The sequence below is a fragment of the Xenopus laevis genome, chromosome 8S, assembly GCF_017654675.1.
Source record: "Xenopus laevis strain J_2021 chromosome 8S, Xenopus_laevis_v10.1, whole genome shotgun sequence".
Taxonomy (NCBI): Eukaryota; Metazoa; Chordata; class Amphibia; order Anura; family Pipidae; genus Xenopus; species Xenopus laevis.
The window spans coordinates 33,935,735-34,203,933 of record NC_054386.1 but is presented as its reverse complement, the minus strand read 5'-3'; the positions used below and the strand labels follow the sequence as shown (position 1 = coordinate 34,203,933).

At 42.7% G+C, this 268,199-nt stretch overlaps 4 protein-coding genes across 13 annotated transcripts; 2 read left to right on the top strand and 2 right to left on the bottom strand.

The window, feature by feature from the left end:
• The first annotated feature begins 95,640 nt into the window (after positions 1 to 95,640).
• On the top strand, positions 95,641 to 134,317 carry fibcd1.S (fibrinogen C domain containing 1 S homeolog). 5 transcript variants are annotated; one of them, XM_018232052.2, is made up of 9 exons: positions 95,641 to 95,659; positions 98,990 to 99,124; positions 100,643 to 100,717; positions 119,827 to 120,294; positions 122,867 to 123,026; positions 123,957 to 124,093; positions 128,714 to 128,810; positions 132,339 to 132,518; positions 132,971 to 134,317. In XM_018232052.2, exons 3-9 carry the CDS (start codon positions 100,646 to 100,648, stop codon positions 133,228 to 133,230), a joined length of 1,374 nt encoding a protein of 457 aa, XP_018087541.1. In that variant the 5' UTR covers positions 95,641 to 95,659; positions 98,990 to 99,124; positions 100,643 to 100,645; the 3' UTR covers positions 133,231 to 134,317.
• A 7,179-nt stretch (positions 134,318 to 141,496) lies between these two features.
• Positions 141,497 to 152,963, top strand: qrfp.S (pyroglutamylated RFamide peptide S homeolog). Its single transcript, XM_041575021.1, has 2 exons — positions 141,497 to 141,577; positions 152,312 to 152,963. Exon 2 carries the CDS (start codon positions 152,312 to 152,314, stop codon positions 152,726 to 152,728), a length of 417 nt encoding a protein of 138 aa, XP_041430955.1. The 5' UTR covers positions 141,497 to 141,577; the 3' UTR covers positions 152,729 to 152,963.
• A 9,988-nt stretch (positions 152,964 to 162,951) lies between these two features.
• abl1.S (ABL proto-oncogene 1, non-receptor tyrosine kinase S homeolog) lies at positions 162,952 to 257,441 on the bottom strand. Of its 5 annotated transcripts, XR_001932904.2 has the most exons (12): positions 198,543 to 199,199; positions 190,772 to 190,945; positions 186,687 to 186,982; positions 179,806 to 180,078; positions 178,245 to 178,329; positions 177,205 to 177,382; positions 173,382 to 173,566; positions 171,990 to 172,142; positions 170,157 to 170,246; positions 168,107 to 168,265; positions 165,050 to 167,382; positions 162,952 to 164,910 (listed from the first exon to the last, which is right to left on the bottom strand). XR_001932904.2 is itself a non-coding variant. In XM_018232702.2 (11 exons), exons 1-11 carry the CDS (start codon positions 256,391 to 256,393, stop codon positions 165,743 to 165,745), a joined length of 3,369 nt encoding a protein of 1,122 aa, XP_018088191.1. In that variant the 5' UTR covers positions 256,394 to 257,441; the 3' UTR covers positions 162,952 to 165,742. The 5 variants fall into 5 exon arrangements, 4 of the variants coding, with proteins under 4 accessions (XP_018088191.1, XP_018088192.1, XP_018088189.1 ...); XM_018232702.2 differs by lacking the exon at positions 198,543 to 199,199 and adding an exon at positions 256,258 to 257,441 and having other exon boundaries at positions 162,952 to 167,382; XM_018232703.2 differs by lacking the exon at positions 198,543 to 199,199 and adding an exon at positions 256,258 to 257,441 and having other exon boundaries at positions 162,952 to 167,382; positions 190,772 to 190,942.
• A 240-nt stretch (positions 257,442 to 257,681) lies between these two features.
• Positions 257,682 to 267,956, bottom strand: exosc2.S (exosome component 2 S homeolog). Of its 2 annotated transcripts, XM_018231990.2 has the most exons (10): positions 267,752 to 267,956; positions 266,912 to 267,013; positions 266,748 to 266,793; positions 266,404 to 266,493; positions 263,522 to 263,587; positions 262,377 to 262,445; positions 262,046 to 262,222; positions 260,797 to 260,925; positions 260,576 to 260,682; positions 257,682 to 259,070 (listed from the first exon to the last, which is right to left on the bottom strand). In XM_018231990.2, the coding sequence occupies exons 1-9, from the start codon at positions 267,871 to 267,873 to the stop codon at positions 260,599 to 260,601; spliced, it is 885 nt and encodes a 294-aa protein (XP_018087479.1). In that variant the 5' UTR covers positions 267,874 to 267,956; the 3' UTR covers positions 257,682 to 259,070; positions 260,576 to 260,598.
• Between the last annotated feature and the right edge of the window lie 243 nt (positions 267,957 to 268,199).

Here is a 268,199-nt window from a genome sequence, read left to right as displayed (position 1 = left end):
GTTAGTGGGCAGGCTGCATGCAATAGCCACAGGAATTTTTTAAGAAGCTACTTTAATAAAGATGTCCCTCACCTCATACTTAGCAGCATGTTTATTATTTAGGGCTTAGCCAGATAAATAAGAGCCAGTGCCTTTCTTGCTCATCAGAATTCCTATGGCACAGGGGGGCAAACCCCATGAATCAGGTGTGTCTCATGGATCCCTCATTGACTCCTATCAGCTGACTCTTCATCTGTGCTGAACATGCCGATGACTCTTCATCTGTGCTGAACATGGCGGTGACTCTTCATCTGTGCTAAACATGGCGGTGAGCCATTCTGATAGCGTGTTTAATCTGACAAATGTGGGATTTAGCAAGCATCTGTTTCCAAAAAATGTGGCCCGGATTCAGAGGCGCAGTACCATGTTGACTGTATTTGGATTTCACTGAAAAGACCTTATGAATTTTAAATTAAATGCCTCATCTTATTATAAAGGATGATCTGATTTCTGTACTTGACTGGAGGGAATGTGACTCTGCATATAGGGCAACTTCTTATTTGGGGGCATATGGAAGGAAAGCAGAAGGCAGCACATGCCCAAAGGGGAAGGGTATAAAGGCCCATATTGATAGAGTTTAGATTTTCTGCCAAATACACCAACTGTAAGTCACCTAAATTCCCCAGTCATGTTTATGGGTTCACCGTAAATGATCAGGGTCAGACTGGAGCTTTGGCTAGTCCCCGGGGGCGCCCTCCTGAACTGCAGACCCTGTCCGCGCCACGCGCATGTGCAAAAGACACAGCGTAACAGCTTTCCTTTATGTGGCATGCTGGGGGAGCAGTTCTGGGCCGGCAGGGGCCCAGGAGGGCTGAGACCCACCTGTTTTTTTCCCGATGTCCCACTGGCCCAGTCTGAACCTGAGTATGATGTAGACCAGTGATCCTCAAACAGTGGCTCATGAGCAACATATTACTCACAAACCCCTTGGATGTTGCTCCCAGCGGCCTCAAAGCAGGGGCTCATTTTTGAATTCCAGGTGTGAAGGCAGGTTTTGGTTGCATGAAAACCATTTGTACTGCCAAACAGAGCCTCCTGTAGGCTGTCAGGGCACATGGGGGCTACCAAAATAGCCAATCACAGCCCTTATTTGGCACCCTAGGAACACTTTGCATAATCGTGTTGCTCTTGAATGTGGCTCACGGGTGAAAAATGTTGGTGATCCCTTATGTAGACTGTAATATTTTGAAAACAGTTTTCAATTGGTTTTCATTATTTGATTTTGTGATTTTTGGTTTAACTTCATGGTCACCAGTTCTCCAGTTTGGGATTTCTGGTTGGTAGGTTCCAATTTCCCCTAACAATCGGGTAGCGGTTTGAATGAGAGACTGGACGATGGCTAAGTAAACTACAAGGTAAACTAAGGTTTGTCCAGATTCATCCATCCTGTGGCTTCTCTGTCCCCCTCATTTAGATTAAATAACTTCTGTCAAATTGGTTTATACTGACTGGTAGCCATGCAACCAGGGTCGAATTGTTAGTCCGGGGGCCCAGGGCCTGCTGTCCCAGGGCCCCCTCTGGACACCCCCTGCTGTGTCTACACGCTGCGCCTTGTGTGTGCACATGCTCACAATGTTTTTGCTGTGACTGCCTGACAAAGGGAGGTCGCAGGATGAAGAAGCTGTGGATCTGGGACAGCGGGGCCTACAAGAGGCAGGGGCCCACCTGTTTTTTTCCTGGTGTCCCGACGGCCCAGTCAGACAAGGTTACAGATATATAGAAACATTGGGGTAACAGTCACCCAGCTATAGTTCCAGGGTTACCTAGGGCACAATAAGAACTCACCCCAAATCTCACCCTAACTGGCCTTCAGGCTGGGCCCCCTTAGCTCATAACAAGGTTACAGATATATGAAAACATTGGGGTAACAGTCACCCTGCTATAGATCCAGGGGTACCCAGGGCTCAAATAAGCACTCACCCCAAATCTCCCCCTAACTGGCCTTCAGGCTGGGCCCCCTTAGCTCATAACAAAGTTACAGATATATAGAAACATTGGGGTAACAGTCACCCAACTATAGTTCCAGTAGTTCCCAGGGCACAAATAAGCACTCACCCGAAATCTCCCCCTAACAGGCCTTCAGGCTGGGCCCCCTTAGCTCATATATATGTCAGGGATATCAGGGGGATTGATAGTGATGACTGATTATAGATCTGGAACAGAGGCTTATGGAAGCCACGAGTATTGAATCTTCCTGGAAGATGCAGGGGCCCCTGTACATCTATATTCTGAATGACAACCAGTTGCATCATCCCAGTCGCTCTATCCATGCCTATCCCCCACCCTCTTATTATTGTTACTTTAAATTGGCCCCTTTACAATACAGTTTGTGTGATGTCATTATTGAAGAAAGTGACTTGGTGACCCACCCATTTAGATTGTAGGCTTTACAGAACATACATATACTCCTGTAGCAGCCAACTTTACAGCACCTGCATATAAAGACCCTTGTCCCCCACAGGGAACAGTTTTTAAGATCAAAGAGCCGACTTCCAGCTCTGAAAGAGTGAATGTATTTCACTGCCAATCCATGTAGTGCTATAAAACTAAGGATATGCATGCATGTGACTTGCCACGAGGGGCTGAGGAAATCAAATAATGGAAGTAAGTTGATAGTTAGAGGCAAGTTAGTGAAAGGTCCATTAGTACAGCATTTGTTTGACAGCAATGGCTGAGCTGTGTGTGTGTATGGAACAGGGCCTCCAGCCAGAAAGTGATGCTTTGGCCAAGGGTCCAGAAGGACACGGACCATCTCCACTCAACATCTGTTTGAATTCCTAGAAGCTGACACTGTTGTGCGGAGCAAACTGACACTTCCCCAGCGCCTGTAAACAGTGAGGAAGCCCCCAGCTATGCATTCTTGCTCCCTTCCGTTGCCATTCCGAAGGCTCTTGGCACAAGGAAAAATAAATGACCTCAGCTTGGGAGGGGGGACAAGAAGTGCAGGGAAAAGGAATAGTGAGAGAGATTTGTGCAGAGGCCTCCTGCCATGTTTGGAAACCATATACTACAGGCTCAGAAGGGGCAAGAATTTGTGCCATTTACTGGATAAAAGGAGGGCACGTGGCAGGACTGTGGAACAGAGCGGTATCCCCCCCCCCATTAACCTCATTACGATTTACTGTCACTTCGCATGAGTTCTTCCATTACTGAACCAGACACCTCACAGTATGTGGGGGATAAGGAGGACACCACCTGTTTTACCGTCTGCTTTTCATGCTCGTAAGAGTAGAGGCAGCAGACCCTGCAGCTGCTTCTTTTCAAGAGTGTAGATATGGCCCTAATTAATTTGCATTATTGGTATATACATGTACAAAATGGACCATTATTATGAGATTTCTAATATCCTTATAATTTACAGTTGGAGTACATTATCCTTATAATACATGAGTTATACTCAAGAGTTCCCTGTATAACTCCGCCTGCAGCCTTGTGTCTTTATATGGCCATAGAACTCCTTAGTGACTTTTTAATATCCTTATCATTTACAGTAGGGGGGTACATTATCCCTTATAATACACGAGTGATACTCAGAGTTCCCTGTATAACTCCGCCTGCAGCCTTGTGTCTTTATATGGTGACAGAACTTCTTAGTGACTTTTAATATCCTTATCATTTACAGTAGAGGGTACATTATCCCTTAGAATACATGAGTGATACTCAGAGTTCCCTGTATAACTTAGCCTGCAGCCTTGTGACTTTATATGGCCACAGAACCCCTCAGTGACTTCTAATATCCTTATCATTTACAGTGGGGGTACATTATCCATTACAATACATAAGGATATTTGAAGTCACAGAGGGGTTCTGTGACCATATAAAGGCACAAGGCTACAGGCTGAGTTATACAGGGAACTCTGAGTATCACTCATGTATTATAAGGGATAGTGTACCCCCTACTGTAAATGAAAAAGATATCAGAGGTCACTGAGGGGTTCTGTGACCATATAAAGGCACAAGGCTGCAGGCTGAGTTATACTGGGAACTTAGTATCAGGTATTACAAGCTAGAGGCGAGAGACAATTCCTTGGTCTATAATTGGATATAATTTACACAGTGACGTGCAGCAGCGCCTTGGCTTTACTCCCTGTCCCTGACACAGTCACTGCTGGATTAAATGATGTTTTGGGTTATGCCACTGTCCCTGTAATTTAATGATTTTTAAACTTTGCTTACAGGGCCGAAACAAACCTTTGTCACTACCTTGGAGATCTCTGCGCTTAGCATCCCTTTCTAATGTGGCACATGAGGAGGGGACCATAAAATGCTGAGCACATCAGTGGGGAACAGTCATCTTTGAGTTTGGACAACAAAAAATATTTGATTTTAAATTTCCTTTCTAATGAAGTGGTTGTCTGCACATATATGTTACTATATATATCCAAAGGTGCCAGACCCACAGCTTGAGCCAACCTAAGAAGCCTGCACTGCTGTATAGTACCCAGGGGTGGCGCCACGGCACAGTGCTGTCAGTGTCTATGCAGCCAGCCACCAAAAGTTATTAAAAAAAATTAAAAAGAGAAAAAAATAGATTTTATATTAAAAGGGTCAATGAGAACCAGTGCCTAAGACTCGAGACATGTCAGTAAATCATTTAATAAATTAGCTCATCTAATTTGTATATCATTTTGCAAGATTATATAGGCTAATTATTTATGGATGAAGGGACTCTGTGTATACCATTTTAAAGGGGAGCTTTCTCTGAATATAATGGCATTCTTGTACATAGATATCTCTTGTGTTCAGTGCCTGCATTGCATTTTGAAATATTATTTGAGCTACTTCTTATGCAAAAGCTGATGGACATTCTGCCAAGTGCATAAAGTGGCTGTGCATAGAGCTGCTGTAAGTCCTGACATGTGCAAAGATCTCCTGCACCTTCTGCCAAGTGCATAGAGCTCCTGCACCTTCTGCCAATGCATAGAGCTGCTGTACAGTCTTCCAAGTGCATAGAGCTCCTGCGCCTTCTGTCAAGTGCATAGAGCTTCTGCACCTTCTGCTAAGTGCATAGAGCTCCTGCATCTTCTGCTAACTGCATAGAGCTTCTGCACCTTCTACCAAGTGCATAGAGCGGCTGTACAGTCTGCCAAGTGCATCAAGCTCCTGCACCTTCTGCCAAGTGCCTGTACATTATGACATGTGCAAAGATCTCCTGTACATTTTGCCAAGTGCATAGAGCTCCTGCACCTTCTGCACAATTCTTGTACAGAGATACCCCATCTGTTCAGTGACTGCATTGCATTGTGAAATATTATTTGAGCTATTCCATATGCAAGAGTTGTTGGACATTCTGCCAAGTGCATAGAGCTCCGGCACCTTCTGCCACGTGCATGTACGTTATGACATGTGCAAAGATCTCCTGTACATTCTGCCAAGTGCATAGTGCTCCTGCACCTTCTGCCAAGGTCATAGTGCTCCTGCACCTTCTGCCAAGGTCATAGAGCTCCTGCACCTTCTGCCAAGTGCATAGAGCTCCTGCACCTTCTGCCAAGTGCATAAAGTGGCTGTGCATAGAGCTGCTGTTCAGTATGACATGTGCAAAGATCTCCTGTACATTCTGCTAAGTGCAAGAACTGATAGAGTTTCCGGCAAGTGCATAAAGTGTCTGTGAATTCTACCATGTGCATAGAGCTTCCGTACATTCTGCAACATAATACACTCCAATAAAACCTCTGTACATGACACCTAGATGGCGAAGTGGCATAGGCGGATTTTCAATAAGGCTAGGGGAGGCTAAGCCTCCCCAAACTTGTCTGACCCCTAAAATAAAAAGAAATAAAACAATATAAAACTTGCTTCATTGCTGACTGCACTGTTCCTTTAATCATGGATTTATTGCTAAGGTTTGCCTCCAAACCACAATGCTGAAAAAATCAGTTGCATTCTGATTGGATAATGTGGTTTGCAGCTTGTCCAATCAGAGCACAGCTGACTTAACAGAGAGTGAAATGTACCAACCAGGTACAGAGTAGGCGTGGCTGGGAAAACTTTACTGACGGATGGCAGAAGGGAGGCAGATAAGAAGCAGTTGGGTTGGAATTGTAATATCCAGCTGGGCATGTTTGCAACTTTTATCCAACTCACAGGTACTATACACGTATACAGCAGCTTCTCCACCATCTTGAATAAGTATTAAAGGTTTTTTTAGTTTTTTTTTTTTTTGCTCCATTTCTTGTTGCTTACTATATTACTGTACTAGTTTTTCTGACTTTTTCATTGTTGTTTTCATTAAAACAGCCCTGTTTTAAATCTACCATTTTCCTGAGGCTCTTATATGTAAATTAGCATTTAATTTCCCACTGAGTATAATGTGCCAGAACCCACTGTCTCCCACTGAGTATAATGTGCCAGCACCCACTGTGTCCCACTGAGTATAATATGCCAGAACCCACAATACAATACCTCCAATACACAATATATTTTGATAAAAAAAAAAAAACTTACTGTTTAACTCAACCAGTGTGCAGGCTCTATTAGCTCTATTAGTGACTGGTTCCCTTTAAGTTAGCAATATATAGTCAAATTTAGCCTCTCCAAACAATCACCATCCGCCTATGCGCAGTGGTTTCCTAGATATATAATTACAGAGGTGCACCTTTGCATTTACATGTTTCCCATGGTTACTGGTGACCTGTGATACATATACAGTACATCCCAGTGTTTTATGGCCTCTGTGCCTCATTCATTCTGTAACACCTCCGAATATCTCTCACCTGCTCTATAGATCCACATCAGTTCTATTACTCCAAACATTGACCCATTCATCCATCTTGCCTCCCATGGAATGAGCTGCGCACAGCAGTCTGCCAGTGCCTGATCAAGACAGACATGAGCAGGGCACCCACTTCCGCTCGACATAGTCGTGGATGAAACTGGAAGTTAACCCTACGATTAACTTTTGGTATGGTGTAGCCAATCACATGCTAGGACAATTTGCAACTATTAAGGGTAAGTTATATCTAAATAAAACCGCAGGCCGTCTAGCTACCCAGCCCAACAGTCATTTTTAAACTACAACTCCCAGAATCCTTTGTAGTTGACAACTTCTCTCTTCTTTCAGAGTAGTTGGTAGCTGCAAAGGACAGAGACCCTACACCACTGGCAGTATATTGCATAGAGAAGCAAGATTAATATATGTGCACACTATACACATCAGATAATCGATAAGCTCTGTAGTATACAATAGGATTCTGCAGTGCTTATCTGTTATCTTATATGTGTCCTGTAATTGAATATCTGCCCCCATGGCTAAACAGCAGCTTGTTTATATAAACTATAGTAGTACTTATCTGTTATCTACTGTGTATCCTGTGCTTGAATGGCTGCCCCCATGGCTACACAGCAGCTTGTTTATATAAACTATAGTTCGGTTTCTGAAGCAACCACCCCAGTTTTACTAGTGCAGGGTACCATTACATTATTTATTCGTTACTTATAAACACTGTGTTACTGATCCTTTAAATGAATCACTCCTAAGCCCTTGCTTGAAGAGGGAGGCGCCTACTCTAGACGCAGGTACCTGCTGTTTTGTTTCAATTTATTTTAATGCAATTTTTGCTACAGAGGAAGTATAAGAGAGTCATGCGCACCAGGAAATACACCCCCCCCCACACACACACACACAACTTTCTAAAAACCAGCATTTACAGTAAAGGCATATTTAACTATTACAATGACTAAGTAATAGGTGCAGCTCAGCAGTGGCGTCGGCTCATGATCTGCATGTAGATATAGTGAGGATGATGTGCCTTAATGTATTCACTGCGCATATATGTGATGGAAGTAGATACATCTTTGCGGTACATCCAATCGGCCCATTGATCTGCTGCTCTCACATATATCCCTATAGGCACGTGCACACGTCCATTTATCTTCCTATAGCCAACCAATCCAAGCGATCATTTATTTATAAACTCATCCGAGCGTCTCCCACCTGCTCTATAGATTCACATTAATCCATCCATACATTAGCCGGAGCATTGACTGATCTCTCTGTACTCCCTACCGCAGGAAAGAGCTGCCCACAGTGGTTTATTACCGGCTGAACTGCAATCCAAGAGGCAGGTAGAGACAAGGCATGAGTGTAGGACTCATCTCAGCTTGAACCTGCTCAGCCCTTGACTTGCAGTAATAAAAGGATAATTCTTCTCTTTGCTCCTGTATTGGATGGGTTTAAAGAGAATTAACTTTAGGTTGCTATCCTACTGCTTGTGCATGTCGAATATCTAGGAACGCATAAACCGAAAACCCTCTGTGAACAGGGCAATAGTGCAAGGTGCAATATATAGGAAGAAATACAGTATATCTAGTTATGGGAAGAATAAACAGCATGCTCAGACAGCAGTGGTATAATTGTGGGAATAACAGTGGGAAAACTTTTCCCTGACGAAGATTCCTGTACAGAATCTAAATGTTGGTCTGCAATAAACCTTTGCTTGATTAAATTTCTTTGACTATGTGGGATGATCCTTGGAGTGTTGTCATCAGTGGAGATATCTAGATTTTACAAGACTGGCACCCAGGCTTTCTATGCACTAATTGTTGTGCGTTCCTACTCGCTGTGTCTATATTTACAAATATGTAGAGAAGGAATGTTCTATGCACACAATTAACTGAACTTTTATACCACACTGTTAATGGAAGAGACTGTTGTCATAGACATTTCAACTTGCATAGATTCTTTGGGTATCACCGTGTTTTTTCCCTCCCTCAACTGGTCACCCACATTAACAACTCAGTCCTTTGCTCCCTGTTATTTGAACCTTAATGATCAGTTAATAACTGAAACACACCTTGATATTGTCAGTGTTGGGCTGAGCGGGGAGCATGGCCAAGGGTATTAAGGGGTTTGACCTGTGGGTAGTGGGGTGTTACAAAGACACACCTGACATATAAGAACCCCTGGGTTGGTGTCTTTGTTGTCACCAGAGATGCACAGATGCCAATCAGCAATGCCCTTGCCATATTATGGAACAGGACAGAACTAGGGGGTAGGCATCAGAGACGTGTCCTCTGTGTTTTGGTAGAGTGGCACCCCTTTCTCTGCCTCTAGGCTGCTTTTCAGTGGTGGATGGTTAACTTGCCTGTGGGAGCAGGTGACTGTGTTACTCCATGTGAGGTGACAGGTCTGTAGATGGAGCACTAGGTTTCCTTGATGGTAAACCAACAATTGCATAATAGTCCATACACTTTGCCATAAAATGAATTCTTTTCATTAAAACCACATTATCCGGAGATACTTAGCAGCGCTTGGGGTGGGGTTTTCAGGGAGAGGCGGGGCTTGGGAAACCTTTACAGTTCCATTATGATAACAGAACAATCAGCACTGGCTGGATTTACTGCACTACCTGCCCTGGAACCCTTCCAAAGGGAGAGAGCCTTGTATGCCCAATACAAATTCATTACGGTGACCGGGGAGACCTATGCGACTTCAAATAAAAATAATCTGTCACTGTGTAAATATACAGTATATCAAGTGTTTGTAGCAAGGGCATGGAATATTATACAGGAGCTTGCAGAGGGAAGACTTATTAGGCGCTGCTTGAAGAAGAGAGAATGGGAAATCAAAGCAGGGGTGGAGGAGAGGAAATAAATATTAATATAGCCATGGACGTGAGTGAGAGATTTAGGGCAGCCGGATTGGAAATAAGAGAGGCAGTAAAGGCAGTTAGGAAAGCATCAAGGAAACGTAAGAGAGAGCAGCAGTGCCTTATAGAGAAGATAGATTAGGCCAAAGCCGAGGCTCAGCCTCATTGCTTAATCTCCTTTATTATTTCATTGTTGCACACCCACAGGAGCTCTGCCAACCCAAATCCATCCACTTATCGTTATAAGAATTTGTTAATGGAAAACCAGAGTGTAGCATTTTATTTATGGCACTTTATGGTCTATTAGCGAATCATGCTTCTTTCCCAGGCCTTAGAACTCCGCTGTTAAAGGGGAACTTGACTCAAAAATAAGTTTTATTGCATAATAAAAGTAAGTTATAAGCAAATCATTGCACGTTTTCGCTGCTTTTAAAGTTAATGTAGTCCATGTCAATGTAATTGCTACTGAAAGCAGCATCTGTCTGTTGATATTCTCCGCATTGCTGGATCTGACTCCTAAACTTTTCCTTATGTTGCATTATATAACTTGCACAAGTACATTGTATACCTTCAGTGGTGAGGACTGGTGGGCCTGCATATATGCCCAAATTAAAATGTTATCTGTTCATGTAAACCACCTTAACTTTTTTGGCCCTCCAAAGCATACGTACCAGATATCTTTCAAAAGTGTCAATAACCTCACCTCCACTTTTCACCCACATGGCTGGGTCCATAGAGCAGGAGGGGGCAGAGTCAGGGCATGGACAGTGAGTATCTGGGTTTGATGGGGTTCTAGGGACAGGTTTACCCGAGGGTCGGGCGGGTTTGGGCTGAATTTTGGGTGTCTGATCACACTGGGGTACTACAATACCTTTTATTGCTTGCTGTGCTGTTCCTTGTGATATGGCATTTTGTGACTCACACACCACTGATCTGTGGGTGCAGGTTGGGCTCGGCTCCTACAATGGAAACATTGTTTGGGTCTGGTGCTGGTTATGGTTATGCAGGTTGAGTTTTTGCTTACTAGTTCCACCATGTGCATCCATATTCAATGCTATAAAGAGATTGGTTGCACCAGACTGTAATTTATCCTTCTGTATTAACCCTTGAAATCAAACTCCTACATTGAAAGTAAATTTTAATGGAGTCAGCTTGTGCCTTTGATTCAAACATAAATTTATATTTATATTCTGTGCTCCCTTTATACAATAATATACAGTATATAGGGAACACTGTACTCTATAGACTTTTTACACTGCATTTTTTTGCACATGGTGTTACTTAACTCCTCTTCCCCTGCTGAATTTCTTTTTATAATTAGTTCTCACTTAATAGAAACCAATTTCCAACCCCCAGTGATTAAGCTCACTGCCTAAATCATACAAATTGTTTAGAGACCTTTCCCAAAACACAAACCTTCCATGCAGTTGTTTGCCTTTATTGTGCACCTGCTCCAGGGACATTTGCATTAACCAAGGCCCTTTAGATAAGTGATGGCCTAATTTAGCTGCTCGAACCCCATAGACTAGAACTAAACTCTCTCATAGATTTCTGGCTACACAAGGAAAAAGCCCTGATCAACCACAATGTGTCTTATGCTACTACTGCACTATGGACACCCATCCACCAATTATTTATGATCCAGTCACCAAAATAAAGGGGACATTAACCTTCCACAGCAATGTGTTCCTCCAGTAAGAATCCTGGCTGCTGTGGATACCCCTGACATCCTCTCATTTTTTAATGCCACAATATCCATTTTTTGCTGATTGGCTTGCTTTAATTACAGAGTTCTATCAGCAAGCAAAGTGCACAGTAATCTCCCTATGCTAGCTAACTGCCAGATGACTGATGTTGCGTTGGTTGGATGATGTCTCACTGGAGAATCCTCTTGCATGTCTAATTAAGTTTGGGCCGCCTACTGCGGAGAGCTGGAGGTTTGTGTCCCCTTTAATATAGTTAAAACACATAAAAACAACTGAAATTGAAATTTAGGTTCTGCAAATTTATTGTGACAAGGAAATTACATTATAACATGAGCAGTGTTGAATCAATCTTGATTTATCTCTTGAAGCCAAGTGCACCTTCCTATTGACCCTGTTATATATCACTCCCCAGCTTCATGGGTAGCACTGCCATAGGTAACCCTTCATGTCTGAAACACAGCTATGACACTTTCCCTGCTCCCATCCTATCAATCACTGTAAACAACATTACCATTAATTCTAGTTCTCCTGCCTGCTGCACTAGAGCCATTTTTATATCCTAACTCTATACCTAGTCTCTACCAGAGCATTATCAACACTATCTTAAAACTATTGCAAAGTAGATACCTTTCATAAACACTTTACCACCCCCATACCAATCCATTTATTTCTTGCTTCTGTTTATTGCTGGCCTTCCACATACAAACTTATTTGCTTTACAGTCATTCCTGACTTACATACCTTACCCTTTGTTACTCTGTACTGTCCCCCTATTCTGGTGGTCCCTGGAGTAGTGGCTGGGGCTCTTAGCATTAAGGCTAATTAGGGTAAGATTTGGTTAGAATGTCTGTTTGTATTACTGGATACACCTGAAAGGCCTGTTTTGTAAGGTGCACTTTTGTGTGCTGTCCTAAATATTCTAGCAACTGTGGTCAACTAATACACCAATTTTTTCCTATATGTTATGAAATAAGAGGGGCCCAGCCAATGGTTGGGCGTTCAAAAGGTGCAGATTAAATGGAAAAAGACAGGCTTTAATCTGTTATTACTCTATACTTTGGGGCTGGCCTCTCTAGGGTGGTCTGAAGTATGGTAACCCCTATGTGGACTGGGAGACTACAGGAGGTTCTGTTTTGCAGTGCACCAGGTTTTTATGCAACCAAAACTTGCCTCTAAGCCTGGAATTCAAAAATAAGCTTTGAGGCCCCTGTGAACAACATGTTGCTCACAAGCTACTGGTTGGGGATCAACAGGGCCGCCATCAGAAATCGCAGGGCCCCATACGACTAGATTTCCTGGGTCCCCTGGGCTGCGCCCACTACAAGCCCCACTTAAAAGTCCGCCCTCCCCACCCCACAGGTCCACCCGCACCACACAGTAAAAAAAAAAAACATTGGTGGTTAGGGTTCCCACATGTTAATAAAAAAAAAATATATATTGCTGGTCAGGGCCCCCCATGAACAAACATTTGTGGTCAGGGCCCCACCACACAACAGGGACCACAAAGGTTTACCTTTAGTGGGCGCTGCCATGCTGCACTTACTTCATTAGTGTGGCCCACCTGCTGTAAGTGAGCTGCCAACTTCAGAAGGGAGGAGGGGAGCACAGGTGGCTGTATCTTCTTCCAGTGACAGCATTTTCTTTCCTTATTGGTCACAGAATTTCAAGTCCCGCTAAAGCTGTATGGTGATTGTATGAGCTGGAGGGGAAGTTAAAACCTCAGCTATCCAATCAGCTGGGACTTAAACTCTGTGACCAATAAGGGAAATGAATGGGCAGAAGATACCTCCCCTTGTGCTCCTGCCCTGACTTCCCAAAGTCAGCAACTCTCAGAAATCAGGGGGGCCCGGCTAATCAAGTAAGTTTGTTGTGGCCTGGCCCCCCTTACCCTCGGGGCCCCCTACATATATCCCCCCCCTGTCCCCCCCTGATGGCGGGCCCTCGGGATCACTGCTCTAGACCATTCTTTTCTTCTAATCACTGTTACCTTTTTTGTTTTCTTGTTACCTCGCCAGCACCGACAAGGCTCCACCAGAGCAGCATCCTACCTGTGGTGTTCCTTAACCCACAACATCCAAATTTCCCCTTCTGTGTCTGGTATTCCATTATTATAAGCTGAGATGGCCCCTTTGCCTGACTCTGCTACTTTGCTATTATAAATCTGTATATTTGTACACTCTGTCAGTCAATTACCTATATTTTCTAAGCCTTGGCCTTAATATACTTCATTGACTTCCTTGCTGTTTAGTACCTTTAGGTAAAGGTTCTGTAGAATATGGTGGTGCTCTACAAATAGGCAACTTGCATTCTTTTAAATGACAGATGGCACATAGTGCCACCAGAATCCATCATCCTTTAAGTGGGCCATTAACCCAAGATGCCCTATTGTTCTTTCTAGTTTCAAGTGGCCCAGACACCAGACACTGTGATTTAAATCACAATATCATCTGCAATGGAATGAAGTAAAAAGTGACCTCTATTGTATTGGAGACAGAGCATCATAAGAGCTATTGTTCTCATGTCCTTGGGCATGTTATTGTATACAAGAGCTAGTAAATGCTTCCGAGACCAAAAATAGGTCATCCTACGTACATGCAAAGATAACAAAAAATAATTATACGCCACATTTTGATTGATTTTCTGCAAGTGACACGACCACAATTGTGAGCCACGCTACAGTTCAGTGTAGCAAAATCAATCAACTTCTATCATTTTTAAATGAAAATAGCAGGAACAAAATAAAAATAATATTGCTCCCTCTTGCTCCATCCAACACCCAACACGCAATCCATTGAATTAATTTAGTAAACAGCTGCCCGTGTAGATAAACATTCTCTTAGTATTTTACCAACTGAATACCCCTCTGGCACTGAATGTATTTAAAAAGCACTAGATAGGAAAGTGCTACAACTGCTGATAATTCCGAGCACCGAGTTTATCAGGCCCTAGTTTTAATCCAATTTCTGTTACATGGCGCATAGAGACTAGTGACTTGTCGGGGGTAACATGAAGCAGATTTAGGATTAGAACCAACCTCTCTCTCAAGCTACAAGGGAATTCAGTTGGGATATTTCTACCTTCGCCAACACACTTTCATCAGTTTAGGATGTGAACAAGTGTCTGTTATAGGCTGGAATAAGAAGATAAATAAGAAGATAAATCAGGAGTTCTCTGCAGTTGAACACATTGTTGCCCTTCTCTGTTAGCAGCAGAATCTCATGTAAAGTTGCTAGTCTAATTCAGTTTTCTACCCCTATCTAATAGCAGTCACCCACAACACACTCCCTTTTTTCTGTGACTTGAACTTTCTATGTTGTTTAAAGGGATACTGTCATGGGAAATTTTCAAAATGAATCAGGTAAAAGTGCTGCTCAGTGCAGAATTCTGCACTGAAATCCATTTCTCAAAAGAGCAAACAGATTTTTTTATATTCAATTTTGAAATCTGACATGGGGCTAGACATATTGTCAATTTCCCAGCTGCCCCAAGTCATGTGACTTGTGCTCTGATAAACTTCAATAACTCTTTACTGCTGTACTGCAAGTTGGAGTGATATCACCCCCTGCCTCCCCACCCCCCCAGCAGCCAAACAAAAGAACAATGAGAAGGTAACCAGATAGCAGCTCCCTAACACGAGATAACAGCTGCCTGGTAGATCTAAGAACAACACTTAATAGTAAAAACCCATGTCCCACTGAGACACATTCAGTTACATTGAGAAGGAAAAACAGCAGCCTGCCAGAAAGCATTTCTCTCCTAAAGTGCAGGCACAAGTCACATGACCAGGGGCAGCTGGGAAATTGACAAAATGTCTAGCCCCATGTCAGATTTCAAAATTGAATATAAAAAAATCTGTTTGCACTTTTGAGAAATGGATTTTAGTGCTGCTGGAGTAGCGCTATGAACTGATGCGTTTTGAAAAAAACATGTTTTCCGATGACAGGATCCCTTTAAATATTAGGTCAAGTATCTCTCTAGAACTTCTTTCATTTTAAGGTCCCATTGAGAGGACCAGGTAGAAGCTCTGCAAGAAGATGTCGGTGTTCAGGCCAAGGTTTAAAGAGATCCTGTCATGATTTTTATGATGTTGTTTTTATTTCTAAATTGCACTGTTTACACTGCAAATAATTCACTCTACAATATAAAATTTCATTCCCAAATCAGCAAGTCTATTTTTTTTTTGCCTAGTCATGTGCTTTCAGAAGGAGTCAGCACTTTAGGACAAAACTACTTTCTGGCAGGCTGTTGTTTCTCCTACTTAATGTAACTGAATGTGTCACAGTGTGACCTGGATTTTACTATTGAGTGCTGTTCTTAGATCTACCAGGCAGCTAACATGTGTCAGGGAGCTGCTATCTGGTTACCTTCCCATTGTTCTGTTGTTAGGGAAAGGGAGGGGGTGATATCACTCCAACTTGCAGTAAAGAGTGATTGAAGTTTATCAGAGCACATTACTAGGGGCAGCTGGGAAACTGACTATATGTCTAGTCCCATATCAGATTTCAAAATGAAATATAAATAAATCTGTTTGCTCTTTTGAGAAATGGATTTCAGTGCAGAATTCTGCAGGAACAGCACTATTAACTGATGTGTTTTGGAAAAAACCCGATTTCCCATGACAGTATCCCTTTAAGGAAGTAAAAGTTACCACAGCTTGGATCCAAGCTCCAGTCGCTGGGAATGCTGGGGCAGATTCTTGGGTATAGAACAGGTAACAGAAGCAAATGAGTGACAAACAAACACAAATCCCCTAGACTCAGGATAGAGACCTACATACTTTAGGATCAACACTCTTGACATTTTTTAGATTTGGTGCTCTCCGCAAAATATTCACATAACATCAGACCTGTCAAGTATCCCAAGTTTTTGGGGGTCACTTGTGTTAATGCCTTTAAGATGTGTTATGGGTGTAACAGGGATAAGTATAACCTGGAATTGGTTGATGTCTCAAGATAACATGAATGTAATGGTTTTCTTTTGACATTTTTATGTCTTAGAAACATGAAAATGTATGACCTGAAGAATTTTTATCCCAAAATTTTCTAAATCAATTTAATATTTTTGGATTATCTGCAAAACTTTTTAATTTTGACGTGATGAGCATTGTAGAATTCTTCTGATTGATGTTAGTTGGTAAAAGAACCTTCAGCATTTGGGTTTCATGGTGCTGAAAACTATTTTTTGGCTTGGATATCAGTTATTTGAAATTTGAAGAACATGCTTTTTATTTAGTCATATGGGTTGGAGATCTTTTTTCCTGTAAAATTCACATGGTGATGGTTTCTATACTGTGTCCTTGCTAGGTTGCTCTTTCAAAGAATTGGTGAAGATATATTGCCTCCATTGCTGGTGTGATTGATATCTTCTCAAAACAAAAATTAGGCCACACTCCTCCTCATCTCACTTTTTCATTCATCACTTTTCCTCCCAGGACTTAGGTGCTGCTCAAAGGAACATAAATCCATCTCTTGCTTTGAATCTTCTCAGTAGCTTCTAAATACTATCAGTATTTATGTAAGATTTTCTGAGCTTTCCTGTATCTTTGGGTTTATTCTGCTCTGACTGAGCTGCTCTTAATGTAATGTTGCCAAATAAATGTGATGTAATCTTTTAATTTTTCACCTGTATTTGTGTCAGACATCCTGCTTATACCGCTCAGATCTCGGAGGCCCTGCCAATGATGTGGCGCATCCGCGCAGGGGTCCTAAGGATTTGGCATCACAGATGGCATGTTGACGCAGCACAACGAAGCGAACTGATGCAGGGGGGCTATTTCTGGTGTCTTTAAACGGTAGGTCTTTGCTCAGATTCTTGGCTCCGTTATTGTGTCTTGTTGAACTATATCTCTATAAACTCTTATTGACCCGGAATTCGCTTTTGACAATGTTTTTTGGATCTCCCTATCTGTGATACGCCTGAATATTCTGTCTTATTGGTTTGACCTTGCCCTTCCCCGACTACGCTGGATTGCTGCCCGTCCTGACCTCTGCTGTCTGACTATGTTTATTCTTCAACGTGGTGAGTCGTGGTACTACAACTGCTATCAACCTGATACTACAGCCACATTCAAATTTTACCTGGCTCTTTTAACTTCCCTACAAGTCACTCCTGTGTGTGGTACTGTGGTCTTCCTTCAGCTAATTGGTTCTGGATACGGATAAGCCTTACAATTTGCTTGGGAACTCAAGCTGTGCCGCCTCATTATTGCATTCACTTTTTGGCAGCAAGATGAATAATTTCCTCGTTACTATGCTAGGGTGTTAGGTCTTTCACCTGCAATTGTATACATTATCCAGTATCTAACCATTTAGATAACCAGGAAATACTACGAACTCAATGAAAATGTATCCAAACACCAGTCTGTCCAACATCTCATTCTCAAATGTGGACCTCCTTTTGCTACTTATAACAGTCTCTGGGAAGATTCCCATTAGATGTTGGAACATTGTTGGTGGTGTTTTCTTCCATTCAGCTACAAATGCATTATTGGAGTTGGACACTGAGGAATCAAGCATGGCTTTTAGCTGGCAAATAAATCATGGATCAGGGCTGTATTCCTCCTTGTTCGGTTCTTCCACTCTCTGATCTCAGTAACCCATTCTTTATGGGCCATTATGCTACTGAAACCCCTTTGTGGATGGGGCATTATTGTGCTGAAATAAGAAAAGGGCCTTTCTCAAACTATCTACCAAACTAGACTTTTCCATCAGACTGCCTGATGGTAAAAATATCATGTATCGCACCAGAGAATGCATTTTCACTGTTCTAGGGTCCAATGGCTGGCCTTTATACCTCTCCTGCTGAAACTTAGCATTGCACGCAATGTTTATAAATGACATTTCCCCCCAGATTTCAACTCGATATTAAATTCAAATACGCTATAGTGTTGCTTGATTGCAAAAATAGCGCACATGTTCTAAAATGGACTGCCGCTAAATTGGTTTATAAATGAATTGTCAGGGCTCTTAAATGTTTAGATTGTGTTCAGTAAACTGATTCTCCATTGTCATTTAATGGTAAATGAGTCCTAATAATCTTAACATATTGGAATCCAAAAGAACTCCTGGCCTTGGTTTATTGCACTTGTCAGTATGACTATCCTCCCAGAGTCAGTGAAAAGAATAATATATGGCTCCATGTGTTCTAGCTTCTGTATTCCTCTCTCCTAGCTATAACGATCTTCCTTTTTCATGTAACAATGTAATGTAATAGCCATATGTTTATTTTTTTTCCCAAGCACTTGTGCACTTGATTGCTGTTATATATACACATACGTATATACAGATAAACATGGCCTGATCCTGAATCTTCTCTTTTACAACTGTAATAACGCAGCAGTGGGAACGTAAACAGCATTGCTGCATGGAGTACAATGTGATGACCATTAGGTGGAGAAGTTGGGCCACAGTCAGATAATGTTCTGCTATAGGCACGTAGAATGACTCATTTGGGACCAGACAAATAAAGACCTTTTCTTACTGATTCGGAATAAGTCTCTCTGATTTTAAACACCAGCAGGCTCATAGACTTAGGGAAGAAAGAAGAAAAAAATTAAGCCGTCCAAAACCAAAGAGAAGCTTCATTGTGAAGACAGCTCAAGCCTATCAATAGTTAAAGGTTTAATTCTGTTTTATGAAGCTGAGCTGTTGCTTGAGTTAATAAAATATCACTGGTATAATCTCTCTTGTTGTCATGCAACACGGCTCATTTTTACAGATCACTGTAAACAGTGTATGTCAGATACAGTCATTGCCCCACCCACAGAGCTGGCAATCTAATTATTTGTATTAAGTGACACAAAAGACAAAGACAGTTTGTGCCTCTGTTTTTTCACTGAACAAACTCTCTCTCATATTTAGAGTTATGAATAGGGGCCACTTCCCAATGTCCCTTTTTAGGAAGTAAGATTGAGTGGTAATGGATAAAGCAGGGCAAGGTGAAGATGCTAGGCCAAGATGAATGAATGGATGAATAGAATGTCAAGTTGAAGGCAGTATGGCATGAGTAGAGCTAGATTGAGACACAAGACCAATTTAAAGACTGTAGGCCAAGATGGCAAAAGCAGAAAAAGGACACGCTAGGAAAAGATGGAAACAGTAGGAGTAGATGGAGACCATAGAACAATATGGAAACAGAAGGACAAGATGATGATATTAAGTTTTATATCAGTTTTGCCCAATCCAAGATGGACACATGTCCCAAGAAGCCAACAAAAAGGCAAGGTAGCAACAGTAGGACATGATGGAAACATTAAGCTAAGAGGAAGGCAGAAGGCCAAAATGACAAGATGGCAATTGCATGACAGTAAGACAAGAGGGAAAACCATAAGTCGAGGAAACAGTAAGAGAAGATAAGATGAAGACATTAGGAGAAGATATGGTTGATACAGTAGGAGAAGATGGCAACATTAGGGCAAAATAGCGAAAGTAAAGCTTTATATTAGTGGTTCCCAAGATGGAAACACTAGGCCAAGATGGCAACAAAAGAGAAAGATGAAGGTAGTAGTCTAAAATAGTAACAGCAGAACAGCATGGCAAAATAGAGACAGCAGAAAAGATGGAGATAGCAGGGCTAGATGATAACCTCAAATCTTTTTATCCATATTGCCCAACAAAAGATGAAGAAATTAGGCTAAAATGGGGACACCTTTAGCTGCGGTACCGACCATCATCCAGAGGCAGTAGCTTTTTTCTTCTACATAGGAATTGTGGTGTATTTATGAACTGAGCATTATTGGTACTAAATTGCATATGTGTCTCTCTGCTGGAATTACAGACAGTCAGTCAGTCAGCCTCGAGAGGGTATTGTTTATACACCCTAATTCAACCTTTGTGGGGCAATATTGAAAATTATATGTTCCTGCTGAATTCCCTTTTGTGCAAATAGCATAGAAATGAGACAGAACAAGCATTTTTTTCCTCTTACAATGCACAAAAAACCATAATATACAAACACATAGTTATTGAGCTTGCGGCTGGCTAAATGATATTTATTATCAAAGCAGCAGTTTTGGAAGGGAATGTGGGGGGGGGAACAAAAAAAATCACAATATTGCTTCTCTCCAAACCTTGATTTGTGTGGACCCTGTAGTCTAGAAATCTCAGCTCTTAGAATAATCTTTAGTAATGTCCCTTTGAGCCACAGACGTATATTTTACTATAGCAGGATCTCATTCCTGTGCTGTATCTCAGGGGGAAAATGTAGGAAAATTGATGTCTGTGCATCAGCAGAAACAGGGCAGTTCTACTTGTCTCCTTTAGCTGCTGCTGTATTGCAACTGCCTGCATCCACGGATGGCAGTTAGGGTTGCCACCTGCCCAGTTTTGACCCGGACAGCCAGTTTTCCTACTTTGGAAAACCAGCCTGGTACTTTTGACCCGGGCAGCCCTTCTGAAAACCAGGCTGTTCGGGTCAAAACCGGGAGGGTGGCAACCCTAACTGCCATCCTTGGGACAATTCTGCATGTTGTGGTAAATCGTATGTGCTGCCCTGTAGCACTGGAGTTCTGTATCTGATCTCTGCAGAGTTTGCACGTTTAAGCTCAGCATGGCAGAGACTAGTGTGATTAACTTTCTCTTTACGCTGCAGCATCGCATATCAAGGATATTGAGTGAAATGTTTGCGTTCATTATTCTAATTGCATTAAATTCATAAAGACTAAACAATGATTGGCTGCTGGTGTCCCTTTAATAATAGAGGCCCCATTGACCTCCTATTCTATTACCAGCCATGTCACTGCACCTAACACACCACAACACCCCTTCCATTCGGAACATCCCATGAAACCTGTACTTTCTCCTAATAATACCCAGTGTACGTTGTCTAAATTTAGCTTCATACTTGTCGTAGATCATTATCAGATACAGCAGGTATGGATTATTTTTTACTTTAAATATGAAAACCATCCAGCGACCGAGTATTACATTCCTCTCCTTAATACCATCCTCAGCATTTATTCCTGAAATATAATAGCCAATGGCAGAACATTCCAAGCAGCGGTGGCCAAATGCAGAGAGTTAATTCCTTACAAGAGACATTGGCTCTGGGTCACTCTGGTTTAATTTCCATCGCTTCTACAGTGTCTCTGGAGTCAGAAGCAGCAGTGCATGTTAAACTAATGACATTTTTTCTTAGCATTGCATTTTCTTTTGTAAGGCCAATAAACAGTGTTTGGGGGAGATTCCTAACTAATTCAGCATGGCAGAATATTTGGTTGAATGTCCTGCGTGGCACTGTGCCAATAGGCTTCCAGATTGGCTACAGACTAGTAACTCTCTGCAGGTTCCTTTCTCATTCACAAAGACACACATTTCTCTCTCAGGCTTTTAACAAGGGAACAAATCAGTCAATTTCACTTCTCATAGTATTGATAGCTCAAACATTTCCGTTGTACAAATCATTACAGCTAGATCCTGCAAACCCATTCATCTGGAACACCCTATGGAATTGCCACAGATGCCGCTTCTGAAGAACTTCTTAAAGGGATTCTGTCTTCAACTTGTTTTTTTCTTAATCGTTCCATTTCATGTCATTTGCTGGCTTAATGAGGTCTTTTGTTTCCTGTTATAAAAGAGAACCAACTTTGATACAGTTCCATGTTCTTGTGGAATATATCAGTTATCCTACTGTAGTTCCATAAAATATAAGGCCATCAGCCCAAATATTGCCCTTAACAGCCATAAGGGTGGGTCCTCATATTCAAGTTTTGACCGGCCTATGTACATTTCATAAGATACAAGTTAGACTACCTGTATTTTGGGCTTTGGAATTAAACCCACACAAACATAAGGAGAAGATATAAACTCCATAAATACAGTGTCATGGTTGAACCTAACTATGGGCCTTCAGCCCTATTCACCAACAACTGAAGAACAGGTTGGCCAACATTGATATCAAGCATCACTGTCACCATCTTGCCCTATTGTACCTGCTGCTCCATACCTATTTGCCCAATAATCGCAGGGCCTTTGGCATTTGCTACCTTTTGTTCCGCATGATAAAAAGATAACAACAATGAGAGAATAGAGACCCAAATTTCATATCAAGTCTAGCAAGAAGCAAACAAAATGAAACAGGTTTGTAAATAGGCATTTCTAGTGCATCTGGGGAGCACTGTTAACCATGGGGGTTCCAGGGGTACTTGGAGCAGCAAATAAGCACTCACCCTCACCTAATAGGCTTTCTGGCTGGCCCCTTAGCTCATAACCAGGTAAAATATATAAAGAAACATTTGGGTAACAGTCACCCTGCTATAGTTCCAGGGGTACCCAGGGCACAAATAGCCACTCACCCCAAATATCCCCCTAATTGGCCTTCAGGTTTGACCCTCTTAGCTCATAACAAGGTTACAGATACAGTATATAGAAACATTGGGGTAACAGTCACCCTGCTATAGTTCCAGGGGTACCCAGGAAAAAATAAGCACTCACCCCAAATTTCCCCCTAACTGGCATTTAGGCTTTGCCTCCTTACCTCATAAAAAGGTTACAGAAAAATAGAAACAGTGGGGTAATAGTCACCCTGCTAAAGTTCCTGCTAAAGAAGCACTTGGCCCAAATCCCACCCTAACTGGCCTTCAGTCTGGACCCCTTGGCTCATAACAAGGGCATTTAATTTATCTAGGACAGCAAATAGGCATGCACCTCAAATCCCACCATAAGTGACTTTCAGGCTCAGCCCCCTGTCAGTGCTCCAAGCCTTACAGGTCCCATAGTTTGGGAACCATAATTAGGGCCTTTTATAGTGTATTAGGTTTTTTTGTAATACCTGAATCCAGTGAGTAGTGGAAAGGCCCACCATTATAGTAAAATACAATACTTGTGTCTGGAAATTGCTACTAAATGAAGATATTTCTACTCTTTATGGTGCTTCTGCCCCCCCCCCCAAAAAGTAAAAATCATTTCTTTATTACTTTTACTTAGTCTCATTAAACCAATGCCCTCCCCTCCCAGGCTAAGACAGATAGTAGTGCCAATAAAACATCAAGAAAATCTCTTCGATGGACACGTTCAATTCAATAAACTGATGGGGATAAGCATAAAGCAGCCTTCACATAAACAACTAGTGTAGTAAACCAGAAGGTATTGACAATATTCTGTACACAAGAAAAGTAATATAATTATGTCCTTGGTTGAGCCACAGGGGTGGAGACATGCAAATCACTCCTTATACTGTAATGTCTCTTGATAGGGACACTGATTGCTAAGCTGGGAACCCCGATTGCTAGTGTTCTAACTGTAATCTTTCTGACCAGGTTATAAGGGAGCAGTTGCAATCTCTGCACTAGAAAAACCAAACTTCTGGTTAGAAAGTGAAGTTTGGGCATCTTAAAAAACAAACAAATAAATAAAAAGCTGCCCCTGTTTGCTTGAGCAGAAGTTTACCATCTTTGCCTTGGTTATGTGGATATTAGGAAGCAGGCACTGCTTTTCATGGTGCTATGGACAATGACATTACGGCAACTTATAAACATGGCATATAAGCTATTTGAATGGCATGTCTCCTCCCATCTGTATATATGGCATACTAAAGGTTCCATGGTGAGGCAACATTGGTTTTTTTGCTTGCCTCTTGAGAAAATATAGGTCACGTTTGAGACCAATACACTACAGGTCAATATCATTAGGAGACAAGATAGATATCTATCCGAAACTGCCGTATTATCAAGTTCCTATATCTAAACAGGACAAAGCCAATACATGTTGATGATGAGATAGAGACTACGGATGTTGGGGAAACTAACATTATAGGGAATAATGTCTATTGTATTCCATGACTAAAAGTCCTCGGTTGATTCCTTTATAGAGACATGAGCGTGATGACAAAGCAGTGCTCTGTGTTATCTCTCTCTCTCATCCTTTCAACACTTAGTGCCTTGAAAGGGAATAAAATCCATTAAGGTCTATAGGCATTGAATGCGCATTAATGTCAATTGGTGTCATAATGAATTGCAACTGCAGAGATACAGTAGAGCCAATAATTCGTAAATAAATTGTGCCCCAGTCTTTGTGGATTCACCCTAATGGCATAATTGATGGCTATTCACATTTGCACTTAGCCCCATGAACACAGACATTCCATACCTGCTTCTCTCGTAGGACTGCCTGTGCTTTCTATATAAACCAGCTCTGTGTCACCATGATACATGCAAGGTCAACACATGGGTGCACATGCATTATTGGCTTCGCTAATATTCTGTAGGGTTATGGAGAAAAATGTATTTACTGCCAAACACCCATACCCCCCACCATTCAACACAATCATGATATCTCTCACCTTGGTTTCTTCTCAACAAAATCAAGTCCCAAGTATCTAAGAGTAAAGCAACCATTGCACCGCCATGTAATTCCGCTCTTGGTTTGAGTGACATTTGTGCCCAGTATAAATTACCCTCTCCCCCCACCAAAATTTTAGCATTCCTGGAACGATGAAAAGGAATAATCATTGTGACAGTCCATAGTGTGCATTTAAACTTTTTTATGAATGCTCCTCCCATTCAACAAAATAGTCTAAACCCCACCCTATTATCATATCTCTCACCTTATGGTCTTGATCCCTTCCAAACAAAACCATACCCCAAGTATCTTGAGTAAAGCAACCATTGCACCTCCATGTAATGCCGCTCTTGATTTGAGGGACCCTTGCACCCAATATAAATGAGCTGGTCTCCCAAACTTTAGCATTCCTGGAATGATGAAAACAAATAATCATTTTAATGGTCCATTGTCTGCATATGGCCTTTTTTTATGGATATTCCCCCCATTCCGCTATAGTCTGTACACCCCAGCCTATCATCATATCTCTAGCCGAAGTGTCTTGGTCCCTTTTTAACAAAATCATGTAATTCTACTGTTGGTTTGAGGGACATTTGTACCCAATATAAATATCCTCGCCCCCAACTTTAATCATTCCTGCCATGATAAAAATGAGTAGTGATCGTGACGGTCCCTTGTCTGCATTTGGCTTTTTTTATGGATACTCCAGTTGTCTCTGCCCCCCAAGCAACAACATTAAGAGATAAGGCAAACCATGTTCACAAACTGATGTCCGTGACACATCTGGCACCATGACTTGTGTAGAGGCCTGTGAATGTCACCACGCCGAGCCTGGTAACATCTAAACAAATTCAGCAGCAAAACCACAGACAACAGGTGTTATGAGTCTAAGAAGAAAGTAGACAGGGGAGAGCACCCCCCATCTTAACGTCGAGTTGCAAAGCTGCCAACCAGGGAACCATAAGCAATTCATCTCAGCGCTAGGAATGCCAACAGCTCAGACTGTCAGAACCTGGCTCAATATATGGTAATGAAGCTTTGAAAGTCTGGTGCCGTGGGATCCGTCTTTGGAGCTCCCTAATACCTTCATAATGCATGGGTAGTGCACCGCCCTGCTCATGAAATCAGCCCTCCCCAGGCACTAAGCACAAGGAATAAGCAGAAGGGAAAGTGTGAGAAAGAGAGAAAGAAATATATACATATAGAGTGTATCTGAGGCAGGGGAATTGAATGGAGTGACAGAGAGGAGAAGGGAGAGACAGTGAAGCTGGAGTCAGTACTGACAATGTAGGTATCGGGAAAGGAAGATAAAAAGAGGATGAAGTGAACTTTCTCAGGAATGAATAATTCAACCGTCTGAAAGGAACACACCATGCTGGGTCCTCAGCATCGGGAGCAGACAAACCGAAAAAAACTTTTGGAGCAGGCACTCAATGAAGGCAATCTTCCACTAGGCAGATAAATTCAAAGTGAAGACTTTATTTTGTACACAGCCTTTACGCGTTTTGTGATAAACACTTTATCATAGGCCGTAAGACTGCGAACACAATAAACTCTTCACTTTGAATTTATCTGCCTGGTGGAAGATTGCCTTCATTGAGTGCCTGCTCCAAAAGTTTTTTTCAGATCCCATCTATATGTATAGATAAACAGAGACGCAATGTTGTGGGCATGCAATAAGCACAATATGGCAGCTCCTCTCCATATTCCTAAGGTGGCAGAGGAGAGAGTCAGGCAGAGGTGGCTATGGGGGCTATGGGCTATGCCTGTGAGTTTTGACAGCTCAACCCGCAGTCCCTCGTACTGGAAACTCTCAATTTTCTTGGCACTGAACAGCCACAGCTGCAGACAAGATACTTTTGATATAAGCAAATAAGTAATTGTAACAATATAAGATAACAGGTCTCTTGGGAGGAGTTAGACTCACAGCTTAAAGGGCAATTCCCCTTCATTAGCAAAACTTTCATACCTGACAAATTTTGTAAAATGAACATGGTAATTATTTTTTGTCCCTCTTTTTATTTCCGAAATGTTGGGAGGTATGATCAGTGGTCAGGAAAGAGATAACGGGGAAGAGTCAAATAAGAGACAAAGACATGAGAGAAGGTGACAGATGAGCTGCAGAATAGCGACAACCAGAAAGATGAGATATATAAAGATTAACTCCTCGGAGAAGCCCTATGGCCAACTGCCACCAAATTTCTTGCTAGTACAAGATCAATAGACAGGGGAGAGATAGATGGGAGAGAAACCAGAGGGTGGGAAATCCAAACTGCAAGGCAGGAGGGTGATGGCAGGTCTAGGGAGGCAGAACGATAAAGGGACATTAAAAAACAATGGTGAGAGAGAGAGAATGAGAAAGGGAGGGAGACAGGGCCAAACAGAGAGCGGTTGAAAAAGATAGCAAAACAAGTAAGACAGGAGGCAGTATCCATAGGGGGCAGCAGGAAAGGCATGATTACATTATAGATTAAGGTTATCTGTGCTCCCCTATCCCTTGGCAGCTGTACAGAAAGGCAGAGCAAGGCTTTGTGCATTCTTGAAAGAGCACAGCAAGAAGCCTCCGGGTAACAAACAAGCAATCACATACACACACGGACATACACACACAAGCCATTTCCCTGGCACTATAATCACACATACCTGCTCTGCTTTACTCCCACTCACTCATAGCATTTGGGTCTGGCTTTTAAAGCTTTACTCTGCACCACCGCGCTGCCCATTAACCCCCCCCCCCCAGCTACCCTGCTTGATTGGCGTGTTCTCAAGCCAGACTAATCTTCTAGTTTGCCAGGTATTAAGCTTGACCCCTGCATGGCCAGAGAAAACCTTCAAATGCAGCTAAGCTGCCCAAGAGCATTGTAATTGCCTTTTATGCTTAGGTAACCTGCAGTGAACACTGTGCACCCATGGCCCTGGGTATTTTCCAAAGACTTCCCAGCTCAATGGGATATGCTGACATTCCTATGCAGACCACCAATAAAATGATCACCCTGACCTCCCTAGTCGTTTTTTCTCCCTATATACTTAAAAGAAATAATAGAATAATAGAAGCATGGGTGTTGAATTTTGCCTCCTGCCTTGCTAAGGCATATTTTTGAAGGCGAATTTCATAGTTTCACCGCCAGTGAATACATTCGCAAATTTGCAATTTTTTTTACACTGGTGGCGGAAACGATGCGGGCGACAATTCAGACGCCGGCAACGATTAACGGACGCCCATTGACTTTAATGGGTGCCGTTGTCAACTTTGACACCAGTGCCCATTGTCGCCGGCGTCAAAATCAGCGTTTGGTGAATTTTTTGGTGAATTCGCTAAAATTTGTGGCGAACGGGACAAATTCGCCCAGCCCACTACCCAGCACCTTTTCCTTATGTTGCAGGTGGGGTCAAGGCACAAAGTGTAACCCTACCCGGTGGTGTAATGGGCCAGCAACATTCCCCCCTTGCAAAAAAAATCTTCGGAGGGGCCTGGCACACAGTCATTCTTACCCAGCCTACCACCCTCCACTCTCTGCCTACCGGTTTCCTTCATCCCCTTCCAAGTGGTAAGAAAGTGGCTAGGGAGGGGGATTTGCAAAATCCAGGGGCGCAACTATAGAAGAAGCAGACCCTGTGGCTGCAGGGGGGCCCAGGAGGTATAGGGACCCCTCCATGGGCATCCACAGATAGTGGCAAGGGACTTGTACTTTATAATAAAGGATATTCTCTTGCCATATGTGTGTGTGTATATATATACTGTATATATATATATATATATATATATATATATATATATATATATATATATATATATATATATATATATATATATATAGTTACACCACTGCAACAATCTTTATAATTGCAGCCCTGAGACTGCGGGTCGGCTTCATCTATAGGTAGTGATCCCCAACCAGTAGGTGTACTGCCAAACAGAGCCTCCTGTAGCCTGCCAGTCCACATAGGGGATACCGATAGCCAATCACAATCCTTATTAGACCACCCAGGAACATTTTTCATGCTTGTGTTGCTCCCCAAACTTTTACATCTGAATGTTGCTCATGGGTGAAAAAGGTTGGGGACCCCTAATCTATAGTTACTTCAGTGCCCCGACCCGTTCCCTAACTCGTGCTTCATTCAGATGAGCAAGTTATGGAGCAGAGGTGGACAAAGGCCACCACTTATGCCCTAAATGACCCCTATTATCTCCCTATCTGCACTTGTAAGTAACATACTCGGATTGTAAGCTCTGTGTGGCAGACGTCTCCTTCCTTCTGTGTTTATTAACAACATAAAAAGATGTATAGTAACAACAAAAAAGTGGTAATTGCATTGGAATGATGGTGAAACATATGATTTAGGTGCTGCAGGTTTCATTGACTTATATAAAAGTTCAAATCCGTGAAGAGGGTCCTGGTGCCGCTCCTGCCTGACTCTCAGTGCGCCCGCCAGTAGTCATTCATTTTGTTTTGGCAGGAGACTCTTAACCATTTTTCTAGCAGCAAAGTATACCAGTTTCCTGTCATTTATTATATTGCCAGAAATGTAAGAACCAGTGATGAGCTATTAAAAAGCAGCAAGCGAGGCATCTCTCTGCATACAGCAGAAAGCACATGATCAGCTAAAGTTCTTGGTGTACTGTACAAGGAGACAATATAGGCACGGGTAGGGACCAATATATATATATCCATAATTCATTTTTCATTTTCCCTCTAGTGATTATTCCTTTGACTTTCTTCCTATTGCACATTCATGTCTTGCTTTAGTTGCCATTGTCCCAGATTGCTGTGCCGTCAGCCAACTCTATTACCCTCAAAGCCGTGTTTATGTGTTATAATCCCAAAAAAAGGGATTAGGGTTACCAACTGGTGCTTGAACAAAATTGTCCCAATCGCATCATCCTGAATATAAGACTCCACCCCTAAATTGCAGAGACTAAACTTTTGATGAGGTCCTGTCTGCAAACATCACCATACCGACTGATGTCATAGTCTCATCCCTTTGTCAAGGTTTTGGCACCACCATAGCTAGCCCTTGTACTAAGCACAATTCAGCAGGAACAGCCCCCTAAATTTGCCCATAGCCTGTACAGAGAGATCCCATAAAGCAATGGCAGCATAGGTATTTCCCTGTACTAAGCACTATTCAACAGTCCCCTAAATTTGCTCATAGCCTGTACAGAGATATATCATAAAACTATGGCAGCCTATGACTTTCCTTGTACTAAACACAATTTAGCAGGAACAGCCCCCCAAGTTTGCTCATGCCTGTACAGAGAGATACTATAAAACTATGGCAGCATATGTATTCCCCTGTACTAAGCACAATTCAGTAGGAACAGCCAGTGCTGGGCCACGCTGGGCAGGCGCCCTAGGCAGGCCCGGCAGTCGTGGTGTTTGTTTAGCGTGCGCATGCGCAAATTTGCGTGCGCATGCGTGCATTTGCGCTTGTGTGCGCATGTGCGATATAGTGAATTGAAGTTCACACGCATGCGCAGAAGTGCAAAAAGCAAGAAGAAATGCAGAGAGTCGGGCAGAGAATGGAACTGGACTTGGGGTAGGCGACAGAGGAGGTATGTGCCTGGCGCCCTCCCAACTTTGCGCCCTAGGCACGTGCCCACTCTGCCTACCCCTAGTTCCGGCCCTGGGAACAGCCCCCTAAGTTTGCTCATAGCCTGTACAGAGAGATACCATAAAACTATGGCAGCATATGTATTCCCCTGGCAACATAAGTATTCCTCTGTAGTAAGCACAGTTCAGCAGGGGCAGACCCCTAAGTTTGCTCATAGCCTGTACAGAGATATAGCATAAAACTATGGCAGCATATGTATTCCCCTGTACTAAGCGTAATTCAGCAGGAACAGCCCCCTAAATTTGCTCATGGCCTGTGCAGAGAGATACCATAAATCTATGGCAGCATAGGTATTCCTCTGTACTAAGCACAATTCATCAGGAGCAGCCCCTAAGTTTGCTCATAGCCTGTACAGAGAGATCCCATAAAACTATGGCAGCATAGGTATTCCCCTGTTCTAAGCAAAATTCAGCAGGAACAGTTCCTCAAATAGGCTTATATGCTCTTTAGAGGGATATTTTGAGATATAGAAATATTTGTAAATATTCCCCCGGGTCATGTTTGTTTGAAGCAGCATCTTTGAATAATATTTGTATATGGAAATCAGTCTGCATCTTCCACCTTGCCTATATAAATATGCCATTTTGTTTAAGGGGTCTAATTTATCATTGTGCCTTAAAATAAATTCCCTGTTTAATGTATTAATCTCATAAAGCAGCGCAAGTCAGTGGCACCTGGACTTGAGGAGAAAAATAACTCTGATAAATCTGACCATTAGGGAGATGGTAAAAATATTAGTTTGTAATTTAGTAGATTGGGAAGTGTGTAAATGAAATAAAAGCCTTCGATCCCTTCTGTACAGTAATCGTTTTTTCCAGAGTACGAGCTATAAAACCAGGATGCTGGGCGTTCTACTGCAAAGGAGCAAAGGGCAGTGGATTGGTGGCTTTTTCCCACCTGCATCTGGCAAGTGGGCAAACGCTAATCTTTGGTTGCTAGGAGTTATTGCCCATGTGTAAATTTGTCCAGAGTTCATATATGAGATTGTGCAGAAAAGGGGCAGATTTATTAAAGGTTGAATTTCGAAGTTATGTGAAATTCAAATGTACTCACAACTTGAATGGGAGGTTATTTATGAAAAAAACGTGAACATCTAATATTTGGTCGAATAGGAACAACACGAAAATTTGAATTGAATTCGAATCAAATTTTCATCTAAAAAAAAAAAACAACTTTTTTAGCGAATTATATTTATCCCATTGGAGTCTATGGGGAGTAATTTTCGCAGCGAAAAATCACTACTCATCACTACTATTAACATCTTCAAATAGTTCAAGGGACCTCTGCCATTGACTTCTACATGAACTCGGCAGGTTTTAGGTGGCGAATATTCGAATTAGAACTGTTTTCAGGGTGTGATAAATCTCGCATTCAAATTGAAATTCGAGTTGGTGCTTTTAAATTTGAATTTGTGAGTTTAGACCCCCAAAAAAATTAGAAAATTCGAATTTACCATTTGAAACTTAATAAATGTGCCCCCTAGTGTTGGACTGGACCAGTGGGACCCGGCAAAAAACTCTGTGGGCTCTACCCACCCAGACACACTCCCCATGAGAACTGTGGACACTCCCTCTGTCTGTTTATAGCTGTAGGAACAAAGGGGTAAAGGGTATGTGGGGGCATGATAGGCAGAACACAGGAACGGGGCCCTTGACTTTGTGATGGGGCCCTTGATGTAGCAGCCCTGGTGGGCCCCAGACACACCTTTCCAACGCTGAAAACATGGCATCTCTCTTAGGTTTTTTTTAGGAGTGACAAGGGTTCAGGCATCCTTCTCCTGGGCATTCAAGATACGGATCCAGATTCTTCCTCCTGCAGCTGAATTCATAGTGGAGTTGATGTTTTACTTAATGGAGGCAGTGTTGAGGACATGATTGGGTTGCACGGCTAGGTTGTCATGGGCACTCCTAAATCGACGTTTCTGTAAGGTTTTATTGCTGCCAAAGGTTTTTACTCTATGATCTTTGGAAGTTACAGTATAGTAGTGTTCTATGATGGTTGGCAGCAGATAGGGAATGGGATTAATAGTCTGGCATTGTCACTCTAAACATGGTGAGAAATTTAGTATGTTCTAAAACTAATTTAACTGTATAAAAGGCAAATGCGTCTGCAAAGTTGTAATTTATTAGTTCGAAAAATTTAGCCATCCCCATACTTAAGCTTTGCCTGCAAGCCGATTTTTTTTTTAATCTTTCCTCCTTTACAACGAGATTGTCCTCCCAGAGGGCCCTCAGGAATGGGTTAATGCAGAGAAGTTAGCATTTATTATGACATATTTAATGAACATTAATTAAGACAGAAGATGGCAGAATCCCTCAGGCTGACGAAGAAGGAGCTTCTTTAATTATATCAGGAATAAGGAAGAGCGGGTAGAGATTGAGAGGTGGTCAAGGAGCTCACAGAAAGGAGAAAAGCTGAGCATGATGGACTTTGGAGGGAAAAGGAAAGAGAGATGGGGAGAGCAACAAAAACTACAGGAAAAATAATTGTGACAGCAGTTTGGAGTGCAGAAACCTAAAGAAGGAACATAACAAAACATCATAACAAGATGAAAGGCATGGACCAGGATGGGTGGGATGATAAAATACTGAAGGGAATGTCTTGCAGGAGTTGGACTAGCCTTCCACTATACCAGAGGATGTCCTGGTGGGCCCAGCCCAGTACTGTTCCCATCAACCCTCTCCCCATAGGTGTATTTGACAACTATTACATTTAGTACTGGCTACAGCCAATAATTGTGAGAGGGTTCATGATTTCTAGTGCTCTGGTGGGCCCAGAGAGGGCACTAGAAGGTTTGATTGAGTTTGGAATTGACGATGCAGTGCTGGTTTGCCTCAGTAATGCAGATTTTTGAAAGCTTAGTCTGCACAAAAATAGGTAATTTAGAAATAATTGGCAATTCTCCAATGAAAAGCCTGCTCACCCTCCTTCTCTGTTGAGCTTTATGAGAAGAAGTGTAGAAGAGTTGTTATCAAATGATGCCCCAAAAGGATGGGGAGAATACCAATTACACCTGTAGAGTAGAGGACCTTGAATTGATCATGTATATAGATAACGGCAGTCAATGATAGGTAGAAAAGAAACAAAGACCATGACAAAGTTGTTATATGGGGGATTATGTAACAAAGTGGCATAGGGTTGCCCGTAACTACTGGCAGCAACTAAATAGATCATTCAACTGTTCTTTCTTTATTGTAACTGTGCTTGACTGGCAAAATCAAACTGCTCATGGGTTGCTAGGGGTTACTGTACAAAGAGAAACTTTTGCCTTTATTGCTACATAAACCTTTCAGCTCTGAGGAATGAAAGAAGCAGAAATGAGAGATAATTGGACAAGCAGAGTATATGCGGGTTACACTGGCCATACATGCACAGAATATTCATACCGTTCAGTTCATATCAAACCAAAACTGCCTTACTGTCTGTTGTCATGAAACCATTGCATATTAACCCTCCAATGCAGTTGGCATAGAGGTGAATGTCGGACAAATAGATGACCTGGTTCAGCATGTTTATTGAGTCGCCTGGGGGAATTGGTTATTCCTTTCTTTGGCCCATGTGTGGCCACTTTAGCAATGAAAAATTCGATGGACAAAAGTGCCAGTTGCTATAAACTCATTTAGGTGGTACGTACGTTTTATTATTTGTTTTCCTAAACCTCAACCACTCCATGAGCCCCTAAAAATGAACCTTCAAGTGTTTGTGGGCCCCCTCTGCCACATGCCCCCTAATTGGATTTCCCACTCTCTCTGATGGTGGGTCTGGTCTCACACTCATGCCGCCCTGCCGCATTGCAATGGGTTTGGAAACCAGTGATTTGCTAGCTCTTAAAATCTCATGCAATACAATTCCCATGCTTTGGACCCAACACATGTGTCTGTGCATATATATGAATAGGGGAGGTGGGAAGGAAGAAAAGGGGCAATGAGCTGTCGCAGCCTAGGGGTACCCTATGTTTAAATCTGGGCCTGAGTGACATATCCTAGAACTGGAAGTCATGACGTTTGTTTGTTAGTAGAAGGTGCCAAGAGTGGTGGAGAATGCAACCTACTGATCCGCTAATTTGTACTCCTACCGACATCCTCATTTACCTACCTGCCCAGTGCCCATAGGTATCCTCAAACCTGCTGCAGGATTAGCAAAGAGATAGATTGGGCAAATAAAGGTTGTTTTTCTTATTTTTTAACAAAATTATCGATGATGTAAGAATAAATCTTGATCTTCCATGAATGACATAGTACCATTGTTTCTAGAGTTGCTATTGTTTTCAGGCCTGCAGAACAGGAAATGAGAAGTGGAAGGGAACAATATGCCCGCCCCTCATTCTGTAAGAAGGTAAGAGGGAAAAACATATTTATGCACATGCACACATACAAAGGCACTACAAACTATATTTGTGTGCAGCCACACAAGAGCGGCTTGTCCTTCTGTATTATTGTCACTTTAAGGCACCAGACAGAGCAGAACTAATCACTGGCTAAACCGTGCAAATCCTATGATATTCTGGCATGTCTTTATTTTTTATAAGACTTCAGACCTTCCATCTCCATTTAATAAAACGGGGATTGAAAGCAGCTTACTGTTACAGCTGAGCTTATCGCCACTTTGTAAAATCTCCCCAATTATCCAATACATCCCATTGGGGTCAGGCTATTAAGTTTCCCTGCTTCAGCCATGTTGGGTAAGAAATGTGTGTGCAAGTATGTATATGTGTGTGCGTGTATATATATTTATTGCAGCTAAAACAGAACTTTTGCTTGCACTGATGGACAGAATTAATGTTTATATTGGAGCATCCTTGCTGCTGCCCTACAGGATGTAATGGGTTGTTCTGAAGGTAGAGCTTTTGCTCTTGAATGAGCACAGTCTGTCCGCTCTATTGGAGCAGCCCAAGCCTATGGAGACACAAGGATTTAGCCGGCTAATGGCTAGAAGTTAGAACATGTACAATGGTGATTCATATTTTGACCATGCACAATCAGTCATCCATACAGCACCAGCTGGGTTTGTGTGTGCAATGAATATATAGGCTTTTAGAGAATATCTGGGTTCCTGGAGCACTACAGATAAAGCTGGACACACACAGGGAAACCTCCTACTAAAAAGATTCTATTCTGATTGCCTGATATGGGCTCATTCTGATATGATGAAAAGGCTGGAAAATCCCACTAAGCAATGACCTCATTGAGCAGAAGATGTTTTGACCCACCACACAGATATTCCATATAGAAAATGATCTGCATGATTACAGCCTCTCCAGATAATTGGTTCTGCCAGTGAATGGCAACATATTGACAACGCTGTAACAATGTGGAAGTTACCTTTTCCCTTTTGTCACTTGCAGATTTGGTGGAGTTTGCAAATGGACGCATAGTGCCGGTTGGGCTTGGTAATGAAGATTCATAAAGGCTTAGCCTACACAAAATGAAATATAATTGTATGTTTTCCAATGGAAAGCCTTCTATTGGTAACCTCTCCAAACACAAATCTCATCTGCCTTCCCTGTTTAGCTCCATGAGAAGAGTAAAAGAATCGCTGGGCAAAAATCGTATTGTTCTGAAAATGCTGTGATCCAGTGTAATGTGATCCAGTGCTTTGACCCACCACTTAGATGTCCAAAGTAGTCAAAGACCTTAGCAACTTCTCCAGATAATGACATCTACCCATGTGTTGTCACATGTAATATGTTGTAGAAGGACCCTTTTCAGTTGAGGTTCATTTGAGTTTGAGATTGATCACTTGTGTTTGGTCAGAGTGTGGATTGACAATCCTCATATATGACCACATCTGCCTGTCCGGTTGTCTCTTCTGAATTGAGCTCAAGGGGACCTATTGATGCAGGAGAACCATGGAGCTTATGCTACTTTATAAGCTGTGTTGCAAGTGATCTAAACATCAATTGGCCACAATGATACGGAATTGTAGGATAAAAACACTTCATATACAAAAACATGGTAGCTTGCACTTTACAGTTGCATTTGTAAATGAGCCCTTGTGTTTTAGCAGCAACAAGAGGGTATTTGCCCTGCTCTTAAGCCATATAAGCACAGACAGAATCATCCAGTGCCTCTGGCGAATGTAACGATGGCAAGATTTCTGAATCAATCCCATGTATGTAAAGGGAGCTAGTTTATTTTAATAAATCTCCATCCGAGTAAACAGCATCTCATCGCATAAAAATGGGGGAAATTACTCCCGCTGAGAACAGTGGTTACACAAACTTCCATTAGGCAAATGGAACAATGCGTGTGTCGCTGAGGCAGAATCAAAGGACGTTTATCCAATCTTCTATAGCTCACCTGGGCTTTATACGGATCATTTTGTAGCACGGGCCATTTTTCATTCTTGTTGAGTAAAAGTGTGTAATCGTGCCTTCATGCTGGGGCCTGATTGTGTTTACTTGCACTCCTTACAGCAGCATTAACACTCACATTTATGGCAGACTGAAGAAGAGAGATGTTTCCTTTTACCAAAATCAGATAAGCAATGGCCTGTTTCCCAGTGTTCTACCCTAACTAGCCCATTAGTCTGCCCAAATAAAGCCTACTGAGCTATAGGTAGGTGATAAGAATTTGTCTACATAGCATCCTGTTCCCATTGGTGCTCCCTATATTGTTTGAATAAATTGCAAACTAGGGCTATCCAAGCAAGGAAGAGGCCCACGTACAGTTATTAGCTTCCCCCTCATTAATACAGTGTTGCTGAACTAAGGCATTTTACTATTCACACCCTAGATCTATGGGCAGTAAAGTGTTGGTCTGGGGTGCCAAGGGTCCATCAGGGATGCCACCTCAGGGGCACTGGTCAGGAACCCTTGCCTCCACTCCTCATTCCCTCGGCCAACCTGTACCCCCAGCACCTGTGTGTGTGTGTGTGTGTGTGTCGTACCCGTTACCTCTTCCTTGTGACTGCAATCGGGGGTGGCGTGTAGTGCCCAAAGAGCACAAAGGCGGCTTTAGTTGGCAGGGCCCATCTGTTGTTTTTCTCTGTGTCCCACAGGCCCAGTCTAACACTTGTAAGTGGCGGACAGGGTGTAAAATGCACAAATCATGGTAATTTACATCCATTTTTTGCACTTTACACCCTGCTTTATGCTTAGGAAAGGAGTTCTATATGATTCACAATGCTGAAACACAAACTAAAAGTTCTCAACTGAACAACCACAAGAAACAAACTCTTTCGTTAAAGACTTGACACGACCACCATAGGTAGTAGCCATGTCATTGAAGCAGCGCAGGAACTAGGGGTTGGCAGGAGAGGCATGTGCCATGGACATAATTGGGAGTGGGGTACAATTTAAGGGGGACTCAGTTGGCAGGGGGGAAGGAGAGAATTGAGAGCAGTAGCAGAAGTGGGAATGGAGTGGTGCAGGGGATGTTTGCTATGGTGTTGGACGAGGGGAGAGGTTCGGGACAAAAACCCCTGGTGCCACCACCCCAGCTGCAACCCCCTTCTACCCCATTCTCCCCTGCCAGTGTGTACCTACTTAATTCTTCATGTGGCAACAATCGGGGCAGGGAGGAGTTGAGAGGGTAGCTTAGGCCCCATGTGGATCAGGTCAGGGCTGGGGCCCACTGGGGTTTTCCCTGGTGTCCCGCCAGCCCAATCTCACCCTTGGGAGCCAATTCTGTTTGGCCCAACTCTGTGTTGAAGGCAATACAGACTGGGGGTAGTAATTTCCCTGCACCTCACTTTTTTAGTTGTATTTCATGTGTATTTTTAGCCGTATGTGACATTAAACCAAAAGGGAGTTTCTCCCAGGCTGCCTCCAAACAGCATTTGTGATGAATAATTTACACAGAAATCTGTAAATGTTACTGCATGCTCTTTCATATCATTTGAATGTTATGATTGCTGTTAAAATTACCGTGTCATTATTGTGACAGCAAAAACAATTTCACTTTTTTCTCAACCGTTCCCCCCCCTTTTTAATTAAATGTCCCAGTTGAACAGCAGTGTAGTTTTAGGGGTATGAGGACAAGAGGAAAAATGGTGGGGTGCAACAAGTAAATGAATTACCCAGGGACTCATATAGTATGCCAGGCACTCCTGGATGAGTCTGCAGAAGTCGCTACCTGCCATGTACTGATGCTGTGTCTGTGATTAGAATTTCAAATGGGTCGTTTAGCTGCTAATTGACAGGAAGATTTCCACGCACTACTCTAGTGACAGTCGCATTGACCCTAAGAGATGCTCAGGCAATTGAACAGCACTTACACAGTAGTATTTTTATAGCGAATCGAGGGCTTTTCTGCTTAAGGTGCCACTACTATACTTTCTGCTGTACTTGCTGAATTGTGCTTAGTACAGGGGAATACATATGCTGCCATAGTTTTATGGTATCTCTCTGTACAGACTATGAGCAAATTTAGGAGGCTGTTCCTGCTGAATTGTGCTTAGTACAGGGGAATACATATGCTGCCATAGTTTTATGGTATCTCTCTGTACAGACTATGAGCAAATTTAGGAGGCTGTTCCTGCTGAATTGTGCTTAGTACAGGGGAATACATATGCTGCCATAGTTTTATGGTATCTCTCTGTACAGACTATGAGCAAATTTAGGAGGCTGTTCCTGCTGAATTGTGCTTAGTACAGGGGAATACATATGCTGCCATAGTTTTATGGTATCTCTCTGTACAGACTATGAGCAAATTTAGGGGGCTGTTCCTGCTGAATTGTGCTTAGTATAGGGGAATACATAAACTGCCATAGTTTTATGGTATCTCTCTGTACAGGCTATGAGCAAACTTAGGGGACTGTTCCTGCTGCTATTATGTATACAGAGAGCCATTAAAAGTTTCAATGGCCAGATTTCCAGTGTAGGCATACTCCTAGGAATAATCCTGATAAATTGTGCTTAGTATTTGTATTATCAGTTATTTCAAAAGAAATTACGTTTTTTATGAAGAATGGCAATGAAGGGGCGGAACTATCCACAGTGGGGCCCGGAAAATTCAGGGCAGTGGCTTAGGTACTATTTTTATAGTGGTTTGTTTCAAATGGTAGACTACGTACATGGCAAAGTTGTTTACAATTAATCTGGCCATAGACTCAAAGATCCGCTCGTTTGGCGACATCGGCAAACGAGCGGATCTTTCCCCAATATGCCACTAACGGCATGGCTATATCGGGGGTATCTCGAACATTTGGCCCTATGGCCGAACGATCGCATAACGATACGCCAAGGGGCTCCAATGGGTCGGTCGGTTAAAAATCAAACCTTCCCGATCGATATTGTGGCCAGATATCGATCGGGAAGATAAGCTGTCAAATTAGTCCAAATGACCGATATCGGCAGCTTTATCTGCCCATGTATGCCCACCTTAACCCTATGTCCAGGGCCACCATGGGTGTCCGCAGAAATTTTTCCAGGGGGGGGCAAGTAATTTAGTTTAGGGTAGCATCCCCCAACAGACAAATATATATATATATATATATATATATATATATATATATATATATATATATATATATATATATATATATATATATATATATATATATATATATATATAGGGAATGACCACTATAATAAAGGGTGGAATGAATTTATGGAATGTAATTGCTTAGGTGCCCCAGTGTGGAAGTGGTTGGGATAGTTTATTGGCAGATTTGGAAGTAGATGGAGTGTACTACTAATGTGAGGCAGGGTCTTGACATGAAGGGGCCAGGGATGGGGGACCTCGTGAATCAGGAAGGAGCAGGCTGAGATCAGGTTGGGGAGAGAAAAGGGCAGGTCCTCACCTATTTCTTTTTCATCGCTCAGCTCAGCTCCCGCGCATTCGACTCGTCCTCACAAAGCACCCTGGCGAGTGGCGACGTGACGTCGCGTTGCGTCGGCGACGTCGCGCCGGCGACGTCACGTTGCGTCGGCAACGTCGCGGCGGCGTCCGTGACGTCAATCAGAGTCAGCCCGGAGACTGGGGGAGGCAGTTGGGAAGCGCTGGCTGTGGGTAAAATTAAGCGTGCAGAGAGATTTGTGTGGACAGTCCCAGGGGGGGGCACTGCCCCCTCTTGCCCCCCTCTGTGGACGCCCATGAGGGCCACTCCTGCCATGAGGCAAGGCGAGAAGAGCTGAATTTTAATTTTTAACACGGAAATTCGGCTCTGCTAGATCAGCGAGCGCAACATTGGGAGATATCAGCAGCTCTTGAAACACAGATGTTTATATTTTGGATTTATATTCCCTTTAACACTTGTAGTTGCTATAGAATGATGCACAGAAGTCACCACTTAACTGGACCCTAATCCACTGAGTCAGATATTAATGGGTAGCGATGTCTCCAGCGAGGGGGTTAGCCCACGCACAGGCCATTCCTGGGGATTCTGCACTCCTGCCACTTGTTCAGCAGAAATCAATTTTTTCCCATAATAATTTGGCCATTGAGGTTATGGAAGATCTCATTTTACCTTGGCAGGGTGAGTAATATGGCAGGTTTGGCCTCTCCAAAGAATGTGTGGGGAGGGGTGCAAAAGCCGTCTCCTGAAGCACCGAAAAGTCCTTTGGATCCATAGGTTAAATATACTATGGCCCACTGGATAAATCAGGATTATTGTATCAATATTTGAATAGACAAATAAGTTAAGCTCATGTCGATTTGGCCAACCCTCCCCAAGACTCTTGCAAAAACAACCTAACTTCACACTCTCATTAACTAGATGCCTTATTGTTGCTGCTGCTCTCAATCCCATTTAGCGTTATGTTTCTGGCATTTCTGGGGTTAATGCTATGAATTAGTGATAAGCACTTTTTTTTGGCCAGGTTTCGCCACAAAAAAAGATTTCCATAGAACTCTAATGGGTAAAAAAAATGGTCACAGAAAGACAAATTGATTAGGTAAATTTTTTGCCTTTCGGAAATTTGTGAATCACTATTATGAATCCATTTTATGGAGTGGTGTTGCTAGCATGTCTGGGGTTAATGCATTGTTCTGAATCCATTTTATCCAATGACCATACTGGCATATCTGGAATTAATCCATTGCTCTAAATCTATTTTCTGCATTCATCTTACTGACATAGCTAGGGTTAATGCAATGTTTTGATTTCATTTTCTACGATGACCTTAGTGGTAAGTTTGGGGTTAATGCAATGCTCTGAATCAGTTTTATGCATTAACACTATACCATACTGATATATCTGTGGTTAATGCAATGATCTGAAACCATTTTCTGGAGTGACCATGTTTGCATGTCTGGGGTTAATGCATTGCTCTGAATCCATTTTCTTGAGGGAATTTACTGGCGTGTCTGGATTATGCAGTGACCATTATTGATAAAGGGAGTGCACAAGGGGGATATGCATGCACAGTTTCATTGGCCAGAACGTTCAAATTGATCTTAGACCCCATAGTTTGTTGAGACAGTCCTGCTGAATGTTTTGCTGATCTAGGGTAGCATGTACAGGTTTGGGATCCTTTATCCGGAAACCTGTTATCCAGAAACTTTTAAATTACTCCCATAGCCTCCATTTTATAAAATAATAACATTTCTTAATTATGATTGCCTTTTTCTCTGTAATAATAAAACAGTAGCTTGTACTTGATCCCAACTAAGATATAATTAATCCTTATTGGAAGCAAAACCAGCCTATTTGGGTTTATTTAATGTTTACATGATATTCTACTAGGTATGGAGATCCAAATTATGGAAAGATCCCTTATCCAAAAAATCCCAGGTCCGGAGCATTCTGAATAACAGGTCCCATACATGTACAGTGTGTTTTACCAGCAAAAGATGCAGCCAAATAAGGCGATATGTTGAATATCAGATGCATGTGTATTGTGCACTGTATCCATTTATGTTCTATCCAGGCAATTATATACCGAGCAGAACTCTCCCAGGTCAGAACTCATCCTCCCAACAGAAACTTAGCAAGTACAATTAGGTCCCTAATGGATTCAATTATCCCTGGATTTGCAATTTTGCACCTAAAATTCCACAAGAAATGTTAAGTGCATTCGCAAGCCGGGTTAAACTAAAAATCCATATGGGTGGCTCTTTCCCCACAATTGTATTCTCCTAGTTAATTGCTAGGAACATCAGCCTTAGCTAAAATAAAGCCATTCATCTCTGCAGATGCAATAAATCTTGTTGATGTCCATCTTTATTAAATTTAGCAGTCGGGTCATACTTTATCCCAATAATCATTTGAATATTTTGAAAGCTTTTGATATAAACAGACCAAACCTAGCGGCTGTTCCTGCTGAATTGTGCTTAGTACAGGGACCTATGCTGCCATAGTTTTACGATATCTCTATGTACAGGCTATGAGAAAATTTAAGGGGTTGTTCCTGCTGAATTGTGCTTAGTACAGGGGAATACCTATGCTGCCATAGTTTTATGGGATCTCTCTTTACAGACTATGAGCAAACTTAGTTGGCTGTTCCTGCTGCAATTAGGCATTAGGAGTCGTACCACCTTCATAGAAGGAAACAAAGCAAGAGGGAAAGTAAAATAAAGGTGTTGGCAATCCTGGCCTTGACTGGGCACAAGGGTGCAGGAATGGGTATTTTTTAAACAAAGGTAACTTGGTGTGTCATTAGCTCTTTGCAAACAGTGCCACCCTGCAAATTGTTCTCGCAGTTCAGCCGCACTCACAACTCCTAGTGTTTGGTTGCGCCACCTCCTGTTGCCTCTAATTAATTTCTTTCTCACACTTCCTAAATCTGATTTAAGAGCACGAAGTGGTAAGCATGAAAAATAGTCTAATAATTATGGGCAAATGATCATGGCAAGCCCATTCGTCTTCCCTAAGGGACTTTGGCATCCATCACCCCCTAATTCTCCCCTTATACTCTTAAATGAGTGCCGGTAATTTATTTCATAACGGCGCGGCCTTGCTTTCCCTTTGCCTGCAATCAGTGATATATTTGTTACACTTTGTAAATGGAAAAATGGTTACAAATTAAAGCGTCTCACTTGTTTGTCAGATTTGTATTGAAAAACATTCTTTTTATTAAGGCTGAGTGATATTAATACGCTTGGCATTCCTTTCGCGTGGAAGGTGAGCCGACTTGCTTTTATGGCTGCGTAAAGGCTCTAAAGCGAGCGACAGTGGCATTGTCCCAACAAAGCATGCTGGGAGTTGTAGTACTTCAACTGCTGTTGGCTGGCATTTGATTTGAACCTTCACCTTTAAGGGTCAAAGCAGATAAGCAGGGTCGGACTGGTAGATGCAGGGCCCACTGGAGCTGCACCCCCATGGGGACCCCTCGGCGCTGCCCGCACCCCCCTATAGGGCCGCCACCACCCGCCCTACCCTCTCCTGAGTGTGCGCAAATTTAAAGTACCATCAACGCTTTAAGGGAGGGAGATCTACAGCCTGGGGGAGAGTTGGCGAGGATCGGTTTATCTATTTTCCCTATTAATAACATTGGGATCAACCATCATTTTTACCGGCCAGGCCAGTAATATATCGGCCAGGTGGCAACCCTACCCCAGTCCCCTCCCTTTTTATCATTGTTACCAGAGCAATGGGGATTGGAGCATGGGAAATTTAAAAAACAATTAAATCTCCTGTGCATGCCCAGTGTGAACCAATGTGGGTGTGGTTGGGGAGCATGCCGCACCCTAAAATCCTGTTGCCCTAGGCCCAGGCCTTGGTGGCCTTTCCACAAATCCGGGCCTGCTTCCATGTCTGCCATACACAATACATTTTAGAAGGGGCTTTTGGAACCACCTTTACAGAAACTGGGGAAGAGCATTCAACAGGAATATATATACATATTGGGGCTTATTTACTTATTTAGGGGGTGCAAAATTCTGAACTTATGCAAAAAAAGCCCTGATCTGCCAGCTCCCCAGCACCCTTGCTAGCGTATGTCTAACAAGGCGTATTGAAGGTAAAGGCGTAGGTCTTAGCTCTATTTTGGCGTTCAAACACCTACACCTAAGGGTAGGGCAACATAACAGGGATCTCGACCTGCAAAGAAACGCAAATCCGGAATCATTACCTCAGGTGCAGGCAGACGCAGCTGATTTTGGTGCTGAAACATGAGATTTCTGGAATCCACCATGCCTGCAGTGCAGCCGAAAAAGAGCAGAGGGGCAGGGTATTCTCTCTCTATTGGGTTTAATAGACTTTTATAAGGATACAAAGGGTACACAATATTCACATTATCACCATTGTAAAAGAATCCCTGCTGAGCACATGTGGGGATAACAGATAATCATCCCATTACTTGAATAGGTTGCACTGCTCTATTACTGGATAATCGCTAGACTGACGGCCATATGGTTTCACCCGGCACCTGATAAGCTCCCATGCAGAAATGGTTCACAGGACAACTGCATGTGGTGGCGCAGCTGGAGGAGGTTCTGAGCTATGGGGGGCTGTACATAATGAAGTCAGTGGCCTTTTTCTTCTTTAGAAATCTTCTGGTTTTGTACAAAAACGAACTGCTCTTCTTATATAAACAATATCCCCCTTCTTACATGTACCCCCCCAGCCCAGATTTCCTTTTATACACTCAGTGTCCTGCCAGAGCAGCCCGAACTAGAGGTAGGTAAATGCATAGGGCACAGTTATGGGGGGGGTTTCATTTGGTGATGGTAGTGGTGGCGCTGGTCTTTATGGGGGTGGGTTGTGCGTGTGATTGGGCATTCAGTTACTCTATTATCCCTTGTGGGGGGTTTGGTGGGTGAGAAAGCCAATCCACACACTTTGGATAAAAATCACTGTCCAGCTTTATTGGAAAAATTAAAACAACAGACAGGCATCTTTAGCAGTTGTACTCCTACCCTATGACATGTTGAATCACCTGACGCGTTTCATGCCCCCTTCTGGCACTTCATCAGACCTCTGATGAATTGCCAGAAGGGGGCATGAAACGCGTCAGGTGATTCAACATGTCATAGGGTAGGAGTACAACTGCTAAAGATGCCTGTCTGTTGTTTTAATTTTTCCAATAAAGCTGGACAGTGATTTTTATCCAAAGTGTGTGGATTGGCTTTCTCACCCACCAAACCCCCCACATATGATGTCCACTGGATTGGAGACCAGTAAAGAGGGAGCCAGCACACTATTGGGATTGGACACAACGAAAGAGTGGCAGCGATGTGGACTTGTGAGTTCTCTCTCTCATTCTATTATCCCTGCAAAGCTCATACCCTAATTTGGGCTTTTTGGGCACAAGGTTTACTATGTGCATCGGGGTATGGGGTGATTCTTTGTCTTTTATACATGATTGGGCAGGGTACCAGGCCAGTTATTATTGCTTTGTGCAGCAGTAATACTTAGGCCAGCTCTGCTCATACATATAAACATGTACACTATGAATTATCCTGCACCACACTTGTGCCGTGTGCCAGAAGGACAGGAAAAGGAGCAGCATAACTAGATGTTACAGTTCCCAACAGCAAATTACATTTTTGAGCCCCCAACATATGTAATGCCAAATTATTAGGGCTTCATGGGGCCCCTTATACCTCCAGGGGCCCCATGAAAAGATATGGCATAGTGCTGCCGGCCAGGCCTAGACTGGGAGTCAAAATAGGCCCTGCCATGCCAAGTACACAGAGGCCCAAACAGCCCCCCACCAGCCCACTATATGGTAACTTTCTATGGAACCATACAGCAGCCCCTCTGGTATTTGCCAGAACCCACAGATTGCCAGTCCGAGCCTGCTGCCAGCCCTCTTGCAGCACAAATACTGTAGATCTTGCCTCTTACCCCCAAGGCCTATTTGTACAAAGCTTTCAGGGCATCAGTCTGGTATGCTGCTGTGCCAACTCACTGGCAGCTTCAGTCTGGTCAAGGCCAACATTTTAATGGAATCAGATAATGAAAAGTACAATTTCTCAGTCTGGCTGTTGGCCACGTTGCAGCTATGTCTGTTCATAAGGTATGTAGCGGAACAAGCATTGGCAGAGGAGTATAAAGGTCCCAGTTGGGGCCCAAACTATCCCCAGTTTTATATATATATATATATATATACCACCCCTTCCAGCTATAGTCAGGTGATCCCACAGGTGGCTAATAAAAGGGCAGCCAAGTTTGGGAGTTTTACTTTGAAAGCAGCGAGTAAGTTGCAGGTAAAACTTAGTCCCTTTGTAAAATGTATAATTAAGCAATTGAATTCTTAATGAATCAGATGAATATTGAGCGTAGGACTGGCCAGATATGGGATGACTTTGAGGTAGTTGGCCAGCTTAAATATATTGCAATATATGGACAAACAATCCCTGTTTTGTTTAAAGGGGAAGGAATGTTTAAATTTCCCTAATATATTGATAATGGGTTGAGTGCAGAGGACTCTTGTATTTGTCTATGTGAATTTTGTGGTCACAACCTCATTGCTCCCCCGCTTAATGTTTTTAAAATTAGTGGTGAGCACAACTTTCTATATATACAGTATATATATATATATATATATATAGTGGTAGAGTGATCAAAACAATGTGGGGAAAAGATGTGTTTTCCCTTTAAGTTTACCATAGTAGGAGAGGTATGCACCAGGAAGGGTGTTAATAAACAGAGAATAGGTTCTCTGTTTAAAGGCTCTGGTTGCCAGGTCCTGGAAGCTGGAGTATTTTAGAAAGAACATGCAAGCCAGGTACTCCGATCCAGTAGTCCAGCTCATGGATTGGAAGGCTGTCCTGTGGAAATGTATTTAGTTCTAGTGGGCCTGTTAGGAATCTCTCTCAGAGCAGGACTCAGAGCAGGAAGGACACCTACCTGTGTGAGGAACTCCCAGAGGCGCTGGGGTGCCATTTTCTACTGCAAGGTGCAGAGAGAGGAGACCAAGTGACAGAGGGACTGACTGAGGAAAGCCAGGAGGCCGAGCAATCCCCCAGGAGATTTGTGAGTACAAGGGTGACCCCAATACAAATGTTTTCTTACTGGTAGTCCATGAGGGACCCAGTTTAGTAAGGGAACTCTTTATGTGTAACGTTAGAGCCCAGTGGGCAGGATTTATTTTTATGATTTGTTTTGTATCCTGAAATGGTCACCCCTGTGTATAAATAAACTGCTTTAAAAAGGAGAAAAGTGTCTGTTGTGGATCCCCCAGCTTACAATATATATATATATATATAAATTAAATATGATTAGGGCCACTGTCTCCCAAGCACAGAATATGGAAACATGCCATGACAAGACTGAAATTGGAGCAGACAGACCAAGCTCCCAGGGTGCGGGCGGGGGGGGATGTAGACCTACAAGAGTAGCTTGCAGACTCTGCACTCTGCGTCCTATGATTTGCCTTCAGTGAGGAGCGATGCAAGGGCTGCCACTTAATTCTGGATGACAGCTGATCAAAACATACTGTTCACACTGGCAGCCTGGCCCGTGGCAACTAAAGTGCTGTGTTGGGCCCAGCCAGCTAGCATTGGGAAGGTTGGTACACATGTGCATCCCAGAATGAAATAAAGATACAGCAGTACGGGATGTGCAGGAGAGGGACCGTAGTTCTAGATCAGTGCTGTCCAACTTCTATGGTACAGAGGGCTGGAATTTTTCCAATCTACATGGTGGAGGGCCGATAACGGAAGCCAGTGTTAGCCACTCCTTGTTTTTAGACCACACCCACTGTAAACCACACCCATGTTACCGCAAGACCATGTCCACATTAATAGCACACCAAAAAACCAAATGGTTGGTGCTCACTGCAGGGATCAGGGCTGGAACTAGGGGTAGGCAGAGTAGGCGGCTGTCTAGGATGACATCATTTAGGGGCGCACTTTTTTCAAGCGTTTATTTAATAATTTGTTTCAGTAATCATGGTCACCCAGTTGGGTGGAATCCATCTACTTCCCCTTCTCCCTCTTGCCAGCAAGTAATAGCTCCTTCTGTGCGGTGCAGCGCGACGTGCGTATACGCGTCAATGACCTCACTGATTGGGCAGTTGGGAGACAGAGAGAGGCAGAGAGCTGGGGGGCTGCTTGGTGTGGCTCTCGCTGCTCTCAGCCTTGCACAGTTGCACTGAACTGAAGACATTCTTTCTATTACTGTAAAGTGTGAAGCTTCCTGCTGGCACAGCCAGGTACAGATTTGGGGCCCATATGTTTGCTGTTGCTGCTGGGCTCGGCGCTGGAACAGGTATATAAATACTTGGGGGCAATATGATGTGATCAGATTTATTTTTGGCTGCTGCTGACTCAGGTAAAGATTGGGGGCAATATGATGGCTGCTAGAGGGCTGTATGATGGATGGCTGCTGGGCTTGCTGGTACAGGTACAAGGGGCAGTAATATAAATGAAAAAGTGTTGTACATTTTCTTGCTCTCTTTATTTAAAAACCGTCATGGTAAGGAGGGAAATGGTAATGCAGGACAGGGGGGCACTGATTGAAGCTCTTGCCTAGGGTGCCAAACTACCTTGTGTCTGCCCTGGCAAGGATGTCACTCATATGGGAAAATAGCAAAGTCATATTAAAACATACCCATAAATCCAAATACCTCCTCCTCCCCTGTGTATAATACAATACCCCAGCATATGATTAAACACCTTAGGGGCCCCCAGAACAAATACCAAAGTATGACACACATAGGGAGCATAGGGAAGGCAGAACAGAGCAGGAGACAGGAATCAGGACCAGTCTAATATGTACTACATACAGTGACACAGTGCTGGTGCCCCATTAGCATTTTGAATAAAGTGTGAACAGATGAACAATATGGGCAGTTTCAGTCTGGGTCTCAGGTGTGAACAGTACAGGCTTTAGGGGTGTGAACAATAGAGGTGTCACAAGTGTGAACAATACAGGGGGATCACAGGTGTGAACAATACAGGGGATTAGTCTGAATTTGAGGTTATAAACAATGCAGGGGCCAGTTAAATCAGTAGTGATACCTTTTAAATCTTACATATGGTAAGCAGACACAGCAGGTAGACTTTGATGTGGAGGGCCACATGAGGGGGGGGGCGGCCCGCGGGCCGCCAGTTGTACAGCCCTGTTTTTGATAGACAAAGAGACCTGTACAAGGGGCTATGCACTGACCAATACACTGCTAGGAGTGATCAGCCCTTGGCTAACCGGTTGGATTGCACAAGACATCTCTATTCTGTCTTATTATATCAAATAACACTTGTCTTTATATTTTGAAAAGGATAATTGACTCCATTAGTTGTGCCTCCCAGCATCCAGGGCCAGTTGTAGTGGGAGCTGTACCTGAACAGCAGGGATAACGTTGCTTTATAGGTAGCACTGAGCTGGATGTGCAAAGAGACAGTGACAGGTCCCAGATGACCTCTTTAAATTCTGCCTGCGGGCAGTGGGAGGTAGGCTTGATCTTCACTGCCCTTCACAGCATGTCCTGCTGCCCTCGCATTGCCTGAGCTTGTGTCTCACAGCAGTCTGGTATCTCTGCCAGAGCATTGCCAGCGGCTGCCTGAACATCCCTAGGAAGATGCATTGAAGCAGGTAGATGCTGCTCGCGGCTGGGAAAAGCTGTTATGAAAATTGGCTGCCTGCCCTCGAATCCAGGGCCATAGCGGAGGGGAGCAATGGAGGTTTCTGTTATAGGCTGGACCCAAAGCATGCAGTCATTGACTCATCAACACAGATCTGCCCATGCCAGACAGGCTTGAAAAGTCAGCAAGTCTTCTTGGCAGCAAAACAATGCAGCGGTTTACTAGACATAGACAATGTGCTGTAGTGGGGAATTAGTGAGGAGGTCATTGACCAATCCAGTGCCAAACAAAAAGCTATTAGTTCCAGTTCTCTGGTTCTCAGGTGCTTTCTGTCTGAGCCACATTCTACCACCCTAGTGCTTAATAAAGGGATATATAACAGTTACCAAGGAGTTCCATATACACAAGGCTGCAGGCTGAGTCATAGAGGGGACTCTGAGTATCACTCATGTATTATAGGGGATAAAGTACCCCCTACTGTAAATGATAAGGATATTAGAAGTCACTCAGGGGTTCTGTGACCATATAAAGGCACAAGGCTGCAGGCTGGGTTTTACAGGGATTAATGAAATCATTAAACCTTGACCCTGCACACCATATATGTGGTTTTTGATCGGTGGAAGGTGCTTTATACTCCACTCTCTTTATAATACACAAAAGCCATGAATATCCTGTAAATTATATCCTTATAAACGGTGAGTTCTGATGTCATCAGTTATAAACGGTGAGTTCTGATGTCATTTCTGTCACATGACTCACTGAAACTTGTGTATTATAATAAATAAAGTACCCCCAGTTGCAAAATATGAGGATATTAGAAGTTACCTCGGAGTTCCATTACCTGTATAAAAACACTCGGCCTTCGGCCTCGTGTTTTTATATGGTCATGAAACTCCTCGGTAACTTATAATATCCTTATATTTTACAAGAGGGGGTACTTTATTCACTATATATTACTATGGGTTTTACAGGGAACTGTATACGTCTTGTGTCTTAAAGGGTTGGTTCACCTTTAAAATAACTTTTAGTATGATGTAAAGAGTGATATTCTGAAACAATTTGCAATTGGTTTTCATTTTTTATTATTAGTGATTTTTGAGTTATTTAGCTTTTTATTCAGCAGCTCTCCAGTTTGCAATTAATCAAATTACCCTAGCAACCATGCACTGATTTGCATTAGAGACAGAAATATAAATAGGAGTGGGCCTGAATAGAGAGATGAGTAATAAAAATTAGGAATAACAATACATTTGTAGCCTTAGAGTATTTGCTTTTTAGAAGGGGTCAGCGACGCCCATTTGAAAGTTGAAGAAAAAGGCAAATAATTATGAAACTATAAAAAAATAAATAATCAAAACCAATTTGAAGAGTTGCTTAGAATCAGCCATTCTATAACATACTAAAAATTACCTTAAAGGAGAACCACCCCTTTAAGACTTTTCTCTAAATCTTACCTTTAATCGTATGTATTTACATTATGTTCCGTTCTTGTTTTGGTCTCCCTTGTTTTGATGTACAGGTCAACACTTACACATAGCGCTATATGGATGACAATGTACTTGCATAGAGTGAGCAGTATTAATTAATCTATCAATCTGCAAAGTGGGACTAATCACTGAGTTAAGGTACATCTATCATTCTGCTGCGCTGGATGGCCACAAATTAATCGGTGTCTGTGTGTTTGATGTCTGTCCACACAGGGATTAGGTGGTGTTCCTGCACTGAGCGACCTTCTTGGCTAACACACACACATGAAGCTCCAACGTGTCACTGTGTTCATAGAGGCTGCTGTACACGTCTAATTCTACAGGGATTTCACATATAAACACATCCCTGCTCAGTGCCCATACTGACATCAGATGCATTATCTTCTCCCTAATCGCAATGATAGCCTGACAGTCCTGTACTTTGTATGAGCAACAACAATACAGTCTTTATAACTGAAATGACTTTGTCTCCTGCACTTAAACGTATATTTCTCTGCTCATACAACAATCCTGCACATATTCACAGTATTCTGTTCTAAAAAGTATGCATTCTTTACTCTTGCTCAATTCCTACACACCTTCAAATATACAGTATATACACACCCCTCTCGTTCTGTACCCTGATTTCCTATACACACACACACACACACACACCTTTCATTCTGTACTCACTCTGAATTCCTACACAAACACACACCTCTCATTCTGTACTCACCATGAATTCCTACAAAAACACATGACTCTCATTCTGTATTCACCCCGAATTCCTACACACACACCTCTCATTCTGTACTCACCATGGATTCCTACACACAGACACACGCCTCTCATTCTGTACTCACCCTGAATTCCTACACACACACACCTCTCATTCTGTACTAATCCTGAATTCCTACACACACACACCCCTCTCATTCTGTACTTACTCAGAATTCCTACACACTTAACTCTTATTCTGTACTCACAATGAATTGCTACACACACACACACTTCTCATTCTGTACTTACCCTTAATTCCTAAACACATACACAGCTCATTCTGTACTCACCCTGAACACCTACAGACACACTCACACACACCTCTCATTCTGTACTCACCCTTAATTCCTACACACACACACACACACGCCTCTCATTCTGTACTCACTCTGAATTCCTACAGAGACACACACACCTCTCATTCTGTACTCATCCGGAATTCCTACACACACACCCCTCATTTTGTACTCACTCTGAATTCCTACACACAAACCTCTCATTCTGTACTCACAATGAATTGCTACACACACACACACACACACTTCTCATTCTGTACTCACCCTTAATTCCTACACACATGCCTCTCATTCTGTACTCACCCTGAATTCCTACACACATACACAGCTCATTCTGTACTCAACTTGAACGCCTACAAACACACTCACACACGCCTCTCATTCTGTACTCACCCTGAATTCCTACACACACACCTCTCATTCTGTACTCACCCTGAATTCCTACACACACGCCTCTCATTCAATACTCACCCTTAATTCCTACACACACACACACACCTCTCATTCTGTACTCACCCTGAAGTCCTACACACATACACATCTCTGTACCTATATAGACACATAAAAAATTTCCTTCTATATTAGCATAAAGAAATCCCATTTGCATTAATTTCTAATATTGGTCTAATCCCAGCACAACCATATATACCCTCAATTCCAACTCATGGGAGATTCTAGGACACATGCACCTCACATATTATAAGGTACATGTTCATTATTGTCATTCTGCCAATCTGTGCTGGTACTCATGCCCTGTGCCAGTCACTGGGTTATTAAACACATCCCTCCATTTCCATAAACTGTGAATGTGTGGGATTACCGGCTCTAAATCTGAGAGGAGTAGGTGAGAAGGCCATTTAATAAAATGTGAGAGAATTGGAAATTGCACCTCTAATATCCCCTAGCAGAGGGCACGGATAAAAATAGTGTTATATCCTTTCCTTCTGCACCATTAAACAGCACCATTCCCTGCTGGTTCCTAAATGTTTAACCCTCACTGCACCAGTACCAAAAGGGAAGAGCTCATTTAAAATGATTTGTCCCTACCGTTATCTCCCCCATTCAAATTTGCTTGATTTTAACTGGTTTTGCCCCTGATATTCGAGATGGTCTGATGGAAATTTTATCAGGCTAGGACCCACCCGGAGACCCTGAGGTACTCAGTCAGATCCTGGAGGTGAAGACATAACTATAAATCTTACTTATAAGATGGTCACATAGGAACTAGGAACCTACCACATTTTGTAAAATGGACATGGTAATTAAGGGGTGTATCCACAAAAATGGGCGTGGTCAAAAAATTGCCGCACTCCGCTTGGCTAATCTTTTTGTCCCTCTTTCTGTTTCCAAAATGTTGGGAGGAATACAACCTGGATCTGAAGTGACTAGTTCTGTTCTACCTTGCCCTGCCATGTAGTGATGTGCAATTAAAGTTTTTGTGGGTCACTGTTGGCCAAACTCTGCCCACACCCTTAAATCTTGAGTGACAGGTTAGTTGACATGTCTGTTGGAAATTAGAACATACACCTGCTCAATCCTTAGCCCCACCCACATTTCTGAAACTCCACCTGTTCTGTATTTGGCAAATTTACAGAAGATTTCCCACTTATAAATGGACTTTGGCAGGCTAACCCCTTCAAGTACAAATACTGTATTTTTGTGTTGCACTTAGCCTCTCTTCTTCATGTAAATAACAATCTTTAGATCCCTCTGCGTGGTGTGGGGTACTTGACTGGGAGCCTTACAATCTTAGAAGCTCTTGGGCAAATGGTGGACCTGAATACATTGTTTGTAAACTAACGCACTTGCAGCATGTCTTAGAGTATTATTTTCTTCAACACCTTCATCACTAGTCAGATGTGGCCTCCAGTATTTCCCAACCACCATTGACTTTTTTGTATGATATCCTCATTTTACTATGGAAGGCCAATCTGGCCCTGAGCTGGTGACTCAATCTGGAGTGGCTGATGCACCAACTAATGTAGGCTTGATGGTATGATCAATAAAAAGATATTTGACCCCACTATGTTGAAGAGGTTGGACAGTTGTGGTCTGCAGAGTGGTCTAATACACACTATCATTAGTTGGTGCATCGTCCACTCCAGACTGAGTCATCTACTCATAGTTGGACGAGCCTGCTAGGCTACCAGAGGATCTCACAGTGGGACCCAGCCAAGACCAATTCCCATCAGCCCTTTTTTTATTTCCACCATAGGTTCATATGAAACCAATTGTATGTAGCACTTTCTACAGCTAAAGGTTGTGAGAGTAGGCCCTCAATATGAAGTTCTCTGGTGGGTCTGACACTTAACTAATTGGCCTGTGTATGAGGCCATAGCAATGATTTGTCTGACTAATATCTGGCCAATCTCAGGGCAGGCATAGGAATCTGTCATAGCCCAACAAGTCTTATCAAACAGGTAGAGCTTTACATGCATGTCCAGCTTCAGATGAATGTGCCCTTTAAATCTGATGTAATAAGCACAGGCTACGATGCATCTCCCTCTGTGTCGGCTGGATGGTGCTTTTGGCAGCAAAAGGGTAAATAGTCTGGTTGTGTAAACTTATCAATCTTTTTCTCCTGTGTGTACAAAAAAAATTCTTGTCTGGTCTAGGCTGGCATTAAATTCCGTGCGGCTAATGGTCTGTGGCCAGTGTAGGGGAAGAGGACGAAAATAACTAAAATGATAAATAAGCTTCTTTCATCTCAAGCAGACACGAGGAATACTCGAAAAAGGTATCACTCTCACTGTCCCTATGGTACTGGGGCGATTACTGTAAAAATAGTAAGGGATAAGAGAAACATTGAGCCAGAAGAGAATATGTATATTACCTGGCTTTCAGATTAACAGCACTGGATTCTGAGCCATGGCAAGAACTTAACCCGTAAAACTGCCTCTGAAGGTGCAGAAATATTGCCCCTCCCCCCCTGTTGTCTGTGATTGGCACACAGAGCTCTCTCGTAACACGGCACCTCCGTGCAGAAAAGGGACTGGATATAGAAATCAATTTTCCCCTCCTGAGATAACACAGAGAGTGATTAATGGCTTATATTATGTAACATCAAACACAGAAAGTAACTCAGTAGTAAAGAGAGAGAAGCCTTGAGAGGAGCCCAAACACGCTCTCTCTCTCTACCACCACAATCCCACATTCTTCTGCCAAGTGTATGGCTATCGAGAACAGATATTGGCGTGCGGGTTCAGCCCTTGTTTTTGGCTGGAAGGTAATCCTCAAACATGCAACAATAGCATTGTAGGCATAGGCTTAAGATGGCCATAGATGCAAAGATTTGATTGTACAAATCTCAGTTTTATACGATTTTTGGGCCATGTGTAGTGTGTCCTGACATTTTCAAGATGTCGATCGGTTGTTCAGTTGATTGGACAGGCTAAAAGATTTCTGTTGGCTACCGATAATATCTCTGCATTTATTGCCGATCTGACAATGTCAGTGGGAGACTGTCGCCAGCTTTTGTTGGACATAACTTTCGCATGATTGCTGTCAGGGGCAAAACATTGTTTGATCTGTTCTTTTACTACTTTATTATATCTGAATGGTTAATGGCAGGTCAGGATATGGCACCAAATGATCGTTTGTCTGATATGAAGGTAAATATGCAAGTCTATGGCCACCTTTATTCGTAGAGCTCAGGTAGGTACATATGACTTGGGGCTGACCTGATCAGAGTTTGTTGTTGGTATTTTTAACATCTGCCCTTATCAAATAAATCCATTGCCTTCCCATTGATAGTGCCATCGGCTGAAGAATTTGTTGGGTCCTGGACACGTTCCTTGGGGCAGCAGGTCTCTATTGAGGCCTCTTTGCACAGTTCCTAAATGAGCCTTCAGATCTTTATCGATGTGGAAAGCCCTAAACTGGTACCTGACCATATCCCTTTATTGGGTCTTGCATTTTTTCCTTTGAGTGTCAGATCTAAGTGCAGATGGAATACATTATTGTTCTGCCTCTCCAGAGTATTTACATCATAACATTAACATCATTCTTGTTATAATGCATAATAACAGTTAAATAAGATAATGGCCTACTTCTGACTTTAGATCTACGATTATAACCAGATGATGTTACAATATTGGCATCACTGCTGCATTGTAAAGAGTAAAGTGGCCCTAACTCAGATGGGTAGGGTAATGACTGCTACTGATGATTGACAGCCTTCAACATCTTCTGACGGAAAAATCACAGCAGTGGCATTGCTGGTGTATTAATATAGTTAAGGATAGATGACATGACATGGAGCCTGATTGGTTGCTGCAGATTATAGATACTTACGGTCAAATATGCCCATTATGGAGTATGTAGCTCTAGTCCATAGTAGAGGTATGGGATTCCTTATCCAGAAACCCAATACCCAGAGAGCTCTGACTAAGGGAAGGCCATTACCTGGAATTTGTGTTAGCTTGGCCTGTAGCCAGGGTTGTACTGGGCTGGCGGGACACCAGGAAAAACCAGAAGGGCCTACTGATCCAGACCCCCTCCCCTCCCTGGCACTGCACCCTGACCTCCCTTCCTAGCCCTGATTATGGCGCAGGAATAGAAAATAAGGTACTCATAGGGATGGGGGCACTGGACCCCCAGTCTGACACTGCCTTTAGCACAGTGACTTTATTTCACAGCTGCCTAACTACATAAATATATTGACATGGCTGTGGCCTGACACAGCCATTATCAGGCAGGTTATGACCATGCAGAGGCCAGCCTTGGTATTCACTTGTACTAAGGTATATTGCCTCTTTAACAGGGATCCCCACTTTCTAAGTTCCCTCTCTATAAGACAGGTGAGGCAGATCCTGGTCTTTGTTGGCTGATTAATGCCCGCTATTTAACCACTTAAACATTTATTTTGTACAAAGTCAATACATGCGTTAATCCATTTATTTTTAGTCTTAATTAATTACACAGGCTGCTCTCACGATAGCCAATCAATCAGGCTCTGGCGATGTTACTGAGGCTAAAAATGTGCTGAAGTTACCCATCAATACGCCTTTCCCTGGAGGCTGGGCAGGGTTGTGCCGTACTAAGGTATCTTGTGTCTGGCTGGCAGAGATCGATATTTTGTATTAATCACCTGCACTCTGAGTTAATTCTACCGTACAGCAGTTTAGGAGCTGTTACCAATGGCTGCAACTTGCACCAGTTGTTTCATACAATCATCAGTATATGAATGGTGGCAAACCATCCTGACTAAAGGTGGCCATAGACGAAAAGATCCGCTCGTTTGGCGACATCGCCAAACAAGCGGATCTTTCCCCGATATGCCGCTAACATGCATGGCTATACCGGGGGTAATCTGAACGATCTGATTACGATGGGCTCCGGCGGGATCGGTCGGGACAAAATCAAACCTGTCCAATCGACCAAACCACCGATCTCCGCCAGATGAAAAATGTTGGCACTCTCCACACACGGTCCGAAAATCCACGAATCCTCGATTGATACGATAGGATCTTTGCATCTATGGCCACCTTAATATCCATGTACCCAGCTATTGCTAGGTTCATCGGCTGGGCAGGTTTGACAACTTCAACCATCAGTGTTCCATGTTGGCCATTATAGGTGCACCTGTAGATGGAGGAGGAAGCGGAGCCTCAGCAGTTCTTCAGCTGTCCAAAGGAGTGGGATAATAGAAAACTTTAGTCAGTACCCTTCTTGAAGTTCCAATCTCTGGGCAGGGCTCATCAGATAGGTACAGAAGAAAACATCAATGTCATTCATCTATAGTTCCAAGAAAACATATGACAGCAATACATAGTCACCCTAAATCTGAGCCTTACTTTGAACTTGGACCCCTTTAAAGGTCCAGTCTTTGTCAGGACCCTTCTTGACGGTCCAACTTTTGTTCAGGCCTTGCAAAATGGGCACACATATAGGAAAATATCAATGTATCAGTCATTCATTCATTCATAGTTCCAAAAATTAGTAGGACAGCAAATACATATTCACCCTTACTGACCTTCAAGTTGGGCCTTTAGTATCAAGGAGAGCAAATTTCATCCTAATTGGCCTTCAGGCTGAGTCTGCCTGCCAAGACCCCACAGATTGGGAACCACTGTCATATGGTATTGGCCCATGAATAGCTGCCATAGAAAGACCTGCTTGTTGGGTAAAGTTAACAGACAAGCAGATCTGTAGAGGATGTGACCACCTAAAGTGGTTTGCCAAATAGGCATAATTTGATTATTTTAGCTCTTGGGCCAACAATTGGATCATTATACAGAGCTGCCGAAGGAGCACAGTATCAAAGGTCCAATGCTGTCCAACTGTATTTTCAAATCTTCCATACATATATCTGGGCAATCTTCACCCATTTTACATCCAGAGAGGTTGTTTTGTCTCATGCACATGTCAATAAGCTTCAGACATGGTTGGATGTGGCAGGGTAGGGCCTTGTATGTATGTGTGAGGGCTCACCTGTGCATGAGCCCAGTTTGTCCTCTCAGGTAACTGATTTGATGCAGCCAAAGAACATTTTTTCTCTCTCTCTGTTGAAGGAACATCTCCAGTGGCCCTTCACCTCTATAGCCCATATGCAAGTTTTTGTTTATAGCATTGCACAGACGAGATGAGAGCACTTGATTTGATAGAGTGTATTGTTCACGCTGTAGTACAGTCCAGAGTGAAGTGCTCTGAATGCCAGAGAAGCTTTGCCCCCCCCCCAAGCACTTGCACAACACAACTCATGTGCTTAGCAAAATCGAGGCATGGTGTACACTGCACCCTGTCCTACAGATCCCAACATTTCCAGCACCCTCCTAAGCCTGTTAGCGTTCTATCCCCGCAGGCTCGAAGTAATTGCATCTCTTTGCTGCCCTCGTCCCCATCTTGCTGACTTCACCACATTCCCTTCCCTTGGGTAATTTGATTTTGCCCTGCGTTTCCTCCCACCTTGTATGAAGTTATACTGCCAGCGCCAGTCCCAAGTAATATCTTCAGGTATATAAAGACCCCGGAGATGATAGCATTATACACAGATTACTCTTCACAATCCTCTTTCCTCTTACATTTATTTCACACTCACCTCATTTATTCCTTATATTGGAGAGTGAGGAGCCACTGCTTTAAGGTAAAGAAAGGCATCTAGTCTCAGGGGAAGGACTGAAACCATTATTGTGTAAGATTATTCAAGTTATTTTGGCCCTGGTATAGTGTACCCAATGTTATTGCATTGACTCTTTCTCTGCTGGGGAATTTTTTGGTTCCTAATGCTGGGAATTGTTTTTTTTTTACCTTTCTTGGTAAGATTATTTCTGTATATATAGGGCCAACATATTTCGCAGTGCTGTACACATCCATCAGTCAGCCAGTGGAGCTTACAATATAAGGTCCCAGTTAACCTGGCTGCTAATAAAACCTGTCTGTTTGTTTTTGGGGTGTGAGGAACCTAGTGTACCTGTAGGAAATCCATGCAGAATTGGGGAGAACAAACACACTCCTTGCAGGGAAATGTAAAGTATTAGAATATGCTATAGTGCACTATCCCCTTCATGATAGCACCCACCATTGCAACTGCTGGGCCCCATGAGGAGCGTCGGGCCCTTGTGCAGTCGCACCCCCTGCCTCAACAGTACTGATTCTGTTTCCTAGATACACCTCAAAGCCCACCAGGTGTCTTTAGGTTTGAAACATTGTTTTTGTGAGACTGATTTGGAACAATGGGCACTAACTAGGGTCTGTATCTTGGATCTGCATCCCAGCATCCCCTGCCATCCACTCTTACCTCCTTGGTAGGCAATGAGACAATGAAGAGTATCCAGAGCTACAGCTGCAGTTATAGAACAGACTTCAACTCTTAATCCTCCACTCTTCAATTTAATGAGATTTTGCATTTGCCGCTGGCAGTTTTCTACCCCAGAAACTGGTCGCCTTAGGCCCTGGCTGCCACAGACCCTTTGCTTTCTGGCAGTTCCTGGAATTTAGCTCCCAACGTTCATGAATTAGTGGGTCTTTGGTAATGTGCTGATTAACCACTGACCTCTTGGGTTGTTCTGCTTGTCATATTATCGTTAATAGTGCAGCTAATTATATGCAGCTATTCACAAGGAGTCTGTGTCTTGCAGAACTTGCATTCTAAACTTCATTCTAAAGAGGAGGAACTGAACACTAGTCTTCCTGAGACATAAGGCTTGAGGTTAGAAGACAGAGCTCATGCCTCCCAACATTTTGGAAATAAAAAGAGGGACAAAAAAGTTGGAGCATGTATTGTGGAGATTTTTTGACCACGCCCATTTTTGTGGCCACTCCCCCTAATTACAATGTTTATTTTACAAAATTTGCCAGGTTATGAAAGTTTGAACATATTTCTGTGTTTTCAGTTATTACAGTTTTGCTAATGAAGGTGAATTGCCCTTTAAGCTGTGAGTCTAACAAGGGACCTGTTATCTTATATTGTTACAATTACTTATTTGCTTATCTAGAAATTGTTATATAAGTTTCTTTTCTTCTGCTCTGGCTGTTCTGGGCTTTCTGCCAGAAGCCAATTAAGTTAGAAACTTTGTTCAGTGCAGAGAAAAACAGGACTTTTCAGTACAAATGCAGGACTGCAGGTTGAGCTGTCAAAAGAGGGACTGTCCCTCTAAAAATGGGTCAGTTGGGAGGTATAGAAGATGTATCCAGAGGGTGGGGATGGGGGGCACCCAAAGGGTAGGGAGCATCTGGAGGGTGCTGGGTGTCAAGAAGATATGGGTGGCACGGGTGCAAATCCTGCACCCAGGTCTGTGTATCTCTAGTTATGCCAGTGCACATCTGTAACCTGATATTTGTCTATCTGTGTTGGGATAGGGAGTTGGGAGTGTATATCATAAGCTCTCATTACACATACAGACTATATTTGTGTATATATATATATATATATACACACACACACACACACACACACACACACACACAAACAGGTCAACTTCTAGACATCTTGAGGGCCTGAAAAATGGGGCCCAGTAATATCTAATTATGCCACTGAATATGTATATATGCATATATATCTATATATATCTATATATATATATATATATATATATATATATATATATATATATATATATATATATATATATAAATATATATATATATATATGTGTGTGTGTGTGTGTGTGTGTGTGTTTTTGTATGCATGTATTTGTGTGTCTATATATTTGTGTAGGTGTGGGCTTGCTAGCCATGAGGCTTATGATTACAGATATACATGTAAATATATTTAAAGTATGAAGGAAAACCTATACTAATACCCCCTTCCCATACCGTTTCCACTTATTTAACCGGCACCCCCCCTTCTGCTCAATGTGCATTAAATCCCCCCCCCCCCAAGGCAAGTTGCTGGCGCCGCACAGTGAAACATCTTCTTGTGATTTAGACAATCTATATTTCTCTAGCGTGGGACCTCTTCCCCCTTGGCAATATGATGTCAACTTGTGCTATTAAAGTCTGGCTCAGTGCGAGATTTGTGCTGTGGCACAGGCATAGCAATGTGAGCACATCTGTCCCTCCAGCTACAGATCTGTCAAGGGGATAAGCAGCCGGCAGCAGCCTCTGTGCCTCTCCAGCGCCCTCCGGCAGCCGTGGCTAAAATGTTACACGTTTGCTGTCCACATGCTTTTGTTAAAGGCCTCCCAGATACAGAGGTCTGATTAAAGGCACGGTTGCTTTTTATTAGCGGTTAAATGTGAGGCTGGAACTCTAACATTATGTGTATAAAAGTATCAAGTACAGTATATTATTTTCTTTCCAATCATATATCTATAAATAGGAGTATCTTGCACAGTGGAGTCACAGATGTAAAGGGTATACCTGCTGTGTTGGACTGGGCCCTCCAAGGAACCTAAACATAATACACTAAATTATATGTTATATAGGTTTTTTGAGAAAATAAGAAAGGGTTTATTTTTCAGAATTGAGGGCTCAGGTAACAATATCCCCCCCCCCACATATGAAGGAGCCAATATGTAGAAGCTGCAGAAGCACCCCTAGGCCGCTCATACCTCTCATCCCCCTCACTCGCACTGTATCTTTGTAGTTGTCACTTGTCCTACTCAGTTAATTAGGAGAACTCTCCATTAACTAAAGTTCCTTTATGGTGCCCTGTGCAGTGTTTTGGAAGGGGACATAGATGGGAAATGTTTTCATCCACAATGGCAAATCTAGCCACACCAAACATTTTGTCAACCATCCATGAAGCTATTAAATGCCCAAAATCACTAGGGGAGGGGTACTTCTCTGCATTCATGATTATTTCTGTTTCCTTTTGGCAACAACTGTTCTGTCTTGCTTTATGGCAGGGACTCCAGCTATACACTAAGGCAGAGAGTATTTGTCCTTTCGCTTTCATACACTGTCAACTGGAAAGATCTTGCCCTAATTTGAATATGACATTGGGAGAGACAAGAGCCCCAAGAAACCACAGAGCTTTTAAAATACATTAATATAAAGTATGAAATGCATTTTTTCCTTGCTTCTTTGCTCTTTTGCGTGAACTTCAATTCGCGCATACGCACGCGAGCGTAAATTCGCGCATGTGCAAGCGAATTCATGCAGGCGCCGCGACTGCCGGGCCTGCCTAGGGCGCCTGCCCAGCGTGGCCCGGCACTGCCTGGTCGGTATTTTACCGGCCTGGCCTGTAAAAATAATGGCTGATCCCAATGTTCTTAATAGGGAAAAAATATAAATATATAGGAAGACCGGTATTTTTTCGGGAAAAGGTGGCAACCCTAATTGCTACCGACACCCCCTTCCATGTGGCTGCACAGACAAAATACCCCAAAGGTCACCCATGGTGACATGTAGTATGTAGAGGGCCAAGCGGTTTCACATGGCAAGTCTTTCTTGTACTAACAGTATCCTGATGCTAATATCCCCCTTTTTCTGGCTGAAAGATGCAGAGGAGCAAGCAAATTCCTGATATCCCTCCTGGGACCCTGCAAGGCTCTAATTTCCATAGAAACAATGGTATATAAGATCAATATTCAGTTGTGACAGGGCCGGTGAATGAGACAGAAGGTATTAAGAGAGGGAGGAATGCACAGTATGGGATAGAGGAGAGTAGATAGCATGGCATGGGGGGAGGGGTCTGATATGGGACAGGCAGGTAAGTGTAAGATCGGTACTATAGGTAGTATTTGCTAGGGAAGGAGAGAAGGTGGTGGGAGTCACAGCATGCGCAAGGGCAGGTAAAGATTGTTCTGGGGAGTTACAATGAAAGGACAAGGTAGAATGTATGGCAGGACTTCACAGCGGTCAGTATAGACCCTTTCTGAGCCAAGTGGCACAGGCAGAGGGTGCCGGAGTGAAGAACCAACTCTCTCTACTGTGCATCTTTTGGGAAATCATTTTAGAGCAGTGTTCCGGGGGCGCTAGCTACACAGTATATCCCCCGTGATCCCATGTGCATTGTCACAGCTACATTTACTCCTCAAGTGTCTATAGTGGCTGTTAGTGGGATGCAGCTCGGCAAGGCGGAGAGATGCTGGCTATCCTGACTTCTATCAATTTGGCATCACATGGTTCATTGGCAGAGGAGGAAGTGAAGAGGAGCTGCAGCAAGTGGCCCTGGGTCTTTTTGGCCTATAGGCCAATCAATTGGATATTGTACAAAACTTAGCAATGTGTGGCTCTCTGTAGACACCGCAATGTTGTATTCGGGTTGACTTGTCGGATTCTTAGAGGGCCCATAGGAATTTTTTCAATGGGGGAGAGTGCCAGTAAAATTGGGGAAAAGAATGTAGTGAGGCAAGCAAGAAGGAATGATCAATATTTAATAGATTGAAAGGGAATTTATATGGAAAGAAATTGAAAGACTGAAGGTTTTGCTCAGAGCTGGAAAGAAAAAGACAAAGGGAGGGAGAGAGGGAAAAACAGAGGTAGATCAGCTCGAGATATGAGAGTGAGGCTGCTTGGCAGGAGACAGAGGTGGGGGCACGTAGTTATGCATTGTAAATAAGCGATGGCCGGAGAGACAGCAGTGGGTAGGGGAGTGTAGGAACGGCAGATCTGCACAGAGATAATCACACACAAAGCACAATGCTCTTACACGGAGCTAACTGTGAGCAAAGTGTCCGAGATAGGCACGCAGAGTTAATAGAAGGATAAAAAGTCATGGCAGGGCCCTGAAGTCACATACTCCAGGCAAAGTGGCTGTGACAAGCAGAGAAGCTGAAGGAATTATTCAAGAGATGCCAGGCATTTAATCCCACTGGACGATTAGCGTGGCAAGAGAAAGAAACTGGAGCTCTCTCTCTGGGCAGGAAGATGGGGTCTCCGAGGTTCATGGGATGCAGCTCTATACAGTCATCATTGGCTTGTAGGGGACCACTGGTCAGTCTCAAGTTACCATATTAGTTACAGTCATCTAACGAAAGGAACTGGTGGCTGGGCAATGGTCATTTTAGCTGTGGTGAGAACCGGAACTAGTTCTGGTGGTTTGAGATTGCCCTTAGCCATACACCTTAAGATCTCACCAAATGAGTGGATATCTGCCCAATCTGGCCACCCATGGCCTGGCCTTAATTTGGGGACCAATAATTGTTTCTTATTATGGGCCTATGGGATAGCTGTCATCAGGGCCGCCATCAGGGGGGCACAGGGGGTACAAGTGTACTGGGCCCGGGTCTGATGGGGGGGCCAGCAATGCTAAACTTTTGAAAGAGCCGGGCCCCCCTTGACAGCGCCGAAGCCGTGCCGCCTCCTTCCAAAGGTCTCAATGCCAAAATGGCGAAAAGCCGAAGTCTCAAATGTGGAAGAGCCAAACAGCCGAAGTCCCGAAGCGGCGAAAAGACCCGAAGACACAAAAAGACCCGAAGCCATGAAAATAGCCGAAATTGAAGTCCTGAAGCGGCGAAAAGAACCGAAGCCACAAAAATAGCCGAAGCTGAAGTCCTGAAGCGACGAAAAGACCAAAGTAGCAAAACAGCTGAAATTTAAGTCCTGAAGCCGCGAAAAAACCCAAAGTCACGAAAGGAGGCGAAGTTGAAGTCCTGAAGCCACGAGTTCAATTCCTCTGAACACCAATGTGTGTGTTTTTTTGTTTTGTTTTTTTAATCCCCTGGCAACCAATGTATTATTTTAATACGCTATAGGCCCCTGGCACCAATGTTTTTTTTAAAAAATATTCTTTGGGGCCCCAATTTTTTTTTAACTTGTAAGGTTGGCCTTGGCACCAATGTTTTTCTTAAAAAATATTTGTTGGAGCACCAATTTTTTTTCAACTTGTAAGGGGGGCCCTGGTGCCAATGTTTTTTTAAAAAATATTCTTTGGGGCCCCAATTTTTTTTAACCTGTAAGGGGGCCCTGATGTCTGTGTGGTCTTTTAACTGTGATATAGAGTGGGCGGGATCTGGGGTGGGGCTTGGGGGTTAGGGTGGGTGGTGCCAAGGGGGCCCCAAAAATGTTGTTGTACGGGGCCCAGTATTTTCCAACCTTTAAGTTAGACTGGTGATTGGAAGGCAAAGTTTGGGCCAAGGTATGGCCACGTTTAGGGTCCTTTCCTTCCCTAAACAGTAGGTGCACACACAGTTTAACATTCATCATTGAACTGGAGGGGTCTGGGCCCATTGGGGCTGCCACATCATGGGTCCGCACAGTGCACACCCTCTGTCCCCACCTCTGCCACCCCCAGGGTCCCCTGACACAAATATTCCTCCGGTCAGGAAGGAGCGAATGCTCTCCCAGCTGCAGGGAGCAAGTCTAGGCTGGGTTTATTCCCATGGTCCTGCTGGCCCAGTCCATGTCAGCATTCCTTTTGCCAAATTCAATCACTTTTTTGGGACAAACCTACAGCGATTCTAGTCACTTACTTCAGCTCCTCTTCTTCATCTTCTCAGTGGCTCCATACTCTTCTGGTGCCTTTATCCTCCATGTCGCACTGGGCAAGGACATGCATGGTACAGAAATTCATAAGTGTTTTCTATAGTGTGCAAAGAATACTAAAGCACTGGAAGTGCCACCCTGGGATCTACATTAAATTATTAGAATCACTCAGGGGTGCCTAACAACAACAACCCCCTGTGGTTCTACCTTTCCTTGTCTTTAAAGTAAGGCTGCATCAAATCCAGGATTCAGTTTGGGGGGAGCGTGTCTTTGCCAGTTAGGGTTTGGATTCTGTCTCACCATTCTTTTTCCATTCTTCAGAGAAAACCCAAGATATTCTCAGTCAGGCAGAAATTGGCTGCTTAGGGGTCTCTGATGCCTGCAATTTCTTAGCACCCAGAATTGTTGCTTGAAAGGTCTGGTGCTAGCACTTGTCACGAGGAATAACTATTTGGGAAGAGACTTGACTAGAAATAACATTGGCAGATATAAATTATATAACAAAACAAATTCACGCTAACTTCACCCAGCAGATGCCCAGCACATTCCTCCCTCTTTGCATTCTAGTCAGTAGCCAGTGAGTAAGGTCTCAGATCTTTCCAGGAGAGAGCCTCTCATTATTCTTACAATTAGCATGTTACGTGTGTGCAGAGGCTCTCCTGAGTCACAGAGAAACAATAAGCTCCGATATTAACTCATTCACCCAGGGCACCCAATCTCCATATCAGAAACCCAGCTTGGCCTACTATGCCACGGGGGCATTAATATGTTGCACTTAGTCCCTCCTCCTGCTGCTGCTTCTTCTCTGCGAATAGAGCTGTTTTTTTTGCCGAGAATATTTCTATTTCCAGGAAATTGTTTCCTTACAGGGATGCACACTGAGACATCCGGCCATTGAGCTGTGAAGGAGACTGAGATTGACTTGCCGTGCCGGGGCTGGGTAAAGAGATATGTGTGGTTAGCTACACTTCTGCTGCTCCCTGTGCTGGTTTGAGGTGTCACTTATGTTTTGACAACATGTATTTCTTATCAGATTGGGAAAGCAGAGTGGGTCACAAAGACACTGCCACCCTCTGCTCGCACTCTCGCCAGCGCTATAAAATACCAGTACACCAATATTCTAATATTATTCCATTACACTTGCACACTCACCAGTGAAAAATGGGACCTCACATCATCAACAGATGCACCAATAATATATTAGAATTTAATTGTGTTTATCACTTGGACACTCAACAACACCAGACATGGAACCCATGACAGATACACCAATAATATGTGACAATTTCATTGCGTTTCTGCACTCTCAACTGCACCAGAAACTGCACACACAGCATACAAACCATTATCTTCCGAGTTTAATTTCAAGGTTTTTGAATTCTTACCAGTGGTACAAATGGAAGCCTATAAGATACGGAACATTGATATGTCATAATTACAACTCTGCAGCTCCACAATCTGAATCCAGGGTATGTGAAACAATATTAACTCTCAGTTTCGAGTTGTTTGCCCCTCAAACTCCTGAAAACACCAGGAAGCCTTTCCATTAGCATGGAAAAAAACAAAGTGGAATCAGCAAATTTTTGCCACAATGTGGCCTATTTCCCCCTAGAATTCCAGCATCATTGCATGTGGCACAATTGCATGTACAAAGCTGCCACCCATTTTGTGCATCAGTCCATCATAGAACAACTGCCTGGGACTTATCTTTTGCTGACGTGTTTGGTTTGGGATTGAAAAGCGCTGAGCTTGCAATAAATTATACCAATATGCCCAGAGTTGCAATTGTTTCACAGTTTGACCAGCCATGGGGCTTCTTTTGCTACTGTCTACTGTTGTAGATTGGAAGAGTGGAGGTGTAGGTATGGCTAGTGGAGATGGAGACATTGGGGCAACTTGCTATCTGTAGGACAAGACGGATAAGATGGTGTCTGTAGGCTAAGGAGACATTATGGCAAGATGCATCAGTAAGGCAATATTGGCGTGGAAAAAGATAGTGTCAGTAGAGCAAGATGGAGTAGAGCAAGATGGTGTCTGTAGGACAAGTTGGAGACAATAGGACAAGGTGACATCTATTGAGCAAGATGGAGATAGTAGAACAAAATTGAACCATTAGGGCAAGATAGTGTCCGTAGGACAAGATATTGACATTAGGACTTTGTGCTTCAGTTGGACAAGATGGTAACAGTAGGACAAGATGAAATGAGCAAGGAAAGATGGTGTCAGTAGGACAAGATGGAATGAGTAAGGCAAGATGGTGACAGTAGGACAAGATGGAATGAATAATGCAAGATGGCGAAAATAGGACAAGATAGAATGAGTAAGGCAAGATGGTAACAGTAGGACAAGATGGAATGAGTAAAGCAAGATGGTGACAGTAGGACAAGATACAATGGGTAAGGCAAGAGGATGATAGTAGGACAAGATGGAATGAGTAAGGCAAGATGGTGACAGTAGGACAAGATGGAATGAGTAAGGCAAGAGGATGATAGTAGGACAAGATAGAATGAGTAAGGCAAGATGATGATAGTAGGACAAGATACAATGGGTAAGGCAAGAGGATCTTAGTAGGACAAGATGGAATGAGTAAGGCAAGATGGTGACAGTAGGACAAGATGGAATGAGTAAGGCAAGAGGATGATAGTAGGACAAGATAGAATGAGTAAGGCAAGATGGTGACAGTAGGACAAGATGGAATGAGTAAGGCAAGAGGATGATAGTAGGACAAGATATAAAGATAGAATGAGTAAGGCAAGATGGTGACAGTAGGACAAGATGGAATGAGTAAGGCAAAATGGTGACAGTAGGACAAGATGGAATGAGTAAGGCAAGAGGATGATAGTAGGACAAGATAGAATGAGTAAGGCAAGATGGTGACAGTAGGACAAGATGGAATGAATAAGGCAAGATGGGGACAGTAGGACAAGATTGAATGAGTAAAGCAAGACAGTGACATTAGGAATGATGGTGACAGTAGGACAAGATGGAATGAATAAGGCAAGATATTGACAGTAAGACAAGATGGAATGAGTAAGACAAGATGGTGACAGTAGGATAAGATGGAATGAGTAGACAAGATGGTGACAGTAGGACAAGATGGAATGAATAAGGCAAGATGGGGACAGTAGAAAAATATGCTGTCAGTAGGGCAAGATGGAGAAAAAAGGGCAAGGTGCATCAGTAGTACAATACAGAGGCATTTAGATAACGGGTATGGAATTCGTTATCCAGAAAGCTCTGAATTATGGCATCTCCCATAGACTCCATTTTAATAGAATAATTAAATTTTTAAAATAGTTTCCTTTTTCTCTGTAATAATAAAGTCATACCTTGTACTAGGTATCAACTGAGATATAATTAATCCTTACTGGAGGCAAGACAATCCTCCTGGATTTTATTAATGTTTAAATGATTTTTCAGCAGATTTAAGGTATGCATATCTAAATTATGGAAAGATTCCTTATCTGGAAAACCCCAGGTCCTGAGCATTCTGGATAACATATCCCATACCTGTATCAGTACAACAATATTGTGTAAGTAGTGCAAGATGGTGACATTATATTCCAGTGACCTCAGCAATGGTCACAATGGCATCAGGAGGGCAAGATTGCAACAGTAGGGCAAAATGGCAACACTAACTTTATATTGGTGTAGCTCAACCTGCAGCCCTTCAGAAGGTTGACAGTCGGTAGTAGGCCTTTGCAAAGTCTGTTTTTCAGGGCCCTATATCAAATCATGGACTTGATAGAATAGCCTATAGCTGCTAAATGGTGCTGGAAGTTTCAGCTGAAGGCTACCAGCTGGATTTTCCTCTTTTTCTCCTCCAGTCTGGGGGTCCCAGCCTTTATGAATAAACGGGGCTCCACTCTACTCCAATTTACGCAGCATTTCAATGAGCAAAACCCTGGTGTACATTTGTATCCGTATGCCCACACTGAATTACTTTACTCTGCACTTTTCCAGCCCTGCGGCATTGCACTGGTGTATTATAAACAAACAATAATATTTAGCATTTGCATAAAACATGACTTCCTAATTCTAATTAAGTGGACTTTGATTTACAGACTTCTCCACCGCAATATCCAGTGCAGCAGATGGAATCAAACCAAGGCAAGTGGGCACTGGGAGCCCTAGAGCATCAACGTGGCAATTTGATAAATCTCCATTAATTTCCATCTGAGCGAGCATTTGAGGAAATGACACTTTTCTATAATAACTCCTAGAACTTTCCACCTTTTTTAAGACCTCCTACTCCCATGCTAAAGATCCACAGGCCGGGAATCCCAGCAGTGAATATGTGCATGTCAATCAAACAGGTGAGCGAGAGCTGCAGTGCATGAGGGGTACCACTAAGTTCACAAGGATATTTGTTACATATGTATCGCTTACTAGATGCCCTACGGGGGGTTTATAACATGGGATGTGTGACATTACCTCTTAGATATTCTTTGGTGGGTTAAGCTTTCCTTCTCCACTGCCAGTTGGTAACATATCCTCTCATTCATATAGATACAATACACTATGCTAATGCATATAGATGCTGAACTATGGATACAGGTTGGGGACCAGGCCAGGATTCGTGGAAAGGCCACAAAGGCCTAGAGCTGCAGACTGTTAGGGGGGCGGCCTGTCGCCCAATGACACCCGCATTGGTCGGAAGCACTGGGAATTTACAGGAGATACAATCGTTTTTAAAATTTCCTGTGCACCAATCCCCAAGTACTCTGGATCCGATGCTGAAAATTTGCGCATGTGCACAAAGGAAGGGGAGGGGATGGGGACGATGAACAACAGCGGGACTAGGGGCGCCTGCTAGGTACATCTAACCCTGTTGGGGGCCACACTGTAAGCAGAGCTGTCAACCTATGGGAAAGAAATTTCTGGGGACCAATCGTGCCACCAACATTTTTACGAAACCAGGACATCGTATGTGATGTGGCTTCATTCTAATGGGCAAATTGCTCTCCTCTCCTGAAGGTACTGATTTCTACATGCTACCAATGATGTCACAGAATGCTTCTGGAATTGAAAGAGAACTTGCACAAAATATCAGGATGATGGGAGACTGGGCCAAACTCCTGAAAAAATAGAGGGTGAGGGTTAACAACTCTGTTTAAGTCAAGAGCCAGATATTCCATAAAGGAATCTTTTATTATTTTTTAATATGACGGAAAGGACCTTCTCTAGTAGATGGTTTAGGTGGTTTGGGGTGCTAAGTTGCATCCCATCAGCCCACATGCCTTACAGCAAGTGCTCTAATAAGTGCTGTCCAATTCTTCTGCCCTCGCAAATATATCAGTTTAATGGCCGGAAGCTGGCAGTTCTGGCAGGTTATTTGCAAGTTGGGGTTGTTGATGAAGGTTCTTGGACGTGCAGAGTCAGCTCCCCCCGTCAGTTGGGATGGTCATTACTTCGAAGAGGGACATTGAGAGAAGTCTCTGCTTATTAAGAATGTAGCCATCGCATTCATTAAGCCACCCATCCGCAAAGTGACCGCCCCACCATCTATCCAACCTGCTTTGTCTGCCGGGGATGCCAGGGGCATTTATTAACATGGTGCTGCTGTGAAATCAGCACAATTTGTTCTGTTACCCAAATTAAATATATGGCTGATGTATCCTTTATGGGTGCCCGCAGGGTTAGAAGTTATAGGCAGTTGGTAGGTTTACAGAGAGAGCAAGGGGCCAGTATACTTACCTCTAGGCTCTAGATATAACTAGTACAGGGCTCAGCTACTTAGTCTCTTTTATATGTACAGGGCATTCAGCATTCTGCTTGCACTCACACTCACATTATGGAACTTAGGTATACTGTATTATAGAGGGAAGGGCTCATTTAGTACTGAGAATGCACTGTGTACATACAATTTGCCATTGTTTCACTTAACACTCTGCTTTCCACCCTAGATGAATTGCTGCAGGTCTCTGCACTCTGTTTCAAATCTGCTGTATTTATGCGGGGAGGGTGGGGGGTAGCACATAAGCATCCCCTTGTCGACCCAACATTCAGATACTCAAATAGGGTTGGCAGCGGATGCAGGCTGCAACTTACTGTACTATAACAGGTGGTAAGGACTGGGCTGACTGGTGCCCACCAATGCTGCCTCTGCAGAACATTAAGAAGCATGCTCTTGTGCCAAGATTTTATTGTGCGTCTCCTGGTTTTAAGGCCCTCTCCCCCACACTGCAGTCCAACCCCCTGTCCGTTATTTGCCCCTAAACTGAACATACCTGCTCCATTGAAATTCATAGAATAGTCACCCAAAGTCGTTTGATATGATCTGAAGCCATGGAGCAGGGAGCACAGCAGGGATGAAAAAAGGATTGAATGAGTGTTGGACAAGGGACACAACAGCAGGCCCGGACTGGCAATCTGTGGGTTCTGGCAAATGCCAGAGGGGCTGCTATAAGGTGCCATAGAAAGTCAGTATTTAGTGGGCTGTTTGGGCCTCTGTGTGGGCTGACTTGGCCTCTGTGAACCTGAAATGCCAGGGCCTAGTTTAATTCTCAGTCTGGACCTGCACAACAGGGATCACATTTGATCTAGGTTGGCTTCTCTGCCCTTTGTGCTTTTGCACTTCTGTCTTTATAAGTTACCCCTAAAATTCCATCTCATTGGCTGCTTTGAGTTGAATAACTTTAAGCAGCTTCCCAATACCCTCACTGGGTTTATAGTTAGTTGTTACTGTCATTGCTACTGTCCCTTGATTTTCCCTGGATCTGACTCTTGATATAGTGTAGCAGGAGTCAGGTTTTCTCCAGGGCTTCTCCAGTTGGCTGCAAAGTTTCACAAGGATAACATTTTCCCCATTTCAAGGAAATGATCCCCATTTCTATTTCTTTCTCTGCCTTAATACCTGTTATAGATCTACCTGTTCACGGGAGATAGATCCCTGTTCTCTCGACCAGCCAAGCCATTCCAAAGAAGAAGAAAAATGTAGCAGATGGGAACCCAGCCCTAAATTCTCAGGAACCGTTTTATGAATTGAAATAGATGCTGGCTGCCATGCCGATGAAGCAATGCATAAATGCCCTTCAGGAACAGAGGGGATTAAACGGGCTTGACACGCCCCACACATTAACCACAGTGATTTAAATCAAAAGCAAAAAATCAGGCAAGAGCATCAAGGGAGTCCGGCAGACGTAGCACTCGCAGATCAAACAGACTGTGTTGTGAATTTACATACATCACATCTCCTTCACTCTGACTATATTGGAACCACATTTATCTTAGGGAGAGAATCAACTGCGCTGAAGCTCCACCCCTATGTATATGCAGATTAGCATCCCTGGGATATAAAAAGGACTTTTGCTTCGTATTCTGCACTTCTAAGTACAATACATGCAGGGTTAAAAATAATCAAACTGTAAACACCATGAGTGTGCAAGGAAGAAACAATTGGAGTCCTGCTGACTGCTCTGTTCCCCCCCTGCTCCTCAGGGGAGTGATGGAAATGGGCATTTAATAAGAGCCATGCTGGTAAGGATATTAGGCAGAAAGCTTCCAAGAGAGTGGGCTCCTGCCGCGAGGCATGTTGGTCTGACAGGTTGCACAGCTCTTACAAAAGGCTGGGCGAAATGGCAAAGTCCATCACTGTGAATATTTCACCTGCGATGCACTTTCAGGTGCCAGGGAATGGCAGAGAGATTGAGTAGAATGGAGCGCAGTCAGTACAATCACTGGCAGGGGCAGGGGGATAATGGCGTTCTAAACAATAGGTGCCATCAAGTATTTATTGTAGGTGTCATACATGTGGCGGAGCAGCAGAAGCATTTAATTGTACCGCAACATGTCTTAAAGGGATCCTGTCATTGGAAAACATGTTTTTTTCTAAACGCATCAGTTAATAGTGCTACTTCTGCACTGAAATCCATTTCTCAAAAGAGCAAACAGATTTTTTTATATTCAATTTTGAAATCTGACATGGGGCTAGACATTTTGTCAATTTCCCAGCTGCCCCCAGTCATGTGACTTGTGCCTGCACTTTAGGAGAGAAATGCTTTCTGGCAGGCTGCTGTTTTTCCTTCTCAATGTAACTGAATGTGTCTCAGTGGGACATGGGTTTTTACTATTGAGTGTTGTTCTTAGATCTACCAGGCAGCTGTTACCTTGTGTTAGGGAGCTGTTATCTGGTTACCTTCCCATTGTTCTTTTGTTTGGCTGCTGGGGGGGAAAGGGAGGGGGGTGATATCACTCCAACTTGCAGTACAGCAGTAAAGAGTGATTGAATTTATCAGAGCACAAGTCACATGACTTGGGGCAGCTGGGAAATTGACAATATGTCTAGCCCCATGTCAGATTTCAAAATAGAATATAACAAAATCAGTTTGCTCCTTTGACAAATGGATTTCAGTGGAGAATTCTGTTGGATCAGCACTATTAACTGATTTATTTTGAAAAAACATTTTTTTCCCATGACAGTATCCCTTTAACTACTCCCATGTATCCATCCATGGCACTCCCCATCTTCTTTTCTGTTGTTTCACAGCACACACTCTGGGCTGCTGTCACTTACCTGAACGTAGGGACCCACTCAAAATATACTGTATATTCATAATATAAAAGTGGCCAATTCAGCATCACATTATGTGGCAGCTCAGAAATCAGTGCATTCAGAGTAATAACCAGCCCTGTAGCACCAGCTTCTTTGCCAGATAGCTTCTAATGATTCCCAAGCTTAGCTTCTCAGCCTAGCCGGGCCCTAGGCAACCTGGCTGGCCATGGCGCCGGCTGATATTGAGCTTGATTGTGCATCCGTGAAACTGTGCTCAAGCACGCATGCTCAAGACTGCGCTATTGCGCGCATGTGCAGAAGCTCATTTATGCACAAAGAGTCAAGCGGCTGCTGGGAAGACGGGACTGGACATGGGGTAGGCGACAAAGCTGTTACGTGCTTGGCGCCCCCCCCAGCTTTGCGCCCTAGGCACGTGCCTACTCTGCCTACCCCTAAATGTTCTCAGCAGCAGCCCAGAGCCCACTGAGCATGTGCCGACGGGAAGGCTTGGCGGAGTGGTAAAGGGGTGCTAAGGTGCACCGGATTACCGAACCAAGCAGAGGAGAAGGGTTAACCCTCCCTAAGATCTGGGATAGGCCCTGAGGGATCTGTGAAGGAAACTGAGGTCAACTGTGGCAAGATGCATGATGTTGAATGTATGATGTGAAACTGAAACTGCATGATGTGTGACTGATTGAAATTTTGTGTCTTAAAAATAAATAAAAATGTTTTTATTCATGACATCCTGACTCGCTATATATCCTGTACAGGGTTAACGGATGGAGGTACCCCCTACAAACATTATTAAAGTTGAACCTGTAGTTTAAAAAGGTCCCAAACACTCCTGAAATAATCTTGGATGCAGGCAGTATTAGGCAGAGCTGACGCCTTGCTAGCAGTGTCGGACTGGGGTGTGCCCAACAGCCCCCCACTTTGGTCGCAAACTCTTCAACCCGCAGGTGCACCTTCTCCACCCCCGGATTTTTTCCAGTGTCCTACCAGCCAAGTGTGACCCTGCTTGCTAGGGCATGTGGTCTGTAATTGCGGTGTGGTCAGAAAGCATCAGGTTCGTATCTCTGCCTGTGCCAATACCCTAGTCTGTATTGTCTGGACTAGTGTTTACTACTTATTCTGATCCCATCTTTTCACATATGTCCAAGGAGAAATGGAAGATTGCAAGGTGGCACCATTAGAGAACTACGCCAGCGGCTGTGCCTTAGATACTGACAATGTGCGAGCCTTAACGTGGCGTGTCACATTAAGTGCATGAACAAACGGCAACAGATCGGTCACTTGTGACTAATACAGGGCTGTGCTGGGTTATCACATACCGCCCCCCCATGTGCTTGTTAGGGCCCAGGAAGCATTTTACAGCTTTTGTGCATTGCTGCCAGGCAAATCCTCTGCTTGGGAAGGGTCTAATAGGCACGGTGGTGGAGGTCAAGCATGCAGGTGTCTGGAGGGAGACGTAAAAGAACGATCTGCAGCAAATGCATAATTTGCCTTCTCAGCATATAATGGCTTTAACTCCTGCATGCCCATGAGCTATGGACTGGTTAGTTGTCTCCTAATGCAAATGACCATGGTGCCTGTTTGTCTTAGGGACCTTAGATCGTAAGCTACATGGGTGTGGTGACTGTAAAGCATTGCAGAATATCCTGTATCCTGTACAAAAATTAAGACTAGTACTAACAATAAGTATTATTTAGCTAAGCATTCTGGGAAATCTATACATAGGTTGCCAAATATATGCTGGCGGAAGATGCTGGGATATCTATTGTAGCAATAAGTGTTTGTTTGCAGGTTTAGCAACTGACATTCTCAGGCAGAACTCCAAAAGTGTTCCAAATTGACATTTGAGTAACATCTCCAAAGTCAAGTTTGCTCCAAATTGAACCTTGGAACTACCGCCATGTAGAAAGTGGTGGTTGCCTCTGATTCGTGTTGATGCATGTTTTGGCAAAATGATGGCAGCATTGTGGTCTCCATACTAATTCATGTTCTCATTTAAGCTGGTTGGAATGGGTTATTGAGTTATTGCAGCTTTGCCTGTAGGATTCCACCAAAAAAAGCCCCAAATTCCCCACCTCTGAGCAGCAGCAGCACTGGCATCAGACAGGCAGAGATACTTTGCCTCCAGTCCAGACGAGGCCCCATTGCTAATGCCTAATCACAGCAGAACTTCTTCTTTTACCCTATCCACCTGCTGGAAGAAATTCCCACACTAAGCTCAGAAAGCAGAAAAAACGTTCCCTTCCTCTGGCGATAAGCAGCTTGCAGGCCAGGGTCTGCGGTTCGTGCAGGAATAGGCAGGGAGCTCTGTGCTGATAAAGAAGCAACGGGCATCAGATAGGAAAGTTCTTATTTCCAATCCTTGCAATAGAAAATTCCAGAGCACACATCGTTCATTAAAGGAGCACGTGCAGCATGGCTTCCATGGAGAAGAAAAGGTGCCCATGTTTAAAAAAAAATACAGTTATTTCATTTTAATTAGCTAAGAATTATTTATAATTACACTATCCTTAACCCCTGATTGACCACAATTGTAAATTATACTTGTCAGGCAACTGGCAATCCGTCTACTAGTGACTCCTTGGTCAGAATTTTCTTGACCTGCAGCTGGCCAAGCTGGGGTTAAAAACATCATAGAGAGGTAAAGTATCCAATAGTTTAGCTTGCAAGACTAATACAGTCTGCTACAGTTCAGATGCGTTGCTGTTGCTATGTCTCCACTAGAGGAAACACTAGTGTACCACCACCACATCACCTTACTTCAAGGCTCCTTGGATAACTGAAGGCACTGAGATGATGGACACTTCAAATATGCAAGTTCTTGATGCCATACTTGGTCTTTATAATGGCACTGGAGAGCAGTCTGTGTCATTATACCACCAGGTCCCTAATACTGTACCCAGTGGTGGGCCATTTATTTGCTCTGATAATATATAGTTTTGTAGTATTCTTCCCATGGTCATAAACAACCCCTAAAATTGTCTAAGGCCATGATCCTCAACCAGTGGCTTGTGAGCAACATGTTACTCTCAAAACCCCTTGGATGTTGCTCCCAGTGGCCTCAAAGTAGGTGCTTCTCTTTGAATTAATGGTTTAAAGGCAAGTTTTACTTGTATAAAAATCACGTGTACTGCCAAATAGAGCCTCCTGTAGGTTGCCAGTCCACATAGGAGCTACCAATAGACAATCACAGCCCTTATTTGGCATTCCCAGGAACTTTTTGCCTGCTTATGTTGCTCTCCAACTTTTTTTTACATATGGCTCACGGGTAAAAAGAGGTTGGGGACCTCTTTTCTAAGGCAATTTCCTGTATCTATCAGTTTTTGATGGTTTTTTTTTTGATGATGTAATCCTCGGATTTCCATTCCACTTTTTGTAATGGAGTTGTGTTTGAAAAATAGGCTTCTATGCTGTATTTTATTTGAATCTCTCTCCCAGCCTCTGTCAGGTCTGTTTGACCTTCAATTGTGCTTGAGGCTCCTAAAAATGACAAAACATGTTCTATGATTCTGGGTCCAGAGCATATAAAAATTCTGTAGCAGAGTTTTATGACAAAATAAATACAACCAAATAGGATGCACCAAGAGGAGCGGGAAAGGGTTTGAATAAACATGGTCGACTAAATCTAATTTAAAAAATAATACAATTATAATAATTATATAAACATTATAATATAAAAGTTAGTTAAAAAAAATATAATAAAATATTATAATAAATAAATTATAATTAAATTCAAAAATGAATAAATATAATAAAAAGTAAAATATAATAATTGTGCTATAAAAATGTAAATGCAAAAAGTATGAGTATTAAAAAATAACAAAATCAGAATATAATATTTAGGGATGCACTGCATCCACTATTTTGGATGCGGCCGAACCCCAGAATCCTTCACGAAAGATTCGGCTGAATACCTAACCGAATCCGAATCTGCAAATGCTGGATTTGGTTCAGCCGGGCAGAAGGATTCGGCGGAATCCTAATCCTGCTAAAAAAAGGCCAAATCCTGGCCAGATCCCGAACCGAATCCTGGGTTCGGTGCATCCCTAATAATATTAAATTGATAATTTCAATGCAAAAACAATAAATATGATAAAATCCTATATCTAAAACATTTTTGATGCACAAAATAATACACATACAAATTAGAATATAATATAGAGATTATAATAAAAAAAAGTTAAAATTTTAATAAACTGAAAACATAATAAAAATGAAAAACAAAAATCTAAAATGTTTTTTTTCCTGTCTCGGATCTCACACTGGAAAAGTTTGTCAAGCGTGGAATGAAAAATAATGGTTTGCCTAAACCTGACATATATTCTACATCTCATTAGAAGCTGCACCTTGTATAAAGGCCACCTGAAATGCAGAGCCGATTTGCATAGGAAAAGAATGAGCTCGGCACATTGGAAAATGCATTTTCTAAAACATCAATCAAGCAGTTGTAACAGGATTATATTATTGCATCTGAACTGTTAAGTGCGCACGGGGCAGTCATGACTTGTTAGGCTCCACCATGTTTCTTGAAGGACTTAGATTGAGATTACCTCTTGCAAAATTCCCTGTAGCCAAGAAATTCCTGTGGCCATTTGCTGCAGAGCTTCTTTGATCAAGCCCGAGCTGTCAGTCACCGGCCTGCTGCTTGACACTGACATCAGAAAGCTCCACCATGCAGGGACTGGCTGTGTTGTTGCAGAAATGGGGTGTCGGAGATGCAGCCCTCTAGCAAGCCCTCTTGTATTTCTTTAAAAAATGCATGATTGTTTTTTTATTTTTTGAAAATAAGCATTTGACAATGCTTCAATGGATTACATTGGCTGTATCTGTGCTGTATGGCCTGTCAATTGAACAAGCGGATCAGGCACCCTTTTTGTCTGTCTTTTTGGAAATGGGCAGCTGGTGGAAACTCTCAAGTTGCTTCTTCCGGATACTGACTCTAACTGCCCTGGGGCAAAGAACATGACCAATGAGTGCAGCCAAAATGAGGACTTCGGAAGATCATTAGGATTCTTGGACTTTGTTCTGATGGGGTAAGTCTAAAGCTGGCCATGCATCAGTCAACATAAGCTGCCAGCATCTTATTGGCGCATGTAAGGGCCTTGGGAGCATGTCTGGACTGGGAGTAAAAATAGACCCTGGCATTCCAATTACAGAGAGGCCCAAACAGCCCCCCACCAGCCCACTAAATTGTGACTTTCTATGGCATCTTATGGCAGCCCCTCTGGCAGTTGCCAGAACCCACAGATTGCCAGTCTGGGCCTGCTTGGGAGGTGCCAATATCCGGCCAAAAATGTAGCCACATATCTATAAAGCAGGTTTGAAAATCCCAGTAGATGAGGTCCGCATTAGCACATTGATGTGATCCTCGCCCAAAGGGTCTCCAAAGACTGTACCTGCCCAAGTTACCCCCGCACATGGGTGACCAAATTAGGCAGAGACCCATATCTCCGCTTTATAGTCAGGTTTAGCCTATAAAATGCTGTTAATTATTTAAACAAACCTCTGACTTTCATATTGCCACCCTTTTAATAGATATAGGATGGGGATAAACTGAAATGAAATACATGACGATAATATCCCTTTAACGTTCCTTACCTTTCCTGGAAAAGAACTCTGGCGACTTTTAAGTCCTGTCTGTATACGCAGTGGATATATGAGCACTTACAGTGACATGACATCTGGGTTGATAAGAATTATTAGCTGTCACTCTGTCCCTTCTCTGTACAACGTACTTATTGCTGGTTTATTTAAAGGCACACTCTCAAACAGGTCGCACTGTTGCATCCAAACTCGTTGCACGCTGAAGCTTTCCTTTCCTTGCTGTTGCACTATAATAAAAAAGAGAATCCCAGTTATTAACATTGATGCTAATTTTTCCCACTACAGTTACTAATAGCAACCAAAGTTACTGCAACTCTACAAATGAGTTGTGCCTAAAAGGTTGATCATGATCTAGCAGTAGATCTTGTGCCGATGACTAGCAGACCCAAAAATTAAGCAGCTAAATTAGATCCAGTATTGCAGCCATATTGATAGAACTTTATTGCATATATAAAGTTGGCCCCGGCGGAGGCGATCCCACCGGAGCCCATTGCACATCGTAATCGGATAGTTCAGCCATACAGCCAAAAGTTCAGATTAACCCTGATGTAACCATGCTCGTTAATGGCATATCGGGGAAAGATCTGCTCATTTGGCGATGTCGCCAAACGAGTGGATCTTTGCGTCTATGGCCACCTTAACTCCCCCTCTTGGCCGCAATGACACTGGTCTTTTGAGTCTGAAACTGCATTCACATGAGTCAATTACCCTTATTGATGTCTCAAGTACAACTTGGGTCTTGTTCTACCTTTTTCCATGATGACGTCACAACTGGAACAATGTAAATCACTGCTGTGGAATGTATGAATTTCAGCAGTCACCGAGAAGCACCATGACCTTATACAGGTCAGAGACCTCCAAATGATAAGGTAGAACGGAAAAACAATTTGTTAGACAATAAGAAATGACTGTAGGACGACTCGGTGACTCACTGTAATCATATACATGCCATACATATTAATAGAAAGGCGAATACAGGAAAATTGCTTTTATCTGAGGGGAAATAAGGAATATGTTCTGTATTTCTGACAGCGAAAAGTACATTTGGCGCACACATTATGATTTAAGCACAAAACTCTGTATGTGTTCCAGTGTTAATCCCAGTCTCCCAGATAACAACGCCCATTCCCTTAGTCGGAGTTGGCAGTGAGTGTCAGCTCTGCATGGTGCTCGGCAAGGAAAACATCATTTCTGTCTTCTTTTCTATCCCAGAACTGGTCATGTAGCAAGAGGAATTCTATCCAGGCTTTATTAATGAACCGTACCTTTAATGCCTGTTACTAATTGAAAGTATTTAGCCATATGTTACATTTATTAAATAGTGGGGATAATAACAAGGCGGGGGATCTTCACCCTCGTTTTTATCTTTGGGTTTTTAGACATTTCATGTTTCGTTAAATAGCAGATGCTCCTGGTACTCAAACTCTGCTACAGCACATGCCAGGCTCCATTTGCTTGAGCTCAATACTGACGAGGATCCATTTTGCCGGTCATTTTTGAGCAGTCTGTGTATTCATTATGTGCATGTTTATTACGTATGGGCGTATCAATGGGCATATCAATGACACCTGGAGGCATGTCAACCATTCCTATGCTAGGTAGGCTGTAGGAGTTGGCTGTTATTGATAGCAACCTTCAATTCAGCAGAGCAACTCAATAACCCTTTAAAGGGGTAGTTCGCATTTACATTAACTTATTGTGTGTTATAGAATGGCTAATTCTCAGCAAATTTTCAATTGGTCTTTAATTTTTCTCTTTTATAGTTTTTTGGTTATTTGCCTTCTTCTGACTCTGTCCAGCTTTCAAATGGGGTCATTGACCCAATCTAAGAACAAATGCTCTGTAAGTCTACACATGTATTGTTAGTGCTACTTTTTATTATTCATCTTTTTATTCAGGCCTCTCCAAATTCATCTTCCAGTTTCTAGTCAGCATGGTTGCTAGGGTAATTTGGACCGTAGCAACCAGAGAGCTACTGAATAAAAAGCCAAATAACTCAAAAGCCACAAATAATAAAAAATGAAAACCAATTGCACATTGTTTCAGAATATCACTCTCTACATCATACTAAATGTTAACTCAAAGGTGAACAACAGCTTTAAAGCTGGCCGTGTACTGGTGGGTGAGTGCACCTTTCTTATGGCTTTGCAAGACTTGGGTTGCTATTTCATAGGTGCTGCATATTGTGGCAAAGGCATGACCAGCCACCCTATTGTCTTGGAACACTTGAGGTTAGGGGTCTGGTCATTAAGAAGATCATTTTGCTCTCATACATGTTTTGGTTCTACTATAACCTTCAAAAAGCTGGAGCCTTTGAATCTGGTCCAAAAAAAACAAACAAAATCTCCTTGAAAGCATATTGAGAATTTACAGCAGGAACCAACAGCAGCAATTTCTAATCGCCTCTCACGAGATTTTCTGGGTTATGTTTATTTCCTAAAAGTGCAGACACTAATACTTATATAGGAACCCGAGCATCGCATGGGAAAGCATTAATGCAGTTCAGCAGAGGACCCCTGCTTTGAATTGTGTAGAAAATCAATAATAAATAGAGGGGGTTAAAAATAGTAGAAATATTTACAAAAAAACAAGCAAATGAAAATTGCTTTTGTAAGGAAGAATGGAATCCTTTGGCCCAAATAGCAACAAAGCCCTTCAAGGAGTGCTACTGCCTGGACTTATCAATGTCTCTGAAATCTGTCAGATATAAAATGCAATTTTTATAGGGCGAGTAGAACCGGACAGCATTTTCTCAACACTGGATTCCTCTTTATTTTCTGGCTCCCTAAAAGAAAAAGAAAAACAAAACCCACACGGAATCGTGTGTTGGCTTTGATAGTCGTCTTGTGCATTAAAACTCAGTTATTTGGAATTCGCATCGCCTGCTTCAATAAAATAAATGAATACATCGTATTCTGCAAGTGTCATTTTCCTTTGTTTCCCCTCTAGAGCCATGAAAATAATTTTATAAATAAAACCTGGTAAATATCTTCGCCTGCCAGTCCACGACTCCTGCAGGAAGTTAACTGACCTTGATTGGTCTGTGTGTACGATGTTATAAGCTGTATTAAAGACTATGTTTGATGCCTTTAATCCATGGCCTGTGTAGCCATCCAAAATATAGATATAGAGCTGGTCATAGACGGTTTGTAAGATTTTTTCGGATCGACATTTTTTGTACCATGGAGATCGTTCGTTTAGTCAATCGGATAATTTTCTCTGCAAGACGATATCAATGGTTGGTTGACTGTCACTACTATCTGTCGGACATAACTTTCGTACGATTGCTGTCATGTCCAGAACATCGTCTTATTGTTCTTTTACTACTTTATTTAATCGAAATGGTTAGTGGCAGGTGGGAAGATTGCAACGTCGGATCGTTCGTCAGATACAAGGCTAAAATCTGCATGTCTATAGCCTGCTTTGTCTGTACAGAAAGGTATTTACTTAAACAGAGGTTACCTGTTGTACTGATTGACAACAAGTAACCTAACCTCATGGATTTGGGTTGTGAGTGTGAGTCCAGATTTGGGGAAGGATACCTATTTGCTCTCATTGATACAGCTGAAAGCCCAGTTCAAAGATCACTTTTACGGTATGTGGCTACTGTTGTCACATTTTCTGAAAAAAAATACTGGCCTTCCTATATTTTATGGTTTTTCCCTATAAATAACATAAGGCCAGTAAAACACAGGCCAGGTGGCAACCATAGCTGTGGCTGAATGACTGATATGATATGTAACCGTGTTATGAACTAAGGGGACTTTGAACAAAGGTTGGGCGTCCGAAGAGGGTTTGACCTGAAAATGTCAGATAACCTTTTCTGAAGTTTTCTAAATTCGCATTTTCTTTCATATTGTATTTCATGTTCACTCTGACTACCAGCTAGAGAACAGAGGTTATTCTAACCGGGTTGTGCCCCCAAAAAATACTTTTTGCCTGGTAGAGTTTCCTTATTGACCTTATAGCTACATTACAATACTCTAGCTCTAGAAGTTTAGACTTGACCATTGCAAGATGTAACTTACTGTAAGATGGAGAATCACCTTCAGACCACATTCATTTATTTTGTGTTATGAAGAGGTATGAAGGGTTATGTGATTAGACGAGTGAGCATTGACAAAATACCAGCTTATCTGGTGGAATTGCACCCCAGCTTCAACTCAAGGTTTGTGTGGGGCTTAAGAAACCTTTTAAGGGATTATTTTTTATTTAATTAAGCGAGCAATCAGCAAAATAATTCAGAGGCACTAATATTATTGAAATATTCTGTTGCTATATTTAAATTTTTATCTCATCATTCTGAAATGTGTTCATCTGGTTGATCACAACACAATGTTCTTTAATGAATCCTGAAGCTTTTAGAACAAGAAATCACAATGTGCCTTTTGGAATTCAGTTCCTTATTTTGTATTTTATTGCAATGCCAGTGCAGTAGAGTTCGGTTCCCTGATGAAGGGACACTGGCCATAGCCTGGTTTAGACAGTTTTTTTCAGAGCAGCCCAACATTGTACATCAGGCTGCAGTCTCTCTGAGAGGGCTTAGAGCAGAGGTGTAAGATGGAGAATCACCTTCAGAAGAACAGTTAGGTTGAGAATTAGGGAGAATGGCCACTTTCCTAGATACACCTTAAAGCCCAGTTAAAAGGTTGATTTGGTTGAGATTTGGGATAAATATGTATTTGCAGTCCTAAATATTCTTGGAACTATGGCTGAAGTATTGAAATCCTGATCTTGTTGTATATTTCATAATCTAAGGGGGGACCAAGTTGTATCTTCAAGGGACCTTAAACTGAATTTTTTTGGCAACCGCTGGTGTAGAGAAGTAGAACAAAACAAGGGAAGGCTGAAGTTCATGGAGAGTCAAACCCTTAGTAGTAACAGTACCCCCCTTCAGAACCATATCACTTAGGACCACCTAATGCAGCAGGACCATGTGCTGCTACCGCAAATCTGGTTTCAACTGTGCATCCTACTGTGCTACTCTGCTTTACAGAACAAGGTAGAAGAAACATCCGCATTTAGGGGGTCCTAAGAGGTGCAGTTTTGGAATGGAGAGGGAGGGCTTGAGAGGGTCCCATTTTTTTTGTTCCCCTTTAAAGGGCCACTAACAGATGCTTATTATTATGGTGGTGTGAAGTGATCATTTGTCTAAGCCCAACACAAGCCCTTGTGTTTTTGTGTAGCTTTGCCGCGCTGAAAAATAAGAGTATCAATTCCTAACAACAATATGGATTCACCCCTGAATACAATGCAATCTGTTGTGGATGATTGGATATTCAGCAGCATCTACAAATTATGGCTCATCCCTAAATCCTACATGTTATTTCAGAGAGGAAATTGTTCAGCCAGTAGCTCATTATTTTTTTTGTTGTAATGTAAAAAGCAAATAAATAAATATGGTAATTTAAAGGGGGAGAAACGTGATGATCGCACCCACTGAGCTTTGTGGATAATGCCTTGCTCACAGCTGTGTGTACTCACCTTGCTTAGTGGCGAATGCTAATCACGCCAAACTCCCATTTTGTTTGTGCAACCAAGTTGTTATAATTGGGTACGTCAGTGCAATTGAGAAATCCACATCACCAATTTTTGGTGTGACCTGCACAGACCCATTGCCTCCATAACTCACCTATCCAGGAGAATCGGCTGTTCGTTTAGAGAAGCACGAGAGCCTCTAATTAACGAGACTGAGCTGACCTTATAGTGTTTAATGTGAAACCTGAAATTCTGTTATGCTTTTGACACTCAACATCGGGGCAGATATCAACCGATGTTGTTGCCATGGGGAAATGGAAATTCGCCGTCAGAGCATTTATTTAGTTCTACCAGTTGCTGTTAACAGACAGGTATCAAAGTGATGTAAATATTCAATACCAAGCTGAACCATGTGGTTGTGTTGAGCTTGACGTTCCAGCAATCCTGCCTTCGGCTCTCCATGGGTGTTGGATCAGAGTTGAAGAAATTTGGTGTTTTATTGGGAGCCAGCTAGTGCTGCCATTCTTTCGAAATGTTTTATATTAAGAAAATATGGGCTTTGGACACTTGCCCATTATGCAGCTGAACGTGTCGTATCCTCAATACAAGGAACATCTTCAACTACTTTTTGGTAGAACTTAAATAAACTACCACTAATGTTGCAGTATGGAACAGGTATTCAGGGGGCCTGACATTGGCACAGTGATGTAGCAGGCAACGGTGAGGTATGGCCAGGGGAGATCTCGCCTATTTTGCCCCCCTCCCCATGGCACCCAACTTTTCAGCACTGGAGGGGGTCCATGTCGCTAGTGAACAGATCTCAATTGCACTCCCTGCACTGCAAGGACCAAATTTCCTGGTTGAAAAACGGAAATTAGGCTCTTGAAGTTACCAGGAGCGGCATTTTTGCTGCCCCTGGCAATCGGGGCGCTGCGGCCTCAGACGAGCTTCTCAACTCGCCTCATTGGCAGAGCGCCCCTGGGTATGGGGCTGATGGCATTACTTGGGTACCAATAATGCTTGCCTTAGGTCTGCCTGTACTGCATCCATTGGCAAAAAGGCCACATGCTTAGACATTATGGTCAAAGTAGAAGTGTTCACCAAGATCTCAACCTATCGAGGAGAGAAAATAGGTGTTGTCCCCAGATCTCAATCCAAATGACCTACGGGGGGGGGGGTGTCAGACTCAATTTTGGGAACCTTTACACTGCTGGATCCCACACATATGGACTTGCCTTGACGAGAGAACATTGGTACAAACATTGGTTTGCTGGCATTTTCTAAGCCAGCAAACCCGCCTTGTCTTGGTCCTGGCCAATGTTCCTGCACGCATTTTGAGGCAACCTGCACAACAAATTGTGGTACGCGCAAAGAATTTTGTGTGAAAATATTTTGCATTTATTCTGACCTGAGCACACAGTTTTTAAAAATGCAAACACAAGTTTAAAAATGTGCGCACAAAAGAACGTTTTTGCACACACAGCTAAGAACATTACAGAACGACACTGAGTATCTGTAAAATATCAACATTTCCCAGGCCCTGAGCATTAAAACCGGTAGATAAAAGAGCAGACTGGTTGGTTCATATTTTCTGTCAAACGAAACAAAAAAGAAATGCTGGCGCCTGTGTGGGAAGCAAGAAAGCTGTTAATTGAACAGTTTCTGAGCAGAGCAGATTGTTAGAGGTTAAATTGAGAATCTTCTTTAACTCACTTTTAATATTTCTGCTCTGTTTGCAGTGCGGTTCCTTGGAAACCTGCATATTTAGAGGGAGTAAAATCTCCAATGAGAAGGAACTTTTTTTCCCTTTATTAAATTAGATTAAATAACCATCCTGCTTGTGTCGTAGAACACCCTGCAGGCTCCCTCTATATTTCATAACTATGTCATCTGAGAAAGATCTCCGTTGTTTAGCTGGGCCACCAAAGAGAGCAGATACTTGGCTGATCTAATTCTGGCTGTTCACATGGGGAGGTGGAATCAATGTAGTGCAGTCAGCTGCAGAGTCCAAAAATGAATGGGTTCTGCAGTCCAAATGATATTCTGCATGGTGTCGTCCATATATGCACCAGTACAAAGAGATGATAACTGAAGAGTTTTTGAAACACATCAGAGCTCATGGACAAGAAAGGTAAAATTTGTTTGCTAATTTGCTAAAGGTGGCAGTGCATGGGCAGATATTGACCAATAGTGTCTATGCCTTGAGATGAGCACCAACACCCTGGCATAACTCAAGCAAGGATAGTATCTAACCATCGGCTATACTAATTACACCCAAATATCCTATAGGAGTGCATGTTCGTGACCTAGAAAACTCTTTCCTCCCTGGCCATAGACAAGAGGTAAATGGAGAATGGGTATCAAGACATGGGGCAGGAGCTGGGGTACCCTGTAACATCGGAGTGCCAATGATGACCACCTAGTCAACTGCCATTGTATGGATCAAACACATTTATTTTCTCACATGATGCTTGGCCACAGGCCACACCCGGATTGGATTAACCAGATTCAGTTGAACACTTTGTCCTAGTCAAAATAACACAGCAGCCAATCAGCTATTTCCTTCCATTATCTGCTTGATATGGATCAAAGCTAATTGCTGATTGGGCGTTGTAGGTTACTACCCAGAGGCAAACTTGCCCTTGAGTTCTAAATGCTCCGATATCACACTAAAGATTGCAGGATTGAAGAATTTCCCATGAAGGTACGGTGTTTTACTGCGTTTTATGGTAATAATGACAGTTTCAGAGCTGAGATGCATTCCGAGTCATTTAACGTGTATTTCTCTCTTATGTCTATATATTTTTACAGGGAATTCATCACTAGAAAATGGAGCCGACTGCCATGCCCTGAATGCTGTGATATGTGATGCTCTGATGGCGGTTCCTCAAATTGTAGGTAGGTCACGATGAAAAAAAAAAAAGCATAGATATGTGGCAAGTAAGTGATTGAAAGTCATCATAGAAACCTAGTATTTTCATGCCAATAAGAACCCACTGGGCCATCTAATCTGCCAATTCCCTTACTGATGGGAGAGGATACGGTGTAACAAATGCTTCTTCTGGGGCCTATTTACTCTAAAAGTGCACAAATTTGCATTTTTTTTATTTCTCGTAAGATTTTTCCCATTATTTTAGCTTTTAAAGGAGACTAGAGCCAAACATCAACCATGGGTCCATTAAACTTGTACCAAGGGTGCAAGGAGGTTGTGTTGGTGACTGTTTGACTTCTGATCCTTTGCTCTCTGGTGGTGATTGTATGATCATGCACAAAGAACGTATTAGCTTTAAGGGAGAAGACAACCAAAAGTCAAGTGGCCAACTCAGCAAGTTCTACACCCATATAGGGGAGCAGGGCCATGCTTAAGGGGATCCTTAAAGTGGACCTGTCACTCAGACATAAAAATCTGTATAATAAAAGTCCTTTTCAAATTAAACATGAAATTTAAATTCTTTTTTTTATTAAAGCGTTCATAGCTGTTGTAAACTCATTTAAAAATCTCAGCTGTCAATCAAATATTGTCTGACCCTCCTCTATGCCTTAGGCATAGAGGCAGGGCAGGCAATTGCTTTCACTCTCCATTCAGCACTTCCTAGTTCTCACTGCTCTCCCCACATTCCCCCGTTCTCTTTAACGTTTAATTGTGTAGCCAGGGCATGGGGATGGACATCGGGTCCCCCATTCTGGTGCACAAACAAGCATCTGAGCTGATGCAAGGATTGTCTTAATAACAGTGTGAACAAAATGGCTTCTGCCTGCTTGCTATAATTATTAATTCCCAGACTGATGGAAACAAGATTCAAATAATTTATACAGTGTAATTAAAGTATATTTTGATTGACTAACATGATAAAATAGGATTTGGAATAATTATTTTGGGTGATGGGTCCCCTTTAATGCAGCTGTTGAGTAGAGAGAGGGACTTATGATTAATGCTTTCCTTTTCATTAACATCAGGTGTCCACTAAATAGTGTGTGCCACCACCGCAAATATGTGTCCTCTTTGATTGCTGTTATTGGTACAAAGGGGGCGCAACTGAATAAGCGTGAGGATTTAATACTTATGCACATATTATATTTCATATTTTAATGTCTAACGCTGTACAACGAAAGGAAACGAAATATGAAATTCTTAGAAATAATTAAACCAATATAATAGAACTGGCCACGGGTCTGAAGACTTTGCGCACCCCGGCTGTACAATGCAAGTCGTGATGAATTTGCAAAACCCTCCTATACAATGGGCTGACCTTGGGAGAGCTAAGAACGGCAAAGTATATCCTGCGAGAATCCGGCAGTCGAAACCGTATAATGTTACACAAACAGAAAAAGATATGAATCTACGGATAACCAGACACTTTGAAAACAACATGGAACACTTTATCATAGGCAGAAGAGGGCACCGTGAGTAGCAACCGACACACAACTGTCCTATAAAACACAATCGTGCACATCAGTCAACAAACCATTTATGGCAACTTTACCCGCTTTAACCAGAGATCACTAAGTCAGCACATATAACTTAAAGATGTGGTTCCCAAAACTGTGGGGCTGGCTTCTCCTAGTGGGGTCTGGAATAGCGACTGGGTAGGGCGAGATTTGGAATAAAAATGCCTCCTTCGTTTCCTAGATACTTCTGCAAGCCCAGCTTGAAGGTGAATTTGGGAGAAATATGTGGCGAGATATTAGTCACTGTCCTCGAAATTCTTGGTTGAATTTAAAGAGGTGTTTTCATCTATGTGTAACTTTGTTATTAGGGATGCACTGAATCCTGGATTCGGTTTGGAATTTGGTTGAATCCGAGGTGTTTTTTGCTGGATTCGGGTTTAACCGAATCCAAGAGCGTGGCCAAATAAAATCTGTACCCTGTGTAACTGAAAAAGTTTACTTTGTGCGTGCATCAGGCATTTCCACATGCTGGCAATTTCCACCGGGCCTTAGGGTTCAGATTCATTTCATTATTCGGCCAAATCCATATTCTATGAAAAGCAGGGTTCAGTGCATCCTTACTTGTAATAAGCTAAGTGAGGACCCTGACCAATAGTTGAACCTCAAATTGAAAAGGATGAACCAAAAAAGTCTAAATCTAAATATTTAGAGAGGGGTTCTGGCCCGGCGGGGGCCCATGAGGGTCGGGGCCCACCAGGTATTTTCCTGGTGTCCCGCCGGGCCAGTCCGACACTGGATATATAGAAGCATTGGGGTAACAGTCACCCTGCTATAGTTCCAGGGGTACCCAGGGCACAAATACGCACTGACCCCACATCTCCCCCTAACTGGCCTTCAGGCTGGGCCCCCTTAGCTCATAACAAGGTTACAGATATATAGAAACACTGGGGTAACAGTCACCCTGCTATAGTTCCAGGGGTACCCAGGGCACAAATAAGCACTCACCCCAAATCTCCCCCTAACTGGCCTTCAGGCTGGGCCCCCTTAGCTCATAACAAGGTTACAGATATATACAGGGTCTTTTTTTTAAATCTAAATATTTAGAGAGGGGTTCTGGCCCATGAGGGTCGGGGCCCACCGGGTATTTTCCTGGTGTCCCGCCGGGCCAGTCCGACACTGGATATATAGAAGCATTGGGGTAACAGTCACCCTGCTATAGTTCCAGGGGTACCCAGGGCACAAATACGCACTGACCCCACATCTCCCCCTAACTGGCCTTCAGGCTGGGCCCCCTTAGCTCATAACAAGGTTACAGATATATAGAAACACTGGGGTAACAGTTACCCTGCTATAGTTCCAGGGGTACCCAGGGCACAAATAAGCACTCACCCCAAATCTCCCCCTAACTGGCCTTCAGGCTGGGCCCCCTTAGCTCATAACAAGGTTACAGATATATACAGGGTCTTTTTTTTAAATCTAAATATTTAGAGAGGGGTTCTGGCCCATGAGGGTCGGGGCCCACCGGGTATTTTCCTGGTGTCCCACCGGGCCAGTCCGACACTGGATATATAGAAGCATTGGGGAAACAGTCACCCTGCTATAGTTCCAGGGGTACCCAGCACAAATATGCAGTCACCCCAAATCTCACCTTAACTGGCTTTCAGGCTTCACCCCCATGCAGTCTAGTGTTACAATTTGGGGACTGCTGCCTAGGTTTTCCATTGGTGACATATATGATTAAGACCACTGACAGGGAGTGTGGGTTCTGTAATAGAGTGTAAGTTTTGGAGTCCATTCAATTACATATTCCACATTTGGTGGCTGTAATTTCTGAGCGGCTTATCTGCTTTTATATATAAACATTCCATTCTCTCGCTTGTGCAGCTGATGGAAATCCCCTCGTATTCAATCTGAGTGACAAAGGCTCTATAAAGATACAGTTTATATGTGCAATACTGTACAATTCTATTTATAGGTGATTAACCCTTTGCTAGAGGCTCTGAGACGCCAGATCAGCTCTTTCATTCCACTCCAATAACATTTTGGTTTTCAGGGTGAAAAACAAAAATAAGGAAATTTAAATAAATAAATTAGTAATCGTCCGGTTTCTTTATATTAAGGAGAAATACTTAAAGGGATTCTGTCATGATCTTTATGGTGTTGTTTTTATTTCTAAATTACATTGTTTACACTGCAAATAATTTACTCTACAATATAAAATTTAATTCCTGAACCAGCAAGTGTATTTTTTTTTTAGTTGTAATATTGGTGTGTAGGCGCCATCTCAGGTCATTTTGCCTGGTCATGTGCTTTCAGAAAGAGCCAGCACTTTAGGATGGAACTACTTTCTGGCAGGCTGTTGTTTCTTCTACTCAATGTAACTGAATGTGTCTCTGTGGGACCTGGATTTTTACTATTGAGTGCAGTTCTTAGATCTACCAGGCAGCTGTTATCTTGTGTTAGGGAGCTGTTATCTGGTTACCTTCCCATTGTTCTGTTGTAAGGCTGTCTGGGGGGGGGGGTGTATGTGATATCACTCCAACTTGCGGTACAGCAGTAAAGAGTGATTGAAATTTATCAGAGCACAGGTCACATGACTGTGGGCAATTGAGAAACTGACAATATGTCTAGCTTCATGTCAGATTTCAAAATTAAATATAATAAAATCTGTTTGCTCTTTTAAGAAAAAGATTTCAGTGTAGAATTCTGCTGGAGCAGCACTATTAACTAATAACAGTAACAATAACAGTATGCCTTTAAGAATTGCAGGGAAATTGAATTGTTCTGCTCGGCTTAGCTCGTAACGAGCACGTTGTTGTATTCTTGTGATTTATTACAGGAAGTGGGGCTAAATTACCATGATTTAGGTAACAGTTGTAGAATTTCAGTGATATGCCAGGGCCTTTTGAGTTTACTGTGCGGTGCATACAAATGCACCCGTGTGTCGCTCATTTCCATGCACTCATTGAGATAAAAGGTCTGCTTCATGTACTTTTAAAGGTACAGTCCGGTAAAGACCCAGTACGTACCATGAAAACAATATATTGAAGACAGGTATTGTTCTTGAAAATGCTGTATGGGTGTCAGGGTTACTGACGCTGGCAACTGCAAACAGAATGACAGTGAGGCTTTAGTTTAATTGCTGATATTTTTATGATTGCCTTTATACCTGATAGAGTGATATAGCCCTAGCAAACACACCTCTGTTTCCTTTTCTCAAACTAGGGAAGTTAGCAATCTAATTTCCCTAGACACAAGTCACCTACATGCTGTCTTTGACATGGGGACCCTGGTGGAAACTCAAAGTAACACAGGGAGAGTTTACGAAGTGCAAACAGAGCATGGGCTGGTTGGAATCGAACCCAAGACCATGCAGCTCTGCCCACGCTGAGCTGCACTGCTGCATGTCACCAAGATGAAATACTTAATCCTTCTTATACCTACCGATCCATTGGCAAGATTCCTGACGCACGTAGAACTGTACATGGAGCACAAGTGATGTACATGGAGCACAAAGTGATGCGTCAGCTGATTCCGTGTGTCCTACATACCAGGACAGTGCCCTGTGTGGATTCTCTGGGATGGAGTTTTTTTCAGAACTCTGGAACCAATATGGTAACTTACATCAGCACTGAGAGAATCTTCCCATCTAATCCCCTTTGCTTTTCAGCCTGACGATTGGCTGCAAGTCCCTCTGGTATGGGAAGATTTATAAACTGCGGAGGCTGCTGCACTCAGGTCTATTTCCCCTAAGGCAATTTCCTATTTGTGTTTCTCTTGTCCCTGTATAAAGAAGCTGCTACTATTTTTATGTTTCCCCTCAGCCACCTTTCTAGCTTGCCCTCTACATGGCTCTATCTGCCCCCGGCTTTATCCCCGCCATCCTAGGCTACTGGCCCTTCTCTGATCTCCGCTGTCAGCAGCTGTTGACAAAGCAAAGTTGAGAGATATTGGTTCTGTCATTCCGTCGCTCTGTGCTCTCTTTTTTGGGTGTCTTCTGCCCCTTCTCCCCCCCCCCCCCATTCACTTCCATTAGCACTGCTGTGTTATGTGTACATGTCAAGGTATGCTGCCTTCAGTATGGCACATCATGCACTGAGGCTTGGACACCATCCAGCTGTTTGTCTCCTAATTTAACCCTGCAGCCAAAAGGCTTCTCTGGTTCTATCGATGCACCGTGGCTATTGGTGCAATGGGCTTCAGCGCCCGGATGTAATGAGCAATATAAAGGTAAAGTCAGCTGTTGTATTAAATCCCTGCTGCAAGGATTTATCTGGATAAGCATCATACTGTACATCCATTAGGTATCCTAGGGCTCTGTGCAAGCCACGGGACCACAGGTTCCCTTCTTTTTCACAGTAATCCTTTGCCTTCATCTCTAGGTCTCACAGGCTGATGAATCACAGCATGGATATAGCTCTGTACCCCCACTGTGCCACATATATACAGTCTCATACCAGCATCACACACAATGGAGACAGGGCTTTATTTATTGCTGGGAATACCACCCTATTATTTATAGAAAGTAGAACTATTCAACTTATGGCTCTTCCCTACTATTCCACAGCCACACTCCCTTCCCAGAGACTATTATTCTAGTGTTACTATAGGCACCATCTCTCCCTACTATACCTGCTATCCAACAGCTACTCTCTCTTACCAGAAACTATTATCCACTGTTACTATAGACACCATTTCTCCCTACTATACCTGCTATCCTACAGTCACACTCCCTTCCCAGAGACTATTATCTCACTGTTACTATAGGCACCATCTCTCCCTACTATACCTGCTATCCCACAGCCACAGTCGCTTCTCAGAGAATATTACCCACTGCTACTATAGGCACCATCTCTCCCTACTATACCTGCTATCCCACAGTCACACTCCCTTTCCAGAGACTATTATCCTAGTGTTACTATAGGCACCATCTCTCCCTACTATACCTGCTATCCAACAGCTACTCTCTCTTACCAGAGACTATTATCCACTGTTACTATAGACACCATTTCTCCCTACTATACCTGCTATCCTACAGTCACACTCCCTTCCCAGAGACTATTATCACACTGTTACTATAGGCATCATCTCTCCCTACTATACCTGCTATTCCACAGTCACAGTCCCACTGCTACTATAGGCAGAATCATTGTGCAGAGAGAAGCTAACATTTATTAGTTTGGCATGCACTTTGGGCATAGCAGCGGCTTTGGAATGCCAAAAATGTTTGTTCTCTGTCGACAATAAAGGGTGCTGTAAAATGGCACATGCTCCCAGTGGAGCAAGTGAAATGAACAAACAAATTACAGAAAAGTCAACTGCTATAAATGTTACACAATGTTCAGCTGCCAGGGAGTAACAATGGGCCGTGCTTGATGGAAAGGCAATAGGGATCCCTATAACAAAAGGGTAGGTAGCACCAAATTAAATGCTACTTCTGGTGGATATAAGCCCTGGCAATCCGCAAGAATTAAAATAACATCCAAGCAAGTGCACTTATTTAATGTTAATATCATTAGGTGTGTCTATTTTTGCTGTTACTTTTATAATCAGTGTTTTCTCCCTTCTCTACTGGCACTTGTGTTAAACCCACTAATTGCTTTCCATGCAGCTCCACCAGACTGTGATGTGTTCTCTTCCTGCTTCAAAGTCTGCCTGATAACTGCCGCCTTTTTCATGTCTGGAGGGAGACGGAGCTTAGTTCCTTGGCATGGTGGGGGAACCTGCTCTCTAGGACCTGGCAGCTCAGTGGTACAGGTAGGTTAGTCCCCAAATCTAGACTTGGCACTGATCCACTTACAAGTTGCTAGGGTGGTATTGCAGGCAAGTCAAGTGTTTATTTGTGCCCTAGGTTACCCCAATGTTTCTATATATGTCTGTAACCTTGTTATGAGCTAAGGGGCCCAGTCTGAAGGGCAATTAGGGCCAATGCATAACCCATATCTGTCCCTGCAGCAGCCCTTCCAGTATGACTATTCCACTCGCTATGTTGATATGATGCCGCACTTCTGATTTCGCCGGTGCTTTTACATCCCCTTTAAGAATGGAATCAGCTATGCCATCTTGTGGAGTTACAGTCGGGGAAATGATTATTATGTGGCTCTTTCTGCCGTTTTGCTCAGCATTTGATGGAGCAGACAGAAGCCCTTGAGAAGTCCCCATTGCCTTGCAAACTCTTTTGCACCTAGTAGCTTTACATGATAATATAAAATAAGTGGAGTTTTATGGCTCCTGCGTAGTGACTGATAATGCATTGCAGTGCAGGCAGTAAGTGCAGGTTCCAACAGATGAGCTTGTAAAGAAACATGGGCAGCTGTACATGTGTGGAAAGGAGAGACGTCTTTTAGTCACTGTCAGACAGTTACAGATTAAAGAGGAGAGTGCAAGCTCGTGCTATAAAATAGATAACAATTCATTTATCCACTGGCTAACATAAAATCCTTTTGTCCCCAGGCTTTGTTGCTCTTGTTCCATCTCCCCAACACAGAAGCCCTTTGACCTTTTTTTACCTTGTCTGGCCACCTCACTGGCCACTTGAGGGCGCTGTTCTTTTCTGCACATCCAAGAGATGCACCACCGGGTTTATGAACCACCTGTATTTATTATTATGAGTAACTTTGTCTGTTATTATGATCTGTTCCAGTTCTCATACTCTTGTGTGGAGGGGCCTAGATCCTTTGTAGAGAGAGGGTTATCTGTAACCTTGTTATAAGCTAAGGGGGCCCAGCCTGAAGACCAGTTAGGGGGAGATTTGGGGTGAGTGCTTATTTGTGCCCTGGGTACCCCTGGAACTATTGCTGTGTGACTGTTACCCAAATGTTTCTATATATCTGTTATCTTGTTATGAGCAAAGTGGGACATTAGTTGCATAAGTAGGATATCCATTTCAGCCCAAAAACCAGATTGCTATTGGGTTTGATTTTTTACAGTTCTGTGGCAAATAGAGGCCAGACTGGCCAGTCCTGCTCGAGACCCTTTGTTTGGGCCCATAAGACTGTACGTTAAAAAACGGTACCATTTTGCCTATTCCCATACTCCAGTGGTTCCACAAAGCCTTATTCTTTCTACCCTTGTGGATGGTTTCTATGAGTGTGAGCCTCAAGGTCAGCATGCATCCTGAGTGCAACCAACTCTCCTGCAGGCAGGTGCTTTTAATCTTCCACGCCTTCCATTGGGTGTTGGTCCTGCTCTCCCTTGCTAATGGAGCTCTGTGGCCTGTGCGCTAGTGGCCCGCTTCTGTGTGCACAAGATTACAGGAGCTCTGAATGACTTGCCTTTAAGAAAAGAATCCTCTGATGGCCGGATGCCTCATGATTCAGCATTCCCCCTCTGTAATTTACCACCACATAACATGAAATGCAGCACAGGACAGAGTCGAGGCACAGGAGGGCTGTGTTTAACTCCTTTATCCTTTCATACGATAAACAATGGGAGCTTTGGCACACTTTAGGCAGGGTATTAACCCTGTCCAGTAATGTTCACTGATAATTGAAGGGGCATGAGCCGGCGAGCCGCACTCAGCTAGGAGAACCCATTATGGATTTAAACCGGCAGTGCTGAGGTTAAAAACTCCTGTCAAAGTGATCAGACCATGGGCTCTCACTGCGCCTTTCATTTGGGGGGGTGGCGGACCAGCTCTCCTTGGACACCCTGCTCTCAGTGGGATCAGGTGGGCAGCACTGGCAGAGAGGAGAGGTGGGCGGCCTGACAATCAGAAGCCTGCCATGAGTCTATTACCTCCCCTTCAAAAGATGAGGGAGGCAAGTTCTGTTATGGTTTCTAAAATGATTTATCCCCTTACAGGCCACTGGACTCAAAAGAAGTATGATATTGCCCCTGACTGCACTCTGCTAATACAGGGATTGCTGGGTTTGGTGCTCCCTTCCCAGAATTCCAGTATAACAGCACTCATTGTAATTCGCCATACATTTCTGCACCCAGAAACTGCCACAAGGACTGCACTGGTTAGTGGGTTGGAAAACAGGCAGGAAATGGCCATGCACCTACACACTTTACCTCTGCCACCTGATAAAGACAAGATATATACAATGAATTGCACTCTGTGCTGCCTAGTGTTTGTAAATTAGCCCATGAGAAGCAGAAGGAATTGTATCGCTCTTGCTGTGGATAAGGGGTTAAAGAGAGGCTAATAACCATAGTAGAAGGAAGAGTATAATTGTATAAAATTTTGCTGTGGATAAATTATCCCACTTTTAAGTATAAGGAATTATATAGCTGTTTCTGATAATGAAGGGGTTAAAGGCAAGCTAGTAACCCAAGTACAAGTATATGGATTTGTACAGGGATAAATGAGTCAATGGAAGTATTATTCCAGGTAGAAGAATAAGCAATTGTATAGCTCTTGGAATGGATGAAGGGGTTAATGGAGGTATTATCCCCAGTAGAAGGATAAGCAATTGTATAGCTCTTGGAGTGGATGAAGGGGTTAATGGGGGTATTATCCCAAGTAGAAGGATGAGTAATTGTATAGCTCCTGGAGTGGATGAAGGGGTTAATGGGGATATTATCCCCAGTAGAACGATGAGTAATTATATAGCTCTTGGAGTAGATGAAGGAGTTAAGGGGGTATTATTCCTAGTAGAAGGGTGAGTAATTGTATAGCTCTTGGAGTGGATGAAGGGGTTAATGGAGGTATTATCTCCAGTAGAAGGATGAACAGTTGTATATCTCTGTCTGTGGATGAAGGGGTTACTGGGGAGTGTTATCCCAGTAGAAGGATGAATAGTTGTATGGCTCTGGCTGTAGGGGATAAAGGCAGCTGTTAGCTCCAGTATAAGTTGAAGGAATGCCAGTGCAGAAGGAGTTAATAGAAGGCAGAGCAGCATTGTCGGTGTCCCCATTAGCCTGAACCCAACATGAGCAATTGTGCGGCTCTTATACAGCAGCTGAGGGTTATTATGCTCAGAGCTTTGTAGTGAGGAGCAGGGACACATACAAGTGCACTAGTGAGATGCCACACAAGTGGGTTGGCTGGTGGGCCGGGGGGTGCAGAAGAGCCGTGTTGCTAAATGACTTCTCTGACTAATATCACTGTAATTGACAAATCTATAATCCCTTTCTCTCCAGCTCGGCATTCATAGCTGCAACGCCCCCTACCCATTCTGTGCATCTGTGCTCTCAGACACAATCCTGCCTGGGACAGCGACTGAGCTGGGGACATGGAGCCAGCGGTGTGGGTGCCCAGTGTAGCACAGTAAGGAGGTAGGTGCTTAGTGTCATGATCTATGTATGTACCCCCTTGCCCACCCTGCTTGCCATGTGCATGTCTGCTCTGTGCCGCCAGCCCCCCTGCCCTTTGCATATGCAGCAGAGTTATGTTGTGCAGCTGGGGGGGGGGGGCTGGAGTTACCAGAATATCAGATGTGTGGGGGCAGCACCAGCATTGGACAGGAGCTCAGGTTCCTTCTCATTAGACTTCCACAGCAAAGCAGATTAAAGATTTGGGAATTAGCATCTGAGGTTGCTTTAGGCAGATTAAACAATAGGTGCTGGGGGGGTCCAACCCAAAGAAGGAGAAGTTGAGGGGCAGCAGGAGATTCAGAGAAGAGAATAGGGAGAGGGCAGAAAAGAAAAGACATGCACACATATATATACTGTATATTGAGAGAGGGGAGGGTGACAGAAGGATAGGGCAGTAGAGTGCCTTCCCAGGGTGTCCCATCTGATAAAAGAGCCAGTGACTGGGAAACAGCCGGACAGTGCTTGGGGAATTTAATGTCTAGGGAAGAGTTGGAGGAACCTTCCTGGAGAATATGAACCAATTAGGTGAGTGCCGGGCAGCTACTGACCTGTCTGTTTGTCTGTCTATTGATTTACGTATCCCATTGGCTGTATTTGTGGCATCTTATCTACCTGCCTTGTCTTTGTCTGCCCGACATCTCCCACCCTCTCCCTCTGCCCAGAGGTGTGTGTGTATATATATATATATATATATATATATATATATATATATATATATATATATATATATATATATATATATATATATATATGTATGTGTATATATATATATATATGTATATACACACAGAGACAGGGATTCCTAAGGTGCCAAGCTCCTGGTGTGCAAGAGTTAACATCTCCCCAGTGGCACCATACAGCAGCAATGCCAAGCTATCTGCCTGGTAATTACACTGACACCTCTGTATGGGCTCCATGCGCGTCCCTGCATCCTAGCCCTTATCATTGACTAAGTGATGAATGTTACTGATTTGTCCTACTGATATATGTGTGTGTGTGTAACCCCTCGAGGTGCCGTGTGCCCATGCCATGCTGCAGTCTGGCTCATCTCTATGCAACTCAAAGGCAAGGATTATTCATATTATGTGGCATGGCTTGTATCCAGTACAGAGAATATCGGGGCTTCTGGGTCCCAGGGAGCAGGAGAGGTGGGGTGCAGGAAGAACTGGACTTTTAAAATAAATAGGTTTTTGGGGTTTAGCAATAAAATTATTATGTATATATAAATATGACATATAATGTGTAGTCCTTATGAACCTGCCATTGTGGAGAAAAACAATGCACTGTATACTGTGTATATATTTATATATATTTCAGAGCTGCACCTGGCTGGGTTTGCAGGCACTGAGCGTGACCGCATTCCACTAGCCAGATGACAAGTTCATTTGCCGGTGCCACAGGCACGCTCCGTCTTTCTTTCTCTCCCTTGTGCCTGTTGGTGTGATCAGTCCTGGTAATTTTATGCTTTTGTGCCTGCAGAAAATGGGGAGTGACCGGTGGAAGAATATCAGAGGGACCCCCCAAATGGAGGACTCTGTGCAGGAGAAATCCCAGGTAAGTGTGAATGGGTAGCTGCTCTTGTACCTTTGTATGGCTGGGGTGGGTTTATGATAGTTGGCTGTATAAATGTTATTTCCTTTAGAGTTGTTGTTGTTCTATCAGGGGGTCCCTGAATAAAATGCAGATATAAAGATTGCTCTTGCATGTGTGGGACCTGCCATACTGATCACTCTGCCTTGCTGAATTATCATCCAAAGACTCCAATGAAGCAGCGCCACCCAACTGGGGGGAAGGAGAAACTAAACGGGGGGGGGGCTTGAAATCCAGCTTGGATTGACAACAGACTCAGTACAAAGCACATCTCTCGGCTGTTTGTTGTACTCAGCAGGAAAAAGCCATAGAAAACATCGATTGCTTTCAGAATCCATGATAAAGTCTCATTAATGCATAGCTGGGGCTCTAATGACTTGGCTATTCATCTGGGTACTGACAAGTGTTGGGGACTGGTGGGGAATGCTTTTTTTCTGAACTACAAATCCCAGCATTCTTTGTTTTCATCCAATTGGCTTTTTATTATCTGTATTTTGTATTCCCTTTACGCAGACGGGAACATAAATTGGCTTTGTTATCCCCTAATACAGGGATTGGCCACCTTGGGTGCTCCATCTGCTGCTTAACTGCAGTTTCCAGCATCTATCTGCCAGCGTGGATGACTGCCGCTTGAACTGGCAAACTGAAGGGCACCAGGCTGCCTTTCTCTGCTCCTATGGGAGGGTGCCTAATCTGGCAGGTGAACAGGCTCATGGGTTGAGCTATAATGTATTCATTCCAATTACCCCATCATATGGAGCCTCCAAGGTGGGCAGCTCAACGGATGTAGTAGGGACTGTCCCATAAATAACTGACCCCCCACCAAAAATTGTATTTGTACAAGGCACCCCCATTTTTTATAAATTAAAGTGTAGCCGCTCTCTCCTATTTACCAGTGGATGAGCAGCTCATAATAAAACATCTGTGGGTTCTGCACAAACCTGATTCATGTAATAACAGATTGTAGATCTGCATAAGTGTCACTGCTCGGCTGCACTGTTGTACTTCTTCCAATGGGTGTGAGATCAAGCACCGGGTAGATTCAGTGTAAACACAGGCAGAGGATTTAGTCTCTGACCCATATATGTTTATATATAATTATAGGTTCTCCAATGGAATTCTCCCCAAATGCAACTGTCACCCTCCTCCCCTACCTGTGAGTGAGGGACTCATAGCAGCATTACCCTGTGCAGTGTATACTCATAGCTACATTTACCGCAGTGAGTATATACTCATAGCTGCAGTACTCTAATGAGTAAGCGCTGCAGTATATACTTATGGCTACATTAACCCCAGTAGGTGAGTGTCTACTTATAACTACATTACCCTAGAAAGTGAGTGAGTGCCGTGTTACCGTTAACTTCCAATTCGGTATATAGTAAGGACAGAGTGCACGCAGGCATTGAATGGCAGGCTAAAATATTAAACAGGACAGGGGTTGAGTACAGAGAGAAGCAATAAAGAGAAGGCTCATTAATATTCAGCATCACAATTAATCAGTTTTACGGCTAACGAGAGAGCATTGCAGTTTCACAAGGCAGAGAGGCAGAAAAAGGCTATAGGGATAGAATGTCACCGGCACAGCGCCCCCTAGTTGTGTGCATAGGAAGTGTGCAGGGGGAAGTTGTAGTAAAGCCTATGAAGGGGCGGAGGACAATCCTTTTGTGGTACACTAGCTCTTTCTCTTGGAGAAAGTTACCAGGGGTGTAACTACAGAGGAAGCTGATCCTTCAGTTGCAGAGGGGCCCAGGAGGAATAGGGGGGGCCTTGGGCAATTTCAACATATATTGGTAAAACAGGACAACCTCTGGATATATTGGGGCCCCAATATTAATTTGCTGGGCCCAGTAACATCCCCTTGGATCCCCCTCTGGCCTAAGGGGTGGATGTGTGTTCCACATCCTAGCTAGGGTTGCCACCTTTTCTGGAAAAAAATACCGGCCTTCCTATTTATTTATCTTTTTTCCCTATTAATAACATTGGGATCAACCATAATTTTTACCGGCCATGCCGGTAAAATACCGGTCAGGTGGCAACACTAAGCCTAGCACACCTAGGAACCAGTAGTAGTGTGAACAGGGCTAGGGCACCCTGGAATGACAAGATGCCAGTGTTGCTCAAGTAGCAAAAGGTAGTTGGCCAAGCTTCCGATCTGCCCAAACAGTGCCCAGTAATGAGGCACAGCCTATAGTTTTCTGAGTACTTCCACAGATCCTTCTTATTGATATTGGACTGCATTGATCTCCTCTTTCAGTAATTCATTTATTTTTTGATTTAAGAACTGCTGCCACCAAACTATTCAAGGGGAACAATCACTATTATAAACAATACTGCATTATTATTTTTTCTTACACTTGTTTAAAAGATATCTGTCCCAAGGCCTTTTTCTTTAGTAAAATAAATTATTTATTAATATTCACATTAAAAATAAGATACATACTGACCCCAAGAAGAAATACCTGCGGCCATAACCAGTCATTTGACTGTAAACCCTCCACTAGTCTGTTATAGCACCTTTTAGCACTGGCGCATGACCTGTTACTAGTATGGAAATGCACAAGGAAAACTCAGTCACCGAGTTTATTAGGATGCGCTTGCACAGGCTCAGGATACAACGTGCACTGGTTTGGTTTATGGTAGGTTTGTGTTGTTCCAACATGGAGTTGTGCAGGAGCAGGGTGGGAGTATGGAGAATGGGGTATCCACATCAGTATAGTTACTAAAGTATGGGCTAGCCAAATTACAGCAGTGAATAGTACTGGAGGGGGAATAGGCAGTGGAGTTGGAAGACATTATGAACTGGGTGGTTGGTGCAGGTACAGAAGTTGATTCTATAGGAATGTAGGCTGTTTGGTGTTGATAACGCAGGGAAGGTAGAGGTTAAGTGCATTATTTTTTTTTACACTTGTTTATATGTTTATTGGTATATTCCTCAACCAAACCTGTTTTTCCTCCTGGCTGCAACCTACACAAGCTAATATTATCAGTCACTGACACGTTTTCCCTGTTCTGATTGGCCAGTTGCAGCAGGAATGAGCAATAGCGGCTGTTATGTAAAGAGCTGGTGCCGTTTATCAGGTGGGATAGTCACCCATGGCACATTACCCATATCCCCATTGTCCGATCAGTCATCACCAACACCCTCTGCCACACTCAGGAGGCTCAGAGGTTAAATCTCATCTCAACCGCTTCTGCAATCCTGTTGAAAAAGATGACAGATAACTCTGAAGGCTCAGATTTACAGTGTGGCCTTACAGCAGTCAGACCCCATGAAGAACAGGGCAGGGCTGTAGTTTCAGCAGGCGGGCTACGTTTTGAGAAGTCTTGACATAAACAAACCGGCAGATGTCACAGGTAATAAGAATGAGCGCTGGGAATAGGCTCAGGACAATATTGGATACATAAATAACCTGCTAAGTTTGCACAGTCCGGTGTAATCGGCAATGGGGGTGGGATAGCTTGGCAGCACTCATCTGTCAGTTGTAGCTGCCATCTATCTCAGAGGCGCACCAGTCACACTCAGCCACATGAAATAAGTCCCTGCCACAACAGGCAATGTGCCCAGCAATCTGGTGGCATCAGCGCAGAACAGGTTAAAGACATACCTCAAACAGCAAAAAGTCCGGGCATTCAGAGATTTCCATAAGGCCACAAAGCTAAAAAGTCAAATAATTCTTTAATTAAATCTACATTTGAATCGTTATCATCTTCATAACCCCTATGTGTTTCATACCCTAGGAGCAATCATAATGGGCTAGATTGGCAAGATAAGTATTTATAGAAAAAACATGCGGATAGAGTCTTAAAGACTCTTAGTGTCCCTTACCACTAATAAATCTACATATACTAAAAAAGGTGTGATCACAGCAAAAAGAAGGGCATACCAAACGTACAATGGAAGGGCACAAACGTGTGCATAGTATATTTAATATTCCAGTCTCTTATTCAAAAAAATTTAGAATTAAAAAAAACTAAAAACTATACTATATAAATGATGAAGACCAATTGAAAAGTTACTTATAAATGGCCATTCTATAACACACTAAAAGCTAACTTAAATGTACCTCTATGTGCCAGGCAGGCAGCTATGGCTGTCTGTTGGTTCAATGCCATGCTAGGGCAAAGTGTGTCCCCTAAAGTGCACCCTGGATCCAAGATGGTATCCAATTTCTCATTCATTCGAAGCATAGGAAGATGGGTTTTTTAAATGATTTGTTTGTAAGACTGGCGTTTTTCCTGTATAGGGAGGTAACTGTTTTATTAGCCATGCATTCCAAGCTGGTGTGAAGTGGTAAGATCAGTAATATTTATATATTTCACAAGTTTTTTTTCTGGGTCTTTACTCTGAGCACTAGAAAACCTACAGGTATGAACATAGAGTTTGGTGTCTAATGCTACTGCTCATTAAATGTGTGGTTGGAGCTCTGTTTACAATCTGTTTACAGGTGGATACATTCCAACATGGAAATTTAAGCTGCTGATTCAGGTTATTTAGACAGACTGGGCAGTTTATCTGCCTGTGTATGTGGCCCTTCAACAGGCCTTCCCAGTCGATATCTGGCCAAAAATCAGCCAGCTCTCAATCAGGCAGGTTTGGTTTTTCAAATTGAGGACTCACAAGGACGATCCTTGTTCCGATTTTTCGTATCCCATTCATTGTAATACGATCGGCCTTGGGGCCTGTAGAGGGAAAGATTTGCTTGTTGACCTCACCAAACAAGCGAATCTTACAGTGTTTGGTCACCTTACGGCACGAAAATCATAGGGTTTATGGAGGGGTTAACTGTTTTAATTTAGCTTTGAACACTTTTTAAATTTGTGGTCTTTGAGTGCCTGAATGCCCACACTTTTTGTTGTTTTCGGTTTTCCACACCCTATGCTGAGGATAGTGTTGCTTCATTTAGCTCCATTTGTGCCCTCTTTCCTTTCCTAAAGACACAAGTCCCCATGGCTTGCTAAGTGATCAGAGCCTCACCTGACGTCTTTATTGCTTTCCTCCCCATCTTTATTGTTTTTGGAACTTAAAATTAGATCAGACACTTTGCTTATGTCTAAGCGCTTCGGCCAGGGATATTTATGGGAATATTTCCTATAACGGGATTTGTTTTGTGTTCTGCTATATTAATGTTTAATGGGGAAGAAATACCTGCGAAAAATTCCTATATCAAAAGATATCTGTCCCAAGGCCTTTTTCTTTAGTAAAATAAATTATTTATTAATATTCACATTAAAAATAAGATACATACTGACCCCAAGAAGAAATACCTGCGGCCATAACCAGTCATTTGACTGTAAACCCTCCACTAGTCTGTTATAGCACCTTTTAGCACTGGCGCATGACCTGTTACTAGTATGGAAATGCACAAGGAAAACTCAGTCACCGAGTTTATTAGGATGCGCTTGCACAGGCTCAGGATACAACGTGCACTGGTTTGGTTTATGGTAGGTTTGTGTTGTTCCAACATGGAGTTGTGCAGGAGCAGGGTGGGAGTATGGAGAATGGGGTATCCACATCAGTATAGTTACTAAAGTATGGGCTAGCCAAATTACAGCAGTGAATAGTACTGGAGGGGGAATAGGCAGTGGAGTTGGAAGACATTATGAACTGGGTGGTTGGTGCAGGTACAGAAGTTGATTCTATAGGAATGCAGGCTGTTTGGTGTTGATAACGCAGGGAAGGTAGAGGTTAAGTGCAGGTTGGATGGAGTTGGTTGGGTGCAAGTTGGTAAGTGTTAGTAGAACCAGGAATTTGGTAGAAAGAGGTTATAAGCAGATTGGTAGGTATATTTACAGCAGAACATGTTGTAGTAATAGGTTAGGTGCAGATTGGTGTTGTTAGCTGGGACTTGTAGTGTAGTCACAGGTGTGTAGGCATGGGTGTATGATGGGTGTAGACATACTAGAGCAGTAAAGGTGTGGGGCAGATTGGTTGGAACAGGTGCAGGAGTCCTGACTCAGGAGGCAACAATATGCGCAGGATTTCTATGCGAGTCAGAGACAGGGATCCATTGTGCACTGAATTCGGTTTCATTACCCCTTTATTGCTAAGCACACTGAGGGGCACATTTACTTAGCTCAAGTGAAGGAATAGAATAAAAAATACTTCAAATTTCGAAGTATTTTTCTGGCTACTTCGACCTTCAACTACGACTTCGAATCGAACGTTTCGAACGTTTCGAACTAAAAATCGGTCGACTATTCGACCATTCGATAGTCAAAGTACTGTCTCTTTAAAAAAAACTTCGACCACCTACTTCGCCACCTAAAACCTACCGATCATCAATGTTAGCCTATGGGGAAGGTCCCCATAGGCTTTCTAGCCAATTTGGGATCGAAGGAAAATTGTTCGATCAATGGATTATTCCTTCGATCGTTCGATTGAACGAATAGTGCTAAATCCTCTGTGTATGTATCATATAGGGTTAACAGATACACAGTCACCCCTTCCTGCCCCAGGGTGCGTCACAGGATGGCACTGCTTTGTTTCACCCAGTAGCTATAGCAACCTTTGTACTTCTTGCCTTACTATTCCCATCCACATACTAACTATCATTTGCACCGTGGCTGGAAACAGCAGTTATTGCCTCAATAAACATTAAGGTTCCACGTAAGTGCATGGAGCAACGTTGCCAGTACTCAGAGTAACTCTTGTGTGCCCTAGTTGCTGGCAGAGGAATAGTACACCTGGATGCTATAAACTGGCAGCCATTGCCGATAACACAATATATCATATCCCGGAGCCTTATTAGCTATTAGTTATTGTGGCTTATGCTACATTGTTTCTGGAGTCAGAACAGGTATTACACTCAGTAGCTATTATTTATTTAAAAATCAGTTTGAGTATATTTCCCCTTTAAAGGGAAGCTAAAGGTATTGTGCCAATGTGCCAGTTCGATACAATGACATAAACAAGCCTGTAATAGGCGAAGGCTGGCACACTCCACAGCCACATTTGGATTGCTATTGAAATTCCCAACGTTCCTTATCTGAGATAACTCGTTTATATCCTGCCGTTCCGTGTTGTGGCCCCATCTGGGAGTGTTAGAGCTTTCCCAGGATATTATACAACCTCGAGAGCTATCAACAAGGCCACTAACCCCTATTATCACAGCCTGTGGCCCGTGCGTACTTAGTGTCACTACCCACAATCCTTTGCACTTCTGCAACTTAGTCTGCATGAATTTTGTCCTTATTCAGGCGCATTATTTATTCTATTGTGTTGCCTTCTCCCCATCTCTTATAGTCAACCCAGGTTAGGTATTAATAAAAGCGAGTAAAGTGTTCCACCATTAGAACTAGGACTCACCTTTTCCATTCCCAGTAAAGAAACCCTTTAATATCTATATGTTTGTGTGACATCCCATCAGTGTATTCCGGATACAGTCTGTTTGCTGCGGATGGTGGAACATGAATACTTGATCAGCTGTTGTGCTCCGAGTAATGGAACCTACTGGTCTTGGATAGGCTTGAATGTGGCCTCATCTCCGAGATTGTCATATCTATATCCTCTGCTTATAAACCGTGCCTACCTGTGTGCCCTATTCTGCAAAAGCTTATTTCTCTGCATATTTGTGTGTGAGCAATACCATGCTGCCTTCCACATTTTCAGATATAGTAGGGAGAGACGGTGTCTATAGTAACAGTGGATAATACTCTCTGGGAAGGGAGTGTGGCTGTGGGATAGCAGGTATAGTAGGGAGAGATGGTGTCTATTGTAGCAGTGGGATAATAGTCTCTGGGAAGGGGCTGTGGGATAGCAGGTATAGTAGGGAGAGATGGTGCCTATAGTAACAGTGGGATAATAGTCTCTGGGAAGGGAGTGTGACTGTGGGATAGCAGGTATAGTAGGGAGAGATGGTGCCTATAATAACAGTGGGATAATAGTCTCTGGGAAGGGGCTGGAGCTGTTAGTAGCAGGTATAGTAGGGAGAGATGGTACCTATAGTAACAGTGGAATAATAGTCTCTGGTAAGGGGCTGGAGGAGCTGTTAGTAGCAGGTATAGTAGGGAGAGATGGTGCCTATAGTAACAGTGGGATAATAGTCTCTGGGAAGAGAGTGTGACTGTGGCATAGCAGGTATAGTAGGGAGAGATGGTGCCTATAGTAACAGTGGGGTAATAGTCTCTGGGAAGGGACTGTGGGATAGCAGGTATAGTAGGGAGAGATGGTGCCTATAGTAACAGTGGGATAATAGTTTCTGGGAAGGGACTGTGACTGTGGGATAGCAGGTATAGTAGGGAGAGATGGTGTCTATAGTAACAGTGGGATAATAGTCTTTGGGAAGGGAGTGTGACTGTGGAATAGCAGGTATAGTAGGGAGAGATGGTGCCTATAATAACAGTGGGATAATAGTCTCTGGGTAGGGGCTGGAGCCGTTAGTAGCAGGTATAGTAGGAAGTGATGACTACATTAGTACTGGCTAAACCAATCGTGCAGGTGACTTCAACATTTGGCAATGTCAGTAGAACACCTCAGATTTAATTGCAAATCTTTTTCCTTTTGATGAATTTACATGTGTGAATATTACTTGTGTGAGCTGTTGTCATAGTGATGGTTGTTGAATCACTGATAATAAATGCCAGCTGCCATTTTGATCTCCCAGAGATTCTGGCTCTAAGTCACCCTTATCTGTAGAGCTCGGAAGGAATGCAAAATTTAAAGATCAGTGAACATCACTGCAAGTGCAGCAGTTTATTTAGAGTTCCGGTGTTCTCTTTCCAACCACCAAAAGTCCTTTTGTCATAAAGATGAATGAAAGAAATATCAATGATTTGACATCACAGGGAATATCTGTGTAATTGAACAATATATATATATATATATATATATATATATATATATATATATATATATATATATATATATATATATATATATATATATATATATATATATATATATATATATATATATACTGTATATATATATATATATATACAGAAGTCCAGAGAAAGCACTCACGGCTATGACCATCAGCCGTGTATCAAAATATATTTATTCATGCATGGTGCATCAACGCGTTTCGGCTCACATGGAGCCGTCGTCATGTGAGCCTGTCTTCATCCTGACGACGGCTCCATGTGAGCCGAAACGCGTTGATGCACCATGCATGAATAAATATATTTTGATACACGGCTGATGGTCATAGCCGTGAGTGCTTTCTCTGGACTTCTGTTGACTTATTTTGGTTAGCACCCGGCGAACAACTGGAAGATTGGTGAGTGCCGTTTCACTATATATATATATATATATATATATATATATATATATATATATATATATATAGCTGCAAAAAGAACCGCACTCACAGGACTTGTTCCAAGTGTAGAAAATAGGATATCTTTATTTATTTTGAAATAAAGATATTCTATTTTCTACACTTGGAACAAGTCCTGTGAGTGCGGTTCTTTTTGCAGCTCTATATGATATTTCTAACCAGCACCTGGGCAGTAACTACCTGAGGATTTTTGAGTGCACCGGTAGGAGAAGGAATGTTCTGGACACACAATAAATAAAATAAATCATAACAAGGTTACAGATACATAGAAACATTGGGGTAACAGTCACCCTGCTAAAGATCCAGGGGTACCCAGGGCACAAATAAACACTCACCCAAAATCTCCCCCGAACTGGCCTTCAGGCTGGTCCTCCTTAGCTCATAACAGTTACAGTTATATAGAAACACTGGCATTAATGTTGCCAAAACTACCCCCATGATGTCATCACCTTGTGATTTGTTGGTTAGCAATGATGATGCAATAAGTTGCCTGTCATCAGCAATGTGCTACACTTTATACTTTATCCTGCTATGACACTAGTTGAAAGTGATAAAAATGTGGGCATTTATTAGATGGGCAGCAACATATGACATAATCACCTCTGTGCCAGTTTAACAAATGACCTCCAGGTTGTACTCATCATCCAGGTTGTACTCATCATCTTTATTCATTGGAGAACTTGGAACCACTGATGATGACACTGATGTCTACATCTGTAATGCACACATTTTCTCCAATATCTTCCTGTGGATTACACTGCATTCTGTCATTGTTTCTATGTTGTTCTTGTGCTGGGTTCTGTTAATCCGCCCTTGAATATAGGGTTAGTCAGTAAGCCTATTATTTTGGTGTTAAGGATCTTCCTCTGTATCACGCAGAGATCCATTCTTCATATGTTCAATACTTTTGTCTTCAGTCTCTATTCTCCAGGGTTGAAATTGTCAGGGAAACAGCACTTTTCTAACACCTTTCTAAGCGTATTTGAACAGTTTCTTGGGTGAGCACTAAGGGCACAAAATAGTCCCCTTAGTGCCTACTTGCATGTTGGGGCACCACAGGCCGCTCTTTATTCATGGTGATCTCCACTATAGAGCACAGGAAAGTCACTACGTGTGGAGGGCAGGGTGCAAAGTGTAAAAACATCCTCTTGCCTTTGCTAACAGACAATCTGTAATCTGGTTGCTGTAATTATGAACTAATGAATGTCCCTTACATTGCCCTGAGATTTTAAGTTCCCTCGTCGACTGATCCCTCTGGGGGTGGATTTCGTTAGGGAGAATGGGGACTTTCTTCTGAGGTTAATCTAAAAATGACACTTTATGCGAGGAGAGTTTAAAGGCTACAATCTACTTTCTAGCAAACACAGAAAGAAGTAGCTGGTTAATTACAGTTCTGCCTCTGTGTTTTACTTGACCTTTAATGGGGGGCACTTATGAAATAATGAATGCTGTAGGGGCTGCATTAGAATATCAATGCTCGGCGCACATAGCTGCTTGATTGCAAACCTTTTTTTTTCCCCTGGGATAAAAACATAAATGGTAAAAATTAAAGTATTCTGGAGGCTGAGTGGCATAATGATCCATCTGGGGGATTCTCTGCTTAGAACTTGAGCCGCATTCATTTAACCATAGAATGGCCCCGGCTCAGGGTTAGAATCGGCACCACTGCCCCTTGGTCAGAGAAGAGGACCACTCTTGGCTTGGCTAAGGGATTGTTCTATGAATTTCCTTGAAAGAAGAGGTCAACCCAGCTCCAAAGATCTTTGAAGTGAAAGGTTCTGAGAGCAGCTCTGGCAGGGAAGGTGTCCATTTTCACAAGACCAGAGGTATTCTTGGGGAGGTCAGTGGCCCCATCCAGATGAAGGAGAGAAGAGTCATCTTGAAGTGCGCTGGACACATTAGCTGTGCAAAGCACACATTGTCTTGTCTGACTTCTTTCCCTCCTGCTCACAATGACAGCCCCCTTGTCAAGCCTCGCCATTCATTATTCCCTCACTTGGGCACTTGATGCCTTTCCTGTTGCTTGCCTGATCGGACAGACATCCTTAATAACAGCTTTGCCCAGCATGTTGCATTTAATAGCCTCGAGCAGTGGTCTGGTGGCAGGGAGCAGCGGGGAACAAGCTTAACCCTCTGCATGACGTTTCCTCCTTGCTGTTCCAGAAATAGCTTCCAGCAGAAACCTGAACTCGAAATGATAAGCCCCCACTTACCTACCTGACATCTGGGCTGCAGAATGGCCATGATGTATTAAGCACCGTTTGCTTCACCTGCATTTTATACACCTTCGCATCCTACTCTTTTGCTTTTTAATTGAAAAGAAGGTAGAAGTTCTTTGGAGCACAACAATATGTTGCGGTCCCTCAGCGTTCATGATCAATGGGATCAATTTGCAAGGTTTACTCCTAAGAGAATGCCGGTTTCATTTGGGACACTGACAGAATGCTAATCTTTTGGGCTATTCATCATCTGAATCCTAATTTAGAGCCTTCAGGTTTTATCTCTGGTGGCCTAATCCCAATGTAATGGAAAGTTTAGGTAAGAAGGTATGCTGTTATTATTTTGCCTCTTCAAAACAGAAGCTTAGAGGGTAGTTGTCTGGAAACATTCCCCAAATTGTTGCTGTACCCTTAACATGCACCTCAACTTACACTCATACTGTAGCCTTGAAAGTTGCCAATATGCTGAGACTCAAAGGGCCTTCTTCCTCAGGCAGCTGCCAGTGAAGTAAAAGAAATCTGCCTAATGTAGGGCTGTATATATTTTATTATACTCCATGCACAATACCCTCTTTTTATGGAAGCCAAAGATGGCAAGGAACCTTGAAGGGAAGACCTTCTTGTAGCTAATCAGTCAACTACAAGAGGGCAACCTTCAAAATATGCTTTAGTATTCAACAAATTGTATACGCCCCTCTTGCCACCTTTCTAAAGCTGGGCATACAGGGCAAGATCTACTCATTTGTCGATCCCACCAGAGAAATTGATTGTCACACAATTTGTCCACCATCAGAATGTGCCAACGCTGTTCTCATATGATGGGATTTTCTATCTTGCCCCAACTAGAAATGAGTCGTACAGGCCCAATACACAAACCAGTAAGCTGTCAACTTGGTCTTGAGGGGACACCTTATTGGTATAATATATATTCTTCTGTACTTTCCTCCTTTCTTGTTCATATGTTCTCTTGCCCTGTTTTATAGATGCTTCTCGTTGATTAGGGCTGATACAGTACCTTCTTTTTCTCCATCATGGTATCTTCCAGCAACCTGGTCCTGGACCCTATATCAGTTTAACACTGGGGTGTGTAAAGGCACCATCTTGTATTATTCAGGCCATCTGCCTAAGTTGGACATTGATATAAATTAAGTTATCGGCAATGGTGATAGTCATTTGATGGAGTTTCCTCGTTTATGTGGACATTGCATCCTTAAGAACCCGGATATGTTTAGGAGTAAAAAGAATGGGCCACACAAGCAGAGCCTCAGGTTGTGCTTGAGGTTTCTGAAGTTCCTCTGTTTTGGACTTGTTCCATCTTTCAGCAAGGTGCAATGCTGGTGATATGAGCTCCATGGAAAATACCCCCTCTACCCTGTTTCAATGAACCCACATGAATGTAGCTCTTGATACTGATCCAATAGGCTGTCAGTCACAATCCCAGTGATATATATGTGCAGTTGTGCAGGGCAGGAGCCTTCCTGGCACCTCATTGTGCATTGTGGTCACACTACAAACTTGCCACTTTTTTTTATATGAGCTCTTTCATCTCATCGCAATATTAGCATTCCCAGCTATAAGATCCGTAGCCCTTTCCCTCTCAGACAGACACCGCCAATCTGCCAAGGCTGAGACTGCAAAGTGAGAGAGAGAGTTGGTTTGTGTCTCGCGGTGCCGAGCCGGGTTATTTACCAGTGAAAAAATAAGTTAGTCAAGTACACTAAATCCCTCTCTTTTCATTATAGTAATTAAATTCCTACTCTTAATTGGAAATGCAAAAAATCCACCGTGAGCGAGTGGGTGGGGGCTGGGGGGGATTTAAAACAATAACAAAAAAAAAAATGAAAGCACACTTTCGGAAGTTGCCTCACGCAGGCGATTTCCATTTTAGCCGGCGGAATCTGCTTGTGTGGCCAGACCCTTAAAGGGGCATTAGACCAACCCATTCAGTGGCGTAACTACCTCAAGGCCCCCAGGCAGCTCACGCGCCACTGACTCTGCCGGAATTCCGGGCGTACGGAGTGGGGCCCGGCTGCACGTCCCGTGCCAAGGCCCGCCCCTCTAGTTACGTTACTGGACCCATTGTGTATCCAGATAGTGCTCTGTAAGCCTGAGAATCACTTAGGCCTGTCCTTTAGTTCTGAACCTAATGCACAGCAAAGCGAAGTGAGCACAACTTCTCTCCAGATTCTCCCTTATAATACATGAGTGATACTCAGAGTTCCCTGTATAACTCTGCCTGTAGCCTTGTGTCTTTATATGGTTACAGAAACCCTCAGTGACTTCTAATATCCTTATCATTTACAGTAGGGGGTACATTACCCCTTATAATACATAAGTGATACTCAGAGTTCCCTGTATAACTCAGCCTGCAGCCTTGTGTCTTTATATGGTCACAGAACCCCTCAGTGACTTCTAATATCCTTATCATTTACAGTAGGGGGTACATTACCCCTTATAATACATGAGTGATACTCAGAGTTCCCTGTATAACTCAGCCTGTAGCCTTGTGTCTTTATATGGTTACAGAACCCCTCAGTGACTTCTAATATCCTTATCATTTACAGTAGGGGGTACAATACCCCATATAATACATGAGTGATACTCAGAGTTCCCTGTATAACTCAGCCTGCAGCCTTGTGCCTTTATATGGTCACAGAACCCCTCAGTGACTTCTAATATCCTTATCATTTACAGTATGGGGTACCTTTATCCCTTTGGATATATGTATGATACTTGTGTGCAAATTAGTGGCTTTATTGAGCTGCTAATAATTATAATCAGGATTTAGGCCTGAGACTCAGTAAAACTCCACTAGATAAAAAAAATACCTTAATAAACAGCTTGCAATTTGAAAGGAATTGATGATTAATGTTCCATTCAGGGAGTAAGGTTGTTAATTGATTGTGAGCTCTGCGCTGTAAATAACTCACTGATTTCCCCCTATTTACTGGAGGCAGTTGTCTCTGACTTGTGGACCAAAGCATTTTTGGGCGTCCGGCAGATCTGAGATTGTTGATGTGTAAATTGCAATAATGAGTTTGCTAAATTGGGTCAGGAGCAAAGAAATTCAGGGAATTATGGCTGCAGAAAACATCGTTTATAATAAACTCTAAATCTGCAGAAATCCGAGTGGCCCCTGAAGTGTTTGAACTAGGGACCAGCATTACATTAGGCGCTGGCTACAGGCTCAGAACCCCCATCCTTAGTATTTATCTTGGCAGCATTGGGCAATTCTGTAGCAATTTACTGTATTTAAGAAATGACTCTTCTTCCATATCCCCGGGATAAGCAGCTACAATTCTGCTTGCCCCCCACTAGGCTGACACTGACTGCAGCCAATTACAGGCACATTCTGCTGAATAATTCATGTTGTTGTGTATGTTTTGTGTTTCCATATATCTTTATCCTTGTTATGAGCTTATGGGGCCCAGCCTGAAGGCAAGTTAGGGGGAGATTTGGGGTGAGTGCTTATTTGTGCCCTGGGTACCCCTGGAACTATAGCAGAGTGACTGTTACCCCAATGTTTCTATATATCTGCAACCTTGTTATGAGCTAAGGGGGCCCAGCCTGAAGTCCAATTAGGGGAAGATTTGGGGTGAGGGCTTATTTGTACCCTGGGTACCCCTGGAACTATAGCAGGGTGATTGTTACCCCAATGTTTCTATATATCTATATATTTGTTATGAGCTAAACGGGACCAGCCTGAAGGCCAGTTAGGGGGAGATTTGGGGTGAGTGCTTATTTGTGCCCTGGGTACCCCTGGAACTATAGCAGGGTGACTGTTACCCCAATGTTTCTATATATCTGTAACCTTGTTATGAGTGAAGGGGGGGTAGGAATAATAAGATGGATTATGGATAGGAAAGAATCCTGAAAGAATCTCAGTAAAATGGTGGATATAAAGGCAGCGCTATATAAATAAGAAATATTTCATCCTTTCTTATAAAAATTAATGCTCATTAAAATCTCATTGGCCCGTGTGTTCCGTGTGCAGCAGAGTGGCAGATGATGACGGCAAACAACTTGATCTCGTAGTGTTATGCCACCTTTTAGTTGGGCAATGCTAGGGCAATGAGTATTATGTCTGTAGAATGGTTGGCATATTAAGGCAGGGGTACTGCATGGAAATGGAGCTATTGTGGGGGCTTCAGATCCAGGTTGTTGTGGGATCTCGTCGGACGAAATAAATATGTGGATATAAAATGCAGTTCATGATATTTTCAGGCAGAGGCACTTTGAAGCTTGAAGTTTAGGTGAGGAGGCTGCTTTGGGGGGTCGGGAGAAGCAAAGGGGAGCCCTAGAGATGCAGTTAAGAGAAAGGGGGAGACTGAAGATGGAGAGTTTGATACACATTTTGCCTTAGGATGTGCAAGTTGAAAGCACAGAGAGAAGCAGCTGGAGAGAGAGGGGGCCGACATTGCTCTTATATCTCTGCTCTTCCCTTTCTGATCACATTGAGTAGAACAAGGAATGGGCAGGATATCATTATATAAAGCAGTAGTTGCTCCTCTGTTATACAGCATGGATCTGGTTTTGTTTTAACCCTTACTTTCTCCACTTTCCTCCCCCTTAAAGGACAAGTTAAGTCTCTTTGTAAATCAGCAGCATATTATTGTGCTCTATACAGTAAGTCAGTCATTCCAAACCTCTGCTTTCTCCTCCACTGTAAAGCATAGACGCTGAGCTGTACCCAAAATCCTAAGAAGCAGCAGGAAAATGTGTGGTCGAGGGTGTGGCAAACTGGGGTTCAAGGTTTACAGATAAGGAGGAGTTCATTATACAGATGGCTTTATCGATGGGCTGAAAACTAAAGTACTTTTAGTTTCACTATTTGCCCGTTTCTTCCTTCTTTATTGAATTCATGTTGACCAATGAGGGATTACTGCCCCTTTAAATGCACACGGGATTACAGACGTGGCTTTGAATGAGAATTTGAGAATGTCCTCGTGTAGCGATGAAGTCAGTGGCACATTGTGTTCAAGGGCAGACCCCCTGTGTGAGCGAGACACAACTGTCATAGTGTGACAGCTCAGGAGCGCCAGCACAGTGGTTGGCACCAGCAGTGGGGAAACGGATCTAATCATAAGAGATATCATACAGTGACATTTGATCCGTGCTGTGTTATAGCGAGAGCGTCAGACCCCCCTTAGTATTGAAGCCCCTACTCGCCAATGACAAGCAACACTCCCTCTTTCTGAAATGCCCCCTCCTCTCTCTGACAGCCCCACTGTGATTAGAACCACGTTTGTTTGGTTCCAACTTCACTCCTGACAAAGAGACACTCAGTTCCCTGCGCATGTGACAGCCATATAAAGACATCCCCTCTGTTTCGGGAAGTCTGCGCCATAAGCGAAGTCACATTTACCCTTCTAAAGCCGTCATCTCGTAGCAATATTTCAATTCAGCGACTTTTCTCCCTACATTTGTCGGCATATTCATTGCTACAGTGTACAGCAAGCTGAAATGCAACAGAGCCAAAAATATATAAGGATTTTGATGCAGAGAAAAGCAATAGATGTTAGTTAGACCTATAAGGGATAATGAACCCCCTACTGCAGGGGTACCCAAACTTTTCGCAACGAGGGCCAGATTTGGTGAGGTGAAAATGTGTGGAGGCCGACCATTCAGCCCAACATTCTTTGAACCATTAACATTAAATTACAGGAATCGAGTACTCGTAGCAGTAATATTTGGGCACATTAGTGAAATGATCAGGGGCGCGCCGCCAATGAGGCGAGCTGAGACGCTCGCCTCAGGCGGCAACGCCGGAGCGGTTTCCAGGGGCGGCAAAAAGCCGCTCCTGCACCTTTAAGAGCCGAATTTCCGGTTTTTAAACCGGAAATTCGGCTTTACGAATGCGAGAGAGCGCAATTGCGCTCTCCGCATTAGTGTTCCTGCCTCCCCTCCCGACAGGTAAGTCGGCGAGGGGGGGCGGCATTGCAGGAGCCGCCTCAGGCGGCACTAAGGTACGAATCGGCGCTGGAAATGATCTGCCACTTGGTCTATACTGCTGCCTGTGTGCTGAAGGTGTTAGTAATAGACACGTACTGGCACATAGTGACGCCATACTTCTTTAGTTTACTGTACTGGCATGTCAGTACATCTATTGACACCTTCAGCCCTAAAGAAGTATGTGAGAATGGCGCGTCTCTATGTGCCAGTACGTGTCTATTGCTAACACCTTCAGCACATTTATATCCCTCTTAAGGACTGGAGTCCAAAACTGAACTGCATACTCCAGATGAGGTCTCACCAGGGACCTATAAAGAGGCATAATTATGTTTTCATCCCTTTAATTAATGCCATTTTTTATGCAAGACAGAACTTTATTTGCTTTAGTAGCCACAGGTCATAGGTCATAAACTGCATAGTGTCTTTAATATCCTCAGATATGATTGTTGGGGAATCTCATATCTCTAATTGCATCTTGCATGTTAAGTTATCGGATGTAGGTATACAGTAAGTAGGGGAGGGGGATGGAAGAGGTATGGTGGGGACTGGGGGTGCCACTTGGAATATATTGGGAGGTTGTTTAGAAATACATTACCTTTCATTAGAGGAAATGAGAAATAGAAATATACTGTACATATAGACATGGTGCTAATGCCTTACAATGGGTTGGTGAATGCAGTTTCCATGGATTATCTATAATAACTGTTTAATAGCTGACTGTAAGTTTCAGATGACTTCAGGGCAGAGCATTCCTTTGCATGGAGTCCCCAGACGGGAGGGAAAATTACATTACAATGAGAGATAGCCTTTGTGCCGAGAAGAATCAACTTATTTTTGGCCCTTATCGGAGAACAGATTAGGGGGAGAGGGGGCGGATCCAAGGAGAGCTCAAAGGCCTTGTGTCAATAGCAAACAAGGATGCAGAATCATCAAAACCACCAACCTATTAGTGAATCCCCGTTATTGATCCATTCCCCAGCCTCCATCTTCCAACAGCAGCGAGCAGGACAGTTCTTGTCATTGCTGTTGAAAGCAGTGTCATTCTGCACTGCTGCTTCTAACTCCTTAAGCAATGTAGCAGAAGCAGTGTTGGACTGGGATGCCAGGGGCCCACCAGAAACCTTAGACCATGGACCCAGGGAATTACCATGAAATAAGCCAAATGGTTAGAACAAGAGGCCCACAGACACCTGGGCCCACTGGGAGTTTTCCTGGTATCCCGGTGTGCCAGTCCGACACTGAGCAGAAGCCAGATGAAGCCAGATGATACCGGAGAACCGGTAGGGTGTGGGTCTACAGTTAATGGAGAAATGTAATAAATGGTGCTCATTTGAAAGGATAAATGTGCCACTGGAGAGTTAGTGCCATTAATTATCACTATGCTTTTTTGGGGTTTATTTTATTGGGGTGTTAGTGTCTGTTGTGGAGATGGTGTCGGCACCGTACTGGGCAGCTACTATATGTACCACTGGCACAATGTTGTATTAGTCTGCCCCTTATGGTTCCATTGACTTGTATTTTCTCTTCTATGAACTGCTAGTTCTGACTACATGGACTGCTGTATTAATGTTGCATTGGTTAGTACTGTGTATTTAATGACCATGTGATATTTGTTCTGTTGCAGAGGAAAGGCTGTGGCTACATACTCTGCACTGTTCTACTGTCTGTGGCGGTGCTGTTGGCAGTTACGGTCACCGGCGCAGTCCTGTTCATGAACCAATACCATGCCCCATCCACGGAACCACCGCCGGTCATTACCACTAACATGGAAGATCCCAACGCTCTAGTGACCATCGAGAGGGCAGACAGTTCTCACATCAACATCTTTATTGACCCCAACTGCCCGGATACGTTCCCTCGGCTGGAGGGACTGCAGTCCACTATGCTTTCTGCACTGGCCGATCACGACTCCGAGCAGAAGATGGCCGGGGGGAAGGAGCGGGCACTGTTGACAAGTCTGTCAGACCAAGTGGCACAGATGGTGTCCCAGGTGGCCCGGCAGCGAGCAGACTGGGAGAATGTCAAGAAAGTGCAAAATGGGCTGGGGACAGAGATTGGAGCCCTAAAAAATGAGCAAGGGAGACTTATAAAGGTAAGCCTGGCATTCTATCCTCATGTCCACTCACCCATCAACATAACTGGCTCATGATGCGGCTCAGTGTTCCAGCACTTTGGGGCTTAATCTCCACTGGTATCTCAGATGGCAGAGAAGCGTCCATATACAACCAATCAGATGTTACATAGAAAGAAATCCAGCGATTGGTCTAACTCACGCGGTGGCATTGACCAGTTGCCGTAGACACCATTGTCCCAGCATGCGGTCTAACCCACATTCTGGAATCTGGAGTTGACCAGCTGCCGTAAACGATAAAAAGCCAAGATCTGTACACAAAGAGAGAGAAAATTTGCCATTGCTCAGTTTGCCTTTAAAAAATAATTACAAAAAATAAGATGTTAGTACCACACTTTGGCCAAAATATGTAAGCTCACGTGCCACGTCAAGGCCCCTTAATGTATGTGAGTCCTACACTGTTTGTGAGCATTATAAGTTTGTAGTGCATTTAAAATCAAGTCCTCCAGCAAACAGTGTGACTGGGTAGTAAAACCATTGTGCACATACCCTTAGCTCAGGAGCTCCAGTGGGAAAACTGGGAGCTTAAGCCCCAGCCAGCAAACTTACACCTGTGAATAATTTCCTTCCTACACTATTAGCATTTTAACTTTGTAATGCATTTAAAATCAAGTCCCCCAGTAAACATGTGACTGAGTAATAAGACCATGGTGCACTTCCCCTTAATTGGAACAAGGTAAAGCTGAGCACACTCTTAACTTTCCTTCCTTAAGGTGGCCTGGTGCACAATGTAGGAGGGTACGGCAACCCCCAAAAGGTCAATAGTATAGAAATATACTGACACACGAGGCAATTGAAATGCAGGGTTACCCCTTGCTATTTATTTGGTGTGAATGTGCACTTCCCCTTAACTCAGGGGCTATAGTGAAAAAGCAAGCTTTTTAGCCCCAGCCAATAAACATACATCTATAAGTGATTCCCTGTTTTAAAGGCAGCCAGGCAATATTTGGCTACAATTTGTACACGAAACACAGAAGAAATCGTAAGCACTTGGTCTAACACACACTGTGGCGTTTACCACCTGCCATAGACACCATTGTCCCAGCGCTCGGTCTCACCCACATTCTGGAGTTGACCAGCTGCCAAAACGATAAAAAGCCAATATTTGTACACAAAGAGAAAAAGAAAATTTGTCAGCGCTCAGTTTGCCTTTAAAAAATAATTACAAAAATCCGATGTTACGTTCATCATTCTAATGGCATTACACCAGTTGGTTGGTTGCTATGGGGTAACAGGGCATACCAAGAGGCACATTCAGGGGAGTGACTCTGTAGCAGAACTAGTTCATTTTAAAATCTAGTCCTTTCTCTCCGTTGCCCCTTCCCACAGCGGAGCTGTTGTTTCCTTTGCTAGCCTGGGGGGGGGGGGGCACTAAAATTCCCACTAGTAATTAATCACAGTGGTTGTGCTTGTGTTCTGGATAGAGAGATGAATAGTCGAGGAATTTATTGCAAGAGGAATTTCCTTCATTAAAATGCCGGCATAAGAGGGAGAAAATTAAATCATCTCTTTATTATTCAGGGACTCGGCACAGACAGGTGTTTTTTGCTTGATAAAGTGCCTGCAGCACAATTTCTCCTTTCCTTTACCCCATTCGTTCCCAAACATGTCCTCGCCCCCACCCATATCTCCCAGAACCACTTGTTTTCTAGGAACCTCCCATCATGGCAGAGGTTGGTCACTAAGAATTAACCAGTGGTGCTGTAGTTTGGCTTCATTCTATACTACCCCTAGTGTTGCACTTCCTAAATAATCCTTCATGGGTTCTATCATCCATCTTGTCCTGGCCTTAGCTGGCTGGTGCTCAGTACCTACCCCAAGAGGGGAGCAGGATGAGTTCTATGTTCCAGTGTCAACAAGAACATGTAAATAAATGAGCTTTGGTTTGTTACTCCTCTTGTAGGGTCAAAGCCAATTGGTGCAACAGGAGACCTCTCTCAGGAGGCCTCTCTTGGAGTTGGTCCTAAGCTGTTTCAACAATAAAACTTTTACATAGTTTTAAGAACTTAGAGTGCTGATCTTTATTGGATTGATGGAGATAATTTGTTGATTGTGCACCCAGGCAAAAAATTTTTTGAGAGTGCCGGCTCTGCGTTGGTATATATATATATATATATATATATATATATATAATCCACGAAATAGCCAGCACTCACGAATAAAAGTTAAAGTTGCCTGGGTGCAGTATCAAAAATGTAATACAAAACTAGCACAGAGGATCCGCACTCTCAGGTCTTATATGAATATAAATTTATTTTTGTATGCAAGACTAACGTTTCGGCCTCCTCCGAGGCCTTTCTCAAAGTGAGAAAGGCCTCGGAGGAGGCCGAAACGTTAGTCTTGCATACAAAAATAAATTTATATTCATATAAGACCTGAGAGTGCGGATCCTCTGTGCTAGTTTTATATATATATATATATATATATATATATATATATATATATATATATATATATATATATATATATATATATATATATATATATATATATATATATATAATGGCCATGACTGTATATTGTCTGTTTGTAGCTTCTCTCGGAGGGTCAGAGCCACGTGGCTCAGCTGGGCAGCTCGGTGAGCGAAGTCCTGGAGACGGTACAGAGAGAACTGGGCTCAGGGCGTCCTCGTTTGAAGGCTGATCTCCAGAGGGCTCCATCCAGAAGCGCTAGGCCTAGAGGTTGCGCCAATGGTAAGCGATCTTCTCCTCTTGCCAACATAAACCTGCCATCTGTCTCAGCCATCACTTCCAAGAACATTTAACTTGTCCTGAGACTGCGCCAGTCATTTTTTTATTGCAAAAGCTCCGACTCACACAGACCTGTCTAACCAGAGGAGACTCACGTCTTGCCCCGCTGGAGACCCTCATCGATTTTTTTTTTGGGGTTTGGATTTTATTTTGTATCTGATAAAAACTGAAAAATGAATGAAGTGCCAATTAAATGGTTTCCCTGGCAGGGAGGGCAGGTCAAGGATAGATCTGTTTAGCGCCATGAGTCTGTTCCTTCTGGTAGTTTGTTAGATATGCCTTGTCTCTTCTCCTTGCCAGTAAGAGATACACGGGACCAACTGACGCTATTGTTGTTTTTATTAGAATCAGCTTATATCTTCATCACATGTCTCAGCCAGAATAATTGTATAAGGCAGCACAGGGGGTATGCGAAGGGTCCTCTGACACTTTAGAGCTGTTAATTGGAGTGTCTTGTCCTCTGAGCCTTCTGGTTCATATAAAATTTCTTAATCTTGACTTTCTCCCTCTTGCTCTACTAATGTCCTTTTGCCATACTGTTGCCAACCCCCCTGCCATCTCCAGGTTGCTCCGCCAAACTTATCTTGGTTTGCTGTCACCCCGTTGTTCTGTTGATGTTCTTTTGCACTACTTTCATCACCTTGTCCTACTGTTGCCATCTTTCTCTGCTGTTTCTTCCTCTGCAACATCTCCCTACCTAAATCTGACAATAGAGCCCCTTCTTTATCCTGGGGCCAGGTCTCCCCTGGGGCAGTTGTGCGTCCAGCTAAAATAGTGTACAATAGATTAATTAACCATTTGTCACAGTGGCACTTTTATTTTAACAAATGTTGTCCAACTGTTTTTAACCAACAATCCCCAATATTCTTGCAGGTTCCAAACCGCGGGACTGCTATGACATTTACATGAGTGGCCAACAGGAGGATGGGGTCTATTCCGTGTTTCCCATCCACTACCCATCTGGCTTCCAAGTCTTCTGCGACATGACTACTGATGGAGGGGGCTGGACGGTGAGTGACTGGGGCATCACAGTTTGGCTTTCGGGAGGCTGTCAGTGTTTCTACAATGAAACAGTTTATAGAGCAATCCAATCCCTGCTTATAAAACCTTCCAGCTAACCAACCAGTTCTTGCCATTGAATCCAGCTGCCTTAAACGGTATGGATGGAGCACATCAATCGCAGACTCTGCAAGTTATGTGCTCCATCCATACCTACGTTTGCTGAAATTGTCTGTGGGTCTCCTGTTTGGCCTGACTGGAGAGTGGGCACGATACACAGGTGAAGGTGACTGAACGAATTTGCTGGAGCCATGTTTGCAGGTGCCTCATATTTCACACAGTTAACTGGCATGACCCAGCTGACACATTTCCTACAGTTATCCATGAAATCTGACCCACTCCCCTTCTTTTTCTCCCCTTCAAGCCAAAGACTGTACATTCATTTAATTTCCCCACATTACAGACGGCTACTTGTACTATGACAAGCAATGGGCCGGCCACTGCTTATATATCTTTGTATGTATTACACTGTGTTTTGTGTTATTAAATGGAAATTACCCCCCCCAATCCCAATAAACTCCTGGTTCTGTGATGAATAATTGAAAGATCTGATATCACATTCCTTGATTCTCCTGCATCAGCCCCCTAGAACCTGCTGTAATAAGTAAGCAGTGGCAGTGGCAGCTTCTTCTTCATAAAAGGAGCTTTAGAAGCAATATGAATATTAAGCACTTGCAGATATTAGTGCAATTAAGGCATGTCTTAATATTGGGCAGGGGTTAATTTGGAACCTGTGCACAACTCCCCCCCCCCCCATGCCAGCATCGTCCATTTGTAGATCTCTGTGAATCACAGGGTGGAAGCAAAGTGTATAAATATTTCAGTGTTTTGGCCCAAAGACAGGGCTGATGTAGCCAAAGGGGGAATTTATATTTAATGATGGGAACAGAAACAAGACTGACCCTCCCCCAACCCCCCTCCATTTCATTTCCCTCCTTGAAACTCACCTTGTCTCCTTTCATCCCTCCCTGATTATGCGTTCCCTCCTGTTAGTTCCACCATCATTAGGCTTTGCTGCTTCCATCAAGAGCTGACGTTCCCTTCCTAATAGCTACAAACTGGCCCATGGAGTGCAGGAGAGCAACGGTACAGCCCAACTCATATGCACCTCATTCTCTCAACTTTTCCCTTGGTGTAAACAAGTGCCATGTTCCCTATTGTGAGCTCAACACAAAGCAGATTGTCAGGGCTTTGATGGCCGACCAGGAGGTATTTGAAGGCACTAAGTAAGGAAACCTGATTGTTGTTTCTCATTCATGTCTCACGTGCTATATGAAAGGGTGCATTTCATATTAGTCTTGTGGTACCCAACTGTTTCCATACAGTGGAATAATTATCTCATATGCCACACATAGTTACATAGTTACATAGTTAAATTGGGTTGAAAAAAGACAAAGTCCATCAAGTTCAACCCCTCCAAATGAAAACCCAGCATCCATACACACACCCCTCCCTACTTTTAATTAAAATTCTATATACCCATACCTATATTAACTATAGAGTTTAGTATCACAATAGCCTTTAATATTATGTCTGTCCAAAAAATCATCCAAGCCATTCTTAAAGGCATTAACTGAATCAGCCATCACAACATCACCCGGCAGTGCATTCCACAACCTCACTGTCCTGACTGTGAAGAACCCTCTACGTTGCTTCAAATGAAAGTTCTTTTCTTCTAGTCTAAAGGGGTGGCCTCTGGTACGGTGATCCACTTTATGGGTAAAAAGGTCCCCTGCCATTTGTCTATAATGTCCTCTAATGTACTTGTAAAGTGTAATCATGTCCCCTCGCAAGCGCCTTTTTTCCAGAGAAAACAACCCCAACCTTGACAGTCTACCCTCATAATTTAAGTCTTCCATCCCTCTAACCAATTTAATTGCACGTCTCTGCACACTCTCCAGCTCATTTATATCCCTCTTAAGGACTGGAGTCCAAAACTGAACTGCATACTCCAGATGAGGCCTTACCAGGGACCTATAAAGAGGCATAATTATGTTTTCATCCCTTGAGTTAATGCCCTTTTTTATGCAAGACAGAACTTTATTTGCTTTAGTAGCCACAGAATGACACTGCCCAGAATTAGACAACGTGTTATCTACAAAGACCCCTAGATCCTTCTCATTTAAGGAAACTCCCAACACATTGCCATTTAGTGTATAACTTGCACACAAAGGAGTCACTGGAGCTCCAGGGCCCGGGACTGAATATATTGTATTAGAGTGATTGGTTAGGAACTACAAAGGGCTTTTTAAGCAGAAAACATACTTTACAGATGTGGTAATAAATTCTTTGTAAAAAGAACACAAAAAACGTGAGGTGAAAGGTTATTATAAGCTAAGAACATTCCTTCTCTGCAGTGTTGTTTCCTTTAGACAGTACAGTATGAGGGTATAGCTTAGTATGTGCCCAGAACATTCCTTCTCTGTATATTTGTATTTATACATATGGGAGGAGGATGGTGCCATATTGATTCCCTTAGACAGTACAGTATGAGGGTATAGCTTAGTATGTGCCCAGAACATTCCTTCTCTGTATATTTGTATTTATACATATGGGAGGAGCCATATTGTTAGTACAGTAGGAAGTTTCGCTTATAGAACATTCCCTCTATATTTATCCTTGTACGCCGTGTTATTCTCAGTACAAGGTCGGAGCAGATTAGTGAGGGTTTTCCTCATTGTGTGATTAACTGTCCCCCCTGCCCGTCTCTCTACTTCCCACACTCGGCGCCGTCTTTGGGGACAGCAATGTAAAACACGGCGAAACTTCATAAACCCGTTATCTCTTTCACCCGGTGCTGTAAGAGAAAACTCTATCAAACGTGGGGCGGCAGTAAAGCGAAGCCACAGATGGATTTGATAAATCAAAGGAAGTGCTGAGCTGTCATGCCGGGAGATTATTTCCTTTGATAAATGGGAGGCGGCTTTAGCTCCTGGTGCTGTTACATATTTGATACATAATTCCCTTGTTGCTTCTCTTTATGGAGTCCTGCTGTATAGCGCAGTGTGGCTGGCGTCTCTGAATCTACGGCAAAGTGGCAGCGCTGTTCTATTCCCTTGTGACATACGGGAAGATTCGGGGAGATTTAGTCGCCTGGCGACTAATCGCCTTTTATTCTGGGCGACAATCTAAAATGCTAAACCTGCTAAAATGAAAAAATGCCTGGGGTAATGCACTCGCGACGCCTCACGAGGAAACTTCGGGCGACTTCGGAAAATGAAGCGCCGCATGTGCTTTAGCGCAGGTGACTTTTCATTATAGTGGATGGGAAGACACGCAAAGGCAGTTCGGGAAGATTGCCGCCCAGAAGAAGAGGCGATTAGTCGCCAGGCAACTAAATCTCCCCGAATCTGCCTGTGAGTCACAAGCCTTACAGCCGTTTTGGAGAGATTTGTCTTTTGCAACCACACACACACTCACTCACACTTTCTATCTCCTGATTTGGTTACACAAGGCCATAGTGCACTGATATAATCATTGAAGTAGTTGGGTGCCCCTAAGCCTCCAGTTATACCCAAATACTCTGTTCCCTTTTCAACCCACCCACAAGTGCTTGTATACCCAACACAAGAAATGGGATTTATGGGTTGAAAAGGGAGCAGAGTATTTGGGTATGAATGATTAGATCAGTGCGCTCTTGCCTTGTGTAACCTAATCAGTGGTTGTGCATATGCTATAATGTGTGTGTGTGTGTGTGTGTATGTTAGGCCATACGTGGTGAAAACCATAGTCACTTCAGTGTCCAGAATTGGTTTATATCAGTGTCAGAGCAAAATCTATGGTGTTGGAGAATGCTGATTGCCTGGCCGCACTAGAACAGAAAGTGTAGAAGAAGAAAGTACTAGCCATAAAGCTGTTACTTACGCTAACATACCCTAGACACCCGCATTCATACGGCAGCAGAACCGGCTTTACCGCACCCTAAGACACAACATGGAGCTGTCAGCAAATTCCAAAAAACATATGTTAAAAAAAAGGTGTGTCTAACTGTCTGTTCTCTCTTTTTCAATTGGAATTTCACATGGTCTCCTCCACTCGGGTGTTGTTGAACTGTACCCACCACTCTCCATTTTAATACTGAAATGTGTTTTGCCTCATATTGTGCAAGTGGCTCAGACACTGATCCTATACCTGCCCTGCTGGGGGGGGGGGATTAATGATGGTTTTATGTATTATTAGGTAAAAAGTAAATCACATGTGTAATTGGGTGATGCAGCTTTAGGGAATCTGCAGTTTCTTCTTAAATAGCTCATTTTCCTCTGATTCTTTTACCAAATTATCAACAAGCTTTTTTATTTCCCATATTGGGTCATGATCAATTGCTTATTAATCACTGTTGCTCCCCCTTTATCCACTTTCTTTTTAATGATATTTCTTACATGATCCTCTGTCCAAACCGCCACCAATGGCTGATCGCTCTGATGAGCCAATTCCTGGCCAATATGGCTGATTGAGTGTTGGTGATTGTGTGGCCCTACAATGAGTTTGCCCCTGTGTGTGTGATACCAATGGTGAGACCATTATGTTATCCGTTTTTGGGAGGGGAATATTCATGTCTTGTTCACTTTCAGGTGTTTCAGAGGAGAGAGGACGGCTCAGTGAATTTTTTCCAGGGTTGGGAGCAGTATCGGGATGGCTTTGGCAAGCTAACAGGGGAACACTGGCTGGGTAAGTGACAGGCACAATGTTGGACAAGACTTGGTGAGGGTTGTAGTTAACCACTAGGGTTACGGTACACGGTTGTCCTTTTGTCCCCCCCCCTTGGGATTCTGCTGCTTTTTTTTAGTTATCAAGCGTCTCAATGGGAGCCACAAAGGAGCTACTCCAATACCCAAAGAGATGAAAGGCAGTGGAATCCCAACCCTGCCCTTGCTTTCATACATACAATCTCCAAACCTTAAGCAGCTTTTTGATGTTCCGAGTTCCCTGGTACTCTCCCTTGTGGATCCAAGTGATGTTTGACTTGGACCCACATGTACAGCACAGATAGAATACAAATACCACATTCTCAAATGGAACAAGGATCATTCTCAGTCTACTTAAAGATGTGCTTAATATCCACTATATGTCTGGGAAACAGGACTGATGCTCCAGGACAGAATGAGATTTACAGTTAAAATGTTCCCCCACTGGGCATTGTGTCCTCTTGTGTTTAAAGGAGAAATAAAGCCCCCAAAAAGAAAAGCCCCTACCTACTACCCTAGATAGTCCCCCTCCCTGCTTCCCCCCGCATAGTTAGTTACCCCTGAAAGTGCCCCTAAAAGTTTGCTCACGTATCAGTGCAGAGTAATCGCAGCATAGCTAATGGGAGCCACCTTCCAGATCTACAGTTTTCTTCAGATCTTCATTCCCTTCTGCAATTTTTGTCACTTTTGGTGCATGCACAGTTGCTACAAACTGGAAGACTGCTCCAACTGCGCATGGGCCAATAAAGAGCTCACTTACAGAAGAAGAGCAGAGATCCAGAAGGTGGCTCCCATGAGCTCCTCTATGCTTACTCCACCGATATGTGAGCAAAGATACTGTCATGGGAAAACATGTTTTTTTCAAAACGCATCAGTTACTAGTGCTGCTCCAGCAGAATTCTGCACTGAATCCAATTCTCAAAAGAGCAAACAGATTTTTTTATATTGAATTTTGAAATCTGACATGGGGCTAGACGTATTGTCAATTTCCCAGCTGCCCCCAGCCATGTGACTTGTGCCTGCACTTTAGGATGCAACTACTTTCTGGCAGGCTGTTTTCTCATACTCAATGTAACTGAATCAGTCTCAGTGGGACTTGGCTTTTACTATTGAGTGCTGTTCTTAGATATACCAGGCAGCTGTTATCTTGTGTTAGGGAGCTGCTATCTGGTTACCTTCCCATTGTTCTTTTGTTTGGCTGCTGGGGGGGGGAGAGGTAGGGGTGATATCACTCCAACTTGCTGTAAAGAGTGACTGAAGTTTATCAGAGCACAAGTCACATGACTGGGGCAGCAGGGAAACTGACAATATATCTAGCCCCATGTCAGATTTCATATTAATATATATAATATATATAAAAAAATATGTTTGTTCTTTTGAAAAAATGGATTTCAGTGAAGAATTCTGCTGGAGCAGCACTATTAACTGATGCGTTTTGAAAAAAACATATTTTCCCATGACAGTATCCCTTTAAGGCCCCCATACACGGGCAGACCAAGTTGTCAGCTTATCAGCCCGTGTGTAGAGTCCCCGACGTGCTTTCCCGATCTATATCTGGCCAAAAGCCAATATGCTGATCTGGCAGGTTAGAAAATCCCGTTGGATCGTGGCCGAATCTTTTCGTTGATATAGTCCCACGATCTGACAGCCCGTTTGGCCTCAGTTCTGATCCGATCGTTGGGCCCTAAGGCCCACGATCGGATCAGCCCAAAATCGTCTACTTCAATGTGGTTATATTGGGGAGAGATCTGCTCATTTGGCGATGTTGCCAAACGAGCGGATCTCTACGTCTATGGCCACCTGTAGGGGCAATTTCAGGGGTAACTAACTATGCGGGGGGAAGCAGGGAGTGGGACTATCTAGGGTAGTGGGTAGGGATTTTTCTTATTGTTTAGTTCTCCTTTAACAGTACCAACCACAGCATTACTCACCTCAGAGTCACTGTACTAATAGGGAACTTAAACTCACAGAGGGACACAAAGGTGGGGGGAATATGTGACACCATATGCAGTGCCTTAAACAGAGATACAAATCTCATGTGCAATTCTGAGTTATAAGCCCCAGGTTGCCGGTATCATAGGGAGTACCCCCACCCAACTAACTATACATTCGGTACCCAAGTAGGGTTGCCACCTGGCCGTTATTTTACCGGCCTGGCTGGTAAAAAGGATGCTTGATGCCAATGTTATTAATAGGAAAAAACACCAAGAATATAGGAAGGCCAGTATTTCTTTCCAGAAAAAGTGGCAACCCTATACCCAAGTGCTCTCAGGATAAACAAGAGACCCCTTTCCTATTTTAGCTCTCTCTTAACTTTTTTCCCCAGATTATTTCTTTGCTATAACACAAAAAGTCCTTTTTTTCTTAATCCAGTGACCCCCAATGCTGCACTGCACTCTCTCCAGTCTGGGCAGGGTTGGGTGTATGGGGAACAGCCAGTGTCTTACACTTGAAGCCTGATCTGCACATTCAGGGATTTGGATTCTGTCCAGCCAGAAAGAGAATCTTAAATGAAATCAGCAAATAGAAGGACAGAGTTGGAGGGATCACACACATACCTTGATTTGCATTCAGCATTAACATCCTGGGCTCATTTAAATGATGAGAGCCAAGTCCGACCCTGTCCCCCAGAGCCCATCTATGCCAGTGGCGGCTGGAAAAGAAAGGAAGTCTCGCTGTTTGTTTCATAGTCAAGATGGCAGAGAAGAGGATCAATAATGATAGAGGGGCTAGCAAGTATACAGGAGACATAAATATAGCTGTGCATTCCTGGACTCCCATCCTATGTTGTTTTTTATCTGCTAATCTACTCCATGTGCAGGCAGTAATGCAGGGTACATGGTGTATAAATATAGAAATATTCTTCTTTGTAGCTTTGGGGGCAGTCATACAGGGCCCACTCCTCAAAACAAACAGCAGCGGAGCTTTTAGTGCAGCTCACACGTCACAGGTCATTCACGGTTCGGTACCCTGAGGCCGGCGCTACACACACAGTCATTTCTGGCATTTTGCCCACTGTTATTTTCCTGCAGAAAATGAACCGTCAAAAAGCCTAAAATTGCACGAATTGCTGCCAGTGGGAATAGTGATAATTGTAGTAGGGGGGATTTGGAGCATTTTGACCCAACAGGAAGACGCGTTCTAGCACAAAATTGGGTTCTTAATGCCAAGAAAGATAAACATTTGCGGGCAGAAATAACCTATAAATGTATATGATGTATTTATGCTTTTTCTAGCTCTGGCCCTTTAAATGTCATCCACAAGCCATTGCCCTTTCCTTTAGCAACCAACCAGCAATTCGTTCTGATCAGACTACTGATTTGGTAACCACACTGCCTGAGGCCAATGGAGAATCCAAGACCTGAAAGCAATTGACGGCTTAAAGGAGCAAAGTTGGTTGAGCTTTTGACGTGTCTATAGTGTATCTACTCACCTAAAGTGTAATTACTATGTCTATTAAAGGGGGTTTTACACTAGGGAATGACCTTGCAATCTGTTCTCCCCACCCCAGGACTACAGGGGATCCATCTGCTCACCATGCAGGCGCACTATCAGCTCCGGATCGACTTGGAGGACTTTGATAACGCTACAGCCTATGCTGTGTACAACACCTTTGGTGTGGGCTTGTTCTCCGTCAACCCTGAGGAAGATGGTTACCCTATCACTGTATCGGACTACACAGGCACAGCAGGTACAGGCAGCTACAGCCATTTGTACACAGTCATTCTAAATAAAACCTGTCCAACAACAACATCCCATAAGCCTATTTTCAACCTGACATCCAACATGCAGATCTGCCCATTGATCATCATCCACATATACATAACTGCTCAGTGCCCACATCTACCCCACAGCATAAATAGCAGTGTTTGTAGGCAAACCATTATTTGAGGTCCTTAAGCTGGCCATACCTATTGTAATTTGCTTGTTGGACGTGGTCACCAAACATTCATGGCAATCAACACCCTGGGCCAAATCAGTCTGGTCCCACCAGGCAAATGATCAGATGATACTACACCAGAGTATCAATTTGTTCCTCACCAGATGGACTGCTGGTTCTGACAATGCAGAAGCCAGTGTATTAACAAAAATGGAGGAGAAAATGCCATTTTTCTGATATTTTCCTACTTTCTGTCCTACCAGGAGATTCTCTTGGAAAGCACAGCGGTATGAAGTTCACCACTAAGGATTTAGACAACGACCACTCGGAGAACAACTGTGCCACCTTCTATCATGGCGCTTGGTGGTACCGCAACTGCCACACCTCCAACCTAAATGGTCAATACCTGCGTGGCCATCATGCCTCCTACGCTGATGGCATTGAGTGGTCCAGCTGGACAGGTTGGCAGTACTCCCTCAAATTCACAGAGATGAAAATTCGACCTCAGCGGGAAGAGAACTGATTTCTTCCTTCTCTTTGGCACAGCAGAAATTTCGGACAATTGCACAAATAACATGACTGAGGAACTGGAGGCAACCAGGGTGTGACATCTAAGTAGCACTTATCTACTTGGAACTGTAAAGTTACTGCCTGTTTTTTTTTTCCTTCTCTTTTACAGCCAGAGCTTTGTTGCAGAAAACGCCTTCACCCAGATTAGAGGAGGCCAAAATATACGAGAGAACACTGGGTGGGACAGGAGAAATGAAAAGGTTGAATGGTTCACCAAGGGAATTTTGTTTGTCAGACCACAGTAACTGGATATGGATCCCGATGGTATCAGTGAGATGTTGGATATCCTTGTGTACAAGATTTTACTATGGCGTAATCCCCTTTGTCTCTTGTGGTGCCCCGCTGTAGATGTTCAGCTTCACACAAGAGAAGATGGACCTCAGCAGAACCTGTTATCCTCCTCTCTGGCTTCAACCGCGCCTCTGGGTTTTGACTAGGTGCTTCCTCTGTTTTGGGTTTTGTTGTTCAGACAATATAATTTTCCCTTTTCTGATGGAAGCTCTCATGAAGAACCCTCTGGTACCTTCTTCTAGTTTCAGAACATTCAAGAAAGCACATTCTTTCTCTGACGTTTTCCTGGAGCTTTCAGTATGGCAATGCTTTATGGACCTGGTCAGAAATTAGAGAGAGTTCTTGGATAAGAGATGGTTGGACTGAACCAGACATTGGGTTGAATAACAGTAGATGGCTTGAGAGCATACATGCAGTGCTTTTATTCTATGGTCTCCATTTTTACAGTCCGGTATTCCAAGATTTATTGTCCGATGAAAACGTCCATGAACTATTTCCTCTTCGTAAGGGTGGAGGCGTTTGTCTTGTCTGCAGCAGCTTTTGTAAGACCACTGGAAGAGAACCAAGTTTAAACAAGCCTATGACATCATATTTAAGTTCCTTTAAAGGAAAAGCATCACCAAAAAAAAAAAGTTCAGGCTTTAAGAAACTTTGGAAATGATCTTGCATTGCCATTTGTTATTCTTTCTTTTTATTGATGTGTGGAGCTGCAAACTTCTGATTTTTGTAATTAAAGTGTTGAACACAAAGTTTGGTGTTAAGGCAGGTGGGGATATTTTTGGTTCATTACCTCATGTGCTACCTGGATTCAGTTCCTTCAGACCAAGTCAGCAACTTATGGAGCCCTCCCAAGGGCCTGCCTGACTTATGTCTAACCATGCATGCCCTTCCTCCATATGGTATCTGTCCTTTGGGCCCACTGGCTTATTGGATAGACACCATACTGGGTTGGTAGATGTATGAGCCTGTCCAAAACCTAGGGGGTAGGGTAGGTTTGGAACTCGGAAACCCTGTTCTAGAGGGTGATAGGCCTGAATGTGCTTCCCATTAGTGATGTGCGGGTCAGCACGATACCAGCTGGCCAGGAGGGTTTGAGCCGACCTCCCTCACCCATTTGCCTGCTCTCAGAGGCAGGCCAGGCCGGATGCCCTGGGCAACCCAGCCGGCCAGCTCGCCCCCTCCTATGCGCGGTAACATTTTGTGCAAATGCGCAGTGACGTCACATGTGCGTGTGCGCATTGACATTGCACACGTATGTGATCAGTAGGGGAGTGGGCAAGCTGGGTGGAAGGTGGTAGGCAGAAGAGGCAGCTGCTCAGCACCCCTCAATCATTGCTCCCTAGGCAGCCGCCTCTTCTGCCTACCCCTAGTTCCGGCCCTGCCTGCTCTCCCCACCCACGACCTTACGACTTCCAGCTTTTGGTTTTATAGGCACACGACTGTTCAACCCGCCCCTCTATAAAAAGAAGGTGGATGTCGGGGGTGGGTTGAGTTATTCTCATCCACACATCACTACTCCCCACCCACCATAACAACAGGGAGGGCTCTGGTGAGGTCAAGAACAGGCCCTAATTTAAATCTCTGCAACTCTAAAGTGCCCCGCCCCTCTCAGCAGCCCCTTGCCTGCCACAACCAGCTCTGGAGCAGTGCCCCCCCCACCCCTGAACATGACCTACAGTATTCCCACTGGGGACAGGAGATTTTGACAACAAGCACAGTCCCTTGTCCCTAAAAATGTGCTGCCCCAGTCCTGGGCCTTTGTGGCCTTCCTACAAACCTGACCTAGTCAGAGTAAGACATATCAGGCACATATATAGATGATGACTGCTTGGCAGGGCAAGGGTGCAGGTTAGGGTTGCATACGAGGTGACTAATTGCCAACATACACATTACTCTAGGTAAGATACACATCTGGGATATTTCAATAACACAAAAGAGGGACCCGACACCATGAATACCAACGCACTGCGCCTACAACAAGGACAGTCAATTAACCCATGTGTAATAAGTACCAAAATATTCGGCTTGCCACGAGTCAAACGTGCCCTGAATCCCACCAGGCTCCTGTTCTCTCCTCCATCCCTGACCCCGTTTGAGGGGCTGAGAGATTTTATTGGCTGGGAAATCACAACGTAGTGGATGGTGAAAAGGAGAATTAATTGGCAGCCTTGACACGGCAGAGCTTTCTATCTCCAGACCACACATCCGCATGCTCGTAGGAAACCATGTAGAGAAGCAGTGGCTTCTATGAGACACAAATAAACCCTCAGGGGGGCTTCTCACTTCTTGGCCCATCGCTGCCAGACGTTCTGTAATGAGCACGTCTCTTCCCACACTGCTAGAAATGAATGGCACCGACTGTGCCAACCCTACCTGGGCTATACCAAATGGTAAACAAGTGTTTTGGAAATGGACCTAAGGTCATATAACCCTGTGTATAGGGTTGCCACCTGGCTGGTATTTTACCGGCCTGGCCGGTAAAAAGGTTGCTTAATGCCAAGGTTATTTATAGGGAAAAACCATAAAGATATAGGAAGGCCGGTATTTTTTTCCAGAAAAGGTGGCAACCCTACCTGTGTATAAAATGGAGCATGATGGTTTAGTCGGATTCACTTGGAGAGGAACCTCCAATACAAACAAGTGAATAAATGGGCTTCTCATTAAAACTCCTGTAGATCATCCCCCCCTCCTCTGACAAGTAAAATGATTTGCTTTTAATGTCTTGGCTAAATGAGCGTGAAGTCTCCTAATTTATCCTGTACTGAGAAGCAGCTCAGCATGAGCACCTGAAATTCTCTATGAGGGGGGAACAGGAGGGACTGGAAGCAGGGGGACTCTAGGAGTGGGGTGCACAAGGTGACACGGAGGATGGAGTGTGCCGTGGGAGATGAACTACAGATGGGAGGGAAGAGACAGATGGAGACTGTGTGACAAAGAGGCTGGTGGAGTTGCACAGAGTGTTTTGGGGGGGGGGGGACAGATGGAGGGGTGTGAGGAGGAAACATGTCAAGAGAGAAGGGAAAGGAAGACGTTAACAAGAGATTAATGGCTCTGGAGAGGCGCACTTGAGTCAATGATAAAGTCAGAGTCGGTGGGTCTCTAAAAGCCTGGAATGAAAAAGAACAAATGCCTACCCCTCTCCATAGTATAAGGATAATGTGCCGCTGAATCACAGAGTGAAATCTAGGGAGATAAAAGCAGCGTCAGAAAGGCTCCCCTAGCGCCCAATCTTACTGACAGAAAATGAAGATGGTGCTAAACCGTTCATGTGTTATACAGAGTTACTCTATGGAGGAAATAAAGGGCTGATTTGTCCTTGATCAGTACTGAGGCAGCTCCAACCCTGCATAATGTGATGGACATGAAGTGTAGGTAGAGATGCAGGGGTGGACAGTGTCAGTCGATTGCCCTGTGCAGAACAGTGCAGGGTCCCCCACCCATAGAGCTAGTACTTGCCTTTGCATCATCCCTTCTGCAGCCAGATAAAAATAAATATATATAGTTTAAATTATCAGAGCTTCTGAGGGACCCCTGAATAAATGGCAAAGCTTTTCTATAGGTTTAGTATCCCATAGCAACTAGACGGATGTTTGCCTTCACACAGCGGTGCAGTTACTACATTGCCCCATAGGTTACAATACAGATGAATAGTTACAGCATCGTCAGCAGCATATTATAGAGAACTGACTCATTTAAATCTGCCAGGCCCCAGTGGAGCTTACAGTCGAATATCCCAATCACAGACACATAAACAGTGACTGGCAAGATACAGAGAAGTCAAGAAGGGGATGGATGACCAGAGCTCAGCAATATGTGTTACTCCTAGAGATGGGCAATTTTTTCAGCTTGTTTTGCCGCGGAAATGACACACATAGACTTGTATGTCGTTGTGCGTTAAATCAAAAAAGACGCGCGTCAAAAGAAATTTTTGACGCCCATAGACTTTAATGGGCATTGGCGACATTTGGTCGGCGGCAAATTTTTGGCGAAACTAAACAGGTCAAATTCATGTGGGTCTTGTGTTTCTAAATGTGCCAAGAGCAAGAGCTTTACTTCTGTAGTGCCAACTCCATCCTGTGCCGGACAATAGAGTAAAGTCTCCAGCCAGGCACCCAGACACTGATGAACCCCTTTGCCACGTTTTTGCTGCTTAACCCCTCTGCCACCATCTCTGTATGGCACACAATGAGTATTAAAGGGGTTGTTCACTTTTAAATTGACTGTTAGTATGATATAGACAGTGATATTCTGAGACAATTTGCAATTGGTTTACATTTTTTATTTTTTGTGTTTTTTGAGTTATTTAGCTTTTTATTTAGCAGCTCTCCAGTTTGAAATTTCAGCCACCTGGTTGCTAGGGTCCAAATTACCCTAGAAACCATGCACTGATTTGAACAGTAGACTGGCATATGAATAGAAATAAGAAGTAGATGAGTAATAAAAAGTAGCAATAACAATACATTTGTAGGCTTACATCGCATTTGTTTTTAGATGGGGTCAGTGACCCCCATTTGAAAGCTGGAATGTAAATAGGGTTGCCACCTTTTGTGAAAAAAAATACCGACCTTCCTATATATTTATCTTTTTTCTCTATTAATAACATTGGGATCAGCCATCGTTTTTACAGACCAGGCCAACCCTAAGTGTAAAGTAAGAAAAAAGAAGACAAATATTTAAAAAATGATGATGAAGAAAAAATGAAGAGCAATTGAAGTTTCTTCGAATGAATAATATTCTATAATTTACTAAAAGTTAAGTCCTGTGTCCCCCCCCCTTTTGCCCCGCTCAACCCACTAACCTGTCTCTCTTGTTTTCCTCCTCATAAGTTTGTATTTGCACTGACGGATTATGTAATAGAGATATATTTATAGACTTCCGGCTGACTTTAATAGTTCAGCTCTAGCACATGCTGCTGAGGAGGAATAGTGGGTGGGTATTGTTTGTGTGATTAAGAGTTTATTCTCTTTTTGATACAACATATGCCCCCCTGCTGGTGAATATTCACTTAATGAGGGTGTCATGTGGCATGGGTGAACACTGTGTTACAGACTGAATAAGGTGGGACAGCACCCAGTTCCCATCTGGAAGGGAGTGACGCAGCTAGATCTTGCGGTTCCTCTGCAGCTGCCACCAAAGCAACAGGGTACTGCCGACCCCCAGGCAGATTGCCATATCAAAGGTTGTCAGGGGCTTCTGGGAATTGTTGTTTAACATCTAGAAAGCTACAGGTCTAAATGACAGTAGACAGCTACACCCCAGCCCCACCACTTTCTTGGCTCTCCGGGCCCCCTGATTTGCCCAGGCCCTTGGTAGGACTCCTACCTGTCCACACCAACGACTAAACAAGATGATGTGTGTGTATATAAGTACATTATAGGAGGAGTTCTAGAAATCAAGGTGTGTTTTGCAACCAACGATTCAGTGATACCATGTGACACATACAAATAGAACCATGGGTAAGAGGGAGGAGCCTGTAACAAGCTCAGGAATAAACATGCCGAGGTCCTAAACAAAAAAATGTTGCTAAAATAACAGTTACCTCCCAGCCCTCAGTGGGATGCAGAGAGTTATAGTACAGCTTATCTGAAGGGCCACCATTTCCTTATCCCTTTTCATCAGGATGCTGGGAGTTGCTGTTTAGCTGAACCTTAAGACATAAAAGGATTTTCTTCTTTTCCCTGCAGTTGTTGGCACTGGGGATTGGTGTAATGGTCTATACACCCTGCCAAGGCACTGAGGCTTTATATAGACTGGCACTTTAACTGTTCCACAAGGTAGGCACAGACCTTATTTGTTAAATAATGACTGGGCACCGGAGAGTCGGCACACTCTGCAATATAATTATACCTGTGGCTTTATGCCTGTCCGTCCCTCTGTTATACCCCCTACCCTTCCCTCTCATATACTGAACTGCTTATTAGTCAGTGCATCATTGGACCCTCTCTATACCCTCAGGGCCCCCCAAGCAGTCACATGGTTTGCTCCTCTATAATTACACCCCTGGATCCCAGATAAAGCATTACACTGGGTGAAAGTTGTGTAGCCATTTTGGAAGGGATCTATTGCCACACAGAGGTAATATATTTATATATATTTGGCAATTGCTCATCTATATATATCTTCATATGGATTTACCTGTCTGACAGTGTAACAACTAAGGAGTGCTAATAGAATTGCCTGTCTAATTCTGCGCTAGCCGAGCATTGTGCCCCAGGAGCAACACAAACACAGCACCTATTGCCTCCTTGTATTGCCTTTTTCAGCCCAGCTGGGAAATGATAGGTCTTTAAGCACTGGGGCATCTCCAAGATGTTGTTTGAAAGGAGACCCGTGGAGCCCTCTCCAGACATTGACGTTTAGTATATACTGAATGATCACTTAGGGGTGTTAAATTGCCCATAAACTGTCATCTGAAAACTATCATTAATGTCAAACATTTGAGCAGTTGCTCCATATCTATATAAAAACCCCTTGTTTAACCGTGAATTCCTGAGTCCCACCAGCTCTTTACATGCAACTGTGTCCTGAGGGCAGAGATGGACTGAGACACAATGTGGCCTGATGTCATTACTGTAGATCTCAAAAGCACATAGAGCTGTGTCTAACTATAGTTAGCTACCCCAGGCTGCAGAATAGTGTCCCTTTTCCACTATGGGTCAATTGCTACACTTTCATATAGTAAGGAGACATATTGCAGTGAGTAACAGGCCAGATGAGCAATTGCTACTGCCTAGAGACGGACCACAATTTCAGCACATTGGACAGCAGAGTTTCCTACCAAATTAAATCATGTTCTAATTATCCAAAAATCTACCATAGTAGGGAGAGATGGTGCCTATAGTAACAGTGGGTTATTAGTCTCTGGGAAGGGACTGTGGCTGTGGGATAGCGGGTATAGTAGGGAGAAGTGGTGTCTATAGTAACAGTGGATAATAGTCTCTGGGAAGGGAGTGTGACTGTGGGATAGCAGGTATAGTAGGGAGAGATGGTGCCTATAGTAACAGTGGGATAATAGTCTATGGGAAGGGAGTGTGACTGTGGAATAGCAGGTATAGTAGTGAGAAAAACGAAGCGCCACGTGTGCATTGCCGCAGGCGATTTTCATTTTAGCCGGTGGAGGACAGGGGGAAGGCAGTTCAGGGAGATTATCACCCTGAAGAAGAGGAGATTTGTCACTGGGGCAACTAATCTCCCCGAATCTGCTTGTGTGGCCTGACCCTAAAGCTGGCCACAGACGCAAAGATCCGATCGTACGAATCAATGTATGATCGGACTTTCCCATCTCCCGACCTGCCACTAACCATTCAGATCGAAGTCTTACCATTCCGACCAAATAAAGTAGTTAAAGAACAGATCAGCCGATGTCCTGCCCCTGACAGCAATCGTACAATAGACAAAGCTAGTGACAGTCTCCCACTGAAAATCGTACGATCGGCAATACACGCAGAGATATTACCCGCAGCCAACAGAAATTTTCTAACCTGTCCGATCGACCAAACAAGCGATCTCCACCGGACGAAAAAGGTTAGGACTCTCCACACACGTTCTGAAAATCGTACGAATCCTCGATTCGTATGATGAGATTTTTGCGTCTATGGCCAGCTTAAGAGTTAAGATACAAATACAGGTGGAAGACGTAACTGCTGATGCCATTCTCCTATTGTTTACAGAGTTGAGGGAGCAAATAAACAGAGCTTGTTATCCATCCATTTTTGAACTCATTCTTGACTCATATACTACAACCAATCACCGCAGCCAAAGCTCAGGCTTGAGCCTTGAGCACAGTAACCAACTGCCATGCCAATGGAATCCCAGTGTGTGGAATGCAGGCCACTTATTTCAGCCATTACAGCCCCAGGGACTGACGCTACAATTAATCAGGGCTCTTGTTTAAAAGCTACAGCCATGTTCACAAGAGGCTCCATACACAGAAGAGAAGGAACCATAAAGACCACCCGGCGGGCACATCCTTGTAAGAGCAAATATCTTCCAACCTGCGGCTGATAAAGGTAAGTAGAGGTCCTACATGCTGATTGATATCTTTATCTTATTAATGAGGAATATTAAATCTAAGTACAACAGGCATTAGGGAAAAAGATGTAAAGCTGGTCCAACTCCTGAGAACCCAAGTTGAGATTGTACTAAAGGGATTATCCTTCATAGTAGGGAGAGATGGTGCCTACAGTAACAGTGGATAATAGTCTCTGGGAAGGGAGTGTGGCTGTGGGATAGCAGGTATAGTAGGGAGAGATGGTGCCTATAGTAGCAGTGGGATAATAGTCTCTGGGAAGGGAGTGTGGCTGTGGGATAGCAGGTATAGTAGAGAGAGATGGTGCCTATAGTAGCAGTGGGATAATAGTCTCTGGGAAGGAACTGTGACTGTGGGATAGCAGGTATAGTAGGGAGAGATGGTGTCTATAGTAGCAGTAGGATAATAATCTCTGGGAAGGGAGTGTGGTTCTGGGATAGCAGGTATAGTAGGGAGAGGTGTGGGATACTTTACACAATTCATTTTAATACAGAACCAACTTGTTTTTAGGTTGTGTTGCCCTTTATAAATGAATAGCTTTCACATTCTGTTTGACCGATTCCCACCCAGGACCCACAGGCAGGAGAATATACTGTATAGCAGTAAAACGCACAGGTTCTACACACGTCCAATTCTGTGATGTATATCAGCGAGTAACAGGCGCTGGGAAAACACACACATTAATATTTAACTGGGCGCTGGCCTTGCAGCCTGTAGGTTTAAAGGAACATAAAGCAAATGCTCTCATTACCTGGAAATTGCCGATAAAGCACAATAGATACATAGACAAGCGACATGGAGCTGATAATTTAAGGGCATCTCATATTCCCAGAAGAGCTGGTTCTGGTTCTACAAAATCTACCCAGGCCAGAGCTGCTTATTAGAAGGCAGCAGAGTGGCCATATGTAAATAAATGCATTATTAGGTATAACTCACTAAAAAGCCATCCGCTTGACTGACAGCTAACATGCAAGTACAGGCTGCTTCTTACCCATATGGACCTCTTTAATCCAGGCTTGAGCCTTCCAGCAGCAGTGAGCTTCTGTTTGCAGCAATGCAATAAACCAAAGCCTGCAAGATAAAGATAAAAGTTATTGAGCAGTGAGTAGGAATGGAGAAAGTAAAGCACAGGCAGGAGAAAGTGACCTTATATCAGAATAAATGAGTGAAAATGAGCAGCACTTCCCTGGTATAACTTTCCTATGACACCTTTAAAGAAAGTCGCTGCACTCTCTGCCTCTGTGATGTTTTAATTGAGCCTGAACGGGCGGCTGCCTCTCACTTCGTTAATTTCCCCAGCAGGGGGTTCTGCCAGTTTGCGCGTCTGCATTCTAATAAACAGAATTTGTTGCTGGGGAAATAAATGGATTTCGGGTTAAGGAGAAAATCTGCGATGTCAGGTAGTTGAAGTCAGAAACCAGCAAGGGCTTATGGAGCACAGTATAGAGCAGTGATCCCCAACCAGTAGCTCGTGAGCAACATGTTGCTCTCCAACCCCTTGGATGTTGCTCCCAGTGGCCTCAAAGCAGGAGCTTATTTTTAAATTCCAAGCTTGGAGGCAAGTTTTGGTTGTATAAAAACCAGGGGCACTGCCAAACAGAGCCTCAATTTAGGATGACAATCCACATAGGGGCTAAAAATGGCCAATCACAGTCCTTATTTGGCACCACAAGAACATTTTTCATGCTAGTGTTGCTCCTCAACTACTTTTACTTCTGACTGTTGATCACAGGTTGAAAAGGTTGGGGATCCCTGGTATAGAGGGTGCTCTAATAGCAGTGTACAAGGATAGGACCACACTGTCACCTGGGGCATTTATGGCCACCCATATGGAAAAATCTGAACAGTGCTTGTCCATAAGTAACCCTAACAGCATGGATATGAATTGTTAGACACTATTCAGAGGGTGTCCACATGTCAGCACACATAGCTCCCAAGATATAAAGGTTCATCGGCATGCCTCCTCTCATATCTCCCAAGATGTATGGGTTCCTCATTGGCATGTCTGCACCCATAGCTCCCAAGATGTAAGGGTTCATCTGCATGTCTCCACCCATAGCTTCCAAGATTCAAGGGATCATCAGATCCCCAACCAAAGTGCTCAGAAAGAAGATCATTAGCATAGCTCAACCAAACAGCCCCAAGATAAAGAGATGTTGCTGCATGTTTCCCCCCCCCCCATAGCTCCAAGATAGATGGAAGACCAATGGTCTTTTAACCCAAAGCTCCAAGATTAAGGGTGTTGCCTTCATGTTTCCACTTGTGTGGAAACATGTTTCCCAAAATAGAGCAGTTCAACGTTATATTCGCCACATACCATAATCACATAGTTTCATCTGCATGTCTCCACAGACCCAAGATAGAGTGGTTCATCTTCATTTCTCCACCCACAGACCGAAGACGAAGGAGTTTTATCTACAGCTCTCTAACCAAAGATGTAGAGGTTCATCAGCATGTCTCCATCCACAGCTTTAAGATGGAGTCATACATCTGCATGCTCCATAGTTACGTTGGGTTAAAAAAAGACCAAAGTCCATCAAGTTAAGCCCCTCCAAATGAAACCCAGTGCACATACCTACACTCACCCACTGAAACTATATAAATATACCAATATCTATACTAATTGTAGATGTTATTATCATTATAGCCTTGGACATTCTGCTTGTCCAAGAAATCATCCAAGCCCCTCTTAAAGGCATTAACAGAATCAGCCATCACAACCACATCCGGCAGGGCATCGCCCAACCTCACTGTCCTCAATGTGAAGAACTCCCTACGTTGCTGCAAATAAAAGTTATTTTCCTTTAGTAACATTCCTTAATTTAACCACTGTATCAAAAGATTTAGCAAAGTCTAAGTAGGTCACATCCACTGCAGGATTGAGGTTTCTGCCCACCTCCTCATAAAAGGCAATTAAATTTGTTTGGCAAAATCGGTTACACATAAAACCATGCTGGCACAAACCCATAATATTAATATTTGCTATGAAGTCAAGTATTTTATCTCTTAGTACCCATTCTAAACCCCTTCTAATCACATTTCCAAGGTGCAGATGTTCCTCTGCATGAGCCCCAAGGTGCAGTTAATTTATAGTAGCAATATGGTTTTTGGGGATTACTTTAGCATTTTAGCATAGTGAAAGTTATTTCTGGAGAACTAAACAATGGGGCAAAACCTTAGAGGGAGTAGCTTAGGGAATGTCATTAGGGTCCAAGCCAAGTGGGACCCCCTAGAGGTTAGCCAGCTAAGTCTTGTAGAAAGAACTTATTATTTTTTCCATTATCTGTACAGATGAAGGGTTTTCTCTTACAGCTACTATCCTGCTGACTCCCACAATGTCCCTACATTATAAGCAGGAGCTGAAATCAACCTCCTAAAATGCAATTTAAGCAATGGAATTCAGTTGCGGTGAGGGAAGTTTTTCCAGCTCACTTATCATTAGTTTGCTCTCGCGCCTTAATAGCATTACTGCACCTTTATGGGTGCTGGAAGGAAAAACATCATTATAAAGCATGTTAACAGCCGCTTCCCGACAAATGAACATCTGTGCTGCTCTCTCTCTCAATTTACAAGGTTTGTTGGAAATTTCAGGAAGGAGAGCGGTGGTATCCCCTGCAGGGTCATCAGCCCAAAAAGCCAGGGGAGGGAGGGGGTGATTTTTTCTGGTTTGAAGACGCTGCCAATAGAAGGCTTTCTAGGGGACAGCTCTTTACTCCATAAGGTCACTGATCCCTTTTTTTGGGAAGGTAAAGCTGGCCAGAGACGCAAAGATCCGATCGGACGAATCCTCGATTCGTATGATTTTCGAATCATGTGTGGAGAGTCCCGACATTTATCTTACCATGGCGATCAGTCGTTCAGTCGATCGGACAGGTTAAAAGATTTCTGTCAGCTGATGATCATATCTCTGCGTGTATTGCCGATTTGACGATCTACAGTGGGAGACTGTCACTGTCAGCTTTGTCAGACAAAAACTTTCCTATGATTACTGTGGGGCAGAACATCGGCTGATCTGTTTTTACTGCTTTGTTTGATCTGAATGGTTAGTGGCAGGTCGGGAGATGAGGACGTACAACCGTTATTGCAGGGAAATCTTTGGGTCTATGGCCAGGTTAAGCCTCCCTAAATCAAGGGCCCGGTTGTGCTTCTAGAGGATATGCCCAGGCCAGAGCAGCTCATTAGAAGGCAGCGGAGTGGTCATATGCAAATAAATATTAAGTAAAGCTCCCAAAGCCATCAGTTTGACAGCTAGCAAGAATGTATAGGCTGTTTCTTACCTTTAATGGTCTTTTTAATCAAGGCTTGAGCCTTCCAGCAGCAGTGAGCTTCTGTTTGCAGCAATGCAGTAAGTCAAAGCCTGCAAGATAGAGATGAAAGTTAATGAGCAATAAGTAGGGGGTTTGTTGAAAATTTCAGTAACAGGCGACAGTGGTCCCTTTTTGGTGAAGCTAAGCCTTCCTAAATCACCATTATTCTCCACCTATGGGTAAAGAAACTTATTGTAGGGATCATGCAAAGCTCTGGCATCTTAACAAGGATCCAGCGAGTCTCTCTCTCCGTCCTTATATCTAAAATCAATGCTCTAATGAAGTGAAACCTCACAGCTTCCAGCCAAGCTATCGAACCCCCTGCTAATAGAAATACATGCACAGCATGAGGCCGCTGCTCAGTTCTTCTCTGCTGGGGAAGATGGCGGAATCGCAATTGCTAACAGGAGGGGGACGAAGGGTTAACGGCAACATATTATATGAACTGCTGCCGCATTTAATCATCTATCAGAACTTTATCCGTGCTTTATGCAAACCCCAGCACTTGCATTGAGGGGGGGGGGCGACAATTGATCAGCCTGCAATCAGCAGTTGCGTGTGAATTGTGCAAAAGCAGCACTGGCACGGATAATTAGGAACTCAAAGGGAAATGATGCCCTATTGATAAGTAATTCTTTATCAGCCAATTAATTCCCATTTAATAGACAATGACATATGAGGCTAGAGCTTGGTGTTTGTGCAGAGCAATAACTGTGTTTATAGATATGGGTGGGAGCTGACGCCAATATTGCTCTCACTGTACCAAAGCCTAAATCTGATGATTGCAAAGGGGTTAATAGATCTGGTGGAAAAATATATACAGTATGAGTGTATAGCTTATTGTGTGCCCAGAACATTTCTTCTCTGTATATTTGTATTTATACATATGGGAGGGATATTATATATATAGATATATAGATATAGATATATATATTTATATATTTATATATATATTTATAAAGGTCCGCACTCTCAGGAATTACTTGAAAATAAAAAAAATGTTTTATTAAAAGCCTAACATTTGTATGGACACTTTATCCCAAACTCAGCAACCTGGCACTGAAAAATTAAAGATTAGATTAGGGAATTTGCCCTCCACCCACCTCCCGGCATCATCCCAAAATAAAGCAAATGAGTCTCAAGCGGTTTAAAAAAAGCCTCCTGGCACCCTGGACGTGGATTGCTGTGCGCTCACTCTATTAAATACCAGCCACAAACCACAATCTTCTAAATGTCAGCCTGTGTGAGGGAAAGACAATGGGAACCAACTGCCAACCCTAATAACTGCATCAGGGCTCTCATACACCCTATGGCCTTCCTTTAGTTAAGGTAAGGCCTGGGGTCCAACAGATTCTACACCGTGGTACAGTGTCCAATACATCAGGTGCCCCCAGCACTAACACAGGCCAGGACTGCTCCACTGACCTTGAGGGGCAAATATGTGAATTTTGATGAGAATTCCCATTTTACCGGCAAAGTGAAATAAAAAAGTATAAAAAGAATATAGGGTCAGCAAGGAATTTAAGATACGGATGTAAGGACCAACTGCATTGCAGCAGTGTGATATATTTATGTATAGCTAGATTAGAAATGAGCCATAATGAAGCACAGCTTGGGGGGGAAGAATAATAAATGCAGATGGAACTGCATTCCGTGTCTGCGGAGCATATAAAAAAAAGATATTTGTATTATTAGATAGTTTATTGCGCTCCCGCTGTGACGGTCGCCAAACAGAGAGTTGCTGAATTTGTTTGGGATTGTCAGTCATAGATCACCAAATGAGATTATTGAATTACCGTGACGCAGTCTTAATAGAGGTGCTGTTCCACCCCTTGCGTTTAATAACGGCTATTATTGCCACCCATTTATCCTCAGATACTGCTGTTACTCCTGTCTACCCGCACTTAACCGTCTTTGCATGGATGGGCCACATGGACTGCACTAAGTATTACAAATCACATTGCTCAGTGTAAGTAACAGTGATGGATGATGTTGGCATCCTGGTGCCAAGGACCTGCCATTAATATCATCTCAGACAATGGGGGTCCCAGGACCCTAGATACATACCTCTCTTGCCTCCTTTAACTCTGGCCCTGTGCATCAAGCTATACAAATATGTAATCAGTATATGTTGTGTTTAAATATGTTGAGTGAGCTTAGCGCTGTACATGGTGGGCCTGGGTGCACAGAGGCTGGCACAAGCCTGGACCCACGAAGTAGTAAAGCTGGAGTCAGATTGTAAAAGGTTAAAATGCTTACATTTTATTCTCCATAATTAAGAACCAAGGCCTCACAAGTTTTGTGTCTACCATGGACACTTAGTTAAAGGCCTATGACTAAGTGTCCCTGGTAGACACGAAGCGCGTCAGGCCTTGGTTCTTAATTACGGAGAATAAAATGTAAGCATTTTTAACCTTTTACAATCTGATTCCAGCTTTACAACTTTGTGGGCCGGTGCATCAAAAGCAGAATAGGTTGAGGGTGGGTGGGAGGGAGCAAAGGAAAGAAGTTGCCTTGGGCATCCTTCTGTGTTGGCCTGGTTTGGAGAAGGACCATGTCAGGCAGTGACTGGCCAATGAAGACGAGAAGCCACAGCTAATCTTCCCCTCCTGCTGTTTTCATCCTTTGGGCTGTCAGTGGGAATGAATGGAACAATAGAAAGGAGGCCATACTGTCCCACATACAATAACCGTCCAGGGGCGTAACTGCAGAGGAAGCAGACCCTGCGGCTGCAGGGGGCCCAAGAGGTATAGGGGCCCTGTGAGGCCCTAATTCAGATACAGTTTCATTAAATATTGGTAAACAAGTCAACCTCTAGTCATTTTGGGGGCTTGAAAAATAATTCGCTGTGGGGCCCAGTAATATCTAGTTACACCACTAATTGAGCCCATTGGATACATCAGCTAATATCAGCCAGTGTATGGCCATTTTAAGGCAACCAATATCTATCACTATGTTTTCTCCTGATACACAAGTCAGACATAAATTTCCTACTCTTAAATACAGGCTGTTAAATTATAGAGTTATGTACAAATTTCCATCTTTCCATCAAAAGTAAAAATGTATCCATTACACACACTGATGGAAACCTTACTCCCAGTAGTCTGATCCTGGCAACACCATTATGCTTTAGCTGATTTAATGCTGTGCAGCATGTCTCCTATAGTGACCACATCGATGCACGCAGCCACTAGGCCCCCCTGCAAAAAAATATTAAGAGGGGCCCGGCGCAAACAGTCACCAGCGCTCCCCTTCCACCTGACCTCGGTTTGTAGCTCCCAGCCAGCCCACAATTGTGAGAGCTGCAGGGAGGTTTCACCGTAAGCAGACTCTGCGGTCTAGGCCCCCCCTGTTCCCAGGAAGCCCCCCTTCGTGGACACAGGATCTGCTTCCTCTATAGTTACGCCACTGGATGCATGGCAGATAAAAAAACATATAAAAATATTATGAACCCCTTAGGGGAGACCATACCAAGCTTGGAACAGGCAAATAATTTCAGCACTGCCCACCAAGCACTTAATCTATGCAATATAGTTATGTAAAGCCTGCCTATACGTGGGTAAATATTAGCCACTCACTCAACCCCTCAAGACTGATTGGCAGTCTGAAATTGATCCATGTAGAACGCAGGAATGGTATCCGTTATCTGCAACCCTGTTATCCAAAAAGCTCTGAATTACAGAAAGGCCATGTCCCATAGACTCCATTTTTTCCGAATAATTCAGATTTTTTAAAATTATTTCCTTTTTCTCTGGAATAATAAAACAGTAGCTTGTACTTGATCCAAATGAAGATATTATTAACTCTAATTGGATGCAGACCCAGCTTATTGGGTTTATTTAATGTTTAAATGACTATGAAGATTTTCATTTTTCCAGGTCATGGTATATCTAATATAGTAATTCTAAAACAACTGGACTTGCTGAGTAATCAATGAAGACGTTTCACTACTCATCCGTGCAGCTTCTTCAGTTCAACTGACTGGTGTGCGAAGTCCTCGGTATATAAACTCTTCCACTAATCCAATCCCAATGGCACATTGTAACTCTTCTGAGAGGTGACATCTGAAATTCACAGAGGTGTTGACTCTGTATAGTTATTGTGACACATTGGTAATCATATCACAGTAACTACACAGAATCAACACCTCTGTGAATTTCAGATGTCAGATGTATTACTAGGGTAATAATTGGGGCTCCCTGGGTGGAAGGAACCTTCTCCCTTATTAGTATGGGGCCCCAAGATTACATGACCAGTACATGCCCCAGTGGAGCATGTAACGGGCCACAATGGATCACACCTCTGAGTTTATCAAATGTCTTGCAACTCCCTGTCTAGTTTATAGACAGCGCATATACATATTGGGCAAGTAAATCCAACTCCCTGTCCAGTTTATAGACTTGGACATTTAAACCCAACTCCCTGTACAGCGCATTGACTTATTGGTCACGTAAACTCAACACCCTGCCCAGCTCATAGACTTTTTGGGAACATAAACCCAACTCTCTGCCAAACTCATAGATTTGTTGGGCACACAAAATCAACTTTGAAACAATACACATTCCTACAGGCTTTCAGACAGTAGCAGCGACTATGGTGCTGTTTACAGGTGGAAAGTGCAGAAGGTCTCTTGGCACAAGAAAGGTCATTACATGAGTACTCATGACCCTGGCGAGTAAAGGAGAAGCATCTGATGAAGACGTACATTGCCAGAAATCGTCAACGGATTATGAAGCGAGGCTCCCAGGGTAGCACATTGCCTTTGGTATTAGCAGATGAATCTTGTTTGATATTTAATGCGCTCCTGCTTTATTGCGCTTGTGAAATAAATAAATAAGGAAGCCCAGCATTACCCAGAGCCTGTGAATCACTGTTTGTCTGCGTTTAGTGGTCTTGCATAACGGCAGTGCTCTGCACCGTGCTGGGCGGCAGATAGGCTCCGCGTGCATAAATAATGCATTTCATTTCCCTCTGTTTCAGGGCAGCAGCTTAAAAAATTAATAATCATTTTTTTTTCTCTTTTGGGTTCATATATCTATTATTTCTCCTGGTTTTGTGCTGAGTCTCAGAGAGTATAAACCAAGTAAAACCATGAATCAATGTAGAGGGAATAACATAACTTTTTGGAGAGCAAGATTGTGCTCACGTCCTTGATAAAATTTGCATGGGCTGAAAAGACTCAGTTTCGCCTCTAACGTTTGGATTTAATTACAATCTTATTATTTTATTAAATAGCACTGACTAATAGTGCTAACTATATCCAGTCCGGGGAGGAGGCTGGGGTGGCTGTGATCTCTTTACAGAGAACATGCAAGACATATTAAGCAAAATGGTTTAGAAAAGCTTTGGCTGCAGTGGATTGGCCCAATCTTTATTACCATTCCTTACACAGTCTCTCAATACCTTATGTGTCTCAACCAAAGACCTAAGACTGAAGGTCCCTCACCCTTTCTCCAGGTTTTGCTGGGGATGTGGTGTGATTGTTAAGTTCCGCAGTGCAATCACCACCTATGAGTGATTAATCAACATTTAAGCAGATGCTTGTTCATGTTACCACGTGGCTTCTGTAGTGATGACCAATTTCTAGTGACAGCTGCAAGGTCAGAGTTTTGTATTGTATCTGTTTTTCAGGAACACAGGAACTACAATGATAAGCCACAGGGGGCTGTCATATGTACAAGCTGAAAGGGAAAGTATCACACAAACCTCCTGCCCAGTATAGCAAGAGATAGCTCGAAAATCAGAATAGAATTGATCTTGTAGAAAGACAAACTTGACAAATATATTATCCTACTCAAGTCTGGACTGAGATTTATCACAGGCCTAGGGATTATTTGGTTCAAGTTCCCCTTGGAGGACCAACCTAATAATACCATGACAAGGTAACAGATATATAAAAACATTGGGGTATCAGTCACCCTGCTATAGTTCCAGGGGTACTCAGGGCACAAATAAGCACTCACCCCAAATCTCACCCTAACAGGCTTTTAAGATGGGCTTTCCAAAGTTTATAGGTAGGGTCCAGTCCACTTAACGCTCAAGTAGGGCACATAATCCTTTCCTGCCTGTATTTATTCAGTACAAGAGACTTGTGGGCAAAGCAATGTTGAGAAGAACAGACATTTCTCTGTAATATTTCAACCCTAAAATGAGTCCTTTGCACAAGCAGTGATATCTGTCAGTCCATTGGTGTGGATGAGGAGCATGCTGCTTCAGTCTGATCAGAGGCAAAATGAGGGAAGTGGATAGGTCTGTATCAATAACGGTTGGAATAACACCCACTGGTCAAGAGCAATGATGATGCTATTTGGTAATTCCCTATATACAGAATCTGCTCTAGAGTTCAATAGCTTTAGTACTTAAAAAATCAATTATTCTCCATGTTAACATTTCCCTTCTCTTTGTAGATGAGAGGGAGCTACGGAATCTCAGTTCTGGTTCTCCTAAGCCTGGGATATACCTTTGCCCTGCAGGACAGCAGAGAGCAAACCGACCCTTGGGAGAGAATTAGCCTTCTAAGGATGCCGCCTGATGGGGAGGAGAACAGCGCAGGGTCCCTGTGGTACTATTTAGCACCCAGGCAGAGGAAGTCTACAGACCCAGCGTCTCTGTTCACCGTGGCCAAAGAACTGCAGGGATTTGGGAAGGAGAGGGCTGGCTTCAGATTCCGGTTTGGGAGGCAAGAGGAAGGGAATGAGTTTGAAGACTTTGAGCAGCAGGAAGAGGAGAAGCGAGGAGGCACTGCATTGGGGTCACTGGCTGAGGAGCTTAATGGATACAACAGGAAAAAAGGAGGGTTCAGTTTCCGATTCGGAAGACGATAAAGAGATGGAAAGCCAGAATCAAAAAAAATATATATATATTTATCATGCACTGTATTAGCACCCAAAGCAAAAAAAAACTGCCTGGGGAAACATCTACCATTAAATCACCCACCGTTATGACTCCTGCTTCAGGAGCTACAAAATTGACTCTGAATCATAGTGATCCCCATAGCAGGCCCCACATTGGTCATGTCATGTTCCAGAACCATCTGTGTTGTCTGCAGTCATTGATGTAAATATGTGGAGACAATTGCAGCCTAAATGGCACATCTTTATCTAAATGTTGTGTAATGCATTCCTGCCTGACAGTACTGTGATGCAAACAATGGACTTGAATGTAAAATCACTGAGACCTCCACTGATATCACAGTTAGCACTTCAACACCAATAAAATGACACGAGGCTCACTTTTAACTCTTGAGTTTACCATTGCTAGGGTATAAGTTGAAGAGCTCATAAAAGGTATAACTGGCTCCAGGCACATTGACCTGGAGAAAATGAGGGGGGGGGGAGTCCAATAACTTAGGAACATTATCCTGACTACTCCATAGCCCACATGAGCTGCAAGAAGGGCCTTATTCATACAATTACCTGTCTGTGTGAGGCTAGAAACTCTTTCATCCTTCCTTCCAGCAAAGAATGGAATATAGAAAATGGAATGGTGCAAAGAGGCTTCTGATTGGAAAGTGTGGCCCCTGATCGGGAAGCACTTCTGTGCTCTAGGTGAAAGGCATACTCCTGGAGCAGTGGTCTCAGCTCAAGCCCCCCTTGGATGCCCACAACCAAACATACAGCTATAGTATAACAGTAATTCAGTCACAGTTTCAACACTATCTAGCCCTCACCCCAAATTTCACCTTAACTGGTCTTTCAGGGTTATCTACAAGAGCCCAAATCATTGCCTACCTGGCATTCAAGCTGAGCCCCCTGCCACTAAACCATCCCGGGGAGGAGGAGGGGGTGCAGACCCACAGTTTGTAAACTGCTGCCCTAGAGCCGAGCTTTCCAAAACATGGGGCTCCCCTAGGGAGGCTGAAAGCAGTAGATAAGGTGGTTCCACATTGTAATAACTGAAATAGAAAGAGATTTATTATTTGCTGGTGTCCAACTCCCCTTACTTCATATCAAATATAGTAAAACATATACTGTAAATAGCACACACCCGAAATCTCACCCTAACTGGGCTTTAAGGGGTATCTATGAGAGCATACAGCCAGTCATCCCTGTCCGAAGGGAAGCCATGCCCACTGTCCTAGAGCAGAGCCTCCTAAAGAGTGAGGTTTAACTGGGGGTCCAGATTGCAAGGCAACTATAAAGGGTAAGTTATCTAGTGCATCCTAAATAGATTTAAAATCCACTAAAAATGAATTACTAATGTAAGAGCCTTCCTTACTGTAGAGTGTGACTGCAGAGACTCTAAAACTGTTACTGAACTACAAGATTGTTGGATGAAAGGGTGTTGGGAGTTATAAAAAGTGCCGGTGAACAGACAGAGAATTCTCTTCTCCCGTTGCACAGTGTACGTACAGCAGGAGCCTATTGGTGTGATTACCATATGAATTGTTCCTACATTATCGCATACACTTTCCCCCCACATCACTCTCAAGCACTTCCAGTACATTGTGGCAAGGGGAACTTAAGTGACTGCTAATTCTAGGTGCTTGATAAGTAAATTTCTGTTTGAATTGATAAGTACAATAATGATGGAGTTGGCTTCCCCTGTGAATACAGTCTAAGTGCTTGGGGAATAGCTAACTCACCCTGGCCCATGCATTACCCGAAGCTCGGCAGCTGTGTGTTGTGCTGCTCCTTTTCCTCAATTAAAGGGGAAGTCACAATGCAGCTTGATGCATAATGGGCTCCTATGGGTCCTCATGCCTGTCTTTTGTGCTAAATACAATTTTCAAAGCTGCAGGCCCAATCACGAGTTTATAGGCACTTAAATTTCCTATAAACTGCATATTAACAATGTTTCTGATGCTTGAAACAGGACCAGTTAAACTGGGAACTAGAGTTCTGCACATGCACAGGGTCCATATGTGCAAGGACAGATCTCTAGATGTGTATAGTCAGTGTATTTGGGGCATTATATACTATGGAGTCATGGGAGGTTAAACTTTATGAAATGGCTGTACCCATGCCCTGATCTGGGGCAAGAGCTGGGGGCAGCCAATTGCCTTGATGAACCCAAAGCTGGTAAGCATAGGCCGATTACATTAGAGATTAGTGGCTGCTCCGCCAGATAGAAATTCATTGTCGCTCGTTTGCAGAGCGAGCGATTATACTCCCATAGGAAACAATCAAACCTATTTCTAGCAGGCTCCGTGTAACTAATCTCCCCGCGTGACATCAGATTAAGGGGAACTGTCAGCACCTCTCTCAGTCTCGGCTGTAAGACAAATGGCCGAACAGATATGGCTTCCAAGAATGCAGAAAATTCTTCCTAGCACAACAAAGGCTCAAGGCCATTGATCATGAAATACATTCACCTTTAATGTGATTATCTGTATTATCCATCTCTTTTCTCTGTGGCAATAGGCAATAGTAGAGCTGATTTCAGCGATAGGTGGTATATTGCCCCTATCAACCAACCAGCAATTAGCTTTGATCAGTGGTGTAACTAGAAATTCATATAGACATATATTGAAAGTGCTTATCTATCAGTATCCCCCCAATAACCACAAAGTCTTATATATATATATCTCAAACTATACCTGTACTGTATCTATCAATGATCTACCTGTAATGATCCATGGTCTTCCTTTATCTGTCTATAGCTTACTTACATTCATTCTACTTTTATGATCTGTATTGATCTACCATCTATAAGTATCCATCCATTCCAATATTTAAAAAGGAATTACGATCTCAGCCTGGCAATTAAAGGCCAGTAAGTTTGACATCTGTGGTGGGCAAATTATTTGAAGGCTTGTTAAGGGATCACATTCTAAATTTTCATCAGCATGACTTTATGAAGGCCAGGTCATGTCATACAAATTTGATTAATTCTTGTGATGAGGTAAGATAGATGCTGGACAGTGGGGGGGGGGGGGGGGCAGTAGATGTTATCTACGATTTTGATAGCGTGCCCCACAAACAACTGCTTTCTAAACTAAGGTGTCTATCTCTAACAAATAATGCATCTATCGACCTAGGTCTATCTATAGATCTTGGTCTGTCTATCAATCCATCTTATCTATTATCCGTCCATCTATTTATATCTATTTATCTATCCTATGTTCAAGCTATCATCTATCTGTATCAGTCTATGTTTATATATCTATAAATCTACCGAAACCGATCCATGTCGTTATCTACCCCTTACCTATATTTATTTTACCTGTCTATCTATCTATCTATCTATCTAGGTATGTTTATAAATCCATCGTATCTATTATCTGTCCATCTATCTATATTTATTTATCTATCCTATATTCAATCTACCATTCATCTGTATCAGTCTATGTTTATATATCAACAATCTACCGAAATCGATCCATGTCGTTATCTACCCCTTACTTATATTTATTTTGCCGGTATCTATCTGCATGGATCTCCCATCTATCAGTCTATTTTTAATGACCAATCATCTGTTTATATACCTCTGTAATCTACCTGTTTCTGTCTGTATCTCTCATTCTCCCTGTATCTTTTAATGAACCAGCTGTATCTATCATATATATCCATATATATTTGTCTCTCCACATTTAAATGTAACTTCAAGGTAAAGCAATCTCGCTTTTGAGCCAGATAAATAAGATTACGTTGCAGTGCCAGCACACAAAGGTTAAACCTAACTGCTTATTAAACGCACCAGTGAACAGCTAATGCATCTGTAACACAAAAAGTAGCAGAGAGAGAGAGAGAAAAAAAATCAGGTGCAACAGAATGTTCCTGAAAGAATTCCTATATTCAGTTTGACTTGTATCGGCCTCTCTCATGTCTAGTTCTCACACCTCTGAATATCCAGGAGCTGGATCGAATGCATTGGCCGCGGCATCAGAAAGTAAACTGAGCAATACGAGTCGGGTTGATAAAATAATTACCTGCCTTGTGGAAACGTGGAGGAGCTTGCTTTTCTGTCTCTTAATATAAAGCTCTACAAATTAGAACAGACAAGAAGGAAAAGTGTCAGTGTAATTGAGGGAAGTCCTGCAGAGTATAAACATTATAATATAGGTTGGTACCCGACACGTCATTTGTATTAGTCACTATGTTTAGAGCTCAGTGTGTTGCCAGTTCCTTCCTAACAATGGCAATGTTGTCTGCAATAAAACTCTGCTCCTTATTTCAAAGGCTTTGGCTTTTAGGGGTTTGTTTATACAGAGCTCAATATCTCCATTTAAACCAATTACCCTGTTTATAGGGGAAAGTGAGGGGTGGGGAATTAAGAGTAATGGCAATGCAATTTGTCATAATGAACTGCTCCTTATTTCTAAGTCTAACACAGACTGTAGCTTTTAGCAGGTTGTTTATACAGAGCTCAATATATCCATTTAAACACATTTCCCTTTTTATAGGGGGAGTTAAGGGGAAAACCCAAACAATTTTCAGGATAAAGGAGCCTTCATTTTAAGAGTTGCAATCACCCTGGAACACTGTGGCCCTTTCTTTATTAAGGGGCCCTAGAGTGACTGTTGCAGCCAGACTAACCCAACAGACTGAGTATTTTCTGACTGTTAAATGTGACATTCCCCACTGGCAAGTGCAAAACATATACAGTATATCCTGCTTTTCCCCCCATCTGGCCAACATTTTACAAACACGGCGTCCCAACAGGCTGATATATTATTTAAGGGAGATAAATGTGCAAAAACAAATGGTTGCCTCAGGAACCTCACATAAACGACAAAACGCTGAATATGGAAATTCTTTCCGAAAGAAAATTACAACCGCATAAAAACATAACATTATCTCTAACATGATTCTTATTGATGCCTGGCGGTTTAGGAAGTCAGACTCACCGAGCCGAAACTTCGGGTAAAAGAGAAGCATGGCGGAAAGTAAATGTGCTGGGGACAGTCTGAAAAATGTGGAAATCTTTAGATGCATTGATGATTTTGTAGATGTTTTACATTAGGAAGGATAGAGCAGTCCAATAGACAACAGCATAAATGCAATATCTAAAGACTTCTCCCATCCTTTTTACTGTAATGTGCCATTGCCCGTAGCATTTCTTTGTATTCGGAGTGTGGGAGGATACCAGAGCACCCGGAGGAAACCCACACAGACACAGGGAGAATATACAAACCCAGGCAGCTGATCACTGTGCCGCCATGATGCCTATGGATTTAGGGATTAATGTATACATTCATGGGTGGGTGTGAGGTCTGTAGGTGTCCCCTTTCTTGCCACCATAGCCATGCCCTAACTTAAGTGTTACTGAGACATTCAAGGGAGCAAAATAGTTTTGTACTTACAGTGGTGTAACTATAGGAAGGCAAACCATGGTTGGGAGGAAAAGGAGGGTCTAGACAGAGGGGTCTGCTTCCTCTATAGCCACTATCTAGCCCCTAAAATTAGCCTTCGCTGCAAATTACCAGTGACCAGGCTCAAAGGGCAGCAAAGGGGAGGTGAAGGGATGGGAAAGGGTGATAAGAGCAGAGTGGCTAGTCTGATGCATTCTGGGCACTTACGAAGGTTTGCAGGGGGCCCGGCGCTACGTTTACACCACTGGGTCAGGCCCGGACTGGCAATCTGTGGGTTCTGGCAAATACCAGAGGGGCTGCTATAAGGTCCCATAGAAAGTCAGTATTTAGTGGGCTGGTGGGGGCTGTTTGGGCCTCTTTGTGGGCCGATTGGGCCTCTGTGTACCTGAAATGCCAGGGCCTATTTTAATTCTCAGTCCGGACCTGCACTGGGTATACAGATACAAAAATGGTACTTGTCACTCTGTATGATTTGCATTAGGTTACAGTTCTATAGACTGCCATTCAAGGCTTATTAGCCTACATGTGCCCAAGACATTGGCATTTTCAGTAAATATCAAACTGGAATATGCTTGGTTGAAGACATCAGGTAGCAGGTACGGTCCATAGCCAAGGGCGCCGCAACTCCAGGCAATACTATAACAAGCTGTAATGTTTGACAAGAGATAAAAACGATGAAATATATATTTCTCCGGGTTCTGCGAAGAACATGAAAATAATAGCTTTGAAGAACTCAGTCAAGGGGACAACCATTTAAAGTCTCTCTGGCACTCTCCTCGGAATTGCTGCAAATGTGGCTGATGCACCCAGGGTCATTTCGGCACCTAGTGCCACCCACTCCTGGCTTACTTTTTAAGTGTCAGAGGAGGATGGAGGAGGGCTGCATTGCAACTGTAGAAAGCACCACGGTGCTCTCTCTGAACTAGTATAATAAAAATCCTGATTTAAAGATCTGAATTGGCTCTTAAATTTACCAAGAACGGAATTTTACCACCCTTTGCCGAGCACTGCCGCCAGAGGCGAGTTGGTGCCCCCAGATGCACCTCAACTATTGCTCCTCAATGTGTTTTGGACAATTTCCAGTTGGCATAATTTCTGGCATTCGGCATGATGGGTGTGACCATTTTCTTTGGCATCTACGCTGCGCTTATTGACACAGGGCACTTGGGGTATCCTGGTTGTAGCTCTGGTTTTGCATTGATAGATGTTGCCATTTAGAACAAGAGGCAGGAGGAAAGCTAATACAAAGTCTAACCAGCAATCTCAGCAGTGAAAAGATCAAATGTAGAGTCTCACTGACACTCTTGGCTTTAAGAAGATCCAATATAGATTCTCTTCGGCACTTTTAGCAGTTAGACATTCCAATATATAGTCTCAGCAGCACTCACTGTAGGGAGGTGATCCAGTATGAAATTTTATCAGCACTCAGGAATGAGTACCTCACCAGCACACTCAAAAGGGAGTCTCACTAATACTTTAGCAGTTAGGAGCTCCCTCAGAACTCACAGCATTAAAGCTATTCAATGCAAAGCATCTTTACCATTCTCAGCAGTCACAAGTTCCAATGCAGGGTCTCATTGCAGTCTCAGCACTGAGTAGGTTATTATTATTACTAATAATAATACACTGAACGACTCACATCCATTGCCATTGAGAATATGAATGATCTCCAAAAGACTTCTGCAAACTCAGTGCAAGTGATCAGAAATGACAAGGGGCTGACCTTGCACGTCGGCCCTGAAAGAAAAGGGTTAAGGCAATTATACCAAGTGTCTATCTTCTCTGGCTTTTTGCTCACATCCTCAGCTCCCCCCACCACATATAATACGGGAGATTGCTTGGCTTTATCTGTACATCTTGGGAAAGTATAGATCTTACAGGGTGATTAAGCTGAGAGACAATGCGCTCAGTGTCAACCCCTCATTTCAAGTACCCTCACACCTCCCAGGCAAAGTCAGGGGCGGCCGGATCAATAGAAATGCGCAGGATAAAGTTGTCTGATCTGTAGCGTAGGGGTGGGTGGGAGTGTGCAGGTTTAGGAATGTATCAGACAACAAATAAATGTTCCCTTTTCTGGGGGTATTTAGGATTCTCCCTATATTGATATTACAAATATCAGGTGTCGGATTTGGAAGTAGAGCAGCTATGGAAGGTACGAGGGATTACAGGAATATCAATAAGTCAATGGACGGTGACATTGCTCATCTGAATCACTGCTTTGATTAATAGAGGTGCCAATACGGACACGGGTAAATTTGTTGCTTGTCACGAAATATCAAGAGACTGATGCTCAAAGGGGAACCTCCAAGATCCGGTGTTGTTGCTATGCTGTAAACCATGGTCATCACGCGGCAGCTGCCCTGCAAAAACCATAATAACTTCAATTAGAAGACGGCCACGTCTCAAACAGACAACCTCAGTCTAGCTATTGCAGAACTCCAACTCCCAGCATGGCAGAAATTTGCTACATAGTAAGCTGCATAAGATCATTAAATGGCCCCTGGTTAAAAGGAACAGTAGCACCAAAAAATAATGTTTAAAAGTGATCAAAATATAACGTACTGTTGCTTCGCATTAGTACAGCTGGTGTGGTTGCTTCTGAAACTCTACTACAGTTAGTGTAAACAAGCTGCTGTGTACTTGGGGCAGCCATTCAAGCGCTGGATACACAGTAGATAACAGATAAGTACTACTATAGCAGTGGTCCCCAACCAATGGCTCGTGAGCAACATATTGCTCTCCGACCCCTTGGATGTTGCTCCCCGTGGCCTCAAAGCAGGTGCTTATTCTTTAATTCCTGGCTTGTAGGCAAGTTTTGGTTGTATAAAAACCAGGTGTACTACCAAAATGGGCCTCCTGTAGGATGCCAGTCTATATAGGGGCACCAAATGACCAATCACAGCCCTTATGGACACAGCCAGGAACATTATTCATGCTTGTGTTGCACCCCATTTCAGACCTCCCAACATTTTGGAAAGTTGGGAAAAAAAACAATTTCTGCATGTAGCGCAGCAATTTTTTTGACCACACCCCTTTATGTGGCCACACCCCCTAATTACCATGTTTGTTTTACAAAATTTGGCAGGTTATGAAAGTTTGAAAATATTTCTCCTTATCTAAACTGTGTTTTGTGTCTCAAAATTGTTACAAAGTATCTTATTTGCACCTGTTAGCTGTTCTGGCCTCTCTGCTAAAAGCCAATTAAGTGAGAAACTTTGTTTCTTTTTCTGGCTGTTCAGTGCAGAGAAAAGAGGGAATTTCCAGTACAAATGAGGGACTGCGGGTTGAGCTGTCAAAAGAGGGACTGTCCCTCCGAGAAAGGGACAGTTAGGAGGTATGCCATTTCCTTTTACATCTGAATGTTGCTCACAGGTAAAAAAGGTTGGGGACGCCTGTACTATAGTTTACATAAACAAGCTGCTGTGTAGTCATGGGGGCAACCATTTAAGCACAGGATACACAGTAGATAACAGATAAGTACTACTAAAGTTTAAATAAACAAGCTGCTGCTTAGCCATGGGGCCAGCCATTCAGAGTTGAAAAAGGCACAGGATACACAACAGATAACATATAACCTCTGTAGCATATAATGGAATTCTTCACAGCTTACTTATCTGTAATCTACTGTGTATCCTGTGCCTTTTCTTGTTTGTCAGCTTTGAATGGCTGCCCTCATGGCTACACAGCAGCTTGTTTATATAAACTGTAGTAGTAATTCAAAAACAAACACACCAGTTTTACCAGTGCAGGGCAACACTATATTAAAAGGCTGGAAGTAGGGGTAAGCAGAGACACCTGCCTAGTGCGCAATGAAACAGGGACGCTGGGCAGGTACCCATCTTCTGCCTACCCCTAGTCCATGTTCGCTGCTCTCACCTGCGTTGCTATCCCCTTCTGAGCTCTCTCCTCCCCTCTGGTGCGCTCTCCTGCCTCCCTCCCTCCCCTCCAGAGCTCTCTCCTGCCTCCGTTCCTCCAGCTCTCTGCGTATGCATGCGAACACTGCTTTCGGGGGCATGTAAGGTGGGGAGCGGTGGCCGGTGGTGCGCCTGATCAGCTTGGCCTGGCGCTGCTACATTATATTGTCATTCCTTTAAAACACTTTCATTTTTTGGTGTTTCTGTTTCCTTTAATGTTAATATATTTCCCCTTTAAAAGCACTTACTGTACCTAGTAAAAGCAAAATGCAATGTATGTTCCTGCCATTCTCCCTGAAGATGGTCCTCAGAAATTCAATTTTGCATTTAATGGCAGCGCTTTCCCCCTCCGCCGTTGCTACCCGTCGACTTGAGTTTCTAAGTTCAGCGTCGATTGTGTCGTGTCCCCCGTAGCACCCCAGACGTGCCAGGCAATTCAAATCAATCAACAGCCATTGTTACACATAAAACTGTGATGGAATGAATAGAAGACTGCAATGCACTGTACTTTGTGGTCTGGTCCTGGGAACAAGTGGCACTTGTATCACTACTTGCTTAATGTAAGTACATATCACTTTCCCATATACCTGTATACATGCACTTGTCTACTTACCAAGGGCACACAGGTCATTTGTCAGTTAGAGGGAAAGGCTTTCATAGCTGCTAAAAAGAAACATTATAAACGTATAGTACAAATAAATTAGAACCACAAAAGGGGCATCAGTGACACAATATGATTTGATGCCAGATTGCGCTACCTTTATGTATTCACGTGAATCCTCACACATTTCTTTCAAATATCCTTATCATTTACAATAGGGGGTACATTTCAAATCCCAGTTCTCACCAAGGCTGAAGACAAAGACACAGAAGACAACGGTACTGAAATGGTTTGTATTTTGACAAAACTTGTAAAATTGCCCCACAGGCATGACAGGAAATTAACGCTTATTTACAGAAAGTGAATCGAAAGTGGCGGTTTTCGGACAAAACGTTGGTGCAGAATATAAAAACGAAAAGAAAAAAAAAGTACCTTGTGGCCCCTTTTTAATTGCAGGGACAGGTAACAATTTCACATATTTATTTACTCAGTGCTGTGTTTAGCTGATCACACACTCGTCCAACAACGAGACTGCAGTGTCTTATGGCTTCCTTTAGCAATGAATTGACTCTGGCATGTAAGAGGTTAAAATACAGTGCCACCACACTGGCATTGGATATAGGGTTCTCCTGGTGATTCCCTGCTACAACCCTAAGGTTGTTCTGCAAGCACAAATCACCCCTGTCCAACAAACTAGGCATGTGTGGCTTAAAGGCACATTAACAAGTTACTGGATTACACGCAGAACATTTCATACATGCTTTGTGGGATCTAGATAAAGGCGCATGTGGACAAAAATGGCTTCCTACAGCTAGGAGGCTACAGCAATATTTAAATATGTGCCAAAGGATGATCTCAAGTAAAGAATATCCAACAGCAGCCTTCTTTAACTGGTCAGTGTTGCCAGTAAGTGGCATTGCATATGGCGGCAGGCCTTACAAACATCAACAGATTGGAGACCCTTGGGGCTAGTGGAAGACCTGACCTCCAGGTCCCTGCTGCCACTGACTACCCCTTGCTCTCCTTCCAATACCACCCTCATTGGCTATGCACACACCTGCCACCGACAGACCCCGGGTGACAGGGCTCACTAGGGCTGGGTTCTGAATTCAGCCAAATCCCAGTACTTTTTTTGTACTATTCAGATTGAGACTCTTTTTAGGGTTTGGATATGCCATTTTCAAATTAAAATACAGAAGAACCCCCATTTTACTTTTTTAGGGGACCAGAAAGAAATTGTGTAAAATCCAGGGATATGTAAAATCAGGGAAATGTATTATGCCTAATATATAGGTGGGAGCACAAAACAACAATGTAAAATGAGGGAAAACTTAAAATCAGGGGATGGAAAATTGAGGTTCTACTGTATATGGAAATTAGGGTTCAGATTTGGCTAAATCAATTCAGTGTTTGTTCATCCATATGAAATATGCAATGGTCTTGACCTCTATACCCTGTGCTTCATGATCACCTTGCCCCTAGTAAATTAAAAAAAAAAAAAGTAACAGCTGGCCAATAAAAGAAGGAACGCAAGACATATATTGGTCCACCATGGCATCAGATTTCTAGGTAGGTCCTATATATAAAATGATATCACTTTACACGGTTTCTTGAATGGCAGGAGTCAGGGGCAGTGTTTACCTAGGCTGGAAACCCCAGGCTTATTTTGTAAGATGCAACCTGGAAAGTGCAAGGAGTGAGATTGATTAATGTATTTGTCAGTGATAGTGATATGATTTTTACCCTAAAGTGCTGATCAAATCTATCACTGTGTAGGAAAAAGGCTTTATGGACAAGGCACTAGTTATAAAAAGGTATGAGTGTTGATGGTGATTTAACCTCTTTGGTGCCAGAGTGAATCCAGTTAGAGAGGAAAGTGTTAAAGGCAGCTGTATGTGTGTAAATTTATTCTTTACAATAACAAAAAAAATCATATATCCTCGTGAGCGAGCTGGAATTTTATACAGAAATATGGCAAAATAACTGTAAACGTCTAAAACATGGGGGAAAACATACACAGGTGATATTAGCATAATACAATATAATACACATTTTCATAGGAGCCTTTTGGAAAAGGGGGGGTACAGGGTGCAAAGGGGACTGAGGCACAATCAAGTGATAGAATCGCCAGGTGGCAACGAAAGCAGCTCCATACTGAATATATCTTTATCTTCTCCTATATTCAAGTTGAGGGCAATAGACATAGGCATCCATATCCCCGGGATTCCATTCTGGCTTCTTATTTGGTTAAAAAGAAAAAAAAAAAAACGGTAATTGCACTTAAAATCGTTAAACATAAAGATCAAGTCCTCAGGTATTTGACATTTTTTAGTGTAATGTTTTTTATTGCTGCTGAAAAACCTGTGCTTTCACTTACCCAGCAGCGGGGATGAGTCGGTACATGTAGTGGAATGCTGATCCGTATGGAATCTGCTGGAATGTTCGGCTGTGCTATTGAGGTCGCTAGACCATCTTTAGGTTGAATGTATGCCATCAGCCTATTTCGCTGCACCGCTCTCTAGGTAAAACTGCAGCACTGGGCTTTTATGGGGCGTTGGAACTTAATAACTGCAGGGGGTGGCATGTGTGAGATGACTGATGTGAGGCAGTGGGAAGCAACAGTGGTGGACAGAGGTAAGGTTTTTGTGCTTAAAATACTGCTTTAGAAACCCTCCGTGCTGCTTTATTAGCATTACCTTCGCATGAGAAAACCCTCATCGCACTTCACTGTACAGCATTTTTGCCATTTAAGGGTTTGGAAAAAACAAACAAAAAACCTGTAGACCATAAAAGTCTGTGTCAGAGAGAAGAACATCAGTCTCACAAAAATGAGAGGGAAAAAAGTGAGGTTGATGTGCAAGTCTGGCCACTTAGATTTAACCCCAGAGCACATGGCGAGCTTGAATGCATGTTGTCAAACCCCAGTGCCTGGCACATTCATAAAGCCTCGAACAGTTATAAAGCACCCATGGTCGGCCTTGTCAACACCCTGATCTCAGCACGGCCTGAGCCCTTCCCAACATGCCCTGATGCCCACCATACATATTCACCACCTGGAGGCCACGTCATGCTACCTCTGCACCACATCGCTGATCTCTTTCACAGAGGTGAGCAGCTTGCTGAAGTCCTGAGATGTGGCAGCTCCACCCCCTGCTGCAGCAGGGGTGGGGCAAATTTGTAGGTCCCGCAGGCTGTTCTCAAGTTTGCTGATGGCTTCCCGGAAAGCAAACTTATTCCTCATTTGTTGAATTGAGTCTACATAGCTGGTGCAGAACGCATGCAGGTTCTTGGCAGCCTCCAGCACTGAACTATGACTAGCCATTTGCTCTGAATTACGAGTGATGGCAGCCTTTAGGCATTCTGTACTTGCCAATACAGTCTCCTTGGTGACAGGGCTGCTGTGTTTTTCGGGCGGCTGGCGAGTCTTGCGTAAGGAGACTCGGGTGGAGATAAGGGGAACAAATGCAGTGGAGGAAGATGAAGATGGAGCCGGTTGTTGTGACTGGTCACCACCAGCAGCCATGCCTCCAGAAAGCTTCCCTGTGACCTGGGGCTTGGAGCTGGATAGGAGGACAGGCTTCTTGGAACTGTCTGGCACAGCAGGGTGCGTTTTGGAAAGCTCATCCGTCTGACTTGTTGGCTTGTGCTTTGGCTCGCTGGGACTGATATCGTGGCTGGGACTTTGAGAGGGTGGTTTTGAAACTTTCCCCAGGTTGGCCGAGGCAGATGATGAGGAACCAATGGAGGAAAGTGGCAGAGGCGGAGACGGTTTCACTTTTAATACTTTCACTTTGTCCTTGGAGGCAGGTTCAGATGTTTTGGGTCTCCTGAGTCGAAGTTCTGCTTCGGATTTCCCAGCAAATGAGGTCTGTTTGGTAGAGGGTCCAGTGTCAGAGGTGACAGAGCCAAGCCTGATGTTACTTGCCTCCTCTTTCTGTAAGGGTGCACTAGCAGGCCCGGCTTGTTTCCTGCGCAGCAATTTGGGTGTCAGGCTAGATGGACTGGAGTTTGGGCTGGGGTCAGAATCCTTAAACACCTCATCTGTGGGATCTTCACACTTTTTGGGCAGGCGAGGAGGAGGAGTGACTGTCCCTTGTGTACCTTCAGGTTTGCTCTCGTTCCCTCTCTTACGAGGCAGTGCTGGTTTCTCTGTTTTCTTGAGACTGTTGGAAACAGGCGTGTCCAGCAAGCACCGTGATGATGTAATTTCCCTGGGCAGGGTTACCGATTTCCATTCTGTGTCCTTAGCACCATGAGGCATGCAGGAAGCAGAGCACGATCTTAAAAAGCGCTTGCTTGTGCTGCATATTGCCTCCTCACTGGGACAAGCTTGACGTCCGGTCATTGTACTTGATTTCTTCCACTGCGATGACAGAAATCCAGTGCTTCCTTGGATGGAACCATTACTGAGAGCTGTGCCATTGGTTGAAAATTTAAATGCATCTAGCAGCTCTCCCCCATTGCTGGCCTCCTTGCCCTCCCCTTCTTTACATCTTCTTTCAGAATGCCCTTCCATATCTCGGAAAGAGCTGCTGCGCTGGGGAGGAGTAGGCGCAGTCTTCTTTTTCCTTTTGATCAGGGTGCTAAAAAAGAGGTTGGTTTTCTTGTCCTTAGGTAGCAGACGGTCATCATCAGGAAGACGCCCATCGCCTGCTCCTCTCTCCTTCCGAGGCAGAAGGGGTGAAACGGCTGATTCAGGCTCAAATGCATCTAATAAAATAGGAAATAAATCAACATTAACATGGGGATTGTATGCTCAGAGATACCAGACTTTATTTTCTGTCTTAAATCAATACACAATTGCATGGGCTCTGCCATACTGCCCCCATTGAAGTCTGATTGATGTGTTCACACCTGCAAGGCCATGTGTTGTTCATACTTGCAAGACCCTGTATTGCTCCCACCTCAGACTAATAAACCACATTGTTCACAACTCAAAAAGACTGTAGAAGTGGTGCCAGCATTGTGTACATAGTACAGTAAATACTGTTGATCTTAGAGTAGTCCTGACTGTTTACTTACATAGTCCTGATAGGTTTCCCTGTCTCCTGCCCTACTCTACACTGCCTGTGTGCCATACTCTGTCTGCCCTGCTCTACCCTACCTGCGTGTGCCATAATCTCCCTGCCCTATGTTGCTTGTGTGTGCTATACGCTGCCTACGCTACACTGGCTCTGTGTGTGATACTGATTCCCTTAGCCAGTACTGTATAATGGTATACAAAGCATAAAAAAATAGTCCTCATGGTGTACTGTTATACTTAAATGTATACTTTATGTATAATAAACTCAAATTCTAGGCTATGGATTTAGTTGAACGGGCAGTTTCTTATGACACATTGCCAAACAGACAAAAAGCACTGAGCACAGACAGGAAAAAAACTTTAAAATTAAATTTCAATCAACAGAAAGGACATGCAGGACACATATCATACCAAGCTCGCCGGCAGCTCTAACGCTGGCAGTATCAGCGTTCTCGTCCTTGCTCTCAGGCACTCTCCTGGTTGTCCTTGTTTTTGTTGGCAGCTCTGGGGCTTGGAGGAGGTTGCTCACTGTCACTTTTAAGCCCTTCTTTCCCAGTTCCTTCTCCACCTCTGCAGTTCAAAGAGAGTGACAGACACTGTTAAACATGGACAGACAGGGCAATTGCTCCAATGCATGTGAGATAATTACAAACAATAATTAAACCCGGGAGTCTGTACCTTCACATAAACCCTGTAATGACAAGGTGGTAACCTGTGAGTCAGGAGTAAGCAGATTCCTTATCCCATAATTAAAGGGATACTGTCATGGGAAAAAAATTATCAGTTAATAGTGCTGCTCCAGCAGAATTCTGCACTGAAATCCATTTCTCAAAAGAGCAAACAGATTTTTTTATATTCAATTTTGAAATCTGACATGGGGCTAGACATATTGTCAATTTCTCAGCTGCCCCAAGTCATGTGACTTGTGCTCTGATAAACTTCAATCACTCTTTACTACTGTACTGCAAGTTGGAGTGATATCACCCCCTCCCTTTTCCCCCCCAGCAGCCAAACAAAAGAACAATGGAAGGTAACCAGATAGCAGCTCCCTAACACAAGATAACAGCTGCCTGATAGATCTAAGAACAACACTCAATAGTAAAAACCCATGTCTCACTGAGACACATTCAGTTACATTGAGAAGGAAAAACAGCAGCCTGCCAGAAAGCATTTCTCTCCTAAAGTGCAGGCACAAGTCACATGACCAGGGGCAGCTGGGAAATTGACAAAATGTCTAGCCCCATGTCAGATTTCAAAATTGAATATAAAAAAATCTGTTTGCTCTTTTGAGAAATGGATTTCAGTGCAGAATTCTGCTGGAGCAGCACTATTAACTGATGCATTTTGAAAAAAACACGTTTTCCGATGACAGTATCCCTTTAAACAGTTTAACTAGGGTTTTCTTAAAATGTACTTTTAGTTTAGTATGTGATTGGTAGGATCACAGACTTTGGTTGGGATGTAAAAAATCAATATTAACAGGAAAGCTGGTCTTACCGGGCCGATTAAAGCTTCCGACTCAGACTCTCAGCAGCTTATTGGCCCATATAAGTGGCCCTTTCAGGTCAATTACAGGCAAACAACATGGCCACAAATAGAGGGATCAATCAGATGAAACATATGTGAATAGCCTGCGTCGCCACTATCTCCATCATTTCAGCTCTATTAAGCCTGTGTGGCAACACTTCTCCCTCTGGGACTTTATATAGGAAGATGATGTTACAAATTGCAACATTTTTGCATTGTTATTAATAACCATGTAAATGTGGGGCACAATAAAAATAGGACACAAGTAGAGGGCAGAGAGAGAGATTTGTCTTTTTCCTTCAAGTATTTAAAGAGACATAATTTGACCCATATACTTCATATATTTAGGCAAGGAACCAGTTATTCAGAAAGCTGGGGACTGAGGGTTTTCCAGAGATCTTTCTGTAATTTGGATCTCCATATTGTAAATCTACTAAATATAATTTCCAGATAAGGGAACTTTCTGTAATTTGGATTTCCATATTGTAAGTCTACTAAAAACCCTTTCCAGATAAGGGATCTTTCTGTAATTTGGATCTCCATATTGTAAGTCTACTAAAAATCATTTAAACATTAAATTAACCCAGTAAGATTGTTTTGCCACCTATATGGATTTATGCTGCTTAGTTGGGATCAAGCACAAGATGCTGTTTTATTATTACAGAGAAAAAGAAAATCCATTTAAAAAAATGTTAAATTATTTGATTAAAATGGAGTCTTTGGGAGATGGCCTTTCTCTAGTGCAGAGCTTCCTGGATAATTGGTTTCTGGATAAGGGATCTTATATAAGTATAATAATATACTATTTGTATAATACAAATTTATTCTGCTTTTAAAATACAATATTTTTTACTTTGCCTTGGAGAGGCTTTAGATAACATGAATATCGGCTTCCTGATGCAAGGAGAGTATTGTTGTATAATTTGAGCCTTACCGTCAGATATGCTCGACTCTTGGAACATGGTTTCAAAAGCTTGATGAATTTCAGCAAAGGATGGCCTGTCCAATGGATTCCACTGCCAGCCTAGCAAGCAACAAAGATAACAAACGTCACTTTGGAAAGAAAGAATAAGAAAGAATACTTCTATATCTCCATTTATAGGAGAAATATATAAAACAATTATTCTCTGACAGTTCTTTCTCAACCTAAATATATGATTCGAGGTCACCACAATACCTTCCCCATTATCCATAAAGCACATCTAATGAGCAGCCTCAGTTTATCATAGAGCCATTACAGAGCAGGGCTCCACATCTCAATGCTCTGCTCTGCTCTCAGTCATTTATTTTGGGCATATAGGGAAACCCCAGATTTCATCTTCCAAGTCAATCTTTGATCCTAACTCCAAAAATAATGTTTCACCTGTAGATGCCCCGTCTTGGCACACTGATAAGGCATAGGCATGTAAGAAAGAATCTGCTAATATGGCCAGTGGGAAGGCTGCTAATAAAATAAGAGCAAAGCAGACAATGGAAAACAATGAAATGTGTCACAGACTGACAGTAAATAAAGCAGAATGATTGAAGTAGAGAAGGTCGAAGAGCAGGTTAATGAGGGAAGAGGATAGGAATTAAATAGAGGGATAAAAAAGATGAAAGTGAATGGACCTGAGCAAGAGCAAAAATAAAGCAGACTGGCAATACAAGGCCAGGGGTAAAGCAGAGCAATAAAATTAGGGGAGTAAATGGAAACAGAGTAGAAATAACAATAAATGTAACAAACAGGAAGTAGAGGCATTGGGATGAAAACAAAACCGGGAAGTGGTTGAGGTTCATTGAAGCAAAAAGGGTGAAATGAATGAAGCAGGTTAAGGTTATGAAGAAGATGAGGTGGTGTATAGAGTAGACTGTAAATAGTATACAGCAAGCTAGTAACTGTGAATAAGAAAAACAGGTCTTACAAGAGTAAACTGGGTTCTTATAGAAGTAGATTAGGAGTAAAAGAAGAAGATGGAGCACGCATCTGAGAGCAATATTGGGGCGTGAATGGCCTGGAGTAAGAGGAGAGGAGTACCAAACAGGGAGTACGAGGAGGGGTCTGATAGAAGTAGACTGGGAGTAGATAGGAGGTGAATTGCCAAGAATAATATAAGTCAATTAAGCAGAAGTAGTAGACGGGAGTAAAAAGGAGGACTACGCAGACTGAGAGTAGGATTAAGTTGTAAAAGGCTTGAATAAGGGGTGGGAATTGCATAACAAACTGAGAGTACTGATAGGTCTGATAGGAGTAGAGTGGGAGTAAAGAGGAGAAGAGGGAATTAGCAGACGGAGAGGAGAATGAGGGGGTGAGTGGCCATGAAAAGAGAAGGAATGGAAGTAGGAAACTGGGAGTAAGAGATGGGTTCTGATAGGGGTAGACTGGACACACAAACATTTGTAATATTTTCAGTGCGTGTGGCATCCCGCTGATCCTGATCAATATCAGTTTACTAGGTATAGTGGTCACTTTGAGGACTGGGCAGATAAATATCTGCCAAGTCACCATAGGTCAGTAAAGAGATGCCACAGCTTAGGTTAGTTTATGTTATCAGCCAGAATATGGTTGGGTTAAAGGGAGAATAAGGGATAAGAATGGTAAAAGGAGGGAATAAGTAATGGGGAGTGAGCAAGAGACTGATAAGCAAGGTCAATACTGGAATGACTTTCAGAAAGCCAACATGACTGATTTCTCTTCTCACAGAGACAAATGCTAGCCTTTAGGGATTCCAGGCCCTGAACATGGCTCTACAGTAATAGAAAGCAAAGAAGAACAGGCAGCGTGCCGTACATGCTCTCATGAGTTCGTAGACTTTCTCCGGGCAGCCTTCAGGACGTTCCATGCGGTAATCCTTCTCCAGCAGCTCGTATACTTGGGAAAGATCAATGCCAGGATATGGGGACATGCCGTAGGTAGCAATTTCCCAGAGCAGGACACCAAAAGCTGGACGAGAGGAAATGTTTTAGTTAGTCATTAGGAAACCAGAACGGAAGATGAATAGTAGTGAGCCTAAATAGAAAGACAGACTGCAACCAAATAAAAGTACAGTCTCTGAGCAAACTTAGGAGGCTGTTAATGCTGAATTATACTTAGTACAGGGGAATACCTATGATGCCATAGTTTTTTGGATCTCTCTATACAGACTATGAGCAAACTTAGGGGCTGTTCCTGCTGAATTGTATTTACTACAGGGGAATACCTATGCTGCCATAGTTTTATGGTATCTCTCTGTACAGTCTATGAGCAAACTTATGGGCCGCTCCTGCTGAATTGTGCTTAGTACAGGGGAATACCTATCCTGCCATAGTTTTATGGTATCTCTCGGTACAGGCTACGTGCAAACATGCTTATTTTACATTGGTCCTGAGTATGAAGATAAATGCACATCAATCCATTTACAGTAAACAGACAACTGGCTAACTGTTAGCACAAAACTTGATGACAGCATCTTGGTGCTGATTATAGTCCCTGCATAACAACATTAGCCAGCAGGGGAAACACAGAGCCCTAACCATTAAATATATATAATATACAGGAACTTAATATAAAATAAAGGTGCAAATAAAATAAAGGCACACAGAAGAAGATTAGGAAAAATCATGGTAAGTGTCAAATGTGCAATATGCTCTGTCAGCCTCATAGCCACGTTTAATTTGTTTAATTTACAGACCCTTGAGACTCCCTGATGGCTGCATTAGGCCTTATAAACACCTCAGACTGAAACCACCTGACAGAAAATTAGATCTCATTATTTTTTATGGAGCAGTTCACACCTGTAGTCGCGGCTAAATGTCTTACTGATGAATCTCCTACCACTGAGTTCGTCACCCTCTGTCATTATTAAGCTGTGCTCCACTATAGCAAAAATACAATATATATGTATACATAACTTATATCAAAGGTCCTGCGTTTCATACCCATCAATTTTAACGGGACAGGTTTCCTAGCACCATGCGATTATTTCTACTTCTTTTCTCATAAGAATACAACATCTCTGTCTTGCTTTATGGCAGAGATCCCAGTAATAGACTCAAGACTCAGGTGCTGTCTCACAAACCCACGGAAGGATCAATGTGTTATTATAAATATATATATATTTAAATGTATATAAGAGATGAAATGGGGTTAGAAAAACTAATAGCATAAGAACAGATAAGACGACAAGACTATTTATTCCCTTACCCCACACGTCAGACTTAATTGAGAACTTATTATAAGCCAGGCTCTCCGGAGCGGTCCACTTGATAGGGAACTTGGCACCAGCGTGGGCAGTGTATGTGTCTCCAGTCATCAGCCGGCTTAGTCCAAAATCGGCTACTTTCACCAAGTGGTTTTCCCCTACGAGGCAGTTCCTGGCTGCAAGATCCCTGTGGATTATAGTGTGTGTTATTGTAATTCTCAGAGCCTATGTCCACTGTTCATTTATTTATACTGATATTATTAATAGTGAAGTAAAACAGCACACTCACATTCTATCTCAGCATAGTTCTTTTACTATAGTTAGGGGGAGATTTGGGATGAGTGCTTATTTGTGCCCTGGGTACCCCTGGAACTATAGCAGGGTGACTGTTACCCCAATGTTTCTATATATCTGTAACCTTGTTATGAGCTAAGGGGGCCCAGTCTGAAGGCCAGTTAGGGGAAGATTTGGGATGAGTGATTATTTGTGCCCTGGGTACCCCTGGAACTATAGCAGGGTGACTGTTACCCAGATTTTCTATATATCTGTAACCTTGTTATGATCAATGGTGGGATTTGTACATGACTATATACCTGAACATGAATATACAGAATAAGAAACAAGGGGAATAATTTATCTCTCTAAATCCTACGAGCACCACAATATGGTGAATATAGAGCATTTACAGACATTAACATTCTCAGTGCATGAGGCACAAACTAACAGCCTGAACATTAAGTCTGCTCATGATAACATCTCTGCTCTTTTGAACCTAAATAATATCATTTACATTATACACCTAAGAAAAGTCGCTCAAAATCCTTGTTTCTATGGCATCAGAAAACTTCCAATTTATCCTCTAAAATTTGTGGCTACTAACGACGGTTCGCACTTGCAATGCGGAGAAAGAAAAGGTTGGCTCTCGGGGCTCCAAGCAGGGTGAGAGTGTTCGGGTAGGAGTCGAGGCCCCTCATTACATTGCTAGGAGCTATAATTCTCTGGCAGGGAATGTCAAAAGGGGTAGTTAATTGGCGTCCAGTTAAAAGGTCACAGCGCTTGACTGTTTCACTACTGAGATGTTTAAGGGGGAGATACCATTGTCTCGCGTAATGTAAATTTCTGAGAGAAAATGCGCCCATTTGGGAAATAAAGAGGCAATGACAGGCAATTCTCCGCTAATAACCGGGATCTGACAAAATACCAATGTGTTTGAACAGAAAACCAATTTTCTTTCTTCGGAGAAATGAATTACTAATACCTGTAGTTATGTACTTAAACCTGATGTACCTTGTATAAAGGGAAAGGGGGGGGGGGCTGTAACGGTGGCGGGTTAGTGACGCGCCCTAAGGAGCACACGGGGTGCATGCAAATTACAGAGAGTAGCATGGAGCATAATTCAGCAGAACCGCCCTATCATAATCTGGGGGCATACTTCGCATACCTATCTACAGAGGAGGCAACATTTCACACTGCCATATTGACTTTAAAGGCATATTAACATCAAAAAATGAAAGTGTTTTACAGTAATAAAACAAAAGTAATAAAATAAATATCCACTATTTAACCTGTACTATATAGCCTTTTTTCAATTTCCGCCATTGCTACACAGCAGCTTGTTTACATGAACTATATTACTACTTCTGTTATCTACTGTGTATCCTGTACTTGAATGTCTGCCTCATTGCTACACACCAGCTTGTTTATATAAACTATAGTATTACTTATCTGTTATCTACTGTGTATCCTGTGCTTGAATGGCTGCCCCCATGGCTACACAGCAGCTTCTTTATATAAACTATAGTAATTTTTGTGAAGCACACATATCAGTTTTACCAGTACAGGGTAGGACTAGACGAAGCGAACACGCCGACATGTCGCAATGCGACTAAATGCACGCAACGTGTCAGATGTTCTAATGAATAGAAGTGAAGGAGAAATTGCAGGTAACAACTACATTTATCCTACTGTCGGATGAAAACGCAGCTGCGTTCGGTTGGCTCCAATCGCTTTGTCTAGTCCTATCCTAAAACTCTATTTTTTTTTGGTGTTACTGTTCCTTTAAGCAGCTAAAGGGACAATATGGAATCCCCCTCCACACACCAGTAATTCAACAGTTTGCCATGAACACTAATGCACAGCTAAAGCTGCCTCTACACATTAGCATATATACATATTCCAAAGAGAATCCGTCCCTGTAGAGCTTACAATCTAAGTTCTCCATCACAATTAGACACATTAGGGTCAATTCTATCAGGCACCAATTAAGCTGACTGTATGTTTTTGGAGGGTACCCAGAGGACCCTCATGAACCCATTGTAGAATAATGTACTTTATAAACTGTTCGCAGGTACTGGCCAGGGCTGGGCAGGTTTTGGACCATTCAGCAGGAGGGTGGTCTGGTCACCAACTCTACTGAGCCCCTAATCATCATTTTATAAAACACACCACAAGGCCATGTGGGGGGGGGGAATGAGTAATTCAGAACATGTGTAAAGTGTACATTAACCTCCTCATTGCCAGGTCCAGTAAAGATCCCATGAGAACTAATGTGTGTAGCTGGCAATAGGTTTTGTACACATCAAGATCAACAAATACGGCAAGGGGTGGGGGGGATAACAAAGAAACAGAGGACAGAGAATTCCAAAGCGGCGCTGACATTTAACAATTCCATAAAAGGGAGCTGGCAGTTCCTTAGACCTCAGACACACAAAATGCCATCATGTCATATGTACAGGCGGCTTTGTCTGCAGGGTGTTTGATGTAAGGACACATCGCTTTTTATTTAACTAATGCCTCTCTGTAAGTACCGGCCTGCTGTGTGTCAGCTCTTAACCGTGTCACTTCTTTGTGCGGCTCGGCAGCCGAGACAAAGGGAACAACACGGCCATACAGGTGGGAGAAATTCTTTCAGCACTTTAGAACTGGAGCAGCAGAATTAATAAGACTTTGATTTTGGGATAATCAGCAATGAAAAGTGCAATTATGTTGCTTTAAACACATAACACTTTGACTTTTTTGCCATGTAAAAAAAAAGAGCCCTAATGCACTTGTTCCATTACTGAGCCTGAGATAGATACAGGGCCTGATTAGCCAAATGGCTGTGTAGCATTGTACAGGGGCATTTTACTTAGCAAGTGCAGAGCTTATACATGTGAAAATATATCAGTTAGTTGCTATGTGCCATGTATCTGCTAATGTACTTGGACACGGAGTTATAGAGGGAACTCAAAGTATCCCCTAATGTAAATTATAAGGATATTATGAGTTGCTGTGGGGTTCTGTGACCATATAAAGGCACAAGGCTGCAGGCTGAGTTATACAGGGAACTCTGAGTATCACTCATGTATTATAAGGGATCATGTACCCCCTACTGTAAATGATAAGGATATTAGAATTCACTGAGGAGTTCTGTGATCATATAAAGGCACAAGGCTGCAGGCTGAGTTATACAGGGAACTCTGAGTATCACTCATATATAAGGGATATTGTACCCCTACTGTAAATAATAAGGATATTAGAAGTCACTTAGGGGTTCTGTGACCATATAAAGGCAAAAGGCTGCAGCCTGAGTTACACAGGGAACTCTGAGTATCACTCGTGTATTATAAGGGATAATGTACCCCTACTGTAAATGATAAGGATATTAGAAGTCACTGAGGGGTTCTGTGACCATATAAAGTCACAAGGCTGCAGGCCGAGTTATACAGGGAACTCTGAGTATCGCTCATGTATTATAAGGGATAATGTATGGAAGGTCATGTGTGCTTAATAGTAAAAAGTCCACTGTCCCTCAGAACCCAATGGAACCATGAAAGGAGTGCTGACCTGTGGATAAAGTTTTTCTTCTCTAAATATTCCATGGCGGAGGAGATCTGAGTCGCCATGTGCAGCAGCACCACCGCAGTCACTTCCTGCCTGTTGCAATCTCGCAGGTAATCCAGCAAGTTCCCGTACGTCATGAACTCTGTGATGATGTAAAATGGGGGCTCCCGTGTGCACACACCTATTGGAACAACAGAGGAATATCAGTGTTTGTTTATTTTAACCTTTGTACATATGAGGCCCACTGGCCAAGCCCATTTTAATTATTAAGTATTCTGTCACCTGAGAGTCTGTAAGGCAGCACTTAGTTTTGTGCAACAGCCAGAACTTTGCCAAAAGAGAGTGGCAGCAAAATACCTTACAGTGATGTGATCTGCTCAGCAAACCATACTGAGGTTAATCCAGGAAGGTGTTGCTGTATAGTTTCCCTTTGACAGATTAATCTCCAAGAAGGTAATCTGTTTAGGTTAAAAACCTGGAGATTAGGGTTTTGCTCTTCTTTAAATTTTTTTGGTGCAAATGACACCTTTGCCTCCGTACAATCAAGAACAAAATTATATTATGCTGGTACAACAAAGAATCACCAGTATGACAACTATGCTACCTGGTACAGAAAAGCTGCAGAGAATCCTATTGCTATTATCATTTATTAGCCTTTATTTATGCAGTAACAGTGGGGGTCATTTATAAAAACTGGTCAAATTTGCAATCATCTGACTGGTTGCCACTACTGCAGAGGTGCAAATTTGCCCAGTGTTTATAAATGACCCCCAGTATGTTCATGGCTCTTTCTGCTCTCCTGACTCTTGAAACAATGTAGCACGTCAGCTGCTCCAGGCAAACCAGGTCTGTCAATCAGCGGGCTTCTGCTACACTTTCAGATAGGCACTGGCTTCTGCTACACTGGAAGACAGGTTGATACAGCTTCCGGCACCAATTTCATCATTGAAAAGGTTTAACAAATGTTTATTGGAAAGTTGCTTATAATGACATTTCCATTGCATATGATAACATAAGTTCCTTGGGAATATGGAGGCACTTACCAAGTAATTGCACCAGGTTTGGGTGTTTGACTTCTTTCATGACAGACGCCTCTTTTAAAAACTCTTCCACCTCCATTGTGTCTTCCTAAAGAGAGGAGAAAGAAAGAGAATAGAATTACACACTTGTATGATGAGGTCGCCAAACAAGCAGATCTCTTTTCCAATGTGACCAGCCAGATGGTGGGTAGAATCAAGCTGGTCCAATCAATTAACCTACCAGGGCAGATCCATCAGGAGAGGACCACATCAGCAGTTTAGGATGTTTAAAACCTACCTGAACCCTGGTCTGATATCGGTTGGGAAAAAAATCTTTAGGCCCCTTACACAGGTCAATAAGCATATATATACCCAGCTTTATAGGCTACATATCCTGCCTCCAGCTGCATTACTCTCACGAGCACCAATAGGGTGAATTTTCTATCGTTGCTCAGCTCAAACTGGGTTCACCCCAATAACTTACCCCTTTAAGAGAGGATTCGGAGGGCACTATAAAATGCATGCAATTGTTTTAAATATGGCTGCATTTTGTAATTTTCTTCTCTGTTGGAAAATCCTTAATGGTACAGTTTGGTAGTTGGAATTGATCTTGTTGCCTGCAATTACAGTAAAGCTACACTCTGGATTACTCATGATTCTCAGCAAATGTTACAGTGAGTTGCCAGTACTGGAGGGACGCATGGGCCTGGACTAGGGGTATATGCAGGCAAGAGGTACAGGCCCATCACCCCACCAGCATTGTGCACTAGGCATATGCCTCTTCTGCTTACCCCTGGTACCCCTACAGTAGATGAGGAATCAGAGTATCTTCACAAACAAAAATATAGTTCACTTGTAATTAATGTTCACTCACTTGTATTACCCAATTTCAGGTATATAAACCAGAATAGGGGTACTAAAAACAAGAAAAAGCAGTAAAACCCCACACTACCTTACTGAAATTAATTGAGATCTAATTATATACGTGCTTAGTGCGATCATAAACATATGCTTAGTTCTCAATCAATTTAGCACCAACATACAATTAATGGTATTTAAATCGATTGTGTTATAGATCAATAATTAAAAAGATTAAGGAGCTCAAGTGCTATAAATCAGGTGATGTGACCCGCAATAAAATGTATCTGCACATAATTGATGAATAATCTAAAAGTTCATGGTTCTTATATGAATTAAATAAGGTGCTAGTGCTGTAGTTATAATTTTAAAGTGAGTTCATGGTATCAAACGCTTAAAAATAAAGCGTCAGCAATTCATGAATAAAAGTTAGAAATTAGAAAATAGTATAGAGGTGGAGTTGTCCCGAAGAAACTAGCTGCGTTGTTCTAAGCCCTGGGACACCACATGTGGGAACCAGAGTAACTTGCTAGTAATGCACGGTCTCTGTGCAAGCAGCAAAGAAATTCATGGTATTCTTCGGCAGTGAAAATATGGCCACTAGGTGGCTCTATGTATGGCAAAGGGCTGATTAGATAATGGTGTTGAACGCAACCACCTAAGGATGTATGGAGCTGTAGTTCAACAACAGATGATGCCCTATATAGAATGTGCATTCTGCTCATACCTTCAAAGTCTTAACAGCCACAGTTAAGTTGTACTTCTTCCACACTCCTTCATACACCTCTCCATACTGGCCGCCACCTAGCTTGTGCTTCATGGTGATGTCAGTCCTCTCGATCTCCCATTTGTCGTAGTTGGGGGACACCCCGTAAATAGTGGGTTTATTGCGTTTCGGGGCAGGGTAGTGGAGTGTGGTGATGAGTCCGTCTGACACGGTTGAGTGGTGGTGGACCAGCTCTGCAAGGGTGTTAAATCGGCTGTCGGATGACACATAGAGCTGGGAAGAGAGAGACATGGGCTTATCAGGTATAGATACTTCAAGTATATATACTGTTCGCTTAAAAAAAAACAGCCCTACCTTGCTTTATGGCAATAATTCTAGGCACACTTATCACAGAGACAGAAAAGAAAGAACAAACATTTATCGAATTATCTATTTGAGATACAACAGGGGAAAAGGCTGAAGACAAAAAGGCACCTACATGTTTACGTCTCTCAGCATAACCCCAATTTCTACTATGAGAGTGACGGCACTAAGGGAGACGGGTGCAGATGCCAAAACCCGGGCCTACCACCGATCACAATTATGAAGCAATTATACCCTGAAAGCCTGTATGCAACTCTCATAACTACATGACTGATTCATAATCAATTAGCCACCGTGACACCCGCTACTGTACAATCACTTCAGCACCATTAAGCGCTCAGCAATGAACCATTCAACCCCTTCACAAAGTCTCTCATCAATCACACGACAAAGTAACATAACAGGGTGCCAATTTTCATGTTTCTGTATTGTATTGCTTGTTTTCGGAGGAACGAGGAGACAAATCGAACAGCAAAATCATTATCATGCCTGGCTGTCAGGCACTTATAACAGCAAATATGGTGATAGCTCAGCCTCAGAGCTTGCACTCTGTCTATCAAAGCTGCTGTCTGCATTAAATCCCCTACAGACAGAGATCACATCAAATTCGACACGGGCTGCCGGCGGAAGCAGGAACAGACAGTATTTCAGTAAAGACCCCCCCCTCCGGAGGTCAGTATTTCTCGGGGGGAAACTGCTGTTTCCTTCTAAATGGTTTTGTTTTCTTCCTGCCAGCTCTTGAGCGCTGAGCATTCTCCGCATTCATCTGGGAGTGATGTCAGCGCTTTATTTGTTTATTTATGGCAGATTGCTAAACACTTTTATCAACGAGAGGGAGACCTCGCTAATTAGATCTGGGGGAAAACAATACGCTGCCAAGATGAACAGAGCTGCCACAATGACTATGGCATGGCGAGTAGCAATAACTGCCGCTATCCAGGAATGTGGCACAGAGGGTCAACATTGCCACTTTCCCTTTATATGAAAATTTATTATGAATTAGACTGTTTGCAGTTGGTGAACTTTTTTATGGCTTTTTACTAAACCAGCGTTTTGTCTAGTTAGCAGCCATCTGGTTGCTAGGGGCATTTTAACCATGAACCAGACAATGGTGTGAAAAGCCGACAGGAACATGAATATGAAAGGAAATTAATATAAAGATAAGAGTTAAAAAGTAACAATTACTCTGTAGCCTCACAAAGGGGCTTATATTATAAACACTGTGCAGATCTACACTTGGGCAGGAACCCATGGCAATCAGTCAAATGTTTGCTTTCATTGTTCACCCTGCAGTTGACTGAAAAAACCCTGATTGGTATGGGTTACTGCGCAGGTGCAAATTTGCCCAGTGTTTATAAGAGTTGTTTTGGCTGCCACAGTTAGGGGTAGCAGAAGACAAACAGTTCTAAAACTTTTAAAAAAAAATGAAGACAAATGGAAAGGTTGCTAAGAATAGCCCATTCTATATCATGCTAAAATATAACTTCCCCTTTAACAATGCTTCTGTGAAGGGTTTCAATGTATTTCCTGCAGTCGAATGACTCAGTCGACATCCTTCCTATCATATATACCGTGGCCTCTCGTCATGTACCAGTGACGTTCAGCAAGTCACAACAGGGTCTTGGCATGATCCACGTACACAGTTCTCGACTGAGAGTCTCCAGGGTTCTACTGTTTACACCACAGCAGTAACAGATGTAAAAAAAAAAGAAAAAAATTCGAAGACTGAATAAGTGTGACTGAATAAGTGTGATTCCTAGCTACCTATACCAAATGTTTAACAGGGTTCCATAATAATAACATAATTAGGCCAAAAATAAAATAGACTTGGCTGGGCCTTATCACGCTCATCTGATGGTTGGTCATTCAAAATGGGCAACCTATCACAGTCACACACAGCAGGGTCAGCTTTATCAGGAGTCAATTAACCTGCCAGTATTTTTTTGGAGTGTGGGAGGAACCTGGGGTACCCGGAGGAAACATGGGCAGAATATACACCCTGTGCAGATAGTGCCCTTGCCTGGATTCGAACCCAGGATCCCAGCACTGCAAGGCACTAGTGCTACCAATTGTGCCCAGGTCCAGATTTACATAGCAGACGACCCTAGGCCCACTGCCTTTCGTAGCTAGTGTCCCCTCCCCTTTATCCACGAAAATTGTCATCATCGGGATCAAAGCAATGGGGTTGGCGCATGGGAAATTTAAAAAAACTCTAGTGCATCCCCAGCAGTGTTTTTGAACCAATGTAGGTGTGGTTGGGCAGCATGCCGCCCCCTAAATTCCTGCCACCGCAGGCCCGGGCCTTGGTGGCCTCTTCACAAATCCGGGCCTGGTTGTGCCCCTATGCTGCCCGTGATGGTTAAACAGGAAGGAGATTTTATAATATGGACTGGTGGTTATTCAGAATGCTCGAGACCAGGGGTTTTCTGGATAACTGATCTTTCCGTAATTAGGAACTTCATCCCTTATGTATTGTATAAACATTAAATAAACCAAATAGGCTGGTTTAATTATATCTTAGTTGGGATCAGGTATGAGCTACTATTTTTAACAATTTGGATTATTTGGATAAAACAGTCTACGGGAGACAGCCTGTCCATAATTCTGCGCTTTCTGGATAAGGGATTTCCGGATAAGGGATCCAATACCTGTATCTCTTTAGGCTATGGATAGAGTGGTGCTGGAGGCATAATGATAGTAATATTCCCTATTAATACTAATCTTCCAATTGTTTACCAACTACACTTTATACCAAGGCATGTTCAGTCTGTGTCTGGGACATGAGCAATCATATTACAGGCTCATCAGATGGTGTGCGAGTAGGGACAAGGGTCCCCAGAGCGGGTAACGTATGCACAGAATGTCAGGCATGTGCTGAACATCTTATAATGAATAAGAAATAGGAATGGCTCACTGGGCAGGGGAAACAAGGCTGTCATCAGTCTGTCCATCTTCATTTGCACTCTTTCTGTTGGGTGGACATAATATTCTCCATATTCTTTCACTGCAGCCCTCAATCTTTAAATATAATGGCAATGAGGACATTTAGCTTTTCAAATTATGGGGGTAAGGCTTATATTGAAGATTTGTATTTATACATATAGGTGGGACCTGTCATATTGCTTCACAGTACGGTATAAGAGTATATTTTATTGTGTATCCAGAACATTCCCTTTCTGTATATTTGTACTTTTACATATCAAATTCTTATAAACATGTCTCCTTCCTCCTTCTAGGTTGAAAGCTCTATTGAGCAAGGTCTTTTTACTGCCTGTATTGGTATATAATACACAAAAGCCATAAATATCCTGTAAATTATATCCTTCTAAACAGTGACTAGTGATGTCATCATTTATAACGGTGAGGATTGATGTGACTTTTGTCTCCACTAACTAAGACTTGTGTATTATAATAAATAAAGTACCCCCTGTTGTACATGACCTGTATAATAGCACTCGCTCTTTGGCCTCGTGTTTTTATACGTCACAGAACTCCTCAGTGACTTATAATATCCTTATATTTTACAACAGGGGGTACTTTACTCACTATATTATTTGTATGGTTGATGTATATAACTGTCTATTGTACAGTGGATAGCCATTATTAATATTTGTGGAGATCTTGTGCATGCTGGGGGTCATTAAAATGTATTTAAGAGCTACAACTGGTCCACAAATCTCCCTACAGAACAGCGACAGGGTCATGTAATAAAAGGCACTAGGTTTTACCTACACTCAGTAACTTATAGCAACCAATCAGCATTCACAGGTCACCTGTGTAAAAGTAAACCTCTAACTAGTTGCTATTGGTAACTGTACCTGGACAAACTTAGACTGTGAGAGTATCACTGGTGACAGGTGGGTTTTAATTCAAGCAAATGACAAACAAAAGGCATCCATATAGCTGTGATGGAAATAAGAAAAGTCTGATATGAATTGTCCTAGGTTTGGGGCCCACTATTGATGGGGCCCAGAGATTTTGAGGCAACCCCTAAACACTAGTTGCGTTGAAAATGAGCCCCTTTACTGCACCAAAGGTATGGAATGATAAAGTCCAATGCCTGCAGATACATACAGACAGCCGGCACTGCAGCAGGCCCATACTCAGCCCCCACTGCTGTGGATCGGATTTAAATTAGAGATGGGAAATTATACTCCGGCAGAGGAAGTCACCCGAAAGTGACCTGAAATTTCACAACTGAACCTATTATATCGGTTAAAAAAAAGGGGGGGGCTTGATCTCAATATATTGTCGCCCAGAGTGTCGGGATGTGGATTAATGGCACCTGCGGGGCAAATAATTTCTGTACTTTCCGGCAGGGCACCACACAGCATTATAATGGCAGTCACAGGTGTGACGAGAAAAAAGAAAAATGCTCGGTCTTGAGCGGAGAACAAATTGCTTAAACTTTATTTGGGAGGGGAGCCGGGGAAAAGGCAGAGAGGCCTTTTGTCATGGGAGGACATAAAAGAAAATTCTGCAGAATGGAAGTGAGACATCGGCATGCCAGGAACCGTGTAAGGGGAAGCTGCCTTATGGAATGATCTGTTATACAGATAGCTAGAATCTCATCCATAAAGCAGGGCATGACTTGTGCTGCCAATGGGGATCAGATAAGATCTGTGCAAATGCTCTGTTATACAGTTAGCTAGAATCTCAGCTGCCATAAAGCAGGGCAGTACTGCTGCTTCCAATGGGGATCAGACAGGATCTGTGCAAATGTTCTGTTATACAGTTAGCTAGAATCTCAGCTGCCATTAAGCAGGGCAGGACTGCTGCTTCCAATGGGGATCAGATAGGATCTGTGCAGCCACTGGGACAGAATGCTCTGTTATACAGATAGCTAGAATCTCAGCTGCCATAAAGCAGGGCAGGACTGCTGCTTCCAATGAGGATCAGATAAGATCTGTGCAGCCACTGGGACAGAATGCTCTGTTATACAGACAGCCTTTGAAAGCAGCTGCTTACAACCACAACTCCAAGGACCCCAACAGCACAGCTAAGAAATTGGTACTAGATGTTATGTTTCTAGAACAGATGAAGAATCAATGATGCCTGAACAATAATAATATTGTAGCTTCAGTGCTCCTATAAAGTAAAACACACTACAATATGAAAAGTGAAATGCTCAACGGGCAGATAAATTATCAATTGATGTAATAATTATAATTATCCCCTAAAGTAACACTTCGCTGTTTAATGTGTGTGTACCTACAATGCAGCAACTCTTTAATATATGGCCATAGCTCTATAGCATATTTATAGTACATCTGAGCCAGATCAGAAGATAAATTTATACCCTATTAAAATAATAGTTTATCTTCCATTTCATTCCTCTTAACAGGCAGTTTAAGGGTATGGCTCATATACAGATCATTCATTTTCTTTATGTTACTATTTATACATACACGTTTCCCAGTATGAGGGTAGAGCTTATCATGTGCCCAGAACATTCCTTCTCTGTATATTTGTATTTATACATATGGGAGGGAGATGCCATATTGTTTCCCTTTAGACAGTACAGTATGATGGTATAGCTTATTGTGTGCCCAGAACATTCCTTCTGTATATTTGTATTTATACATATGGGAGGAGGGAGGTGCCATATTGATTCCCTTAGACCAGGGATCCCCAACCTTTTGAACCCGTGAGCAACATTCAGAAGTAAAAGTAGTTGGGGAGCAACAAAAGCATGAAAATGTTTTTGGGGTGCCAAATAAGTGCTGTGATTGGCCATTAAGTAGCCCCTATGTGGATTTTCAACCTAGATTGAGGCTGTTTGGCAATACACCTGGTTTTTATACAACCAAAACTTGCCTCCAAGCCTGGAATTCAAAAATAGGCACCTGCTTCGAGGCCACTGGGAGCAACATCCAAGGGGTTGGAGAGCAACATGTTGCTCACGAGCTACTGGTTGGGGATCACTGCCTTAGACAGTACAGTATGTGGGTATAGCTTATTGTGTGCCCAGAACATTTTCTTCTCTGTATATTTGTATTTAAACATATGGGAGGGAGGTGCCATATTGTTTTCCTTAGACAGTACAGTATGATGGTATAGCTTATTGTGTGCCCAGAACATTTTCTTCTCTTTATATTTGTACTTATACATATGGGAGGGAGGTGCCATATTGTTTTCCTTAGACAGTACAGTATGATGGTATAGCTTATTGTGTGCCCAGAACATTCCTTCTGTATATTTGTATTTATACATATGGGAGGAGGGAGGTGCCATATTGATTCCCTTAGACAGTACAGTATGTGGGTATAGCTTATTGTGTGCCCAGAACATTTTCTTCTCTGTATATTTGTACTTATACATATGGGAGGGAGGTGCCATATTGTTTTCCTTAGACAGTACAGTATGATCTACTATTTCTAACCACCGTGTATGTTTGAATAAAGGGAAGGGAAAACTTAAAATCAGGGAATGTAAAATTAAGGTTCTACTGTATTTGTATTTGAAGTTATGGGTGGGAGATGCCATGTGGAAGGCAAAAAGCCTATGGCCTTGCTTACCTTGCAATCAGACGCAGTATTGATCCTATAGTGGTACACTCTGCCCTCATATCGTAAGGATATGGATCTTTGGCCTGGGCTGCTCTCACTTTCCCGCACCAAAAAGCTGCCATTAATTCCACTACTGAGCAAGTATTCAGCAGCGTTGCGAGACACCGGTCCATGGTACCAGGAATGTTTTTCAGGGCTGTTCACTGGTGTGATGTAGTTGCTGGGGACCCAACCTTGGCCATTTTTGGTTTGGGCCTCACACCACTCTCTATTGTGATTGTAGCCCAACACTCGCAGCTTCTCACCTTTCAGAGTAAAGAGAAGAAGCAGCATGTTAGTCACATTATTTATATTATTATTTATACATGATTCCCATCAGACCCTGTACTTGGATACAGACACACGTGCCAGATCTCTTACCTTCAAATACCCCTTAAGGTAGTCATTCATGTAGAGATCCGCTCATTTGGTGAAATCGTGAAACGAGTGGATCTCCCCCCGATGTGCATTGAGGTGGGCAATATCGGGCTGATCCGATCGCGGGCCCTAGGGCCCAACAATCAGATCATAATGTTGGCAATATTGGCGGTCGGATCAATGAACAGATGCGGCTGTGATCCAACGGGGTTTTTAACTCTATCGATCGGGGAAGCCCGTCGGAGGGCGCCACGCACGGGTCGATAAGCTGCTGGTCTGTCGGCAGCTTTTATAGACCCGTGTATGGTCATTTTAACAGCATGAATTATGGGCATGTAATTAGTGGCCCTCCAGCTGTTGATAAAATACAACTGCCAGCACTCCTGCTTATTTATCAAGAGTTGTCCTATAATCAGGCCTAGATTGTCTACGGTGCTGCCCATCTGACTGCCGGCACCGTCTGCCAACATATGGATCAACTGACAGTTAGGCTTAATGGAGGTGTGTCTTTTTTCAATCTATGTCACAAAACTCTCCATCCCTGGTTCTAAAACCAGAGTAGGGGTATGATATGGAGCCATGTAACAAGTCCGGGAACTTAGCCCAGCATTGATTTCTGACCCCTAAGACAATAGGGATCACCAGGAAGCATCACTTATAACAGGAAAATACAATGGGGACATGGAGAGGGACAGGGGGAGGCCGTTGCTCCAGCTGGAGAGCAGAGACAGAGGTTTCCCATTCCAAAATCACAAGGTAGATTTGGTGACATTTCAGGGTAAATAACAAAGTCCTACATCAGCGCTCAATTCCCAGACCAAGCGAAATGCAAAAGGAAAAAAAAAAAAATCTCCCATCAAGCTGCTGTCAGCGGGAAAATGGATTTTATTTTCCCCTTGTGTATACACTGGATAATATTTTATATTTGCCTTCCTCTGGCTCAGTAGAAGCCGGGTCCTTAGTGAGGCATTTTTTTCAACCTCAGCATCTATGTGGCTAATAATGTTCATATTGTACTTTTCTTCCCCACAGGCAGGATCATGGGAAAGGTATACAGGGAGGTCCCTAGACAGGGGTCCAGTTAGTTGTCCAGCGCTCTAATGTAACATGACTTTAAAGGAGAAACAAACCCTTAATAAAAAAAAACCTACCACCCTAACCTACATAGACCTCCATCCATCCTCCCGCCCAGGGCCGGCCTTAGGCCAATTGGACCAATTGGGCCCCGCACCTCTGGGGGGCCCCGCACCACAGGGCAGCACAGATAATATTTCCCTCAGCACATGATGCTGCCTGGCCTGCCCCCAACTTTGAGAGTCCAGCCCATCCCCAAATCCATAGGTCTAGCCTGCCCCCAACTCTCATAGGCCCAGCTTTCCTCCAACCTTGATAGGCCCTGCCTGCCCCCAATCCAACCAAGCCTGCTCCCAAGCTGAATCGGCCCAGCCCCAAACTAATTGGCCCAGTCCACTCTCCTATTTCCTCCCTCTCTCTCTTACCCTGTGTGCCCCTATTATGTTACCTTGTCTGCCCCTTTCCTTTCTATTTTGTGCCTGTATGCCCTTATTTTCCTAAATACTTGGTGTGTCAGTAGCCAGCAACACTTTGTCTAGGGGCCCCGCCAACATGGTCCCAATTGGGCCCCACATTTGATAGGACCAGCCCTGCTCCCGCCAGACTAGCTGCCTCCCCGGGCAAATGCCACTAATTCTTTACTTACCCCTCTGTGCAGATTCTGTCCAGCAGAGTTCACGGGCGCCATGAAGATGGTGCCCGTGAACCCCCGCTGGACAGAATCTGCACAGAGGGGTAAGTAAAGAGCTGGACAGAATCTGCACAGAGGGGTAAGTAAAGAGTTTGGGGCATTTGCCCTGGGGGGGCAGCTAGGCAGTGGGGGAGGGGGTCTATGTAGGGTAGGAGTGTGGGTTTTTTTTTATAAAGGGTTTGTTTCTCCTTTAAGGCAGGGGTTCTTAAAAGGGAATTATTTTGTTTCATTTTCTGACTCTTTCCAACTTTCAAATGGGGGTCAATGACCCCATCTAAAAACAAATGCTCTGTAAGGCTACAAATGTATTGTTATTGCTACTTTTTATTACTCGTTATTTTACTATTCGATTCTATTTTACTTTCCTATTTATATTCCAGTCTCTTATTCAAATCCGTGCATGGTTTCTGAAATTGCAAACTGGAGAGCTGCTGAATAAAAAGCTAAATAACTCAAAAACCCCAAAAAATCAAAAATCAAATACAAATGCACATTGTCTCAGAATATCACCCTCTGCATCAAACTAAAAGTTAATTCAAAGTTGAACAAAAAGTTGAAAGGTTGCTGAGAGCTTTTAAGATTTTAGCCAGCTATTGGTAGTCTAAAACTGTTTGAAATATCTCACAAACCACAAAAAATTCATGAAAAGTGTAGAAGTGCTCTGAAAACCACTTTGAATAACTTTATATTTTCTTTCATTTTTTGGTTTTTGATTCTCTTTAAACCATAACATGGTGTCTGGCAAATTGCACTGAAAAGAATATTGTTTTGTGTGCATACAATTTTATTGTTACAATTTTTATTCCTTATCTTCCTATTCAAACTTGTATATCTTCTGGTCTCTCTTATGCACACCTCTGCCTGGTTGCCAGGGTAAATTGGCCCACAGCAACCACATAGCTGCCAAAATTCTAAGTAAATGCTACGTAAAATTCTTAGTAAATTCTAACTAAGCAGCTGCTGAACAAAATGCTAAATTCCAATTGCAAATTGTCTACATCATTAAAGGAGAATTCATCATCATGTATAATTTACATTATTTTTTAATATTTCTTATATTAAGAGAATAACTGGACTGATAGTTTGGCTGCACAAATCAGACATTGCGCAATTGTTCTGCTAATGGGCTGATTAGTCAAAAAAAAACAGGCAAGCTGGTACATGTTCTGAGAAATAGCAGTGAGCACTAAATATCATGTGCAAATCCCTATATACATTTGATGTACGGTTGCCACCCATATGGTTTTGATGCCCAGGTCAAGACTGCCTGCCCAGTTTTCCAAATAAGGAAAACCAGGCAGGATTCCCCTGGATTGACCTGGTTACATAGTTATATGATGGCACAGTCCCTGCCCATGATGTCACTGGGCCATCCCCATGACATCACCTTCTGGATTGCGGACCAGTAAAAGGTGGCAACCCTAATTTGATATTGAATATGTATATGGTGGGCCAAAAATGTAATGTATAAAGGCTGGAATGACTGGATGTCTAACATAACAGAACAGAACACTACTTCCTGCTTTTCAGCTCTCTAACTCTGAGTTAGTCAGCGACTTTGAGGGGGGCCACATGGGACATAACTGTTCACTGAGTTTGCAATTAATCCTGAGGATGCAGCTCAGATTCAAAAGCAACAGTTATGACCCATGTGGCCTCCCCTTAAGTTATTGATTGGTTACTGCCTGGTATCAAATCAGTGGAAACCAAGAGAGCTGAAAAGCAGGAAGTAATGTTCCAGCTATTATGTTACACATCCACTTACTCCAGCCTTTATAGAGCATTTTTGGCTAAGTAACTATATTGAAAACATGTTTTATTTGGCACAGCCTATTTACCTAGTTTTTATTTTTAAACTGAACTGTTCCTTTAAGTACATCAAGGTGGATCATGGGTAGCAGATAGTTCTTACCTTTGGTGATACTGAGAGTGTTGTCTCCACTGGCCACAAAGTCATACAGTGCAACAAAGAGGTTCGGGTCATTTTCACTTGGCCCAGACAGAAGATTCTCCTTGGAATTCCAACGTGCAGCTTCACTCAGACCTTGAGGTTCGATGTCGGAAACTGTGGGTCTCTGCAAGGCTTCTGGGGAGCAAGCCAGGAGATGGAGCAGGAAGGGGGGAGAAGAGAGAAAAGAGGGGGAAAAGTGTTAAAATTCCATGTATAAACTGCTAGCCATCTGTGTGTATATTGGTTTTACTGCCCCGGTGCAACCGGTTTGTTTTTGAAGAGCAGAAATGCTGAATAGGATAACAGATGTGCTGTTTATGGCATGGGCCGCCAGTGTGCAGGGTAAGGGGGCAGTTGGACGCCAATACTGTCACATGACCCACTTGTAACTGCCTGATCTATAATAGAGTTAGAACAGACCCACAAATTAACCCATGTGCTGCCACATACAGTATATGTCTTACTGGATGGTTCAGGAGGTTGGCCCAAATGAATGAAACAATACAAAATCGGTCATGCACAGGTATGGTATCCATGGCCACCAATGAGATGACTGACTAATACCTCTCCATGATCAGGCACTATGCCATTCAGAGGTAAGTACTCTACACTGCTACAGTGTCGGACTGGCCCTGAAAAACTCCCGGTGGGCCCACGTGTCAGTGGGCCCTCCTGCTTCTAAGCATCTGTAACAATTTCATATTCATTCCCTAATAGAGTATATCATTTAAAGAAAACAAAATAAAAATTTGAGTGAGAAGTGGAAGAAAACTAGCTTGGAGAATGGGCCCACTGTCTAAGGTTTTCTCGTGGCCCCCTGGCATCCCAGTCCAACACTGCACTGCTGGTTCTGCCTTCTGATACAATGGAGTAGAAGTCAGACCTGGAGGAGGAAAAAGGTCTGTTGCAGTGCATCAAGAGTCAGAACCAGAAAACAAGAGAAGGACAGATAGACAGAATTTTCAATATACATCACATTTACACATCACTTTAAAGCATTAAAGGGGGGATCTATCACAAAAATTTTAATTTAATATAAGCTTCACCTTGCTGAAATAAGAAACATTCTAATTTTAATCAATTAAAAATTCTGTACTGTTTATAAAATAATCAAGTTAATCTTCACTCTCCCCCTCTGAGCAACCTGTCTCTCTTCATTCTGTCAATTTTTGATTGACAGGTCTAATACATCCTTTGGGGGGGAGTTGCACCCTTTACCCAGGTGCTTGGGGGGGAGTTGCACCCTTTACCCAGGTGCTCACTCTTTAAAAATAACCGGCTCTGGTGGAAATCCTGTTTCTCTGTGTTCGGGGTGTTTGCCAGAGTCCGTTATTTGTTAGTGCTGGAGTTGGTTATTTTAGTTATTCTGCTAAGAAAGGGAACCCCCTAAAAGACGTATTAGACCTACCTGTCAATCAAAATCTGGCCCAGACCTCAACACGAAGAGAGCATGAAGGGTTACAGGTTGTGGAGAGTGAGATACTGAAGACTAATTTGATTATTTATTAAACAGTAGCAAATGTTTAATCGATTGTATTTAGAAAGTGTCTTATTTCAGTGCGATGAAGCTTATATTTAATTATCATTTGTGTGATAGATCCCCTTTAAGTTAACCTTTAGTAGGTTATAGACTGGCCGGTTCTAAGCAACTTTTCAGTCGATCTTCATTATTTATTTATTATAGTTTTTTTTAATTATTTGCCATCTTCTTCTAACTTTTTCCAAGCTTCCATATGGGGGTCACTGACCCCATCTGAAAACAAATGCTCTTTAAGGCTACAAATGTATTGTTATTGCTACTTTTTATTACTCATCTTTCTATTCAGGCCTCTCCTATTCATATTCTTTTATTTTATTCAAATCAAACTGGAGAGCTGCTGAATAAAAAGCTAAATAACCAATTGCAAATTGTCTCAAATATCACTCTCTACATTGTACTAACAGTTAAATGAAAGGTGAACAACCCCTTGCTTAGAAATTACAAAAAAACAAAAAACCACACAACAGTTTTTGGGTGGCATTCCCCTTGTTCCCCTAATTGTTTTGGTAGTGATTCTCTTTTTCTTGACACTGGCACTTTGGAAACTGAAGGAGTACAACATATTACTGAACTATATTTCCCAGCATTACCCACCACTTGGTAGGACACGTTGCCAGTATGGAGTCTGAGGCGGGACATAGGAAATAAGTGAATAATGGCATCTGGTGGTGCAACAATAACACACACGCAGTACAGAACAATGGCGGGTTTCCTTTTGCTGTGCTAGAGGTATAGTACAGACTGCACAGCATTGGTGTCTTACTGCATTATATTTTTCCGTAAATTGTCATTATGGCTGTTCATTTCACAGTGCAAATTGCATGAGGCAAGATATATGCTTATTACATAGCGGTGTGCTAACTCAGAAAGCAACCAGCCTTCTCCACGGCATACTGGCAAAAGCGCAGCTCTTAGCTATAATGGTAAAGGGCCATTAAAAGGGATGCTATAATCTTATGGTATTGCTTTGCACAGACTATTAAAGAACTAAGAGGGCTATTCTTGCTGAATTGTGCTCAGTACAGGGGATTACTTATGCTGCCATAGTTTATGGGATCTCTCTGTACAGGCTGTGAGCAAACTTAGGGGACTGTTCCTGCTGAATTGTGCTTAGCACAGGGGAATACCTATGCTGCCATAGTTTTATGGGATCTCTCTGTACAGAGTATGAGCAAACTTAGGGATCTGTTCCTGCTAAATTGTGCTTAGTACAGGGGAATACCTATGCTGCCATAGTTTTAAGGCATCTCTCTGTACAGGACTGTGAGCAAACTTAGGGGGTTGTTCCTGCTGAATTGTGCTTAGTAAAGGGGAATAACTAAGCTGCCATAGTTTTATGGCATCTCTATGTACAGGCTCTGAGCAAACGTAGGGGTCTGTTCCTGCTAAATTATGCTTAGTACAGGGGAATACCTATGCTGCCATAGTTTTATGGTATCTCTCTGTACAGACTGTAAGCAAACTTAGGGGGGCTGTTCCTGCTGAATTGTGCTTAGTACAGGGGAATACCTATGCTGCCATAGTTTTATGGTATCTCTCTGTACAGGCTATGAGCAAACTTAGGGGGGCTGTTCCTTCAGAATTAGGCCTTGAACACCACAGGTTTTGCCATGGAAAGATGAGAATGACTGCAGGTCATTTCCAACTGACTGCAGACAATTTCCAACAATTAGACTGGGTGATATTATATTTAGTATAAAGAAACCAACAGTGATTCCCGAGGTTTTACAAACAAAGCAGCGTCAAACAAAACAGCCAGTGCGCAGCAGCCCCCAAGGCAAGCCACAAGGATGATATGTGGGCTAACATCTGCTGTTCTGTAGTCAGAACAACAGTCACTTCCCATGAGATCCTTTTCCAAACTTTATAAGGAAAACAAACCAGAGCTGCTGCACATCACAAGTAAAAGGCACCGTGTAAATAGCGAGGAAAGGAAAGCGACACTTATCTGATAAGTCAGGAAGAGGAAATGGTCGCTGGGCTTTGTTCCCTATAAATGGAATAACACGTACGCAGAGTCATGCCTGGGGCTACGTGAATGGGGTAGCATGCCCTATATAGAAGGGGTTTGCCATCTTTAAATTAATGGCACGTAGTGACTGCTGCTACATGGTTTCAATGGTCCCTGTAATCAATTCCATGGAAATGAGTAATGAATGGATATTGGGAAGTTGCTCAGAATAAAGCTGGCCATAGATGCAAAGATCCGATCGTACGAATCATTGTACGATCGGACTTTCCCATCTCCTCACCCGCCACTAACCATTCAGATCAAAGTCTTACCAGTCAGATTAGTTAAAGAACAGATCAGCAATGTTCTGCCCCTGACAGCAATCCTACGATATCTATGTCCAACCAAAGCTAGTGACAGTCTCCCACTGAAAATCGTACGATCGGCAATACACGCAGAGATATTATCGGCAGCCGACAGAAATTTTCTAACCTGTCCGATCGACCAAACAACCGATCTCCGCCGGACGAAAAATGTCGGGACTCTCCACACACGGTTCGAAAATCGTACGAATCCTCGATTCATATGATCAGATCTTTGCGTCTACGGCCAGCTTTAGATTTGCTTTCTTTAGGCAACATTTTATTCTTGGGCTTATTTCCAATTTAAGGTAGCACACATAGGACAATGATTATGATGTGGCTATCCACTCTGCCCCTCCAGGCAGATCATTAAGGCTACATTAGTAATTAAGACATAATCCAACACTGCCTAACCACTGTACTTCTACTGTGGCCTATTTGTGACAGCTCCAGCCTCTGGGGTAATACCAGTCAGTACTCTATAATGCACACAGCCCTCTACATCTGAAGAAGGTCAAGTTAATTGCCCCCCAAACTGCCTGGGGAGAAACATGGAGAATAATACTCCATGTGATACCGTCAGCACAGCGGCGCAGGTGAAATGACCTCTGGCCTCCCTTCTGTGATGGCTTTCTCTGAGGCTCCAATAAGAAACTCCAATGGCATTCCCATCATCAATGTTGCCTAACTGCTTTCATTTTCATTGTCCCCGGGGCTGAAATGGTTAACGAGAACAGCAGCCCCCCCCTCCTGCCAGTAATGAAAAACCTACATAATAGCAAAATCTCTCAAATGAAATTGATAATTTGCAGATACAGTGAAACCTCAATTTTAAGTACCCTGATTTTAAAGGAATTGTTTAGTGTAAAAATAAAAACTGGGTAAATAGATAGGCTGTGCAAAATAAAAAATGTTTCTAATATAGTTAGTTACCCAGAAATGTAATGTATAAAGGCTGGAGTGACTGGATGTGTAACATAATAGCCAGAACACTACTTCCTGCTTTTCAATTCTCTTGGTTTACACTGACTGGTTACCCTGGTTACCAGGCAGTAACCAATCAGAGACTTAAGGGGGGGCCACATGGGTCATATCTGTTACATTTGAATCTGAGCTGAATGCTGAGGATCAATTGCAAACTCACTGAACAGATTTGTACCATGTGGCCCCCCTTCAAGTCGCTGACTAGCTATAGCTCAGAGTTATAGAGCTGAAAATCAGGAAGTAGTGTTCTGGCTATTATGTTACATATCCAGTCACTCCTGCCTTTATACATTACATTTTTGGCTAACTTACTATATTAGAAACATTTTTTATTTTGCACAGGCTATCTATTTACATAGTTTTTATTTTCACAATGAACTGTTCCTTTAAGTTTTCCTGCATTTTACATGTTTTATTTGTGGTCCAACTAATTTATAATGCATTTCAATAGGTGCATTTGATTTTAAATAATGCTTTCCCGGATTTTACATCAACATTTTTTCCTGATATACCCAAAAACTTTTTTTTTTTTTTTTTAAATCTACGAATGTTATTAGTGAAATAAATAGGTTTAAAATACTAACCAGATGTATATTTTGCCATGGTTCTGCCTGTAAATGGTCAATTTCAATAAGTCTGCCCCTTATACAGTCCTGCACCTATCACTTATTGCTTTAGGTTGTGCATGTGACTGACAGAGAGGCATTGCACATATGCCCTTAGTGTAACATGAATGCTGCAATGCATTAATTAATTATTAACACAGTAAATATTGTATCTCAAAGTAAAACTGACTCCTGTGCTTATATCCTCTCAGTACTTGAAGAAAAAGTTACTTTAACACCTTTCCCTGGTTCTACATTTTCCCAAATTTTACATAATTTTTTTCCTAGCCCCCTAAAAAAAGTAAAATGGGGGTTCTACTATAACTAAGTCCAAGTTAATGAAAATGAATAACACAGTACTCCTGTTTATGTGCAACCATGTCGCTGTGATTTGGTTCGGCTCCCGGTAAGAGACACCAAAAAAAGGGGGGGGCGAGTTTTGCAATAAGAACCAGAGGGAGAGTAAACAGAAAACTTTCTCTTAAATATTCCTAGGGATGGAAGATAATGTATGGCCAAAAATAATATGTTGTCAAAAGAAAGAAAATGTCTTTCCGTGCAACTTCCTGATAAACATTCATTGGTTACAAAGTCAGTTGTAAATGTATTTGCTATTGAAAGCATTGAAACAATGTAGCAGCTGAGCAACAGAAGCAGATCAGGCTGACCTTCTGCTACATTGTTTGGAGACACAGAAGCAGCAGCACGATGCTTTCAATAGCAATTACATTTATATGTCACTATGAAAACCCTTACACTTGTTAAATCATTGTGTTATCGTGAAAGGTGCTTCTTTTGGGGTTTTTGTCAACTTTAATTCCAAATGGTGGGCCGACGCCATTGTTTGAACTTGTGATCTCACAATAAACTCAAGGCACAAGAGATTATTTCGGTTTAAGGGGATGTTCACCAGTGCGATAACTTTTAGTATGTAGTATTTAGGATGTAGAGAGTAATTTTCCGAAACAAATTGCAGTTGGTTTTCATATTTTATTATTTGTGGTTCTTGGGTTATTTAGCTTTTTATTCAGCAGCTCTTCAGTTTGCCATTTCAGCCATCTGGTTACTAGGGTCCAAATGAACCTAGCAATCATGGAATAAAGACTAGAATATGAATAGGAGAGGCCTGAATAGAAATATGAATCATAAAAAGTAGCAATAACAATACAATTGTAGCCTTACAGAGCATTCGTTTTTAGAAGGCAAATAATTAAACTATAAAAAAAAAAAAATAATGAAGACCAATTGAAAAATTGATTACAATTGGCCATTCTAGCATATTCCAAAAAAACCAAAGGCAAAAACAAACTGTATGCCTAGGACAGCTATTCTAAATCAGTGGGCCAAGACCCTAAACTGAGTCTCTTTGCTGTTTATGGTGGGTCTCATGATCTCTTTAGTTATGAGAAACTTTCTGCTGCAATAATCAATATTAATATTAATATAATATGATACATGGTTCTTTTTGGGCCCCATGGGAAAAAAGCTATGAAACCAAGGCCTTGGCCAAGGCAAACAATATGGCAGCTGCCACTCACATGTATAAACAAACAGAACCCAATAAACTTGTGGTTATAATAAACTAGAGGGTTTCCAGGCTTTGGCTGTTGGCTGATAAGGCCCCCCCCATGGAAGAAAGAGGGATTCATAATGGATTGTTCCTTTTGTGACGCAAATGGAACAGTTAAACTACAGCCTGAGGACACCAAAGATGAAGAAGTGAAAAAAAAACTTGCGGTGGAGTGGAGCCTGAGGGGAAGGCGGGCAAAGTTGGCAGGACTTAGTTCCAACAGGTAAACTGCCAGTGTTAGACGACAGCAATCCTCAGGGGCCACTGCCATTCTATGCCCCAATGTCCGGGAACCCCTGCCATTCTCAAGCAAACGCATGACAGGATGTTATAAAAATGGTTATTTTCTGGTCCCAAAAACGCCCAATGACCATTGAAATCCTCGGAACTAACACTGTTCTTTAATAAAGAAGTGTTATTTGTGAACTTTGAACCAGCTAAGGATGTGGTAGTGACACAAGAACTGGATCATCCTTTGTGGGGTTTGCTTTGGCTATTCTTGCTAAATAGCGCGGGACTGTCTGGGTGTTTATGCAATCCTTGCCTGGAGCAAGCAGCGAGGGGGAAGCAGCCTTCATCTAATCTGCTCTGAGGCCTAGGAGAAGGGGATTCGAGATTGGAGCACTCCAGATGGCTGCAGCCAAATCCTGGGCCCATTCAAACCCCCTCCTTTCTCCCTCCGCCCTCCCCATTTTCCCCACTGACACCCCCTTATCTCACCTTCGAGATAGCAGCTGGAGGATGAGGAGAGCCCTTTCTTGGATTTGCAACCCACCAACTTCAAGCAGATTTCCAACATTTTCATGTGTTGCATGCGGGATGTGCCTGATCCCTTCTGCCTCCTGCACTTTTTGTTCCCTTCCCCTCCCTCCAGCATACGAGGAGAAGACCAGCGCAGGTCAGGCCACTTGGCCCTGATCGATTCCAAGTCTGTTTGACGCACTAGGGCTGTGGTTCACTCCCTCCCTTTAGAAACTGGAAAGCAGCAAAACCAAAAGAAATTAAAGAAACCCAGGGCCGGCACGTCCAGAAAACGGAGAGGCTCTCAGATCCTCTGGGTGGCAGGGGTTCACACCACAGACCCCTTGGGGTCAATCTCACCCATTTTGATAGGAGGGGAGGGCTAGGAGGCAGAGATGTGTAAAGTTGGGCACTCTTCAGGCTAAGTTCTTGCAGAATGGTGGGACTCCTCTGCTGCTCATTCTCTCAGTCCATTAGGCAGTCTGTGTTAGGCAGGGAGAGCTGCTTACGTTAGACTGCCAACAAAGGGCCCCCTTCATGCTCTGGCTGCCTCTAGTGATGACATCTGAGGTCTGGAAACGCCTACATTAGCACAGAGCATTGTTAACCCTGTCCTACATGCTCAGCCCTCCAGCCTGCCTAACACTAGATCACGGACTGAAAGTTAGTGAGAACTTGTAAAAGCACAGGAAATGCAGGGAGGAAGAACTGATTGCAGCAATTCAGCCCTGGAATGATGGCTCTGGTTACTGTGACCTTAGATTTACACAACAACAAAATCAATGGGGGGGGGGGATGTGCCACTTACAGGCACAAAACAGAACAGGGGGATTTGGATTGAACTGGAAACTGCAAAATCTTTACAGGATAATAACTTATGGTCATTTTCCTGTATTTTGGATTGTGGCCCAATAAAAACATAGGTGGGAGGGTGCTTGAGAGAGATTAGTGCCAATAGGATTCAATTCCAGCTCCTGCCTTACATTATGAATGCCAGTCTCCTGTAAAATCCAGGCTGGCAGCATTATAGATATAGTCAGCTTTAAAAGAAACGCCTAAGATCCTCTAAGTACTTGTACTGAGCCAGGTATGGATGCCATTGATATGCAATATAGCCAAGCACATCACTGACCAACCAGGATTTGGATGGCAAAGATAGAATGTGATCAGCAAGGCCTGAGTGCCTATCAGTGACTAACAGGTTTTTGGATCTACAGCAGGGGTGCCCAAAAGGTAGATCGGGATCTACCAGTAGATCTTTAGCTGATGATTAGTAGATCTCAAGACACTCTCAACAAACAGCTTGTCTAAATCACCTTCCTGTTTCATGATATCCATTCAGATATGTATTATGTTAAGGTGTTAGAATTAGATGTTTATTAAATATAGCAATATACATTTTCCCATCAATGGCTTCCTAACTGTGGAAGGAGCAATGGCAGGGGAGGGAGGCTCATCCGGATGATCAGTGAGGGGATGATGAATAGTCATTTGCTCTCCTAGATGCACCTGAATAAGTATTTGGTGTCACATATTCTTGGAACTAAGGCTGAATACTTGATAAACTGATATTTCTACATCTGTAGGCTCTGACCAAATATTGAATTTGCAAGGATGGCCCTGGCCAAAAGATGGACCTTCAAGTGGGGGACCTGATCAAAGTTTGGACCGCCAAAGGGGCTTGACCTGAAAAGGTTTGACAACTTCTGCTCTAGGGCAATAGGCTACGGTTTTTGAACCCGAGCCCCTGGTTGTCATCCCAGCAACAACTCTGTGTGACCCTCTATAAGCCACCTAAATGTCTGGTGTAGACAAAGAGTGCTGCCTGTATATCTTGCCATCTGAAGAGAAGGGACAGCAAGGAAACTAGGTCACCAACTACTTAGGTTGTCCCCTGCTGTCAGCCTCACACTTCCACAAGTCATCAGTCAACAACAGCTGAGGGGGCTGGGGGTACCCCAGGAGTAGAGAAGTTCATGAAACTTCTACTTAGACCACTGGCTTATTCCTAACATTCCATGTACCATCCATGTTTCACTGTTGTTGGCAGATCATAATGAAACAGCCTTGTAGTAAAATAAGGATGTAGGGCTGAGGAATAGGTTTCTTCTCCATAACTTCCCACTGGTATTCTGGGTAAAGAAAAAGGGTCTCCTTCTTGTCCTATTGTCTTCATTTTGTCCTACTATAGTCCTCTCTCCCTATCTTCTCCTAACACAATGTAATTACTGTACATACCCAACTCTTCTTACAGATGAGCTTGGCTCTTTGGCAGCCTCACTGGGCAATATTTTGGACAGCTAAAGATAAATCTGCTCTGCCACCTTCATTAAGGCCCAGTGAGGCCCCAAGGATCATTTTTGGTAAGTGGAGTGGAGGGAAAATATTCTCAACAACAAAGAATGTTGGGCCAAGAAATAGTTTTTCCCCCCCTATATCACTTAACCCTTTACAGTCTGCCCAATGGTATATGGTGTATAGAAGGGCATTTCCATTCAACAAAACACCACTTCTAACATCTTTCTTCTTGAAATATAGTCTACATCTTATCTTACTATGGTCATCTTATCCTACCATCTCCATCTTGTCCTACTAAGGTCATCTTATCCTACCATCTCTATCTTGTCGTAGTACGGTTATCTTATCCTACCATCTCCATCTTGTACTACTAAGGTCATCTTATCCTACCATCTCCATCTTGTCCTACCATCTCCATCTTGTCGTACTAGGGTCACCTTATCCTACCATCTCCATCTTGTCCTACTGTGGTCAACTTATCCTATCTTCTCTTATTATTACTACACTCAAAACTTCTTAACAATAATCACAGCATTTTGGGGGCTTTACTGGGTAGTATTTGAACTAAAAAAAAAGTTATCTTTTGAACTAAAGATAACTCCTAAAGATAATTTGGGGTTCACTGGGGAGATACGCTAGTCGGGTGACAACAAAATTGACCACAACTCAGGTTTTCTGTGGAATGTTTTGCTACAATAGGAGTTTCAATGCAGTAAGACTGGGCTCGAAAACATCTCAAAACCACTTATCTAGAGGAACAGAAAGACCCAACGGGTGGTCATAACAAGCAATCGTATTACAAAAAACAAGGAAATATTCTGGCGCGCTGGATGTGAAGCAGACTACTAATCAGTGGTAGGAAACACACTCACAGTGCAAATACTGAATATACTCTTAATGATGTTCTACTTGTGACAAGAGAAGTGAACAGTCGTAATTCAACATGAATGAAAATTAGGCTAACTATACAGAGAAGCAGCGGGGCACAGCAGCAGGATATAGAGAGAGGCAGAAAGAGAACATTATTAATGTCACATTACAGATCCCTTGTTACAACTCACCTAGAATTCAATGTGCCGCTTAAAGGGATACTGTCATGGAAAAACATGCTTTTTCCAAAACACATCAGTTAATAGTGTTGCTCCAGCAGAATTCTGCACTTAAAACCATTTCTCAAAAGAGCAAACAGATTTCTTTATATTCAATTTTGAAATCTGACATGGGGGCTAGACATTTTGTCAGTTTCCCAGCTACCCCAGTCATGCGACTTGTGCCTGCACAGGATGGAACTACTTTCTGGCAGGCTGTTATTTCTCCTACTTAATCTGAATCAGTCTCAGTGGGACTTGGCTTTTACTTTTAAGTGTTGTTCTTAGATCTTCCAGGGAGCTGTTATCTTGTGTCAGGGAACTTCTATCTCGTTACCTTCCCATTGTTCTGTTGTCAGGCTGCTGGGGGAGGGGGGAAGGGAGTGGGTGATATCACTCCATCAGAGCACAAGTCACATGACTGGGGGCAGGTGGGCAATTGACAATATGTCTAGTCCCATGTCAGATTCAAAATTAAATATAACAAAATCTGTTTGCTCTTTTGAAAAATGGATTTCAGAGCAGAATTTTGCTGGAGCAGCACTATTAACTGATGCATTTTGAAAAAAACAAGTTTTCCCATGACAGTATCCCTTTAAACACCATCGCATGCATTTTTTAATGTTATATTCCAAAAGCATTTAGTCTCATAAGGCCTTGAGCGGAATTATTCTGCATTTAGTTTGATCCTGTACTGAGGGGGTAGATTTGGTAGGGTTTAAATAATAGTAAACCTGTAATTTGCCCAAGTAATGCCAATGCTGCAAAAGGATCAGGGAATAGTAGACATTTACATCAAATCAAGAACTTCAGAAAAACAAATATATATATATATATATATATATATATATATATATATATATATATATATATATATATATATATATATATATATATATACACACATAGCATCCCCTGCTACTGTGCCCCCTTAGGTGTAGTCTACCAAATGTGCAGACTGCAATTGAAAGTATATGTCAAATCAAGTATCAAGCACTGGGGATTGATATTTGTTAGTGAGTTCTAAGGAACTCATCAGCATTGTTGGTGCACTTCTCTTCCAACACCCTGCATTTCCCCCTTTGAGCCTGGTATCGCCTGGTTCAAGGTGGCCACATTGGGAAAAATCTGCTCGTTTAGTGACCTCAAGAAATAAGCAGACTAGCAGTGTATGGCTAGGATAAGGATAGAGTGTATTATGGAGTTAAATAAAAAATCAAGCAGACATAACAAAACCATATAAAGCAGAGGTCTTCCAACTTTGGACTGCTCTCTTTATGGTGCAAAATGTTGCTGGACCCCACTTAGTCTATAAAAACATGGCTGTCACAGCCACTTACCTAAATTTTCTGGTATATCCAGGACAATAGTCAATCACCTCTAAATAGCTTTTGAACTGGGCCTCCGCATCCACTGCTTTACATTCCCTGTAGAGGCCAACCTCACTGCTTTACATCCCCTGTCACTTTTATCAATATAAAGATTGTGGAAACCACAAAATGACATCTAATAGCATCATATTTTAAAACAGTGAGTCAGGTGACAGTTATAACATCACTAAGCACCAATTATATCCATAGTGATATCATCAGTTAATAATTAAACGATTTTCATGGCTCTTGTGTTTTATAAGGGTATATTGTAGACCAGTGTTCCCCAGCAACATGTTGCCTTTCGACCCCTTGGATGTTGCTCCCAGTGGCCTCAAACCAGAGGATTATTTTTTTTAATTCCTGTCTTGAAGGCAAGTTTTAGTTGCAAAAAAAACATGTGTACTGCCAAACAGAACCCCCTGTAGGCTGCAAGTCCTCATAGGAGCTACCAATAGCCAATCATAGCACATATTTGGCATTGCCATGAACTTTTTGCATATTTGTGTTGCTCTCCAACTTATTTCTACATTTGAATGTGGCTAACGTGTTGGGGACCCCTGTTATAGACAATACAACGAAAAGAACATTAAATATTCAGTCTATAGGTGCGTGCTTTCCCATACCAATGCTCTTTTATGAACTTATGTATGAGCTTCGCTGTAAATTCTGAGTTAGTTAAGCAGGCTGGAAAAATTATATTCAGCACTAGAAAGGTAAAAAGTGTCATTTTCACGAATAATGTGCTCCAGGCAGTGCTGAAATAATTAATACCTTTTAATAAACCACAACTGACTTTCTTAAATTGACAATTCCCTTAATTAAAATGTGGTTGACTACAGACTGTGGGTTTTTAAATGTACTTTTTGTCTTCATAAGAAAAGGATTTGCAGAATGATTTATTTTTCAAAAAGCAGCTTGATTGCAGATCAAAATACTTATATAAGTAAGTGTGAATGGACAAAAAGCATGCTAGGAACTGAAGTTCTGAACGAGGTGGAAATATAGCAGCAGTGGGATAATAGTCTCTGGAAAGGGAATTTGGCTGTGGGATAGCAGGTATAGTAGGGAGAGATGGTGTCTATAGTAGAAGTGGGGATAATAGTCTCTGGGAAGGGACTGTGGAATAGCAGGTATAGTAGGGAGAGATGGTGCCTATAGTAACAGTGAGATAATAGTCTCTTGGAAGGGAGTGTGGCTGTGGGATAGCAGGTATAGTAGAGAGAGATGGTGCCTATAGTAACAGTGGGGATAATAGTCTCTGGGAAAAGAGTGTGACTGTTGGATAGCAGGTATAGTAGGGAGAGATGGTGCCTATAGTAACAGTGGGATAATAGTCACTGGGAAGGGACTGTGGGAAAGCAGGTATAGTAGAGAGATATGATGCCTATAGTAGCAGTGGGATCTCTGGGAAGGGAGCGTGGCTGTGGGATAGCAGGTATAGTAGAGAGAGATGGTGCCTATAGTAGCAGTGGGGATAATAATCTCTGGGAAGGGACTGTGAAATAGCAGTTATAGTAAGGAGAGATGGTGCCTATAGTAACAGTGAAATAATAGTCTCTTGGAAGGGAGAGTGGCTGTGGGATAGCAGGTATAGTAGGGAGTGATGTTGCTTATAGTAGCAGTAGGATAATAGTCTCTGGGAAGGGGCGATGAGGATGATGTAGCAATGGGAAGAACAGACTCTAGGAAGGGACTCTGGGATAACATGTACAGTAAAATAGCTTGCAATAAGCTGTTTAAATGAGAGCTGTCTGACTGTTGCTATCATACAACTCCCAGAATACACAGCTAAGCCATGCAGCCATGATTTGCAAATGCAAGTGAAATTCTTTGCTATGTAGCTCTCTGCGAGTAAATTGCCTGTTAATGTAAAAGTAAAATAAAAAAAGGGAAAAATCCCCTGCACAGTGGGCAGCTTAAAGGCACTAAAAGCTGATTTTATGGTAAGAGCAATTTACGCTCAACTTTTAACCTATCGGTTTTCGATGCCAAAACAACGTAGGTTATGACTGAACCATAAACATGTAAGAGATGACTAATAAATAAAAGGCAATTCATAAATAAAACGGTGTAATCTACTTCTGCGTGTCGGCAGGGCCATGTATTTTGCCAAGAAATTGGCACAGAAAAGTGCATTACCCTGACATGGGCAACTTCCATCCCTGCAAATAGCTGTATGAATAATTTCTCTTCTTAAGAAGGGGTCATAAAAGAGAGCGGATTTTTTTTGCTGCTGTACTTCCGATATTGTGTAGCTGGATTTTATTTTAAATCAAACTACTTAGCTCCGTATCTAACTGAATATTCCATGCAATTACTGCCCTTAAAGAATCACAGGCCTGCAAAATAATGCACACTGTCATTGTGCCAATAGTAAGTAACAGAAAGATTTTAAGCAGCAGTCCTGTCCTGCTTTATGGTTGAGATTCTAGCTATCTGTATAGCAGAGCATTCTGTCTCAGTGGCTGAACAGATCCTATCTGATCCCCATTGGAAGCAGCAGTCCTGCCTTGCTTAATGGCCGACATTCTAGCTATCTGTATAACAGTATTCTGTCCCAGTGGCTATACAGATCCTATCTGATCCCCATTGGAAGCAGCAGTCCTGCCTTACTTTATGGCTGAGATTCTAGCTATGTGTAGAACAGAGGATTCTGTCCCAGTGGATGCACAGATCCTATCTGATCCCCATTGGAAGCAGTAGTCCTGCCCTGCTTTATGGCTGAGTTTCTAGCTATCTGTACAGATCCTATCTGATCTCCATTAGAAGCAGCAGTCCTGCCCTGCTTTATGGCTGAGATTCCAGCTATCTGTAGAACAGAGCATTCTGAGACACACCTTCTCTACCCATTGCAAGAAGTCCTACAAGTCAGTATGTCAGTTCTACCTTCTGTTGGGTGTGCTAGTTTCAATGCTGCTCTTTTATTTTACCCATATATTACAACACCTACTTCACCTGTTGGCTGTCAGATGCCTTTTCTACAATTCTGGAATGAAAAGGTTATGAAGCTGGCAAGTGCACCCCAGTCCATGATGGGGAGAAGGCAGCTGCTATTTAACATTCCCCCAATACAAGAACAGAGGACAATAAGAATGAGTCGGATCTTTCTAGCTGAAAGACCCTCACATCAGTACCAGTAAGTGGAATACAAAGAGACAGACATTTAATGGGGCCACAGGGACTCATCCAAGAGGTGATCCTGGTCTGTAACGCAATGGAATAATTTAAAATCTAACACACAAAAATCAATATTTCCTACTGGTCGTCTCCACTCCATTGCTGCAACCAGAACATCCCAAAGAACAGTCCTACTGCCCTGTACCGGAAGTCAACCCTGCTGCACAACTCTTTTTCTGGCACAGGTTCGGGGGAGCAGGGCAGTTCTGAAGTGACCTTGTTGAATCTATGGAGAGAAGACGGGGTTCCAATAAAAGGAGATTCCTTGTGGGCCCCTTCATTCCTCCTGATGGCCATTGCAGGAAGACCTGGTTCTGTCTTGCTATGTTTCTCTGCCCTGGTAATAAATGAAGGGCCCTGTCTTGCCCCTGTCCCAATATTTATGCCCAGCAACACAGATGCCAGTGGGAGACGTTGTCACCTGTTCATTCCAAGGACATATTTCTGAATCAGCATTCATAACAGGACTGCCTGTTGTCAATTACATTTGCCCTATGAGTGTATTATCAATGGAGCTGTGCTGAATGTGATGTACTACACCATACTCAGCCCGGGGCTGTCCAATAACTTCACAGGGCTGCTCACAAAATTTAAGGAGGTTGTTAGCTCATGGGACACGCGACACCAAACATCAGAAGGGGAATTTTTATTTGAAAAACAACTCAACTTTTACAAAGGAAGTAAACTATGTTGGTGAATGGGTGGGAGGGGTCTGCTACCCTTGAAGCCCCATGTGGAATCAATATAGGGTCCTATGTGTGCTTTATATAGGGAATAAAAGAAGGAAAACATTATCAAACATGAGCTTAGTAATAGGTAACACAGAATAATGACATTATACAAAAGGAGCTCATGAGCAACCTAGGACTCATGAAGATACTATAGTATCTTGACATCATACAAAAGATGTCAATGTACGCACGGGTTCCAAGGAGCTCATGGAAGGTACTACAGTATCATGAGGTCTATACATGGCTTCCAAGATGTCAATGAGCAACCTAGAACCTGTGAAGGTACCATAGTATCATAGCATCATACAGAGATGTCATGATACATGGCCTCTAAGGAGTCAATGAGCAACCGAGGTGTAAAGGTACCACATATCATAACATCTATACATTGGCTCCAAGTAGTCAATCAGCAACCTAGGACCTGTGAAGGTACCACTGTATCAAACATCTATACATGGGATCTATGGAGTCAACGAGCAACCTAGGACTTGTAAAGGTACCATTGTATCATCGCATCATATAGCGATGTCATGATACATGGCCTCCAAGGAGTCAATGAGCAACCTAGGACCTGTAAAAGTACCATAGTATCATAACATCTAAACATGGGCTCCAAGGAGTCAATGAGCAACCCAAGACCTGTAAATGTACCATAGTATCATAACATTTATACATGGGCTCCAAGGAGTCAATGAGAAACTTAGGACCTGTGAAGGTAACAAAGTATTATCGCATCATACAGAGATGTCATGATACATGGGCTCCAAGGAGTCAATGAGCAACAGAGGACCTGTGAAGGCACCATATTGGCATCATACAAAGATACTGTTGAGGCTTGATAAAGGGCCCTGTGAAGCCCGAAACGTTGCCACTCTTTGTCTACTAAAAATTTGAGCCAATAATAATCACATAGCAAAACTGACACCAAGAACTCCAGCTGGACAATAATGTGTAAATTACATTTTAGGAAAGCCTAAGATCTCTCCCCCCCCCCACACACACACACCATTATGCATTAAGGCTGGGATTTTCTAAAGTACAATAGCCCTCAGTATAATACTAAAAGAGACTGACACCTCTGCCTTAGAAAATGCCCTATGCGCAGTGCTGATTGGCTAAAAATTCTCCCATATCTCCAGCTGCCCCTCTCCACTGATATCCAGAACAAAAAAGCAGCAGCTGGAATTTGTTCCCTATTAGCTCGGCTGCAGGAATTTTTATATGGATTCCTACAATCACGTCATTGGGAAAAGTTCCAGCCAAGAGTTCTCAGGTTGCAGCCGCCACATTATAGAATTTAAAGCAAAATGAAACCATTCCCTAGTCTCTGTGCAAAAACACCAAAACCAGCCGGCATTTTAGATATTGCTTTAAAATAAAAATGCCCAGCTGTCTTCTGTTTGAGGGATGGGGATGCAATAGAACCCCCAACTGTCTCTGTTCCCTTAAATACCCTGTAAGATAATTCAAGAAAAGCTCTGGCCCACAGGACATTCATTCTCTGCATATAACTGCATGGATGGGAGATGCCAATACAATATGGCACATCCAACCCATACATTTAAACACAACTATAAAGAAAAGGAATGTTCTGGTCACACAATAAGCTACACCCTCATACTGTACTGTCTAAGGGAATCAATATGGCACCTCCCTCCTCCCATATGTATAAATACAAATATACCGAGAAGGAATGTTCTGGACACACAATTTCCTGTCTAAGGGAATCAATATGGCACCTCCTTCAATATGTATAAATACAAATATACAGAGAATGAATGTTCTGGGCACACAATAAGCTATACCCTCATACTGTACTGTTTAAGGGAAACAATATGGCACCTCCCTATCATATGTATAAATACAAATATACAGAGAAGTAATGTTCTGGGCACACAATAAGCTATACCCTCATACTGTACTGTCTAAAGGAATCAATATGGCACCTCCCTCCTCTCATATGTATAAATATAAATAAACAGATAAGTAATGTTTTGGACACACAATTTCCTGTCTAAGGGAATCAATATGGCACCTCCTTCCATATGTATAAATACAAATATACAGAGAATGAATGTTCTGGGCACATAATAAGCTATACCCTCATACTGTACTGTTTAAGGGAAACAATATGGCACCTCCCTCCCATATGTATAAATACAAATATACAGAGAAGGAATGTTCTGGGCACACAATAAGCTCTACCATCATACTGTACTGTCTAAAGGAATCAATATGGCACCTCCCTCCTCTCATATGTATAAATACAAATAAACAGAGAAGTAATGTTTTGGACACACAATTTCCTGTCTAAGGGAATCAATATGGGACCTCCTTCCATATGTATAAATACAAATATACAGAGAATGAATGTTCTGGGCACACAATAAGCTATACCCTCATACTGTAATTAGGGTTGCCACCGGGCCGGTATTTTACCAGCTTGGCCGGTAAAAATGATTGTTGATCCCAATGTTATTAATAGGGAAAAATTATAAATATTTATGAAGGCCGTTATTTTTTTCTGGAAAAGGTGGCAACCCTAACTGTACTGTCTTAGGAAATCAATATGTATAAATACAAATATACAGAGAAGGAATTTTCTGGGCACAAAATAAGCTATACCCACATACTGTACTGTCCAAGGGAAACAACATGGTACCTCCTTCCCATATGTATAAATACGAATATACAGAGAAGGAATGATCTGGGCACACAATAAGCTATATCCTCATACTGTACTTTCTAAGGGAGCGAATGCATACAGTGCATAATGTTTGGCACTGATAGGGTAAAGAAGCTTTGCTGAATATGACTGCTCCAGTCTCTAAAGGCTGCAGTTCAGAGGAGGGGAAGCTCTCCGGACTGTTTGGGATAAAGCAGGGCTCCTTATTCATGTTTCTGGTATTCGCAGCAGTGGGATGGAGTATGGTGAGCTCATCCCCAGTGAGTAGGGAGGAGAGGCGTGAGGGATGCTGCTATTTGGTTGGAATGTGCTATTCATTCCAAGTCCCCAGGCATCATCACTGAGGGACAGAGTCTGGCAGATGCTTCCAAGGCCTTACATATCTTATACTTAAAAACTATGACAAACCCAATGACCCAGAGTTTAAGATCATTCAAGGTACTGACTGCCGTATTTCAGATGGTTTTTAGCAGAAAAAAAGCTTGATTTCTTCACCATTGGCTTTGAAAGTTCTCCCTTATCGTACACTCTAAAAGCAGCAACTTCTACATCTCAAATTGTCACAATGTCCCCTGTGATGTCAAACAATGCCCCCAGACTACTTTGTTATGCTCCCCTCTGGCTACTTGGAGATGGAGTATAGATCGATTAATTAATAGGAGCTTTATAAGAGGATATAGAAAGCTTTTATCTAGATATCTTCAAGCTAGGCGTAGAGTACTTCCCAAATGCCCCAAATCAGAACAGTCCTGAGTCCTCAAAGTGGCTCTGGATTGTACTTTAAGGGGTTATTTATCAAAGTCCGAATGGCAAAAGCTTTTTTTTACTATAAAAGATGAATTTTTAGTAGAAAAAAACCCTCAAATTTTACGGAATTTATTAAACAACAAGGCTACAAAGAGTCAGAATCTGAAAATCCAGCATCTCAGACCCGCCAAGGTTGTATACAAGTCAATGGAAGAGGTCCTTATCCTATTTGGAAGTTTCTGTGGTCTGTGTTGGAATTAGCCCAAAAATCTTACTATTTCTGACTTTTCAGGCAAAAATCAGAAAAAAAAAATCACATGTTCGTTTTTACATTGGGAGAACTGAGAATTTCCATAATCTTGAATGTGTTGTTGAAGGTTTGTGCGCCATTAAAGGCTCTGTGTTTTCATACAAGTAACAGTTCTAGTACAGCATAAACAGATTCAGTCTGGCTTCCATTATTCCTTTGCACTTGTATTATTAAAGACGTTTTCTGACCCCCCCCCCCCTTAGAAGAATGGAGGCCTATCTTGGAAAATTACATGGCAGTTAAAGGAGAAGGAAAGGTTAAAACGAAGTAAGCCTTATCAGAAAGGTCCATCTAAATATACCAGTAAACCCCCAGAAGTAGTGCTGCTCTGAGTCCCCTGTCAAAAGAAACACAGCATTTCTTTCCTTCTATTGTGTAAACATGGGCTTCTGTATCAGACTTCCTGCCTTCAGCTTAAACCTCATTGCCCTGGGCAAGAGCATGCTCAGTTTGCTCCTCTTCCTCCACCCCCCTCCCTTCTCTACTGTAATCTGAGCCCAGAGCAGGGAGAGACTCAGGCAGGAAGTGATGTCACACCACATTAATACTGCAGCTCCTATACTAAACAAACAGAGAGCTTCTAGAGCTTTTTACTCGGGTATGGTAAAACATTATACAGAATAAATATAGTATTCTAGCTTGCACTATTGCAGCTAATCTATTGGCAATAAAATGCCTCTGTAGCTTTCCTTCTCCTTTAAAAGGATTACTGGTAAAGCTGTGCATTTCAAAGGCGCAGAACAAAAGCTAATGGAACGCTGCAGCCGGGGATAGAAATATGTTGTAGAAAGGTGCTTAGATGCCTTCAGACCCATCAGTACAGAGAGAGAGCAGATCCAAATGGATGAAAGCGCTGGCTAAAATATATATATTTTATGGGATTGCAAACAAAAGAGCCTTAATCCTGTCATCAGACTGTATCGTCGGCGGTGGGACAGCCAAAGAATAATACACAGAGCAATCAACCAGGTGTAATTACCAACAAACCCGTGAATCCACTCCCCTATGGAGAGGAGATATCATCATCTGCGCCTCCTAGGAGGCAAATCACATTTACAATAGTGAAAGTGGAAGCGAGGGCATGGGGTCCTTTGACTCGACAGGGATATTACTTCATAGCCATCTTTGTATAGCAATAAATATCTTAACAGCTTTTGTGCTGTCAGAAGAGGAAGATAAAAAGCTGTGAGAGGCTTGCGTTCCTCTCAAATGACACGGTGTGGCTTCCTTTATTCCTGGCATCTCATCACAAGCAATGACAGGCATTTTATCCATCCCGAGTTCTGAACCGAGCGAAATGATCAGAGCAGCTCCATTACCACAACTGAACTAAATGAGAAGAAACAAATAATAAATATATTTAAAATAAAACCATTAACCATTGCCAACTCCATCTCCACGTCCTACCAACTCAAGTGCCTGGTCTTAAATGCAGTATAAATGGTCCTGCTCAATACACTATGCACAGACCAAAAGGCATAGCTGTAATGATGCCTACAAAACACCCCGCTGAAGAAGGCAATGGCAAAAGTGAAAAAGAAAGTGCCCCTCACATGCATGGCTACACTTATAATCCAGCACAGCAACTCCCTATTTATGCCTAAACATTCCCACAAGCCAACAAACCCTGCCCACTCCTGTGCAGACCTCATGCCAAACTGACAAAACAAATGAGGTGGCAGTTCATGACTGAATGGCCTCACTAACAGTAGACCCCACATCAGTTTTCGCAACCTTGCTTTTAATAATGAGCTCATAGCCTTAACCTCTATGGTACATGTAACCCTATTTTCTGCTTGATGCCATCCAATGACCCCTAAGCAGAGTACACTGAGCATGTGCAGTGCCACGGACACTCAAAGGATTACAAGATCCAACATGGAAAGGTCATAAGAAAAGCTTTGAAGGCCCTGATCCTTAATGTTACAGGGCTGCTGAACCTCTGGGCTGAAACTGTACTTTCCGTGCATAAAATAATAATTCTAGCCATCTCCTTTCTTAGGATTTATTTCTCCTTTAAGAAAGAAAAATCACACATTTGGTAGTGCAGCTTAAATTAACTCACAGGAGAGGACCCCCCTCCAAAAAATATCCATTCCTATTAAATTCATCAACTGCACTGACCTTGGGGCAAACGCTTGGAGAATGCAGAAAATGCCATGCCTGACCTTGTCTCGTTTAAAGTGTGACCCGTTTAATTAGGCTTTATAACGCAAGAAGAAATTCTAATTAAACACTTTTTTTAAAAATTAATCTAAAACATGGCCAGCTGACTATATCCAGTCTTACTACTTTTGATCATCGCCAGGCTAAAAAACATGCAAGCTGTTTTATGTTTAAAATCACTTTTTTTTTAAAAAAAAAAGCGGACTTTAAATTGAGCATTTATATTATGTATTCAATTTGCAAACAGGTCTATGGGAGTTCTGAGAGATACCTGGCAGGGAACTGGAGTCAAAGGGAAACAGAAGTTTGGTCATAATGAGAGCTTCTATGGGAAGAATCAAAGGTACCTACCTCACCAGGGGAGGAGGGAAAGTGGCCATTATTTCACAAGTAACCCTGAAGGAGAAATTAAATAGCAGATATACAGCATTTAACTAACTGGTCTTAGTGATGGCTTGTGTGCAAATAAAAGGTGAAAAGGGGACGACATATGCACGGGGGAAGCCATTGTATCGGCACATGCTGTTTGTCTCCCCATGATAAAGCGTGTACACGCAGGCACAGTTTGGCTATATACAATGGAACACGCCCAGGTCGTCTCTTAATAAAGGTGGCTAAGTAGAAGAGTCAACTGTTTAGTCAATAAACATGTAAAGGTACCAATATAATCGTCAGTTGCACAGAAACGTCACAGTTGCAGCACCAGCAGGAGGTGGGACCTCGGTTGCTCAGACTGTGATCTGTTCTGACTGGCAGGTACATCCTCCTATCAAAGCTTGTACCCTGTGCAGGACGTTCCACAGCCTTATTCACAACAGGTCAGAAAGCTGCAAAATATTAAAAAAATTTTTTAGCATTTATAATCAGGAATCCAACGCTGCCTTTACTTTCAGTATGACTTTAAGTGAGCAAACCATCTCAGTCATAATGCCCCTGAGTTTAATGATCGATAGTCTTAACCAGAGCTGTCCCAACAGTTGTCATGTCAAGGACTAATGACCACACACACCACCTATTCACAGGCCAGTTTATAATTAAAATAATGCCATACAAAAGAATCAATAGGGCCCTTCGGCAAACATTGTGACCAAATCCAGGACCAAAATCAGATCTGTTTTAATTCGGCACCCTCTGAATATTCACACAAAATATATGTGCCGAGAAACCACCATAACAATGTGCAGACTACTAAATAAACTTTAAATATTGCGCATAATTAAAAGAGCTTTCACAAGATCTAAGTACTTAATCATTATACTCAGGCATCAACAAAAAAAATCAAAACCATCTAATTTTTGGACACAGATACAAAAAAACCCCACAAAAAAAACAACTAAATCCAAAGGCTAGTTTGTATATTTAAGCCTTAAACTTCGTCAACTTCAGTTATTTTATGATTTGTTCACTCAACTTGAAGGGTTGTAAGGAATTTATAGAAGATCAGTGATTGGTCAGGACCCAAAATAGGTTTTACCTGTTTTTCAGTTAGGGGTCCTAATGGTCTCTATTAAAAATTTTCCCCACCCACTATCGGGCTCATGTCAAGAGTGGGAGGGTTAGGCTTGGGTGCAGGTTGCATCATGCCCCATTTGTATAATTTTTCAGCACTACTGGCTCCGAAACAATGTAGCAGAAATAGCTGATTAAAACTGGCCACACATGTGGAGATCCGTTAGTACTGCTAGATAATATTTGCATAATAAAACAAAAGACATCAGATGTATTTATAGCAGATGTATATGCACATATGTATACTATTTGTGCTGCACTAATCTACCCCCCCCCCCAACTGGCATCCCATAAGGAGGATACCAGGGAACCACCACAGAATGAAAGATAATGTTTCTTTAAGTCCAAATCTATGAATTTGCTCGCTCTCTGTAAATCAAATGTATGAATTAAACACCCACTATTGGCAAACTCTAAACATAATCGTTTATGCGATCGCCGGAGGTTTGGGCTAAAGTACCTGTAATTGTGGCACTGAGCTGCAGAGAGAAGAAAAGTGCCTGAAGCACATATGGAACATTTCAACTTCTTCTGGGGGTTTTCAAACACACTTTTCATTGAAACGGACCATTAATAATCAGGCTACTTGAGGAGCACAATGCAGAATGTAATTGACTGTAGAAGAGCCATGCTGCCTGACCGCTTTGTGGAAGAGGCCTGCTGGCGGCTATTGACCGCTATTCATTTTCCGGAGAGTTGGCAATCTGCGCTCAGCATCTGGGCAGCGAGTGCACATGGGTATTGCATTAGCCATATGCAAAGTACAGATCCCTGCCCAGTTTTATGAAATAGTGCTGCTGTAATTAACCCCACACAATGCCCCATCTAGAATGGGACTTGCGCTGACTGTAATTTCAATATTTTTGTACTTCAGAGAAAACAAAGTGCGGCCTTAGGTGGCTTCCATTTGCATTTCATATCCAGGCGCTATCAGGAACGATAGGGGGACAGAGAGAGAATAAATGGCGCACATTTTCAAAGCGGTATCGGTGGGGCGGCGGTATTTCTGCCAGCAGTCAAGTCAAACTTTACAAGCTAATTTTCTAGGTAATGGAACCTGTTGCTTGGGGAAATATACACCGAAAAGATGGATGGATTGCAAGGAAAACAATGAATAAAGAGGGGAGAGGTAAGGGAAAAGATGACATGGGGTGGGACAGAATAATATTTTCAGCAAAAGGAGCAGTAGGACAAGAAATTGGGAAAATAAAAAGTGAGAAGAGGACGTGGTGAGAATAATTCACCTACAAGAAGAAAAATAGGGGGCGGAACACAGAGGTGGGGAGAAAATATCATCAAAAGAAAGGAGGAAGATGTGGAGAGAATAGTAGGAAGAGAAAGAGAACAGAGGAGAGGAGAAAGAGTATGGATACATTTGAAGGAAGAGAAAGAGAGAGAATAGAAGTAAGAGAAAGGGAGAATGATACGCTTGAAGAAAGAGAGAATAATACACATGAAGGAAGAGAGAAAGAGAGGATAGAAGAAAAGAGAAAGCGAGTGATACACATGAAGGAAGGAGAGTGAATAATACACAATGGAGAAGGTAGGAAGGATATAGACAAAAGACATAGAATTAGGGATAACAATACACCTGAAGGAAAGGGTTATAGAATAATACACACTAAGGAGAAAGATTTAGAGAGAATAATACACGGGAAGGAAGGAGAACTAGATTATAATACACATGAAGGAAGGAGAAACAGTATCTTGTAGAAGGTTTTAGCAGAGTTTTTCTTGAAAACATTTCACCACTCATGGCTTGTTGAGTTCAACTTTGAATTAATTGAATAAATGAGAAGCTTCATAGACAAGGAAGGAGAAAGAGAGAATAATAAACACGTAGGAAGGAGAAAGAGAGAAAAATACACATGCAGGAAGGAGAAATAGAGAATAATACACATAAAAGAAGAAGAAAAAGTTACAAAAAATAATGCCTGTTTGGCTGAAAGGAGGATTTTCACAGCTAAAGTGGGTCCTGTGACCCCAAAGGGTGTCATGAATCAAATAATCCATAAACCAATATGAAACAATGAAAATAATAGCTAAATAATGTTTTGCTGGGTTCTGGCGGCGCCAATGTTTGTGGAGGACCACCAACCCCAGTGATTGTGGAAGACCCCCACACCATTGATTAAAAACACTTCATTTCTACTCCAGGCTGGCAATCCTATGTGGTGAACAAAACACCAGTCAGAGATTAATTCTATAGGAATGCTGCTCAATTAAGAAGTTATACCAGTTGCCATGCTGCTGTTTATGGATGTGGCAGTGCTCACTATCAATTTGCCATGCTTGGGTATGCCGTTCTTTTAGCTCTCTAACATTTCTATTATATGGGCTGTAATGATTTGCAGTGCTAAACACAATGGCAATAAATCTCTGACCATAAAATCTTACCATCTACATTATCAGATAATTTGTCGTGTCTGAGGCCACAAAGAAGAACCAAAGCCAGGCCTGAGTGTACCTGACATGTGACACTATTGTGCTGCTGCTAAAGGGTAAGTGCTGAACAATAATAGCGATTTCTGCCTGTGTTTCACTGGTCGGTCAGTGAGCTGCAAAGTGGAACTGGGAATGTGCTGATACGGCACAATGTCCAGAGCAGAAATGTGCTGCTGTAAGCACTTGTACCCCACAGGGACTGAGACATTTGTGTTCTTCAGGGAGCAGATCTCCTTTGTAATGCAAAATAGAACACTGCACCTATTCGGCCACATATTATTTACCCTTTCCCGGACGATTTACCCTTAAAAAACCCTATGCTGCTTTGTTTGTGATGGGAAGGAAAGGCTGTTCCTGCCCGTCCAGCACCAGTCGCTACCCACCCCCCCGAGTGTAGAAGAAACGGGGATTTCAAAACTCTCGGAAAGGGAAGTTGAAAAGTGAATTTGCCCGTGAATAATTAGCATGGCCGCGGGATGTTGGGAAACTTCAATATCTTGTATCCTAATATTTGTGTCAATGCTGCTGCATTAGCGCTGCCATGGTGCTAGTGCTGGAGGTTTATACTTCCAGTAGCAAATGAGTATTCCTTCTGAATCCTGCTTGGGGAAACAGTTGGATACACCTTAAAGGAGAAACAAACCCTTGCTACTAAAATCCCCTACACCCCTACCCTACATAGACCACCTCCCTGCTCCCCCCCCCAGTCTAGGTGGTACCTTTGCTAAATGCTACTAACTCTTTACTTACCCCTCAGTGCAGATTCTCTCCAGCGGAGTTCACGGGCGCCATCTTCAGCCACTTTGGTAATCTTCGGGTCTTCTTCAAGTGCTTCTGCAATTTCCGTGACTTTCGGTGCATGCGCAGATGTTGTGAAGCAGAAAATTGCTCCAACTGCGCATGCGGCGATACGGCACTTACTTCCCGAAGATTACCGAAGAGAAGAAGATGGCTGCTGTGAACTCCGCTGGAGAGAATCTGCATGGAGGGTTAAGTAAAGAGTTAGGGGCATTTAGCACAGGTACCATCTAGGCTGGGGGGGGAGCAGGGAGGGTGGTCTATGTATGGTAGGGGATGTAAGGGAATTTAGTAGCAAGGGTTTACTTCTCCTTTAAAGGGCAAGTAAAGGCAAAAATAAAAGTATGCCTAATAATTGTCATATTCACTAGGCAACACCATTCGTTAGGCATCCCCATTCAATATACAGCTATGGGAACTGTTATCCAGAATGCTCAGGACCAGGGCTCTCCATAATTTGGATCTTCATACTTTAAGTCTGCTAAAAAACAAATCATTAAATAAACCCAATCGGATTGTTTCCCCACCAATAAGGATTTATTATATCTTAGTTGAGATCAGGTACAAGGTGCTGTTTTGTTATGACAAAAAGAAAAATAGGTTACAAAATGTTGAATTACGTAATTAAAGTGGAGTCTATGGGAGATATTTCCAGTAATTAGGATAACGAGTTTCCGCATAACGGATCCTATAATTGTAATCACTAACCATTGACCCAGGGCTAATAGACTGGCACCCGCTAACCGACTATGTGACCATGACTTTCCTTGTCATTTAAGTTACCGGTAAATAGAATTGCTATGAAAGGCAGGATCTTCCTGCACTGCTATTTCTGACTCCTGACACCACATGGCAGAAGTGTTGCATGCTCCTTCCCTGATCTGCTAATCAGCTGGCTACTGTTACATTGTTCCAGAAGTCAGAACTAGCAAGTATAGAAATAGAAAGGGACAGACAGACACTACTGGAACGAAACTTTTAAACCTGTGAAAACGTGCAATGAATGTCTATTGGAATGTTGCTTCGAATCACATTTCCTTCCTTATGTTTGGCTTTACATCCCCTTTAATTGCCTGCAATGCAGCAGGTTAAAGCGGTGCTAAACACTTCGCTGTCGGTTGGGCCGGTGAGAGTTAATGGTGTTATACAGTTGGATAAGATGCCAGAGAAAAGAAGAACAGGCTAGAGAGATCACATTACAAATGAAAAAGAGGGAAAAAAACGTAGACGTAGGAGACAAACAGCAAAATTATGGGGGGGGGGGGTTGGTTGTTGGAAAAACAGCTATTTAGAACATCCACATTGCATTAGGCACTGCAGGGATTAAAGGACAGATCAAAGAGGTATTAGTAGTGAGTGGTCCTGCTGAGGCCTTGCGGGCTAAGGGAGGGGGCAAGGAAAGGGGACCCTTATTTTGGGCAGTATCCGGGAAATATGTGTACCACAAGGGGAGGGGGGTGTATATGAGTTAAACATATTTAAGGAGGTAGGAAAGGGCAGTTAGTTTCTTATGGAGATGAATATTAGACTTAATACATTCATTATAAGCACAATAATAAGGTTGTTAGAGCAGCAATGCATTCTGGGTATATGTATTTGGTTCCCCCAGGTAAATCCCAGCATGAGATGCAGCAACCTCCAACACCAAATCATGGGCAACATTGCCACCTGGCTTCTCCACTCCTTCAGGCACATACAGCTCTATTCTTACCTATTAATAACACACCTCTGTCTCATCCCTAACTAATGGATCCGGGGGCCCAACAAATCCAGGGGCCCACCACTGACTCGCACAGCTGCAGTCGTTGCCCTATTAAAGGCACATACATTTCAAGGCTCCCACTTTAAGGGCTTTAGCTCCCCGTTATAGTGTTAGAGACCTGGTAAACTGGGTAAAATGTTCCAAAACAACATCTATTTGCTTATGGCAAACTCCTACAAGTCTGGGGGGTGCTCATTAAGTGATGAGTATGACTGTGCTTGTGGGAGATCACCATACAAGTGAATGGGGGTCAGAATCAAGTGTTTTCTCCCTCTCCCATGGGTCTTGCAATCGCCCATACAACTGACTCAAAAAGTCTGTCCATGGGTCTAATGATCAAATACGATCTTCGGCCTGTTGATCGGGTCAGCTCAATTTGGCTGGGATGGCAGAATCATGTCTAATTTCACCAGCTGGCCATCTCACTAAATGGCATGTATGGGCAGCTTAGTCTATGCAGACCCATCAGGACCACACCAACCTGCTGATAGCTTCTAATTTGTCCAGATTAGTGGAACCAAGTTGGCAGCTTGTATCATCTTAATACAGTAGCTATATGGATCTGTTCTCTAATGAGTGCAAACTCAATACTGCTCAGAACATAATGGCTTCCAGCGGTGCTAATGAAACCATTTTGTACACCAGTTTTTGTTGCACTTGGGTATTGTAACACACACCCAATTAAGGAGAAGAGACAGTAACCAACCAGCTCCCAGTCGAAGCAAACTCATTTGTTAACCAAGATTATTAGTGTTTTGCTGATTTGTATTTAATCTCCAGTAATAGCAGTGTGTGGCTGAATACGCGGCCAACTCTTAGAATAATATTAATGCTCGCTATTCAAGAGCAGATGCTGTGACTGGTCATGTGAAATGCAAAAAAAAAGGGTCTTTAATGGATGTAAATTATGCAGGCTGATGTGTACACACAAGCGGCTATAATGAAGGAAATGCCACGTCCATTCCTTATTTAAATTTAGCATTACGCGGCACGGACCGTGGGGATAGTTGCAGTCGTTTAATAAAAATTAGCTCTATTGTGCCAACTGGAGGTGAAAAGGCAAAGTCTTGAGTTTAATTCCTAAATGAAAGTAATTAAGGTGCAAATTGGTGTGTGTATATAGGCAATAGTCGTTCAGCATCCCACCTATAATACTAATGCCCACAACCACCCATATGCTGGCCGAACAGTCTGTACAGAGCCCTAATATGATTGGAAAGTAACTTGTCCAGGGGCATCATACTGAACCCTTATATGGCAGCCATGGATGCCAGAATAGTAGCGATTATACTGTCTAATTCCAAAGGAAATAATACTCCAAGAGAGAGAGTGTGTGATTCCGACAAAGTCAGTGTATTTTATTGTATTGTTCCACACCGTGATTCAGCTTCTTAACAGCTGTCTCAAGCCCAGTGCAGAAGGCAAAGGCTTTAATCACTTCCACCATGGTTTCACAGTGCCCCCTGCCCTTCCCAATTGAATCTGTCTTGGCCTCTCTGCCCTCTATGCAAAGAAGTTCTTGCACCGCTGCCCCCGAGAATGATATTGAAGATCTTCAGGGATTCTCTTTGGCCAATTACTGACAAATGCTCAATGTTTAAATTAAACCCTTTGCTATCAAGGTATAATGCCTTGTGCTGGCTGAGAGGGAGATTACAGGCTTTTAGCTGGATAAACTACAAGCGAGGGTTTGTGTGCGTGTATTGGGTGAGCTTAAAGTGAGATTTGGGGTGAGTGCTTGTGTCCTGAGTACCCCTTGAGCTATAGCAGGGTGACTGTTACCCCAATGTTTCTACATATCTGTAACCTTGTTATGAGTTAAGGGGGCCCAGTCTGGGTACTCCTGGAACCAGGGCCGCCATCAGGGGGGGGACAGGGGGGACAAGTGTCCCGGGCATGAAGAGGGGCCTGGCAGTGCTGCAGTTTTGAAAAGAACCGGGTCCCCCCTGAGAGCGCCGCAGCCTGCGGCCATCGCGAACAGCGAAATGCGGAAGTGCCGAAGGACCCGAAGCCACGAAAACAGCCAAAGCCGAACTCCCCAATAGGCGATAAGACCCGAAGTCACGAAAATAGCCGAAGCCGAAGTCCCGAAGTCACGAAAACAACTGAAATTAAAGTCCTGAAGCTGCGAAAAGACCCAAAGTCACGAAAGAAGGCAAAGTTGAAGTCCTGAAGCCACGAGTTCAATTCTACTGAACACCAATGTGGGTTTTTGTTTTTTTTTAATCCCCTGGCCACCAATGTATTATTTAATATTCTATAGGCCCCTGCCACCAATATTTTTTTTTTTGGGGCCCCAATTTTTTTGAACTTGTTAGGGGGGGCCTTGCACCAATGTTTTTTTAAAAAAAATATTTTTTGGGGCCCAAATTTTTTTTAACTTGTAAGGGAGGCCCTGGCACCAATGTTTTTTTTTTTTTTTTTTTTTTATAACTTGTGTATGGGGGGTTACTTTTTTAGCGCTGATGTCTGTGTGGTCTTTGGGTGGGATGGAATGGGTTTTGGGTGGAGTGGGTGGGTTCTGGGTGGGGCTTGGGTGCTAGTGTGGGCGGGGCCCCGTGATTTCTAATGGCGGCCTTGAACTATAGCAGGGTGACTGTTAACCCAATGTTTCTATATATCTGTAACCTTGTTATGAGCTAAGGGGGCCCAGCCTGAAGGCCAGTTAGGGGGAGATTTGGGGTGAGTGCTTATTTGTGCGCTGGGAACCCCTGGAACTAGGGTGACTGTTATCCAAATGTTTCTATATATCTGCAGCTTGCATTTACTGTTATTGTGAAACAGAATATTGGAGACACATATGCTCATTTGATGACCTCTCAAAATAAGTGGATCTTTACATGTATTGGATAACAATTTCAGCGCTCACAGTCAGCCCATAATCCAGTATTACTGTCATGTGAAAATGTTTTTTTCTAAATGCATCAGTTAATAGTGCCCTCCAGCAGAATTCTTCACTGAAATCCATTTCTCAAAAGAGCAAACAGATTCTCTTATATTTAATTTTGAAATCAGACATGGGACTAGACATATAGTCAGTTTCCCAGCTGCCCCCAGTCATGGGACTTGTGCTCTGATAAACTTCAGTCACTCTGTACTGCACGTTGGAGTGATATCACACCCCCCACCCAGCAGCCTAACAACAGAACAATGGGAAGTCAACCAGATAAGAGCTCCGTAACAAAAGATAACAGCTGCCTGGTAGATCTAAAGCTGGCCATAGACGCAAAGATCTGATCGTACGAATCGAGGATTCGTACGATTTTTGGACCGTGTGTGGATAGTCTCAACATTTTTCGTCCCACGGAGATCGGTCGTTTGGTCGTTGGACAGGTTAAAAGATTTCTGTCGGCTGCCGATAATATCTCTGCATATATTGCCGTACGATTTTCAGTGGGAGACTGTCATCGGCTTTGTCGGACATAACTTTCGTAAGATTGCTGTCAGGGACAGAACATTGGCTCATCTGTTCTTTTACTGCTTTATTTGATCGAAATGGATAGTGGCAGGTCGGGAGATGGGAAAGTCCGATTGTTTGAACGATCGGATCTTTGCAACTATGGCCAGCTTTAGAACAGCACTCAATAGTAAAATCCAGGTCTCACTGAAACACATTCAGTTACATTGAGTAAAAGAAGCAACAGCCTGCCAGAAAGCAGTTCCATCCTAAAGTGCTGGCTCTTTCTGAAAGCACATGACCAGGCAAAATGGCCTGACATGGCTGCCTACACACCAATATTACAAATAAAAAAATTACACTTGCTGGTTCAGGAATTACATTTTATATTGTAGAGAGAATTATTTTCAGTGTAAACAGTTTAATTTAAAAACGACATCATAACAATCATGACAGACTCCCTTTAATAGGCCTGTTCTCCACCCTGTAGCACTATAAGAGAAGACAAGGCTTGTGCAGGCAAAGTGGTGGTTACTCCGTTGGACAGAGAAGGAATCACTTGCAGCTTTCTGTACAAGGTTAGAAGGAGCAGATTACGCACATTTGCCTTAATGGTTCAATCCAATGACACTAAGTTAATTTTCTATTCTGCGAGGGTCCTCGGCAGGTCAGGAGATGGTGCTGTGGGACCGGGCGGTAAACAAATCCATTTATATGTAGACAGAATAGGGAGCTAATGTGAGCGCTAAGGCTCCCTGAGGCGTTTAATTTACTCTGACAACAGCAATGAAATTCTGCGGGTAATAGCATTACAGAGCTAATCTATTCAGTCTCTCACAAGGGCCTTGGATATTTGCAAAGACAATCAAGTTTGTTGGGAGAATGGGTAGAGCCGAGAAGGACAAAAGGCAAAGAAGTAAGGGGGCGAGCGTTATGGCACATTTTCTTTATGCGAGTTGACAATTTTCCCTTAAGAGAAGACAATGCACTCGATATATGTAATTATCCAGAGACAATTGGGAGCCGTATGAGGACAATTAGAAAGCTGCCTGCTTGTATACTGACTGCATATCTCCCAACTGTCCCATTTTTCATGGGACAGTCCCGATTTCGACAGCTCAACCCACAGTCCCAGGGTTTGTTACTGAAATGTCCCCATTTGATCTCCTGCGCTGAACAGAAAAAAAGATACAATGTTTCAAAAACTTAATTGACTTTTGGCAGAGAGCCCAGAATATGTGGCAGCTGCACTTAGATAAATTTGTAATCATTTAAGATAAACAAAGAAATAATTGCAACAATTAAAGATAAGCAGGTCTCTTGGGGAAACTGTGACTCACAGCTTAAAGGGCAATTCACATTCATTATCAAAACTGTAATAACACAAAAAATGTTTCCGCGCTTCGCACACCAAATCTTTTTCTCCCTCTTTCTATTTCCAAAATGTTGGGAGGTAGGTGACTGTACCACACATTGGAGGACCTATAAAATATATAACCAAGCACAGGCTCGACCAGGGTTTTTGATTACCAGTGCACATAAATCATAAAAAACCTTTAGGGCAGGGGTACACAAAGCTACTGGGGGAGATAAGTCGCCCAGCAAAACTGCCAGCTAGAATCTAAATCACCGGCGGGATGGCTTCATTTTCCATAGTCGTCCGAAGTTTACTCGTGAGGCAATTTCGGGCGACATCAGAAGATGAATCTCTCTGAGTGCCATTCCGCCGGCGATTTAGATTCTAGCCGGCGGGGAGGCAGTTTTTGGATACTAGTTGCCCGAAGAAGAATCGATTTGTCGCTAGGCGACTAATGTCCCCCCGTAGCTTCGTGTGCCTCTGCCCTTACAAACACTTCCACGCCAGAACAGAGCAGAGAACAAAACAGAGATATCAGACAGCATCAAATGTCACAGAATTTCTGATCTGTCTCCTCTTGTTTTCAATTCAGAAGACTTAGAAGAACCAGAACAAAATGTGACAAAAGGCACAATCATCTAACAGTCAGACGGTGCCGGCGCTGTGCCAGTTTAACATCCGGATAATAACCAGGCACATAAGTTAAACATATGGGCACAGAGAGGGGTACACAATTTTTTCATATGGTTTATGTGGTTAAGTGGAGTTTATCTCTTAATTAATGTAGGTTTAGCTTCTTGTGTGCTCGGAACATTCCTTCTCTGTACATTTGTATTTATACATATGGGAGGAGGGAGGTGCCATATTGTTTCCCTTAGACAGTACAATATGAGGGTATAGCTTATTGTGTGTCCAGAACATTCCTTCTCTGTATATTTGTATTTATACATATGGGAGGAGGGAGGTGCCATATTGTTTCCCTTAGACAGTACAGTATGAGGATATAGCTTATGTCCAGAACATTCCTTCTCTGTATATTTGTATTTATCTTCTGGGAACACATTAAGCTATACCCTAATACTGTACGAAGGGAAAAACATGACAGCTCTCATCTGTGTGTAAAATACAAACACTGTATACAGAGAAGGGATTTTCCAGACACACTATCTATATAAGGAAATAAATAAATATTATATTTTGCATTCAGACAATCTATAATTTCACTTTAAGTGACAAAATAAAAAAAATGCATTTACATTTTGATAGAGGCCCCCCCTTTTTTTTTAAATCAAACTGTGGGTCCACTGAGGATTCTGAAACGTGTATCTATATATTCAGATGTATTTCTGCTATTACATAAATCTATTAAATCCATCCCTTTGGAAGGAAGAATGCATTTATTAAATAAGCAGAGACAAGCCAATCTCTTAATGGCAAGGTGTAAATCTGCTAATATTACCCACAGTAATAAGAACTAATTCTATTGATTTACAAAAAAAGAAAGCATATGGTTGCCAGAAGTGCAGACAGATTTTATAGCCTCCCTCCTCCTCCCTAAACTATACCCAGTTGTATCCTCCCAAACAAAAAAGATGCTTAATTCAATTTACATCAGCCAGGGACTGTGCATTTATAGGGAGAAAGAGCTTCAGCACAGTCATTACTGAGAGCCCCCGAGGCCACCAGGTCAGCCTGATATAGCCACGTGCCTGGAAATCTCACATAAGAACTTCTGGGAAGGACAGAAACTCCCCCCCCCCCCAAACCAACAGTAAGTGGCACCTGCTACCAAATCACAAGAGGTCTCATTAGCCAGACAGGCAGTCATTCCCATTAATGCTCTATGGACTGTCAGAAATAAGAGATGATACAGAAGAGTTTGTATCGTTTTTTAAGGGGTGGGTAAGCTTCAAGTAAATCTTTAGTATGTTATAGAATGGCCAATTCTAAGCAACTTTTCAATTGGTCTCCATTACTTCTACTTTTTTTTTTTTTAGAGATACACCGAATCCAGGATTCAGTTTGGGATTTGGCTTTTTTCAGCAGGATCCGGATTCAGCCGAATCTTTGTGCCTGGGCAAACCGAATCCAAATCCTAATTTGCATATGTAAATTAGTGGTGGAAAGGGAAATCAGTTGAATTTTCGTCACAAAACAAGGAAGTAAAAAAAAATTCTCCTTGGTTTCCTTTCCCACCCCCTAATTTGCATATCCAAATTAGGATTTGGATCAGTAGTCAGCTGAATCTTTCACGATGGATTCTGCCGAATCCAAAATAGTGAATTCAGTGCATCCCTAATTTGTTTTTTAATTACTTGCCTTCTTCTACCGACACTTTCCAGCTATCAAATTGGGGTCACTATAACAAATGCTCTGTAAAGATAAAAATGTATTGTTATTGCTACTTTTTATTATTTTTATGACTTTTTATTATTATTTTATTATTATTATCTTTTGATTCAGTCCCTCTCCTGTTCATATTCCAGTCTTAATCAAATCAACGCAGGGTTGCTAGGGTTACGTGGACGATGGCTGAAATTGCAAACTCGAGACCTGCTGAATAAAAACCTAAATTACTCATAACGCAGATAATAAAAAATGAAAACCAATTGCAAGCAATCTCAGAATATTTCTCTCTATATCAAACTAAAAGTTAATTTGAAGGAGAACAACCCCTTTAAGCAAAAAAGGACAACTAAAAAGGCATCGCCTCGCAGCCTTTTACAGCTGAGCTGCATGAAAGATGGTAAGGGTAATGTTGTTTAGCTGCCTTTTTTAAACCTTAAATTTTGGAAAACAGTAATCTTCAAAAAAACACATGAAATGCAAAATTGTAAAGAGATGTGCCCCTTTCAGTGACTCAAAAATAACATGCCAAAATACCAGAAGCATCGCCTCCATTGACAAGGTCACTGAACAAGTTGGGTTGGGTTGATCCGATTGTTGGCCCAGAAGCTAACGATCAGATCACACGATGGGACCACAGACCCCTCGGATGAGTATGTCAACATGCTGATGTGGTCGTTGTCAGACAGAAAAATCAAACCTGTCCCATAAACATCTGGCCGATTTTTGACTAGATACTGGTCGGTCATGCCTATCTGTGGTCCCCATACATGGGCCAATAAACTGTCGACTCTGTCTGAAGGGACCAAGTCAGTAGCTTTTATTAGCCTGTGTATGGTCACCTTTAAGCCTTCCTCCTCCAACACTAGTACCTGTCCAACTACTAGGTCCCACAGGGGGGCAGTGCAAAACCACTGAAAGAGGCCCACAGCTACCGGTCAATGGAGACAAGATGAGATACTGGTCTTGCCCAGTAAGCTGATACTTAGTCAGAAGTTGCCAGCCCATCACTATGGGGTGCTAGAAGGTGTAGTATAACACCGCAAACATGGCTTTACTACACATTACAACCCCCTTTCCTCTAATTCAAAAGAAAGAAAAGGCTGCCGAAGCTCACAGTGGCCCCCCTGAGCCTAAATCCTTATCTGTTTTACAAGAGAAGCTGAAAAAAGAAATAAAAAATAAAAAGCTCAACATTCAACTACGGAGTTTCCTATTTAAAATTAATTGCCGCTGAGACGCCCTCACTGCGGAAGGGCACTAGAAACTCAATGTTTGTCATGTCTGCGGCGAGTGATGGCTTCCTTTTTCGGCTGGATATAAACGTGGACGTTCCAGATACCCATATAAAGAAAATGAAGATTTTTTTTTCCCCCTACACCGGGGGAATAAATTTAGCTTGCAGGATTTCATGCTTCACATTATATTGTAACGGCTTCTCTCTGTAAAGGCGGATATCTAGGGAGCGTTAGATAAAAACAATGGCTTCACGCTGCTCTTCACATGAGCGCAGAATTCCGTAAATTTTCTGGATTTTCATCCACATTTTTGTAAGATGGAACTGAAGACGTATCATGCAGGTATCATTTAGGATATTTTACCTGGAATGCTTGGGGACCAGAGGTTTTCTGGATAAAGGGTCTTTCCATAATCTGGATGACCACTTCTTAGCACAGGAAAGAGACTTGTGGAACAGAGAGCAGTTTTGGAAATTATTATAAAATAAACCAGGAAAGGGAAGGGGGATTCAAGCTCAATATACAACCTAATCCCTTTAGTGCTTTACCTTTGTTTCCATCAATTCCCCCTTGTGGGTGTCCGACAACCTGTGTATGCCAATATTAACCCAGAGATGTTGCTATAGACAGGGGATTACAGAGGCCACTGAATGGCCTGTGTTTTCTCCCACCCCCAAAAAATAAAGGCAGGTTAACTGGCTGCTCATAAAACGGCCCTTAGTGTGTGTGGTTGGAATAGGGACTTTAGATTGTAAATTCCACTGGGGTAGGGGCTGATGGATAATCTCTGTACAGCACTGCACAATATGTTGGCACTATATAACCACAGGCTATGAATAGCATAGTCCTTAGCACTGATCTCCCTGGCAAAGAATCTCCTGTATGCGGGAAGCTCTGTGCAGAGCTTTGAAGAAACTATTTTAACTTTTTCGGGAAGAGGCTGTGCGCTTTTATGTAGAACACAATAGGAACGGAAAGCTCATATTGCTTCCCTGTCTTCTGCATAACATGATATCTAATATGAGTGCTGCTTGTCAAAGGAAATGTATAACTATATATACAGGTATGCGATCCATTATCCAGTAAGGCGTTATCCAGAAATGTAATGTTTACATTTATTTTTAGTCGACTTAAGGTATGAAGATCCAAATTATTGAAAAATCTGTTATCCGAAAACCCCCAGGTCCCAAGCATTCTGGATAACAGGTCCCATACCTGTAAACGCGTGTGTATATAACAATTGGTGTTCGGTATTGCTCGGCTCCTACTTTGGCAGTTCAAGGGGGCCCGACTAATCCAGGAAACGCAGCGCTGCCGGCTCCCCTTAACATATAGAAGCCATCAGGCCCTGGACAATTGTCATCCCAGTGCCCCCCTGGTGTGTATGTGTGTGTGTGTATATATATATATATATATATATATATATATATATATATATATATATATAAAATTGTCTGTGGTGTCCGCACTCCTTAGCTTGTGAGCTCGAGGTGCACGATCAATAAATCATAGATAAAGGTTGGAAGGATCAGCACACTCCATTTTGCGATGAACAAAGTGTTTTTTATTAAACACACATATGTGTGTTTAATAAAAAAACACTTTGTTCATCGCAAAATGGAGTGTGCTGATCCTTCCAACCTTTATATATATATATATATATATATATATATATATATATATATATATATATATATATATATATATGTATGTATGTATGTATGTATGTATGTATGTATGTATGTATGTATGTATATATATATATATATATATATATATATATATATAGATAGATATGTAGGGACTGTATGGAAGACAAATGTGTGATGGAGCATAAAGTGTGTGACAAACAAGCTAGAGTCATGCAGAAGGGGAAGAGGTGATTTTTGGTGCCATAAATCCCAGCTGTATAGGGGTGATATTAGGAGTGGGGCTGACATGAGTTATTAAGTGAAGAGAGTATTTAAGGCAGGACACAGCACACTGGCACATAGAGCACTGAGAGTAATTTGGGAGATGACAGGTTTGCCTGAAGAGATGTGTTTGAACTGAGAAATTAAGATTCTTTAAGTTGGGAAGACAGCGGCAAACTGCATGGGACTGCTGTTGTTTAATTCTGCTTAGTTCAGGGGAGTACATTTTCTGGCATAATATATTCCTGAAGGAACAGCCCCCTAAGTTTGCTCATAGCCAGTAAAGAGAGATTCCATAAAACTATGGCAGCATAGGGATTCCCCTGTACTAAGCACAATTCAGCAGGAACAGTCCTCTAAGTTTGCTCATAGTCTGTACAGAGAGATTCCATAAAACTATGGCAGCATAGGTATTCCCTTGTACTAAGCACAATTCAGCAGGAACTAGGGTTACCACCTTTTGCCAAAAAAAATTCCGGCTGGTGGAGGCGGGTACACAAAGGGGGTGGGGTTGTGACACAAAGGGGCGGGGCCACGGCGCGGCCAGGACAAGAACCGAAGGACAAGGTAAATTTACAGGGGATTGGGGGCTGGCAGAGGGGGGTCTTTTTAAGGGTATTACAAATTTACTGGCCCCGGCCTTGGCAGGTGTTTTACCGGCTAGGCAACCCTAGCAGGAACAGCCCCCTAAGTTTGCTGGAATCATTTTATAGCAAGTGTCTGTATAGGCTACGAGCAAGAATAAGGAGCATTATTCTGCATAATTGTGCCTAGTAAGGAAATTCCTATGCTGAATAGAGTTTTATGGTATTTCTCTACAAGCAGCCTTTTTTCTTTGCAAGTATATATTTCAGTGTTTAATTATATAAATAGCTGAGGGATGCAGACAGTTACAGTTAAACAACAGCTGGAAGCCTGCAGGCTGTAAATCCTTGATTTGTGTGGCCCTATCCTTCCTGCATTGCCAGAGACCCCCTTAATGCTAATTCTGCCCCGTGGCTTTAGTGAAAAACTGCTGGTAATGAAATCTAGTTCTGCAGCTTAAGGGACACCTCTAACACACATATATACAGTTGTTGTGATGCTGCTATTTAGAAAGCCTGCAAGCTGGTGTAGCATTAAAAAGAGCACCCCCACCCAGATTCTGTGCTCCATTCACCCTCTGAGCGGCGGGTGCTGCCAGCATACAGAACCAGGAGAGCAGGGTTCAGAAACCTCACATTTTACTCATCCCCAGAATGCTGAGAGGATAAAAGCAGATTATTTGATGCTTATTTCACCTTGGGGAACAGGTCTGCGATTATACAGAAAACATTGTCTCTTGGTGAATTCTCTGTTTCTTCATTACCAGCTCTAAATTATTTACCGCTTACCCATTAAAGCAGCTTGCGACTGCTCCACAGGAGTGGACAGTCTTACAGCTCTTTTCAGCCGACTCCAAACTCTGGGCCCCTGGAGGATTCTGAGAGTTGTAGTTCTCAAAATACACCAAGGGCTGAGAGACTGAAACACATGAGCATGATGCCTTCAGAAAACAGGCAGGTTACAATGAATTCATCCCCCCAGGGGCCCCCGGAATGTTTGTGCTCATCGAGCCCTGTGCAAACAGAAATCTCCGGCAGAGCAGGAATAACCGACGCTGGGGACCTTACGGAAGAAACAAACTGCGCCTCTTCCAAAAATAAACTGTCACCATTTCTCCCCCCTATTGTGCTGAATAATAACACACACACGGCAGTTCATATGCGCTTCCTACTAGGCGCCTGCGGCACAATCATCTCAGCTTCGAGCAGTCAGCCATTGCCGAGCGGTAGTGAGAAGCAGCAGTAATTAGCAAACTATTGTCTTTTTTGTTTATTATTCCATACAAATGACTGTGCTACAATAATTAGCAAGGGGTGCGATACAGTTGCTGTTTGCCATAGAGCTATAATGCCCCCAGCCAGATTCTATAGGAGGATAACTGCCAACAATAAGCTATTTGCCGTATAGGTGGCACACACAGGCAAATACCAGATTCAACGAATGAGCAGCCCACTAAACTGTGTACAGCAGATATGGGCAGCAATGCCATAGGTCTCATATGTGTTCCCAGACTCAAAGGAAGCGTTGGGCACACCATTATTCCCTAGCTGATAGTGTTTAGTTGAGGGATACCATGGCCTGGGCATTAATAACTCATACTGTTCCGGTGGATAAAGACAAGTGCAATCAGCTAGGTGATACATTTTGGGTGGGCACACCATGAGACAGTATATGCCAAGGTATATGGCACAGAGTTATTAGTGGAACGCGTGGTTGAAAGAGCTCCAGCTGCTTAAGGTGAGACGGAGGCTCAATGAGCTGCTAAGAGAGGAATCCCTGGAGCCTTGGCAAACATGCAGTGGGAGAATGCTTGCACCCACTGCCCGAGCCGCGTCCTCTTCTAAACAGAATGGTGTTTTGTTCTCCGGTATCATCTGGCAAGCTACAAGAAACAATGGGAGATGACTAGCAGCTGGATGAGGTATGTGCTAAGTCAGTGTGCATTACATGGAGCAAACCAGGACACACAACAGCAGCACAAAGTTTATCTGCAGTGCAGCAAAGGGAAGCTATAGAACACTTTAGACCTGGCAGTGTTGCCTGACCCAGTAGAGAACCAAAGGCCTTAAACACTTTATTCTGGATACCCAGCCGAAGGTGGCCATAACAGGGACATATCCACTTGTTTGGGACCTCGCCTGCTTTACTTTATGGTCCTGGTTAGGCAGATAAAATGCCTGCAAGTGTATGTCCCAAACCTCTGCTATTACCAAAGTGTTTTCTCATGTATTATGGCACGCTGTTGAATTGTACTGGGGAAAAGGCAATCCTTTTAATACTACACCATGATAGCACTGTATTCTCTAGCACTTCACCCAATCAACTACATCTAGCTCCCAATGTACATACCTTAAAGGAGAACTAACCCCCCAAGAGAGAGTCCCCATAGCTCCATTCACTTCCTCATAGCTTTCTCCCTGGATAGTCCATTATTTAGAAAAGTGTTGCAGAAAGCTTTTTCACACATGCGCAGTTGGAGCTGTTTGATATACACACCTACTGCACGTTCCAGAACGTTCTGTATAAAGCCAAAGGGAAGAAGGGGATCCGAAGATGGTGCTGGTGAGCTCCACCGCACTATTCTGCATGGAGAGGTCTGTGCGACTTTCTGCAACACTTTTCTAAATAGTGAACTATGCGGGGAGGAAGGCAAATGAGGGCTATTAGACAGGGACCCTCTTTTAAGGACGTTTTTATTCTCCTTTAAAAGTGGCAATAAATTATAAGATTTGCTAGTTTGGCAGGTGATGTTGTGCTAATCGGATCGTTCAACACCAGGGCCAAATAATTGGATTACAATGATAGGAATACCAGGCGACGGGACAAGGACTGCATCAACTAGCCGATCTGTAATGTGTATGGCCACCTTAAAGCTGGCCATAGACGCAAAGATCACATGTGGAGTGCACCGACATTTGTCATGCCATGCCGATAGCTCGTTCGGTCGATCGGACAGGTTAGAAAATTTCTGTCGGCTGCTGATCGTATCTCTGCGTGTATTGACGATCTTACGATATCCATGAAAACTCTGACGGAAGTACACAGCAATATCCATGACCTCTGATGGAAGTACGTAGGGCCGGTCGCAGGTTGAACATATGGGAACGTTTACAATTGCGGCCCTATATTATGTGAGAGAACCCTTTTCCCCCAAATATGTTACTATATAACTTAACTATATAGCTGGATATCAAATGCTGTCATCCTTTAAAGAAACATACTAGCAATGGCACACCAGGAAATGAATCGCTAGCGATAAATCTCTGCTTCTGCAGGCGACTAATCTCCTGTAAAAGCTTTCCCATAGGCAATCATGTAAATCACTGGTGGTAAAACCCATGTGTTGCTTAAGGGTTGAGACAGACGGGCAGATTTAGTCGCCTGGTGACTAATCGTCTCTTCGTCTGGGTGTGTCTTCCTGTCCGCTATAATGAAAAGTCGCCAGCGCTAAAGCACACGCAACGCTTCGTTTTCTGAAATCGCCCGAAGTTGCCTCACAAGGAAACTTTGGCCGGTTTCGGAAAATGAAGCACCGCGTGTGCTTTAGCGCAGGCGACTTTTCATTATAGCGGACGGGAAGACGCAAAGGCAGTTCAGGCAGATTGTCGTCTAGAAGAAGAGGCAATTTGTTGCCAGGCGACTAAATCCCCCCGAATCTGCCCGTGTGTCTCAACCCTCAGTCCCCCAAAATCACTTGAAGTTTTCTCTTGTAGCAACTTCGGGAAACTGAAGTGACACATGGGTTTTACCACCAGCGATTCACATTATTGTCTATGGACACGCTTTTACTGGAGATTTCAGGAGATTAGTCGCCCGCAGAAGCAGAGATTTATCGTTAGCGATTAATTTCCTGGTGTGCTATTGCCCTAAATCTGACTGGATGGATTGGGAAGCGATAAGGGAGACTGTAGATGGAAGACCTAAGAGCTATTTGCATCCAGGCTAAAGTAGGACTCTTGAGTACAGTTACAATTAGCTTTAGAGAAGATAAAGAATTTGATTGGCAGAGATATCATTAAAAACACATTTTTTAAATCAGCCCTGTTGCCTTCATGCGGATCTCCTGTTATGGGTTTCCTGGTGGAATCAAAACGTGTTTCACACCATACTAAATAGCATGGAGGCAGATGGCAGATGATGATCACAGGTAATATTTAGGGCTGTAAGTTTTACGGATAGAAATTGGAAGGCAAGATGCAGACGAAATAAGGAGAAATACCGGTTCATTTGCATGATATTATACTTAGGTAATGATAAGGCAGTCTTAAAACAAGACTCCCATAAATCCCTGTGTTTTAGCAAATGCAGCTGACGCGCAATAAAAATCAGGAGCAGGGCATTCTGCAATAAATGTCGAGCTGTCTCGAGTACTGACAAGCGCAGACTGAAAAATGAGCCCAGAAGCTTCCAAAACCCCTGGATGGCAACTTAATAGAGGTGCTGAATTTATTTCCAGGCTCTGATGCATGTATCTTCCATAGATAAGATAGCCAGCCTCTTAAATCAAAAAATTCTTTATGTGTAGGCAAGGTCAACTGTGCACCGTTGTGCATCCATCCTTGCCACACTGTACCCACTCAATAGAACGATATTGCGGCTTTATAAGGCTGAATAATGTCTGCGGAGTTACAATGTAAACATGTATCCAATTGTAAACAGCAGTCCTGCTCTGCTTTATGGCTGAGATTCTAGCTATCTGTATAAAAGAACATTATGTCCCAGTGGCTGCACAGATCCTATCTAATCCCCATTGGTAGCAGAAGTCCTGCCCTGCTTTATGGCAGCTGAGATTCTAGCTATAGGTATAATAGAGCATTATGTACCAGTGGCTGCACAGATTCTATCTGATCCCAATTGGAAGCAGCAGTCTTGTCCTGCTTTATGGCAGCTGAGATTCTAGCTATCTGTATAACAGCGCATTATGTACCAGTGGCTGCACAGATTCTATCTGATCCCAATTGGAAGCAGCAGTCCTGTCCTGCTTTATGGCAGCTGAGATTCTAGCTATCTGTATAACAGAGCATTCTGTCCAAGTGTCTGCACAGATCCTATCTGATCCCCATTGCAAGCAGCAGGTATGCCCTGTTTTTTGGCTGAAATCCAAGCTGTGTAACAAAGCATTCTGCCCCAGTGGCTGCACAGATCCGATCTGATCCCCATTGGAAACAGCAGTCGTGCCCTGCTTTATGGCTGACATTCTAGCTATCTGTATAACAGAGCATTCTGTCCCAGTGGCTGCACAGATCCTATCTGATCCCCATTTGAAGCAGCAATCCTGCCCTGCTTTATGGCTGAGATTCTAGCTATCTGTATAACAGAGCATTTGGTCCCAATGGCTGCACAGATCCTATCTGATCCCCATTGGAAGCAGCATTCTTTCCCTGCTTTATGGCTGAGATTCTAGCTATCTGTAAAACAGAGCACTCTGTCACAGTGGCACAGATCTAAAAAGAACTGAAAATCACAAGTTGATGCTTAGAAAAGGCAGATGAGATGTGGGTGCCCCTGTAGAAGCCAGAAACTGACCAATGATGTAATCATGCGGAATAATTAGACAAAGATGTGTTTTGACCACTTAGCCTGTAAATAAGCACAAGATGAAATAAGAACTGGATTGCACCATTGCAAAGCAAAACAGACAAACTTGTCCAAATTAAAAACACACTAGGGCTGGCGGTACATGGGGGACCTTTTAGCAAGATAAAAATCACTGACTGAATAGGAAATGTCTGAATGAAGTGATAGACTATTGATGGAGTGAATGAACTGTTTCATCTGTTTTGCTGATAAAAAAAAAAAAAAAAGTTAATTCAATGTGTGACAAGTACAGTGAGAATGAAGAAAAGTTCCATAGAAGTAAAGGGTAAGACTATAAAGAGGTGTATGCGCTAGTAGGAGGGTGTGTGACAGGCCCAGCACCGGGCAGCACACACACAAGCAGAAAGAGCAGAGCCTTATTAAGTAAAACAGTTCAAGAATGCATGTAATAGACTTGAGGCTAATATGAGGATTAGTGCTGGAGTTTTTAACAAGGGATTGAGCAGAGCAGATTAAATGGCAAACTCACTTGTAACTGCTCTCAAAAGCTTTCCGTAAAGACACAGCCGACACTTGGGGCTTCTATCAGAGCAGGTTTAGGGAGCATCTTGAGCCTCTGGGTACCAGCTATTAACTGTAGATTATTAATCCTATCCTGTAAGGGCAATGCCACCTCTTACAGCCAATAGAAAAAGCAGGGTACTCAGAGATTGACGAGTAAGGTTGTGTTATCTTCATAAACCCTTATTAACAATGTCTTCTTCCTGTTTGTTCCTCTTATGTTCAGCTCCTTGAGCTTTGGGCCCATAGACACAAACTGTCAGTCTTGTTAAGTGCCATCCCCCTTTCTGTGACGGCAAAGAGAAATGGAAATGTATTTGGTGAGTTCTGTAAGGAAAAAAGAGTACTTACAGCATGCATCTGGGAGTTTAACAAATTATTACAGCTCAGAGCTTAAGTTTTTTTTGGAAATGAGGAGTGTAGTGTGTTTTATGCCTTTCTTGTGTGCACTGCTGAGATTGCCATTGTTTGTCTAGTGGGGGAATCACTGTAGACTGCAAAAAAGCAACAGCACCCCCACAGCAACAAAAGGCCAAGAGAGGAACTGCAGCTTCTAGTGCTTAAATTTGCTTAAAGGTGAATAAACCTTGCAGAATTCCCCCCGGTGTAATGAAGCAGATCAAGTCCCGATCATAAGCATTAATGCTGTATAATGGGCAACTACAGCCAGATATTAACCAATATCTGTGCGGTCTTCCTAATGCCTTGGGATGCTCTAGCGATGTGCAATGTAAAATACAGCCCCACTCACCTTCCCCATGGCCAGGCAGCAGCTCTAAACATTAATAAAACTGGATAGATAAAAATGCACATAACTCCCTATTAAAGGTGAACTTACAGTTGAAGTAATTGTTCCTGAAAGTAGATACTCATAACTGCTCAAGAATACATAGAGAGAAGGAGCGCCACATAGGAGAGAGCTTTTTGTGCACATGAGATGTGGGCAGCTGGCAGGCTGGATGAAAGCAATCTTGAAAATTGGGAATATCCATCAGAACGCGCAAGGGAATGAGACAAGCACCACCAGCTGTTCAAAAGGGGAATTAAACATCTACTTAACTGCGCAAGCCGCTGAGCTTGAAGCCAATATGTGAGCTTGTGAGAGGTAGAGAAATATTGAAATCTTGTTTAGCTTTTTATTCAGCAGCTCTCCAATTTGCAGTTTCAGCAATCTGGTTGCTAGGCTCCAAATTACCCTAGCAATCATGCATTGATCTGAATAAGACTCGGAATATGAATAGGAGAGGCCTGAATAGAACGATGTAGTTAAAAACGTAGCAATAATAATATGTTTTTGTTTTTGTATTTTTAGATGGGTTCTCTGACCCCATTTGAAAACAGGAAAGCGGCAAATAATAATAAAGAAAACCCAAATACAAAATAAATAACGAAGACCAATTGAAAAGTTTCTATGAATTGGCCATTCTATAACATGCTATAAAAACGTACAAATGGGAACCTCTATGAAAGCTCCAACATCATGCCTCGTGTCCCTCAGGCTTTGTATTAAACGTTAGAGCAGTATCCATGTTATTGTATTTCTGTTATGCAAACATTACGCATGTGGCCATTGTTATATAAACGGCAATTACGCGGTAAATAGGCTAATCGTCCACAGGCTGCTAACTCCCACTGCCGTCTGTTCGAGAGCCCTGCTTGCAGTGACACTGCTCTTTTAATTGTATAGGGATAAAGCTGCTTTCATCTTCAGGACGAGGCCACTTACCTTTGCCCAACACATACTGGGGGAACAGTACCACAGAACCTTATATTGGTTTTATCTACATTACTTTCTACTGATCTCTGCCTGCCAGACCCTGGCACCACTAAACATAGCCCTACAGGCACCTATTACCTACTTCTGGCTGCTTTATTATTTAGCGCTAACAGGAGCCATGTAGCGAGCACTGCTTTTCCCGTATATAGACAGTAGCTAAGGCTGTTCCTGTGTGTGTGCTATAAGACCATATTAAGCTTTAAAAGTAACCCTATATAACAGCAACAAATAATAGCACTGTGCATTGCACTCCTGGGAAGCACAGAATAGGTATTATGGTTTCTAATACTTATAATGATCGCTTTTCTTACCAGCAATAATGGCAGAAAGTACTACTAATGGAAGGGAAGAGCACTTAAGACATGATTCTGGTTTGTCAACAATTTTGCATTTATTTTACTCCCCCCCCCCCTTTTTTATAATGCAATGTGGCCGAACATGGAGGCCAACCACCTCGTTGTGCAGCTCTGCCTGTGCGCGGGGGGCTATGGTCTGTAACTGGGTTTAGTTCTCCTTTAAGTCAGTGTGAGAGAATTAGAAAGGCATTTGTACTTTAGTCTAACCAATGGCGGCGAAGCAAAAATGGTAAATCCACTGCGCAAACGAAAGGGATTATTCAATGCATTATCACATAAATGTAGCACAGAGGGCCTATTATACATTAACGCAGAGCGGAATAACAGCATCAGAAATTGGTTTGCTTCATGCTGTCATATCAGTGTTTGGGATTGAAGGGGGGGAAAATACATTAATCGGCGGGCAGCCTGGAGGATATGTCGCTTATCTGCTGGGCACAGGCGCTTTGGTCATAAAAATGCAGATCTTACAAAAGGGAAAATTTTGTATACACACACACACACGTGCATACATACAATCGGCTCTTATCGGTTCAAAAGGCTTCCAGAATATTACCATACGCATAGTGGGGTATTTACTGGTGTGAAGAGAGCCAAAACTGACCCTTTTCATTGGTATTAGGGATTTTGAATGCACCTATTTTGACATTATTTCTAAAGGATGAAACACCCAATGTACTCGGCCGCTGGCTTCAATTGCCATTGTATAGCAAGATTTTCTGTTGGGGATTGGTTGATCAGGAGACGTGTTTTCCAACTGGGGAAAACGTCATTATGTTGAAAGTTTACATGTCCAACTTATTGCCCTTGCAAATTCTGTTCATATACATCAAGTAAAATTGCCAGTTCCCCACTGCCAGCTTACTGACCCATGTATGGTAGCTTCCTGAGGGCTTGGCCAACCTATAGCTGGCCTAACATTGTCCTGATAAATTTCTGTCAGATAAGAAATGCTTCATCCATTGATGAGGTCTTCTCCTAAGAGGTCTTTATTATGATCTACAAATGGGGGCCAAATGACTGGATGAGTCAGATTCAGCCCAAAGTGTGGCAAACTTTCATTTAGAAATCTTGTCAGTAAAAGCAATTAGTTCTTGCTCAATAAAAAATTGTCTGCCCAGTATGACCAGCTCAAGGGAAGAGAGTGGTTTCAACGGATACTTGAAGTCTAAAGGTAGCCATGCATGCAAAGATACTCTCCTTTGGCAACGTCACATTGAGGTGGGTCCAATGATCGGATGACAACGTGGGGAATGCAATAGGTAGGAGCAAGGACCCCATAAACAAACCAATGCGCTCCTTGATCCGTTGGAATTTTTAAACCTGTCCAATTTTCTGACATATATTGATTGGGGAAGCCTGTCGGAGGGCCCCATACGGTGGAAAAAAAGCTGAAGAGTCAGTCAGTTGGCAGCTTTTATCGGCCTGTGTTGGGCCACCTTAAAATTGGGCTTGGGCTCTGGCCAAATGCTTTTTGTTTGAAATTCTACATTTTTTTTTTCACATATGGCACAATTCTGTTTAACACATCTCAAATTTGAACATGCAGATTAGGGCTCAGATCAGTATTCAGTCGATTTGGTGCACCCCTAATAGTGGGAACAAAGTTAACACTCAATCTTAAAAAGACCTAAATGGTAGCTACTGACTGGTTCATGTAGACTGCTAGACCTGATGCACACTTCATATCGGTGATTATATCATCCCATAAATATAAAAAAAGTATATTTGCCCCCCCCCAAAAATATGTCACCCAGAGTAAACCAGTCTCCTGAATATCTTATTATATGTAAAAAAAAAAAAAATCACTGACATACAATTGCATCTTAAAGTCATGGCAATGGACAGCCCTTTAAATGATAGTTGAGGTCAGTCCATAACAGTCACCTGTTCTTTAATAAGGTTTTCTTTCCCTTAACAAATCTCTCCTGTCTGGCCTGTCACATGGCTCTATGACAGGTATCAATTCTGCACGGACATTAAGCAATGCATCTGAAAGGCTCATTAACTAAAGGCTGTAACGTCTCGCTTTTCCTTTTAGGGAGAGCGGTGAAAGATTGTGGAAACCTAGAGATGTCTGATCTCTCAATGCACGGAAGGGTGGGTGTTGTTAAGAAAACCTTCGCAAATATGCTTCTAAATGCCCACAGATCTACAAGTCTGTTACCAAATTTACATATATCCTTAATTGTTTCCAATTAAATTTTAACTAAACTTTACATTTTAAAACCCTGCTCCTAGCATTTCAATTTCAAACTCCCTGCTTTTATGCACGGGGATGAATAATTGAGGGTGTTAAATGCTCCTGTGATCCGCGACACAGGCTGCCTGCACTCTACATTCTCACCTCCCCCCCCCCCCCCGATGGGAATCTGCATTTTAGTGCTCCTGGACTCCCAGGGTGGTTTCCATTGGGTCTCCAATTTCACCTAAAGGAGACAGCAATATTCTATATATGCCGGAGATATTAATAAGAGTTTATAAATCCCTTTAACTCCCTTGTCTTTTCAGAGTACTAGCTCAACTACAGGACTGGATGAGCTACTTCAAGCGTTAAGGTGGCCATATACGATAAGATCCGCTTGTTTGGCAATCTTTCCCGGATATGTCTTCTAACAGCAGGGCAATATTGGGTTAGTTTGAACGTTCAGCAGTCCTGCAGCAGGTCGGGTACCCATGGGTTACCTACAAAAAAAGTGGGTACCCTGTGAAATGATGTTAGGATTTTCAGTTGCGGGTATAGATGTGGGTCTCATCTAATTTCTTATCTTATGTTATATTGTCTATATTTTACTCCTTTTAACATTTTACAAAACTTGTTTCTGTCCCCACCACTTCTGATGATGTCTCTTCCGGTTTGCAGCAACATCACTTCCTGTTTGATGGTGGTCAGCGGGTTGCGGATAAGGCAGTTGCGGGTCCAGGTCGGGTAGCGGATCAAAGTGGGTAAATATGTGAGCTGCGTGTTCGGGTCTTAATTGATTCCGCACAGGACTCTACGTTCAGCCCTAGAGTCAAACAATCGGATTACAATAAAGAGAATGGGCACTGTCAGGTCGTAGGACAATGTGGTCCTTGATCCCAGGAAAAATCAAACCAGTCCAATCAATAGGCTGATTTTTTGACCCGATATCGATCGGGGGGACCCATTGGAAGCCCCCACACACAGGCAGATAAGCTGCTGAATCGGTCTAAAGGACCCATATTTCCAAATTTCATCTGCCCGTGTATGGCCACTTTTACTTGTGGTTATCTTCATGAATGACTTTCTATTTAATAAGAGTTGCTGAAATGTGACAACCGACCTCATATGAGTGCATCAGTTGTCTTGCTCCTAAACTTTGGGGCCTTTTCACCTCGAAAGGCCCAGACTAGTAGCTGCCTATTTGCTCTACTAGGTTATATCTGTGTGTAACCTTGTTATTGGTTAGAGGGGAGTCTTGACCAAATAATGGAGATCAAAGTTGGTTTCAAACCAAAACCAACACCTCAGGAGGCAGTTTAGGTGGTACTTGGCAATCTAAGGGTACCAAATAAAGAAGATTTGCGCAAATAGGGAGCATATTCAATCTTGCCTTGTCTGAACTGAAGAAGTCTCTTGACTTCAAGGGTTCAAGTAAGGATCACATGAACATCAAGGTCGTAATTGAGCAAAAAAAACAAAACAAAAAACAATGGGATACCAATGTACTCTAAACTGGATCCTATATTCTGTGCATCCCTAAAATCCACTGCGTACAGGGTAGATAGAAGCTTGCCTAGAGGCTTGAATGCATACTATGGATTCAGCAAGCAATCCAATATATAAAAGGGCAATTAAGGGGAGAGCTTACTTGCTCTCTAGGAAACATCTGAAAGTCCAACTACGGTCCCTTAGGTTGAAATTTGAGGTTAATGTCCTAGATATTCTTAGGACCCTAACTGATAGAGATCCATCTGCAAACATAAGCCTGCGCTTCCAAGGGGAGCCTGAACTAAAAAAAAAAAAAAAAAAAAAAAAAAAGCAACCACTAATCTAAAGAGACAAGGGGTCAACAAAGACCTAGTGGGTGTTAAGTGTATAAAGTTGTTGCATAGGGGGAAATGACTTGTTGCCCTGTGTAGAATTGAAGGAACAGATTAAATTTTGTTCTTGTATAAAATAAACCAGCATCCATAGCCTCTGTGACTCATGGCATGACTCTTTGCATAGAGACATCATTACTCTATTAAGAGTCAAGGGCCTTGACAACTCTGCCTTTCTAGCACAATGAGTAAAGTATACATGCGTCGCTCTCAGAATAGGTGCAAATAAATGCCACACAATCCTCCCGGGAGTCCTTATTTGGAAGCAGCGCCATTTCATGACCATCAGTGGGGTTTCTATTAAAGACGATAGTCTGCTGCAAGTTTCCCAGACTGTAACATTGGAGTATGACAAAGGTTTCTACCCTGAAGTTTGTATGAAATGTTGCCACAACTGTTAAGCACTCAATGCAGCGTGAAAAGCACAATGCATATGGGATCACTGTCTATACGAGAGATGAAAGGTAAGGAAGAAACGGTCACTTGGCAGGTTTCCAGTCTCTGCTTGGTTAAAGAAACACCGACTTAGTGATGCTGTTGGGCCCTTGCAGGCAAAAGGGCAAGTGTCAATTATCCAAGGAGATAAACCTGTCGTTCTGGTGCAGCAGACAATAAATCAGCTGTCACTTACCAAACAGAACCTTAAAGGGAAAGCACTTTCACAATACCAGTTGGTAAATATTGAACTTCAGACACATGTGTCACAAAGAACAACACATGGCTTCCTCAAATTCCGTAACTGATCAGTATCATTTCAGTTTAATAGGATTATCCTTCTTACCCACTGGTTATCATCCTATCTCCCCCAAGGCCCCACATTCTATTCCCGACACTTGGTGGAAAGATCACCAATAATCAAAAAATACACTCAGGTACCTGCAACCATAACTGCTTCATCCATGGGGAAGTTTGTAAACGAGTGATATGCAATATTATGGGACTTTTTGTTGGCACTATGTAAAAGAAGCAGTAGCAGCCACCATGTTTGGAGAAGAAGTGCCAACATGATTCTCAAAGGAACTGGGGGGCAGCTAGTTTCTTTTAGATTGTAAGCTATTTTGAGCAGGTTATTGGTTGTTTTTTATGTTTTCTTGTTATGTTTAATGCATACACCCATTTATTGTAGACTGCGAATATGTTGGTGTTAATAGTGTCACTTCCTGTTCCTCCTCTTCTCAATTGCGCCACCTCCAAGTGGGCCAACCCTAGCGCTACCTACCAGCTTCCCAATGCTAGCGCCACCTGCCAGATTCCCCAATGCTAATGCAACCTCCCAGTTTGCCCAACCTCCCAGTTTCTCTAACGCTAGCGTAACCTCCCAGTTTCCGCAACGCTAGCCCCACCTCCCAGTTTCTGCAACGCTATCACCACCTGCCAGTTTCCTCAACGGTAGCATCACCTCCCAGTTTCCCCAACGCTAGCACCCCCTCCCAGTTTCCCCATGCTATCGCCATCTCCCAGTTTCCCCAACGCTAGCGCCACCTCCTAGTTTCCCCAATGCTAACGCAACCTCCCAGTTTTCCGAACGTTAGCGCCACCACCCAGTCACCTAACGCTGGCGTCAACATCCAGTCGACCAACTCTAGAATATACAAGACACGATATTATGTCAAGACAGAACTGCAATCAGATCGAATCACAGGATTGGCTATGTAAAGGACCTAAAGTGCTTGACCAAAAGAACTCCAATTATGACCATCTTAGATCCTAAGCAAAAACATAAGGCCTTTCCAAGCAGCAGGATTCATGCCTCAGTATCTGAATGAACAGTGGTTCAGATAAGGTTATTTTAATCGTTTTACTGACTTTTCCCAGGATCTCGTGAGTGTGGGTTCCTTATGCATTCATACTGCCCCAGGGAGAGCACAAACAAAGCATTCTGTTCTATTCTAATGATTTTTTTAATAAAACTAATTTCTTTTTGACGTTTTTTTTTTCAGAAGAAAAGAATACAGTAAAAAAGGTCTTATAGTGGCAATTTTCCTTAATAACATCCACACATTAGTAAATAAAGGAACATTTATGCAGCATTGTCCAAGGGAATAAAAATAAGTTGAGAAAATATAAACCTTTCATCAAAAGAAAAGTCAATTTATTTCAGTAGAACTGAACAAGGAGTCTGCATTATGACATATAGGTTTGTCCCGACCCTGTCTGTAAGAGGGACCTTTGCAACCAGATCATTTAGATTCCAAAGAGGACTTCTTGACCTTTGGGGGATGACAATGAACATCTCCCCAACAAAAAACTATAGGTAGATATAGGTACTACTGCTATTGCATTTCCCATTCTACATAATAGAAAGCAACTAATGCCAGGGAAAAGCATTTTAACCACCTTAGGGATGGTGCAGGACTAGTCCAAAAGTATTTAACCCCTAGACTTAACCTCGGATTGTTCCATAAAGACCAGTATATGGATGTCAGCCATAGGTGGCCCACTATGTGCCAGGTAACAACAACAGAATGTCTAAATGCTGTAAGAATAGGTAGTAACAGCTGGAAGAGGGACGTGTATCATGTCAGAGTAATATTCATTACCTTCTGCACGGCTGCTTCCCGGAACAACTGAGAACATCATTAGCAAGCATTTACATGAAAGCTGTGACATTTAAATGAGGCACAACATTCAATCTAGAGGTAGGCACATTTTTAGGGTCTGGAAGGGAGAATCAGAGAACTGTATAAAAATATACCCCCATGAGACTAGCCTTTTAAAACTCAAACTAATGTTATAACAAACACAGCCCCACATAAAATACCACCCTATAGCCAAAAGGCTTGATGTCTAGGTTCAATAAGCCCGTCAGCATTGCAACCAAGTACATGAGGGACAGAAACAATAACTAACTGGACATGGAGGTATTGGAAACTTTAAAAGGGAGGTAATAACAGGCAGTTTCACAACAAGCTGCCAGCAAAATTCCTAACCCCACCAACAGATGTTCAGCTCTGTGCAAATATTCTGCAATATTACCTGGGGGCAGTAAATATTTCTGTGCACGGCCTCTGCACTGGTTATTGTTTTCCTTGCACAAACCAGGAGGCCATACCAGTATAGTATTAGGATGTCTCCCTCTATACAGGCTGTGAGCAAACTCAGTGGGCTGCTGCTGCTGAATTGTGCTTAGTATATGGGAATACCTATGCTGCCATAGTTTTATGGGATATCTCTGTACAGACTATGAGCAAATTTAGGGGGCTGAATAGTGCTTAGTACAGTGGGAATATCCCTGTTATGGCTAATTCTAGGCCCCATTCTTCTGGCAACACCTTTAACAATGTCATATCACACCACCCAAAACAGTTAAGGTACAAGCCCTCTAGAATTATAACACAATAGGAGAGATAAGGGAACAAGACTGTGGCCAGGCAATAACATCTTTACAGAAACCAGAAGATAGAACAAATAGAAACTATACTGTTGGCTCTTAGTATTGCTAATAGACAAACCAAACGTAAAAATAAATATTGAAGTGAAAGTTGGAGCAACAGGTCATGATACAAGATTTATAATCAAGTTAGAACCCTGAGCTGGCATCATCCCACCCAAAAACACACACGGCAGGTTCCCTCTCATAGGTAGCATGGCATTCCAAATAATAATTTACTGTACTGGAGAAGAAAAAAAAAGAGATTCATCAGCGATATTGAGCTCAGTGAGGCTGAAAAATGCCTTAATACGAATGCATTTTCAATTACAAAATGTGTACAAAAGGCACAGTTAGATGTATGGAACGGCGCTAAATAGCAATTTCCACACATAATAAACCCTAAATGAACATTGCTTAGCGTTGGGCTTTTCAGTACCAAAGAGGAGAGTGACACATTACAGATCATGTGCCAGTAGAAGGGAAGCAACATGGCAGAAAGTACGGGAGGTCGGACTCTTCTACCTTTCCTATGCGGCCTTTCCAGTGCTACGGAGACAAATGTTATAGGCGTGCTTATATAGAAACTCAAATTGAATGGATAAAATAATTGCAGAAGGGCAGGCTTTGAGGCACACAGTACTAGTGTCTCGCTCTCTCTGGTCATGGCCGCTCTTCCTGCGGGAAATGGAGTGCTTTAACCCCCTGCACAAGAGGCATGTAAAGAGACATATAGGATAAATGAAAAATTCCTAATTTTGTAGGTAATTATGAATAATATATGGTGTTGGTGTCACATTGTGCCAAAAATTAATGTTATCTTTGAAAATGCCTCCTGTATTGGAGCCCCTATAAATGATCTTTAGTAACCAGTAACACAACTTTTTAAAGCAAATTCCTTCTATGTCTAAATGAGTAAAATGCACTGGTACATTCTTGTGTCTTTAATAAAATGTCTCCTTTAAAGGGGTTGTTTTAGTTCAAAAACTTCATTTGGTTTCAGATGGTTCACCAGAAATAAAGACTTTTTCAAATTATTTTCTATTTGTGACTGTTATTCTAATATTCAAGTGTAAAATTGTGTTTTTCACCTTCTAAAAGCAGCTCTGGGAGGGGGGGGGTCACCGACAATTTAACTGTTCTAAATTGATACATTTAGTCAATACATGTTATCCATGTCCCTGCTAAGCAGGATCCATGAGTTCCATTAAAGATGGCTGTTAGAATTGATACAATAGTTGCGAATATTTCACGGATGCTGCTGAGAAATGGATCAACTAATTGTAGCAAATTGTAACAGTTGAGATGTACCTGGATCACTGAGCTGCCAGACTGTGACACTAGACACAGGAACATTCAACTTTCAACTTTAATTTTGGGAAAACGGTACAAAATAAAAGATGGAAAGCAATTGAAAAAAATCTTCGATTTTTTTCGCCTTTTCTCGCCGCGGAAATGACGCCCATAGACTTTAATGGGCGTCCGCGACATTTCACCGCTGGCGAATTTTTGGCGAAAAGAAACAGGTCAAATTCGCTCATCCCTATAACTCTCAAGTGACTGCATAAGTCACAATGCAAAGTGCAGAGGCTGAATATCCTGGAGGAGGCTTTTCTGCTCTTTGCAGCTTGACTTGTGATTCTGCAAAATATTTATTGGCATTAAAGGGGTGGTTCGCCTTTAAGTTTACTTTTTAGTATGTTATAGAATGACCAATTCTAAGAAATTTTTCAATTGGTCTTCACCATTTATTTAATGTTTTTTTAATGATCTGTCTTTTCAGCTTTCGGAAGGGGGTCACTGACCCCATCTAAAAGACAAATGCTCTGTAAGATTACACATTTATTGTTACTTTTTAATTACTTTTTTATTCAGACTCTCTCCTATTCATATTCCAGTCTCTAATTTACATCAGTGCATGGTTGCTGTGGTATTCAGGACCCTAGCAACCAGATTGCTGAAATTGCAAACTGAAGAGCTACTCAATAAAAAGCTAAATAACTAAAAAAACATAATGAAAAATAAAAATCAATTGCAAATTGTCTGAGAATATCTTTCTCTACATCATGCTAACAGTTCATATAAAGTTGAACAACCCCTTTAACATCACATCTCGATTTCAAAGTAGCATCTGAAATCAGAGTTATACCAGTATGGGATCTGTTATCCAGAAACACGCTATCCAGAATGGCTCCCATAGACTCCATTTTATCCAAATAATCCAAAATGTTCCAAAATGATTTCCTTTTTCTCTGTAATGATAAAACAGTAGCTTGTACTTGATCCCAACTAAGATATAATGTACCCTTATAGGAAGCAAAAACAGCTTATAGGGTTTATTAAATGTTTGAATGATTTTTTTAGTAGAATTTAAGTATGAAGATCCAAATTAAGGAAAGATCCATTATCTGAAAACCGCAGGTCCCAATACCCGCATAACAGGTCCTATACCTGTATAAATACATACAGCTTACACATAAATACATACAGCAAATACACAGCAGCTGTATACAGATAACTACTAACTGTCCCGTGCTAGCCCTAAACTGCCCACAACTTAACCTAGTCCTCCTCTGATATTTAAACCCAACTTCTGAGACCATCCCCTTTGATGACATCACAAATGGGCAGAGCATAGCTAGCACATCACTGGATGGAAAGTCACATATGACATTGATCCTGGGGAAGTCCCATCTTCAGACCATGATCCACCATTGAGGTTAATTTACTACCCTGAACCCAACCAATCCACAGGTAAACACACAGGTCTAGGGCTGGCCCTTGCCCCACTAGTACCTGTATGGTCTAAGCTTTCACAACACCAGTTTATTTCCACTAGCACAGAAGTGCCTGAAACTGCCTATGTCACCTCACACTGCAGATATCACCTGTGCAGGTGGTCCTGAGCTATAAAATGCACTTTCCAATCAAGACCTACTTCAAAAGTGAGATCCGGTAGTTTTCAAAGCCTTAGCTGAGGGGGGGGGGGGGCAGAAAAAGACAGAAAAAAAGACTTGTGGTGAACAACTTCTTCTCAGAAACTCATATATGTTTTCATATCTTTACAACCATGTGAGCTGAGGGTGGCCAAACTAACAATGGGCCTGACCTGGATACATCCTGTGACCATCGGGAAAAATAAATGTGTCTTAAGGAAGAATTTAACAATGAAAACACTGTTTCAAGCAATTTTGGGCACTCACACAGGGAAAGAAAAACCAAAAGAAAAGCAAAATCCTACACAATCGTATGTTTCAGCATGGAAAGGATCCAACCCAATAACCAGCCTTCTGTCTGCACATCATTCCAAAATCTGGGGGACTCGGAGTGCCTGAGAAACAGATTAAACAGCATCAAACCAGGCTGTCAAGGCAAACGTATTCTAAAACACATTTCTTTCTTCAAAAGCCCCTTCCTATTGAGGGAAAAAAGCAGCGATTAGCCCCTTTTAAACATACAATCATCAGTAGAGAGTGTCTGCTACCCTTTATTCTTGCCTTGCAGGTAGGTCAGACAATAGAAAGCACTGCGTATCTTGACAGCGCTATATAAATAAATGATGATGATGATAAAAAAATAAATGATGATAGATACAAACTTCACTTTGGTTATATTGTACCCATATATATAAATACAAATATACAGAGAAGGAATGTTCTGGGCACAAAATAAGCTATACCCTCACACTGTACTGTCTAAGGGAAACAATATGGCACTTCCCTCCTCCCAAATGTATAAATACAAGTATACAGAGAAGGAATGTTATGGGCACACAATAAGCCATAAGTCTAGTTAGTGCTATCCAACTTCTGTGGTACCGAGGGCCGGAATTTTTATGGCCTACATGGTGGACGGCCAATAATGGAAGCTGGTGTTGACCAATCCCTGTTTTAAACCACACCCACTTTAACCCAAACCCATGTTGCCACAAGACCATGTCCACATTAATGGTGTAGCACACCAAAAAGCCAAATGGCTGGTGCTCTTTGCAGGGATATCACTCATATGTGGAAAAAGTTAAGTCATATTAAGACATACACTTAAATTCATATGCCTCTAGCTCCGTTGTGGATAACAAAGCACCCCCAGCACATGATTAAATACCTTAGGGGCCCCTAACAATAATTTTCAAATGCTAACAAACCCCCAGAACTAACCCTACCAGGCTTATGTTCCACAGGCACACACAGGGAGCATAGGGCAGGTGGAGTAGAGCGCACACAGGGAGCATAGGGCAGGCAGAGTATGACACACACAGGGAGCGTAGGGAAGGCAGAACAGTGCAGGAGACAGTGAAGATGTAATACATACAGTGACACATTGCTGGTGCCCCTTTAGCAATTTGTATGAGTATGAACAGGTAGACAATGTAGGCAGCTTCAGTCTGAGGTTAAGGTGTGAAGAGTACAAGGCTTTAGGCGAGTGAACAAGGTGCAGAGGTGACACAGGTGTAAACAATGCAGGGGGGGAATAAGTGTGTGAACATTACAGGGGATTACAAAATGAATTTGAGGTTGAAACAATGCAGGAGTCAGTTAATCTGGTAGGCAGACTTTCATGTGGGGGCCACACAAGGGGGGTCGCGGGCGGTCAGTTGGACCGCCCTTGTCTAAGGGAAACAATATGGCACCTCCCACTCCCATGTATAAATACAAATAAGCAGAGAATGTTCTGAGCACACAATACTCTGCAGTCAATGTAAAGGTAATTCCTGAAAGCAAATATTATTCAAAACAGCCGATTTTCCCGATGGAAATTATATATGCTGGGGTAAGTTCATGATTATCAAACCATTTTAAGTCCACTGTGAGAGTACCTGACGTTTTAATGTATGTGCAGAAGTACTGCATAATCACATTCCCCATTAAAGAGGAGGCTTGGCTGTCATTGCACCCTCTCCCAGGCGAATTGCATCAGGAACAAAGGATCAGCACCCAGACTATCAAAACAAAAGTGAAAACTGATTGTGAGATCTGGGAACATAAGCAGCAGTGATAAGATATACTCTCATTCCTTTTATCTGAACTTTAGCCGAGAAAATTTAAAATTACAACGGAGGAGCAGGGTGGAGCGTTCATTATTATAAAACTAATAAAGGGCAACTAAAGCAAAGGAACCCAGCTTTCACAATTATAAAAATTAAAAAAGGGCAACTAACACTATATATCATGTGGGAACCTTCCCAGAAGAGTAGGAGCCTGTTGGGAATGGGATGTTGGACAGGCACACATACTTTTTGCCATGAAGTGTATCTTGCAGATAGTGTACCTTTAATGGTAATAAAGTTAAATAAGATAAAGTTTAATTAAAGAGAAAGCATATTTAGAGGTATTTTTTTACTTAAATTGCTGTTTTGGTTTTAGCAAGGAATAAGTTTATGGCATGGCCAATTCATATGTCAGCAGAAAAGTGCTTAATAGGCAGGTATGAGACATGCAATTATGCAGACTTTTTCCTGATAAACAAGCACAAAATCTATATCCAGACCCCAAAAGCCTTTTTCCTTCCCACCAGGTTCTCTGTCTTTTTGGCTTTGTACAGAAACACGACTCATAATTTGTCTCGTCTGTCATTTGATTGTTGTTTCATTTTTGCAATTGTTGTTTCATTTTTGCAAGTGAACTGAAGTCAATCAAGGAATCAATGCAAAGTGCCTGCAAGTTGAAATAAATTGGTGTTTGGAGTGGGCTGCTCATTTCTGCAACTTCTATTCACTTGGCTTTAATAGGTCAAGTGCTCTCAGCTTTGCAGAAAAGATCAACTTTTTTCTTGTTGTTGTTTGAAAAGTGGCCAAACCAGGTACAGGAAGCACAAAAATAGTAATTTTTGTTAGCAAATGTGAAAGGAATGTGCTATAATGCTCTTTAATGGGGCAATAGCTTCAAAGCAGGTGCGCATAATACTAGGGACGTGTCAAATCCAGGATTCAGCACTCTTCATTAGAATCCTTACCGTCTGGGCTTAGTTTGGCAGAACTCTAAAAGCTAGGGCCAAAGGAGTCTCCGCAGGACATGAATCCGCTCCTCCGCTGCTGCCCTTCTCCCCGATACGCCTGCACCCAGAAACATAACCTCTGCTTGAGATTTCTCCACCAAAACACAAAAATTCGCATTTTGCACTGAAATCCACTGCGTCTGCCTTCACCCAAGCGGGGTGCAGGCACACTGCCAGGCGAGGATCGGATTATCGCCCTCCATTTCTCCACAGGCAGAGATACAATTCATCTGGCCTTTGGAAAATTGGCCTTTGATACTGAATTTGATCAAAAAACTATGGATTGGGTTAATCCCTACATAATGTATTAATTTGTCAAAAAACCCTATACTTCTCAAAAGATTCCATTCATATGTTCGGCACTGATGTTGGGAATCAGGCCTGGCTCACAGTTGGTGTACCAATTTATTACACACAAGTGCCAAATTGACTCAGCTGAGGCATTCACATGGGTGTTTGGATTGCCTTCCACGGCCCACTAATAAAACCGCATTGGTGAATGCTTATCTCCATGGATTCAGGAGTGGGAAGACTTGTCAGCTGAAAGGGAGGCAGGATTGCACCATGGCTCCCCACATTAAGGCATGGAAACACTTGCTATTTTAATGGATAGAGAGTTGCTATCAACCAACATGGTAGCTCTTCCTGCCAAAGCTGTGGCAATCCAAACCCTCAGTTTGCAAACCAGAATATCTATTTATGACCACCGGCTTTCCTTCATTTAATCCTTCATTTCACTAACAGATACTAGAAAGCAAGGATAGCAACAAAATGTCCACAACGGATGCAAGAAAAGCCTAGGAACTCAACAGATGTGAGCACAGGTAACTGTTGCCAATGTAGCAGGTCAAACATTATATTTAGATTATATATAGATTTAACTGACATTATAAGGTCACATGAAGTCCTTGAAGCTGCTGGTCAGGCGGTGGGGGGTTTCACTGAAAGTGAATGCACCCATACCTTTAGTTGGACAAGTCTAAACATGATATTGATAACCCACCAGTAAACTGCCCTTACCAAGTCGATGTGGATGTAAAACACAGCAGTGCAGTAGATACATTGTTTTAGCAGTCAGAACCAGCAATGTGCAGACATTGCTGCCCAAATACTGGGACTCATTTATCAACACTGGGCAAATTTGCCCATGAGCAGTTACCTATAGCAACCAATCAGTGATTAGCTTTTTAAACACAGCTGCAAGTAGAACAATGAATGCAACAATCTGATTGGTTGCCATGGGTTATTGCCCATGGGCAAATTAGCCCAGTGTTGATAAATGACCCCCACTGTGTTCAATAGCAACTACACATGCAAATCACTTTATAACGGTGTAATGACTGTCTGTTGGGAAGCAGATCAGAACAAGAATAATATTTGGGAGGAGTTCCCCTTTAATGTGTAGCACCTGAGGGAAGGTGTAGCAAGACACCCGCTTAAAGAAATGAAGTCTGCAAGCGATAAATTTAACTCCAGGAGCTCTGCGACGTTTAAACTGACAAAGGCCACGTATAAATGTGTTTGATAATACACTGGCGAATATTTCCTCGCTTTGTACACAACAGAAAAGGCATGCTTTTCACTCGCATATCTTCCCCGCTCAATGGACAACTTGTCACAATTGTGTTATTCACGGCTGACATATTGTAGTTATTATCACTTTGTCATCTTCATCCTCCCGTCTGAAATCGATTTCCACCTTGACACAGACGGCAATAAAATAAAGTGCGGGATTTCATTGGATTTTGGGTGGTTTGCTCAAAGCCACAGCATGTTGTCACTGTCCTCTGCCGCGGAGAGAATTGTAACTTTGCAGGATAGAGCTTGACAGAGGAGGAAATATTGCTTTATTATGCAACCGTCTTCCTGAGTTTAGCTGGGAACGGATAGCCAATGGGAAGTTCTGCATAATAACTCCACGGCTATACAGGTAGGCAAATCTATTATATGGACACCCAATATCCAGAAACCCAACAGATCAATAGTCTTCCTCACTATTGATAATCTGCTGTGCCTTCTACACATGTACCCCAGTGTGGCATTTGCACCAGAAGTGATTCCAGCAGAAAAGGGTGCAATACACTGAGCAATAGGTGATATATATTATAAATATCTGTATGTCACCATAATCATTACACTATAGATTCTGTCATATGACAACCTGTAACAGTTCTGCCTAAACATTATTAATAAGCCCTACATATTAACCATAGCGCCCCAGATGTTGCTGAACTACAGGTCCCAGAATTCTTTAACATACATAAATAAGGGTTAAAGAAATCTGGGACTTGCAGTAAAAGACACATAACAGGGCCCAAGGTGAAAGGGATTGTTAGTCTTTAACTGTTATGTAGAGAGTTATATTCTGAGACAATTTGCAATTGGTTTTCATTTTTTATTATTTGTGGTTTTTGAGTTATTTTGTTTTTTATTCAGCAGCTCTCCAGTTTGCAATGTCAGCAATCTGGTTGCTAGGGTCCAAATTACCCCAGCAACCATACACCGATATGAATAAGAAACCGGAATATGAACAGGAGAGGCTTGATTAGAAAGATAATAAAAAGTACTAATAAATGTGCAGCCTTACGGAGCATTTGTATTTTGGATGTGGTCAGTGACCCTTGTTTGAAAACTGAAACAGTCAGAAGGCAAATAATTCAAATATTAAAAGAAGGCCAATTGAAAAGTTGTTTACAATTGGCCATTGTATAACATACTAAGGGTAAGGGCACACACGAAGATAAAGGGATCTTCGACAGGGGCGCAACTATAGAGGAAGCAGACCCTGCGGTTGCAGGGGGGCCCAGGAGTGTAGGGGGTCCAGTGAGACCCTAATTAATTAGCAATTTTAATATATCTTGGTAAAATAGGCCAACTTATAAATATTTTGGGGCCCTAAATTGAATTTGCTATGGGGCCCAGTAACAACTAGTTACGCCACTGATCTTCGGGGGTCTTCTTCAGGCTCTCCCTGAAAAGCCAACGATTTAGATTTTAGCCGGTGGGATGGTACTCGGAGCGCTTAGTTTTCTGAAGTCGAACCAAGTTTCCTTGTGAGGCAACTTCGGAAAACAAAGCAGTCCATCCCGCCGTTGATTTAGATTCTAGCCGGCAGCAAGGCCTTTCAGGAGATCAGTTGCCCGAAGAAGTGATTTGTCCCTGGGCGACTAAATCTCCCCGGATCTTAGCGTGTGCCCTTACCCTAAAAGTTAACTTAAAAGTAAACCACCCCTTTAAGAAACCAGCTATATTAAAAGGGCTGTATTTCCAAACAGACACCCAAAGGTTCATGCATTGTACAGCAGCTTTTGGGGGTCTACATAGAAACGAAGAATCTCCCCCAGCAAAGTTTAGGGGGAGAGGGTTGATGTACAGACTGTCTACATGTGTGTGTCCAGTGGTGACAATGGGTGGATAACCAGTCCCTGGCACCTCTGGATGCCTTTGGACAATGCAAAGCAGGGGTGCCCAAAGGTAGATTGGGATTTACCAGTAGACCTTTAGTTGGTGATTTGTAAATCTCAATTGACTGTCAACATTAGTATGGGCACCCTTGATGTAAAGGATTATTCAGATACCAAAAGTTCTACTTCACAGGTAGTCAGATTGAAAAACACTGCATTAAATGGGTTGTTCACCTTTAAATAAAGTTTTAGTATGATGTAAAGGGACATGCTGAGGCATTTTTCAATTGGTTTTAACTTTTTATTATATGTGGTTTTTGAGTTATTTGTCTTTTATTCAGCAGCTCTCCAGTTTGCAAGTTCAGCCATCAGTGTGCTAGGGTCCAACTTACCCTAGCAACCATGCATTCATTTGAATACAAGACTGGAATGTGAATGGGAGAGGCCTGAATAGAAAGGAGTAATAAAAAGTAGCAATAACAATCAAGGAAAATGATGCAAAAACTATAAAAAATAAAAATTGAAAACCAATTGAAAAGTTGCTTAGAATTAGCCAACATACTAAAAGTTAATTTAAAGGTGAACTACCCCTTTAAAAAAATCAACAACCAAAACTAAAGTTGCGTAGAATCATACTCTTATTGGAGGCGGGGACCAATGAGATGGGTAAGAAATACACAGAATTCTGATTAGAGTTACTTACCGTGCTCCACAAAGACGTTACAGTGCGGCCCAGCATGCTTAGCGGAATCCTTCTTTCCCCCTCCTTTAATGAAGGGTAAGACAGGCAGGCTTGGCCTCCTCTGGTCCCCAAGGACTTTTCCAGGCTGCTGCCCCATAGGATGAACAGGACACTTGGCAAATAAAAATATAGATATATATATATAGAGAGAGAGAGAGAGAGACCAGTCTGGTTCTTTAAGGAGATTGTCGAAAGGCAGCGGTTGCAATTAGTTGATAAGGGATTTTAATAAAAGGAGTGGAAGCTCTTGTTGAAGTGAAGGCTCTTTGGTAGTCTGATGTGATAGTGCAGCACACAGGTTTCTAATTGGAAGAAGTCATGGGAGAAGTGTCACAGTCAGGACAACACGGTTCAGGGCTCTGCAGTCAAGTTTCAGAGGGAATAATGATAAGAAATCTAATAATCTATAAGGGAGGACTAATGAGACTTGCATAGAGTGTCAGCTCTTGCACCGATTTACCCCAGAGGTGTAGGACAGTACTAGCAATTGCTGTTCATACCCCCAGGCAAATTCAAGTAAAAGAAAGAGTTTAGTGTCACTGTCCCTTCAGAGCAGCCCTGCTTTCCCCTCCTTGGTCATCACCCAAAGCTGGGGGACCCACAATAGGGAAGCGGCTCCTTTAAGACGTTCCGGAATGACTGGAGGCAATGGCGGTACTTCCTCACTCTTCCCACACCCCCCGCTCCGGCCTCGCATGCAGAGCCTACCGTAACACCGCCCCACCGGAGGGGACAGGACGGAGCGGGTGCCCGCACACTTAGCGGCCGGGAGATGCAACACTATCCGCCGCCATGATAGGTCCTGGCCGCCGCTCCTGCTGCCCTGGGAGACGCAGTGACGTAAGCGGCGTCACTTCCGGGTAGCAGATTGCGCCTGCGCAATCTATCACAAGAACCATATTCAGGGAAGATAGAAAGTTTCTTCATAGACACTGAGAGACACATTCATTTAATAAAAAAATAGGAAAAGCAGCCCTGCTGCAATGATAATGTGTATTGCTTGAGTAACATCAACATGTTCCACTAGATCCCTGAAGGGACCAACTGCAACCCAGTCTCCCCTCACACAACTCCAAAGGGTCATCAGGGGAGAGTTGCCTTCAGCATAAATGAGCCTTTGCTTAATTCAGAATCTGCGTTTATTTAAAGATAACTTCTAGTAGGATGTAGAGAGGGATATTCTGAGACAATTTGCAACTTGTTTTAGTTTTTTTATTGTTTGTGGGTTTTAAGTTATTTAGCTTTTAACTTAGCAGCTTTCCAGTTTGCAGTTTCCTCCATCTGGTTGCTAGGATCCAAATCCCCATAGCAACCATGTATTGATTTGAATAAAAGACTGGAAAATGAATCGGAGAGGCCGGAATAGAAAGAAAAGTAATACAAAATTACAATAACAACATTTTTTTATATTTGTTTTTTCAAAGCTGTAAACAAGGAGGCAGCAAATAATTAAAAAAAAATATAAAGAAATGGGAGATGCCATTTGGGAATGTGTTGCTCCCATGAGCTTGTGGTTTTTGCTTTATCTATATTACCCTCTCCCCCCCCCATTCAGTGACAAATAAGTGATATTCGGACGCTGATTTGGTAAATGCTAAGACTATGAAGACCCACCCAGGGGCAATTGCAGCCTGGTTCTACAGTTTGCAGATAAAGCCTCAGCTTTGATTCTCAGAGCTTTAAGTCAATCTTTAAGTTGATTTTTTTAGCATGTAATAGAATGGCCTACTCCACAACTTTTCAGTTGGTCTTTTTCATAGTTTCATTATTTTCCTTCATCTTCTGTTTCTGACCAGTTTTCAAATAGGGGGATGGAGAGGGAGGTTCACGGACTCCAGCAGATAAACAAGTACATATATGGGACGTTATCCAGAATGCTTGAGACCTGGGGTTTTCCAGACAAGGGATCTTTCCGTAATTTGGATCTTAAGTCTACAAGAAAACCATGTAAACATTAAACAAACCCAATAGGCTGGTGTTGTTTCCAGTAAGGATTATTTATATTTTAGTTTGGATCAAGTATAAGCTACTGTTTTATTAATACAGAGAAAAAGGAAATCAATTCTTAAATTTTGGATTATTTGGATTAAATGGAGTCTATGGGAGACGGCCGTTATGTAATTTTCTGGATAACGGGTTTGCGGATAATGGGTCCTATATATGCATTGTTCGGTGAAGATACACTTATTCATTATCTTTCTAATTAAGGCCTCTCAGTTGCATCTCCCTAGCAACCAGGCAGTGGTTTGAAGTCAAAACTGGGTAAACTGGTTCATAGCAACCACAGGTACAAGAAAAATAGAAAGAGGTCGAGAGCTCTGATACACATGCAGTAAACAAATTCCTAAACAGAGATTGCTTATCAAAACTGTGATTTGCTGATACAAATGTAACTAAACACATAATAGAGAATTTGCTATACAAAAGGGCTGCAACCCTGCTCTTCGTTCAGAATAAAAAAAAAAGATGCAACTTTATTGCGTTTTTTGTTGTTGTTCTTTAAGTAAAACTCGCAACATCCTCCAACAAAAAAGCAGCAGAGAGCAGGAGGTCAGCCATAAGTTATACCCATGCACAGCTGCCATTGTGGCCCCTTCTATTACTGCCCATGACGCTGGATGTTTAATGGAGTGGAAATAAACAGAGTACTTTAATGGACTTGTCAAAGACTGAAGATTTCCCCCCAGCGAGAATTAACCTTCCAGCTCCAGGAGGCGCTGTCGGGTTTCCAAGACTATGTCTTCCATCACCTCCACCTTTAACAACTCTTTGATCTGAAAGACGAAGAGAAGTGAGCTTGTTAAGGCACAACCTTGAATCCAACAAACACCAGTAATAGGTAAAGAGATACATGCTAGCCCAGAGCTTTACTAACAGCTTTAGGCTAAGGCCACACTAGGCGATTTGACTCGCGGCGACTTTTCGCCGCGACTTTTCGGCGCGACTTTTAAGCAATCGCTGGGGAAACTTTTGCGCTGGCGTCTATGGGAATCGCGACAAATCGCCAGCGTAAAAACACACGCGGCGATCTTTTCTCTACTGTCGCTCGAAATTGCCTCGCTAGGCGATTTCGAGCGACAATAGAAAAAAGATCGCCGCGTGTGTTTTTACGCTGGCGATTTGTCGCGATTCCCATAGACGCCAGCGCAAAAGTTTCCCCAGCGATTGCGGATTAAAAGTCGCGGCGAAAAGTCGCCGCGAGTCAAATCGCGGCGCTATCGCCTAGTGTGGCCTTAGCCTTAAACATATTTAATCACTATCCAAGCAGAACAATCATTATATGGTAATCCTCACATACAGACACACTTGATCCTCAAACAAACAGCTGCTGCAGTTAAACTGATCTTATCAACAGGCCCCATCAAGAGCAGGACTGCTGCTTCCAATGGGGATCAGATAGGATCTGTGCAGTCACTGGGACAGAATGCTCTGTTATACAAATAGCTAGAATCTCAGCTGCCATAAAGCAGGGCAGGACTGGTGCTTCCAATGGGGATCAGATAGGATCTGTGCAACCACTGGGACAGAATGGTCTGTTATACAGATAGCTAGAATGTCAGCTGCCATAAAGCAGGGCAGAACTCCTGGGTATAATGGGTAATCAAAATTGATTATAGCTTTAATTGTATTTCTCAATGTTAATTAAGTCTAAATGTAAGACAGTGTACAGGCAAATATAATAATGGAATCAATTTAAGAGAAAAAGAAAAGACAAGTAGAATGACCCCCCATTGCAGCCAAACAGCACAGCAGCACTTCCCCAACTCGCCAGCAGAGGGCAGGCAGAGGCTGCAATTCAGAATCCAGGCTAAGCCTTTATAACGACGGCAGTTAATTGGAAAGCAGTCAGAAAGCAATCAGCGGCAATATTTTCCCTTATTGAATTTCTTTACTATATGGCTTTTTGAGCAGGCAATTTCCACCCACCAATTTATAATTAGTCTCCAATTTCTCACGTGTGATAAAGGCAGCCAGGAAATTGAGCTTTAATACACTGCCTGAGAAGGGACATAAGGGGAATTAACCCCCCCTTGTTTTTTTAACAACAGGGAGTTCAATCAGTGCCTGAACACCCTCAAACTACTAACTAAAGATTTAAAGGGCTATTAAACCTAAACCAAAAAATGTCCTCCTGAATTGTGCTTGATACAAGGATAAAACCAATGGTAACAGGTGGGTTTTGACCCAAAGAACAAATGACAGGCTGCAAAGATTTGGATGCAATGTGATCCTTAACATCAATGACCCCCCTCCTTAGCTGTCCCATCTGCAAGCTTACCCATCCGTCATGTCAGAGCCGACCTATGCAGCCTGCCTGGCTTTGGAACTGTTCTGGTGCCTCCAAGCGATACTGTAGTGCTGCACATCCCTGACAGGAAGCCTGCCCTTTTGTTATACATACAACAAATACCGTTTAAATATTTAGAAAGCTGCAGGTAGAGCACCCTTGTAGTGTTGGCAAGGTCGGAGTCTAGCAGCTAAAATATGGGGGCACTTTACCTGGTGGGACAATGAAGCTTCATAGCAATAGAGGATGCTGGTATCATACAGTAACATCTTCTGAGAAGCCAAGGCCAGGATGCAGTTCCTCAGACGAGAAATCACTTCCCGATCGGCTAACGCTATAGGCTGGCGACAGAATGGAAAAAATCAACATTATATTTAAAGGGGAAGTAAAGCCACTGAATAACTGCATTTTTTAATGCTTCCTCCAATGAGCAGCCCAGTGCTATACTATATAAGACTATGACTCTCTATCCATATCCTCGATTTATACAGGCACTGAACTGCTGAGAATTCTGGGAGCTGTCAATCCTAGTGTACACAGACGCCCCATTATGCTTGGGGTTGTTGTTCACAGATAGGGTTACTGCTTACATTAAAGCAGAGAAGACACACACTGCTAGTGCCCTATATTTCTGGCCTTGGCACACACTGCAGTGCTGCAATACAGGGGGGCTGCAGCATGCACACCAACATGGCTACCAAACAATTTCTCTGCATCCTGCCCCCTCATCCACAGGGCACAGCTGACACGCAGAAGACAGTAACACCAAACCTGGAGGGGGTGCTCTTTGTAATGCTACACCAGCGTGCAGGCTTTCTTAAAGGAACACCAAAAAATGAAAGCGTTTTAAAGTAATTAAATATAATATACTGTTGTGCTGCTCTGGTACAATTTGTGTGTTTGCCTGCACTGGGACACTATAGTTTATATAAACAAGCTGCTGTGTAGCCATGGGGGCAGCCATTCAGGCACAGAATACACAGTAAAGAACAGATAAGTAATAGTATAGTTTATATAAATAAGCTGCTGTGTATCCATGGGGCAGCCATTCAAGCACAGGACAGAGTATATAACAGATAAGTACTACTATAGTTAATATAAACTAACTGTTCTGTAGCCATAACAGCAGCCATTCAAATTTAAAAAGGAGAAAAGGCACAGGATACACAGCAGATAACAGATAAGCTCTGTAGTATACAATGAGATTTTATAGAGTTTATCTGTTATATGCTGTGCTTGAATGGCTGCCCCCATGGCTACACAGCAGCTTGTTTATATTAACTACAGTAGTTTCTGAAGCAAACACACTAGTTTTACCACTGCATGGAAACAGTACATTATATTGTTATTCCGTTTCACTTTCGGTTTTTGGTGTTAATGTTCCTTTAACACCTACTGGCACAGCTCTGCTCTTCATCACACACACTATTGGCAAACATGACTGGCAATGGGAAGAATTACCTCTAGGTTGGTGATAAAGCCCCCAGCCTCTTCCTCAGTCTCTTCAGGGGTGGGACAGAGCCAGATGAATCCATTGTTCCCCAGGATGACAGAGGCCCCGCAAGTCAAGTTATGGAAGTGCGTCTTACGTCTCTTGATGAGCGAAGGGGACACCTGGACCAGCAACCCCTGCCCGAGCTAGAATAGAGAACAACCAAAACAAATGGGAGGGTCTGTGCACTACTTGGTTGCTAAGGACATTAACCCTAGGCAATGGCATGGACAACCAGACAAAGTGGGGGCAGGAACCATCAGCTAAATCATTAGAAATAATAGAAGAGAGGAGACTTACTTTACCGTACTTAAGGCTCCTTGTGTGCAGGGATAATGCTCCATCTGAGTACACAGCCTGGACCTCTGCCTGGGGTCATCAATGAAGGAAGACACTCAACAAGCAGGCATCATATTAGCAGGAGCACCAGTATTTCACTGAATAAATTACAGCTGCTGGGAGTTGCAGTCCAACAGCAACGGGATAGCCACCAAATTAAAAAAAATATAGAACAAAAGCCTTAACAATCCTTCTTACAGGATGATTTCTAAATGGCAAATGTCAGGGATTGTACAGATTACTATGTAGTAAACATTAACGGTCATTTATACCCATGTGTATAATTTAATGTAAAACAAGACACATTGCTATTCTGTTGTTGTACATTATAGTTTTTTTTAATGTTATCAGTTTTACACTGTTAATATCATTAATGTGCAACAGGAGCGTCCTCTGCTGTTCAGTCTAGAAGGGAATTGGGCAAAAAGGCAAAAGGTTTAATGTACTGACACTGGAAGAGTCTCCTAACGCTCTCCTGCTCACTTCTATCATTCCAAAAGCATCAGGAAACTTTAATATAGATGTAGCTCCATCGTTATGGGTGACTTAATGGCAGAGCCAGGGCAGATACTTTGATACCCTTTAATTACAGACACCCCTCCTCCCTAAGAGATTTTGGTGTCTCTGTCCCTTGTGCTTCAACTTCAGTAACAGGACCCTACTCTCCGTCAACCATTTGTCATTTCTACCCCCTCCTTCTTTCTGCCCCCACAATTGTTTTCTTCCCCAACTCAATACCCCACAGCAGCTGTGATTGGCCCAGGATCAAGTGAAGTTGGAACCATATGATGATTGTGTTCATTTATCTGTCTGATCGCTGATACAACCTGCTGTTTGGATTGGGCAGTGCCATGTAATGGGCAGTGCAAGCTAAATCCTAAATAAAACCTGTTTTACTGGTGTTGAGCTGAAATGCAGAGGGAATAATTGGGTCTGATTGGCCAGACATGTGCTCCTATCATTCAGCATGATGAGTTGATAGAGAGCCAACACCTCAGTGGCATGACCGGCAAAGCTGTCACTAGGAGTGTGCCGTGGCAGGAGATGGCAGTTGTGGCTCTAAAGTGTGGCTCCCGTGCCAACCCTTCCTTCTAGGCAAAGGATACACTGATCAGGTCTCCCTCCTGCAGGTAACTCCGCATGGCCAACTCGTCCTCGGCTGACCTCCTCCTCTGAAAAAGAAACAGGGTGCGTGACTGAGCAGCACTGGGGAGCCGACCAATGCCACGCTAAGCTCTAGGGAAGCTGCCATGCCGTGCTAGATCTGCTCAGAGCACCGTGAAAGAACACAACTCCGAGCATGACTGGATGATCTCATTACTGCACACACAAAATGGACTGGGAACAGGCTGTCTTGCAAAACTACAACTCTCCACATCACACTGATAGCAGTAGGAGGTACTGAAGTAAAGTGCAGGGAGATGTAGCCTGGCAGGACTGATTTAATGTGTTTAAAAATGTTTTTGTTTTTTTTTTTTAAAGGTTTATATTTTTCATTTTTATAACTATAACAAGCAATAAGACAATCATGGTTCCTTATACATGTATAGAAGTCTCAGCACAGTTTAAACACAGTTTGAGTTCCCATACATTAGCATGTTCGTCCTTAAGCCTGGTAATCCCCAGGTAATTTTTCCGGTTGCTCTCAGTTATATGGGCTCAGATGTGGTCTTATATCTATTGCCCATATTGAATTAAAGTGGTACATATAGGTTTCTCCAACCCTGCTAGCCTGGCATCTCTGGGGGTAAGGGATCCTCAGTGGTGTCCAACCAGTCTCGCCATACCAAGTCATATTTTTGGGGCAACCCCTGGCAGCCTAAGTAATTTGCATAAAGGGGAGTATTGGGTTTATCAGTTTTAGCCAACTATTGAGCGTGGGGGGCTGGGGGGACATCGAGTTCAGAAGTATACATTTCCTGGCATAAAACAGTAGGGTGCGAGTTCTCGTGGCAGTCCTAGTTGTAACCTCGTCCACAACACTCAGGAGACATATATTAGGAGTTATTAGTTTAGGCAATGCTATTTTTTCTTGAATGTATGCAAGAACTTGGGACCAGAACTCTTGTATTCGTGGGCAGTACCAGATAAGATGCATCAGAGTTGTTACACTTGGGACATTGGGGTGAGTTCTGTCTGTTCATATGGAGTGGGGTTAGGTGGAGTCTATGTAGGACCTTACATTTTATCAGTCTATCTCTGGTGGAAATGAAGTAGTTGTAGGCCCTATCAGTTGCTTCTTCCCAGTCATCTTCCTCCAGATCTGGGATGTCTTTACTCCAGGTTACGCTTGCTGCGTTAAATGGGGTTTTTATAGTGGATAGGAGGTGTGAGTATAGTGTAGTAATGAGTTTTCTGGTGGAGGTAGCCCTAAGGGTTAATTCTATGTTGCTAGTTGCGGGTGCTATTATGTTTCCTTGGAATTGGGTGCGTACTGCCTGCCTCAGTTGGAAGTATGAGAACCAGTGGAGAACCTCTTTGGTGTGAACATGTTTTATTTTATTCCTGGGAATGACAATTCTTTCCATAAGCAGGTCCCCCAGGGTTTGCAAACCCCATTGTAGCCATATTTAATAAGCTGTGATGTGTTATATGTATGGGAGAAAGGAGTTCCCCCATAATGGTAGGTGTGGTGAGAGAAGAGGTGGTTTTAAATTGCATATTTTGAGTACCGTCACCTATGCTTTGTAATGTGTGATTATGATTGGGTGTTCTGTATGCAGATCACAGAGTCTGCGGGATCGCACCTGGGTGAGTGATTATACAGAACTTGCAAATGTGGCTTGAAGTCTGGGTTGAGCCAACAGTGGTATTTAAAATATTTTAGTTATATCAGGCATCCCATTTGTACAGTGTGTGACAACTAGACCTGAAGGGGTACCTGGGTCAGTGTCTTGGGGCCGCTTTCCACAGTCTTTTAGGGTAAACAAAGCAGTCACAGTAGTCGCAAGTGCCTGCAGTTTATTCTTTTACACAGTCTTTGGTAACAAGCACAAAAAGAAATCAAAACAAGGAAAAATAAACCCTTGCACCAGAGTGCTGGCTAAAAACAGCTGGCAGCCTAACTACAGTTGGGTGGCTTTCCGAACACCAAATTAACAGCAAAAGAACCAAAATATATAACACAATCACTGGTAACTAGTACCTTCCCTGTGCAGTGCAGCTCCTGCTCTCTCTCTCTCACTCTGAGGTGGGAGGGGTCCTACCGCCCAAGGTCAGTCAGGTACTTTAGCTGCAGCAATTACCTTGCAGCTTTGGTCTGTATTAATTATTCCATGTTCCAGGGTGTTGTATAATATAACACCCTGGGAGAAACATATTGCCCATCTATAACTAACCCAGCTGCTTTGTCACAAGTGTTACGGGTAAGTGGATAAATAATGACCACTATTCCCATCCTTGTACATCCCTAAAGGCGCCCCACCACTGGTCCAAGCTATCAAAACAGCCCCCTAAGTTTACTTATAGCCTGTACAGAGAGATCCCATAAAACTATAAAAAATACTTTAGGGTACAGGCCTTTAGGAAATAACATCTTCAGTAATAACATCTTCAGTTCATTACTGTTTGCAGCTATTCTGAGGGATAAATATAGAGCAGAGCCCTCCAAGGATTTTCTTTCACAGTGGATTAATTGCCTTATAATTTTATCATCATTAAATTCTCTACAGAAGAAAAGTGCAAAGTGGCATTGACACAGAAAATACTGCTGGGAAAGCACAAACAAAACAACCAGGAATAAATACAATTATATAGAAAAGAAATGTTCTGTATACAATAAGCTATACCCTCATACTGTACGGTCTAAGGGAAACAATATGGCACCTCCCTCCCATATGTATAAATTCAAATATACAGAGAAGGAATGTTCTATCCACACAATAATCTATACCCTCATACTGTACTTTCTAAGGGAAACAATATGGCAGCAACATTTAAAGAAACAAAGAGAAGAGGGTACAGAAGAAACCCATTGATCTCTACTTACCAGTTCCCCACCAGGAAGATTAACAGCAGAAAGAAGTAACACAGAATCCAACCGACTATTAGTGTCCACCTTCCATCTCTTCTGTTGCACCTGGATAGACACAACCAATATTCATTACACACAAACACACACACAGAGAAGCTAAATGTACAAAGTTAGCCAAGCTCTAGTAACGAACAGCAACCAAACTGATGTCTGCTATCAATGCATTAAATATAATGGGGATTGGTTGCTATATGTGAATAGCGATGCAGCAAATAGTATAATTAGGGATAATGTGATAAAAGAGGGGCACACTACAGCTTGTGGGAATAGCGCCAGAAAAGGAGGGCTCATCACTGTACCTCTGTAATACGGCCAACAACAATATCCCCAACTTCTCCGTTGTACCTAAAGGGTTAATAATAAAAGCAACATGTTGCAGATAAAGACAATGAAAGGGACATCAACACAACTGCCGTCCTTTAACTGTACAAGCTGAGAAACTGGATCACTCAGAGGAACCCACCTGGCTTTCAGGGCTCGGACACATATGAGTTTGTTGACCCTCTCGACGACACCAGCCACCGAGGCCACCAGCTTATCATCTTCTGTGTAAGTTCCATGGCCCCTTCACAATCAGACACAGTACAATGTCACTTTTTGTCCTTAATGCATTTCTTCTACCATTTCTGATAAGTACTAAATCAGAATTTACTACTACTTGCAAAGGAGTCGGTTTGTAATGAAATTGGGGTTAAGTGCCAGAATGCAACTGGTTGGGTCACCCCAAATCTCCCCATAACTGGCCTTCAGGCTTGGCCCCCTTAGCTCATAAGGTTACAGATATATAGAAACATTGGGGTAACAGTCACCCTGCTATAGTTCCAGGGGTACCCAGGGCAAAAATAAGCACTCACCCCAAATCTCCCCCTAACTGGCCTTCAGGATGGGCCCCTTAGCTCATAACAAGGTAAAAGATATATAGAAACATTGGGGTAACAGTCACCCTGCTATAGCTCCAGAGGTACAAATAAGCACTCTCCCAAATTCTCCCCCAAAGAGACTATTCGACTTTAATCTAACATTCCGTATGACACAGTCACATCCGGAGACAATATAATGCATGTGATCCAGCATGGAATTGCATGAGCGCTCTGGTTGGTAAGGACCAATATACCCTAGAAACCAGGAAGCGGTATCACAGTCTGAAAGATACAGCACTACTAGTTACATGAATGAAGAACTCCTTAATGGAATCTCTGTCTCTCTTTATCCCTTTGTGACACATGGCAAGGGGCCGGTAGTTAAAGGAGCGCTACATTCTCTACACCTGAAGCACCAGCACCACGTGGTACATTTTCCCCACCTCATGAATCCCGAGTCCGTGGAGATGGTGTCCCCGGGGGTCACTAGATGCAGGCCGCCCTGCGATCCCAACTCCTCGCTGACTCGCTTTTGTGCCACTGGCAGCCGTACTTCCACAGCCATCCTGATGCTTCCTGCCTGCACTTCTCACAGCATGTGCGCCACCATACTTCTCCAGGCGGATATCCGCCACCGGCCATATTGGTTGAGGCAGAGTTAAGGCGTTAAACTTTTACATCGTAGAACAATTTCTTGTGGCCTCCGGGCGCCATCTAGTCGTAATTGTGATAACTGCACACCCCGAGAAACAGGCGTTATGATACTATGTTTAGGGATGTAACCACAGAGCCTGTTTGCTTTTGTGCTTTTAGGGGTCCGTTTACTAAAGTGCGGTAAATCTGACTTTAAGTTTCCGCATGTTATCGCTGAGAATATTTTTACGCCAGAAT

Bases quoted from the DNA above. Each gene is read 5' to 3' on its own strand.
- fibcd1.S (XM_018232052.2), top strand. From the start codon at position 100,646: ATGGGGAGTGACCGGTGGAAGAATATCAGAGGGACCCCCCAAATGGAG. The intron at 100,718-119,826 runs GTAAGTGTGAAT...GTTCTGTTGCAG, and splicing joins CTGTGCAGGAGAAATCCCAG to AGGAAAGGCTGTGGCTACAT. The intron at 132,519-132,970 runs GTACAGGCAGCT...CTGTCCTACCAG, and splicing joins GGACTACACAGGCACAGCAG to GAGATTCTCTTGGAAAGCAC.
- qrfp.S (XM_041575021.1), top strand. From the start codon at position 152,312: ATGAGAGGGAGCTACGGAATCTCAGTTCTGGTTCTCCTAAGCCTGGGA.
- abl1.S (XM_018232700.2), bottom strand. From the start codon at position 198,699: ATGCTGGAGGGAGGGGAAGGGAACAAAAAGTGCAGGAGGCAGAAGGGA. The intron at 178,330-179,805 runs GTATGAGCAGAA...TCCTCTCTTTAG, and splicing joins TGGCTGTTAAGACTTTGAAG to GAAGACACAATGGAGGTGGA. The intron at 168,266-170,156 runs GTAAGGCTCAAA...TTTGAACTGCAG, and splicing joins AGAGTCGAGCATATCTGACG to AGGTGGAGAAGGAACTGGGA.
- exosc2.S (XM_018231990.2), bottom strand. From the start codon at position 267,873: ATGGCTGTGGAAGTACGGCTGCCAGTGGCACAAAAGCGAGTCAGCGAG. The intron at 262,446-263,521 runs GTATCCTTTGCC...TGATGACCCCAG, and splicing joins AGGAGGGAGACCTGATCAGT to GCAGAGGTCCAGGCTGTGTA. The intron at 260,683-260,796 runs GTAAAGTGCCCC...GTATAACAAAAG, and splicing joins AAGCTTCATTGTCCCACCAG to GGCAGGCTTCCTGTCAGGGA.